Source organism: Giraffa tippelskirchi, chromosome 6 (genome assembly GCF_054371585.1).
Source record: "Giraffa tippelskirchi isolate mGirTip1 chromosome 6, T2T-mGirTip1v1.2.pri, whole genome shotgun sequence".
In the NCBI taxonomy this organism is placed as follows: domain Eukaryota; kingdom Metazoa; phylum Chordata; class Mammalia; order Artiodactyla; family Giraffidae; genus Giraffa; species Giraffa tippelskirchi.
This window is the reverse complement of record NC_137280.1, coordinates 61,643,475-61,930,849: the sequence shown is the minus strand read 5'-3', so window position 1 is coordinate 61,930,849 and position 287,375 is coordinate 61,643,475. Positions and strand designations below refer to the sequence as shown.

Below are 287,375 nucleotides of genomic sequence, written 5' to 3'. Positions count from 1 at the left end.
TGGATGCTGGGCTCTGCAGCTGGGTGAGGGCGCTCTGCAAGCCATGGCATCCAGCCCCAGCCGCGTCTTTTTGGGGTCTTAGCCATCAGCATCACCGTGAGCCAGAAGAGGCCCAGCGTTGTATAGGTGGGGAAACCAAGGCCCAGACCTACTGAGGACCAGGCCATCACAGTCTCTTTTCTGGTTCACCTGGTGACCTCTGTCAGCCCTTGAACAAAGCCTTGGACGTGTTCTTCCAGGAAGGCTCTCCCTACCTGGGGCAGACCCCAGAGCGTCACCCCGGGGGATACACAGGCAGACATGGGGCCCCCAACCTGAGCTTCCTCAAGCCCCTCCACTTCCACTGTTGTTCTTGTTGAATCAGAAGTTGTGCCCGTGGGGAAAGAACCTTTGTTCTCCCCGTCACTTTACAAGAGAACTCCCAACCCTTCTGCCTGGCAGTCAAGGTCTCCCCTGCCCCTGTTCGTCAGCCTTCCTGTCCTTTCCTTGCCAATAATGGGCAACGTCTCCCACCACCCTGGCACCCAGAGCTGCATTCACTGTGGCTGAAGTTCCATGTTTTATATCCTGTCTTCACAATGACTTCGTCAGCCTGAGGATGGCTCCCAGGTAAGTCTTTTCTGTGCCAGTCAATGAGGCTTTTATTTATCCACAGTCATGTTGTCTTCTCTCCTCCTCCACGTCTGTTCCAACCCTTCTCTATTCTTTTCACCCCTGCAATAACGACGGGGAGAGCTGCCCAGCATGGAGCCTCCCGCCTGTTTGGTACTTTTATCCACAGTTTCTTAAGGAATCCCCAGCAGGGGGGAGCATGGTCTTTTGTTTTGCAGAAGAGAAACCTGAGGCTCAGGGCTCCTAACTGGCAGCTGGCAGGGGGTGAGCAGCAAATAAAAGTTCAAGTCCATGTCTGCCTGCCTCCAAAGCCCCTGCTATGGCAACCTCCACCCACTCACTTTGGTGAAGAACATTGAGACCACCAGGTGTCTGCCATCTTCACTTCCTGCCTCGAAAAGCATCTGTGTCCATATTCGTGGTCACCTCCCTTCCTGTCTCAGGGGATAACTATCCCAGCTCCCCTGTGAGTCCAATCTCTCTGCCTGCACTCTTATCCCACTTAGAGTTTAATTTCATCCCATTTGCTCGAAATCCTGCTCCATAATCAGCTCCCCTCCCTGTGTCCTCCTCTTCAGGGCCCCCTGCCCCACAGCCCCTTAACACGCTCAAGTCTCTTCCATTATTCTTCAAAACAAACAGACGAAAAAAACTCGATCTGATTCCTCAAAAAGTTAACAATAGAATCACCATATGACCCAGTGATTCCACCTCTAGGTGTATACCGGAAAGAATTGAAAACAGTTTAACACTTGTACACAAATGTTCATAGCAGCACTACTCACAATTCCCAAAAGGCAGGGGGAAGAAATCCAGATGTTTTGAAACTAGAAAGAGGTGATGGTTGCACAACACTGTGAAAGAACTAAATACCACTGAACTGTCCACTCTAAAATGGTTAATTTTTTTTTATGTCCTGTGAATTTCATCTAGATAAAGAGGGAAAAAATCTTGAGCCTGTGTGAACCCCTCTAGCCATCACCCATCTTTCTCCTGAGTCACCAACTGTCTTGAACATTAGTCCGTATCCACCATCTGTGCTTGCTTGTTCCTGATTCACTCCTGAACCCACTTCAATCTGGCTTCTCTGCCTCCGTTGCCTCCCTGAGGCTGTCCTGTCAAAAGCTACTAATAACTTTGTAATCATCAGATCCAATGACTACTTTTCAGCTCTTACCATAATAGTCCCTGACTATCCGACTAATACACCCAACTGCACTTTGGGTGTCTGGTGGGTAACTCACACTTAATATGTCTACACCTAAACCCCACCACCCACTTAAGTCAAACAACCTGCTTGTACAGCCACTGCATCTGTTGGCATCAAGACAAGAACACCTAACTGAAAGGGATTTAACCAGAGGACTGCATTATTGCATGCATCTAGAAATTCAGAGGAAAGCATTTAGAATTAGTTAATTCAGTGTCGCATGGACCCAGGCATGTAATTTCCATCTTTTGATTCAGCCATCTGCAGAATAGTGACTTCCTTAGGTTTCCCTACCACTTCTACCTCATGTTTGCAAGACAGTTGCACAGTTCCAGACATCACATTGTAGACATTTTAATAGTTACAAACAGCAGAAGGAGAGGTACATTTCCTAGCAGTTTTCTTACTCCATTGGTCAGGATCACTGATTTAGGACCTAGCTTCAAAAGAGACTGACCAAGCACACATTTGACTTTCTTTTAAACCTTTGCTATGGGAAAGAAGGCTTCCCTGGTGGCTCAGTGGTAAAGAATCTGCCTGCCAAAGCAGGAGATGTGGGTTCAATCCCTGTCAGGAAGATCCCCTGTAGAAGGAAATGGCAACCCACTCCACTATTCTTGCCTGAGAAATCCCATAGACATGGACAGGGGAGGCTGGGGGCTGGAGTCCATGGGGTTGCAGAAGAGTTGGACATAACTTAGCGACTAAACAACAACAATAACAGCAACATGGGGAAGAAGTCTGTGCCATTTACAACAAATTTTGGAGACTACTGCCCCAGCCCACCACTAAATCCTGCATATTTTATCTTCTAAGTAATTCTCCAATCTGCTTCTTTCTCTCCATACTTTCATTGCTCTGTTGAGGCCTTCTCTATCATCTCTAACTTAGGCTGATGAGACAGACCCCTCTTAACTGGACTCCCTGCCTCCAGTCTTGCTGCCCGCCCCCCACCCCCACCCCCAGCAATTCCATCCCCAGCAAAGCTACTGAAATGCAAATATGATCATGTCACACTCCTTAAAGTCTCCTTTGCCATCAAAACCAAGTCCAAGCACTTGGCAGTCCACACTAAGTCCTTCATGGCTTGGTGCCTGCTGCCCTGTTGATGCCCACAGCATTCATAAGGCTTTGGAATATCAAATACAGTTCATTCTCTGCTCACCCCATGGCCTCCACACCTCCTGGCCTTTGCCTGAAACACCTTCCTCCATCCCTCCCTACACCTCTCATCTGGCAAACTCTACTCATTTTGTTGAATTCTGTTCAATTGTCACCTCCTTCCGAAAGCCTTCTCAGAACTCACCACCTTCTGTGTACCTGGATTTTCCCCTGCCTGCCTTTATCTCTGTACTTTGTGCATTACGTATAAATTACCACCCCACCAGCTTAGACTGAGTGACAGGAGGGTGAAAACAGTTTCTTTTTTGACTTGATATTGCTAGCCTCTAGGAGGGGGACTGGCACCCCGCTCCTCAGTAGAAGTTCACTGAACTGAACAGAGACTGTTAGTCACCTCTAGCTTACAGATCTCTCTAGCTCAACCTCCACAACTTATAAATGCAGCAGGTAGTTACTAATGTTGCCTTATCTCCTTTGGGACAAGGACCATGTTTTATACCCTGTGCACCCTTCATAGCAGGTGTCTTGTACATGGTAGGGATCCAATAGGTATTATTAAAGGATATAGGAATGATTCCGTAAAATTATTTACAGCTGACCCTTAAACAATGCAGGAGTTAGGGGCATCCATCCTCCACTCAGCCAAAAATTCAAGAATTTACACATACACGTGGTTTTTCCACATCTACAATTCCTCATCCCTGAATTCAACTAAGCTTGGATTGCGTGGTGGTGGTGGTGGTGGTTTAGTCACTAAGTCATGTTTGACTCTTGCGACCCCATGGACTGCAGCCCACCAAGCTCCTCTGTCCATGGAATTTTCCAGGCAAGAATACTGGAGTGGGTTGCCATTTCCTTCCAGGGGATCTTCCTGACCCAGAGATCGAACTCATGCCTCCTGCATTGCAGGCAGTCTCTTATATCACAAGCAGATTCTTTACCACTGAGCCACAATGGAAGTCCTTGCACTTTATAGTACTGCAGTATTTATTACTGGAAAAAAAGTCACAGGGAGATAGACCCATGCAGTTCAAACCCCTGCTGTGCAAGGGTCAACTGTATATATTTTTAAGTTGAGTTTTATTTTTACTTTTTCTTTTAATTTTAAAATTAGAAATTATGACATTGTAGAAAATGTATAAAAGATTAAAAAACCCTGAAGGAAAAGGTAGAATTCACTCATGACCCTTCAACCTACATTAATGTTGGAAGGAATGTTCTCTCTGTCTTTTTTATGTGTAAGATCTTAGGGAGTGGGGAGAGCAGCTGTACACCGTGTATGTTTAAAGCCCACTGTTCTTTGGGTCTCCTGTGGGCTAACTGACTATTAGGATGGCCACTTTAGCTGGGTCTCACTTTTTTTACACTGCGGGCAAACACTGGAGATCAGCAGTGAAGCCCCCTTGATTTCTGAAAATTGACACTTCTGTCCCTCCAGGTTCTTCCATTAGTGGGAAAGCAGATGGAATGCCTCAGATATGCATCAGAGATCCTCCATTTAAGAACAATTTGCTTAGAATCAGCCATAAGAAGCCTCTGGCAAAGGAGACATGCATCTTGCCTCTTGGGAAAGGAAGTTTGCTCATCTGGGGCAGGGCTTAAGGAGGTCCCCCAACAAGGAGGGGTTCCCAAGGGATCACTTGGGCTCAGGCCATTCACTAGGAAAAGTCTGGGGTGAGTGGGAAGGAGCATGAGCTGAAGGGTGAGGAGGATGCCTAAGAACACAGAGGAGGCAGAGTCAGCTCTGTGAGTGGGAGGAGAGGGTTCTTGTAAATCAGCTCCCATTTATTGATCACTGGATGCAGAAGGTGTTGAGATTAGAGCAGGCTTCTGAGTGACACCCACTGGATTTCAATTTGTGGACAACTCGTTTTTTGCTTCTCATGATTCTGGTTTGTAGGGTCATCAACTCAGAACCCCTTGCTTTTTTAAAAAACAAACAAAGTATTTTTATTTATTTGGCTGTGCCAAGTCTTAGTTGCAGCATGTGAACTCTTCGTTTCAGCCTGTGGGATCTAGTTTCCTGGCCAGGGATGGAAACCAGGCCCCCTTCACTGGGAGCAGAGTCTTAGCTACCAGACCACCAGGGAAGTTCCACTCCTTGCTCTCATGTGTGTTAACTTCTGGGTATTGGTTTAAGTTTTGGTTCTGTCCTCAATTATCTGGGGCAGGTTTCTTACTCTTTCTGAGTTTGAGTGTCTTCATCTATAAACCATGATTGTGATAAAGACTAAATTAGATGAGTCGATGAAAGTTCTTGGGTCTCAGCCCCATTAAACTATTTCCACTCCTTCTCTCTTGATTTTGAGTCATTTTTCATTGCGGCTTTTAGCAAACCCTGATGCATGTTCATTTTTGGAAGCTTCCCTGACTTGGATGCTACCTGATTTTGACCTGGAATTCCTAGACACCTGCCCCAGGGCCCTCACTTAAAACCTTGTTTCCAGCCCTTGCATAGACATTATCTCCCTTCCTACAAGGGCAGAGGCGAGTTGTCTTGATCTGATTCTTCCATGGACACCTGCTGTTCTGTACAATGAAGCACAGAGTTGGTGACACTGTAGAGCTGAAGCAGGCAATGGGATGGCCCTGGGTTCCCTGAGTTCCCCACACATGACCATTGGGTCTGCCAATCCCCAAGCTGGAGAATGAAACAGGCTGACCAAGGCTTCCTACCATCAGAGCTGGTTGCACATGTGTGCACGCACGTGTATAGATGTGTGTGTGTGAGTGAAGGTTTTGTCTTTGTTTAGGGGTTTTGATGTGACCTCAGGGGATCCTGTGCCAAGATCTTAGATCCACCCAGCTTTCCAAATGGTTCCTCAGTCTCCGAAAATGGCTTCCAGAATTGGTTCCACCTTCTGAGGATGTTCGCCTCTTATGCATAACAGATAGCTGCTCTTCCTTCTTTCCCTCCCACTGCTGAACCCCCCTCCCTAGGCCACACTCATTTTGACAGCAGAGACTGTTTGATTTTCATACCCCCTGCCTATTGTTGGCCCATCCTCTCCACACACAGGTACACTCCACAACTAGCATTTTGACCAACACATAAGAGGTGCCCATTCAATATGTGATAAAGGAATAAAACCAGGGTAAGCTTTAGGGGTGGGGTCCTGATATCTTGCTGAACTCAAGAAGACCAGGTAGAAGTTGGAAGATCTTGTATCCTAGCCCAGCTCTGCCAGTATGTAATAATGATGATGATACAAATAATAGAATAAGAGCTAACATTTATTCACCAAATTCTACATTGCTGTACGTGCAAGCTCTTTCCAGCCATTTGTTACCTAACTCAGTCCTTCCTATAACCCTTAAAATAATAATCCTTACCTCCATGTTGGGTTTATCTGGTGGCTCAGATGGTAAAGAATCTGCCTGCAATGCAGGAGACCTGAGTTTGATCCCTGGGACAGGAAGATCCCCTGGAGACAGGAATGGCTACCTATTCCAATATTCTTGAGTAAATAATTCCACGGACAGGGGAGCCTGGCAGTCTACAGTCCATTGGGTCAAAAAGAGTCAGACATGACTGAGCAACTAACACACACACCCCTCCATTTTACAGAGGAAAAATCTGATGCTTAGAGGAGTCAGTTCACTTGCCCAACCTCCCCCTTCTCCACCCTAGCTAATAAGTGGCAATTTGACCCAGCTGGGCTAGCCTGGCATCTGAGCTATGTACCCATGTGCCACCTCTCCTGCATCTCCTTGCCCCTGGGTGACTTTGGCCAAATCACTTCTCTCTGGGCTGTGCTGGCCTCATCTGTGAATGGGAGGCCAGGGGACAGATGACACGATGACTAAGGTACCTATTAAAACTCCGCGAGATCAGTAGTAAAGCCAACTGGTAACCCCGCCTGTTTGCACAGGCTTTTACAGTTCATAAAGCCCTTACTCATCCTTCTCATTAAGCAGATTGCCTTGGAAACAAGATTTGCCTACATAGTTAGACCAGCTACCCAGAGTCACTGCTCGAGAAGTCTTGGCAGGAGGGGGTACTTCCAGGAGCATGGCTGCCTGTGCTTACCCTGAGATCCAAGGAGGCACTGGCTGTCCTTCCCACTCAGGTTGTCTTCCCAGAGGCAGGGGTTCTTATCAAGAGCGAGAGTGGTTAGACCAGTGAAGCCACCTCCTTACACAATCTGGGCAAGGAGGGATGGGCAACTGGGCAGTGAGGTTTTTAGAAAACACCTCCTTCTGGACAGAAATGCTGTAAACAGTTCCAGGAAGCTAGACTCATCCAGCCCCAAGGGCTGTGGGAAGGGGCTTGTCATCCATTCTGTGTAGTTCATGCATTCATTCATTCACTCATTCATTCATTCAACAAACAGATATTGAACATCCATGATGGGGCTTCACTGCACTAGGAACTTGGAATACATGATGATGCCTTCTTCTCTTAAGGAGCCCATCACTGGGGAAAGATGATTTGTCCAGACAAACAGATAAATTCAACACAATGCAGCATTCTGGCTGAGCAACCCTCGAACATGGCATGCCTTCTCTGAAACTGTTTCCTCACCAACCAAACAGGGAAAATAATATCCTGTCTCCTGCTTCATCTCCTTCACCAGCATCCCACATCTTATGCGGGCTTCCCAGGTGGCTCATTGGTAAAGAATCCCCCTGCCAATGCAGGAGATGCAAATTCGATCCTTGGGTCGGGAAGATACCCTGGAAGAGGAAATGGCAACCCACTCCAGTATTCTTGCCAGGATAATCCCACGGCCAGAGGAGCCTGACAGGCTACAATCCATGGGGTTGCAGGGAGTCGGACACGACTGAGCAACTGAGCAGGCACATACATCCTGTGGATCACTTCCTGTTTCTGAAACACACCAGACACTTCTATTCCCGTCCCTTTGCCTCACCATTCCTGATGCTCTCTTTGCCTGGGATGCCCCTTTCCCATACCTGCCTTATAAATTCCTAGTCTACCCCAGCATCTAGCATAGTTAGAAGATGAATAAATATTTGCTCAATGAATAAACGGAGAAGGCAATGGCACCCCACTCCAGTACTCTTGCCTGGAAAATCCCATGGACGGAGGAGCCTGGTGGGCTGCAGTCCATGGGGTCACTAAGAGTTGGACACGACTGAGGGACTTCACTTTCACTTTTCCCTTTCATGCACTGGAGAAGGAAATGGTAACCCACTCCAGTGTTCTTGCCTGGAGAATCCCAGGGACAGGGGAGCCTGGTGGGCTGCCGTCTATGGGGTTGCACAGAGTCGGACATGACTGAAGCAACTTAGCAGCAGCAGCAGCAGCAGCAATGAATAAATCCCTCAAAATCAAGTTTCTCTCTCCCCAACCCCCGCCCCACTCCTTTCCTCAGCATCCTCTTTCTCCCTCCCACCACTCTCCTCCCTCTCCCTCAGTCAGACCTGATTTCCCCAGGCAGAACAATTATTTGCTTGTCTCCCCATTAAAATGCAAACTTCTCATGTGCAGACACCGTGAATGACACAGAACCTCAGCGGTTAGTAAACATTAGTAAAAGTGAAAAACAAGTTGGTCGGGAAAGGTATTATTATCTTCATTTAATAATGACTCATAAGTTTTTAAAAATCCCAAAGAACTTGGGAATCATCCTGGAAGGTTAAGTAACTTGCCCATCACCCAGGGCCCCAGGCAGCCTCATTTTCTGACCTGAATCTGAGCCATCAGATCACAGTTCTCCTTGGTATTTAAGAAAAAGGACTTACTTCACAAATCCTAAAGCACATTTTCCAACATCTCAGAAATTGGGATGTGGTTTTCTTTCTTAAATGATCCCTAAAATAATGGTGATATATTTTACAAGTAATGTGTCCTTAGATGTGATGAAATCTGTTCATATAACTCGATAACAGGGAAAACTGGAAGCAACCTGCATTTGGCAGCTATTGATTAAAGAACTGAGGCACTTTTATGTAATTGAATCATACAAAATAATGATAAATATGTTAATAATTATGATTAATTATAAATTGTGTGTGTGAATCAAGGAAAACCACTGTGATACTTTGCTTTACTAACAAATTGTTGCTTAAATCTGATTTTTTTCCTTTTTTTTTTGATGGATTAGGTGCATTTTGAAAAACAATTCTGTATTGATAGCCACCGTGGTGTAAGCAAGAATCACCTGAGGTTAATAACGTTGCAGTTGTCCTTTCTTTGCAGCTGAGGTTTAATTACTCCAGATAATTCCAATGTTATTTATACTTGGTCATTTAAAAAGCATACTATATTGAAATAGTTTCTAACTGACAGGAAAGTGGCAAAAATAGCACAAAGAACTCGTGTATGTGGGAGCTGGGCAGAGAGCATACCACATTCTCAGCCTGGGGGGAGTCATAGAGGGGACTGCTCTCTGGGTCACTGCTCCTCTTTCTAGATCCTTTGAGAAGAAAGGCAATTCCTAGACACTTTCTCTCTCCCTTTTTTTTTTCTTTTTTCATTATATCATGAACTCTTAGTCTCAGGTCCACATTTCCTCCGTGAAAACCTTCACTGCAGGCTTCCTCCCACCCCAGCCCCCCCACACTCATCACACTGCCTGGGCTCCTTATAGCTCAGGTTCACATGACTTTGCCATCGGGGGTCACCTTGCCCCTCTGTGAGCTCAGGAGACCAGAGACCAGAATGAATGCTGTTTCATTCTTGTAGCCTCAGCGCCGAGCATGGTCTCTGACAACAGAGTTCAAGGAACCCTAGAATGAATGAATGAGAGAAGTCAAGACAGTACAGTTGAGGCTGACCAAGGCAGACAGCGGCGGAATGGGGTATTGGGATTCAGGGATTTGCTCTGAGGCAGGGGAGTGGCTGACCACCTGGTCCAGACCACCTGGTGGCTCCTACCCTCCTGCTCGCTGGCACATCCCCCTGCCTGGTTTTGCCCACGGCTTTTCTCACTGTCTGCTGTATTATCTGTTGACTTGCTTGTCCTCTGTCGCCCCCACCCTGGCCCCCTCCCTCAGCTGCTCCATCACAGCACAGGGAGCCTGTCCCCTTGCTCACCGCTCTAGCCCAGCCCTGGCACAGCCAGAGGCACACGACGGGCACTCTGCACTCCTTTTGAAGGCCTAGGTTCTGCTCTCAAGGCCTTGTTTTTTGCCCGTCTTATGAATGCCCTTTAAATTTCAGATGCACCTTTTCCTAAAGGCCTCCCGGGGATAGTAATAACTTCAAGGTCTTTCTTCTTTTTCTCTCGGTTTTCCTTATTGTCTTCCTGTTTTCATCCCTGAGTACCTGCTGTGAGCTGCACACTGTCCTGGACACTAGGAATACAAACACGACTCGGGTACACGGTCCTGATGAGATCACTGATGGAGGGTGTCAGAAGAGACCTGGAGACCTGTGGGCACGTGAGGATGTGCTTCCTTGTGCTCTGAGCCCTATCTGCCTTGACTTGGGACCAGGCAACTACGTCTTTTAAAACTACTTGGGAGGTTGGTTAAACGTAAGCACTGTTTACACAGTGGCAGCCAGCGTGGTGATTTCTAGTTCAGGATGTTCTATTCTAACATGGTTAGTTGAAATTCTCACAGCAAAAATGCTAAAGCTCTTCTAGGTAAAAGGCTTATAAATCTCTGCCACCATCTATGAGACACATGGAGGGAAATGGGGGAAGGGAAGGACTCTCCTTTAAATATTTTTAAAAATGCTTTTATTGAAGTATAGTTGATTTACTATGTTGTATTAATTTCTTTTATATAATGAAGTGATTCAGCTATATAGCTATATCTATCTATCTATCTATATATATGCCTACACATACTTTTTAATTTCCATTATGGTTTATCATAGGATATTGAATATAGCTTCCTGTGTTATACGGTAGGACCTTGTGGTTTATCCATTCTAAATCTAAAAGCTTACATCTAATATTTAGCTTACAGCTAATCCCCACCTCCAACTCCATCTCTCCCCCAACCCTCCCCCTTGGCAACAAATCTGTTCTCTATGTGTGTGATTCTGTTTCTCTTCCATAGATAGATTCATCTGTGGCATGTTTTGGATTCCACATATAAGTGATATTATATGGTATTTGTCTTTCGCTTTCTGAGTTATACTTTGCTTAGTATGATGATCTCTTTGTATCCACGTTGCTGTAAGTGGCTTTATTTCATTCTTTTCTCTTACTGAGTAGTTCAGTTCAGTTGCTCAGTCATGTCCGACTCTTTGCGACCCTGTGGACTGCAGCATGCCAGGCCTCCCTGTCCGTCACCAACTCCTGGAGTCCACCCAAACCCATGTCCATTGAGTTGGTGATGCCATCCAACCATCTCATCCTCTGTCGTCCCCTTCTCCTCCTGCCCTCAATCTTTCCCAGCATCAGGGTCTTTTCCAGTGAGTCAGCTCTTCGCATCAGGTGGCCAAAGTGTTGGAGTTTCAGCTTCAGCATCAGTCCTTCCAATGAATATTCAGGACTGATTTCCTTTAGGGTGGACTGGTTGGATCTCCTTGCAGTCCAAGAGACTCTCAAGAGTCTTCTCCAACACCACACTTCAAAAGCATCAATTCTTCAGTGCTCAGCTTTCTTAGTGGTCCAACTCTCACATCCATACGTGACTACTGGAAAAACCATAGCTTTGATTAGATGGACCTTTGTTGGCAAAGTAATGTCTCTGCTGGTTGAGTAGTAGTCCATTGTATATATGTATCACATCTTTATCCATTCATTTGTTGATGGACATTTAGGTTGTTTCCATGTCTTGGCTATTTTAAATAATGCTGCAGTGAACATAAGAGTGCATGTATCTTTTCGAATTATAGTTTTGTCTGGAAATTTGCCCAGAAGTGGGATTGCTGATCATGGTAATACTATTTTTAGTTTCTGAGGAACCTCCATATTGTTTTCCAAAATGCCTGCACCAACTTATGTACCCACCAATAGTGTAGGAGGGTTCATTTTCTCCACACCCTCTCCAGCATTCACTATCTGTAAACTTTTTAATGATGACATTCTGACAGGTATGAAGTAGTACCTCACTGTAGTTTTGATTTGCATTTTTCTAATAATTAGCAATGCTGAGCATCTTTTCATGTGCCTATTGGCCACCTGTATTTCACCTTTGGAGAAATGTCTATTTAGGTCTTCTGCTCATTTTTCAATTGGGTTGTTTGGTTTTTTGGTTGTTGAGTTTGAGAGTTGTTTGTAAATGTTGGAAATTAAACCCTTGTCATTGATATCCTTTGCAAATATTTTTTCCCATTCTGTAGATCATCTTTTTGCTTTATTATGGTTTCCTTTGCTGTGCAAGAGCTTGTAGGTTTGATTAGATCCTATTTGCTTATTTTTGTTTTTATTTCTATTACCTCGGGAGACTGACCTAAAAAAACGTTGCTATATGTCAGAGAATGTTTTGCCTATAATCTTTTCTAGAAGTTTTGTGGCATCATGTTTTATATTTTCTCCTCTTCTTGAAAATAAAGTAGAAAAATTCTTCCTTGGATGTGGGGGAGATGGAAAAAGAAACATTTTTGATACATTATATATTTTTTTCATGAAATTTCCCTGGTGGCTCAGTGGTAAAGAATCCACCTACCAATGCAGGAGACATGAGTTCTATCCCAGGTCTGAGAAGATCTCTGGAAAAGGAAATGCAACCCACTGCAGTAGTCTTCCTGGGAAATCACATGGACAGAGGAGCCTGGTGGGCTGTAGCCCATGGGCTCGCAAAAGAGTCTGAGGTTAATTAGTGACTAAACAACAATGTGTTTTTCATAACTTTATTCTGATTATAAAATTAATACATGCTAAATCTGAGGGAAGAAAACAAACCAATATAAAGAAAACAATTTCTCTAAATCCCAACCCCCTGCTAGACAATAAACTACCAATATTTTTGGCACATTCTCTTTAGTCTCTTCTTTAAGCATGACATCAGGTGTAGATCCTTGAGATTGTGCTGTTTGTATAATACCATCCTTTGTTTTTCCACTTGGTATGTCACAAGTATTTTCCCACATAATTAAAAACACATTATCAGGAAGGGAAGCAAGTTGCAGCGTTACACATTTAGCCTAATACCAGGAAAAACAGTACCCAAAATAACGATGTGTATTTTCTATGCACACATGGAAAACGTTTTTGTAAAGCTCTAATGGACACACTTCAAACTCAAAGTAGTGGTTACTCTGGAGAGGAGGAAAAAAGAGACAGATATAGGAAAATAGGGGACGTTAGCTATACCAGCAATGCTCAAGTTGAAAGGAGAGAGAGAAATTTAAGTTTTTAAATATAACATATATAATTGAAATTATTTTTCAGTTAAAGTTTATTATGTGCTCAGCTGCTCAATTATGTCCAACTCTTTGCGACCTCATGGACTGTAGCTCACCAGGCTCCTCTGTCCATGGGATTTTCCAGGCAAGAATACTGAAGTGGGTTGCCGTTTCCTTCTCCAAATTCTACAGCAGTCATCATTATATTGTTTAATTTTATGTGGCGGCACCTTGTTTTACTGAAACTTTCTTTTCAGATCAGACATCAGAATTGTGTCAAATTCTAGGGACTCCCCTGGTGGTTCAATGGTTAAGACTCCATGCTCTCAATGCAGAGGGCTCAGGTTCGATCCCTGGTCAGGGAACCAAGATCCCGCATGCTGCGTGGCACAGCCAAAAAAAAAAAAAGAATTGTGTCAAATTCTTAACTATTTTCAATAATTTTGTGATGAACCTCTCTGGGTACAAATCTTTGTCTTAATGTTTGGTGATTCCCTTTGCATGAATTCCTACAAGTGGAATTCTCAGACAATGTCCTTCAATTTCCCTCTGCTAAGCATGGCATGCTAGCATCCACTTCACATCCTCACAAAACTGAGTATTATCAGCTTTAAAAGTCATTAGTAATTTGGTGCTGACTTGCTTGATTTTAATTAGCTCTATTACTAGTGGATCTAAACATTTTTTGGTACATTCACTGGCCATTTTGCCTAAGGAAAGATGTTCCTTCCTCAACTTACAGGGGAAAATGAAAGGCAGACACTGTTCAAGGAGGGAGCAGTGGGGATCCAGGCTGAACAGCATTTGTTTTCATCCTTTGAGGTTTCTTCCTTTCCCTGCTTGGGAGAAAGAGAAGCTGAGAAAAAGCAGCTTGGGGGCCAGAATAGCAGAAGTAACATCAGCTATGAGTCATCCTGAAGCTCATAAAGTTAATGTTCTGAAAACACAGCTTTAACATCACTAACCTGCCCACGCCTTCATCTCCCCAACACCTGTCAAGAGAAAGTCCTCCTAATGGAACCCAACTCACCTTCTTAAGAGTTTTCCTTCAGCTGCACATCACATCTTCCCTTCAATGGACCACGTGCCACCCTTCAAACTCATAGCCTGAGCCCTACTCTTTCCTTTGCTCACATCATTATTCCCTCCACTGCTGTGGCTTCTCTCCTTGATCCCCTCATCAGTCTTCCCTTCCCTTAAGAACGATTCCAAAGGTCATTTCTTCTTCAATTGTGATTTTGCTCATCCCCTAAAATTCAAGGAACTTTTCATTTCTTTCAGCTTCCATTTTTTTTCTTGAGGCAGGAGTTAGAGACAAAGATTTTTTCAAACTCTGGTTTTTTTGGGGTCTCCCACTTTCTACATGTGTACCTTGGGTTAGTTATCAAGGAGTCTGAGTCTTTAATCAGGAAATTAAATGAGATCATGCAAATAAAGTACTCACAGCTCCTGGCACATAGTAGAATGTTCACCTGCTGTTAATTTCTACCTTGGTTCATTTTGTCTTGCATTAGAGTGATATAGACCATTTTTATACCATCCTCAGCTTGTTTCTAGAGACTTTGCAGGAAGGAGCCCAGTTCTTGCATTCTATATGCCCTCTGCACCATAATATCTGGCACAATGCTTTGTACTCAGTAGCTATTCAATGCATAGCTGTTGAATTTGGATGAGATTAAAGGCAAATCATTGAAAATTTACTTTTGACCAAAATTTAATTGGTAAGTGAAAGGTCAGTACACAGTTTCTATAGTAGATAAACCAAGGAAGTAAAGAGAAATGATTGAGTGTGACCTGAGGTTCCAAGGCTGGATCTTCCACTCTTTAGCTGTAAGATGCTAGAAAAGCCATTTATTTCATGTACAAGTCCTAGTTTCTGTGTCTGTGAAGGGAGATCTTATTAGAACTTACTTCATGGGAGATCTCCTAGGGAAAAGATCGCACAAAGACAGTACAGGGCACATAGCAAAGCTAATTTCATTTTATGGGCATCAGCCCAGTTCAGTCTCTCAGTCGTGTCTGACTCTTTGTGACCCCATGAATCGCAGCACGCCAGGCCTCCCTGTCCATCACCAACTCCCGGAGTTTACCCAAACTCATGTCCATCGAGTTGGTGATGCCACCCAGCCATCTCATCCTCTGTCGTCCCCTTCTCCTCCTGCCCCCAATCCTTCCCAGCATCAGGGTCTTTTCCAGTGAGTCAACTCTTCGCATGAGGTGGCCAAAGTATTGGAGTTTCAGCTTCAACATCAGTCCCTCCAATGAACACCCAGGACTGATCTCCTTTAGGATGGACTGGTTGGATCTCCTTGCAGTCCAAGGGATTCTCAAGAGTCTTCTCCAACACCACAGTTCAAAAGCATCAATTCTTCAGTGCTCAGCTTTCTTCATAGTCCAACTCTCACATCCATACATGACTACTGGAAAAACCATAGCCTTGACTAGACGGACCTTTGTTGGCAAAGTAATGTCTCTGCTTTTTAATATGCTATCTAGGTTGGCCATAACTTTCCTTCCAAGGAGTAAGTGTCTTTTCATTTCATGGCTGCAATCATTATCTGCAGTGATTTTGGATCCGAAAAAAATAAAGTCTGACATTGTTTCCACTCTTTCCCCACCTATTTCCCATGAAGGGATGGGACCAGATGCCACGATCTTAGTTTTCTGAATGTTGAGCTTTAAGCCAACTTTTTCACTCTCTTTCTCACTTTTATCAAGAGGCTTTTTAGTTCTTCTTCGCTTTCTACCATAAGGGTGGTGTCATCTGCATATCTGAGGTTATTGATATTTCTCCCGGCAATCTTGATTCCAGCTTGTGCTTCTTCCAGCAAAGCATTTCTCATGATGTATTCTGCATATAAGTTAAATAAGCAGGGTGACAATATACAGCCTTGACGTACTCCTTTTCCTATTTGGAACCAGTCTGCTGTTCCATGTTCAGTTCTAACTGTTGCTTCCTGACCTGCATACAGGTTTCTCAAGAGACAGGTCAGATGGTCTGGTATTCCCATCTCTTTCAGAATTTTCCACAGTTTATTGTCATCCACACAGTCAAAAGCTTTGGCGTAGTCAATAAAGCAGAAATAGATGTTTTTCTGGAACTCTCTTGCTTTTTCAATGATCCAGCAGATGTTGGCAATTTGGTTCCTCTGCCTTTTCTAAAACCAGCTTGAACATCTGGAAGTTCACGGTTCACGTATTGCTGAAGCCTGGCTTGGAGAATTTCGAGCATTACTTTACTAGCGTGTGAGATGAGTTTATAAAAGAAGGCAAAAGCAAAGAATTATGAGAATTAGAGTTACTAATAAGAGATTGAAATATGTGTCTCACTAGTCATATTTTCAAGTCCCTAAGAATGTTATAGTTTTGTTTAAACTTTGCCTGTCTAGTGTTTTTTGAGAGAGAAATATTTTATTAAACAAGGAATGAAATGTTTTAATTAATATGAGTTTTCTGGACTTGATGAGATTGCCTTAATGCCACCACCTTAAGCCTTACAGAAAGCATATATCCTGCAGCTAGGATGACAAGACCGTAGCGCAGTTTCATTGTCTTCATTCATTATTGAGCATATACCATGTGTCGGGCATTTAACAAAGCATACTTAAAGTGCAAGGGCAACACATTTTTTAAAGTTTCAAATTAATCTTTTTCGGTGCTAAAGCTGTAAAATAAGAGTCATGAGATTTTCAGTTATAGTGCTTCCAAATTTGAAGGAAATGCAATATTTCTCAACTGAGTAAAAAGCCAATAGGGAAATCTGGCTCTGAATCTTTAAGAAAAGAGGAGAGTTCACACAACTTAACCATCCATTTGGGCTTCCCTGGTGGCTCAGTAGTAAAGAATTCATCTGCCAATGTAGGAGACTGGGTTCAATCCCTGGGTCGAGAAAATCCCCTGGAGAAGGAAATGGCAACCCACTTCAGTATTCTTGCTTGCCTGGGAAATCCCATGGACAGAGGAGCCTGGTGGGCTACAGTCCATGGGGTCACATAAGAGTCAGATGTGACTTACTGACTAAATGACAACAACCATGCATTTAGAGAAAGTAAAGGGGGGGGGCGGGAAGAGAGAAAGAAACAGTAGGTTTGTCCCTACAAGTAAGAAAATCAGGAAACTATCTCTCCTTCCACCACCCCATCACAGAGCAAAGATTTGCTCAAAATCCTCCAGTAGCTTTCCACTGAGTGTAGGAAAAATTCCAAACTCTAATATCATGTAGTGGGTAGTATTTGTTGCTTACATATTAAATAATATTCATTCTCCCCTTCCCAACAACACCTCTACTTGTTCATGTAAACACTTAACTCCTAATTTCAGAGGTGATTTGAACTGTCTAATCCTCCAATGCATGGCAATCTCTGGTAATTTTCAATGGTCCTTAATCAGTAAGGGAGTCTGTTGCTTCAGTCACTGCTGGCAGCCACTTTGTGACCATGAGGAAAAACAGGCTGAGAATGACAGAGCACTGAGCTACAGATTCTGGCTCCACTGAATTAACCAACTCTGAAGCCACCCAACTTTGAAGCTCTCATAATGTTAGATCAGAAACTATTAATAATAATTAATAACTAATGAGTTATTATTTAAGTCAGTTTGGGCTTAGCTTTTGTAACCTGCAGCAGCAAAAGTATTCTAGTGGTTATACACACTCTAAGTCCTTCCTACATAGTGCCTCCTTGTCCTGTCATGTGGCATCTTACCACTTGATCTCAATGCTTTCATGCCCCGTTCTCCTTTTGGTTCCTCAAATATATCCTGCTGTGTCTTTTGTCCAAGCCTTTACACATACAATTCTCTCTTTGGCTGGATAATTCCAACAAATCCTTAGGACTTTGCCTAAATGTTACCTTCTCTGGGATCGTCTGGAGAAGGAAATGGCAACCCACTCCAGTATTCTTGCCTGGGAAATCCAAAGGGTAGAGGAGTCTGGTGGGCTACAGTCCATGGGGTCAAAAAAAGTCAGACTTGACATAGCAACTAGATGACTCATGACTCATGATCTTGAGCTGAGCTGGGTACCATTCTCTGAGAGGTAATTACACATTATTGAGCTAATCTATTAACAGGATTAATTTATTGACACAGTATTGTATGGTAGATTAATCAATAGGTTCTAGAATCAGATTGCTGCTAAGTCACTTCAGTCGTGTCCGACTCTGTGCGACCCCACAGACGGCAGCCCACCAGGCTCCCCTGTCCCTGGGATTCTCCAGGCAAGAACACTGGAGTGGGTTGCCATTTCCTTCTCCAATGCATGAAAGTGAAAAGTGAAAGTGAAGTCGCTCAGTCGTGTCCAACCCTTAGCGAACCCATGGACTGCAGCCTACCAGGCTCCTCTGTCCATAGGATTTTCCAGGCAAGAGTACTGGAGTGGGTTGCCATGATTGCTTGGGTTCAAATCTAGGTTCTGCCTCTTATTAGCTGGGTGATATTGAGCAAGTTACTCAACTCTCTTTGGTTTTATTTCTTCATATAGCACATGGAGATAACAGTACCCTCCCCATATATTTTTGTGGACTAATTCTGAGGATTAAATGCATTAATACATTAAAAGCACATAATGCCAGTACAGAGTTATTTTTGTCATCACCACTGTTGCTAGAGAGGCAGCCTAGTAGAGAGGAAAATGATCCAAGTCCAAGACCCGGATCACCAAATAATTACCCATTGGCACCTCAACATCTGCCAGGCTTCTCTGGGCCTCTGTTTTTCTCACCTCTGAAAGGAGATTCCATTCTGTCATGTATATTCATTTATTCAATAAGTGTTTATTGAGTACCATCCCTTTTATCATTATGAAAGTTCCCTCTTCCAGTGACATTTTTTTAAAGGCTATTTTGTCTGATATCAGTATAGCCACTCCAGTTCTTTTATGATTATTGCTGGCATAATATATCTTTTTCCATCCTTTTCTTTCAGCATTTATGTTGAACTAATGTTTGTCTCCTATACGCAGCATATAACTGAATTTTTTCTTAAGTCCCATCTGACAATTTCTGCCTTTTGATTAGATTGATGGGGCTTGCTTTTAAACATTGGAGATACTACAATATAACTGAATGATGAGAAAAAGGATCCAGCCAAAGGAGGGGTGGGAAATGTTGGAGAACAATGAAGGTGAATGTAAATGTAGTAGGTTCTTGAGAAGATCAGCAAGGAGAGGATCCAGAGCTCATAAGTTCTTACAGAAGAGATCCTTCCTCTGTGATGCCAGGAAGGAAATAGAGGATGGGTACAGATGCAGATCCTTTCATAAGTGTGATGGTACAGAGCTCAAAGCATTCACATATGGTGTTTTCTATATTCTCTTGTGGTACGACTCAGAAAATATAATTAGAATGGAAGTACTTCAAAAGCATTCGAGATACACAAAGCAGTGTTCTCAGTTCTTCAACCCCTTGTCAACTAGCGCAGAGTGGAGCTCTGCATAACAACCTGAGACCTGAAGACAGCTGGGTTTTGAGAGGATGGACGTAGGAAATCAGAGACAGGCAGGGGAGGTCTGGAGCCCTGAGCTTGGCCTGCTCGTGACTTGGACCAAAGCCAGGGCTGTGAAGGCAGTGTGAAGAAAGAGGCTCCTGTGGATGTGTGCCTGATTCCCTCTTTCATACGGGCCCAAACCCTGCTGGCAGTGTTCACTGGCTCTGAGGAAAGAGGCCTCTGGGTTTGCCCAGTCATTGCACAACATCCTGTCACGTCCACAACCAGAGGCTGCTCATCACCCTGGATCTAGTGACCTGTGCTGATAAGCTCTGGTGAGCAAGCCTCGACTGGACCATGCCGACGCCTCATCCTGACTGAACTGCACAATCTCACAGGCCCGAAGGCTTTCCCCTCACTCATAGCCCAACCCACTTCTGATTCACCCTGCTGTTCAGTGGAGACGCGGGAGTCTGCTGAGCAGCTGAGCAAGCGTTCTGGCTTAATGTGACTGCATGACAAATATTCTTCTTAAAATTTTTTTGACAGAAATGCAGGTTTATTATTGAAAAAGCAAAATATACATATAAAAAAAAATCTATCACCCCCAATCCCCACCCAGAGGTAATAATGTTAACTTTGTGGTATATGCCCTCTCTCCGTCATGGGTTTCCCAGATGGCTCAGTGGTAAAGAGCGAGCCTGCCAATGCAGGAGACATGGGTTCAATCCCTGGGTTGGGAAGATCTCCTGCAGAAGGAAATGGCAACACACTCCAGTATTCTTGGAGAACCCCGTGGACAAGGGGCCTGGCAGGCTACAGTCCATAGGGTCTGAGAGACTGAGTGACTAAGCACATATGCATATGCTCTGGGTCATATACATATATTTTGATGGAATAATATAAACACAAAAGCGGGGGGTGCATGGGAAATGGAAGTCAAGTGCTTTAAGGTTTTTGTGTTTTCTGGGAAGTGGTAAAAAGTACATTATGTGAAAGTGTCCTTTATATTAACAGTAATAAGTCAAAGATGCATGTTGAAGTATCTAGGGTAACTGTGAAAAGAATGGTAAAAAGATATACAACTGAACAAGCTGACATAGAAGGAAAATGAAGTAATAAGGAAGAAGAAAGGAGAGGAAAAAACTGAAAACATGACACATAGAAAACAAATAATAGGATAATAGATTTAAAACTGAACACATCAGGAACAATATTAAAAGAAATGGGTTAAATATATCAATTAAAATGCAAAGACTTTCAGGCTGGATAAAAAGAAAAACAAAATTCAACTTTACACTACTACAAGGGCTTTCCTGGTGGCTCAGAGAGTAAAGAATCCGCCTGCAGTGCTGGAGACCCAGGTTCGATCCCTGGTCAGGAAGATCTCCTGGAGAAGGGAATGGCCACCCACTCCAGTATTCTTGCCTGGGAAATCCCATGGATGGAGGAACCTGGCAGGCTACAGTCCACAGAGAGTTGGACATGACTGAACGAGCACAAGGTGTGTAAGAACTCTGAAAATTTGAAAGGAAATGGATTGGAGAAGATACAACTAAGGAAATCTGGAGCAATGCAAAGGAGACTTCAGATCCAAATGTATTATTAGAGATAAAGAGGGAAAGGACTTCTAATAACAGTAGAGTAAGGAACCAATCCCCTCTACACAAAGAAGCAATAATAAACTGGGCAAAATTATGGGGAAAAAAACCAACCATTTTGGGGCACTGGAAAGTGATTAAAGGCAAAAAAAAATGTTGAGAAGTATTTATTCTTGAAAAACTACTAGCATTACAGATGAAAATGGTAAAAGTTTCTGGCCTTCTTACCCTGGCTACTCCTATTCAAGACACTTTCAGCTCATTAGGGGGGAAATATAGCTTTATCGGGGCTTCCCTGATAGCTCAGTTGGTAAAGAATCCGCCTGCAACGCGGGAGAGCCCAGTTTGATTCCTGGGTCAGGAAGATCTTCTGGAGAAATGATAGGCTACCCACTCCAGTATTCTTGGGCTTCCCTTGTGGTTCAGCTGGTAAAGAATCTGCCTCCAACGCGGGAGACCTGGGTTCAATCCCTGGGTTGGGAAGATTCCCTGGAGAAGGGAAAGGCTACCCACTTCAGTATTCTGGCCTAGAGAATTCCATGGACTGTATAGTCCATGAGGTCGAAAAGAGTTGGACACGACTGAGCAACTTTCACTTTCACAGCTTTATCACCCCAGAACTGGCCATGGAAACCAGCAATTTTGATGCCAGCAGAGGATGGATTTGAACGAGGAGGCAATGATTTCCCAACTGAAAGTGGTGGGATTGGGTGGGAGTGGGCCGGGAAAACCCACCGCTTTGTTGTCCCAGCTCAAGACAAGCAATGGAGCAGCAAGAGGTTTAGTAGGGGAGAGCCTGGAAACAAAAGGGTTAGAGAAGAGCTGAGATAAGGTCTCCAGACATCCCTGACTGAAGGAGGAGCTACTCCTTCCTGAAGGAGGCAAGAGCCAATCTGGCAGAAAGGAAAAGCCTGGTAGATTTAATCCTGAATGCCTCAGTAACCATATTAAAAGAAAATGGGTTAAATATTCCAATTAAAATGCAAGGATTTTCAGATTTTGATAAAAAGAAAAAATTCAACTTTATTCTCCTACAAGAGGTATGTAAGAACTCTGAAAGGTTGAAATAAAAGCCAGGGAATCTTGAGAACTGACTTTGACCCAGTGAATACAGGGAGCAACAGAGGGTGGGAGGCTCATAGGCTTCAGGTATCTGAGCATAATCTCTGCCCAGATTACTGATGATGACTAAGTTATGCAGACACAAAGGCGACTCCTCGACAGTCTGGCTAAAAAGAAACCACAATGAAGTCCCGAGTTTCTAAAACATATCAGTCACAATGTCAAGTATACTATCCAAAATTAATTGGTACATGTAAAGAAGAAAATGTGACTCTGTCTAAAAATTGTTTAAAGAGAAAAGACAATACATACAAATAGTCCTGTAACTCCTTTAGAGCACACATCTGTTTCACACTGGGATCCTCAGATACACCCTTGAAGAAATCTTAATAGCTGTACAATATACCACTTAACAATATGGACTTTGGAGTCAAAAAAACTGTATTTGCATATTAGCTTCAGTACATACAGGTCACTGATCTCAGGCTCTTTCTTTTACTCTTTGAACTATAATTTCTGTACCTGTATAATGAAAATGAGAGTCTCTACTGCATAGGTGGTCATAAAGACTAAATGAAATGATAAAAGGGAAATGCTCAGCACTCAATAAATGGCAGTGATTAGTGTTGTGATAGGGAATGGGGTCAAGTTTATGCTGCAAATGCAGGCAAGTGTGAAAATGCACACAGGCTTGGAGCCTCCTGTGGTGAGAACAGGCTATCAGCGAAGAAACCCTTCCAGGGACCAGCAGGACAACATCCCGAGCTTCCTTGGCTCCCTTGGAGTGGCTGCAAGACTTTCAAAATATTAATAGGAAAGAAAACCAATTGCCTTTCCTCTTTTTGTCAGTGTGAGACCCCAGAACTCATCTTCCCACCATCTTCCTCCTTGCTCCCTCCTGCAAGAGTCACAGCAGGCAAGTGCTCTCATGCCTGTCCTGAGAACATCGTGGAGGGGAGAGCAAGACATGTCCAGGAAAAGGGCTGGCTTCCTCTCAGACTGCCAAGGGCAAGGGCACCTAGGATAGAAGGAGAGCTGAGCTTGAGGCCAGAGAAAAGCAAAGGCAACATCAGTCCTCTTTCTGTAGCTTCAGAGAAACAGAAGAGAGGGGTAGCTACCAGCCGCTGGCTTTAACTTGTCTTTCATCATCCACTTCTGTTTTCTTTTCTGACCTCTGAGTCTGATTTTGTTAAAACTCTATGAATTAATTACCTACATTTGTATATTTATTCATTCATCTCTTCACTTCTTCATTCATTCTTTCATTCATCCTTCCAACCATCTACTTATTGATTCATTCACTTGTTGGTTCATGCATTTATTCAAAGACTCATCCATTTGTTCATTCATTTATTCATCCGTCCTTCCATTAAAATAACATTCATTGAGAACCTTCTTATGGCCATTTGTCAGGCACAGTGCAGGCAGTGTGTGGACAGGAAAAACTTCTCTCTTAAATATACCATTGAGTCCCCAGGACTTAGAAAGATGATTGTGGGTTGCCAAGATGAGAATAAACAATCCACGCAGAGGGAGCAACATTTGGAAATGCACAGTGATGAGAGGGTATGGCTTCCTTGCACAGCAATAAGAAGTTCCCTTTGGCTGAACACAGGGTCTGTGGTGGAAGAAGACAGGAGATGGGGTCACCTTGTGTGAAGTTCAGGCCAAGGTGTCTGCCTTGATCCTTCAGGCACCAGGCAGCTCACTGGTTTTCCATCAAGAGAATGAGATGCTCAGTGTATTTTGGGAGGACACCCTCTGAGAGAGGAGAAACTAAAGGATGGATAATCAGCAAGAAGGTTTAGGCTGAGGTCATGTTGATGGAGATGAAGATGTAGTATTGGTGGGATATTTCTGAGGAAGTTTTGACATGTAATGTCTCCAACTTTCATGTAAAGAAATGGGATTTTTTTTTTGAGCAGGTAAAGCACTTTTACCTTATATTCTCCATTCTCAGAACATATTAAAGCCATTAGCCAATCCAGAATGTTAACTGTTGCACGGACCCTTAGATGATAGTGACCAGAAGGACTTCCTTGGGGGACAGCACAGACTTACCTACAGTCCTGAGAACAATGAAAGCTTGGATTAAAGAGCTCTTTTTCTGGTCTTTCTTGATAGAATCTTCAAGATGCTCTCATTTTACAAATGAGAAAGTGAAATTGTTGGTCTTTCAGTCATGTCCTACTCTTTTGACCCCATGGACTGTCTCCTCTGTCCATGGAATTCTCCAGGTAACAATACTGAAGTGGGTTGCCATTCCTTTCTCCATGGGATCTTCCCAACCTGGGGATTGAACCCAGGTCTCCTGCGTTGCAGGCAGATTCTTTAGCGTCTGAGCCATCAGGGAGATACATACCAAGAAAGGCCCATGAAAGTTAACTACCTTCTCAAGGTCACACCGCTTGAAAGACTTGAGTACCTACTATACCTACTGATGACTCCAACCATTCTACAGTATCATCAACTATATGTTGATGGTCACATAATCAGTAAGATTACTACTTAGGTAAAAATTGTAGACACAGTATACAAAGAAAATAATTACTGTTATAAGAATCAATTCTCCAAACAGACATTTCTCCAAATAATACACACAGATGGCTAACAAACACATGAAAAGATGCTCTACATTGCTCACTATTAGAGAAATGCAAATCAAAACATAATGAGATATCATCTCACAGCAGTCAGAATGGCCATCATCAGAAAGTCTGCAAACAATAAATGCTGGAGTGGGGTGTGGAGAAAAGGGAATGCTCTTGCACTGTTGGTGAGAATGTAAATTGATACAGCCACTATGGAAGACGGTATGGAGATTCCTTAAAAAACTAGGAATAAAACCACCATATGACCCAGCAATCCCATTCCTAGGCATATACCCTGAGGAAACCAAAACTGAAAAAGACACATGTATCCCATTGTTCACTGCAGCACTATTTACAATAGCTAGAACATGGAAGCAACCTAGATGTCCATTGACAGATGAATGGATAAAGAAGCCGTGGTACATATACACAATGGAATATTACTCAGCCATAAAAAGGAACACATTTGAGTCAGTTCTAATGAGATGGATGAACCTAGAACCTATTATACAGAGTGAAGTAAGTCAGAAAGAGAAAAATAAATATCATATTCTAATGCATATATATGGAATCTAGAAAAATGGTACTGAAGAATTTATTTACAGGGCAGCAGTAGAGAAACAGACATAGAGAATAGACTTATGGACATAGGGAGAGGGGAGGAGAGGGTGAGATGTATGGAAAGAGTAACATGGAAACTTACATTACCATATGTAAAATAGATAGCCAGCAAATACAGCTCAGGAAACTCAAACAGGGGCTCTGTATCAGCCTAGAGGGATGGGATGGGGAGGGAGATGGGAGGGAGGTTCAAAAGGGAGGGGATATATGTATACCTATGGCTGATTCATATTGAGGTTTGACAGAAAATAGCAAAATTCTGTGAAGCAATTATCCTTCAATAAAAGAATAAATTAATTTAAAAAATCAGTTTTCCATAAACTTTCTTTTTTACTGCTTTGAAATGTATTTAAGGATTACACACGAGCATATACCTTCAACAAATAAGCTTTGTTGTCAGAGGCATCAAAAGAGGGAAATCTAGGGACTTCCCTGGAGTACCTGGATCATTCTATACAGTGTCAATGCCATGCTTCTCTTTATAAAACAATTTTTTAATAAAAGTAGTATTGAAAATAGAAACATACCTGAAACTGCAGATAAGATGAAAAGAAAACAGAAATCAGTCAGAATCTCTTTACCCACAGGTAACCTCTGTTAACACTTTTGTGTCTATCCTTCCAGTCTTTGTTCTATGCATTTAAATAACTAGGAAAGTGAGACTGTATTACCCCAAGAGAATTATAATCTTTTTAAAAACTTAACAATACAGCATCAATGACTTCTAACATTATCATCGCATGATCTTTAATAGCCACATGGTATTTCATCATATGATCATCTTTCAGTTTATTTAATGAAGTCCCTATTTGTGGGTTTGCAGCTTGGGGTTACTTTTTGAACAATGTTTCAAAGAACCTCCCAGTAGACTTGATGAGCCACAAGGTATGCCAAAACCTAAGGCTTTTGTTTCCCACATTGATGTTGGTGCTGTATCTCATTGCGCAGAGGTTCAGCTTACACAGAGTGAGACTGTGCTTTCAGGATAGACTGTCTCAGGGACAGGGACCTTACCAGGAATACATCACAGACTGAGGACCTGGGAATTCCCTGGTGGTCCAGTGATTAAGACGTTGCCTTCCAGCGCAGGGGGTGCAGGTTCAATCCCTAGTCAGAGAGCTAAGGTCCCAATTCCTCCTGGCCAAAAAGAACAAAATATAAAACAGAAACAATATTGTAACAAATTCAATAAAGACTTTAAAAATGATCTACATAAAAAAAAATAGAGCAAGTGCCGACAATTTTAACGTGCATCTAAACACTAGAGAGAATTGAATGTGGGTATGTGTTTCTTCCAGTCCTTGGGTTCAAAAAACAAATAGTAGAAATTCATAATCAAGGAGATGTGATTTAGCATGTGTGTGTGTGTGTGTGTGTTAGGGGACAGTAAGGTCGATGGGGTAACAAGGCTGAGGCAGAAGTAACTTGGGGCGTCTCAGGCTGCCTCTAACAGGAGAACGAACAAGGCGAGGGCTGCATTGGGATTTTGGCTCTCCTGAATCAGAACACTGCAGAGTAGCATAGGCAGTTCTGGGTGCTCTAGTTCTGGAAAGATCCAGCAAAGTAGTGTGAACTGGGAAGAAGAGGGGCAAGGATGCCAAGGGTCCTCTTGATGGTGCTCCCTGGCTGATGGCTAAAGGCACTGAGAGTATCTGGTTCCAGGGAAGACTTGGGGCCTGTGGTCTGAGAATCACAAACCACCCAAAAGGTTGTCGGTGAAACCTGTTCTGTGGTTCCCCAAACCCAGGACATGCACAAATGAATGGGAGCCTCAGGCTGACAGATCTCAAGTCAGTCCGAGGAAGAACTAACAGAGCTGTTAATAAATCAAACAGAAAATTTGGAGGGAGCACAAGAAACTTTGGGCAGTGGTTACATCCAGGGTATGGATGCCATCATCAACTCGATGGACATGAGTTTGAGCAAGCTCTGGGAGTTGGTGGTGGACAGGGAAGCCTGGCATGCTGCAGTCATGGGGTCGAAAAGAGTCAGACACGACTGAGCAACTGAACTGAACTGAACTACCTTCAGGGAGGAGGGACCAGTAGGATGCACCATTTGAAATTACCCTTGATTGCATTTGAAAATGCTTTTAAACCAAGGGCATGGATTACATTTATGATGAAGAAACTAATTTAATAATGCCACATAACAGAAAGGAAAATCAAGCGGATTTACCAGCTGAGGCATTTTGGTGCAAGCTTCAAAATCCAACTCTGGCTTCTAAGCGGAACAAGGGAAAAAAGGGATTTAATGGAAGGATGCAGTTGCTCACAGAAATGAAGGGACGGCTGAAGATCAGGAGCCCTGGGGCTGCCTGGAGCCCTCGTAGGTGGCTTCTCTTTGCTGTGACTCGGCTTCGTCAGCTTTCTATCCCTATGTCTCTTGGTACCAGACACAGATTCCAGCAAGAAGCAGTCAGACTGGCCTAGTTGGGGATCATATACCCATCCTCTTGCTAACTGACAGCCTCTAGTAAAATCACTTGAAGTGGGGTTGGGCAGATGCCCAAAGGAAACTTGGGAAGGCTGTTACCAAAGGAGGAAGGGATGTTGAACAGGCAAAACCAAGTCATTCATTACATGCGTTTATAATGAATGGAGGGCTTCCCTGGTGGCTGAGTGGTAAAAAATCTGCCTGCCTATCTAGGAGACATGGGTTCGATCTCTGGCCTGGAAAGATCCCACATGCTGTGGGACAACTAAGCCCATGTGCCGCAACTACTAAGCCTCTGCTTTAGAGCCCAGGAGCCACAATTACTGAAGCCTGAACACTCTAAAGCCTGCACTCTGAAACAAGAGAAGCCGCTGCAGTGAGAAGCCCTCACACCACAACTAGAGAGTAGCCCTTGCTTGTTGCAACTAGAGAAAGCCTGAGCAGCAACAAAGACCCAGCACAGTCAAATAAATAAAATTATTTTTAAAAAACATATATAATGAATGGAAGGGCTTCCCAGTTGGCACTAGTGGTAAAGAACCCATTTGCCAATGCAGGAGACATAGGAGATGTGGGTTCGATCCCTGAGTCAGAAGGATCCCCTGGAGGAGGACATGGCAAGCCACTCCAGTATTCTTGCCCGGAGAATCCCATGGACAGAGGAGCCTGCGGGCTACAGTCCATAGGGTTGCACAGAGTTGGACACGACTGAAGTTATCTCAGGAGAGAGTGATATCTCCACCCCTGGAGGTGTTCTGGACAGACAGGATGAACACCTGCTGATAAATCTGTAAAAGGATTCGGCCTCTAATGGGGTTTGATGACCCCACATCAACATCCTTCCCAGCCCTGAAGATTTTTATTTATTTATTAATTTTCTTGGCAGCACCACACGGTATATGGTTCCCCAACCAGGGATCAAACTTGTGCCTCCTGCAGTGGAAGCATGGAGTCTTAACCACTGGTCCACCAGGGAAGTCCCCCAGCCCTGAGATTTTACGGCTCTGTGATTTGGGGGGAAATACTATCTTTTGGGCGGGACAGATTCAGGACCACTGGGCCCACGCTTCTACAGCCAACATACATTTCAGAATCCCACAGTCTAGAGCCAACCAGAGTGAGATGATGTTCCCACTGGGTTTCAGTTTCTCATCTCTTCTTCATCTTCTTGCTTTCAGCTCATTTTCCTTGCACTTCTGTTACTTCTCATTTCACAGCTTTGAGGTCTCAAAGAGGTTATCAGAAAGGCCTGTCTCTGGGGTCAGACTTCAGATTAGCTCTGATTTAGCCTTTGCAAACTGTGTGACTTTGAGAAAATTACTCAACTTCTCTGGACTTACATATCCTCACCTGTAAAGTGAAAGTAAGAATGGTACCAACCTCATGCGGATGTGGAAGGAATTAAGTAATACATCCAAAACGATTGTCAGAGGATCTGCCATGGAGAAAAGTTTCAAAAACCACCCTTCCCACCTCCCAACCCCCTTAGCATCAATGTCCTCATCAACAACCATTATTATTATTAAAAGAAGAAGCTCCAGAAGAATCTGCCAGAAGTGATTTGGAATCTCTTTACACTCCATGAGGAAAGAGGCCTTGTTCTGTTTATTTTCTAAATTCTTGTCCCTAGCAGATTTCCTGGTATGTACGGGTGCTTGAGAGTGAAAGTGTTAGTCGCTCAGTCATGTCCGACTCTTTGTGGCCCCATGACTGTAGCCCACCAGGCTCCTCTGTCTATGGGATTCTCCAGGCAAGAATACTGGAGTGGGTTGCCATTTCCTTCTCCAGTGCATGAAAGGGAAAAGTGGAAGTGAAGTCGCTCAGTTGTGTCCAACTCTTCGCGACCCCATGGACTGTAGCCTACCAGGCTCCTCCGTCCATGGGATTTTCCAGGCAAGAGTACTGGAGTGGGGTGCCATTGCCTTCTCCGATAGCATGGAGCAGTGTAATGTAAAGCCTAAGGAGGCTATGCTTATTACTACCATGATTATGGGCCAGGCAGGGATGCCCAGAAACCTTCCTCAGGTGTTTATACATTTCAAGGGGGTAGAGACAGCAATGGAGGGCTGGGGGAGGCTTTGCTCCTGATATGGACATTTTTACTTAGCTTCTGCCAAACACAGAGGATGGGATTTGAATTCTTGAAGGGTTGAGGGCATGAGTCGCTTTCTGAGTACACTTGCCAATACTCACATCTGGGGTGGCTAACTATAAATCCAGCCTTTGCAGTGGTTTTCAGGGGTCACCCCAAGGTGCTTTATTTCTGGTGAACTGAATTATACTGGCTGATTCCCTGAGAGATGGAATACAGGCAGCACACCAGCTTAATGTTTACTCTCTCCTGTGTGACACTGCCTGAGGCCATGGCTAGAATCAGAGGCTCCAGTCCTACTGCTGATCAAACAGGTAGCCTTGAGCAAATCAGTCACCTTTCTTCAATGTGTATAAGCCCAGTTCTGTGCTAGACACTGCAGAGTTCAAAGCAAAATATAAGACAAGTTCCTCTCCTGGAGAGCAGGGCTGCCATGCACAGTTGTGCAGGTTGGAAACTGCCCAAGTTATTTAACCAAGAGAGAGTAGGGGCTCAAGTCCAGCCTGCACTCTGTCACATGGGTCAGACCCGTGCCATTGCAAAAAGGTGCTATACAGGCTAGTGGTACCTTCCTTGAGAAGGCTGTGTCTGGCTAGTGACACAGAAATATACATAAAAACTGCATTTCCTTCTAACATGAAAGCAAATCATTCCATTTTCTCATATGGAGGGTAGTTGAGAAAACCAAATAGGAGAATAGAGATGAAAACACTTTGTGATGACATATAAAACAGAATACAGCTCTAATGATACCACAGTGTAATCATCTTTTGCAAACTAGCTGTGTGACCTTGGGGAAATCACTCACCCTCTCTGGGCTTCATTTTTCTCATGTAAAATGAATCAGTATCCCAGGTAATTCTGATGCTTATAATCAGCAGGCCTGTCGATAAAACACTGGTCCCTTCCAGGTACAACCTCCTCTGAACCTATACCCCAGCATGCTGTAGCAGACAAAAGTTCTGCTGAGGGGAGTGATGATTAGAAGGCCAGGAAATAATGTCATGATCCCAAACCTGAATGCAGTGACCTTACAGGCACTTGGCAGCAGTGGTTTTGTGGTTCTGTCCCTGAGCTGAACCGGCTGGCTCTGGATACTCACCAATTACACCCAAAGCTTATAGGTCATTCTGCCTGGGCTGACATTGCTCCTTATCCTAACTGAAAGCTAGGACCAACAGGCCCTAACAGGTTCCCCCTTGGTCTTGTTGTAAACACAGGTCAATAAATGTCAAAACAAGCCTCTGGCCAACCTAGAAATTCTTAGTCATCAATAGGCTATAAACACCCTTGGTCAGAATTCACTGTTTGTACATTGACCTGTTTAGTCCCTGACTTCCTCCTCTGACTCACTCGTCAAACATCTACTAAGCCCGGCCTCTGTGTCAGGTACTGCGCTAGGGGCCTGGAATATGGAAAAGAATAACGGGAGAGAATAGAAACCCCCATCCCCAAACACACCCACTAGTGCTTAAACCACTGTCTGGAAACCAAGCGGTATTTCTGGCTGGGAGTCTTTTTTTGGGCTAGTAGGTTCCAAATGTGCCAACTACCATCTTTAACTGTGGTCTGCGTCCTAGAAAAAATAAGCCCACTTAGGTAATGGGAAGCATCCAAAAGGGAGAAGAAACTCATTAACTTAGAAAAAAATGCAGCAGGGTTTCCCTGCAGGGACTAGCATTGTGTTTCGTGGACATAAGTCAGAACATTCTGCAGCTGCCCATATACATTTCCCTCTCCTATTCCAATTGAAGTTTCGGTCTTACTGTCTGCAGGTTTGTCTGAAAGCCCAGTGGGGTTGACAGCGGTTGAAACAGGAACCACAGAGGCTGGATTGCTCAGTCCGTGACTATCAGATCTCAACCATAATGTTGCTCTAAGCCAGGCAGGGTTTCTTCGCCCTGGATTCCTAATTATTTATAAAACAAACCTTTAGGTTCTCAAATGCCTCTTCCACTGATGGGAGGGTTGGGAGGAAGGCAGGGCATGCTCTTTCCTTTTCAGTGATGGAATGGGCATGGCTAGAAGCGAATTGGGGAGAACGTTTAGTTAACACCTACTGTATGCTCTTTACAACAGCCTTGTAACAAGGGACGCTTGTACTAGTTTCCCAAATGAAGAAACTGCTGCCATGGTAGATTTTTCTGATTTGCCCAAACTCACACACCCAGTGATTTTTAAAAAAAGAAAAGAAAAAGACATCAGTTACCAGTAAATTAACAGCTATCAGTATTGAGCTCTTCTCATGAGTTAGGCCTTCACTAAGCACTCTTGCAGATATTATTTTATTTATGTTTCCAAATAACTCTATAAGTTGGCAATACTATTATCCCCATTTTACAGATGAGAAAACTGAGGTTTAGTCAGGTTGAAAACTTGTCCAAGTTCATACAACTAGAAGTGTAGAACTACAATTCAGAGATCCTAATGTGAGAGTTGGACTGTGAAGAAAGCTGAGCGCCAAAGAATTGATGCTTTTGAACTGTGGTGTTGGAGAAGAAGACTCTTGAGAGTCCCTTGGACTGCAAGGAGATCCAACCAGTCCATCCTAAAGGAGATCAGCCCTGGGTGTTCATCGAAAGGACTGATGTTGAAGCTGAAACTCCAATACTTTGGACACCTCATGTGAAGAGCTGACTCATTTGAAAAGACCCTGATGCTGGGAACAATTGAGTGCAGGAGGAGAAGGGGACGACAGAAGATGAGATGGCTGGATGGCATCACCGACTCAATGCACATGAGTTTGGGTAAACTCCGGGAGTTGGTGACGGACAGGGTGGCCTGGCGTGCTGTGGTTCATGGGGTGGCAAAGAGTCAGACACGACTGAGCGACTGAACTGAACTGAACTGAGACTCTTGGCAAGCTGAGCTTGAAACTCTTTGTCCTTGCTGTGTGGAGGAGCAAATTTAATCAGATTGAGAAAAATAGAAACAACAAACAAAACACCTGTTAAATGAAAGCAGTTAGTGGACTAAATACACTTCTCCCTTATTTCAGGTCTAGATTTTCAATATCTGGACTGAAGTTCATGGACAGATGATTGAAGATAGGTTAGTTGTATTGTTAATCAAAGAGTTCTTTCTCGAAAACAACAGCTTCCATAACTGGGCCAACTATCAGCTGTGGATCTGATTCAGAAGAGAGCCCCTTGGTGCCATGAAGATCACTACTGACATATTATTCCTGGAACTGGCAAATAAAATAAAGCCAAAGTTTATGGGAGAGAGAGAGAAAAAAAAAATCTCCACTGAGTACAGGGTTGCACTGAAGAAACGATGGTGGATTTGGTCTCTGCCCAAATTGTCTAGGGGGGGAGATGGACAAGCAACTCTAACAGCAGTGATATAACTGCTAATATATCAACAAGCAAATCTTGAAAGAGCCCAGAAGAAGGAATGCTGATATTCAAGGATAAAACTGAAAAGTGTCACTAAAAGATGATGTTAATTAACATGTAATACTATTATCTTGTTTTAAATCGAGCAGTGGGAGTGCCTCCCAGCACCCACGACCCTTCCCCACTGGGTAGCAGCTCTGAGTTCTGGCTGGCGCCAATCCAATCCCCAGGTCTAGCTTCAGGTCCTGGCCACAGACCCGGGAGATCCCCTGCCCATCACCCCGGTTTAAAGCTGAGCACACGATCTGTGCTGATCTAACCACAGTAAAGCCAGGACTTCTGTTTGCTGGTTTCGAGCTGAGAAGACTCTTCCTCTGTCTTTTTCTGGTGACACTTGCCCACAAGCCCGAGAACCCCTGCCACATTTTTGCTCCTGGGGAAGCTAGCCTAAAGCAAGACAGCACAAGGAGAACTGCTAAACCAAGAGAGCTACGGAAACATGGAGCTGGAGCCCAGGTCTGCAGCCTACACACTTCTGGGCATCTTTAAGGCCAAAGCAATGAATTGCCTTGATTGCTTTAGCCATTTAGAGTTAGATTTTCTTTTGTCACCCAAAGCATTCCAGCTGATTCAAAGTTTGTTTTTCAAAATGTACAGATATACTCGCAAAGTGTTTTACTCCTAATATAATCAAGATCAAGTATCTGTTGGGAAGGGAGGGGTCCTCTGGTTTCACGACAGAAAAACTAGCCCAAACTAACAAGCAGAGATAGAATTCATTAGCTCAGGAACACAAACAGTCAGTGAAGAAACTGGGTTTCAGGCAAAGCTGAATATAGGAGTTCGGACAAAGTCACGGAGCTCAGTTTCTCCGCATTTCTCCGCTCAGCTCTGCCCTCCTCCACGTGACAGCCTTGTCCTCAGACACCAACTTCCTTCCCAGTTGCAATCTAGCTCTTAGGACCTCTCATGGTCAAGTCCAGTGGGAGCTGGAGACCACATCTTTGGACTTGTCCAAGCAAACTCCTGGTGTGGTGGGGGTTGGGGGCGGGTGGTGGTGATGTCTCTGATTGGGCCTTGGCTTGAGCCCCGTTCCCACTTCTGGACCAAACCCTGTGGCTAGGAGAGTGATCTTCCCCGTTTTTCATGGCTGGAGGGTCAACTCCATGCAAAGCATGTGGCCGACAGTGGGAGTGGGTATTTCCCCCGAAACTAAATCAAGCAACTGGGTAAAGAGGCAACAAAACAACAGATGTCCCTGACAGCTCACTTGAAAATGCCTCTCGGCCAACATTCCTAAAATAACGTGGATTCACAACAGGTGGGTTTCACAGAAAAGCTTGTTAGTCATGGCTCAGAAGTCCTCTCCTGCATTTGCTAACCTAAAACCAGACACAGTTTCTGCTAGATTTTTGCTCTTCTTCCATGACGCACGTTCGTTCTTTCAACTAATATTTTCTTTTCTTTCTTTTTTTAACCTGAGACAGATCTTTTCTTCAACTAATGTTTTCTGAGCACTGATGACAATAATGGTAATAGTGATCATGTTTCCTAACTACTTACACATATTACATACATTATCTCATTTAATCTTTATGTTAGCTCATCAGGTCTAAAGTAGAGACAGCTTTGCCTCTCTGGGGGACATTGGGCAACGTCTGGAGACAGTTTTGGTTGCCAAAACTTGAGGAGTGAAAAAAAACAACAACAAAAAAACTTGAGGAGTGCTACTGGTACCCAGTGTGTGTGGGGTCGTGGATGCTACCAGGCACCCTCTGATGCACAAGACAGTCCCTCACAGGAAAGAGTGATCCTGCTCCGAATGTCAACAGCACCAAGGAAGAAAACCCCTTACAAACTCATGATGTTGTCCCTGCTCTTATGGGTGAAGAAGAAGGAAGCTCTGAAAATCTCAACAACTTGTCCAGGCTCAAGCAAGTTCAGGAGGGGTGGAGCTGGGATGTTAATCCAAAGAACTTGCTTTTACCTAGTGGCTGTCGATCTTGGAAATGGAACGCAGTGTCTCTCCACCTCTCCCTCAACCACGGTAAATTCTGGTTCAGTGGGCCAGGGCCCCCAGGAATTGGTTTAACAGGATCACAGGTGATACAAATGTAAGCAGCTAACTGAAGAGCATTGGGAGGCCCCTGCAAGGCACTACAGAGAAGGCAATGGCACCCCACTCCAGTACTCTTGCCTGGAAAATCCCAGGGACAGGGGAGCCTGGTGGGCTGCCATCTCTGGGGTCGCACAGAGTCGGACACGACTGAAGCGACTTAGCGGCAGCAGCAGCAGCAAGGCACTACACACACCTGTGCTGCTGCTGCTAAGTCGCGTCAGTCGTGTCCGACTCTGTGCGACCCCAGAGATGGCAGCCCACCAGGCTCCCCTGTCCCTGGGATTCTTCAGGCAAAAACACTGGAGTGGGTTGCCATTTCCTTCTCCAATGCATGCAAGTGAAAAGTGAAAGTGAAGATGCTCAGTCGTGTCCGACTCTTAGCGATCCCATGGACTGCAGCCCGCCAGGCTCCTCCGTCCATGGGATTTTCCAGGCAAGAGTACTGGAGTGGGGTGCCATTGCCTTCTCCACACATCTATGCAACACACAGCAAAGATGCAGCACACAGCTAAGGCAACAGACTCATGACAACTTTGACCTGAAGTGTGATGAATGCCTAATGATGGGGATTTCACTCCTCCAGTCTTTGCTCCTGCATCCCCTCTGCTCAGAAGTCCTTTCTCTCTCTCTTTGCAAGCTGTTCATCCTCTGGCACATCTAGAATGCTTTCCTGATTTCCATCTCCATGGTCCGTTTCATATGCTCTTTCTCTGTGGTCCCATAGCACCCTGAAGAGAATTCTACTATTCCACTCACCACATCATACCATAATTAGGGATTTACCTGGCTTTCAAATTCCCTAGACTATAAGCTGCTTGAGAACAGAACCCACATCTATGTGCAGAGTCCAGTGCCTGGCTGTAAGTTATTTGTCCACTATTCCTCTTTGCTATTTGTCTATTCCAGGAGTCAGCAAACTTCTGTCAAGTGTCAGATAGTAAATATTTTAGGCTTCGGAGGTCATGTCTTACCACGACTCCTAAACTCTGTTGTTGTAACACAAAAACGACCATAGACAATATGTAAAAGATCAAAGGAAAACTTTATTTTCAAAACAGGGCAGTAGGCCAGATTGGGCTGCGGGCCATAGTTTGCTGTTGTTGTTTAGTTGCTAAGTCACATTTGACTCTTTGCGACCCTGTGGACTGTCGCCCACCAGATTCCTCTGTCCACAAGATTTCCCATGCAAGAATACTGGAGTGGGTTGCCATTTCCTTCTCCAGGGAATCTTCCTGACCTAGAGATCAAACCCGCATCTCCTGCATTGGCAGGGAGATCCTTTACCTCTGAGCCACCAGGAAAGCCCTGTAGTTTACTGATTCCTGGTCTATTATAATAGCCATTCTTCCACAGGTAAGTCCTCACTTTTAGCCATGCACATTGCTGTTCAACCATCTCCAAAACACAGCAATACTTCCCAGCCTCCCCTATAGCCACATGTGGCCATGTGAATAGGTTCTAGTAAATGATATGCAAGTGGAAGCATTATTTGGGATTTCTTAGAAGGCTGTTTCAAAGGACTGATTCATTTGGGAAGGGCCTCTTTCTGTCCCCTGCTCTTCCTCCTTCTTCCATCCTATGAAGGGCTCCAGCAGCTTCCCTGGACCATGAGATGGCCTTGAGGAAGAAGCTACAAGCTAGGAGGGAGGAGCAGAAAGATAGGGACCTGAGCCTCTGATGACACCACAGAGCCACCATACTTGTCCTGCATGGCCAACGTGTAGATCTGGACAGGAGAAGAGATAAACTTCTGTCTTGTGCAAGCTATCACGTATGTTTCTATTACTATATGCAGTAGAACGTAATCTTATCTGCTTGCTAACCCATGGAAACACTCAACAAATATTTGATGAGTGAAAGGAATGCCCAAAGCATAAAGGAGCACCCCAGAGGAAATTAATTCCACCGGGGGTGGGTGGGGAGTCATGGAAACAAACAAACACCAGGGCCTCCTCGGGCTTTTCCGAGGTTAAGCACCCAGATGACTCAAGTGTCTGGCCAGTTCCTCCTGCTGCCACTCTTCCTCCCCACAGGGGACTTTCCTTTTATAGTACCTTCCATCAACTGCTTTATCTTCTGGGGCATCCTTCCGCACCAAGATTATCTGTTGCGGAGAATTCAGTTTCCCGCTAGAGAAAGCACAACTCATCGTTGTTGGAGAGGGGTTTTTACTACTAGACACCAAGGGGACGCAGCCTGGAGAACCCCCAAAACAACAAGAAGAGGGACGTCTAATAGACTGATGAAATGTAACAGGCCCTTATATCATGATTTGTTTGCCTTACAAGTCAGTACTTGGGTGGAACAGAGGGAAAAGCCTGGCTTTACCATCAGGCAACCTTGAACTTGAGCAGTGATTCAGTCACTTAGCAGTATGGCATTGGCCAAGTCATGTCCTTGAGTTCCCCCAACTACAAAGTAAATGAATAACAATGTTCTCATAGCAATCTTCTGAAAATTAAATAATGAAAGAGTGCTTAGCTTAAAGAAGGGGCCCAAATGATAGTTCAGAGACATCTCTGCCTGTCATCCCGACGATCCAGACAGAGGCGCCAGAATGGTAATTGGGATTTGGGTGGATCCCTGGCTTTGGAAGGGCAAAATCTTCCAGCCTTCAAACCTCACACTTCCTTCCTTTCCTTTATTCTGAACCGGCCCTCAAACAACTGTACTTCCCTTTAACCCCCTTCCCTGCTTTAAAGCCATAGCAGGACAAAAAGAAAATCCAATTTTTTTTCCCAACATTATTTCAGCCCCACCAAAGTCCCATGTGAATATCCAGTACCCCAAGGACACTCGCAATGTGACACTGGCATCACGCTTTCACTTTCTGATGAACGTGGCCTTGACACATCTCCAACTGAGTAAGTGGTCACAGGACACTTCGAACCTGGAGGCCCTTTCCATAAAGGTGGCTTACAAATGCAAAATAGTCCACTTCCCCGGAGATGTCTGTAAAAGCTATTATAGCCATGCCGGTGAAATGAGCAATCCAAAAAAAGCTGCCAGCAATGAACAGGATCCCGCCGCATTCACTGTGTGTGAATTGGGTTCCTAGAGCAGCTTGTTCACAAGCCTGTAAACTTAGCACAGCTGCCTGTAAATGGTGTCAAGGAGAAGTGGGTGATCTTCAGAGAGAGGGTAGCGAAGGGGACCCTCAGGCGATGGCTATTTGGAAGCATTCTCAACAGAGTCACTTACAAGCGGAAATAAAAACAACACACCAGGAGGGGAAGAGGAGTGAATAATGGATAAAGGTCTGAGTGGGAAGTAAGCAAACGATCTTTCTTTACTTTTTTTTTCTGGCACCTGTTGAAACTAATGTACCTTTTCATCCTACAGGACGTCCAAATATAACAAAAGACATGATTATACAGTAGGTAAATACAAACATAAGTCTGGCGGGGGCAGGGTGAACAAACGACTGTTTGTGTGTAGTCAAGGCTTTCTCTTAGATTGTTAATGATAACTTGGAATAAATTCAATCAGGGACACTGAATAGTATTAACTCCCAGTGTATGTGGGATGTTGTATTAGGCCCTGTACAGATAAAATACTAATAGAAGCCATTCATTCAATCTTCATTCATTCCATGAAGACCAGTTAGGCACTCAGCTTTGAGGTAGATGCTGGGAATTCAGTGAGGCACAAATGGCTGTGGCCTCTACCCACATACGATTATCAAAATATTTATTTATTAATTTATGTATTTGGGTGCGACGGGTCTTAGTCAAGGCATGCAGGATCTTTGATCTTCCTCATGGCATGAGAACTCCTAGCTGTGGCATGTGGGATCTAATTCCCTGACCAGGGATTGAATTTTGGGCCCTCTGCATTGGGAGCACAGAATCTTAGCCACTGGACTACCACCAGCGAAGTCCCATCCGTATAAAGTTGATGTTACAGAGGGTAGAGTTGTAGCCGTGAGCAGTCCAGGTTCAAATCGCCTGTGAAAAGTCCTGGTTCCATCTCGCCAGCTGCATGATCTTGAACAAGGTTACCCTAACACTGCCATATCTCAGTTTCCCCATCTACAAAAAGGAGGTGCTACTGGAATCTAGCTCACAGGGTCAGGGTAAGGCTCAAATGAGATAATAGCCCTGATGTACTCAGAACATTGCCTGCCAGTCAGCATGCGTTAGCTGTTTTTGTTGTTTTTATTACTGCTGGCAGAGGGGCTGAGCAGGCTAGCCTTGGGCAAGTAATGACAAATGCCTGAGAACTAGGAAGAAGAGGAGTAGGGCTGCGTGTATTGGAAACACCGAGAGAAACTGATCTAGGAGGTGGATGTGCAGTTGTTGGCAGAGTCTAGACTAGGACCCAGGCTCCCAGGTTCCGATTGAGCTTCTTTTCTCCTGATGGAAACTTACTCAAAACACAACTACAGTGGCATTCTGATCCTCAAACTAAAATACAAAAGCCAGTGCCTATCGTTAACAGACATTAGTCTCACCTATAGCATGGGCGGGCTTCCCAGGTGGCGCTAGCGATAAAGAACTCGCCTGCCAATGCAGGAGACGTAAAAGACACAGGTTCGATCCCTGGGGTGGGAAGATCCCCTGGAGTAGGAAATGGCAACCCACTCCAGTACCCTTTCCTGGAGAATCCCATGGACAGAGGAGCCTGGGGTCACAAAGAGTCGGATATAACATGGCCAAGCAACACAAAGGTTTACAGGGGCAAAAACGGCAACCAGAATTAAAAATCAATGAGTCAGAAGGCAAACTGTAGAGTCCAGTGGACCAGGACTCACTCCCTAGCTCCACAACTTGCTGGTTTCATGAACATAAGGAGACTACTTGGCTTCTCCTAAACTTTATTCCATCAAGGTTTGTGCACGGGTTGGAAAAGAATTTCCAGACATGAGGCAGAATGAGAGGAGAATAAAGTTTATTACAGTGGGAGACACTGTCTAGTAGCCAATTTTTATAGCCTAATGATAGAGAAAATTCCTACTGGAATGGTGGCATTAGGTGGTTGGTTAAGATGCTATAGGGTGGGTAATTGGGCAGGTATTTTATGTAATATAAAATACATTCCCTTGTGGCTCAGCTGGTAAAGAGTCCACCTGCAATGCGGGAGACCGGGGTTCCATCCCTGGGTTGGGAAGATCCCCTGGAGACGGGAAAGGCTACCCCCTCCAGTATTCTGGCCTGGAGAATTCCATGGACTGTATAGTCCATGGGGTTGCAAAGAGTCAGACATGACTGAGCAACTTTCACTTTTACTTTATGTAATATAGTCAGGGAACTGGCTGGTGTAGATCCGGGGGCTCATGGCAACAGTTGCTATGGGGCTCGGTCAGTTCCAGAGATTTTTGTCCTCTAACCTTGGTACAGGGCTCTATAGGTTCTTTTCCCTGTTGAGTGAGGTTAGTGATAGAACCCACATTGTGGAGTTATTCTGAGGGCTGGATGTTCAAAAATAGCCTTTGTTGTTGCTGCTGTTGTTAAATTTCACGTCCAATTTACTGTGGACATTTCTTAATCATTCTGTTTTTATTATGTCTGCAAATTGGGATCATAACATATATACTGTTGTGCAACTTGCTTTTAGACTTTGTATTTTTTCAAGCTAGTACTTACAGACAGACTTCATCTTTTTAACATAACATTTCAGAGACTCCTCATAATAGGCATTGTGCATTCTAAATGCATTTGTACTTTGCATGTCACAACAGAAGCTACAGCTATTGGAAGGGTGTGATATGTGTACAAATGAGTCACATTGTATCTCTGGAAATTAAGGAAGACCAACCAAATGAGAAAAGCAAAGGCTGTTTACAACAAGGGAGAGATAACATGGTCACTTGCATTTGGCAGAAACTGAAAGGCAGGCAGAAGAGTGGAAGAACTTTCTGATGGAAGGAATTGGAGGGCTTCAGGTGTGCCCTGATTGGAGACTGTTGGCTTGGGGCAGTTCCAGGCTAACTGGAAGCAGGCTATCCTATATGTTAGGGGTACATATGTAGCTTTCTCTGGTTGGTACTGAGTTGGAAGCAGGGATAAAAATTATAGAAGCTGTCATTTATTAATCAAGTCCTAGGCATTTGGGGCTGATTTTTACAGAATTAGTGTTTAGCTTCCTGGATTGTCACTGCAAAGAGCAAACTGGCTGCCTGCAAAAGTTTGACTTATAACAGGCTGACTACCTGAGTCATTTATTGTAGATAAAGTGTTGGGTTCCTGGGCAGGTTGCAGGTCGAAGTTCTATCTTTTTTTTTTTTTTTTTTTTATGTGCTCTGACCACTGTTTATATATTCAGTCTCTCAATACATGAGGCTTGGTGGTTCATATGGATGTATGGCCCTGTTGCAGTAAACTCACGGGCCACAAAAGGAATCTATAGTTCTAAAATGTCAAAAAGTATTTTTGGCATGTATCCTGGGACTTAGTTCCCTTTTTGTGGGTAGCAATCTTGTCTGTAAGTTTTGACCCCCACAAAGACCAGATGTTTCCCAGGCTTGAAGTGGAGTACTCGGTCGGCATGCCCTTCTCTCCTAGGTGAGAGTTCAACGAGGTGGTTTGAGCTGTGGCGCTCCAGGGAGATGGTTTGTTGTGCCATAGGAGGAGGTTCTGAATTAGAAGCCCTGGGTTCTGGTGTCACTCCTGCCTCTTCTTAGCCCTGGGCCTTTGGGAAGTCAACAGCTCCAAGCCTGAGTCCACTTATGGAGTCCAGCTTAATTCTTTCACAGCCATCCTCCTGGCAACACCATTTAGGAAAACGCTTTGTAAACTGTGCTGCTGCTGCTGCTAAGTCGCTTCAGTTGTGTTCAACTCCGTGCGACCCCAAGGACGGCAGCCCACCAGGCTCCCCCGTCCCTGGGATTCTCCAGGCAAGAATACTGGAGTGGGTTGCCATTTCCTTCTCCAGTGCATGAAAGTGAAAAGTGAAAGTGAAGTGGCTCAGTCGTGTCCGACTCGTCACGACCCCATGGACTGCAGCCTGCCAGGCTCCTCTGTCCATGGGATTTTCCAGGCAAGAATACTGGAGTGGGCTGCCATTGCCTTCTCTGCATAAACTGTGCAGAGTTATGCAAATGTAAGTGAATATTATCGAGATGATAGAAATGTTATAGCCTGAAATCATCTTTCCAGCATTTTAAGGAATCCATTAATGAGATTCTTTCAAGAATTTTTTTTTTTAACCCCTGCTGGCATTGTTCTCAGTCAGGCTACAGCGTGGAGTCTTACTTGATCAGCTATTAGGTCTTTTAAGCGATACACAATTTTCAACTGAGTTATTCAATTAATCATTTCTGTCATATCTACCATGTCCCATTGGATTGCCTGCTTCTGGAAAGCATAGCAACTGGAGAAGGGGGTCCTAGCTCCCTGCTCATCCTCCAAACAGATCAAATGGCCTCCGGGGGAAAGCCCTATTAATGGCCAAATGAACTAGTTGCAAGTTGGAAAAGAAAAAAGAGAGAGCCAAATGGTTACCAACACAATTTACCTTCCTTTACACAATGAGGGGGTCCAGTAATGCAGCTAGCTAAATAGGATTGCTACAGATCAAATGGAAATGCAGGGTGGGGATGGGGGGAGATTGCTATTTAAGGGCCCATTGGGGGAATTACTTGATAGAGGATCTTTCCATTTTCATGAATGAGTCCCCTGATAGAACTGCTTTCTGTAAATTTGAATTTTTACAATCTAGCTTTCAAATTATTATGATATATTATAATGTATATTAAGGGATAAACAAATTATATTATAGAATATATGGATATATACATAAAAGATGGTATATTCTATGTAACATATTGAATACAATTTTATAATAATAACAGCTATTGAGACAGTGGCCAAAGAGTACATGAATTGTGTGTCTATTTAAGTTTCTCCTCTGAGAGACAATGCTTAAGGAAAGATAGTGCCTTGATTATAAGTCCTTAAGAGATTCGTTTCAATAAGGGGAAAAGATTCCAACTCAAGGTAAAGGAAATATTTCAAATAGCTATGACCAACAAGGGAAGGGATTGCCATTTTACTGTATTAACCTCCTTATCAGGAAAAAAATTTAGATTATGGAGAATAACTTAGTGGAAATGTGTTTTCATTTGATAATTGGGTTGGAATTTGTTCTAGAAAACAGATATAGGAGATGTGAGATGGGCAGTCCTCTCCTACTTCAATCTGTTTAGGTTAAAATAGCTTTAGGGTAAAATGCATCAAAGCAATGGAGGGGGAAGTGTCCCAGTTGTAGGAAAGATGAGGTGATGGGTAGCCTTTATCCTGCTTTGTCCAGTGATGAGTGGACTCCAGCTGTTTGCATTTATATGTACAACAAGGTGGGGGGCAGGGGAAGCCTCAAGACTAGGAAGTCACTTTCTTCTCTCACTGAGTCACTGCCTGGAGCAAACAGCACCCATCCCTTCCCTAATCACTTTTTCCAGCTATTTCCCAAGCAGAAAGACACATATCCACAGAGACAGACATTTATACCTATATCTAAAGCAAACACAAAATCCAGAGAGAGCCTAAGTTCAGTCTGCCATTCACATGGCAGACACCTTTAACCTCACCTGGAAGAGACCAGTAGTAGTAGTAGCGTTAGTTGCTCAGTCATCTCTGACTCTTTGCGACCCCATGGACTGTAGCCCACCAGGCTCCTCTGTCCATGGAATTCTCCAGACAAGAATATTGGAGTCGGTAGCCATTTCCTACTCCAGGGGATCTTCCCGACCCAGCGATCAAACCTGGTCTTCTGTACTGCAGGCAGATTCTTTACCGTCTGAGCCACCAAGTCTCTCTTTTTCAAATGGGGACATTGAGACCCAGGGAGGATCTGTGACTCCCCCAGGATCGCAAAGTCCTCTCTTCTGCTTCTGTCTCCTGATGGGCATCACTGGAGAGATTACTATGGAGCATCATTCTTGCCTTGGGGACAGGGAGCCGAGGGTGTTGGGCTCATTAGTTGGGTAATGCTTGCCGTCACCTTTGAAGCTGCTGGATAGGATCAGCGGTAAATATCATTACCTCTGCAAATGAAATGTTTCCCTATACACAACCTGTTTTCACTTGTTGCCCACGGCCACTGGCCACTTGTGGCTGCAAAGATTGCTACCGAGTTCCAGCTCACAAGCATCCATTTGCTCACAAGCTTCAGAAAATAGGAGGGTTGGGTCTGGCTCTTATTATTAAAAGCAAACAAGCCCATTATTAAAAGTAAACAGGCAGAACTGCTTTGCAACAATTGATTAAATGTCTCCTGGCTCAGAGGCTGAAATTCACCTCTGTCACCCCAAACAAAGCCTCCCTTATTGGACTCTGAAGGCGGGAATGCCAGCAGTGTCTTGTTAAGGAGAGTGCCCCTCTTCCAAGTGTCTGTTATAGGTTAGGCTCAAGAACCACATTATCTCCAATCCTTAAGACTTAGTAGTTGGCATTATCTTTTGTGTTTTGCCAATGATGGTATGGACCGGTTAAGTAATTTGCTCATGGGTACAGCTGAGATACAAAGCCATGAGGATGTGAACTTGAATCTCGATGACTCCAAAACCCATACCCATTCCATCCTAGCATGTCACCACATTAAAGACTGGTCTCCTGTGTTCCTGTTTTTGCTGTTGATTTCAAAGAAAAGCTCCAGGCATAGGAGAAGGAAACTGGCGTCTCCCCTGGCAAACCTCCTGAAATTGCAGGTATGCTTGTGGGGTTGCCAAGGAGAGGGAGCCCTGGACCACCTATGTTGCTTAAATGTGTGAAGTGGGTGGAACAGAGACTGTTGATGCTAAGTTCCTAGGCCTCAGCCTCTTACTTCCAGGTCTGCCTAATTCTTATGCCTCTTTAAGTACTCTGCTGTCCAAATACATCGGAATGAGCTTTATAGATCCAGGATCTTGGCCTTGCCAGTGAATCCAGAATTAACTGACTTAGTGATAGACTCCCACTCAACAAACTTATAAAAGACAGATGTACAGACAGAATATTAATTGGCTATAGTAGAATTCTGTTTACCTGGGAGTCTTAGTGGTAGAAGCACTTTCAGTTCAGTTCAGTTTAGTCGCTCAGTCGTGTCCGACTCTTTGTGACTCCATGAACCGCAACACGCCAGGCCTCCCTGTCCATCACCAACTCCAGGAGTCTACCCAAACCCATGTCCATTGAGTCGGTGATGCCATCCAACCATCTCATCCTCTGTTGTCCCCTTCTCCTCCTGCCCTCAATCTTTCCCAGCATCAGGGTCTTTTCAAATGAGTCAGCTCCTCGCATGAGGTGGCCAAAGTATTGGAGTTTCAGCTTCAACATCAGTCCTTCCAATGAACACCCAGGACTGATCTGCTTTAGAATGGACTGGCTGGATCTCCTTGCAGTCCAAGGGACTCTCAAGAGTCTTCTCCAACACCACAGTTCAAAAGCATCAATTCTTTGGTGCTCAGCTTTCTTTATAGTCCAACTCTCACATCCATACATGACTACTGGAAAAACCATAGCCTTGACTAGACGGACCTTTCACTTTAGCAATGGGATTATTCTAAAATAATTTCTTAAATCTCTAAAATTATGCTACTAGAAACCTCAGGAAACAATTTACTGTGAGTGAAATGCAGAGTAATAGGTTTACTACTCCATCAATGACTAGTTGGGGATGACATAGCAGGAAACTATCTTGATGTGGACAGATGATGTCACCATTATAAATAAACAATGACTCCATCAGAGCTAATTCATGTTGTGAAAAAAACTTATGAATTATATGGAGTATAAATCTACTTACTGGGAAACTGACAATTCTTCAAAAGATTACAGATATATTTTCCATATGACTCAACAATTCCACCATAGGAGGATGCCCAGGAGAACTGAAAATATATGTCCACAAAAAACCTGTTCACAGTTATTCACAGTATCTTTATTCATAATGGCCAATAGGTGGAGACAATTCCAATATCTATCAACTGATAAATGAATAAACAAAATGTGGTATATCCATATAATGAAATATTATTCTGCCATCAAAAGGAAAGTAGCAGTGACATGTGCTGTGATATGGATGAAACTTGAAAACATTATATGCTACACGACAGAAGCCAGACATAAAAAGCCACATATTTTATGATTCCATTTATATGAAATGTGTAAAATAGGCACATCTACAGAGACAAAAAAGTAGATGAGTGGTCCCCTAGGCTGGGCATGGAGAGGTTGGGGAGAAATGGGGAGTGATGCTAACGGGTAGAGAGTGACTTTGAGAAGGGATGAAAATGTCCTAAAATTGGTTGTAGCAAAGGTTGCCCTACTCTGTAAATATACTAAAAATCGGGAAATTTTATACTTGAAAAGGGCACATTTAATAGTATGTGAATAAGAAAGGTATTTTATTTCATTTTTGGCTGCACTGGGTCTTTGTTGCTGTATGCAGGCTTTCTCTAGTTGCAGTGAGCAGGGGCTACTCTCCACTGAGACGTGCGGGCTTCTCATTGTGGTGGCTTCTCTTGATGCAGAGCACAGGCTTTAAACATGTGGGTTCGGAAGTGGCAGCTCGCAGGCTCTGGAGTGTGGACTCTGTAGTTGTGGCATATGAGCTCAGTTGCTCTGTGGCATGTGGAATCTTCCTGGACCAGGGATTAAACCCTTACATCGTGTGCCATTGGCAGGCAGACTGTTATCTACTGTGCCACCAGGGAAGTCCAATAATAAAGTTGCTCTTAAAGAAATGTACTGCTAAGCAGGAGATGCTCAACCTGCATTCCTTCACTAGCTTCCATCTTTGGCTACTCTGCCTGGTTCCCCAGGAAGCTGATGCTATGGATGGTACCAACAAGCTCCCTTATGCAAGCCATCAAATAATTTATTGTCTAAACTGGAACACTTCTGAGAAAGAAGAATCAGTCAGTCAGTTCAGTTGCTCAGTCGTGTCTGACTCTTTGCAACCCTATGGACTGCACCATGACAGGCTCCCTGTCCATCACCAACTCCCGGAGCTTGCTCAAACTCATGTCCATTGAGTCAGTAATGCCATCCAACCATCTCATCCTCTGTCGTCCCCTTCTCCTCCTGCCCCCAATCCTTCCCAGCATCAGAGTCTTTTCCATTGAGTCAACTCTTCACATGAGGTGGCCAAAGTATTGGAGTTTCAGCTTCAACATCAGTTCTTCCAATGAACACCCAGGGCTGATCTCCTTTAGGATGGACTGGTTGGATCTCCTTGCAGTCCAAGGGACTCTCAAGAGTCTTCAACACCACGGTTCAAAAGCATCAATTCTTTGGCACTCAGCATTCTTCACAGTCTAACTCTCACATCCATACATTACTACTGGAAAAGACATAGCTTTAACTAGACGGACCTTTGTTGGCAAAGTAACATCTCTGCTTTTTAATATGCTATCTAGGTTGATCATAGCTTTTCCTCCAAAGAGCAAGCGTCTTTTAATTTCATGGCTGCAGTCAACATCAGCAGTGATTTTGGAGCCCAAAAAAATTAAGTCTGTCACTGTTTCCATTGTTTCTCCATCTATTTGCCATGAAGTTATGGGACTGGATGCCACGATCTTAGTTTTCTGAATGTTGAGTTTTAAGCCAACTTTTTGACTCTCCTCTTTCACTTTCATCAAGAGGCTCTTTAGTTCTTCTTCACTTTCTGCCATAAGTGTGGTGTCATCTATGTATCTGATGTTATTGATATTTCTCCTGGCAATCTTGATTCCAGCTTGTGCTTCATCCAGCCCAGCATTTCTCATGATGTACTCTGCATATAAGTTAAATAAACATGGTGACAATATACAGCCTTGACATACTCCTTTCCCTATTTGGAACCAGTCTGTTGTTCCATGTCCAGTTCTAACTGTTGCTTCTTGACCTGCATACAGATTTCTCAGGAGGCAGGTCAGGTGGTCTGGTATTCCCATCTCTTGATGAATTTTCCACAGTTTGTTGTGATGCTCACAGTCAAAGGCTTTGGCATAGTCAGTAAATCAGAAGTAGATGTTTTTCTGGAACTCTCTTGCTTTCTCAGTGGTCCAACTGATGTTGGCAATTTGATCTCTGGTTCTTCTGCCTTTTCTAAATCCAGCTTGAACATCTGGAAGTTCACAGTTAACATACTGTTGAAGCCTGTCTTGGAGAATTTTGAGCATTGCTTTGCTAGCGTGTGAGATGAGTGCAATTGTGTGGTAGTTTGAGCATCCTCTGGCATTGCCTTTCTTTGGGATTGGAATGAAAACTGACCTTTTCCAGTCCTGTGGCCACTGCCGCATTTTCCAAATTTGCTGGCAATGGCATACTGAGTGCAGCACTTTCACAGCATCGTCTTTCAGGATTTGAAATGGCTCAACTGGAATTCCATCACCTCCACTGCTAACTGCTAAGTCACCTCAGTCGTGTCCGACTCTGTGCGACCCCATAGATGGCAGCCCACCAGGCTCCACCGTCCCTGGGATTCTCCAGGCAAGAACACTGCAGTGGGTTACCATTTCCTTCTCCACTAGCTTTGTTCATAATGATGCTTCCTAGGGCCCACTTGACTTTGCATTCCAGGATGTCTGGCTATGGGTGAGTGATCACACTATCGTGGTTATCTGCATCATGAAGATCTTTTTTGTATAATTTTGTGTATTCTTGCCACCTCTTCTTAATATCTTCTGCTTCTGTTAGGTCCGTACCATTTCTGTCCTTTATTGTGCTCATCTTGGCATGAAATGTTCCCTCGGTATCTCTAATTTTCTTGAAGAGATCTCTAGTCTTTCCCATTCTATTATTTCCTCTATTTCTTTGCATTGGTCACTGAGGAAGGCTTTCTTATCTCTCCTTGCTATTCTTTGGAACTCTGCATTCAAATGGGTATATCTTTCCTTTTCTCCTTTTCTTTAGCTACTCTTCTTTTCTCAGCTATTTGTGAGGTCTTCTCAGACAACTATTTTGCCTTTTTGCATTTCTTTTTCTTGGGGATGGTCTTGATCCCTGCCTCCTGTACAATGTCATGAACCTCTGTCCATAGTTCATCAGGCATTCTGTCTATCAGATCTAATCCCTTGAATCTATTTGTCACTTCCACTGTATAATTGTAAGGGATTTGATTTAGATCATACCTGAATGGTCTAGTGGTTTTCCCTACTTTCTTCAATTTAAGTCTGAATTTGGCAATAAGGAGTTTATGATCTGAGCCACAGTCAGCTCCCGTTCTTGTTTTTGCTGACTGTATAGAGCTTCTCCATTTTTGGCTGCAAAGAATATAATCAATCTGCTTTTGGTATTGACCATCTGGTGATGTCCATGTGTAGAGTCTTTTCTTGTGTTGTTGGAAGAGGGTGTTTGCTATGACCAGAATGGAGGTGAACAAACTCTCCTGGGCAAACCAGGGATCCTGGTTCTGTTGGGGTTTGGTCCCTGCAGGGCAGGTTGGCTGCCTCACTCTACTGAAGCCAACGGCTCCTACCAGGTGGCCTTCTCTGTGCGGCTGCCTCTTGGGGCTCCAGGCTCCAGCCCTCCTTGCCTGACAGTCCCAGGAGTGGCCATGGCATCCTGCCTCGGCCCCCGGAACTGCCCAGTCCCACTGGTTTCCTTCAGCCCTGCCCGTGTCTCTTTCTTAAACTTCCTCCATTTTCAGTTGCACTGGGCCATCTGTTTCCTGCCAGTACCCTGCTGATACAAAACTCCAGATAAACAGCCTGAAAGAGAAATTTGACAAGGAAAAGTGTGGTCAGCACAGTGATACCACTATCTCTTCCAAAGGGCCGTTGCACCAACTCTCCTTCAGTTTCTGCAGATGGTGGTTAATCCTGATAGTAACTTCTGATAATAAGTGATTTTACTACACTCTCCAGCAGCAAGGATGTTCAGTAAAAACAGTTTTATTTTTTATTATTATTGTAAGTTTTTTTTTCAAACCACTTTGAAGGAAATGAGTATACAGCAGAAATCACAATTTTTCAGTATGAGAATATATATATTCATTGAGTTTATCTTGTTCAGAATGTGATGTGCTACCTAAATCTGAGGATTTATGTATTTCATCAACTCTAGAAAATTCTCACCCAATGTCTCTTGAAATATCCGTTTTCCCCTCTCCTCCTTCTCTAACATTAAGCTTTATTCTCCTTATGTCCTTGTCTCCTAACCTCTTTTTTTCTATTTTCTACTTTTTTATTTCTGTGTGCTTTCTTCTGATCTTTCTGATCAAAAATTCTCTTTTCAGTTCTGTGTCTATTAGGCTTCCTAACCTGTCCATACAAAGTTCGAATACATATCGTAGTTTCAATGATTTTAGTTTTTATTACTAGGCAGTCAACGTAATTCTTTCACAGTGCTTTTCCTCTTTTCACAGCATGTTGTGCTTTTGTTCCCTCCTTTATTTTAACCATGTTAGATATACTTATCTCTTAGACTGTTGGATTATCTTTAACTCTCATGGGTTAAATCTTGATATTAGTCATGGGTTAAATCTTGATATTAGTTATGTCCACTGACTCTTCTTATTAAAATTTTATTTCTTTGTGTCTGGTTTTAGTTGCGGCATGTGGGCTCTTTGCTGAGCCATGTGGGCTCTTTCCTTGTGGCACACAGACTCTCTAGCTGTGGTGCATGGGCTCAGTAGTTTCAGCACTTGGGCTTAGTTGCTCTGAGGCATTTGGAATCTTAGTTCCCCGACTCAGGAGCTGAACCCATGTCCCCTGCATTGCAAGGTGGATTCTTAACCATTGGACCACCAGGGAAGTCCCTGTCTGCTGACTCTCGATCTATTCCTTTACGTAATGTATAATTTTGAATTTTGAACTCATTCCAGGGCCTTTATCTGCGGGAATCCTATCAGGACTTGATTGAAAGTGGATCCCCTCTGAGCCATTTCTCTGTTGCTTCTGCTGGGTTACTCAGGATTATTTTAGGCCAGTAACAAGTTTTCACATTAATTCTTATGTTGGGCATTTTGGATCTATTCAAGGTAAAACAAATTCAAACTCCAAACGCAGCTGTGGTGCAGGACTCTGGTTGCACATTCTCCCTGTACCCTTTTTGGTTCCCTACCCAGAGCCTGAACCAAGGCTATCACACTTTGCATTGGCTACCTGTCCTGCTAGGCACATTGCTTCCTGGTCCACCTGTCCTTGAAGCTGTGCCATTGTGGGGGGTGGTTGCATGAGGGAGGGGGCTTCCTGACTCTGCAGAGGGCTCTCAGTTATGCACCCTTCATACATGGAGGACGTATGGGTCCAAGGCCTCTTTTTCTGATTCCCCTTTGTGGGTGAATATCTGGGTCCCTGGATTTCTGAAACCAAGGGCTCCTCCCAGGGAAATGGAGGGATCAGCTCTCACATATTCTCTGCTGGTTGTCAGCTTCCTCTTTGCTTCCAGCCTCTGAGGACTTCCTTTCTTTCATGCCAGCTCTACCATGAATTTGAAAGGATTCTGGTTACATTGTACCTTGAGTGTCTTCAAGGCTATAGCTGGAGGGCTTTCAGGTTATAGAATCTGCCTCACTACAAAAACTGGAAGTCCCCTTTTCAGACTGTTTATATCACAAAATGTTCGGTTTTGTATAATGTGTAATATTTTCCATTTCTAGGTCAACTCAGACGCCTCTGGTTGATTAGAAATAACTAGATGGTTTTTCAATTGCTTCACATGGTATGTTAGAGGTAGGGTGTTCTCAAATAATATGCTTTTCATCTTCTTTTATTGCTACTCTAACCAGAACTCATACATTACATACAAAATGTTCCTTGGTCTCATCAGAGTTGTGTGGAACAGAAAAAGCTAAGCTTAAGAGGAAGAAGAAGCGATCAGGCCTGGGACACTCTTGTTCTAAAAATGCAATGGAGATATCAACTCCCCTGGGAGCCCCGTTCTAAATATCAAGGCTACTCAGAAGCCAGGTTAGTAGTCAGCAGGCATTTGGGAGAATATAAAAAAAGTGAAGGATGTCAGAAGCCCCTACATGCCAGTTGTTGTACTGTACCATTGTATCTTTCAAGGTACTGTACCATAAGGTTTAAAACGTTTTCTGTATTTTTTATGTTTGTTTGTTTTTTATGTAAGTATTATTTTTGTGAAAAGTATTACAAACCTATTGCAGTATGGTAGTATGGAGCCGATTGTGTTAATTGGGTACCCAGGCTAACTTTGCTGGACTTAACGTACAAGATGGATTTAAGAATGGACACGACTGGGTGGGGGGAAGGAAGGAGAGGGTGGGATGTATGGTGAGAGTAACTCCATACATTATTATATGTAAAATAGATAGCCAAAGGGAATTTGCTGTATGACTCAGGGAATTCAAACGGGCAGGGAGGAGGGGCTTGGTAAGAACTTAGAGGGGAGGGAGGGATGTTCAAGTGGGAGAGGACATAGGTAAACCTATGGCTGATTCATGTTGATGTTTGATAGAAACCAACACAATACTGAAACTCCAATACTTTGGCCACCTGATGCGAAGAGCTGACTCATTTGAAAAGACCCTGATGCTGGGAAAGATTGAGGGCAGGAGAAGAAGGGGACGACAGAGGATGAGATGGTTGGATGGTATCACCAACTCAGTGGATGTGGGTTTGGGTGGACTCTGGGAGTTGGTGATGGACAGGGAGGCCTGGCGTGCTGCGGTTCATAGGGTCGCAAAGAGTCGGACATGACTGAGCGACTGAACTGAATTGAACACAATACTGTAAAGCAATTATTCTTCAGTTAAACATAAATTTAAAAAAAAATGTTAAAAAAAAGAAAAGAAAAAGAATGTGCTCTTAGAACAGAGCTTGTTCATATGTAAGGGAATTACTGTATTTGATTCCCATGATCAGAAGCTGCATGCTGATCTCCAGGTGAGTTTCTAAAAACAGGGAAATTTTAAAATATTTTGATTTGGGCATACTTCTCATCAAGGTCCAAGCTTTCAGCTCTACCAGAAGGACTGGAATATGTGGAAATTCAGGGCCCATCTTCCCATTTGGCCTTCGACTGGGGAGCAGCTGGGCTTGGAAGGAGAACTTGCTCTTCAGAGCTTGACAGTCTCCCTGACCAGGTGAACTTATACCTGGCCAGCTTTACTCAGGTGCACTGCCTAACCCCTGTGGGCATGGGCTTGTGACCCTACTGTTCCAGCATTATTTGGCCTGGCAGCCAATCAGTTCATGAAGTGATACCTTCTTTCATGAGCTTCCTGCCCCGTGATATGTTCTGCACACTGACGTTACATTTGAGTGTCTCCCAGGTCACCATCAACAAACACATCCCAAACATCTCAAGGTGAGTCATTGCCACAGATATGATTTGTTGACTCTTGCTAGTTTCATTTCAAAAGGGGCTCTGACTCTACATTTGAGACAGTTTGATATACCGTGTGTGTGCTAAGTTGCTTCAGTCATATGACTCTTTGTGACCCTATGGACTGTAGCTTGCCGATCTCCTCTGTCTATGGGATTCTCCAGGCAAGAATACTAGAGTGGGCTGCCATGCCCTCCTCTAGGGGATCTTCCTGACCCAGGGAATGAATCCACATCTCCGACTCCTGCATTGCAGGTGGACTGTTTACCACTGAGCCACCAGGGAAGCCCTTACTGTACTGACAACTCCTGTTTTTTAAGGAATTTGGTGGCTCTGGGCTCATCAAGAGTTCTGCTTAGAGGTCATGAGAGTGAGCTTAAACCAATTTTATTTCATAGAAGAGCCATGCTAATAATTAATATATGTTAATAGCTTGAGAATTCCTTGGCGCTCTAGTGCTTATGCTCTCATGCTTTTACTGCAGGGGGCCTGGGGTTCGATTCTTAGTCAGGGAACTAAGATTCTGCGCACTACAAGGCCAAAATATTTTTAAAAATACTAATAACTAGCCTTTATGAGTACTTACTATGTACCAAGTACTAGACTAAGTAATGCCATTCAGGCCTCATACAGCCTTAACGCCTTGTATTTCCATGATCTGTTTTATAGAAACTGAGGCACAGAAAAGGACAAGGATGAGCCAGAATTCAAAGCCAGGCAGACTGATTCTGAGCCTATCCACTCAACCACCTCGCACAGCTCCCTCTAATGCAAAGACCCCTCACGAGGGTCAGGGGTTTTACTAACATTGCCCGAAGTCTCGTGGCAAACTGGGGGCCTCACACACAATCTAGCCGCACATTAGAATCAGCTGAGAAGGCTGTAAACCACACCTAGGCCTGGAGCAAATACCATAATGGGTTATCATCAGGGGACTTGAATGAAGAGTAATGGAGAAGCCCTGCACTCTCCTTGTACTGTTTCTGTACCTCTAAAGTTTCATCAAAATTAAAAAAAAAAAAAAGTGAAAGTAACTAAAGAACGTAGTAGGACAATATTAGCTGACCTGGAGGGATTTCTCCAGGAATTGTTGATAGCAAGAGGTGCTAATAAAAGTGTTACTTACAAGATCTAGAAACGTGCATGTGAGTGTGTGTGATGTGATCTCATTTATGTAAAGCAAATAGTGACAAGATACACACATACACACATGCCTATACATCCTTTTAGGAAGATGGAATGAAATCTGTATGATACATTAAAAAACTTCTGGATCCCAGTCCCCAGAGACTCTACTTTAGTTATTTAGGGGTAGGACCTGGGCATGGGTATCTTCTGTTCAATTTCCTTAGATCAGGGTTCTTAAATTTGCTGTACATTAGACTTGTCTGGGAGACTTTAAAAAGTCCTGAGGCCCAGGCCACAGACCAGTTAAATCAGGCTTCCGTGGGAGTGGAGCCCAGGCGCAGGTGTTTTAAAATTCCCCCAGGGCATGTCAACTGCCAAGTTTGAGAACCATGCCAGGCCCTTGTACAGCTCATGCACCCAGGGCTAGGACTCACGTCTGGGAGGGAAGGGAACTGCGGTGTGAGGCATTACAGGGTAATAGGCTCATGGGTTAGGAACTCCCAAGAGGCTGGCTGCAGAGATCATACAGTGTCCTCGAGGTCACAGAGCCAGGAGATGGTGGTGCACACCCTAGTCCAGGGTCCACAAGGAGGGTGATGGGCACTGCTTGGGAAAGACTTCCTTGCCTTCCCAACTCTCCTTCCCAAGATCAGGGGAGTTGAAATTCCTCCAATGGATTCATTACTTTGTGTTTCTCCTCCTAAGAGTTATTTAAAAACAAGCAAATACTCCTGGGATGAATTGCATGTTAATAAAATCTGGATGCCTGCTCAGTGAGTGTTGGGTGTCTTGAAGAGAGAAAAACTTAGAGGGATGCTCAAACATGGGGGAAAACATGTCATGTGTAGGGGGTGTCAGTCTGACTTTGTTATTTTCCTGCTCAAAATCCCTCCATTTCTCAGACTCACCTTATTAAAAATGCCAAGTGTTGTCATCTCACCTCTAGGCCTTGCCTGCCTTGTGGAGACACCCAGACTCCCTCTCAAGGTGATTTGGGGTGCTTTACTTGGTTGTGAAAGACAAGGGCCTGCCTCTTGGATCCGAAGCTAGTGCAGAGCCAAAGAATAAGGAGGCAAAAGAGGTGAGCTTTGGGAAACACTGCTAGAATTGGGGCTTTGGGGGCATCGAAATGCAGGCACGTGGCAGGAGAGCTGGCTGCAGGGTCCTTGGCCTTAGGCGTGGGGCTCTAGCCCGGAAGGGTTAGAGACTGGGTAGAAGGAACCCCTCAGGCATGGGAGTCAGCCGTCCACAGCTGGAGTCCTGCATGCCACTTTCCAACAGTAAAATAAAGGCTTGATTGACCACTTTCTTCTCAAGGCTGTGGTGATGATTAGATACAATACAGGTAAAACACATAGACTGTATACAGTAGGCCCTCGGCCATGTCAGTGGGACAGCATGCCAACATTATAGGCTTACGACATGCACTCTGGGACCAGGGTGAGAATGAACCTTGACCTGGTTCCTACTTCTTTTTCAAATTTTATTTCATTGTGGTAGGAACACTTCACATTTGATCTACCCGCCTGACAGATTTTAGAGTGTACAATATGGCATGGTTAATTATAAGCAGTATTGTGCAACAGACCTCTGGAAGTTGTTCCTTCTGCGTAGCTGAGATTTCATGATCATTGATTAGAAACTCCCCATACCCCCACCCTCCAGCCCCTGGTGACCAGCGTTCTTATCTCTCCAATTTGATGAGCTTGACAAGTTTACACACTTCATATGAGTGGAATCGTGCAGTATTTGTCCTCTGACTTAGCTGTGTCTTGTCACTTAGCATAATGTCCTCAGTTTCATCCATGTTGTCCCATAATGCAGGATTTCCTTCTTTTAAATTTTTTATTTATTTATTTATTTTTATCTTTTGGCCTCGAGGCATGTGGGATCTTATTTCCCCGACCAGGGATTGAATCTGCACCCCCTGCATTGGCAGCGAAGTGTCAGTGAAATCCTCGATTTCCTTCCTAAGGTTAATGTCTCATTGTGTGTATAGACTGCATTTGCTTTATTCATTTAACTGCCATGGACATTTATGTTGTTCCCACATCTTGGCTATTGTGAACAGTGCTGCAGTGAATCTATTTCTGTTGATGAGATTTACTGAGTGTTTATTTACTATAGGCTAGGAACTGGTCTAAATGCTTCATGTACAATAGTGCAGGTAAAACTCGAACAGCCATGTAAGGTTGATGCTCCCTTTATCCCCATTTGCAGGTGAAGAAACTGAGGCCAATTTAGTACGGCCAAAGCTCATACCATGTATAGGTTTTCACCTGGAGTTTGAACCCAGACAACCTGGCCCTACAAGCAGTGATTCTGATCACTATAATACTGATAGTATTAAAATCATAATAATGATAATGATCAAAAGCAAACTATGTGTCAAGGTTATTGGCAAGGTGAAGATGAGAATTATACATCCAAGTGACCTTGAGGACAGGATCCAGGGGGTTGTCCAAGACGTGAGTTAATTCTAGCAGTAACACTCCTCATGATTTGGGGAACAGGGGTGGAGAGGGAGATGATGACTAACAATGGGGCAGAGTGGCCCAGAGAAAAATTATCTTCTACAGCCGCGATATTCAGCTCCATGCATCGCTTTGGTTCACGCAGTTTTCAAAGCCAGATCTTTTCCTATTTCTGAGTCGGATAGGAGTCTGTACAGCACTTTGCACAGTTTCTGTTGTTACCCTCTCCCACCTTTTGTTTTCCTCCTGCTTTGTGCTTCAAAGGATCAACTCAAGGGTCAAAGGAACAGCCCAGGGTTGGGGGCTTGTTTTCAGGTCTTTGCAAAGCTACTCATTTGACTCCCCTCCTCCTTTATCTATTTGGTGTTGATCTAAATGACAAAGCCGGTTGCGTGGTTAGGCGGTGGAGCTGGGAAAACAAACCACCAGCTCCCAAATTAACCTGAGTCCATTGGTGCTATTTCCAGATTAAAACTCCCAGCGGGGCTCTCTGCAGTGACACCACCACCCGGATGTCCTCAGCGCGCCTGAAAAACCACCGTCCGAGTCAGGGACAGTCAGCAATCTCCACAAACTGATGAGCAGGACACAGAAGCGCAATGCCATTTATTTTGCAATAGCAAAATCAATCCGCTTTCCCATAATCCCGCAATTTATTGAACTCGGCATCTCGCTGCAGGATACGCTCCGAACTCTAAATTACGTATTTGGCTGCTGGCAATCGTGACTTGGCTCTGCAGCCCTGATAGCAGAGAACGGGCCTCTTAGAAGCCTGCAGCAGCAACAGCAGTAGCGGCAGTTTTCCCGCCCTACCGAGCGCTCCCTAGTTGCAAGGTACTGCGTTTATCGTGCCACCGTGCAAGTCCCCGGGGCCGGCGGCTGCACCCTCCGTGCCGGGCGCTCGCAGCCATTGTGGTGTAGGCGCTCGACCAGCCGCGTGCTGACACTCCCTCTCGGCTCTGCGACCCGCGGCCCAGGGGAGGGGGGGGGTGCTCGGCGGAGGAGGCTCCCGCGGGGGTTAGATCTTTTCCGCACTGCCCGCGCGCCTGCCGGCTCTTCTCTGCGGCCGGCGCCCTACGCGCCTCCCGGGCACGCGCTCCCAGCCCCACCCGCGTGCGGCGGCCGCACGGCCCCGTGCGCGCGCACTCCCCGCGCCTCCGCGCGGACGCACGGCCGCGAGCGCGCGTGCGCCCCTGCGAACGTCCCCTGGAGCCGAGCTGTAGCGAGCACCCGGGCTGGGCGCGCAGGACAGAAAAGGAGGCGGCGGCCGCGGCTGCGAGCAACAGATCAGGGCTCCGCGAGCAGACTCGCTCTGCTCTTGGGCGATTTTTTTTGTTTCATTTCAGAAACATCGGTTAAATTAGAAAATCTTGCATTTTGAAATGGCGCTGGCCCCGGGTCAGCGGGCGATTTTCTCTGCTTCACGATGGGCTTTGCCGTTTCTGTCGTGGGCACCAGTGGTGGCCTGATCGTCAGTCTTCTCCGGGCATTTTTAAGGCCAGGAGCTCAGCGCTGCCTGTAGGCGCCCTACAGAGCGGTTTGGCTTTTTTAAATTTTTAGTATTATTTTGGGCAGAGAACAGTCGACCTCGGGCATTTCGTCCTCTTTGCAGAAGAGGCTGCGAGTCGGAGGTGTGTCGCTCGGAGGGTGAAATTCCTCCCGGGGTGAGCGATCCTCGGCCCCGCGCACAGTCCAGGCGGCTCCGAGTGTGTGTCCTGCTCCTGCCCGCGCCCGGAAAATGGAGGCTGTGATTGAGAAGGAATGCAGCGCGCTCGGAGGCCTCTTCCAGACCATCATTAGCGACATGAAGGTAGGACGTCGGGTGAGCGGCTGCGGCCGCCGCTGCGCTCTGACCCCGCCGCGCGGCTTCGCCTCCGCCCCGGGCCAGCCGCCCGGCCCTTGCCTGCGCGGTGACCGCCGGCCACCTGCGAGAGCGCTCCGGCCCGGGTGTCACCTGCTCAGCCGGGGCGCCGCTTCGGGCTCTGCTGGGTCTCCGAGCGGGCGGCTTCTCTTGGGGAGGGGGGCGGTATCTGATGGTCCCTGCCCTCTCCCGCTCATTGTCCCAGGGGACCGCATCATCTCATTTCCCTGGGGGCCCCGGGCCCTGGCTCCAAGTTTTCCATTGTCTGTCGCTGGTCTGAATGTCTGCGACCTGCCGGGGGTGGGTGCTTTGGCGGACACCTGATTCCCTGGGGTACGGGATGGGGGCGCCTGGCGCAGTGGTGGGGAGAGGGGAGGGGCTCTGCCCAGCTGTGAGAAGGAGCCCCCCAACTCGAGATACTGCGAGGGAGACCTCCCTCTCCCTCGTGGGCTTTCAGGTCCACCTGGGGGCGATCTGAGCAAATTAGGTATTAATTAGGCTCTTCCAAAGCTGGTAAGGGTTTGCGTGCCTCCCTCGGCCCTCCCCTGGGGCGTGGAGCAGAAGTTCCCAGAGCAGTCTTGCGGGGACCCCACGTCCCCAGACTGAGGCTCCAAGCCCGAAGGCGGGACTGGGACACCTTAAACAACTGTATCCCCCACCCGCCCAACATACACAGACACTAGGTTTTCTCTTGGAAGGATTGTGAAGACTGTGTGTGTGTGTGTGTGTGCGCGCGTGCCCGCCCCCGCGCGCGTGAGTGTGTGTGATGGGGGCGGGGAACAACACCCAGGCTTTTTCCTGCGAAGGGTGGGACTGGGGATAACCTGATCTTTGAATGTGGATTTTCTGTGCATAGAGATAGACCAGGGCCTTGTGTTACTAATCTAAAGGAAATATAACCAGCCGCTTGAGCTGGCTGGAGGTGGGAATTGGGGGCGGTGGGGGGAATTTTTTTTTTCTTCCATGTGTATTTAGGGAGCTTCTCTTTGGCTCTAGCCCAGCTCCAGTTTGCCTCAACAGATCCGGGGAGGTGGTGTTTAATTAAAAGCTCGGCTTCCAAAACGAGTGGGCAGGTTTGGAAAGCTGTACAGCGAGTGGGTGTGGACAGCCCCTCTTCAGCCTCTGCCTGCGCGCCTGGAGGTGCTTTTGTCTGTTGAAATGTAAGGTTTGGAGAGGGTTCCGCCTGGGAGATGGACTTTGGGAAGGAATGCTCAGCTGTCATGGCCTGTTTTCCCCTCTTAGCACCAACTGCCACCTCACCCAGGGTGAACTTTGCCAAGGTGCCTGCGTCCTGGTCTGGTCCATTTTGAAATCCTCCTGCAGAGCCTGTGCCTTTTGTCAGAAATTGACATTGGTGGAGCATTCTGTTCAGCGACCCTGCTTGCCCAGGAATGCCTCTAATCCAGCCCCTTGGAATTAGATGGATTATGTCCTGTTCAAAGACAGCCCTTTCATTCCTTTGCCCCCAGCCCCCATTGAATAATTGAGACAAAGCTTGGTTCCCTCTGTAGACTCTGGGATATTTCTTAAGTGAAATCTACAGGCGTTGTAATCAAACAAGATTTGGTTGGAGGCACACTTGGATTCTGATCACCAGGGGAAGAATTTGAGATGGGTTGGGAGAACTGCTTGTGTGTTTTGGAGGAGAGAAATGGATGTTTCTAGTCCCTCTGTATTAGGAGGACCCAGTGACCTAACCCATGTCCCCACTGCAGTCTCTGTGTGTTCACGCCTGATTTTTTTCTCCTTACTCTTTGTTCATTAATCCAGAATCCAGGCTCAGTTCTTACAGGTTGGAACCCGAAGCCCTTCAGAAAGTAACCCACTTCAGGGCGGGCGCCCATGCTTTCCACCTGGTGTCTCCTGGCTGCCCTGCAGTGTTTTCTGGCCGGGGAGGCTGATTTGTGGGTGCTAAAGTGGCGTGCTTCTCCTTCCACAAGATTCCAGTTAAAAATAAAGACTTACTTAATACCCTTTGAGTGCTGGATCTATAGTTTGTGGTTCCTGAGCTCTTTCTCTGAATTGAGTCGGGTTTGTTCAACATCCTGTTGGGAAGGCATTTATTTTAAAGGTTTGTTTTGTTTTGGCAGTCAAAGGTTTTCAAAGTGAAGTGGAGTGGAAGACGAAAACATGCCTTGAGATCTGCAGAATTTCAGACTTTTGGGGAGTAGAGAGATAAGGGGAAAAGAGGGGGGTATCTAATTTCCATGATTGTTTATGGCTAAGACAGCTGCAGAGGGTTTTTCATGGAGTTTTCTTTGGAAAAGACTTCTTCATGGATTAGAAGGCAGTGACATTTTAAAGGGGAATTTTAAAATTTGGGTATGTAGCGTTGTGTGGTATGCTTATGCACAAAGTTGTCAGCAATAAGTCACTTTTTAATATCTGAAGTGGGCTGTCTTTCTAAGGACCTGCTTATCCTCCTTTTTTCTTGAGCTCCCAGGATAAGTTTACGATGCTTGTGGTCCCCTTTTTGTTTGCTGTGAAGGACACATGTATGTGTTGGAAGCTCATTTGGAATGCCATCTTGAGAACATTTTTAGGTCATTTTCTCAGAAGTGATGTTGAAGTGGGGTGAGGAAAGGGTAAGGAAAAAAAAATTTTGTTTTAAAGTAGCATTTGATTCTCCAAAATGTACAGCAACACAGGAAGGGAGTCAGTTTCCTCTTTGGAGAAAAAAAAAAGAAAACAACAAAAAATGGAGTAATTTCAAGGCTTAGCTCCATCCATCTTCCCAAACCAAAGAACCTCAAGACATGGAAAAGCTGGGGAGGATTCTTTCTGCTTTCTTCTAACGATCCTTCATCTGGCTAAGTCCTGGGCTGTCAGGGTGTGTGTTTTATCCTTTTAAGGGGGATGGGAGCAATGAAGAAACCCTTAGTTTTCTTCCACTGGGATCCCACAGCAGCTGTTAAATAACTTATCGATTCCTTGATGAGAGGAAACCTTGTGTTTTTTCCCTTTCTTCCACCCTACTGTGGTGGTCACTGATGAATGGTGGTGTGCAAAATCGCTTACTGGCTGCCTTTTCACATAAATCAAGTCATCTGGTGTGAGCTGGTCCCAGAGGGAGAGACAGGATTCATGTGGCTGGAGGCATGGGCCCACTGGCGATTCGTCTAGGGGAACTGGAGCTTGGAAGCGACTGTGGAAGGCCAGATGACTGACTTCTGGCGTTTCAACCCTGTTAACTACATTAGTTGATCCTGAAATCTTTTTGGCATTTCTCTCCAAGTCCCAAGAAACACAGCTAGTGCTTCAAACAGCAAATCTGTGCCATTACTTTTCCTTAAAATTGAGCTGTGACACATAACATTAGTTTCAGGTGTGCAACATCCTGATCTGAGATTTGTATTTGAAAATCTTTTTAGTTAAGTAATTGAACTGGCATGTAGAATTCGGTGATGTTTGGAGAGCTGCTAAGACCAGGAGACCCTGGCCAAACTTGAGGTCAGTTCACCCTGTTGATGTCTGTCTTCTTTTAATAATTAACTTAGTTAAAAAAAACAAGGAGTTGGATGCTAAAATCACATATTTTCCTCTGCCTTGTTGCTCAAGAGTCAGCATGTTAGGAGCTGTGTGGGGCCCGAATGCAGGGAGGACTTTGTACTGGGTTGGAGAGTGTTTTTGGGGTTATATAATGTGACTGGGGGTGAAAGAAGACCCAACCCCACCTTGAATTCCCCACCCCACGTCTCACTTTAGACAAGGGTGTCCTGTTACCAGCACCTGTGCCGAGCAGAATAGGGGCCTTGTTCAGGTTCCTTCCACTGCCCCCCACCTCTGTTTGCCACCAGTATCCTCCCTCCTAAATTCTACCTAAAATTAGACCTGCTAAAGGGACTTCTTGAATTCCATGGAAATCTTTTGTGGTTCGAAAACACATCATGATATTTTCCCTTACTTATCACAAGATCAAGAATGTGAGCCGTGAATCCAGGGCTGGATAATGATTTCAGGGTTTTCTTCCCCCCCCTTACTGTTTTGTTTTGGGGTTGCTGTCAGACAAGAGGTTCACTTAGTGTTTGTTGAAGGCCTGCTGTGTGGAAGGCCTTTGGCTGGGCGGTGAGGAGCCCAGGCTGCCCTTGGAGAGCTGCTGGTCCAGTTCAATTCAATATGGTGGCCATGAAGGAGGGGCTGGTAGTCCAGCCTGGGGAAGGACATTGGTCAGCCCCTGTCGGACTTCTGTTGACTCTTTCAAAACAAGAAAAAAAAAAGTTTTCTTTAGAAACATACTGAAAATCCAGCCAAGGCCTCCGCCAGTGGCCAGGTCTCTGAGGGAGGTGCACTGGCTCTGTAAATGGTGACACGCAAAGACAGACAAGCCAAGCCCTTGTAAAGTACAGATGGGCCCCACATTGCTTTTTCTCTTAGCAAATGGCTGTGTTTGCCCGGGATTTTACAGCTTCCTCAGTGGAGGCCTCTGGGAGAAGGAAGAGAAGTGAAGATGCCATAAAACCAGCAGCAGGGAACTGCCCGGAATGGTGCCTGTTCAGAGATACAGGGTTTGCTCTCTGTAGATCAAACTTCAAGGGTTTTTAGGTGTAATTTTTCTTGTCCCAGTTTGGGAAGAAGTCTTTTTTTTTTGGTCTTGGCTTGAGTGTCTCTGTGGGGCGAATCCCTTATACATCATGTTTAACCAGATTGTTTAGAACTTGTTTGATTCTGTGAACCTTAATATTCTGAGATCCTAGTTGGTAATGCCCCAGTTGAGAGAAGGTCATTCCTAGTCATAGTTTGCATGGAAGGTAGGCTGAGTTTGAATTTTGCCCAGTTCAGCTATCACTTAGTTCTTTCTTTTTTCCAATTTTTATTTATATTTTTTTAATAGAGTAATTTTATTTATTTTACGGCCATACCATGTGGTATGCGGGATATTCCTGACCAGGGATCGAACCCATGTCCCCTAAGTGGAACTGTGGAGACTTAACCACTGAACTGCCAGGAAAGTCCCATCATTTAGTTCTTATGAGAGTAACGTGTACTCACAGTCCTACAGTATTGATCAAACATTGGTGTCATCACAAGTGTTGAGCTTGATGCTGTATTTTCAGCAAGTAAAGATACAGGGTCCCTAGTTCAGTTTGTATTTCAGAGAGACATTGAACAGTTTCTTAGTACAAGTATGTCCCACACATACTCTGCTGCTGACCTTTTAGCCTTCAAACGCTTTTTGCCTGTTGAGGTAAAGAGAAGGAAAAAACTAAAACAGTGTCAATTTGGCCAGCTCACATGAGGTCTTTAAAGTGCTTGGAGGGTGAAAAGGTTGAAACTATTGATTCATTAGGCTCTTTATCTGTAATTTTCATCTAGGCCCTTTCTGTCTTCCCAGGGATGGGCAAGAGCTGGCCAGATTCCTTCTATAGCGAGACCATTTAGATATTCCGATCGGGTATGGGAAAATGAGATCATTTTGAGTTTGCCATTACTTCTCGGAACTGCCTTCAGGACACTTTCCCCTAAAACCCACACCTTTGCAAAAACAGAGAAATACCTCTCCCCGAGCCGAACAAAAGCTACAGGGCAGGTTCAGCTGCCTAGGACAGCAGACAGGACGCATTTGGGACCCTGAAAGGGAACTGTGATGCCTGAAGCCGTTTAACTCAGATTTTCAGATTGTACTGTTGATATGTCCTTATTAAGTAGCAAACTGGAGAGACAAATGGAATAAATTAATTGGATGAGCACTGAGGAAGCCCGTTGTATTTGACTGCCAAGGTTTTTCCTTGAATGAGCTGGAGACTGTGGAAGGGTTCATCTGAGTCTGTGTCACGCACACACATGCATGTTATAACCCCACCCCCTCAACATCAGTGTTTCCTACCTCTTAGCCCAGGAAGGACCTTGGCATGGGGCTGTGTCATTTGCTGCTTCCCAGTTTAAGATGGTCTGGGGTGCCACCTGGTATACAAGTGCTCTTTATTTATTTGGGCTCCCCTGGTGGCTCAGTGGTAAAGAATCCTCCTGCCAATCAGGAGACTCAGGTTTGATCCCTGGGTCAGGAAGATCCCCTGGAGAAGGAAATGGCAACCCACTCCAGTATTCTTGTCTGGGAAATCCCATGGTCAGAGGAGCCTGGCGGGGCTGCAGTCCATGAGGTCGCAAAAGAGTTGGACATGACTTAGCCACTAAACAACAGCAACTATATTTATTGCATGTAGTGAACAAGGGGCTGGAAGGGACTTGAGAATCTATTATGTGCCAGGATTTCCTGTCATCCTCACATCACCCTCGCTTTACAGTTGAGAAAACTGAGGCTTTGAGTTGATCATTTGTTTAACACCCTGGTGAGGCAGACTGGCATTCAGACCTTGGTCTTTTTGACCCTGAGGCTGGAGTTCTTTAGAGCATGCCTAAGGTAGAGAGGGGGCTGTGGATTAGTTTCTAGAAGGCAGCGTTTCACTTGCCTGAGTCCCACAGGAGACCCTAGCAAGGAATAGGGGTCACATTGCAGCTCCTGCAGCCCAGAGCCAGCCTGGGGGTGTGAACCTGAGCTGAGACGCTGGGAGGACTCGGGGCGGGGGGAGCGGAGATGGGGGTGGGAGGCTCCCATCTGGCTGTCACTTTTGTGGAAATGGTTTAATTTATAATATATCAACATGTTGTGGCTTCCCTGCTCCTCCTACTTACCAGGCTTCTCTGATACAACCTATCTTTCTCTCTCCTCCCCTCCTCCTGGCTTCCTAGAAGGGAAAGTCACCCCCAACCTTGGCTTCTCTCCTTGTCCCCATACAAAGCCCCTATGGTCTTCTCCGTGACTGGCCAGAGGGCCGCCTTTATACGTCCATGGAGCCCATTGGTCCCTGAGGTTGGGTGACTATGCTTGTCGGTACCCTCAATTACATGAATTAAGTAAATTCACCCAAAGTTCAGTAACTCCTCAATGAGAACACCTTGCCTTGAATTCACTTTGTGTCCAGCCCTGGAACTCTCTTGTAAAAGGACTCTCTGTATTGAATTATTTCCCTGTCACTCTCCAGTTGGGTTGAGTCAGTCGAGCCATGGCAAGACTGTGTTTGGGGGAAGTTGATGGAATTCACCAAGAAAACCTCCCTTCTATGCCGATTTCTTGGCATATATGACCTCCATCATAGTGTCTAAGTGGTTTTTCTTTTCCTGTCTAGTTTAAGTAGGGGGAAGAAAAAAAAATCAATGGAGTGCCTTTTGAGCTCTGTGTCTTTTTATTTGCTTTTTTTGCCTTGAAGAATTTGGACAGCAGTGAAAGTATTAGTTGGGTCAGCACCAGCCGCCTCCCAAGTCCTAGAGGTGGACGGTGGGTTTTGCCTGGGCCTTGCTTCCCAGCCACCTCCCCCAGGCAGGGGTCTCTAGCAGGCCAGAGGGGTGGGTCTGGCCAGAGGAGGAAGAGGCGGTTCTGTGCCCCTTTTGGTAGAACAGACACGGTTACAGCGATGAATGCATTGGATTCCCTGGGAGCCATAAGACACTGATATCTGGACCCTACTCCTCAGAGGGTCTGATTCAGTGCCTCTGGGGTACACCCTGGGCTTTAGGATTTTTAAAAGTACCCCCAGCTATACACAGTCTGAGCACCCTCGACATGTTTTCTCAACCTTGCCTGAGTAAAAGTCTTTCCATGGTGACACAGCAATGAGAATATGCTTAACACTACCGGGCTTCAGTATGGTCAATGTTACGTGTATTTACTGCAATTAATAAAAATAAATTTATAGTGAAACAACATTAAAGTGAATAAATTAAAAAAAAATAGCAACAGAAAAAAAGCATCTTTAGAATCCTTGGGTGTTTTTAGTTGATCTGTAATGGTCCCGTCCAGTACGATTTTATACTATCATGGAAATTGTCAGATACACTAAGCACTAGCCTCATGTGACTCTTGAGCACTTGAAGTGTGGCTTGTGCAACCGAGGAACTGATTTTTAAATTTTATTTACTTGCAATTTGTTTCAATAGTCTTATGTGGCTAGTGGCTACCGTGTTGGACAGCACGGATCTATAACATGGCATCCAAGTGAAAACAGTGCTTGCTCAGCAGCACAGCTCCCTGCCCACATCCTATTCCTTCTGGCCACACCATTGCCCCTAAACCCCTTCTATGGAAATTCTGGAGCTACTGCTGAGCTTGGAGGCAGAGAGGTGGTTTAGTTGCTAAGGCGTGTCCAACTCTTGCGACCCCATGGACAGAGGAGCCTGGCAGTCTACAGTCCATGGGATTCTCCAGGCTAGAATACTCCAGAGGGAGAAGGAAATGGCAGAGAGATCTGGTTTTATCTCTTTGAGCCTCGTTTTCCTCTTCTGTGAAATGGATCTCATAAAGTGCCCATCTTTACAATGTTGTTGGGGGGATTCTGAAATGAGATTGTACTTGTAGAGGGCTTTGCACCATGCCTGACTTACATGCACTCAGATGTTCGCTGTGGTTATTTTCTGTCTTGCAGATTTGGGAATGAAGTGTTCTGTAGTTTTGAAATCAATAATTATCTCCACCACTTCTTAGGGCAAACAAGACCCCACCCTTTACTGAGCTGTATTTAGAACTTTCAAATGAAGTTGCAGGAAATGGAGAAATTGAGTTGTGTGTTTTTTTTGTTCTTCTTGCTAAGTATATAAATCACTCCTGAGTTCATTATAACCTCATCTGGCTCAGCAGGGCCTATTGGCATTTCTCTATTTGCAAATCTTCTGTAGATAAAGGTAGGGAAGGCCTGGGTGCCTGGCTAAGGTCCTCAGGGCCTTTAATGCTTTAAAAAAAAAAAAAAGCCTTTTAGAGATGTTTACACCAGCGTAAGGGGAGACAGTTGCTTTGTAACGGTCATCTTTTCCTGTCCACCTTGTTTGAGTTGTGCTTTCTTTTTCTGGAGTGAACACTAGGAGAAGCGGCCTCATTTGCCTCTAGTCTGCATTTTACCAACAGCTTTGTACTGGCTTCCGTCCCTTCCCAAGACTTGGCCATGTCTGAGTTCTTCCTGCCTGCCTACTGGGGCTGCCCTGGTAGCTCAGCTGGAAAGGAATCCGCCTGCAATGCAGGAGACCCCGGTTCGATTCCTGGGTTGGGAAGATCTGCTGGAGAAGGGGTAGACTACCCACTCCAGTATTCTTGGGCTTCCCTGGTGCCTCAGCTGGTAAAGAATCTGCCTGTAATGAGGAAGCCCTGGGTTCTATCCCTGGGTTGGGAAGATCCCCTGGAGAAGGGAACAGCTCCCCACTCCAGTATTCTGGCCTGGAGAATTCCACGGACTGTATCATCCATGGGGTGGCAGAGAGTCGGATACCACTGAGCTACTTTCACTTTCACTATCCGCCTACTAGCTGTCTGTGGCCCCCCTGTCTTAGCCAGGCCTTCGGGCCTCCCTGTGATTGACTCGAGTGGAGTGGCCTGCTCTGTGCCCAGTGTCCCCCCACCTGGATCCCCTGGCTTCTTTGAACACTTCTTGTGTTCTTCATTCTTGGTGTTGTCCCACGTGGAGGACCTCCTCTGCCATGTTTTGCGTTACTGAGATCTTTCTCATCCTTGAAGGCCTCACCAGAAAGGTCGCTCATTTCTCCATCCTCCTCTTTCTACTACTTCAGGCACTCTTGGGCATTTTTCCACATGCATGTTGATTCTACCTATACTCATTGCATGCTGCCTTAAGTGGTTGCTCTTGGACTGCCACTTCCTAGCTCTATTACTCTGGGCACATGACTCTTGTTCCCTGAGCCTTGATTTTCTTACCTGTAAAATGGGTGGAGTAATAGTCTCCTATTAAAGTTGTGGAGGATTAAAAGAGAAAGTATGTGTAAAGGGCTTAGCATGAAATGAGTGCTAGATAAAATGCTCTTATGTCTGAAAGTGAAAGTCGTTCAGTCATGTCCGACTCTTTGCGACACCATGGACTGTCCATGGAATTCTCTAGGCCAGGATACTGAAGTGGATAGCCTTTCCCGTCTCCAGGGGATCTTCCCAACCCAGGGATCGAATCCAGGTCTTCCGCATTGCAGGCGGATTCTTTACCAGCTGAGTCACAAGGGAACCCAGAAATCTGCTGGTAATTTCTAGCAGAGTGGTAATTCCTGCCCACAGTGGTACTCAGATGTTTCAGAAAATATAAGAAACCTGTACCTTCGCTTTGATAATGCAGTAGAGACAAGAGTGAAATGCTTTTCAGCTTTCAGCATGTAAATAATTTGAGATAATTTAGTACACATATTCAGTAGATATGACAAAGTACCTGCTCTCTGCCAGGCATTACTGGGGGGGGGTGCAGGTAGAAATACACCCATGACCTTGGCCGAAAGTTGTTTAGTCTAGAGGAGTAACAGACAAGTAACTGGAAATCAGTGTGATCAGTGCCGTAATAGATGTCAGCATGAGATTTTGAGAGGGGCCAGGGGAAGACCTCTGATTCTCATTTGGAGCTGGGGGACAGAACCAGGCGGAGGCTTTGGTACAGGTACAAAGCCCTCCCCCTGGTTTTATTTTACTTAACAAGCATTTGTATGGTACCACCAGGCACTATACTAGTGCTTTATAGAGACTGTTAATCCTCCCAGCAACCCAGGAAGGTAGTAACAAATGTGCCTATCAGTGACGGAGTTACTGCCATAATTCCCATTTTACAGATAGGAAACTGAAGTGCAGAGTGGGTAAGCCATTTGCCCCCATCATACAACTAAGGAGAGGTACAGCTGGCAGTTGAGCCGGGGTAGTCTGGCTCCAGAGTCTATGCCCTTAATCCATGGGGCTGAGCTGTCTCTTACAGCATTTTAGGATTTCCTTTTCAGATTCCATAGTGGGTATATGTCAATGATAGCTTTGATCATCGTCCTACTGATAACTCTAGGACTCAGGACAAACCAGATAAAGCAGTAAAAATCTAGGCCTTTCTCTGAGCTGCTTCAAGAGGCTCAGCAGGGCCTCCCTTTATTTCAAGAGGGTGTTGGACCAGCCAACGATGTGAAATTATTGGGTGGTGGACTCACCCTGAAGGGTCACTGACTCATCTACAGAAGGAAGTGTGTGGGGCGCAGGCAGGGTGTGGTTCATTTGCACGGGTCTGACACGGTTGGGTGACAACCACATGACACATGTTTGTTTTGCTGGAGAACCCCCCCCCCGTCAGGGTCTCCCCAGTAACAGCTCTGCAGCCCACAGGGTTGCACAATAGGAAAGGGGGGCCGTGTAGGGGAGGCGGCTGGAATGGCGGTGAGATTAGTTCCCAGGAAGACCTCTAAGTCTCACTTCTGAGGCCCGGCTTGCTCCAGCCCGGCCGGCAGCTGAGCGCGAGGCCATTAAGGAAGTCTTTGAGTTTGGTTTAATGGTCCCTCTTTGTTTTGAAGTGATTGTTTACTGAACCTTCAAAGCCCGCTCTCCAGCAGGATGTGATCTGGGGCCTGGATAATTGGATGAAGCACCCCAATAGGAAGCAAGTAGCGGGGAGCAGGGCCAGGAGGAGACAGCTGATGGCCAAGCCCTTGGCATCCGGGCCCTGGGAGACTCCGAGCCACTGCTGGGGAGGGGGTGTCGTCCTGCCACCAGGAGTAGACCTGGAGCCAGGGTCCCTGGAAACCTGGCCTCTTTGATGCTGGGCTGGCCTTAATAAGGGACACCCTAATTAAATCACGGAGAAGGAAGCTTTCCCTTACATTTAGCATGAAGCGTTAGCAAAAGTTTTGAGAGCGTTTCTCGAGGGATTACTTCTCTAAGATTATGCAAGTAATTGAAAGTTAATGGAAGAAAAAAAAACCTGAAGACCTCAGGTTAGTAAAAAATAAAAGTCACTCATAACCACTTGATTCCAAAGTGGGTTACAGACACACCTTTTAGAGGAAGGCTTTTGCGGCCTTTGCCCTGCCAGAAATTTCCTTTTCCACTTAGCTTTTCACTTAAAGTTTTCCGTGCTTGTAATTAGAAGCTGGGTTAGTTTTAATGGCTGTGTGGTTGTCTGTTGTTTTGTTCATAGTTAATTGATTTAGTTGACACCTATTGGAGGACCTGCTAAGGACCAGGTTCTGTGTTAAGTGCTGAGGTGTGTGTGCTAAGTCACTTCAGTCTTGTCCGACTCTTTGCCACCCCATGGACTGTAGCCCGCCAGGCTCCTCTGTTCATGGGGATTCTCCAGGCAAGAATACTGGAGTGGGTTGCCATTCTCTTCTCCAGGGCATCCTCCTGATTCAGGGATCGAACCCGCATCCCCTGCATTGCAAATGGATTCTTTACCTTCTGAGCCACCTAGGAAGCTGTAAGTGCTGAGGACACAGCAGTTAACAAAATGGACTCAGGTCTCTGTCCTCTTGGGTCTTACATTCTAGTGGACAAGGGATGGGTGTCTGGGACTGACAAACTGAATAAGTCAGTTGTGTTGTATTTTAGAACGGGTGTGTACAATGGGGAAAAATAAAGCAGGCCCTGTGTGGTTGTTTTTAAATAGGGTGGTTGGGGAAAGCCTCACCTCAAAGAGAAGGTGACATTTGGGAGATAACTGATGAAGTATGTGGACATCAGAGAAATAATGAATGTTCCAGGCACAGAAAGAGCATGTGCAAAGGCCCTGAGTCAGGAGCCCAGTTCCATAGTGATTTGTGATCAAGCTGTGTCCAGTTTTTCACCATGAGCAGCTCTTCAGCAAATAGATCCTTGCAGTTACACCTTGATATACATTGGTGGTTTCCCGAGAAAGATTTATCCTGGGTCAAAGGCACATACTTTCAAGTCTTTTGAAACCCGTTGCTGAATGCCTTTCAGAAAATGTGTGTCTGTTCACATTCCCCTGTGCAGGTGATTATCACCAGGGATTACTCCTACAGGAGCATGGCCTGTACATCAGGACTGAGAAATTGCTGAGGCCACAGTATTCAAGGCCTCAGACGGCTGTGGCCTGTTATCTAGAGTGATGAGTCTCAGATCTGTGTGTGATTTCGGCCATCAGAGCATGAGTGTCCCCTGGGAAATGTGTTAAGTGCAGACCCCTGGGCCCCACCCCCAGGGATCTGGTTGTGTTGATTTGGGGCTGGGTGCAGGCATCTGTAGGTTTAGCAGGCATTCCCTGGTGGTGAGTCTCTGGGAGCTTGTGCTGGGAGTATTCCTTGGGTAAGAAGAAGTGGGGGTGGCTCCTGGGCCTCCCTGAGCCTCCCCAAGCCTCCTCTGCAGCTCGTGGAGTGGGTGGGATCTCCCTGCTCTTCCCCTCCACTCTCATCCCCCAAATCACACCTTCCTGGGATGTCTTCCGGGTGAACAAAGTGACTCATGTCTGAATGTAGCATGATCTCCTATGCTTCCTATCCTTGGCTAATTCCTTTTCTTTTGCAGGGAATGCTTCCTCCCTTCCTTTCTTTCACCCTCTTCTTCCAGGCTTCCCAGGTGGCACTGGTGGTAAAGAATTTGCCTGCCAATGCAGGAGACACAAGAAATGTGGGTTAGATCCCTGGGTCAGGAAGATCCCCTGGAGTAGGCAATGGCTATCCACTCCAGTATTCTTGATTGGAGAATCCCATGGACAGAGGAGCCTGGTGGGCTATGGTCATTTGAGACCCCGGTGAGGAATCACTCCCATCCAGAAATTTGTACCAATTGCACCTTCCAGTGCTTTATATCTAGAGTGTGGTGCCCTCCGGGATCAGTGGCTTACACAGCAGCATTCCTCAATACTTTGGCTTCTTTTAAGCCCTACCCAGTGCCTGTGCATAGCAGTGTTAGTCACTCAGTTGTGTCTGGCTCTTGCCACCCCATGGACTGTAGCCTACCAGGTTCCTCTGTCCATGGAATTCTCTAGGCAAGAATACTGGAGTGGGTAACCAGTCATTCCCTTTTCCAGGGAATCTTCCTGATCCAAAGATCGAACCCAGGGCTCTTGCATTGTGGGCAGATTCTTTACTGTTTGATCCACCAGGGAAGCCCAACCTGTGCATAGTAGGTGCTCATTGAATGTCCGAGTCTGGTGGCCTTGTACATGACTCATTAAAATGGCAGTTGCTAGCATTTCTGGAGTTCTAGGTGCTAGTCACCCTCCTGTGCCCTCATATTCTTTCACTTACGCTCGTAAGCATCCTTTGAGGAGGGGACTACCATAGTCATCATTTACAGATGAAGATAAAGTGTCACCAGATGACTGAGTCATGTAGGTCTGGGGAGATCTGAAGCTGGGCAGCCTGACTCCACCCACTAGACCACACTGATCCTTTTAGACACTGGGTATGGCTGCTCATCAGGGCCTTCTATCCAGGCAAAGAGATGGATATTCAGTGGAAAGACACTAAAAAAAGAGTAATGACTGTAGACGTAACAGGCACAGCCCTTATTGGTGGTTCCTGCCCAGGTGTTATTCCTAGCAGCCTGGGTGGGGTTTGGGGCTTGTGGAGTTGGTGGGAGGGAAAATCTATTGAAGTGGGAGGCGCCAGCATACACGAAGTGTGCACAGAGCTGTAAGGTTCTTTTCACAGGCATTTTTATTGCTGGTGAGCTTGGGAAGGTGGGTGAGGGTGGGCGTGTAAGGAGACAACCGCTGATTATCCACAAGGCTGTCATCCACTTGATGGACAGGGGTAATTAGTGGATTAGGCAAGCCCCAATCAGAAAATAAAAGCCCAGGAATGGTTTTATGATGGAGGGGCTTATGCAGTCCTTTCATCAGAGGACCTTGGGAGCCCTTCATCTTGCCGGATGGGATAGGGAAGAGTGGCTTTGGGGACAAAGCTGTGACACGTACCCACTTCTGGAAGTCGCAGATTCCTGCCTTGTGCTTCAAGAAGCGTGGAGTCCAGAGGTGCTCCTTCTTTGGTCAGAAACTTCCTCTTGGAGCTTTGTTTTTGTTTCCCTGAAGGCTGAGCTCACCTAGGGGTGTCCCTGGAAGAAGGGGAGGGATGCTGTGGACTGTGCCCCTCACACTCACCCTGGGGAGGGACCTAGTGGCAGGGCTGGGGATGGAAGCCTGGAGAGATGCTCGGGACAGTCTCCCCCACCTCCTGTTAGAAGCCGATCAGTTCCAGCGTCCACAGGAAACCTGAAGATGTGACAGAATCAGCCATAATCACACTGCTGATCGTGGTGACTCTGAATATTTCCGGTGTGTGTCTATCTGGTGTGTGACATTTTCTGCACAAAGGGCTTTTCTTTCATGTTTTCTTTTTCACATGGTTGAGGATCTTGACTATTTCTAGAGTGACATTACAGCTCTCCCAGGTCCTTTGCAGTTGCAATCAGGGGTTATATGTTTGGGGAGCCCTTGCTCCCCACTCTATCTGGGCTTCTGATTGTTGTTCAGTTGCTAAGTTGTATCCTATTCTTTGTGACCCCATGGACTGCAGCATGCCAGGTTTCCTTGTCCTTCACTATCTCCCAGAGTTTGCTCAAACTCATGTTCATTGAGTCGATGATTCCATCCAACCATCTCATCCTCTGTCGTCCGGTTCTCCTCCTGTCTTCAGTCTTTGCCAGCATCAGGGTCTTTTCCAGTGAGTCAGCTCTTAGCATCAGGTGGCCAAAGTATTAGAGCTTCAGCAGCAGTCCTTCAAATGAATATTCAGGGTTGATTTCCCTTAGAACTGACTGGTTTGATCTCCTTGCTGTCCAAGGGACTCTCAAGAGTCTTCTCCAGCACCACAGTTCAAAAGCATCAATTCTTTGGCTTCTACTGAACCCAGATATAAAGCAGGACCCAGCCTGCCTACTGGGCTTCCTGCAGCCCTAGGGCCGGGTCTGTGTATCTTGCTGCTTGCTCTTTCCAGAGTCAGGGTAGTGCTTGGAGGGGCAGATCAGGGATCACATTTCAGCCTCGAGTGCTAGGATGCAGCCTCTCTGGCCCTGGGTTTCTTCAGCTGTGGAATAACAGCAGCACCTGCCTCATGGGGTTTTTTGAACACGTAGTAAGAGTGTGTATCAAGCTGTGCCCCTCCAAGTGTGGTTTATGGACCGGCAGCCTCAGCATCACTCAGATGAAAGATACAACATCCAGGCCCAACGTCAGACCAAGAGATTCAGAATCTGCGTTTTTGCAAGATCTCCAGATGATAGGATTGTCAGTTAATGTTGGAGACGTGCTGATCTGTTTATCAGGCATCTAGCAACTGTTCAGAACATGTAATGATGACAGTGGTGACAGTGATGCTTGTCAAGGTGAAAAGGGGCCTAGGAGATGACCTGTCCAGTTGTATACCTAAAACTTGGGTTCTCATCAGCCATAGCCGCTGGTCAGCCAGCTCTCTCTGGAACCTGACTCCCTGTAACCTGTCTCCGCTGGTCCCTATTTCATTTCAGCTGGGCCAAATCCTCCTTCCTCTTGAGACTCCCCTTCAGTCTCTGGCTCCTCTCAAATGGCCCTTTCTCTGACCCAGGCTCCGGGCTCCTCTGTGTTCCCCAAGTGGCAGCCCTGGTGTCTGATTCCCTCAGCTGTCCCCGGGGTTCTGCTGCCATGTGGGCAGGGCTGGGAGAGGCAGTGGCTGCATTATTTATGGGGCACTGTTAACTAGCTGGGCTGGTAAGTTACAGGTTTTTTTCTTCTGCTCTATGTGGGTTGCCATCCCGGGCCTCTGTTTAATACAAAGCAAAATAGAACCCCAAGCCAGCAAGTGGTCTGCCCAGCCGTTTGGCTGTGGGATAAGTGGAGGAGAGGACAGGAACTCGGTATCCCCAGAGCTCAAGTCTGGGTCGGGAAGATCCCTTGGAGAAGGAAATGGTAGCCCACTCTAGCGTTCTTGCCTGGAGAATCCCATGGACAGAGAGCCTGGCTACAGTCCACAGGGTCGCAAAGAGTCGGACACGACTGAAGCAACTTCGCATGCACCCAAGGCAGCCCGCTTGCCTGTTTCCTTAAGTGGCCACCAAACTCTTGGGGAGTTCACCGATATAGGTAGGCTTTTTTCTCAGAAGTAAGAAGATGACTTTATTCTCCTCCCCACCCCCCAAGGGACCAGGCTGCCTTCAGGTATGTGAGGTCGCCAGGTTCTCTTGTCACCATACTGGTTTGGGATTCATGTCACCTGCCATTTGAATGAAGCCCCATTTGTAGTTCAGCCCTGGACCTTGCCCTAGACAGCTGCCCACGCTCTCTTTGTTCGTCCTTCCATCTCCTGCTCCTCCCAGCGTCAGTGTGCCACTCCAGCGACCCTCAGAGGAGCCCACTTGTGTCCTCCCTGTCTTTGTCCCTCTTACTGGAAATACTTTCCCTTCTCCCTCCGTTTTTCTGTCCTCAAGCCCACAGTTCAGTGGGGAAAACCTAGGTTCAGAGAAGTGAACTGCATAATGTGAGGGAAGTGCGGGGGGGTGGTCCCAGGATGCTCTGCAGGAGGTGGCATTTGAACTGGGTGCTGATGGCTGAGTAGGAGTTTTCCAGATTGTTGAATGCCCCCGGAGGTTAGAAGAGAGAACAGCGGTGTGGGTGAGGGTTCGGGGTGGGGAGTCTGTGTGGTGGGCACCCTGCCTGTGGTTGCAGACTTAGAGCCTGTCTTCAGGCAGGCCCTGTTTCTCTCCCTGTAGGAAGTGGGAACGGTCAGGCAGCTTGCTAAAGAGAGTCCTCCCCATGTTTGCAAACACAGCAGCTTCCAGCAACAGGGGTCTCTCCTTTCTCCCAGAACCCTGTGTGATCCGAGTTCTATTCTCAAACTGCCAAGGCTTCAAAACCGCCCTGCCCTCCCCCCCATGCCCCCAGCACCCCCAAAGAAATTCAAGGGATTCCAGAAGGAGAGTCTCGTTCCCTTCGCCCGTGACTTTGGACTTGGTGGAACCCAGGTGCTCGACAGGAGTCTTGTTTTCCTTGACTTTGGTCTGTCTGGAAAGCTGTGAAACCTGTCTGTGTTCTCTGGGGAACTCCACATTGGGGTCTGTGTTGCTGCTGCTGCTGCTAAGTTGCTTCAGTCATGTCCAACTCTGAGCAACCCCATAGACGGCAGCCCACCAGGCTCCTCCGTCCCTGGGATTCTCCAGGCAACAACACTGGAGTGGGTTGCCATTTCCTTCTCCAATGCGTGACAGTGAAAAGTGAAAGTGAAGTCACCCAGTTGTGGCCGAGTCTTCGTGACCCCATAGACTGCAGCCTACCAGGCTCCTCCGTCCATGGGATTCTCCAGGCAACAGTACTGGAGTGGGGTGCCATTGCCTTCTCCGGGGTCTGTGTTGAGACTTTCTCATTTTGAGGATGCGTCCCTGGGGGTTCCTTAAACGTCAATAGAGCCCCACCATAAACAATGTCAGGAGACAGCTTTCTGAGATTTCTTGGTGGGCAGCGCAGATTAGAAAATTGAGGACCACATTGCACTCGCTTTCTAAAAGGCCTCTCAGTGCATATGGTGTCTTGATTGGCAAATTTCTTCTGAAATTTGAGTCTGCTCTCCTTCACCCAGCCTTGTTGTCTAGAACAACCCAGGGCTTTTTTTCTCTCAATTACCTTTTCATTTTCCAAGTCCCTCTCCCTCCTTCCTCATTCCCTCCAAGCTTTTGAATTTTTGTAGTAAAACTACTTTCAGGTGGGTAGAAACTTTTTTTTCCCTTGAAAGAAACTTAAAAAAAAAATCTGGAACAACCCAACATCACCTTGCCTTTTAAATTTTAATAACATTTACACACTTACATTTCTCAACAAGGAGGTTTTTGTCTTCTGTTCTTAGAAGTTCTTTTTTTTTAATAGAATCCATTAAATTATATATTGCCTAAAACAGGTGGGCCTGATACTCTTTGATAGACTGTCAAATATCTAGACTGTCAAATATCATTAAGTCGAGAGAGAGTGGCTGTTGGCAGCCTTCTTCTGGCAGAGTGGGTGTTTGTAGGCGGAGAGCTGGGTGCTGTACCCCCTAATTGCAGCAGGGACCCTCCTTTTGTTGCTAATTTGGTAAAGACTGAAATGAGGCTCCAGGTGGGGGCAGGTAAGTCATTTTTAAAGTGGCTCTAGCAGTTGTTTTCAGGCACATTCGTCTTGGGTTTGAGTACTCCCTCTGCCTTGTACTAGAAACGGCAGAGACACTGACAGACACTGTGTGTCCTGCTGTCTCGCTCCATTTCTGCTTTAACTGTGGTGAACTCAGGAGGATGCACAGTCGGTGCTGTTCTTAGGATTAAGAATGAGGGATTCCAGCCTGGGTGGACCGTCTGACTTCAGGAGGTTTTTTTGGCCACACTGCATAGCTTGTGGGATCTTAGTTCCCAGACCAGGAATCGAACCCCCCCAACCCCTCCTTGCAGTGGAGGCACAGAGTCTTAACCACTGGACCCCCAGGGGAGTCCCGACCTGGAGAGTTGTAAACATCTCTCCCAGCACCCCAGAGGAGATTCTTGGGAGCCTGCAGACACTCGGATCAAACCTGTCAAAGGTTATTGAGCCCTTACAGAGTGCCCGGCATTGCTCTGGGCACTTGGGATGACTGACCTCATTTCCTCCTGGCACCAACTTGGGGCAGTGGTGACTGATGCATGCCGAGGTCGGACCACCTGCCTGCCATCACGTGGCAGGCGGGAGAGCTAAGGTTCTAGCCAGCGGGTTGGCCTCCAGCGTTTGTGTTCCTTATTTCTTTCCTCCATTCTTGCAGTGTTCCGTGATGTCAGTGTTCAATAACGGTGATGGAATTATAACTTTTTATTTTTGATCATTATAAAGAGCTGGCCTGAGAGGTCAAGTGACTTCCCCCAACATAGTTCACTGCCAGGCCATGGCTGGAACTCAGGATTTGGTGCTCCTGCCATTCTGGTGTGTTCTCACTGAATGTGTCTTACCCTTTTCTTAAATGCTGTGGATCATCTCAGTGACCTTCTGCAGGGATTCCGTAGATAGGAGTGGTTGGTGCTGGAGAGAGGGGGCCTAGTTCTCATCTCCTTCTGTGTGCAGATGAGACATGCTAGTTCCTTTGACTAGAAGTTGATGCTCAGTGTCTGTCAGGCTTTTTGTAAAGCTTCTCATGCTGTCTTGTTGACCAAAAAGAGAAGGGCTGGCTAGATGAGGCTGTAATTGGTTGGTAGCGCTGTCATGTTCTGAAGGTTGCTGATGTCCATCTGAACAGAGATCTCTAGTGCCCAGCCAGAGGACTCTGATCTTGGTCCATACCCCTAATTACCTGGATGTAGATATATTACTAGAAGTCATGTTCCTATTTGGTATTGATAACAAAATGGTAAATGCTGTAGGTGGGATTCCCCATAATGTCTTAATGGGCCTGGAGAGGTAGCCTGAGCCCTTAGAGGTTTCATTCAAAACAAATAAAGTTATGCTCTTGGGTTATAAAGACCCCCTGGGGCACAGAGATGGGATGGAGGCTAAGTGTGTTAGCAGATGATGACCAGACTTGTGCATGAGTGTTGGTGTCAGTAGCTCAGGTGTAGCTGCCAAAGGACTTCTGCCAGGAGCCAGTCAGGCAGAATCCCTGGCCTGGTGCAGCTCAGCATCCCATGGGAGCACATTGCCACTTGGAGGAATAAATCCAGAGTGTGCAATTGGGCTGAGCAGGTCCCCAGCGCACAGACGGAGAATTGATGGATGTGATCTAGCAGCCTGGGTGAAACAGACTTTAGGGGCTGTGTGGATTGTAAATTCATGGTGCCGTTATTGCCAGAACCACTAATTTGATCTTAAATTTTTTTAAGTGTAGTGGTGACTACATTGTTTTCATAAAAATGATGTATGACTCTTATTTAAAACAACAACAACAACAACAGGAAACTATAGCCATGGAGGAAAGTACAAACAGGAAAAATAACACATTGGTCCAAATCTCAGCTGCCAGAAAGATTCCATTTTAATGTTTGGTAGATTGTTTTCCTGACATCTCTGCACGTTTTCAGACAGACTTGATAGCTCGAGAAATACGTTGTTGTTCAGGCACTCAGTCATGTCTGAGTCTTTGTGACCCCATGGACTGCAGCATGCCAGGCTTTCCTGTCCATCACCAACTCCCAAAGCTTGTTCAAACTCATGTCCATCGAGTCGGTGATGCCATCCAACCATCTCATCCTCTGTCACCCCCTTCTCCTTCTGCCTTCAATCTTTCCCAGCATCAGGGTCTTTTCCAGTGAGCTGGCTTTTTGCATCAGGTGTCCAAAGTATTGGAGCTTCAGCATCTGTCCTTCCAATGAATATTTATGTTGGATTTCCATTAGGACTGACAGGTTTGATCCTCTTGCTGTTCAAGAGAGTCTCAAAATATATAAATGAACACACTTTTAGAACAGATGTTCTATGCAAGATATTTTCAAAATAAAAATTATTTAATTACTTTCCTTTAAGAGAAGAACTGAAATTGAAATGAAGTAATACTGAAGAAATTGCTGAGCTTCAGATAACTGTTTCTTCACCAGAAGAAACTCATTTCTCAGACATTCCTCTGAAGCAGTGGTTCTTCACCAGGGGTGATTTTGCCCTATAGGAGTAATGTCTGGGGGCATTTTGTCATATCCAGTGACATCCGTGAATGTTACTGACGTCTAGTGAATGGAGGTTGGAGCAGCTGCTGAACATCCTGTAATGCACAAGACAACCCCCCACCCCTATCTTGACCAAAAAAAAATTATCTAGCTCAAAATGTCAGTGGTGGCTAAGTTAAGAAAGTGTGCTCTTAAGAGCACACTTAAGGGGATGTATGGAGAGAGTAACATGGAAACATACATTACGTGTAAATAGATAGCCAAAGGGAATTTGCTGTATGACTCAGGGAACTCAAACCAGGGCTCTGTAACAACCTAGAGGGGTGGGATGGTGTGGAAGGTGGGAGGGAGGTTCAAGAAGGAGGAGACATATGTATACCTGTGGCTGATTCATGTTGATGTTAGGCAGAAACCAACAAAATTCTGTAAAACAATTATCCTTCAATTAAAAAATAAATTTAAAATTTTAAAAAAGACACCTTATAAATCAACTATATTTCAATAAAAATAAATAAATAATAACTGAAATAAAGAGTAAGAGGGAAGAGGTTATTAAAATTATTAGGGGAAAAAAGTTAGAAAGCTGAAATCATTATGTTTAACTCAGTTTCAGTTTTAGTCTATTTTGATGGGACTTATTTTTTTCTTTTTTTTCCTGGGCATCGCTTTAATTGGAAGATTTTAGCATATTTACAGAAGTCCACAGCTCCCATGGAAGGCCCCACTGTTCTGTGTTCCCTGCTGCCTGGGGATTGATGGGGCTTCTATAATAAAAAATGAGATGATTCACTGTATTACACTTTCTCCATCCTCTCTCCTTAATGACAAAAGCAAGAGGTGTCATATGTTATTTTTACCTTGTCAAGGTTCACAACATTTACATGCTCTCCTACAACCATAATCTGCCAAGTGTTTAGAGTTAGTTCTATGTCTAAATGATTCAGTGCCAAACACTGCTTCTCTAACCATGGCTTCCTCTTCTCTGGGTTTATTTTGCATTGACTCTTAGTTGGTTACCTGATCTTGTTGTTGTTCAGTTGTTAAGTCGTGTCTGACTCTTCGCGACCCTATGGACTGCAGCATGCCAGGCTTCCCTGTCCTTCACTAGCTCCCGGAGTTTGTTCAAATTCGTGTCCATTGAGTTCTGTGTTTAAATGATTCGGTGCCAGACACTGCTTCGCTAACCATGGTTTCCTCTTCTCTGGGTTTATTTTGCATTAACTTTTAGTTGGTTACTTCATCTTACTATACATTTAATGTGTTATGTCAGACCCCACTCGAGCTTGCCCCAGCCAGAACTGCACTTGCAGTTTAGAGTCTGTCTCAAGCACCATACTTAGAGGGCTTCCTTGGTGGCTCAGATGGTGAAGAATCCACCTGCATTGTGGGAGACCTGGGTTCAATCCCTGGGTTCGGAAGATCCCCTGGAGAAGGGAATGGCCACCCACTTCATTATTCTTGCCTGGAGAATCCCATGGACAGAGGAGCCTGGTGGGCTACAGTCCATAGGGTCGCAAGGATTCAGACACAACTGAGCGACTAAGCACACACACGTACCATACTTAGAAGAGTGGAGACACATGATGGAATTTCCCCAAGCCACTGTGGGGATGTGAGACAGGGTCCTGTGTAGAAATGGAGTTGCGGTTGGGAGCTGAAAGAAGGAATGCTGTGAATGAATGTGCTGGTTGTCCTTAGTTCTTTGAAAAGATGCATGTGGAAGCAGAATTGGTTTAACTCTGTGGATTCCTAGGTTAGAAGTAAGACTGCGTGGATAGAAAGGAAAGCTTGGCTGATGTAGGTAGGTTGCCATGGAGGGTGATGAGTGTCCTGTTAGCTGCAATACGCTGGGGAACCGCCTGTAACTGTGTAGTATGTAGATGCTGGGCTCAAGCCATCAGCTGAGCAGCTATATTTAGGTAACTTCCCAATCTTGAGATTCTGGTAGGCTGATGCTGTGCTGTGTGCTTAGTTGCTCAGTCGTGTCCAACTCTTTGCAATCCCATGGACTATAACCCACCAGGCTCCTCTGTCCATGGGGATTCTCCAGGCAAGAATACTGGAGTGGGTTGCCATGCCCTCCTCCAGGGGATCTTCCCAACCCAGGGATCGAACCCAGGTCTCCCACATTGCAGGAGGATTCTTTACCATCTAATGCTTGCCAGTAGCCTCCTGTCCTGGATAGGAGCTGCAAACACTCTGGTTCCCTCCTCCCTGCTTTCTAGGATAAGGAGGAGAACAGCCAGAGGCATGGTTAAGGGCAGAGTCTTACATGTTGCACATATCTGGAATTTGGACCCACCTATCATTGGAGTTGGGTGTGCTATCAATGTCTTCATCAGATATCTATCACAGCTGCACTTACTGATTGATGGCTTTGTTTTGTTGTAGGGGAGCTATCCGGTTTGGGAAGATTTCATAAACAAAGCCGGAAAGCTGCAGTCCCAGCTTCGGTAAGTAGAAGCATGTCATCTCCAAGAAAATGGCAGCAGCCTTAGACAAAGGACGCAAGAACAGGAACCCAAGAGTTGAATTAGGGTTACTTTTGGAAGTGTTACAGGTAGAGAAGCATGCAGTGGCATTGCCACTTACTAGCCATGTGTCCTGACCACTGATTCCTGTATATAAAATTAACTTATATCTGCTCTGCCTCCTTCCACTGAAATTTTGAGGGTCAAATGAAAAGTCAGTTATATGTAAGATAGTCATGGACAACATGTAGAGAGTGTTCCCTATGTGCCAGGTATATGGTAACAGTTAAATCTCATGACCCCAAGAGGTAAGTATAGTTGTTATGCCATTTTGCTGATGAGAAAACTGAGGCACAGATGAGCTGAATAACCTACCCAAATTCACGCTGCTAGTAAATGAGAGAGCAGAGAATTGAACTGAGGCAGTCTGGCTCCACAGTTCATTCTGCTTCCTGTCTATCCTTACAGAGTTTAAAGCTTAGTTTGTATAATTCCATTTCCATGAAATATCTATATAATGCAAATCTGTAGAGACAGATAGAGACTAGTGGTTTCCTGGGGCTAGGAGTGGGAAAGAAGGTTGACTGCAAATGGCCATGAGGGACCTTGATGGGGGTGATGGAAATATTCTAAAACTGGATTGTGGTGGTGTTTGCGTAACTCTGAATTTACTGAAAAATTGTTAACTTACACACCTAAAAAGGGTGAACTTTATGGTATACAAATTATGTCTCAATAAAGCTGTTTTAAAACAGTAAGATCTAACGCTGATCTGCTCCTTAGAGCTATTATTATTGCTTCATCATGTGCTTGCTAATACATCATTTGATATACAGTAGAAAATATGGCAACATCTTCTTGTTAAAGCATATGCTTTTAAAATCAGTGGGGAGAGGGGTGTGATTGCACTTAGTGGGTGCTTCAGAGAGCTGGGACATTTGAAAAAGAGGTTGTTTTCATGACCCTGGTCGTGGCTATGGGGGTGACATGGGTTGGTTTGGGTGTACAGGATGGTTTTCCAGAGAACAAAGCAGGTAGATGTTTTCTGGGATAAGAAGCCATGTGGATGACAGACAGAGGAGGGAGGAGTAACATGATGTTCTTAGGACTTTGTCTGTTGACCCCAGGGGTTCCTGCCCAGAACTTTGGCCACAGGACTGGGCATTCCCTGGCTCCCCTGTAGATTAGGACAGAACTTGAGAGATGTGGCAATTTCCCAGTCCATTATTCAGCTTCGTGGGGCCTGGGATTTCCAAAGGCATGAGTGGGCATCCAGATGGACCATGGGCTTCAGAATATGGCCCTTTTGCCACTTGTTGAGTCCTTTGCCATTTCTTTGCTTAAGAACCTATGACTACTTTGTCCTGGATCAGATCCAACCTCCTCTTCTCAGAATGTAAGGCGCTCTCCCCCAACTTTGCCGCCATCATGGTTCATTTAAAATAGGTTAGTCTCCATCCTGTAGGAGGTTGCCTCCTGTAGTAAAACATGTATGTACAACCCCTCCTCACCAACACCTCTTCTTATCTGGCCTCATTTAATTGTCTGGCAGGTTTTCAGGGTTGACCAGGGAAAAGATGCTCTTCTCCTTTTACCAATGAAGCAGCTAAAACTTAAAATAATTACCTGATTGGCTGTCTTAAACATACGGAATAAGACTTAAAGCAGTCTTATCCCCACTGGTACAAAGTACATTATAATATATTGGAGTTGGCCAAAAAGTTCATTCAGGATTTTCTGTTACAGCTTATGTAAAAACCCAAATGAACGTTTTGGCCAACCCTGTATAGATATAATATGCACATTATATACATAAAGTGTTAGTTGCTCAGTCATGTCCAGCTCTTTGTGACCCCATGGACTGTAGCCCGCCAGGCTCCTCTGTCTATGTGGCTTTCCCAGGCAAGAAAACTGGAGTGGGTTACCATTCCCTTCTCCAAGGGATCTTCCTGACCCAGGGATCGAACCCAGGTCTGCTGCATTACAGGCAGATTCTTTACCTTCTGAGCCACCAGGGAAGCCCCCCCCCCCACCGCCCACAGGCACGTGTGTGTGTGTGTGTGTGTGTGTGTACATATATGTTAAACAATAGGCCCCATGAGGCAGAGACCATTTCTTTATTTTGTCAAGCCACTAGTACCTGGTTGAGAGCACCATGGGAACCTCAAGCCCGTGGTTTAATTTTCTGTGTTAAGAGAGTGGATAAGGATAAGACCAGAGAAGAGGCAGACTCTTGGAGTGTGTAAGCTCAATCACTCCTTTCTCCTGCTGATGGATGCATGTTTGCTCTGCTCCATCAGAAAGGGCTAAGATGTCCTGTGACAAAAGCAGTCCATGAAATATGGCTCATCGGAAGGCGGGTTTTAAAAGCTCTTAATTCCTCACACTTGACCACAGTCTTTGTTTTCACGGGAGCCCTGGTGACCGTGTAATACTTGAGGCACCTCTGCAGCTGGCTCATTTGCAAGATCGGCCTTGACTTGAGTGAGAGTAAATCCAGCTGTTGGGTCAGATATTAATTATAAATTTGAATGAGTTGTTTATAAATCTCAGAGTGTAAAGCTAACTTTTCCATGGTTTGCAGTTGGTGCCAACTCTTCAAGAAATATGCTTTGAAGTGGGTTTTTGTTTTTGTTTAGTGTGTATGTCTTTGTGTGTGTGTGTGTGTTTTATTTTGACCAGAATGTTTTCCTGCTCTACTGGAAAATATCAGGCCTCATTTTGAAGCTTAGCTGTAAGGGACTGTTGCCCAGGGTTTCCTGGGGATCACTTTTAGCACCTTCCAAGAACCTTTTGTTTCACAGCTACCTTGCTTAGGCTCAAAGGTCATTTCTTTCTTTTTTTTTTTCCTCCTCCATTTTGAACTTCCTTTTTTAATCCTTCTTCTCATCTTCTTCCTTTTTTAGTCCTTTTTCTTTTTGTCATCTTCTTCCTTCACAACTTTGCATTATTAGGGATGCTTTTAAGGACTGTAATCATATGTGAACTACTTGGATGTTAACATCAGGCTGTAAACTCTGTTATGCAGTGTTCTTGTGAGTGAGCCTGGGGCTGGCTTGCTTGTCCTGGTTGTTCACAGCCCTGGGATGCAGTCGTGTTTACTTTGTTGAATGACATCTTGGACCATGATTCTAGGAACCAGTAGATCACAAAGTGCTCAAGGCATCTGCCAGTGCTCAAGAGAATGTGAAGAATTCAAGAGAACTTCTAGGAAAGTCAATGAGATAGTTACCCCTCCTTGTTCTCAGCTTTTAGGAATTCAGGAGATGCTGTTGAGATAGCATTCTAATGTTGAAAAAATAGTACGTCGGTTTCACTATAGCCATGATTTAGGGGGGAAAGTCACATAGTTGGTAGTTGGGATCCTATAGTGGGATGAACATGGGATTGTAAGTCATGCTGGGCTACTAGTCTCAGCTGTGGTATGAACTGGTGATCTTGACAATCACTGTGTAGTTATGGTCTCAGTTTTCCCATCTCTACGATGAATTGTTTAACCTAGATCTCTTCAGGATCCCTTCTACCAATCCATGTAGCTATATTGTTTTCCTGCTCTAAAGTATCTTTCAGCCATACCACTTATATTTTTTAAAGATGTTTTTCTTTTTAGGTAGAAACACCTGTCTTTTCCTTCTTTGTGAAATTTTACTTGTTAATAATTTTATACCATCAGGTGAAATGGAGTAGGAAGAATAGTTAGCATTTGTTGATTAGTACTGCATGAGCCATACATTATTGGGGTACAGTGCAATAGGAGAACGTCTTCTTTAAAAAGTAGGTCCATACACAGTGGGGGAAGGAGAGGGTGGGATGAACTGAGAGAGTAGCTTTGAAACATATACATTACCATATGCAAAACAGGTAGCTAATGGGAAGTTGCTCTATTACACAGTTGTCTGTATCCAGTCGGGTTGTCCCTCCTGGAGGGTGACTTTCAGTCCCTGGCAGAGATTCCAGCCCTTTTGCTATCACGCATGTGCTGGTGTGAGACATTCCTCATGCTTTTGTTATCTGTTTGCATTTTAGGACAACAGTAGTAGCAGCAGCTGCCTTCTTGGACGCCTTTCAGAAAGTGGCTGACATGGCCACCAACACACGTGGTAAGCAGATGGAGGGATGGCATTCAGCATGTGGGCTCTTACCCTTGGCGGCTTCACACGAAGATAGAGCTTAAGTTATCAGAGCTTAGCTGACTCATATTTAAAAGTATATATATTTTTAACTCTGGGGGATTCTGCATAGTAGATGCTGCAAATCATTCTCCAGATAATAAAGCACATGAGAAGAAGGAAAAATAAACTAAAGGAACCAGTGTTTATGCCTGAGATGGCTTGATGTATTTGTCATCACTTTTAACGACATGCTGGTTGCAGAGTCCTGAGCTGTGTGTTTGGTTGCAATTTGTTTTTCCCTCCTCATACGTGTCGTCTTAAGATTTTCCTCATTCCCTTGTGGAATGAGAAGCAGTGAGAATGATGGGTTAGACCATTTTTTCCTGGGTTCCCATAAAATGAGGACACCTATTATAAGTAGCATCCTATTGTGTCGTATGTGTCTCCCATGTTTGACTGCAAACCCCTCAAGGTATAGACTGTGACTGGTGCGTGTCTGAACTTTCCCAAAACATAGCACTTGGCGCAAAGTAGATGTGTAAAGTGTGTTTATTAAATCAGTGAACAAAGGGAATTCTTTTGAAAATTTGTATTGGTTTCAGTGACTATTGAATCATGGAAAAGAATATTTATAACCTGGGAAAGGTCTGTAGAGAAGAAAGTAAATCTTTCTCTACCCAGCACCATTGTTAGAAGTATGAAATTACCCATAACCTAGAGACCCCCGTTCAAAGGGAGGTGCTTCCCATTTCATTCCGAGACAGAGAATCTCTTCTGCCTCTTTTTTTTTTTTTTTTGGCCTTCTTTCTGGGTCTGCTTGTATACTGACAGCTACAGGTCTGTTCTTGTTACCATCATGGTGACATTGGAAAATGTGGGTTTTGGTGTTGGGTGGATTTGCTCCCAGTCACACAAGAGTTAACCTGTGAAGCCCACAATGGGTATGTACCTCTAGCGGACTTCAGTATGTTCTCATTTATCACAGATACTTAATGAACATTGAAATAAATTTGCAATGAGGACTCTTCTCATTCAAGATGCTTAAAAACTAGTGATATTTCAAGCACTGTCTTGGGACCACAAAAATCAGCATGTTATATTCTGCATCCTGGAGGGGCTTGTAGTTTTCGGTGTAGGGGGAATGCTGCCTGCAAATCAAGAATCTCAGTGTAGAAGTAACATGTTTGGTATGGTAATAGTAGTAGAACAGAGTGCTGGGGGAATATGGAAAAGTGAGCAATTAGCTCAGCTCAGGGAGTCAGAGTTCTCCCAGGAGAGGTAATGTTTCTCCTCATTTCCAAGATGCCAGTGGTGTTTTCAAAGGTTCCCTGGGAGAATGTGATGGAGATCCAGAGTGTTGGTTTCTTCGTCTGGTTTGTCAGCTTGACCGGGGTCTTAACCAGTATCTTTTTAAGACCCTTAAAAAAACTTTCTACATACCATATGTGTGTTTGTTGTGAAATCTTCAGAATATACAAGTATAAAGAGGAATATGATATTCATGCCAGTGTTCACTGCTATTGGTGCTATTGGGTCTGTTTTATCATATTTTCTTCCATTGCAGCAGCATCTGGGACTGGACTCACCAGTCATAAGGATGTCTTTCTAGAATGACCATCACAGTGTGTCTTTCTTAAAGAATTGTTCTATTATTTTATGAGAACTTAAGTATCTGGTGCTTCATTTTTGAGGCTTTGTGATTCATAAGTTTAAGTTTTAATGTTTAATTACTCAGTGGAACCTAGAGGATGAAATAGAAAGGTATTCTCTGATTGTTCATAAATTCCTGCAATAGGAATCTGGGTTGTTGTGGAAGTTGCTGCCAAGAAGGGTTCTTGGTGGGAAACTGAAGGGCCTGCAAGTTCTCATGGTTGAAGGGAGGAAAAACCATTGTTTGTGGGAAAAGACACTGGACTAACCTCTCTGTGGTGCTGGTGGAGGTAGAGAAGGAGTTTGGAGGCGATGTCTTTGACAGAAGACAAATAATGTTGCAGTGAACAAGATCCCTACTTGGATCTATTTTTAAACCATCTGATTTCAGGTCATTTTTTAGCGATACCACAGTACTTTACATCTCGAGATGCTAGCATCTATATGCATTTGAAGGAAATAACTTTCTATTAAATGTAGGAGTGTGAGAACTCACATGACCTAAAAAATGTATGGTTGACACAAAGAAAGGCATATTTTATGGCAATAAGAGAGAAACTTAAAGGCACATCTGATGTTCAATTAAATGTCAAATTAGTTTTATTACGTTAATTTTTAACTTAACAATTGCTTAACAATTGCAAAATGTAGGACATGCTCCTTAGTTTAAAAAAAGTTATGTAACAAAGTATATAAAGTCTACCCTCCGAGTTCCCTCTGCAGAGATGGGGTTTAGTGTCCTTTATAGACTTTTTTGCATTCTTAAACATATATAGCAAGAAAAATTAATCATAGAACAACAGGTAAATTGATATATAGAATAAAATATGATTTTAAGATCTTTTTCAAAAGGGGGCCCATGAGAAACATTGTTCCTGTGTTTTTAGTTCCCGGTATAATTATCTTTCTATGTCGGCGCTTAGAGAATCTTCCTCGTTCTTTGTAGCCACCAAATGGAATTTCTTGTCTTGATATAGTACAGTTTAATCATTCTTCTTTTCAGGGATATTTAGATTATCTCTACTTATTTACTGTTACACACTACAATGCAGTTGTGTACATGCTTTCAGAGGTCTATGGGTAATCTCTTTTTAATGGTTGTATGCATCTCCAGGGAAATGAAGAATCTGTTAAAAAATGCTTCAAGCTGTTTTGGTCAGCAGCAAATATATTTTGGCTCACAGTCGTTACAGGCTGCAACTCTAATACAGTTTGCAGTTTGATACCTACATACTGTGGAAAGTCCAGTCTCTTGCTTAGTGTGTTTATGTATTTTTGGATGCGCTGGGTCTTTGTTGCTGCATGCGGGCTATCTCTGGTTGCAGTGCTCAGGTTTCTCATTCCGGTGGCTTCTCTTGTTACAGAGCATGGGCTCTAGGGGGCACAGACTCAGTGGTGGGCTTCACTGCCCCGTGCTCTGTGGGATCTTCCCAGACCAGGGATCGAACCCATGTCCCCTGCATTTGCAGGCAGATTCCTAACCACTCGACCGCCAGAGAAGCCCACTTACTGCCTTTAGATGTAATATTTTTCGAGCCCTTGTTGTTGTAAGTAAGAGAAGGGAGTAACAGTTATACTGAAGTGTGTCTCTTTTGGACAGGCATCCAGAATCTCAAACTAGCGGGTCTCTGGTTTCCAAAATATTAGCATTCCATATTGTTTCCCAGAGGAAATGGCTCTGAAAGGTTTTTGTTCTTTATAGCAAATATTTTGCACTGGCTGTGAAAATAATTTATTTAGAAAAATCTTTTAAGAGCTAGTCATTATGAGAGCAAAGTCAATCTAGTCCTGTAACTATTGTTAAGTAGTTATGAATGTGGAAATAAATTAGAGCTCTATTTTGTTCATTTTTTTTTTCAAGAGTATAAGCTGCTACTGTAATGTGTATGTTTAGGTTAATAGTTAAACTATAATGGAATGTAAGAGTTAACACCATAATACATACAGTTCTGTATTTTGTTGATCTTTACACTCTGGAATGAATATACAGCTTGTGCTCAGTATGAAAGTACACCTGTTTGCATGTTATTGGCCACAAAGAATTAGTGTCTTGGCATTTGGTGTACAAAGAATGCCTGACTTTGTGAAGCAGGGTCTTCATTTTCCTCGTGTCTATGATGGACCAGCACATGGGCTGTCATGGGAGTGGTTTGAACTGACTGGTGCACAGTTGTCTGAGTTACTTAAAGAAAAGAGAAAGCACAAAGGTGCGGGGCGGCTTCTCAGCCCTCGGTGGCTGGTCCTGGGGAGCAGTGTTCCTCCACGGGTAAGCGTGCAGCATGGTGCCAGCCAAGCCCTCACCCCCCCTTTCATTGCAAGGCAGGGGCACGTTGCTGATGAAAGGCTCCATCTTAGTCAGCACTGGCCCTTCGTGGCCACTGCATCATTTGCTGGTGTCAGCAAGGGCCTTTGAAGAGCATAATGCTGTGTGACTTTCATTTCTGGCTGCCTCTGTATGCTTCTGTAATTACTTTATAGCTTTGAACAGCCATCTCTGGGATGTTGAGATGACGATGCACCAGACCCAGAGTGAGGAGTTTAAGATTCTAAGTAGGAAGGAAATGGATCCCGGCCGACTAGATGGTCTCTAATCACCTTTGTTGAATACGTAACACGGGCCAGGCTCTGTCCTACTTGCTTTACATGCAGTGAGTCTTTTTATTCTCAGAACAGCTCTGAGGTGAGTGCTTATGATCTTCATTCTAGATGATGAAATCTGAGTGAAGAGAGCTTATCTAAACCAACCAAGGTCATATAGCTTATGGGAAGACTGGAGCCTGGCCCAGAGTCCGGATTTTAACAATTAAATTATGATGCCTTATGTAAGGAGCTGCTGGGTTTAGTATAAACTAAAGTTTGCATTTTTTTTTTTTTTTTTTGGCTGCATGGCTTGTGGGAATCTTAGTTTCCTGAACGCACACCCTTGGCAGTGAAAGTGTGGAGTCCTAACCCGTGGATCACCAAGGAAGTCCCTTAAGTTTGCTTTTAAATTTATTAATCCTGATTGCATTGACAAGAAACCAATCTATGTAACACCTTGAAGTGACGACTAGGTCAGAAGTTGGATGCTGTGTTTGTCTTCTGCTTGGCCAGCTCTGTAACCCTGAGTAATTTTGTTGCGCTTCTTCAGGCTTTGATTTCCCCATTTGTAAAAGGGGTTTTCCCAGGATCTAGTAGGACCTTAGATAGTTGCAAGTAATCTTTTTTTGGCTCTCAGTTCAGTTCAGTTGCTCAGTCGTGTCCGACTCTTTGCGACCCCATGAATTGCAGCACGCCAGGCCTCTCTGTCCATCACCAACTCCCGGAGTCCACCCAAACCCATGTCCATCGAGTCGGTTATGCCATCCAACCATCTCATCCTCTGTTGTCCCCTTCTCCTCCCGCCCCTAATCCTACCCAGCATTAGGGTCTTTTCCAATGAGTCAACCCTTCGCATGAGGTGGCCAAAGTTTTGGAGTTTCAGCTTCAACATCAGACCTTCCAATGAACACCCAGGATTGATCTCTCTTAGGATGGATTGATTGGATCTCCTTGCAGTCCAAGGGACTCTCAAGAGTCTTCTCCAACACCACAGTTCAAAAGCATCAATTCTTCGGCGCTCAGCTTTCTTCACCGTCCAACTCTCACATCCATACATGACCACTGGAAAAACCATAGCCTTGACTAGACGGACTTTTGTTGGCAAAGTAATGTCTCTGCTTTTAAATATGCTATCTAGGTTGGCCATAACCTTCCTTCCAAGGAGTAAGCGTCTTTTAATTTCATGGCTGCAATCACCATCAGCAGTGATTTTGGAGCCCAAAAAAATAAAGTCTGACACTGTTTCCACTGTTTCCCCATCTATTTGCCATGAAGGGATGGGACCAGATGCCACGATCTTAGTTTTCTGAACGTTGAGCTTTAAGCCAACTTTTTCACTCTCCTCTTTCACCTTCATCAAGAGGCTCTTTAGTTCTTCTTCACTTTCTGCCATAACGGTGGTGTCATCCGCATATCTGAGGTTATTTATATTTCTCCCGGCAATCTTGATTCCAGCTTGTGTTTCTTCCAGCCCAGCGTTTCTCATGATGTACTCTGTATATAAGTTAAATAAGCAGGGTGACAATATACAGCCTTGACGTACTCCTTTTCCTATTTGGAACCAGTCTGCTGTTCCATGTCCAGTTCTAACTGTTGCTTCCTGACCTGCATACAGGTTTCTCAAGAGACAGGTCAGATGGTCTGGTATTCCCATCTCTTTCAGAATTTTCCACAGTTTATTGTGATCTACACAGTCAAAGGCTTTGGCATAGTCAATAAAGCAGAAATAAATGTTTTTCTGGAACTCTCTTGCTTTTTCAGTGATCCACCGGATGTTGGCAATTTGACCTCTGGTTCCTCTGCCTTTTCTAAAACCAGCTTGAACATCTGGAAGTTCACGGTTCACGTATTGCTGAAGCCTGGCTTGGAGAATTTTGAGCATTACTTTACTAGTGTGTGAGATGAGTGCAATTGTGCAGTAGTTTGAGCATTCTTTGTCATTGCCTTTCTTTGGGATTGGAACGAAAACTGACCTCTTCCAGTCCTGTGGCCACTGCTCAGTTTTCCAGATTTGCTGGCATATCGAGTGCAGCACTTTCACAGCATCACCTTTGAGGATTTGAAATAGCTCAACTGGAATTCCATCACTTCCACTAGCTTTGTTCGTAGTGATGCTTTCTAAGGCCCACTTGACTTCACATTCCAGGATGTCTGGCTCTAGGTGAGTGATCACACCATTGTGATTATCTGGGTCGTGAAGATCTTTTTTGTACAGTTCTTCTGTGTATTCTTGCCACCTCTTCTTAATATCTTCTGCTTCTGTTAGGTCCATACCATTTCTGTCCTTTATCGTGCCTGTCTTTGCATGAAATGTTCCTTTGGTATCTCTAATTTTCTTGAAGAGATCTCTAGTCTTTCCCAATCTGTTGTTTTCCTCTATTTCTTTGCACTGATCGCTGAGGAAGGCTTTCTTATCTCTCCTTGTTATTCTTTGGAACTCTGCTTTCAGATGGGAATATCTTTCCTTTTCTCCTTTGCTTTTTGCTTCTCTTCTCTTCCCAGCTATCTGTAAGGCCTCCTCAGACAGCCATTTTGCTTTTTTGCATTTCTTTTCCATGGGGATTTTCTTGATCCCTGTCTCCTTTACAATGTCACGAACCTCTGTCCATAGTTCATCAGGCACTCTGTCTATCAGGTCTAGTCCCTTAAATCTATTTGTCACTTCCACTGTATACTCAATAAGGGTATACAGTGGCTCTTTGTCTCTAATATTCTATAATTTAAAATCTCGCTTTGGCCCTATTAAATCTTAAAATACAAATTAAGTTGGACAGTCTAAATTTTCTTTTTCTATATTATCTTTACAGTTTCTGATTTTTGCTTGGGGGGCAAAGGAAGTAGAGGTAAGCTGAGGATAAGGAGTGAGAAGGTTAGGCGAGAAATATGGTTAGAAGAGACCCACAGTGTGTGCGTGAGGAGGGCAGATGGAAGCTGAAGCTTTTAGGACACCCAGCGAGGTCCAGACAATTCGAGGTGGACTTTAATTGGTGAGCCCAGATTGCCGAGGTTCTGTGAACTGATGAAGACAGTCTTCAGGACTCAAACTGAATAGAGCAGTTGTGGTTCACAAAGATACAAGATGTTTTTTAGTTGTGCTTAGTCGCTCAGTCATGTCTCACTTTTTGTGACCCATGGGCTGTAGCTCGCCAGGCTCCTCTGTCCGTGGGATTTCCCAGGCAAGAATACTGGAGTGGGTTGCCATTCCCTTCTTCAGGGGATCTTCCCAACCCAGGGATTGAACCCGTGCCTCCTGCCTTGCAGGCGGATTAGTTACCATCTGAGTCACCAGGGAAGCCCTTACTCTAGAGTTTGATAAATGCTATGTTCTCCTTATGTCACTGATAGATCTTACTTACTTAGGAAGCTTGTTTTAAACTATAGATTTCAGTATGTATGGCTCAGTTGTTTTGCTCTCCACCTGAAACTATCACAACATTGTTAATCAGCTATACTCCAATATAAAATAAAAAGTTAAAAAATAAAGTACAGATTTCAGAGTCCTGCCTTGTATCTATGGTTATTGATTAATTGAGTGGAGCTTAGACACCTTAGATTTTTAAAGGCTTCCCAGGAGAATAAGGCCTCTTGCCATCTTGCTGTCACCCATCTGCCCAGTGACATCTCTGCCCACGGCCGGCAGTTCCACCCACAAAAGAATGCCCTTGGCTCCCTGAATCCCTTTAAACTGTTGATCCCTTTCTTCTTGCACTTGTGCATTCCAGACCCAGGGTGCCCTTCCCAGCCCACCCTCTCTCCACCCACTTTAGATGCTTGAGGATCTTTGGCTTATCTTCCGAGAGCCAGTTTAAGAGTCAGGTTACCTGTGAAACTCTTGCCCTCACCACCCCCTTCCTCTGTCCCCAGGGTAAATGGGGTCTCACTCCCCTGCCCCTTGTGTGGTCACCATCCTCCCCGCTAGACTCAGCCACCTCCAGGGCAGGGTCTGGGTCCTGCTCCTCTCTGAGGAACCCAGGTACCCAAGTGCTAATAAGTATCTGGCATTTAGGAAGGTGCAGACCACATTGCACGCAGTCCTCGGTGGATCTGGGTGAGGAAGGCTGTCATCTCTGGAGGCAGGAGCCTGGTGACATGGGGTCTTTGGCCAGATTCCACTTGGAGTTCACAATTTGAATCTTGGGACCCCTCTTGGTGATTGAGTCTCTGGATTATGTGACTTCGTAATTCACTGTTGCCCAAGAGGGCCCAGCACATCCGTGATGAGGGTCACAGGAAGTGGGCAGGTGGATGCATGGAAGCTGTCTGCTCTTGGCTGGAGTTGGAAAAGAAGAGGAAATCTTCCTTTTTAGGGAAGGAGGTGCCAGAAAGCTATCTCCAAGAGGCAACCATACTGGTTTTGTTTGCCCACAAGTTTTATTTTAATGAGGTTGTTTAACTGAGACTTCATTGACCCTTAACTTCTGGATTGACTTCGGTGTTTCAGACCTGAACTCTGTTTCATGTAATTAAGGCCGGATTTCTACATAGGAAGCTACTCAGCCACAAACTGAAAAAATAAAAATAAAAAAGGTCATTGTGCTTGTGCATGCTCAGTCTTGTCCAACTCTTTGCGACCCCATGGACTGTACCCCACTAGGTTCCTCTGTCCATGGGATTTTCAAGGCAAGAATACCGGAGTGGGTTGCCATTTCCTTCTCCAGGGGATCTTCCTGACCCAGGGATCAAACCTGCATCTCCCATGTCTCCTGCATTGCAGGAGGATTCTTTACCTGCTGAGCCAACGGGGAAGCCCCAAAATAGGTCATAAAAAAACTTTTTCACAGGCCTGAAACTGCATATTCTTTGAAGATGACCTTAAAGAAACTGGACAGTTTCATTCACTTAATTAAAAAGAAAAAGGCATAAAACTGCAATCTGCTGATCTCTAGATGTGGCTGTTGATCACTAAATTGGTTTTATATTCAGATAGGCCAGGTTCCTTAATTATTTTTGGTTATTGTCCTTATGATTCTTAAAAGAGGAGAGCCCTTATGAGTATTTGAGGAAACATCTCAGTTTTAATTTTTCTTTAAAAGCCAAGCTTATGGTTTTGAAACATTCAAGGACAGTGTATTCATTTTTCTGATGATCTTATTCCAGTTGAGGCTTTAGAAGTATTGGGGAGCAAAAGGAACCCAGCAGAAAGCATCAGGAGCCCCAAAGTATTATGGAAAACTGGCTGGTATGAATTTTACTCGGAGTCTGGATATGGTTCTCATAGGGGCACCTTGACAACCCTACACAGGCTCTAAGTAAAATTAATGCCAAGCTCCAATATTCTGGAACCCTGGCACATTATAGATGCCCAGGAAGCAGTTGCTGATTTGTTAAATAAAAACTGATAAAGTAAAGTACTTTGTATCTTGCTTGCAGAGTGGATGGACCAGCAGCTGTATTCTCTGACATTTTAAAACATGAATCTGGGCAGACTATATTGACAGTGACCTAGAAACTCTATTGCCTTTCATTTTCGGGGTTTTGAATTTGACCTCTTGATTTTGATTCACATGAATTATTCCAAGGGAGCCCGAAGCCAATTTTGCCCTGCTGGTAGTTACATTTTGAAAATTCTCATTGCTGTGTTCTAGGTGGGTGTGGGGCGTAAGAACAAAGCTATGAAAAATAAGAATATTTGTAGTTGATTAAAGTGGGAAATTGGCAAGGCCAAGACAAAGCCACCCTTTTCCTCTTATTTCTTGTTTGTCTCTTTTTAATTGTGTTGCTTTATGCCAGAACTTGACGTGTCCTGCGTGCGCTGTGGTGAGTGACCCCAATGTGGTCCTGGCTTCGTGGAGCTTTTAGGCTGGGCCAGGGCCATTCTCTGTGATAGAACTTTCTATGGTGATGACAGTGTTACACATTTTCACTGTCCAGTATGATAACCAGCAGCCACCTGAGATTATCAAGTACTTGAAACATGGTTAGTATAATTGAAGAACTGAATTTCTGATTTTTAAATTTTAATTTTAAACAGCCACATATACCTAGTAGCTACCACATAACACAGCATGGATGTAAGGGGTATAACAATGTCTACAAAGAAAGGCTTATTTTGCCTTTAACAGTAAATGTGCAAGTTTATATGAGTCACCTGATTTATTCTGTTTTGTATCTGCTATATTGAGAGCTTACTAGGTACCTGGTAAAGAGGTGCTGTTTCTGAGGCATTGGGTCAGTGGGTGGTAGAAGAATTTAGACAGGCATGTAAGCAATAATAATTCCCAACAGTGAATGCTTCCCACTTGTTTTTATAGCATGTCTGTTTCATCTGTTTCATGTATTCACAATGGATAAGATAATCGTTCCAAAGGGGCAGGGGGTAATTGGTTCTTGAGAAGGGAAGGAGGTCTTACCCTTTTTATATATCAGGTACAGATGTGCATAAAATATATATGCAGACATACACACATCTGTGGAATTAACATTTTATGAGGAAGGGGGCTGATTAGGAAAAATGTGTCCAAAAAGGCTCTTTATGGGAGCAGAAAAAAGGGACAAGCTTGAGAAAACTATTTTGTGATGAAGCCTAAGCTTTTAAGACATTATATCAGCCTTTTGCTTGTTGCCCCCTTCCAAGTGCCTTTAAGTAATTTTCATGAACTTGAGGAGCGTGATTGCTGTTGGTGTATCTCCTTTATTTGAAATAACTTGACAAAATGAATCCATATTAACAGACTCCGTAGACTCATCAAAAAGTTATCTAGTGTTGAATAATAAGTGGATTCAGAGGCAGCCAAGACTGAGTTTTCACCTCACTGTTATGTATTCACTATTTGTAAATATTCTTAACCATGATGAATGCAGAGAACAATTTTAATGCTGGGTTGTATCAAACAGTCCTTTATTAATTGGGCTTTATAGCTGTAATCCTTTTAGTGAGGATGTGTGTGTTTGTGTATGCCTGTACACATAGTATCTATACAACCGATATCTATAACATATATAACAACCTGTGTATATAACATATATATATATACACAAGTGTGTGTGTGTGTGTGTGTGTGTGTGTATGTTGTTAGTTGAAAGAATTAAAGCATCAGATTGGTCTTAGCAGTTTCTTGCCTAAAATGGCAGAGACACAAATTCTGTGTTCCGGGATGACTGGTTTCTATGCAGAGCTCATCCTTGATATGCTTACGACTTTGCTGAGGGCTCTGGGGGGACCAAAACCTGGAATAGCTTTAGTGTAGCCTCATTAACAGGGCTTCTCTGGTGGCTCAGTGGTAAAGTACCCACCTGCCAATGCAGGAAATGCAAGAGACACGGATTTGATCACTGGGTTGGGAAGTTCCCCTGGAGAAGGAAATGGCAACCCACTCCAGTATCCTTGCCTGGGAAATCCCATGGATGGAGGAGCCTGGAGGGCTACAGTTCATAGGTCGCAAAAGAGTTTGACACGACTGAGTGACTAAACAACAGCAGCCTCATTAACTTCCTTAAAGCCCCTCAAGCCACTCCAAATTTGAGTATGTATATGAACATCTTATATTTATACTGAATACCTATGAGTTTCAATCATATGAAGTGTGAAAAAAACTTTTGTAAATTATTGCTGTTTCTAATAATATGTAACCTAGCTAAAACTGTATGCCTATTATGTAAATACAGTTTCAAGGAGCTATCATTGACCTAGTAAGTGGTGACATAAAAAGGTTTAATGCCTTTTAAAATGAGTTGATAAATGTGCATTTTGCTTTGAGTTTCATTATTTTGGTGTTTTACTACTCTGATGGTGATTTAGTCACTAAGTTATGTTCAACTCTTGTGACCCCATGGACTGCAGCCTGCCAGGCTTCTCTGTCCATAGGATTCTCCAGGCAAGAATACTGGAGTGGGTTGCCATTTCCTTCTCCAGGTGATCTTTTCCACCCAGGAATCGAACCCAGGTCTCCTGCATTGCAGGCAAGTCTACTCTGATAGTCCTTGAGTATTTTAACTCTTTAGCACAATACCTTTAATCCTGCATATTCTGTTTAGGATAAAACAGTTTGTTTTTTTTTTAATGGCACTATGAATATGAAGTTTGTCTTAACCATTTTCCATTTTCTTAAAGTTATTTTTTGGTTTGTTTTATATGATGCTTAGACTTGGTGTTGAGTCTAGCACAGTAAGGTGGCATGTGTATTTTAAATATTTTTTTCTTTTACAAATCACACTATAGGTAACGACTAGAAATAACAAAGGAATCCACATATTTACTGAGTATTTTTATTTAATAAATTTCTAAAAGAAAATTTTATTTTCTGTTTCCCCCCCTTTTTTGGGTCGAAGGAGTTGGGAGATGGGGACCTTATGTATTTGATGGGCAAATTTGTGTATTTCAGGAAGTTTGGAATAGTGAATCGAGATCACTACTGCTGAAATGGAAATCCCTCCTCTCCGTCCACACTGATCTTGATGTTAAAACTGATCCCTGACAGCAGCACTGGTTTCCACTCTACAAGTGGTTATTATTGTTGACCTTTGGTTGGGTAGCAACAGTTGCCAGAGATGGGCTGTTTCCTGGTGGTTCCCTGTGTCCTGCCTAGATGGTATTTGACTTTGCACTGCATCTTCTCACAATGACACTTGAACAGTTATTGTGCGCTCACCAGAAGGGCACTAACCTGACTCCCACGTTTACGTACCTGTATCCCGGATGTCCAGGGCAGGATGTCCCCAGAATCCTAAAATCCTCTACCAGGGAGAGCTCGGGATGGAAGAATCCCACGCCCATGGCCTAGTGTCCGGTTAAGGCTCATCCTCCCACTAACCAAGAGAAGTATTTGCTCCCGGTGAAGTCAGTAGTGGTTCCTCTTTTTGTCTTCTTTTCCCTGGTGATGCTTGAATTATGATGCGTACTGTGCAGTTTAACCCCGGCAGCCGTAATAAACGCTGGTGAATTACGCGGTGGTGGTGGCAGCGGCGGCAGTGGGGAGGAAGGTCCAAGCGTGGTGGGGATGTGTGTTTTTATGGGTGATTGAGTCGCTCTGTGCGCACGGTTGTTTGTGTCGTTAGGCAGTTTGCATAATGAAGTGGTTTACTCAGCAGCTCCATCCTTCCAGCTGCTTGCAGAGCCGTCTGCCTGGGGCAGTGGGGACTCTCCCACCCTCCTCCCCACCCTAGCTCTTTCTCTTTTCTTTTCATTTTGGTTTAAAATAACTAATGCCCCTTCACCCCATCCTGCTAACCACACACACAGTCACGTTTGGTATAATATAAATTAGCATTCATGAAAAAGTACAGTTATTTCAATTCATACACATGAGGCATTTTTTGTTTTTTTAAACAATGCTTGTAGAAGATTATTTGCCATAGGGTTGTGAATTTGGTTTGTTCTACCTGTTGTAAAAATAACCATTTGGGGTGTAAACATGCATTGGAAGACCCTTGCACTTGTCAAACTAGTATTTTTCGAGGCTGAGTCTATTTTGCCTGGTCGTGTAGCTGCCTCCCCTCTGCTCTGATAAAGCCCCAGCCTGAAAACATGCACAAAATGTGAACTAAAAATTTTACCTTAGCTGTTTTCGTGTTCTTTATTGGAGGAAAGATCTGGTGTTGGGAAATCGCTCAGAGAAGAGATAAAGAATATTCAAAAGTCTTCTGTCACTAGGAATCTGGCAGTGAATTCTCCTGGTACATCTTAAAGAAATTTGATTTTTATACACGACTTTCTGAAACATATCTGTGGCCTGACACGAGAATTACCTGGGGTCTGTTGCCTTGTTTAACATAAGGCTTTGGTCTTTTATTTTTAGAAGGTGGAGAGGTCTGTTCTAGACCATATAGTATCTAGTGCAACCTTTTCATTTTTACAGGGCAGACTGTGAGCTGAAGTCATTTGCCTGAGGCTGCTTGGCTCACAGAGGGACAGTGGGATTCTCACTCTAGAGCAGGGCCTTCTGTCCCATGTTTTCCCTGAAAGCCTCCTGGCCCACTTGTTAATTTTGCCCTTTGAGACCATTCAAGTAGGAAAGATCATGAGCTATGGGAAAAAGCTCTGTCCTGAGCTCTCAGTTGGTTATCATTAGTCAAGATTTTTGTTGGCTTCTTTATGTGGAATCCTTGGTCATCTGGTTTTCCAAAGCAGTTTTCCACTTCCTTTGCAGTTCTTTTTTTATGAAAGATGATTTTTGTTTTCCTTTCACTCAGCCTGTTTTCTTGTGTTTTAATAATTTTTTATGTTTGACAGAAGCATATTTATCTGTAATAATAGCTAGGCTTCTTTCATCTACATTGTCTTAGTTTTGTGACTGTATCTTTCTATGTCCACGTGAACACCTACATGTGTACAAACACACAGTCCACACACATACACACAGACACACACACGGAGTGGTTTTCGATTCCCAAATGTTTAAAATCGCCATGGGACATCTTATGTCTAGTGAAAAGATACTGCTTTGGAAATCTGCAGCATTTCCTGCTGTGAGTGCCAGGGCCCAGGGACCCTGGTTACCATGGAAACCAATATGGAGCTGCTGGGTGGTGCTTGCCTTCAGAGCTGTATTTGAGTGCATCTCACAGTCAGCTGCAGTGCTGCTTCTTCCCCACTCCCCACCACCTTTGAAATTAGGGGAGGGGGAAAAGCTGAGTGATTGCAAATAAAAAAGAAAATACTGTTTTAGCTAAGGCAGAATGAGATTTTTAAAATGTACCCTTTTAATGTGATCACCTATAGTGGAGTAATACCGTTCCCTGAATATGGCCAAAGGTACCTGATAAAATACAAAGAGACTGTGGAGGAGATAGTGAAAATGAGACCGTCTTTCCGTGTTGCTGACCTGGGGTCTTCTCTTTGGGGCGCATAAGGCTGACCCGGCTTTATTCCCACTGACTCTGGTTGAGCCCATTTAGTTTGTCCCAGGGGCTTGACGGCAAACAAAAGACCTTCAGCTCTTGGCGTGTGCCTGCTCTCCTCCATTCCCCGACTCCTCTCGCTCAGAACCTGCCCAGAGAACCAGATTCGAGAGCCTGGAGAGCTCGTCCGGATTTTCGCCCTCGATTTGCTATTTAAGCACGTGAAAGCCATCTGTGCTAGTTGAAAGGGGATGCTGATTACGAGAGCGGTACTTCATTTGCATAATACGATTTAAAGCAAGATGTGTTGCTTATACTGAAACCGGAGGACATAATGAGCCATGTAAACTACCCCCCAACCTCCCAGGGGTGGTGGCAGTCCTGCCGGGTCAGTGGCCACAGGTGGGCTTACAGCATGTCTGTGCAGGAGACACAGCGATCCCTGGCGCCAGGCTCCCACTGCCCATCAACCAACTCCTGTTTCCAGAGATTGAAGGATAATAAAATTGCCTCCAACCTTGTTAGGTGGATGCCTTTGTGTCTGGTGTTTGTTCTTCCAAATCTGTTTGTATAAAGCAAATATCAGGAGTGTGTTCTGTTTAGAAACAGTGAAGTACCTTGGAGTCTTTGAGTGTGCAGGCGGCTGAGATCTTAGTTCAGCCTTGACCTTGAGGGTCTTCTGAGGGCCCTCTACCTGTTGAGGCTCTCAACTAGCCCTTCAGCTGCTCAATCTCATTGAGGAAGGTAGTAGGAACCCCATTCCGCAAACAGGGGAAACCGGCTGGTGACTTGAAGTGCCTTGGTTGAAATGCCACACAACTCTGCAGTAGCAGAGCCTGCAGTGCGTGTATCCCCTCCTCGGGACCCATCAATCCACCTTCTTTGCATCTCCAAGATCAGTTGTATTTATGGAGTCACCTGGGAATTTAGAATCTCAATCCATCACTAGAGACATTTTGGGCTGTGTAATTCTTTGTGGTGTGGGGCTGCCCTGTGCGTTGAAGGCTGTTCAGCAGCATCACTGCATTTCAGCCCTTCAGTTGTTAAAGTCAAAAATATGTAGCCATTCCTAAATATCCTCTGGGGTGCAAAATGACCCTGGTGGAGAACCACTGAGCAAGACTGCTTAGGTGCTCTTCTTTGACAGCTTAATAGACCTGTGGCTCTGATTTTTCTTAAGGCAGTCATGGACAGCTTGGTTCATTTAAGCTAGGCTTTAAATTATTCATAACTCAGTTAGAATTTTAGAAATTCAATGGTCCATGCATGGTTTCATCTGGGAAATGACCACCATACTGAGTTGTGCATAAAACTTTGTGACCAGTCCACATCGTAGGTATATAACAATAATTATTATACTGTTCATTAGATTGGGGTATTACGGGAACATGAATGAATTTTGATTTTTACTTTAACGTTATATTTTTAAATGTTTCCTACTTTATTGAAGTATGATTGACAAATGAAAATTGTGTATGTTTTGGTACTACAGTAAGATCTTTTAAAAAGTTCTACAGCGTGATAACTTCATATTCATATTGTATGTTGTGAAGTGATTTCCAGAGTCAAGTTAATTAATATAATAGACTCATCACCTGACATAGTTACCAGTTTGTGTGGTGAACGTTGAGTGTTTTAGTTGGCTCCCTCACGCCCAGGGAGAGGGACTCTGTCACCTTCAGAGTGCCTGGAATCTTCCTCTCCCTTCTCTCCCCCACATATTCCAGCTGATCCCTTAGGGTTTCTCTCCAGCGGTCTGTCCTCGGGTAATGCGTTTCTCAGTCCTCAGAGGGGGTTAGGAGCTGCCCTGCTCTGCTCCAAGCCCTGAACCTGGGCTCCTCCTGCCCTCTCGCTGTTCCCTTACCAACCCGTGAGCTTCTCCAAGATGAGGACTCATTCATTCATCAACAAACAGTGAGCTGGTGCTATCCCTGGCACTGTTGTTCCTTTTTTTTTTTTTAATTGAGGCAAAATTTACATAGCACAACATTAACCAGTTTAAAGTGAACGATTCAGTGGCATTCAGTACATTCACAGTAATGTGCGACCACCACCCTTGTCTATTTGCAAAAAGCCCTTCAGTTCTGTTCAGTTGCTCAGTCGTGTCCAGCTCTTTGCGACCCCATGGAAAAGGCCCTTTCATCACCCCAAATTAAACCCCAAATCCGGGATGATGAAAGAGTTCTTGAGATGGGTAGGGTAGTGGTGCTGGTTGTATGAACTAGGTGAGTGTATTTAAATGCTACTGAACTGTACCCTTAAAAGTGCTTATACCGCACAGAGGATTTTTAGGGCAGTGAAAATACTGTGTGATACCATGTAATGGATACATGTCCTTAAATAGTTGTTCAAATCCATGGAATGTACGACAAAGTGAACCCTAATTTTAAGCTGTGGCCTTTGGATAATGATGTATCTCTGTAAAATTCATCAGTTGTAACAAATGTACCCCCTTTATTGGTGGGTGTTGATGGTTGTGGAAGCTATGTGTGTTTGGGACAGGGAATATATGAGAAATCTCTGTACCTTCTCCTCAGTTTTGCTGTGAACATTGAACTGCTTTAAAGAAGTATTAATTAAAAATAATTATGATAAATTTTATGGAGGTATACTTCACCACAAAAAACAAAAACCAGGCCCGTTAAACATTTATTGCCCCCTGCCCCCAACCCCTTCCCCTCCTCTGGCAACCTCCTTGGCAGTGTTTCGTGTTTTATTCATCATTATTTCCTCAGCCCCTAACATGATTGTTGGGCTTCCCTGGTGGCTCAGTGGTAAAGAATCCACGGGTTCGATCCCTGGGTCAGGAAGATCCCCTGGAGGAAGAAATGGCAACCCACTCCAGTATTCTTGTCTGGAAAATCCCATGAATAGAGGAGCCTGGTGGGCTACAGTCCATGGTGTCACAGAAGAGTCAGACATGACTTAGGGACTAAACAACAACATGGTTGTTACTAAATAAAATTTTGTTGAAGAATGAAGTGAGCTTTTATTTTAACTTTGATTTGTCTTTGTATGTTTCTTCAATGGCTCTTTAATGGGAAAAGTAGGAAAAGTTATCTTTAAAGAAATTCATTCAAGGGGTTTCTTCTCTACTGATATTGCCATAGAAATGCCTCTAAAACCAAAGGTAATTTGTAGTTTATCTGCTCATCTTGGTTATTTTTTAGTTTACATTTTGGGCTAGTAATGGTGGACTTGTTCTGTACCTGGTGGTGTGCTTGTCTGGTGCACTTGGGAACAAAGAGATATTGAGTCTTTCAAATACATGTAATGATGTCACATCTTAGGATGCTAAAATTTTTGATTACTCTTTCCTATACGGAGGAGAAAGGAAATGTAACCATCCTTTCGGAAATCAACATTTTTACCCCGATTTTGTCCTTGAAGAATGGCTGCCTTGTTGTTAATCCTTTTCTTTATGCTCACAAGTCACAAAATCTTGTTTTTCTTTGTTGCTCTATAATTTATAAAATTGTATTGCAGTTGGCTTGGGTAGAATTTACTTAAGCATAGTTGAGCCTCTAGATTTTCTTTCTGGCATAGACAAAGCATCATTAATTATGAATATGAATTCCTTTTGCAGAATGACAAGATTGAACGTTTCCTCATGCCAGTATCCCAGCTGTCTCATTCTGATGCTCAAACAAAGACTTTTTAGAGATTGTTTTTAATAGCCATGGTATCAGATACTAAAAAAAAAAGAGCTGAAAAGAATGCAAAATAGCTTACAGTTCATTTGTCTAGGAAAAAAAAAAACCATAATGAAAGGTTTTGGTTTTATTGCGGCTGTTTCTATCCTTGTGATTGCATTTGAGGTATCAAAATTTTGGCCATGACCACAAACCAAAAGATGATTTCCATTCTCTAAAGTGTTCTGCCGTTGGCAGGTGCAGAAATTCCATTTTCTTTTAGCTGAAATTCCATTTGTTCAGATGATCAGTGCTTGACAATCCCAAGGCTTCAGTCACCTTGTGGCCCGCCCTCCAAGGAGCTGAAGCTCACTCTTGGTTTGGTCACGGAGGTGATGGGGTTGGAGGTGATGGGATTGCTATCGGGTGGGCACCAAGGACTGAGCCCTCACTGTGTAGCATCGCTGACTCACTGTAGTCACAGGGCAGCTTCTGTTCCTACCACTGCAGGAGGTGAACTGGGGTCTGATTCCTGAGCCTTCAGGCTTTCCTCCGCCATGTTCCATTGCCTCAGTCCTGAGTGTGTCTGTCTAGCCGTTGGTTGACCATCTCAGTGAGACAGTTTCCGATGCCCTCACTAGCTTCCTTCTGCATCACAGGGGCCAAGACTGGCCGCACCAGCCTACTCTCTGGTGTATTCTTACCCCATAAGAATTGAGGCTGCAGGGAAAATCTTTCATGGAGCAGGGCTGAGCCCAGCGTGAGGGAGGCTGCTCCTGGCTGCTGATGGCCTCTGACGGTGATGAGCACACGTTGATAAATGGCTTCCCCACCCTGCTCTCATTCCACATGAAAACGACCACAAAAATCATTGCAGCGTGAAATGGAGAAGACAGTAAATTATTCTGGTGCACACACTGCCCTGTCCTTAGAGTTAAGAAATTGCATAGCACGCTGGCAAAGAACTTTTGATTTGAATTAAATCACAGGCTGCTTTTTTTTTTTTTGCCACATGGCCTTTGGCAAGTTGCTTAACCTCTGTGTACCTCGGTTTTCTCATCTGTAAACTGGACTTGATAAGGGCACCTATGCAGGGTTGTAGGGAAGAGTCTTTGAGAATGCGTGTAAAGGGCAGAGTTCAATGCCTGGTCCACAGTCGCCTTCAGATGCTGCTGTTATAAATAAGGAGAGCTCCTATGTATCAGTGGCTTCCCTGGTGGCTCAGACGGTAAAGAACCTGCCTGCAATGTGGGAGACTGGGGTTCGATCAATGGGTTAGGGAAGATCCCCTGGAGGAGGAGATGGCAGCCCTTCAATATTTCAGTATTCTTGAAATACTTCAGTATTCTTGCCTGGAAAATTCCATAGGCAGATGAGCCTGGCGGGCTACAGTTCATGGGGACGCAAAGAGTTGGACACGACTGAGAGACTAACAGTTTCACGTTTACCTGTGTATCAGGACACATGAACGTGCCAGGCATTGTGCTATGTGCTTGGTACAGATTGTATGAATTAATCTTGATAGAGAGTTGTTCTTAAATGGGTGGTGTTGATTTTAAACAGTGGTCAGATTGCCTCCGTCATTGAAACAGTATGAAATATATGCAGGATGTGTACATTTTCATTGTGGATATTTTAAATAACACACACCCCAACAACACAACACCTGGGAATGGTGCAGAAGAGTCCCTTTCATGCCTGAAATAGCTTTTCCAGCGTAACCACATGCAGGAAGGAGCCTTGGGGCCAGCTCTTCTGTCTGCTGAGAAAGGATTGGTGATGCCACGTGGAAGGTTAGTTACTTGAGTTTATCGTTTGCTTTATTTATTTTTTTTGAGAACGCCACCACTTCCCTGTGTTGTTTTGAACTCAACAGTCTGTAAGGAGTCTGAAGGCCAGCTTTTCACTTGGGAGGAGGCTGAACACAACAATCCTCCTTTTTGTTTCTAACAGTGACCTTGGGGTTCACTGCAGGGGAGGGTGGGCACAGTTGTGGGGGCAAACCTCCCTCCTCTGCTCTGTGGCTGCATCCCCAGGTGGCCTTGAATAGATCGTGGACTTGCTTTCCTGTGATTGGGGAGCTCCTTTGCTATGGTCTAAGGAAACCACTACTCTGACCTCGAGGGGCTTTGTGGCCTGGCTTAGCTTTCCTCCTGTAGGAAGGAGGGCTGGATAAGAACAAATGCAGATAGCAAGGCATTGGAGGCTTTCCTGGTGGCTCAGCAGTAAAGAATCAGCCTGCTAATGCGGGACACACAGGTTCATTCCTTGGGTCGGGAAGATCCCCTGGAGAAGAAAATGGCAACCCACTCCAGTATTCTTGCCTGGAGAATCCCATGGACAGAGGAGCCTGGTGGACTAAAGTCCATGGGGTCACAAAGAGTTGGACACATTTTAGCGACTACACCACCACCATGGCGGGGTGCTAAAGGCGGTGAGGCTGGTGATTGGAGTTCCTACAGCTTCTCCTGCTTGGCTGAGGGGTGTGCCCTTCAGTCATTCAGTAGAAACCTGTGCCTGGCCCCAGTGAATGTTCTCTTGTTCTCTGAGGCTTGTAACAGGTTGTCAGGTTTCTCTATGAAGAGTACTTTGGTGGTCAGGTCCTGGGTGTCTTTTCAAAGAGATGACTATAATAGAAGTATTGTAATAATATACTATTAGTGTAATAGGTATATTATATACTACTAATACAATAGAAATGTTACTGGATTCTGGAAGCTAAGTACCCTAGATCTGGCATATAAATAGCCTTTGTTTTTTCTTATAATCCTCCTTCCTACCTTTATCTTGGAGTAAAGGCCTCCTCTCTCAGCCATCCTTGCACAAGTCTTCCTTCTTTGTCACTTTTAGTTGAGAGTGGAGGCCACAGCTGGGTGACCCAGGCTCCTGCAGGTTTGATGTCTGGAGGGATGAAGGCCTTTTACAGGTGGCTTATGCCCCTCCTGATCCAGACCGCCTGACTCTGAATCTTGCAACAGAGAGACAAACAGAGTCCTGGTACTCTGTCTCAATGCCTGATGACTGAGCTGGGGACTGAGTTGTCCTGCTTGGGAGAAGCGCCATGTTCTAGGATGTAGTCTGAGCCAGTGGGAAAAACGTTGCCATTCAAAACCCCCCTCCAAGGGGCCCATTCTGTCTTTCACGCTTTATGTACTGAAAACTGAAACTCCCATAGGACGCTTCATTTTCCCTGTGTGTTTCCCAGGCTTAGTGTATAAATAGCAATCGGGAGAACCCGACTCACTGTTTTGCTAACCCTAGATCCTAAAAAAGAAAAGTTCTGGAGAGGATAATAAAAGACTAAATGTAAAGAATGTCTTGGCAGTGGTTAGAGGAGATTTTAATTAGATCTTGAATTAGTGGGTGTGTGAGGTTTTAATTCCCTTTTTGAGGATGACTGTTGGGTTTAGTCCTGCTTAAATCCAGGTATAAAGTGTTGTATGAATTTTTGCCCATTGAAGAGTTACACAGCTTTCCAGGCTCTTTCACTTAAGCCTTGTTGTGAAAGTGTGGGTAATTTTGAGATGTTCACAATCTGTAAATCTTCTGTTGGCATTCTCTGAAGTTCATTTTTGAGCCCGGATATGGAGGAGTTACAAGTTGACTGATATTGTGGGGTTTTGCATTGCATCCAGGTTTTCCATTGTTACCAAATGGCAGTTGGTTCTTTGGTTCAGCCAACATAGTCTGAGCACGTTCCATGGTTGGAGGACACGGCCAGCTTCTGGAAAGAGCTTCTCAAGCAGATTAGACAAGGATTCGGGCCCAGAGCACTGACTGTCCAGAATGGGAGAGAATGCATGTCCCTTACCACCTGTCTCTCAAAGGAGAAAGGGACTGTTTCTATGGGTGTTGGAGTATGAATTCCTGAATCTTCTCTGGTAGAGAGCAGATGAATCTGATCTCTCAAAGCACAGGGAACCATGTAAAACAAGTGCACGTTCACCACGCAGAGGCCAACTCCAAAAGCCAGAAGGTCACTTGTCAGGTAGACTGTGTTGTCATACTGGTTAACCCTCCCACTGTAGCAAAAACCAGGAGATGGAGGGAGGGAAGGAAAAAGGAAACACACGACCCATGGTGTTAGGCTTTAGAGGTGAAGACTTGGAATCTGTCTAATCAAGCCCTTGGGCAGGTTTTATTTAGCAGGGTAATGTCTAGGCAGGGTTTCCATATGACGTCTAAGGGACGGGAAGGTCATGTGAATGAAGGAAGGTAGCCAGGCTGCCAACAAGAGAGAGTCCACCCTGTTTGGAGCAGGCAAATGACCGTCTGACCAGAGTTGTATTGTTGGAATGTGGGCCTCGATTCTTGGATTTTTAGGAACAGCACTGTGATGGTGGAAATGTCCCGTGTCTGCATCATCCAACATGGCAGCCACATGTGGCCTTTGAGTTCTTGCAGTGTGGCTAGTATGACTGAGGAATCAAATTCCTAATTTTGTTTTAATTGAATTAATTTAAAGAGCCACATGTGATTCACAGCTACCATGTTGGGCAGTGCAGCTGTGGATGCAGCCAAAATCTGAGCATTATGGAAGAGCTTCTGATTTTTAAGAGTTTGCCAATGAGATTTGGCCCATGGGCTGTCACTTTCCAGCTTCTACCCAAAGATTCAGAGGAGCCTTTAAAAAATCCTAATGTTTAGGCCTCATTCCCAGATGGTCTGATTTAACTCATCAAAAGCGGGGCCTGGGCATCAGTATTTTCTGAAGCTCCTGGGTTGATTCTAAGTGCAGCCAAGGTCAGGAACCACTGCTTACACCCCTGAACATTGGAGGGTGATAACACAAGATCCTTGTGGGTTTCGAAATGCTAAAAAAGTCTCCAGTGTGCAGTTACTTTCAGATTCTACACATGGCCAATAAACATGGTTATACTGACTTCTTAGAGCAATTGCAGGGATTAAATACAGCCATTTATTAAGTGAGGAGAACAAATGTGAGTTGAGATGCCAGTGCTCAGTTTGGCTTACTCACTAGCCAAGCGACTGGCCCTCCCAAACCACCCTTGCCTCTCTAGGGGAAGGAAAAATGTCTTTTTCTGCTACCTTCTCAGGTTTTCCAGCTGGGGCCCTGTAAATTGGCCTGACGCAAGACAGACTAACAAGAGAAAAGCATACAAATCTATTTAATGTAAGTTTTATGTGACACGAGAGACTTTGTAGGGAAATGAAGACCCTGAGAAATGGTTAGACCTGAGTGTTTTTATAGTTAGTTTGATGAAGAGTGGAAAGTCGTGGGAAAACACTACGGGCCCTAAGGGGGTGAGCGAAGGGTAGTTACTGGGGAAACACAGCAAGGTCTGTTTGGTTGGATCCCTCCTGGCCTCCTTCTGAGGTCAGGGAGTCCTTCCTGCACCTGCCGTTTCTCAAATCCCTTTGGTTTAAAATATTTCTGACACAAAAGTGGCATCTTGGGGGGCAGCATATCATGATCCCGAGAAGGGATTCAGACTTTGCCTTGGCACAACCATGAGTTAGCACTTGCTGTAGGATTTCTTAAGAATAGCCTCAATCAGGAATGTTTATGTTTTTTTTAAGACTTTTTTTTTTTTTTAATGTGGACCATTTTTAAAATCTTTATTGAGTTTGTTACAATATCATTTTTATTTTCTGTTTCGGTTTTTTGACTGTGAGGCATGTGGGATCTCGGCTCCCCAACCAGGGATTGAACCCACATCTCCTGCACTGGAAGGTGGAGTGTTAGTCACTGGACCCCAGGGAAGTCCCCAGGGACATTTAACTCATCGAATGTCAGTGGTCTCCTGAAATCACGCAAAGATGGCAGATACCTGACAGACCTTATGTGTTGATCTGAGTCAGTGATTATTCCAAAGCTGGTGTCAGTCTAGAACTGCAGGTTGAAGTGGAATTCAAAGGAGAGAAAGGGAAGGAGGATAGGCATTTTATAGTTTAAGGAGTGTTTTTGGCATGCATGTTTGTTGTTAATGAAAAAAACCAATGAGTTACCACTGGTCTGTAGGTCCCAGTGTTGGAGACTGGATCTGCCTTGTTCATTGTGTCCCAGGGGCCCTGTACATTGTAGGGGCTTATTGAACCTTTGTTGAATGAGAGGATGAATTAGTGCCTACCAGACCCTGCACCAGAGTGTTGAGATTATTTGAGAAAGTTGCTTTTATGTCTGTCCTTACAGGCTGAAGGATTTGGAGAAGTTCATTTGTTCCCCAAGGGTCACAGAGCTATGGTATAATCAGTATTTTAAAGCCTGGAATTGTTCCTACAGGACCATGCTAACTTTGTTGCCTTCATAAACATGTATGCTGCTAACCCTGAGCTGACATAATCTCTAAAATGTTTGCAGTGTCTCAAAGGGAGAATCAACTGGCATCATGGTTTGGGAGGGATCAGCCTTAATCTGTCGCCTCCACACTGGGGCTCTATCCCTGAAAGCTCTTGGGGATCAAAGACCTTTGAAAGTAAAGTGAAAGTGTTAGTTGCTCAGTCGTGTCTGACTCTTTGGGAACCCATGGACTGTAGCCCGCCAGGCTCCTCTGTCCATGGAATTCTCCAGGTAAGAATACTGGAGTGGGTAGCCATTCCCTTCTCCAGGGGATCTTCCCAACCCAGGGATCGAACCTGGGTCTCTGGCATTGTAGGCAGATTCTTTATCATCTGAGCCACTAGCCAAGCTCCCAAAGACCTTTAGGAGGAGGGATATTTTCTGATGTCCTTCACATCCAGCAGTGTAACCAGTGAACACACAGAGGCATCTAGTGAGTACCTGCTGATCTGATTCAGATAATATAATGTCTCTTACATTCCTTTTTCGAAGAGAAGGGAGTGAAACTTTTAACTTCAGAAGTAAGAAGGCACATTTTAAAATTCGTGGTCCTCTGCCAAGAGGTGATTAAAAGAGTTTTCAAACTGTCTTGGGATTTATGTAACAGAGGTATGTGGTTTCTTACTGAAATATACTGTTGTAACCCTCCCGTTCCCTGGTTCTGTCCTGCCTTATGCAGGTCTCTGAGCCTCCCTCTCCTCTTAAAGAAAAAGAAAAGTGAGAAAATCATATACAGTGCATCCCTAAAAAGCTGGCATCAATAATTTAAAGGGTTGGTAGGCTATAACCTTGTGTGCCCAGTCCTATCTGCTGCTGGCCTGTGAGCTAAGGATGTTTGTTTTAAATAATTGAAGTAATTGGAAAAAATGTGGAGTCATACTTTGTGACATGTGACAGTTAATGTGAAATTCAAATTTTAAAGTCCATCCATAAAGTTTTATTGGAACACAGCCAGCTCCCTTTTGTCCACGGTTGATCTGTGACTACCTTTTTATGCAGCCTTGGTAGAGTGAAGCAGAGACTGACCGGCCCACAGAGCCTAAAATATTTACTAAATGACCCCTTGCAGACAAGTGTGCTGATCCCTGATTAAAAGCAAAATAGCTTGGGAAGAAGGAGTAGGGGATGGGTGTAAAGGTAGAAAATATTATTCTTTACTTTTTCCCTGCTTTGGGTAAAATTTGAATCTCTTAAAAATCCCCCCCCCCCTCTTGATTTGGGTATCCATAAATTCGGAATCTAGACTGGAGAAGACGAAAGAAAAAAATTAACAAATGGTGATTGTGGAGACAGCAAGAGAAAAGGTTCTTTTTAAAATATTAAAAAGAAAAAATTTTGGCTGCACCAGCATCGCAGGATCTTAGTTCCCTGACCAGGGATTGAACCCATGCCCCCTGGAGTGGTAGTCTTGACCACTGCATCGCCAGGGAAACCCCCATGAGGAGGAAGGTTCTGATACAGGTCAGCAAAAGGATTCTTATGGTTCTCACTCCCTTCCCTTCTGTGTCTCAACCCAGTACCTTTAACAGTTTGAACAGCCAGCTTTTTTCTTTGCATCACAGTATGAGAATGTTCATCTGACTGACTTTATTACGGCTACAATGGCGAGTGCTTGACATGACACAGTGAGCATGCCAAGCTCTCTTAATCAACATGGGCAGGGGGCCTGCAGCAGGCAGGGTTCTTTCCTAGAGTGAGGTTGCGTTTGCCCTTCTTGTGATGGGGTTCACTTTATACTGCATCCGAAGCCCCAAACCTTGGATGAACAGAGAATTCAAGGGCGCTGAGACTTATTTCTTGACAACGTGAGTGTCTTAACACCGAGAAGGTGTTGGGTTTCTCTGTCTCAATGAGGAATGGTCTTGGGAGTCAAACAATGACCATGTTAATTTGCCAAAGTTTCAGTCCTCAGTTGTGTCTGACTCTTTGCGACCCCATGGGCTGTAGCCCGCCAGGCTTCTCTGTCCATGGGATTCTCCAGGCAAGAATACTGGAGTGAATTGCAATTTTCTCCTTCAGGGGATCTTCCCGACCCAGGGATTGATGCCACATCTCTTGCATTGCAGGTGATTCTTTACCACTGAGCCACCTGTTTAGATCTGAGCAAATTGTCCCTCCATTGGACCAGCCTTGGACAAGTGCAGTGAGGGTCTGTGAGGGTCCCTTGCTTTCACCGTTGCCCATGGGTTGCCTGCTTTGCTTAGGGTTTTGAGCTGAAAGTCTCTGGACAGGAGTGGAAGTGTCAACGTGATTGCTCGAGGGAAGGGCTGCATGTCCTGAAGGCCCTGAAGGAGATGGCGAGGAAGGGCTGAGCCAGGGATGACATTCGTTCTCTCCCATCTACTTTCTAAAGGATTTAATCTACTTTTTACTGTAGTATCTTTACTCTTCAAATAATTTAATCTCTTTTACAGGCTTTATGTTTTCTGCACATTAAGAATGATGTCCAGGTGTGTAAGTCTTGTTACACATGCTCAGTTATGAATTAAAAAAAAAATCAAATCATTAATTTACAGCTTTTCATTCCTTGCCATGCAGAGTCCTTGTGTGTCTGATTGAGCCTCAGAAGTCCTTTGCCATTTTTCTTTGTCTTTTTTCTAATTGAAGTATAGTTGATTTATAGTGTTGTGTTAGTTTCAAATGTACAGCAAGGTTATTCAGTTATACATGTATGTATGTATCTTTTTTTCAGATTCTTTTCCATTACAGGTCATTACAAGATATTGAATATAGTTCCCTGAGTTATACAGTAGGTCTTTATCTATCTAATATATGATAGTGTGTATCTTGTAATCCCAAATTCCCAATTTATCCTTTCCTAGTCCTTCCCCTTTGGTAACTATAAGTTTGTTTTCTATGTCTGTAAGTCTATTTCTGTTTTATAAATATAACTTTTTAGATTCCAGATATGTGATATTCATATGATATTTGTCTCTCTGTCTGACGTACATCATTTAGTATGATGGTCTCTAGGTCCATCCACATTGCTGCAAATGGCATTATGCTTTCTTATGGCAGAGTAGTATTCCATTGTGTGTGTGTATATATATATATATGCCACAACTTTATCCATTCATCTGTTGATGGCCTTTTAGGTCGCTTCCAAGTCTTAGCTATTATAGATAGTGCTGCAGTGAACACTGGGGTTGCATGTATCTCTTCAGTTTAGAGATTTCATCTTTTTTGGATATATGCCCAGGAGTCCTTTTTATTGATTAAAAAAAGAGTGTGTGGGGGGAGATGTTGAGTGTGATAAATGAATGAAAGCAGTGTACCTCAAATATTATTCATATGACCAAGTTCTACCTCACAAACCTGTCAGAATCAAATGTATTATAGAAGTGCTTTAAGAGATAGCCCACTATATGAATATTCATAACATCACTATTCACAGTAGGTAAAATGTGGAAACAGCCCTGCTGTCCACCCTGGGATGAATGGATAACAAATGTGGTATATCCACAGAATGAAATATTATTCAACTATAAAAAGGAATGAAATATGGTATTTGCTACAACTTGGATGAACCTTGAAAACATTATACTATGTGAAAGTCAGGCACAAAGGTCTCATATTATATGATTCCGCTCATGTGAAATTTTCAGAATAGATAAGTCCATGGAGACAGAAAACAAATTCATGGTGGGAAAAGGAAATAGAGACTGACTTCCCTGTGAGCATGGGAGTTTATTTTGCGGCAATGAAAATATTTTGAAATTAGATAGAGGTGGTTTTTGTACAATGTTGTGAGTGTACTAAATGCCGCTGAATTGTTCACTTTAAAATGGCTAATTTTATGTTATGTCAATTTCACTTACATTAAAAAACATAATTTTATGTTATGTCAAAATTTCATTTCCATTAAAAGTGTATATGCACACATATACATATACACACATATAACTGGTATCAATGCCACCGTGTGTAGTACACCTGCTGAATTGCCAGGAATTGTCAGTCCTTGGTGTCCTTGGTTTCCAGGCTGTAACAGAGGGAGAACGATGCACACCTTTGCACATGGGGAGCTCGAAGCTCAAGGATGATGGGACTTGATCAAGGTCATGTCACTAGGAAGTGGCAGTTGTAGAACTGGCTCCTAGGTTTTCCTGTCCATCTTCACTGTTTCCGTATGATGGTTGCTGGCAGGGTGGCAGAAGCTGACAAACTGGATAGACCAGGGAAGGATCAGAATTCCTCTTGAAGCTTCAAGTCTGCCTCTCTCAAAGATAAAGTTTCTTGACAGTCCCTACCATGAAGCAGACGGGTTAGTCTTTGCTCTGACTCTTACTAGCTGTGTATTTTTGGCCTGGTTCTTTCCCACTTCTTTAAGCTGGTTTACTTTCTTTTAAAATAGAATTATTAAGAATTATAAGAGGATCATTAAGAATTCTTAATAAGATGTGCAGTGCCTGGGAGAGGTGTGATGAATGTAATCTGTTACATATGTACCTGCCCCTTGTATCAGCAGAGTCTGGTTCATTAAGTTTTTTGGCAAGCTTCAAGGAAAAAAGCCTTGTGCCTTTAGAGGTATATTTGTATAGAGTTGCATGAGAGGCCCAGTGACTTTAAGTGGCAGTCCAGCTTGAATTGTGGGCATTTCCCCTTCTGCTCTCTGACAAGGACCAGCCTTCCTGTGTCTAGGGTGGCTGGGGCTGCTCTTGCAGTTGGGTAGCTTTGACAAAACCAGCAAGACTGAAGTGCTTTACCAGCAGTTCACCTTGAGCCATTTTTCAGGTGGATCTGGTCTCTGGTTATGTGAAATATGGCAATGTTTGTGAAATGCTCTTAGACTTTAAAAAAAGAAAGAAAGAAAAGAAAAGCATCAGTGCTTTCAGCTATACTGACACGTCACGGTTCCAGCTTCTTAATGCCCTAACAAGAGGCAAGAGAAAGATGCTTCTTCAAGTCTCGGTCTCCTTATCTTCCTGTAGTAACAGAAATTGATGCAGCCCATCTGTGCCACTTCAGAACAAACAAGAATGAAGTTATGGTGCTTAAAATAGCATAGGGTGGAGGGGTTGACAGCAGCCCTCTCTCTCTCTTCTCCCTTGGGGACTTTCACGCAGGATTTTGGCATCTTGGCTCATGTTGGGCTCACTCTGCGTGTTTGTTTCTGGGTCACGCGTGTGCTAGTGATTAGCGTTGCCCCCCGTACAGCCCTCTGACGGGTGCTTTTTTCCAAGAGGAGGAATGTGTGTGGTCTCCTCTTTGGTGTTTCATTTTACCCGGCCTGCCCTCCTTCACCTCTATGGAGCTGTCATTACGTATTTGAGAACCACTTTAAAGCCAACCTCGCCTTACTAACATAACACTTCGTCCAGCATGGAGCTTTTCATTTCGAGCTTGGAGAGTCCCTGAAGGAGATCCTGACTACTTAATCCCAGAGCCAAGGGCATGGATTGGGTTCTTGAGGTTTAACTTAAGAGGAAAGGAAGTATTGGGGCGGCCAAAAAGTTCATTTTGGTTTTTTCGTATTAGCTTACAGAAAAACCTGAATGAACTTTTTAGCCAATCCCTTAGAAATCAGCTTGATTCTCTTTCCCAGACAGTGAATGAAAGGCTTCATTTTTCACGATGCCCTTCTCCATAATTTTAAGTGGAAGAAAATAATATGATTTAATGCTGCCTTTGTGTTCCTTACAGTCTGGGTGCGTCTTGTTACTCCACACATGTGTTTTTAAAAAATGCATCTTCGTTCGTGTTCCCTATGATAATTATAAAGTATGAATTCCATTTAGCATCTCTAAAGATGCAGTGGAGATTTGGCTGCTTAATTTCCCTTAAAACTTCTGCAGAATAGTGCTTATTAGGTTTGGAGACATGTACCCTTAGCGTGTGTTGTGTCAGTTGGGATTTTTCCTGTAAAGCCACTGAAGAGAGCAGAAATTGAGCTTTTGTTTGTCCTCTTCTTGTCCTGTACAAATAGTTTTGATCATGATGTTTATGAATGGAGGATCTCAGTCTCTTCTTCCTAAGTTATGTTTACAAAGGAAATAGGTGTTGACTGTGGTGGGATTTCTTGGGGAAGGAGTATAGTGGGAGAGAAGTGTCTAAGGAGGTCTAGATACACTTGGAAGGGAGCCCAGTTTAGGAAGGTGGTGGTAGGGGCAACCCAGACCTGATGAGCTTAGCAACCGTAGGGATGAGAAGGCACTTCAAGAACAAACACACACACAAACCCCCCAAAAGGCAAGGGTTCCCAAAGGTCTTAGTGGCACTGATCAACAGGGAAAATGAAGGATGCCTGTGTCTTGTATTTTAATATGACACATGTGGGTTTTGTTTGTTTTGGTTTTTTGATGACCAGGCCTTTTGGACTCATGGGTCTGTATCTGAAGCCGTGTTAAAGAAATGATTTGAAGTCTTCAGTGGGAGAAGAGCCCTAAAGCCACCTGCTTTCACCTGCAGTCTCTGGAGTTATCTTCTTTAACCACTTTAGAGGTGGGACAAGTTGGTTTCAAGTAATTAAGAGCTGGTCCTTAACCTCTGCTGCTCCCTGTCTTCAGTATAACCATCCAAATGAGATGCAGTGAATGCTGTTGATAGGCCCTGGGGTGTTATATAAATGGTGTTTATCATAAGCCCACTTCCTTATTTTTATCGTCTCAAATAATAAATTCTAAATGTCGTAAGTTTGCTGAGAGCACCCATACATTTGCATTTTAAGTAGTACCTCCTTGTTGGTATCTCAGACTCCTTCGCAGGTAGAACACAGTCATGCTCAGTCGCTTCAGTCATATCCAACTCTTTGCGACCCCCTGGACTGTAGTCTGCCAGGCTCCTCTGTCCATGGGATTCTCCAGGCAAGAATACTAGAGTGGATTGCCATGCCCTCCTCCAGGGGTTCTTCCTGACCCAGGGATCGTACCTGTGTCTCCTGCATTGGCAAGTGGGTTCTTTACCACTGGTGCCACCTGAGAACACAGAAGTTCCCAACCACAGCCTGCAAGCCTGCATGGGGTGCCCCCCTCCCTCCTGATCTCTACCCTCCTCCCCACCGTCTCTTGATCCACCCCGGTTGGCTGTGCTCAGTCATACTGGCAAAATGTTTTTCCATCCCAGGATCCTTGTACTTGCAGGTCCTCCTGCCGGAAATGTCCTTCCGCAGACTTTTGTATGGTTTCAGCTCAAATGTAATCTTGGAAGGACCTTCTGACCAGTCCAGATGAAATACCTCCACCCTCCTTCCTCTGCACTCTCCTTCCCCCAGTCATTCTGGCTCACTCTTGTGTTTTATAATTATATGGAACTTTAATTTATTTGCATGACCTCTTTTTATCTCTTTTCTTTTCCATTAGCATGTAAGCTCTGTGAGGGCAGAATTGTATGTACCTCTGGGTTCACAGTACCTAGCACTCAGTAAAGATTGACAGAATGAATGAATGGATCAGCATTTTAAATGAATGTATTTAAAAATAGCTTGTGCTTACAGACACATCCTTCTGTGGAGGTGATATTTGGATACTATTAGTAGAGCAGGAGGGAGACTCCTACCATCTGCCTTTATGTAGTGGAGGGAGGCTCTCCTGTTGTAACTATCCATTTTCTTTTACCAGAACTAAACCAAGGAGAACAAATATTAACTTTGCTTAGTCAAGTGGAATGAGCGCATTTTAGCACATGAGCTAGAAAGGTCATCACTTTGCCTTGTATCCCTGAGTTTGTGTAGACAGAGACACTGAACATTTGTAAAGAAAAACAAAACAGCCAAAAATATATGATTCATTTTCTTTGACTCATTTCTGGCTGGTACCTTTTGCAGTACTGTTGTTGTTTAGATGCTAAGTTGTGTCTGACTCTGCAGCCCCATGGACTGTAGCCCACCAGGCTCCTTTGTCCATGGGATTTCCCAGGCAAGAATACTGGAGTGGATTGCCATTTCCTTCTCCAGGGATTGAACCCATGTCTCCAGCATTGGCAGGCGGATTCTTTACCGCTGAGCCACCTTGGACGCCCCTTTTGTAGTACTGTAGCATCCTATAAAACAAAAAAAACCCTGCCTTGAATGTATTCCCTAGCCAGCTCTCCCCCCACCCCGCCCCGCTCCCTGCCCCCAGTCCAAGAAATCTAGGCTATAATCTAAAGGGACTGTTTTCCACTTAGGATGTCTAGCATTAAGTGTGTATATTTCAGATTTAGAGCAAGCTGTGTTTTAAAAGCTAGGCTGGGTAGGTCATCTCAGCTTGTGCAAACATTCAGAGCCAAACACGTTTTATTTGCCCCTTGGCTAGCGTCATTTGTCACACAGTCTCCGAGTAGTAAGACAGTGACACCCACGCAGTTTCTCAGGCTGTGCTTTCTACTAATTGTTTGTTTAATTAGAAAATGAGTAAGTATTTATAGGGAAAATCTAAAACTGTGGAGCTGAAACCTTCTCTAATTGTACCATGTTATCACCATCTCCTAAGGATCGCACTTTGGGAATGTGTGGGTGGTGAGGGTCTTATTTTGCTGCTGGTGTTTGCTAAGAAGATTCTGCTGAAGGTTTCAAGGGCAGCAAAATGAAATCCAGTGGCAGTAAACCCACTCTGAAAGAAGGTTTGAAAGCCAGATAGACTAAAATTGTCTGTCTCAACCGCGAGGCTTGTGTGCATTCAGCAGCTTAGACTGGGAACCTGGTACATTCAAGACATCTTTGAAAGCCTGTAGCTGTATGGGAAAGGGCCCATGTGTACCAAAAGGTGTTTTCTTCTACGTCATAGGAACAAAGTGAGTCACATGTTGATAAGCTCTGTAGAATTTGCTGGATGAAAGCTCAGAGCCGATGAGATCTGAAGATAAAGCAAAGAATGGAGTTTGGGTTCTGGGTAAAGGAATTGTCTTCAAAAGGGTGGTCAGTTTTGACTGGTTGAATACACTGAGACCTGGATTTCAATTTAACTGCTTTAGACATCTTTCCATTTTGATTTTCTGGTCACATTCAAAGGTATTGATTTCCGTGTTGCCCACCCCCCCCAACCAAATCTGGCATGCTGTTAACGCGTGTCAGTATATATGTTAAGTTGAACTTTTAGGTCTAAACAGAATGGCTGAAACAAAATGGCAGATGGGAAGGAAGTTTTTAGTTGGCTGTGGTCACATGGAAATGAGGACTTTGTCTGCAGACCCAGTAGGGGTAGGCAAGAGAAAGGGGAGGTTGAGGCTGGAGAAGAGATGGGATGAAACTTCTGCTGTAGCTCTTAACTGAGGTGTGGCAACCTAACTTTGTGTCTTTTGGATCAAGGAGGTCTGGGGACACCTCCTGTCTACAATGTCATTCTCCATGAAGACATTTGTAGGTTGAGAGCCAGAATAAAACAATACCGACAAGCTGTGACATGTGGAGTTGATCATGCTTGCAAGAAAACACAGATAGAGAGGAGGGAGACTATCATGCCACCCTCCTCCCGCCCCCTCAGCAGCCTTGTGGGAACTCCCTGGCTGTTTGCCCTGTGCTGCCGCCATCTTGGTTGTAGAGTCAGCCAGTGGGGGTGAAAGCCTTGGATCTTAGCTCTGCAGCTTAGCATGTGTGCAACCTTGTAGTAATTACAGAACCTTTCTAAGCCTCAGTTTTCTCTCTTGAGAAATGATAATAACACCTTGCAGGGCTATTATTTTTTATTGAAGTAAAATATATATAACATAAAATTTACCACTTTCACTATTTTTTTTTTTTTTTTGGCTGTGCCATACAGCATGTGGGATTTTAATTTCCTGACCAAGGATTGAACCTGTGACCCCTGTAGTGAAAGCACAGAGCCCTAACGACTAGACCGCCAGGGAATTCCCACCACTTTAACCATTTTTAAGTGTACAGTTCAGTGGCATTAAGTAGATTCACATTGCTGTCCATCCACCTCCAGAACTTTTTCATTTTCCTAAGCTGATACCCTGTACCCAATTAAACAATAACTCCCCATTCTCTCCACGCGCCACCCCCTCCCCGCCAAGAACTGAGATCTGAATGCAGGATTTTTGGCTCCATGGCATCTACCATGTCACATCTCAAGAGGGTTTGCTGTCTTAAATGTTGGACATCTCCTAAGAATCTGTTATGTTAATCGGTACCATCTACAGAAATGCATTTTCTCAGCGAATGTATACTGCGTTTCATGATCTGTCACTAAGGGTGGATGAAGAGTCTGGGTGAATGAGGCTCCCTGTTCTGTTCTGCTGAAGTTCTCGTCAGTGATGAGGGCATTACAGATTTCCCACGAAGACTGACCCACAGATGTCCTGTCTACACCTCCAGCTTACAAACTAAAATCAGATTCTAAGAGGGGAGGAGATGGAGGTGGTCTTCTCCCCCCAGCCTGCTCCCTGAGTTGTTCTTCTTTCTTTTTATAGAGCTCTCAAGACTTTATTTCTGTCTGTGGTTTGCTGGAATATTTCATTGCTCCTGAAATGGGAATCTTGCTCTCTGTTCTTATTCTCACCCGCTTTTCTATCTCTCTCTCCTGAACTCCACCAGTGGTATCCCAGCCAGTCTTCTTCCTCCTCTCCTGGTTAACCTCCATGTGCTGGTGGATTTTCTTTCCAGCAGTTCAGATCTGATCACCCCACTTCCCTATTTGAAAACCCTCCATTAGCTCCCCTTTGCTACTAATTAAAGTTCAAACTCTACCGACTGGCCTTTTAACCCTCTGCCTGCTGGGTTCATTCTGAAATGTGTGACCCCCTTCATTCTCCCTCAGCTTTCCCCATCCATCAAGCAGGAAGACAGGACCCTACAAGGAGGCCGGAGACAAGGAGTAGAGAGAGTATAGCCAGAAAGAAATCCCTGAAGACTTCCTGGAGGAGGGTGCGGTATAGAGACAAAGTAAGCAGAGGCCCAAAGATGAGGCTGAGTAAGTGAATGAACTTTGGATGAAATTCTATGAACGAAGGTCTGTAGAGCTGAGAAAGGGGAGGAAGGCAGTATTCCCTGAGTAGCTTGAGGGGGGAAAATAGAATTAACTCGTGTGCAGATTATTGAATTGAGCAGAGGAATCTTTAAAGAATCCTAGAGAGAGAAAAATGCCTTAGACTTTGTGGGGCTAATATTTGTTTTTAGTGTTGAAAGGCAGCTCTGCTGCTTGGCTATATGCACATTCAAATGATTTCCATGCTGCAAGACACCCAGCAGATTACCTGGTAACAGAACTTTGCATTAGGGTGACTCATTTACCCTCTCCCTTCTCACTGTCTGTATCAGGAAGAACAGGATAAAAACAGATACTTCCTCAACCCCAAGATAACCTCAGTTAAGCTGCAACTTTAATTTTTTTGTACCACTCAGGAAGAAATCCTGCCAATGAAACTGTGACATGCCTTTCAGAGATGTTAAAAGTGTGGGACAAAAAAGGATTGGCCATAGAACTGAGTCCAGGATTGTTCTGAAATCAATGGAATACAGTATCTGCTTCCTAGGGTTCTCGTGGGTAGTGCAAGACAAACAGCAGTAACTCAGACCGTTGTGGTGATGGTGACGGTGGTGTTAACACAGAGAAGGAAGCAGGCCTGGAGGCTGCAGTGACTAATGACTTAATGTAAGCAAAAGCTCTCAGGGAGGTGCTCTTTCTGCAGATTTTGCAGATTTCAGACTGGTCAGGTCTCTGAACAGGCAGGAGCCCTTGTTGCCTGTAATTCTGTGTTACTGCGGGCTGTGACCGTGGGTGCTTTTAGGCACGCTGCAACCCAATGGTCATTGACCCCTCCCAAGCCCGAGGGGGGCAAAGGGCTCAATTGCAGAGCCTGGCCTCTAATCTCTGCTTAGCCCTGCACTCTGATCTCCACGCTCCCAACCATTAGAGAGACGTTTTGTAACCATAAATGGTCGGCTGCAGGCTAGAGTGCCTGGGTGCTCCCAAATTACAGGCCAGTGGGAAGCTGTGTGGAGAACCTGGACTCTGGCCCTTGTGGTGGAGGAGCCTTTATGTAGTGACAGGCCTTGCTGGGAGGAAAGGGCCACGCCTGGGTCTCGGTGGACTTTAATTAGGGCTGTAAACTTGGTTGCCCTGTGATGACAGGTCGAAATAAGGTCTGTGGCTCTATGGCATGAAACCACCTCTGGGAAAAGCCTAGCAAAAGCGTGGGTGGCACCTGGGGGATTCAAGAGAGGGTGGCCCTGCAGTGCTAGCCCCTGCCCGCCACTTCAACCTGCACCGCACCTGCTGGTCGCACTCAGGTGTCTGGTTTCTTCCCACAGACCAACAGGGTTCCCTCTGTGTTTTGCTCCCGCTCTGCAAACACCACTCGGCCGTCAGCGACTCGTCCTTAGGTTTGGACCCAGACTGGGCACCCTCTGACCCTCACTTGGCCCCGGTTCCCTGGCTTATCTCTTTTGTTCTGTTTTTCTACCATGATTTTCTGTTTTCTGTCTTTGCCCTTGGAGAATGGGGCTGCATCTTATTTATCTTTCTGTCTCCTGTGGTTTACACATAGTAGGTCCTTTACAAAAGGGCACTGGACAGAGCATGATAGCAAAGGTGATACTCTGAGGATCCTTGCAGGAGGAGAAAGGCAGCTCTTGAATGTGGATGAACAGGGGGCCACATGGGCCCTGCCAAGAAAGGGAAACAAATGCACAGAGTCCACGGTGTTAAGGAGCATGGGGGCAGAGGAGGTCGGGACAGCCCGGCTCTTGACCTCGATGGAGTCATGGCTCGGGCTGGTGGATGATTTGGGGCCAGTCATGCCCATAGGATCTCAGGCTCCCACTGGCCGCCTGAGTCCCTGGTCCTGCTCTCAGAGGCTTTGGGAGGAGGGGCTGTGTACCAGCCAGCGAGCACCAGTTGCTAGGGTTTTCTTCACTCCAGGGACGAGTGTCCTTGGCTTCTCTTTGGCGAGGCTTCTAGAAGCAGAGGGCACCTGAGGCTATGACTTTCTCAAAGACGTGCGTTGTTCATTTAGTGAGGTTCGAGCGAGTGACCTGCAGAGAACTACAAGTTCAGTTAGTGCACTGCTAACTCCCCAGAGGGAGTCTGGGGCTGTGGGTGGAGGAGACGTGCTCGCAGACCTCGGAGTGCAGGTCAGCACCAACAGCCTGTGTCCTGAAGACCGGGTGGTCAGTGTCTGACATAGTGGCCCCAGAAGGCATATCAGCTCAGGGCCCTTGAATCCAGTGTCTTCATCTGGCTAAAGAGGGCTGCTGCCTCTGGGATCTGAAATGGCTCAGAATCACAGCTCCATCACTTGGACCCTTGGGGAGATGCCCTTGATTTCTATGCGCTCTGTATCGTGGCAGGTACTGTCAGGTTTAGAAAAGCTGAAGGTGGGAAGGGAGGTATTGGTCCTTACAAATGAAAAAAAAAAAAGAATTAACCTGTGCCTCCCCTGTGCCTGCCCTCCAATATTTATAAATATAATAATAGCTTAATTTTTACCCTCTGGAGCAGAGGTTCTTAACCGTGTGTCAGAATCACTTGGGTAGCACTTTGAAAACTTGCCAGACCCCATCTTCAGAGGCAGTTCGGGAGGTCCAGGGGAGAGCGTGGCTCCTGAGTGTTTTGGAAAGGCTCGCCATCTCCGGGTAATTGTGATGGATCCCTGGATCAAGATCTGCTGCCTTAGATGGGAAAGCTTCCTGGGGACAGAGGTGGAGTTCATTGTATCTTGGGGTCCCCTGCACCTTTTATCTTTCACTCAGAAGTGTTTATTGAACACTTGCTGTGGGGTTGACCCCAGAATACAGTGCTGAGCACCGCTGGTGTTGGTCCTCCTGGAATCGCCCCCCCGGGGGTGGGGGTCCCTTTTTGTGTTAGATCCTAGAAAGTGTGGAGACCAGCTTCTGTTCATTCTTAGGCATCACTGGATCCTGGTTTTCTTCCCAAGTGCCATAGAAAAGGTACCCGGTAGCAACAGCATTGAGGTTATTCCCTTCCACACCGTGAACCTGGAACCCAACTCACCCAGAAGGGACCCCTGGAGTACTGTCAGTGTTAGCAAACGGGATAAATAAATCTAAAACTCCAACCCTGACCTTCCCATTGAGACTAAAGAATAGAACCTGCAGACAAGACTGGAATGGAGCCTGCGCCTTTCTCTTTAGTGTAAAAGGAAACAGAAGTTTCATGGCTTGCCCCTTCCACTCACTCCTTGTATTCGTGGGTTTGCCCACGTACTTGGCAAACATTTCCGGAGCACCGACTAGACACAGAGGATGCAAAGATGAATGAAGCACAGCCCCAAACCTTAGGGATTGCTGAGTCTAAGCTGGGAGGCGGATGTGCAAACCGACACTTGCAAAAAAAAGGTGTAACAGGTTCTGAATGTGTGTTGTGCAAACTGTGAACAGGCTTATCACTAAAACATCTTTGGTGATTTTGATGAATAGAGAATCCTTCATGGGTCCGTGCTGATGCCCAGGTGCCCTGCCACGACCCCCAGCTCCATCTGTGAAGGGCAAGGCTGGGCCAGGAAGGAAGGCTTGCACCTTGCACTCGTTACCTGGCCGGGAGAGGCTCTGGTTTGTGTTCTTGCTCAGCGGTGTCTGCCCCAGTGGCTTTGCTAAGATCCCACTACCTAACCATTTCCTGTGTGATGGTCACATGCATATTCCCAACTGCATGGTTCTTTTTGAACTAGCCTGAGACAATCGTGGCTTCTGTTTCTAAGAACGAGCGCTTTGGTGAGAACTGGGGATCATGAAGCTTGCCCTTTGTCTAGATACTGTAATAACCAGCTTGTGCAGGCAGGAACTGTTTGCAAATATCCATCTGTTTACAGAACAGCAACAAAACCCTGGGGGAGATAAACTGACGCATCTAATTTTCGAGTTGTTTCTAGGTGGTAGGTTTTATGGGTGATAGCACCCCAGCCGTTTTACTTTGCACTGTTCCCCTTTGGTTTTGGAAAAAGTAGTCAGCTGTGTTTTTAAAAACATTGATGTGTTAGTGAGTTTTTTTTTTCAGAAACTGCTTTTCCTCAGAGGGTGAAGGTTCTGAGTGATAAACATTCTGATGACCAAGCTCATCTTCCTGCCCTCTGGCATCTTGCTTGGTGGCTGGCTCTGGTTTTTCCTGTTCACAGATAGGGTGCCTCCTTGTCTCCCATTTTCTCTGTAGATTGAAAATGGCCTCAGGGCTGAGAGGTGACACTTTTCAGAGGCTAGACTGTGATCCAAATTAATTGTGTGTGCATGAGTTCAGCAGTGCCTCTAGGGTGTCAATCCCTCATTCTTTTGCCCTCCTGAGGAGGAGGAAACTTGAAGGAAGCCCCCTCCCAGAGGGGAGAACCAGGATTTCTGGGTGGAGGGGGGGTGGACCCAGGAGGAAGGGAGGCATGGAAGAGTGTGCGGGTTTCCAGGGCTGAACTAGCACGAGGCTGTACCACATTCAGAATTTCAGGACCACTGGTGCCATATGCACTGAGAACTCGCTTCATAGAAGTGTCATGACTGCGTGGATCCCTGCGCGAAGGCTTGGCCTCGTTTTTGGCCAGTAGCAGGAGGCGTCTCAGCCCAGGCGTGTGGGAGCCGGTTAAGCTCTGACCCAGGAAATGCCTTTCTTTTGGAGGAGCAGGGCAGTGATCCCTGCTGTTGTGGGGGATTTGCTGATTTATTGCTTTGATCTTGCCTCCCCCGTTCAAGGGTGTGTGTGTGTGTGCTTCTCTGGAAATACCAAAATACGCCTTCTAATTATAAACTTATGTCTTTGGTTCCTTGCCCCCTTCCCTCCGCTGTTGACTTTTTGGGTTTAAATGCTCCTCTGTTTAAGGCTCGTGTTTCCATTGGCCCAACCTACTCTAAATCGCTCAAATGGTTGTGCTTTTTTGAAACCTAACTCAGGGTTGCCTGGTGGCTTTTCATCCTCCATAGTCGAGCACAGAGAAGAGTAGAGTTTTTCAAAGTTCTGAAAATGTCAGTGGGTAGACTGTCTTGAAGTACAAGATGGCATTGGGACAGTTGTGAGGTTTTGAGGTTTGCCTGGTTAGAATGACCATCCCACCTGCCACATTTGAGAGGGGAGAGCGAGGCAGACAGAGCCTTTGAGTCTGTGAAAATAGAGACTGTCTCTAATTTTCTGTGGCTTTTGTTGTTTCAGTTCCTTGGGAAATGGTCACAAGGTCTGGTTTTAACAGACACAGAGTCAGGAGGAGGCATTATTCCTTCTAGTGGTGTATATGTGAGTTTATTTCTACTTATGTAGTGATTTTTATTTGGACTCTCATTGAATTCTATGTTCAGGACAGCTCTCACTGCTTGAAGTTGATTTAATCGTTCCTTATATAAATACCCATTCCTTTCTCTAATATCTTCAAGGTACTTTTAGTTCATCCTGTTTCTTCTGAACATTTTGTTAATTTTTCAGGCTAGATTGAGTAGGTTCTCTACTCATCCATCCACCCACCTGCCATCCACTCAGCAGGCGTTTGAGTGCCAGCAGTGTGCCAGACACGGAGCTTGATGATGCTGATTAGAAGATGTGTGAGTGACAGTCCTCTCCTTCAGGGGCTTGGTCTAGATGGTCATACTCCTGGGAAATGAACCCCAGGGGAAATGGGATCTGAGGCTGGGAGGCGCGTCTGTAAGAGGGCAGGGAGGGCACCCAGGTGGAAGGAGAATGGTCCCGGTGTTGTCCCATCAGTGTGCTTAGGGAGAGGCTCTAGGTGATGACCAGCTACTTTTATGTGATCTCTTTGGATCCCGTGACAGTTGTGTTTGGTCTCTTTCCTCCCAAGGATTTCTGTGGACTTCATAATTTCATCAGTGGGAACAGTGTGATTTAAATTTGTTGGCTGTTTTTTTCTGAAGTCAAATCATAATTCTCAGCCTTAATCTCCTGAGAAATGAGCTGAGTAGCGCCGTGTGATTTTTAGGTAGCTTTTCTGGAATAAGCCTAGAGTGGTGATCCATGTGTTGTGATCCAAGTGTTTTGCTTTATTTAAAGGGAAACTTTCCTGATATTATCAAATAAAGGCCTGGCATATCTATGATCATTCCTGAGATTCAAGTTACTGAAATGGATTAAGACTAATGGGGAAATTTTAATAAATGATTACTCTCAGCTACACAGAATCTGAGCTTTAAATCAGTGTGGTAATTGATACCATTTGGCTATTATTTATTTAAAGTTGCCCTAATGTCAGAAATGGGCTTCCCTAGTGGCTCAGTGGTAAAGAATCCACCCACCAATGCAGGAGATGTGGGTTTGATCCCTGGGTCAGGAAGATCCCCTGGAGAAGGAAATGGCAACTCATTCCAGTATTCTTGCCTAGGAAATCCCATGGACAGAGGAGCCTGGCAGGTTACAGTCCATGAGATAGCAAAGAGTCAGACACGACTTAGCTACTAAATAACACCAATAATGTCAGAAGTAACTGTTCTGAACAGGCAGAAAAATCATTTTTATGGCAGATGGTGGAAATCATCTCTGATCATCCATGATTCATCTTTTTGCAATAATAACATCAAAGATCATTGATCACCCTAACAAATATAATAATGAAGAAGTTTGAAATACTGTGAGAATTACCAAAATAGGACATAGAGGCACAAAGTGAGCACTTTTTGTTGGAAAAATGGCACCTTGCTCAAAAAATGGTAGACTTATTCAATGCAAAGTTGCTATAGAACCTTCAGTGTGTGTGTGTGTGTGTGTGTGTGTGTGTGTGTGTGTAAAAGCAATATCTGTGAAGTGCAATATGGCAAAGCACAGTAAAATGAGTTGTGCCTATTATTTGAACCTCAGCTTGTTCTTTTCTAGAATGAGCAGAAGATACTTCTTCTTCGATGAGATATTAAGTAAACTGTAACGGCTGTTCATGTTAGTCATCAGGTTTGCGAATAGGTGGGTCACATGTTGCTCTTCACAGAGTAATTGTATGAATTATGACCTCTGTCTGTTAGGACAGCATCTGAGACCTAGATAGATTCCCAGCTGGTTACAGTTACCTTGTTAGTAGTGACTGAGCGAAGTTTAGGGTGAAGGTTCTTGGTGGTGTTGGCATAAGAATATGCTTCATGTGGTTTAGTGTGAACCTTTGAACGTTTATACTTAATAAAACTCTTGTTTTTCTTAAAACTCTTCATAATTTTGATTTATCCTTTTCTCCTGATCTCTGCTATATAATTTATAAATGTGCCTTGCATTTACAGACACTGTTATCACCATGGAAAATGGCAGAGACTGAGGGCTAGGTGGGAACTTTTGCTTCTGTTGTGCTTCGCAAGACAGTGAATCTTTGCTAACGATGCATTTCTTTTAAATGAAGACTGGATGGGAGAAGAGGGTCAAATGCTTAAAAATAGGTTAATGATTCATCTGGCCAAGATTCTCTTCCTCAGGATTTTGTTGGCAACTGCCCTCAGGAATGCCTCAGGCCTGTCCTTTCTTTCTTTGGAGTTGAGCCTGCTATTAGCTGGCCGGTTAGTGATGCTGATATACCTCATTACCCTCATGTGGGGGAGTGGTAAGATATTTCCAGAAGCATCGGCCCAGCACTGGGAGCTCTGGAATGTAAATAACCTGAGATGTGGCTGCTTTGCCTGAATCTGTGATAGGAAAGAGGACTTTTTTTTTTTTTTTTTTGTAGCCAAAGCCTCCATCTGCCTCCCAATGGGCACTTGGGGAATCAGTGAGTTAAAATTTTTGAAGTTTTCACCATTCTTCCAGGGTAGCAAAGAGCCTACTCATTGGAATAGACTCTGATGCTGGGAAAGATTGAGGGCAAGAGGAGAAGGGGGCGACAGAGGATGAGATGGTTGGATGGCATCACTGACTCAATGGACATGAGTTTGAGCAAACTCAGGGAGATAGGGAAGGACAGGGAAGCCTGGCGTGCTGCAGTCCATGCGGCCATGGAGAGTAAGACACAACTTAGCAACTGAACAGCAATGTTACTTCTAATGGTTCTGTGGACTGTAGACTTTCCCCATCATTGTCACAGAAACTCATATGTGCTGTGTGTCCTAGGAGGAAAAGGAGTATTTTATGCATAGTAATGTTATGAAGGCCTGTTATGTACTTTTTTAAAGATAGCATGTATCATGGGTAGACCTAAGTAAAGTCAGTCAGACAAAGAAAGACAAATGTCATATATATTACTCATATTTGGAATGTAATTTTAAAAACTGATACAAATGAACTTATTTACAGACTCACAGATTTCAAAAACAAACCTATGGTTACCAAAGGGGAGATGTGGTTGGGATGGGGAATAGGGAGTTTGGGATTAGCATCCACACGGTACTATATATAATAGACAGTCAACAAGGACCTAGTATATAGCACAGGGAACTCTATTCAGTATTCTGTAATAATCTATATGGGTAAAGAATTTGAAAAAGAATGAATATATGTATGTATATAACAGAATCACTTTGCTGAATCACGCCTGAAATTAACACAACATTATAAATCAACTGTACTCCAATAAAATTTTTAAAAAAAGATAGCACATATCTCCTCTTCCCTGATGTTCTACCTACATAGTTGTAATAAATAAAAACTTATAAAAGACAAAAGCTTGTGGAAAGTTATTAGGATGCCATTTTGTTTCAAGATGGTGGACTAAGCCACACAGTATACTTGGCATAACTTTGAGCCAAAGCCTTTCTGTATTGTCCTCAGTTGTCACTGCACAGAGGGCTGCTGTGTTGGAAGCCTCAGCCCCAGTTTTTTTACCCCCTTGTTGGCACAGAAACCAGTTTGGACTTTCCTGTCAGGTCCACCTCCCCCACTCATATCTGCCTTGTGTCCCATCTGGGCATGCCAAATAAAGGCCAGCCCCCATGTGTCTGGGCACAGAACTGAATATGTCTTGGCTTTAAATCAGTTACTTCTTCTTTTGCCGTGCCATGAGGCTTGAGGGATCTTAGTTTCCTGACTAGGAATTGAACCTGTGTCTCCTGCAGTGGAAGCACAGAGTCCTAACGACTGGACTGTAAGGGAAGTCCCCAGTCACTTCCTTTTGAATGTTGCCCCCAAATGGACAGATAGCTTGGAATACAGGTGGTCCAGGTGAGGCAGAGAATTCATTGTGGTCAAGCCATGGTGTGAATAAGATTGCAGAGATTAACTCCTCACAGGTATTTCCCATGAGGGCAGAACTTCAGAGTGTTTTAGGTGGTTATTCATTAAAGCAGAGCCCATGGGATCAATGTTTGGAAGCACTTTTGATGACAGTTATTATAGGTTCCTATCCATTTTTGAAAGATACAAAGGTTCACTGTCTTACTGTATCCATTGGAGGTGGAAGGAGGAACTGGGTGTGTCTTAAAGGCCCCTAGACCAGAGAAATACTGCTTGTTTTGTACTTTTAAGAGGAATGCTTGTTGTGCATGTGATTATCTTTTTTTTTTTTTTTTCTTTATGCTAGTCCTGATATCCCAGTTAAGGGTGGAAAGGGGAACATTGGACTGAATTGGTGAAAGTTGAATTTCCTACATCTCAGAAATTTAGGGCTTATTTGGAGAAAGCAGAGTTGTGCTGCTTTCTTAAACAGTTTTGGTCTTAAATTATGTGTAGACTACGGATGTGCATACGTGTTAGGTCGCTTCAGTAATGTCTGACTCTTTGAGACCCCATGGAATACAGCCCGCCAGACTCCTCTGTCCATGGGATTCTCCAGGCAAGAATACTGGGGTGGGTTGCTGTGCCCTTCTCCAGGGGATCTTCCCAACCTAGGGATCGAACCCAGGTCTCCCACATGGCAGGTGGATTCTTTACCGTCTGAGCCACCAGGGAAGTCCTTGCTCTTATAGGAATGCCAACAGACCATGGGGTAGAAATGCCCTGTCCCCTACTGTAGCCACTGGCCACGTCTGGCTGTTGAGCGTTTGGAAAGGTGACTAGTCTCGACTGAGATGTACTTTGCAGTGAAAATTACACACTGGATTTCAAAGACTTATTATGGGAAATAAAAAGAATTAAAATAGCTCTTTAACAATTTGTATGTTGTTTCATAGTGAAATGACAATATTGTAGATATATTAGGTTACATAAAATGTATTAAAATTATTTTTTCCCCATCTCTTTTTATGTTAATGTGGTCACTAGAAATTTGAAAATGTGGGTAGGAAATTAGAATGGGTATTCTCTGGGTCTCATCCAGTTATTAAAGAGTTTATGACTGGGTAAACAGAAAGGGAGGAAAGATGAGAAGGAACCCCCAGGGATGGTTGAAATGGGTGGAATAAGCAGGAAAGGACTCCAGAGGCAGGTGGCGGTTAGATGGGTTTTGAAGTTGGGGAGTGAAGATTCTTTAGGGAAAAGGAAACTGCATGGGGCTCCCCCTGACAGATAAGGCAGGGCCCACCCTCTGCCCGCGAGGAGGAAGGGCGGTCTGGGAGACAAGCACAAAAGAAGCTCTCCCTCTAGCATGGCACGTGCAGCAGCTTGGAGACAAGAAAGCTGAAACCCAACAAATAGAACATCACTGGTTCCCTAATCTGGGGATCAGGGTGATCCAAGCCCAGTGGATTTTCCTGTCCCTGTGCTCCTCGGTGATGTAGCAAGTTCCTCCTGAGTGAGGGGCTTTTCCTGCTGGCTTTCGGTGGGGACTGTGCCACCCAGTGGGGACTTGGGTCCCAGAACAGCTGAAAATGACTGCTTTGCTTCTGAAGGTTTTCACATTATTCTTTATCTGGCCTGTGGTTTCAGGAATGAGCCCTTCTGCAGTCAGGAATCGTCAGTGGCCTTTATTTAGAGGGCAGAACCCTAGAGACATGCTTTTAATGTGACGTGTTCCCAGCTGTAGTCATGTCTGGCCAAAAAAACGCTAACAAGAACCGTGTTTAGTAGCTCAAAGCAGGCAGAGCCATTCGGTATTGCTTCTGTAAGCATGTATGTGCGTGTGTGACAAATGCTCTTCAAGCGGGCGTCACTCTCAAGTTCTCGTTTTAGACTTACATGCATGACTGATGGGTGTTATCAGTTTGCTTTGTGGCCTATTATCAGCTTAAGCCAGATGTCCTTTGGAAAAAGGCTCTTGTTGCCTGGTGCGTTCATACCACCTCAGAGGTGGCTTTTCTTAATTCATAATTTTATTTTTTAAATTTTTAAAAAAGTATTTTGATGGGAACTATTTTAAAGTCTTTATAGAATTTATTACAAATATTGCTACTGTTTTATATTTTGCTTTTTTGGTCCCAAAGCATGTGGGATCGTAGCTCCCCGACCAGGGATTGAACCCACAGCCTCTGCTTTTGAAAGGTGATGTCTTAACCACTGGACCTCCAGGCAAGTCGCCTTGGTTCATAATTTTTAAAAGTGCCATAGGCGTGTTTGGGGAATGACTTGTGAATGAGAAGGCAGAAGGAGTCCAAAGATTGGGTTTAAGTCGGATAGATTCGATGCAGCAGATAAGAGTGGCCAACACTTAATGGACTCGTACTTAGTGGCAAGCGCTGTCCTGGGCAGTCTTTGTGTATTGACCCTGTGTGCTAGGTTAACGTTATTTCCATTTCACAGAGGAATGAACTTGGGCAGAGAGAAGTAAATTGACATTCCCACAGTCAAAGGCTAGTAGGTGGAAGAGGTGGAGTTTGAATCTAGGCCCTAAGCAATGAACTAGGCACCCGTGTTAACTACCAAGGTCTTGCTGGGCCTAGAGATGGATTTGGAGCGGTGAACAAGTCTGATAGATGTGATTTTGCTGCCAGGTCATACTGAATTTCTGAGCCTCAGTTTCCCCAACTCTAAAACTGGTACCTAAACTCTGCCCTCCCTACCTCATGAGATGTGTTTTGTAGCATCAGTTGCTCTGTATCATATTAGTGTTTGGAGGCAGTCTCAGGTGGTTGAAGGCTGTGTGCGTGTATAGCTTGGTTTGCAATCATCAGAGAAGATGGAGTGGAAATGGGGGGCAGGAGAGAGGGTGGAGGAGAGGCTCCTGGGATGTGGTCATGATGTGGTTGTGTTGGGCACCCAGCTGGCCCCGTATTCCTGATGATCTGGTTCCCTGTCGTCGCTGTGTGCTCTGGCTGGAGTCACACCCCTCAGCGTGAAGCAACAGGAGCTTGATTTCACAGCCCTTTACAATGCCGCCTCCTCACTGCCCTGGCTGGCCCGCGGCGCGCTTTGGTCACCCTCTGGGTATCCGCTCTTCCATTGCTGCCTGTTTATAAGGTCACACACACACTGTTTAAGGATGGACTCTGGGCTGCTGGCTAAGTCTTGGATCCAGAGCGTGGCCTTCCATTTTGTACTGAAGGAGTCCACTCTCAAACAGTTCACAGTATTTTCCTTCAAGCACAAGAACAGAATCCAGAGCCTTTAACTTTCTGTGACTCAGCAAAGAGCATTGCACCCTTTCCTTGGATTATAGTGCTCTGAGTCTGTGATCCTTTCGAGATCATGGTGAGAAGTGCCTTCGTGACTCATAGAAGTGAGTTGCTCTCAGTGATTCACGTTTAGCACTAAATTCTTACTCCAGGAGCCATGGTGTGGGTTGTTAGTATGGATGGAGCACGTTGAAGAACCAGGCCTGGTTCTAGGGGCTTTTTATATATGCCTCCATGTCTGAGCCTCACAACAGCCTTGTGAAGCCGGTATCGCAGCCCTAATTGTATAGACAGAGGAACTGTGGCCTGCCAGCGTCATGTGGTCTCAAAAGCTGGTAAGAAGCAGGGCCCCCAGCCCTCTGTCCACACCAGAGCATTGTTTAGGTGAGGGCTGCTTCCTGCTGACAATGATATGTATATCCTAGAGGTTTAAATGCTTTGTGCCATTTATGGGAGAGTTTTTCTGTAAAGGCTGCAGGGTAAATAGTTCAGACTTTGAGAGTGTCTCTGTCACAGCTGCTCAACTCTGCCATTGTTGAGCAAAAGCAACCAAAGGAAATAGGTAATTGGGTGGGCCTGGCTCTGTTTCAATAAAACTTTATTTAACTAAAACAGGCAGTGGGCCAGATTTGGGCTGTGGGGTGTGATCTACCAACTCTTGACTTAAGGTTTTGTCTGAATGGAAATGGCTATTATTATTAGGACTATTATTTCCTGACTGTTTTGGAAGAAGGACAACAGATGAGTTCACCAAAGATAGAAAGGGTCCCTTTTTTTTTTTTTGGAGGTAATTAAATCACGATCCATTCTTACTTGGGGGGCTTCTCACAGAGTCTGGATACTGTAGAAGCTGTGTGAAGGCTGGCTGTATGCACCCCACAGCTTAGTGAATGCAGACATAGAACCCATAGGTGTTGGATAAATTAGGCATCTTTCATCTCGGTGTATTCACAGCTTTTTGACATCTGTTTCATGGTAGGCCCTGCAGCCTTGGATTCTCACTTAATCTCACTGACTTTGCATTGAAATATCTCCGGGCATGCCTGCAGTTTGTGCGGAGGGTGACTTCTGCTTCCTGCCTCCTGAATCTGACACCAGGGTGTTAGGTGGCTCCTAGACATCCTTGGGAAATGCCACTGAGCTTCCCACCAGCTTTGGTGCCAGGGCCCCAGACCTTTCTGAGTTAACGTGTTATCTGAAAATGGGGTGCATGCCTATGGGTGCTAGCCTCCTCACCTTGCTGAGGAGCTCAATGAGCTGCTTTTGTGCGCCCGAGTAGCTTAAGGAGGAGGACGAGGTGAGTGTCCAGGGAGGCTGTGCAGTCTCTGACTGGTGCTGCTTGGCACGTATCAGGTTTTTTAAGCAATTTTTCATGGTGTGGCCCAACTGCTAAAATGGCAGAAAACCACCGTCAAGGGTGACCTAATGAGCCCATGGTGGTGCTTTGAAATACTTCAAACCAAAAAAAATTAAAAAAAAAAAAAGAAATACTTCAAACCAAACAAAACCCCAGACCAAACAGTGTCGACAACAAAACCCTCTCACCTGGATCTCTCCTCCACCCCCCGCGCGTCCGCGCAGCATCTCTGAAGCGGCCCTGGGAGCTCCTCTGTGCTCCTCCGTCCTCAGTGTTCTCCTCTGTTTGTAAAAGGCCTTGAGATGCTGGGACAGGGTGAGTCTTGCTCCCTCCTGATTTCAGACGTTAATAAAGAACCTGATGGTCCATGCCTACCTTAAATAGGATTCTAGCCCTGAAGGAAGAAATCTGCTTCGGTCCTGTAGCCCACCTGGTTGCCTTCCTGTTCTTGAAACGTAAGGTGATTTGGAGACAGTTGTTTCCAAGACGGAGGTCTCTAGAGTCATGTCCCATCATTTGGGATGGATTGGGTCACACCAGAGACCTGTGAGTGACTCCAGAAGCTCTCATTTATCCTCTGGTTTTAGGGAGAGGAGTTCTAGATTTCCATGTCCATGACCTTAGCCTTGATCCTGTGTTCTGTTATCAGAGATATGACTACATAGTTATATTCCCAAAAGTTGCAATTGTCCTACTTTCTACCACTGACCAGCTATAACACTAGGAACAAGTGAGAAATTATTTCGTAGTACTTTTGAAATTAGTTAAAAACATGATAATGAGGGTAGAAGGAATGGTAACACTTCAAAATGCACACACACCTACGTATTTTTGCTTATTAGAGCTTGCTTTTTTGAGGATAAAAACTGGTAAACATGAAAACTTTGATGTCTAATAAATGCCCAAAGCAAATTGTTACACAAAGCTCCTAGAATCTTGGCTGTATCCAAATAGAAATTACATAACACGTACATAAATAGTATAAATTTGTAGTTTGAGGTAGTTCTTGAAGATGTAGATAAAGTTCTTTTATTTTAAAAAGGTCTGTGAAATGCAGCAGATTATTTTTAACCATGTAGAAAATAGCTATTAGCTATCATCCAGTAGGTAATATAACATGTTTATTTAGTGAAAATAAGTGAAAATTTCCTTCAAGGTACTGGGTAATAGCTGTCTAATAGTTCTTTTCAGTCTGAAAGGTTTAAAACTCAGGGGCATTTAGACTTTTAAAGCATTTGGAAAATATTATTTCTATGACATCCAAATACTGCATGCCATTTTTCTCAGTAGTAGTTTAAGTTTTGAGGGATCTTGCTGTTGGATTTCTTGCAGGTTGTCTGAATTATTTAACTTGCTTTTAAAAATCAGTGGATTTGTAAGAGAAATGAATAAATTTATAAAAATAAGACATCCCTGACATGAAAAAAAAGATAAAGATAATTTGAGAAACTCCAGTACTTAGTTATTCTTTGTGATCCAGGAAAATATGTTTAGAAGCTTCAAAAATTTTCCTATTATCTGTTTATTTATTCCATTTATTTACAAAGAAATGCTGATTAGATGACAGCTATATTTAGTATGCATTTTCCAGGTCACAAACTGTTTAATATGTAATTGACTAAAGATGAGATGACCCATCCATTAGGTCAAAGGACTAAAGCTTGTGAGCTCAGCCTTGGTAATATTACCTTGGGAGGAAGGAAGGAAAATATAGGAGAAAATGAATTCCTGGTTTCCCGAAGGAGCTGAAACAAGATAGCCCAGGACTGCTTTTAAAAAATGAATTAAATGTAATTTTAAAGAAAACCTCCACTGTCCATTAAGTGTATTTAACGTACTTAACATTATTTTTTCTAAGTTTACCCTGGAGAGAGGGGGAGACATATAGCAGGCTTGACTGGGATTCATTAGCTTTTAGCTGCAGTAGCAGCTCCTGGTGGTACCACAGTCTCTTTGAAATCAAGTGAGGTTCATTGACCTTTCTGACCCAAAAGAGCAAAGGTCATTGTGTTACCACCTGGGCTGAGGGAGAAGGAAGCTGGGGTTTTGTCTGTGTGGGAACATGGACAACTGTTTCCACTGAAAGCTTAGAAGCGCTCAGAATAGTAAGATGCATGTGGTCCTTATTGCTTTCTGGGCACTCATGATAAGGAGTTGAAGTCAAAGGCCTGGGCTTGAAATTAGAAGTCATGCTGAGTTGTAACAGAGAAAATGAGATTTGGGGAAAACAGTTAAAAACAAAACAAAACAATTTGGTAAAGGGGTATGCTTTCCACTTGAGATTTCACAGTGGATGCATGTTATTGTAGCTGCTCTCAGATAAGTGTCTGGGGTTCTTGCGGGGAAGAATAATTCCACCAGCCACCTTGCGTGTATGGGAGCTCATGTTTTGTTGTGTTCGTGGAAAGATGTATTTTGACTACCGTGAGACGGTCTCTGAGTCAGGTGAATTTTTTTGACTTTTGGATCCCCAGTACTTATCACACTGGCAAACTAATGGTCAACCCCCACTAGATGCTAATGGTTAAATGACTGTGCGTGACATGCCTAACTTTATCCAGTTTATCTAGCAAGAGCCATCCTCAAAAATGTCTCAAGGAGCAGACGCATTTCCACAAAACATTTTAAGTCCTTTTATATTAATAGTTACCAGGTCATAAATGGATGACTTCAGTTTCCTCATCCCCCTCTGAAATTATCTCCTGGTTGCTCCATAATTTTCTGCCCATAGTGTTCAGAAGTCAAAGCCTTTCTCACAGCAAGGCAGGTTTTTGTTTTCCTCATTTTGACTTTCACTTGTTAAAATTAGGTCTGGGAAACACCCCACTGGCTGCTCAAGGGACACCAGGTGGAGACGGTAGGTAAATGTTTAGACATCAGTACTGTTTAACAAAATTGGAGACTTAAGTGTAATTTCCTTTTTCCTTCCCCTTATGAAAAAGATTAATTATGTTTATGTGATGCTAAAATTAAGTTTTGGTAGTATGTGAAAATCAGACATTTTGGGACTCAAATGGCGAATATATCAAGATTCTACTCTTTATGATCCATTGTGTTATGAACAAATGTATCCATTTGTGAACAAATTTGTTAATTAGAACTTCTTAGTGAGTGAGCATTCTGCCACCGTTGGCCACTCTGGTGCTGGCAGTGGGTCTCAGGGACTTTGGAGGACAAAGATGATTTCATCTGTAGCTGAGATCAAAGAAGACAGAGATAAGGTTGCCAGGGAAACCAAAATACTGCAGAATTAACCTGCTACTCATGCATTTCAATGTGGTTTGTGGTTTGGGAGCTCCTGCCCACACACACACACACAAATGATCATACATACGGAAAGGGGCAATGCCCATGTGCTTAGGTCTTCAAGGAAATGACCCCAGGCTTAATATAGCCCAAACTGTGGGCCTAAGGGGATCATATTCTGTACCCTTTTTAAACTGTGTGCTTGAGGATCAGCTACTAATGGTGTCCTTCCAGTTGGTTTTCATGAAAATACACTGTGGGATATCTCTTTAAGTACTTTCTCTCCATCTCACACACACACTTCACAAACCTTTTTTTAAGCTTATACTCCATTTATAGTTATTATAAAATATTGCCTCTATAGCCATGTTATACAATAAATAGATCCCTGTCGCTTATGTGAATAGTTTGCACTTCTGAACCTTCTACCCCTACATTGCTCCTCCCCCTGCCCTCTCCCACAAACTTAGTAACTTTCTTCTTGATTTTTAAAATAAATTCTCTGTACAGAATTTAAAAAACAGGAAGCAGTTTTCCTCTTACAAATGTATAAAAATAACCTGTAATTTCACCATCTGGAAATACCTAACATAATATTTTGTTGTACTTCTAATATTTCTCCATAAATATGCATATACATATATACATGCATATGTGTATAATTTAACTGTGTGAATGTATGCTATTTTAAATATATTTATATATTACATATAAAGTCTCTTAAGTTTGGGGCACAGATCTTAATTTTGAAATTATATATATTGTGATAATTCTGGGCTACAGAAACATTAACACATGTGAACATAACAACTGTTTCTTTAGCCACTTCCTGGCTGTTGGTTGTATCTTTGTTGTTTCTAGGGATCCAGTATTATAAATGATGCCACAGCAAGCATTCCTGTGCATCTTTTTGCATATCTTATTTCCCTAGGTCAGAGTCCTAAGGTTGAATTACTGAGTCAGGGCACAGCATTTTTAAGGCTTTTGTTCTGTATTGCCAGACGCTTATTTTGGAAGGATGGTGGGTGAGCTGTCTGAAATAGGTTTTACTATCCCCATTTCACAGATGAGGACACTGAGGCTTAGAGAAACAGAGGCTGTTGACTGTTTTCATATTTTCTTTAAGTTACAATGAAGACAAGTAAGGCTGCCTTAAGAGACTCATATTTCCAGATCGGGTGGGTTAATGCATATGTTACTAGCTGAGAAAATACTAGCTATTTTAAAGCTTAGTGAGACCCACATAGGTTGTTGGAAGAAGATGGGAATTAGCTGAAACTGTTGGAGAAGGGTAAGCTGACTCTGGCTACTGTTTAAAATTGAGATATTTTTCTCCCCAGAATATAGTGTCCCCTCCCAAGGTGTTTTGGGTATGTCTTGTTAGCACTTTGAGATTTTGTTTAAAAAAAGTCTACAGAGTTGGTGAAAGCCTTATTTGCAGTGGTTGATTCATTAAAAAAAAACTTACGACGTGTTGAGCTCAGTGTTTTCCCTTCTGCTTGTGTTTTCATTCATATCACTTCTACCACGGAAAGTATGTGTTCCTCACCTGTTTCATTTCAGAGCTTAAACATCCTTCCAGTTAACTGTGCATTTTATGCAATGCTAAGTACTTGAAACCAAGCCACATGGTTGTCCTTCTGGAACTATTTTCCATTTCAGACTTGCTGTTTATTGACAGTGAAAGGTGAATAATTTATCTTTTCGCTGAATTTAATTGTCTGTACTTTAATCTGCCCTTTGGAAAAAAGTCACACTCATTCTATGTATCCTCATTCTCAATAACTACAATTGGAAGGAAGAGGGAAAAAAGATCTGTCCACCAGTGAGCCAGTTCTTTTGTTTAACATCTGGGACTGATACTTTCGTTTATTTTCTTTTTGAAGGCACAGATGATTTGTTTAAATTAATAGATTTAACCTGTTTACTAGATACAAAATCAATATGCAAAAATCAAGTTGAATATCTATATTCCAGCAAACAATAGAAAAATAAATTTTAAGATCATTTTAAATAATTATCCAAAATATAACATTTATGGGAATAACCATAATGAAATAGGGCAATCTTTCATGGAAATATGCTCATAAATTTATGGAATGCGTGACTGATACTTTCTGAACTCTTTTCTGCTTGCCTCTCTTCCTTTTATCCGTGTCCATGTTGTTGATAAAATTAGAACTCATCTTCCGATGGGGAAAACTCTGCTTCAGGATATAGCTTCTGGATTCATTTACTGGGGCTGTTTGAGCCAAGGAAGTTACAAAAACGAAGGGATTTTAAAGTTCTGCCACCAATCCAGTTGTCCACCTAGCTGTCCTTCTTTCTATCCGTCCGTCCGTCCATCCCTCCCTTTTCAGTGCTTTCTACTTTGAAACACGTTGCAGGCTCCGAGGGGGAAGAGTACACAGGCAGAGAAGGAGCTCATGTTTATCGAGCATTTCTATGTTCCAAGGCCGGGGCTGGATGCTTTCCATCTATTCTTACTGAATTTTTGCAGCAGCTCTAAGAGAGACACTTTTAACCACTTGTTAGGGGGCTCAGAGAGTTCCTGGGACTGGCTAAGGTCATGGTTCTTTGGACCCGTGTTTGTTGGGTCTCATCATTTCTCCTGCTCTAGTACTGTTCTGCTTTTTGATGGAATCACCCAGTGTTTGTTCCATGGTGCTGACAGGTGCGTGCGACAGACCCTGTCTTCACTGGCCTCCAGTGGGCCGGCTGGCCAGAGATGCTGCCCTCTGTCCCGCCCCGTGGTCCACGGTGGGCTTGTGATTGCCCCTTCTTTGTGCCCTACCACGTCTGCTTCCTCCAGACCAATTCTCTGCTTCCTGCTTAGTTGTGCTTTATCCCCCAAAGCTGTTGTTACCACTAGTTCTTGCTTTTTGTAATTATGTCATTGAGTGAAATATATTAACGGACACAATCTTGCGTGTGAAGAGAACTTGTTTTTCTGAAAACTCCATTGTGTGTTTTGGAAAGACTTGAAAAAAAACTTGTTAAAAAAAAAATCCTGGTGTTTTAGATGTGGTTGAGCTGCATTGGTATAAATTAAGAGGGGACATGATGGTAGTTAAAATCTAGAAGGATTCTTCTCTTTTCAAGTAGTATGGCTCTCCTTAAAGGAACCTGAAATCAGACATTGCTGGGTGTGGTTTTTTTGCTAGAAAGATCACAGACCTCCCGTTCAGCAGATCCATACTCAAAAAGAAAGACCTTTGCCCTTTATCACAAGATTGAGGAATGAATGTTTTAAGTTAAAGTAAATTATTTAAGGGGTGTATATATAGTTTCTGAGTCCTTTCCTGCTCTGAATTCTTAAAATAATCAAGCAACCATCTCATCAGACAGGACAGTTTTTCCACTGACCCAGAGTGGCTGCATTACCTAGCATCACTTCTGGTTGATTGATGGGGAATATGTGTGAGATGGTGAAAGAACAGTGAGGGGGCTGCCTGTGAGTCTAGAGAGCAGGGTTCTGGGTCAGTGTGACCAGTTGTGAGACCTAAGGGAAACCACTCAGTTTCCTAATCTGTAAAGTGGGATGAACAGTTCTTGTCCAGCACTGCAGTTGAGGAGCATCCAGCTAGTCAATGGTATATGTGAAAGTGCCTTTTCACATAGTGTTAAAAAAAAAAAAAAAAAAAGTTAGGCTCTCAGTGGTGTCTGACTCTTTGCGACCCCGTGGACTGTAGCCTGCCAGGCTCCTCTGTCCATGGGATTTCCCAGGCGAGAATACTGGAGTGGGTTGTCATTCTCTTCTCCAGGAGACCTTCCTGACCCAGGGATGGAACCCACATCTCTTGCACTGCAGGCAGATTCTTTACCATCTGAGCCCCCAGGGAAGCCTTTTCACAAAGTAGATGCTTGTAAACATGATAGACTTATTGTACTGCTCTATCTTTATAATGTTTATCTTATTCATTATTATGTTTATTAGTTTTGAGGGGAAGGAGTTTAGCAGAAATCTGGTTCAGTTAAGGCTTCCCAAACCCCAAGTTTATGAACATTTAGACATAACAGTCTTAGTGCTACATAGAAAAGAAGTTTACAGGGCAAGTGAATACTATCAAAGATTGTCTGCTTAACAGCATCTGTTCTTATGGCACTTTGGAGAAGTTTATTTACATAGTTTCATTGTGAGAATTTTACATCTTCATTAAAACAGGTTTCTAGGATTTCTGCTTGCCAACACCTTTTAACTTAGCTCATTTCTGTATATACATTTGAAAAATAGAAGTCTTTTGTTGTTGTTGTTAAAATGTATGATTCACATTGTTGTACAACTTTGTAAAGCAATTAAAGATTTTAAACATATATAGTTAATACACCCATTTGTATTGCCAGTGCAGCTTTTTGATGAATTCAAAGTGGCCTTCCCAGTTAATTAAAATTCTTTACCTTGTGGGGGCTGTTTCTGTGTTTCGAAAATGATATTTATCATTTGTTTGCTTTTAACATTAAGACAGTAATTACTAGTGATTAAGAAAAGCATCATTGTACTCTCCTACTCCTTTTGTGGCCTCAGGGTCCTTGTCACCCTCCTGTGTCCTGACCGAAGTGGCAGGAAATAACGTCTATGGGGGTGTTAATCTAAAAACTCCTAGGTTATTATGAGGGAGGCATTTGGGGGATATTTCAGCTTCATGCTTGAATGGTGGTAATTAGCTCTGTGGCCCTTTCTGTGCTCTCAGAGCTCCAGGGAGACCAGAACTGCCCTGAGGATGTGGGGACAGCAGGTGTCTGCTTATCCCATCACGGACCCTGCGGTTTCCTGACAGTGCTCCAAAGGGCACAGATCTCCGCCAGGGAAGGAACTTTGGAAATGGAATGTCCGAGTGTGATCTTTTTTCCTGTTTCAGACAGGACTCTTCTCCTTCCAAGCTTGTTTTTGGATGACTGGGGCTTCCTTTGAAGCTCAGTTCAGCAACATTTACTGAGTGCTACGGTGGGGCCAGTTTGGGGTTGTGGATTTGATCACAAACACTTGTGTGCAGCTTCTTAACTGTCTACTCCATTGATTGAAGGGAGAGACCTTTAACACTGGGTAGCAGTATTCAAGCTTTAAACCTTTTGTAGTCATGACATTTGAACTTTACTTGGATTTTTCTAAGGTTAAAAATATATATATGATTAACATCTTTTTTAGATTTATAGTCAAAGGCTACATTCTCTGACTTAAAGGATGATAACCATAAAGCAGTCAGTGTCTTCTGCCATAAAAATATAGAGGAATTACAGAATTTCGTAAGAGACCATGTAGGGGAAGTTACTCAGGTGATTTTTATTATGCACAGTAAGACTTGGGAAGCGCAATCCTAACTCCCAACTGAAATTAATCTAACTTCTCTGTAAACTCCCAAACCTGTTTTACCTCCTTAATTTATCTAACTTGTGTCTAAGTCATCTATGAGAACAGACTTTCTTTGAGGGCAAGTTCAGGCTGATTTGGTTTCATGTTCCCAAAGCAGCTTTCACACCTGGGCTTGGTAGGCATTTGTATGAAATGAACAAATGAACAAGTGCTTGCATCCACAGTGTAGCTATTGAAACCCAGCCTTTTAAAACTTTTAGAGGCAGATCACCCCTTCACTTAAAGACTCATCAGGAGAACGCTGCTTTGGGTGAAGACTCTGAGGCCCAAATGTGATGCAGAAATTCCATTCCTGCTGGGATGTGAATGGAAATGACCACCTGTTTCCTGCAGGGCCCAGCGTGAAACAGCAGCTGGGCTAAGGCCAAGGGTTTGCAAATGCTCTAACCCCCTCATGCCTGCAGTTCTACAAGTGTTCAGTGCTCACCTTCCGGTACCAAACTCCCCCCCCGCCGCCCCACCCCACCAGTTCATTCACATTAGAGCCCCGTCCTCTGCTTCTCTCTCAGGAGAACGGCTTCCTTGGGCTTTATCCACCCACTCCAGCCCGCTCGGACATCTTAGCCCTGTGCATCCCTCATTTGGGATTACCTGTTAGTGTACATATCTTTTATTGCCATCCTAAACCTCTCTTGATTCTATTTGCTTCTCTAGTTACCATCCCATTTCCCTGTTCTATTGCATTTCACAGGATATTTCCTTGGGAGGGATTAGATTAATAAATTCATTTAAAAATCTAACCACCTTAATCTGAACTCGGTTTTGAGGGAGCAGGATGACTCCTTAGAAAAGCAGAAACAAATGTACTTGCTTCAGAGTAGATAGTCCTGAGCCTGGTGCTTACTTCTGTAGTCTTAGCAGGACCACGGTTTCCTGGTCTTTGGGGTAAATGTCTAAATCTCTGGCTTGTAGTGATATCAGAGCAGGGGACCATGGAAGGTACAGGGCACACAGCAGAAGATTAAAACATCCTTCCCAATGGGGGAAGAGATATTAGGGAGTTTGGGATCAACATGTACACCTGCTCTGTTTAAAATGGACAGCCAACAAGGACCTACTGTCCAGCACAGGGAGCTCTGCTCAGTACTATGTGGCAGCCTGGATGGGAGGGGAGTTTGGGGGAGAATGAATACAAGTATACATATGGCTGAGCCCCTTTGCTCTCCACCTGAAACTATCACAACATTGTTAATCAGCTATACTCCAGTATTAAATAAAAAGTTAAAAGACAAAGAAAAGATCCTTCCTTAGCCATTTCCATGCACACCAGAGCAAAGTCTCATCTTTGTTCCAAGTTTTATACCTTTGAATTTTTAAATTATGTGAGCAAGTCCTGAAAGGTACGAGATTGGTAGAGTCAGTTGCCATTGGCAAATGCTGCCCACAGCAAATGCTGACCGTTGGGTCCCCTAAAGAGGCTCTGAGGCCATCACACAAGATCAGGGTCAAGGAGTCCCACATGCCAGGATGCGAAACAGCTGCCTCTCCAGAGCGCCCTCCCCGAGGGTGCTGGTGTTCAGAGGGGTTGGTTGTGCAGGAATCCTTGGAGACTCTCCGTCTGCGAGCTCTGAGTGACAGCCGGGTGTGCGTTTCCTCAGCGAGGATCATGAGGACTCGGTGATCACAGCTAAAGGAACAGGGAGGGCTCTCAGGCAAATAAGGCTTAATTTGTCATAGCTGTCAGAACGATCGTGTCACACTGGCTGCCCTCTGGAAAACTTTTTGGAGGTAAGCTCCCTGGGTTAATAACCTTTGTGACAATTTCCTTGCATTTGGAGTCTCAAAACATGTGTAATAAAAAAAGAAAGAAATCTCTCTAGCATAATTCCACAGTGATCAGAGAACAGACTCTGTATGATTTCAGTACCTTTAGACCATGACATTTTTGCACCTTGTTTTATGTCCCTGGATATGTTCCAGTGTCTCCTAGTTTAAAGTCTGTGGGAACTTGAATAGAATTTGTATTCTACTGTTAGGTGGAGAGTGTGTAAATCTTAATTATGTTGAATTGGTTCACAGTGCTTTTCATATCTACTGTATCCTCCTACTTCTCTCTATATTCATTCTATTAATTTTTGAGAGTTGGATATTGAAACTCCAACTAAAAACTTAATCTACTTAAAAAATTATAATATATAGTGGAACTGTATATTATTGTTATATACAGTAAAGAAGACAGAACACCAAAGAATTGATGCCTTTGAACTGTGGTGCTGGAGAAGACTCCTGAAAGTCTCTTGGACAGCAAGGAGATCAAACCAGTCAATCTTCAGGGAGATCAACCCTGAATATTCACTGGAAGGACAGATGCTAAAGCTGAAGCTCCAGTATTTTGGTCATCTGATGCGAACAGACGACTCATTGAAAAAGTCCCTGATACTGGGAAAGGTTGAGGGCAGAAGGAGAAGAGGGCATCAGAGGATGAGATGGCTGGACGGCATCACTGATGCAATGAACATGAACTTGGGCAAACCCTGGGAGATGGTGAGGGACAGGGAGGCCTGGCGTGCTGCAGTCCATTGGGTCACAAAGAGTCGGACACAACTGGGCAACTGAACAACAACAACAACATAATATAGTAGTTATATGTAACTGTTGTTCTGTATTTTCCAAGTCTCTGGTAAATGTGTTATCATACTTTCATAATTTAAAAAATAAAAAAAGGGGGAAAAAAAGAAATCTGGCAGTAACTGCAAATAAACCCAGAAACCTGTGTCTGAGGCCACTTTGCGTGCTGTGTCATAGCCCGAGAGGCCTGGCAAACAGACCCTCTCACCTTTGTGTTCAGGGCCTTCCTCGGAGACTTTTTCAATACTTGGTGTATACATAGGGCATTTTATTCAATATTTGGCCTAGGTGAGAATATTTAGACAAGGTAAACTTTCCCATTATTTTGTTTAGCAACCAGGTGGAAAACATGATAGCAATTGAACACAAGTGAAATCAGGGTCATAAAGTAAGTGGAGTCCACCTCGAATTAGGGCTATTCCAGTATAGACAGTAACGGCTCAGGACATCCATGCAAGAGCAGTGATTGAGCACTCACTGTCTCCTGGGTCTTGTATTGCTTTGGAAGGTGTAAAGATGAGTAAACCACTCTGTCCAGCCTCAAACAGCTTAGCATAGCAGATGGGGGCTAACCCACAATAGGTGATGGTGATATGGCGATGAGGACTTTGCTGTGCTCTGGCTGGTGGGAGATGGGGGATTTTTAAAGGAACACAGGCATTAGGGCCTTTGGCTGGGCTATGTCAAGCATTACACTTTTCTCTATTTACATGTAAATTTATAGCTGAGCTTTTTAGAAAAGAAGCCCCGTCTTCCAAAACATTGGGGCCCACAGCCATGTTCCAGGGTTAAAACCAAACTGGACAGCCAACACCATCACCAGCCGACTTCAGATCTGTTGTCTCAGGCTACTCCAGAAGGCTGGGAGTGGGTGGATGGACAGTGATGAGCCTTAGCTTAACTGCATTTGGCTTTGAGGAACCCTGAGTCTTATTCTGTCAGCAGGAGGGCCCGGGCAGGCAGTATCTGTTGTTGGAGGTTGACAGAGACGAGAGCAGTACTGAAAATGGTTTGAGCTGTGCAGAGACAGATGCTGGTAGACCCGGGGCTTTGGGTGTGAAGTGCACAGGATGGAGCCAGGGACATCTGGGGACACAGATGGGGTGAGTGAGGGGCGGGGTGGAGGTGACCAGGACTTGAGACCAGGTTCCTGGCACGGTTCAGAGGAAAAGTAGAGTTGTGAGCAGGGTCATGTCCGCTACCTGGAACAGGCTCTGACCTGCACAGGTTGTCTACCTGTTGTGTAGACAGCCTTGATTTCATATGTGCCTTTGGTAGCTCAGTGGTAAAGACTCAGCCTGCCCATGCAGGAGATGCAGAAGACGTGGGTTCGATCCCCACATCGGGAAGACTCCCCTGGGGGAGGAAATGGCAACTGACTCCAGTATTCTTGCCTGGAAAAGTCCATGGACAGAGGAGCCTGGCAGGCTGTATAGTCCGTGGGGTTGCAAAGAGTTGGACACGACTGAGTGACTGAGCATGCATGCATTTGGTGTCCAAAAGGTCTCCCCTGTTGTGAAATCGGTGTGTTGTATTTGCTGGCTCTGAAAGTAAAGGGCATCTTGTGTCAGTGAGGAGACTTACGGGTCAAGGTAATGACCGTTGGCCTGTGCTGTCCTCAAGGCCCCCAGCTGAGGCAGCTTGCCTGGAATCAGAGTCCAGAAGAGCCAGCCTGTCCCATCCCCTGGCTTCCTTGCTTTTGACCTCAGTGCCAGGTGTGCGAGGTGCTTTAGGCTCAAAAGCAAAGCCTTGGGGTGCTGGCTGATGAGATGTCCGGTGCCACCACCATTGGTCACTGTTTGCCTTTTCTTATACAAATGGATCTTTGGCGGCAAGTGTGGTTTGCAGCTTATCTAGGTGATAACACTGTGTGAAATTGTGTATTTAAGAGCACAGTGGTGAGTGGCAGGACACTGCAGCCTACCAGGCAGGTTCTAGAGTGCCATGTCTAGAAGTTTCCAGAAGGATGGGAGCAATGAGAGGCAGTATCTGCTAACTTGGGTTCCACCTTTAAATGTTGGCAATAGCAGAGCCCACTGCTGTTTTTGGGAGGTGGGGGTAAGGCTTTTGTGCTAAGTGCTTTACATGCATTATTTTGTCTACTTCTTACAACTGTCCTGTAAATAAGTCCTGCTTTACAGATGAGAGTGAGCAGGCCTGTTGGGCTGCATAGCTTGCTCCAGGTCACATGGCCAGTGAGTGGTGTTGCTGGAATTGGAACCCAGATGTTTCTGACCCCAGAGCCTGTGCACTAGACGAGAACATCTCAAACATGAAAATACCTATGAATTACCAAGAATCTTGGTGGGATGCAGGCTGTGATGTAGGAGGTCTGGAGCAGGTGGCTCCCAGGTCTTACTGCTGGTCTATGGGTCCCCTTGTATGTAGCAAGTGTCTACACTGCCTGGTATGTGGCTGGATTTCCTTGATTCCCACTTCCACTATTTGTAACCCAAGGACATCAAGTCTTGTTTGCTCCTCTTTCCTTAGAATTGCAGAGAGAAATCATGTAAATCTTTGAAAATCAAAATAATGAAAAATATTAGTGGCATCCTTCGTCCTCTTTTCCTTCCAGTCTTTTCTCCTCCTCTTCCTCCAGGTCTGTGCTGTGCTCATCCGCCAGCCCCACATCACCTTTCATCCTCATGTGAATGACACCATCTCTGTAAGGGGGACCTGCTTGTCTGTCTGTGGCTCTGTTGATGGATGGCATAATGTGTATAATATGTTTTTAAAAAGCTCACAGTTAAAATGAAGACTTACGGATGCTCGCAGAGGGAATTTTAGTTGTTTGGATGATTCACTTAGGGAAACCCTTCATTCTTCCAGAGTGTGGGGGAGACCTTGCACTGCACTGTCAGAGAAGAGAGCATCTCTTGGGGCAGGCTCTCTGTGGGTTGGGATGGAAACTGCCCGCCCAACCTCCATCAGGACAGGAGGCTACGTAACGCTGGAGGTACTGTGTCTGTCTCAGTGACTGGGAGTGTAGGCACTTGGGGTCTGTTTTGGGGAGGAGCTTACACAAAATACAGCTGTGGTGTAGCTCAGTGGTCAGATCTTGGGTGTCAGAGTCAGGTACACTGAGAGCTCAGTACCCAGCTCGAGCATTTCTTAGCTGTGTCACTTTAAGTGACCTAGTTGCCCTGAGTCTCAGTTTCGTCATCTGTCAAATGGGCATGATAATAGTACCTCCTCACAGGGTTGCTGGGGGAACAAAAATAAATTAATATGTATATAACGCTTACACCTTGACCTGGCTCTTGAGCACTCCATATATGTTAGCTCCCCATTGCCCTCTTTGCCTCGTGGACTATCTTGGTGGGTAAAACTTTCCTATAGATAGTCCAGGATGATACAAAATCTACGCGTGTTCCTTCCAGACGGTGCCATGGCGTGATGGGGTGTAAAGTACAGACTTTGGAGCTAGACACTGTTTGGATTTGAATCCTAGGTTGACCCACACACAGCAGCTTTCTCTTAGCCTGTTTCCTCACCTTTAAAAATGGGATGGGTGGGTAACTTAACACTTGTTTCAGAGGGTTGCCATAAGCAATGACTAGATGAAAGTATATCAGGTGCTTCTTGCAGTTTCTGGCCCATCGTAGGCATGCAATCGTAGGAATCTATTAGGCAACTAACAGAATTGCCTATAACTTGGATGTTCTGTAAATTGTTTTTGTCAGTGGGGAAAGAACCCCCATTGGGGTTGGTTGCCTTTGCCATCAGCATCCCCAAATAAATAAATAATCCCCAATTAAATTCCTGATGCAGGACAGTGGACTTGAAGCTGAGTGAGCCCAGTCTTCTCCAGGTCCTGCCATCAGTGTCCTCTTGCCCTTTTCTGGAGCCCCCGCTGTGGGGACTTGTGGGAATGGATGCAGGGGTGCCACTGGGCTCACCTATGTTCATGTTCCTTGGGTGAGCTGTGGGAGCCTTCTTGCTAATCAGGGTCGTAAATACCAGCCCAGGACTGGCTGAGCATCCTGAGGCTAGTTTGTGTCACTGGATTTAGTATCCTATGGTGGTTGTTTAATTGGAAGAGATAATTGGCACAGTGTTCTGGGGAAGCACAATCGGGGAGTGAAAAGACAGGGGTGGGAGGCTGGTGGAGCTCAGGCTCGCTCCTGCGTTGGGAAACACGCCTTCTCCCCCACCAAGCTTTTAGCCTCTACTCCTTCTAGTGGGCTCTTTTGCATCTTGCATCACAGCTAGTATTCTATCCGTTGGGTAGTTCTGTCTGTAGCAAATGGTGATTTTTTTTTTTTTTCTGCTTGAGTGCAGCCCACGTGGCTTCCCAGTGCTTCTTTCCCTGGGTCCCTATGGCCTAAGGAAGTTCACATACTCAGGCTGGCCGCTCACCTCCCTACCTGACCCACTGGATGGTTCCTGAGGGACCCACAGCATTGCTTGGGCTCTGACCCTATCCTGTCCCCTCTGTGACTTCTTCCTGGCACCTTCCTGTCTTCCTGGTCCCAGATCCCTTCTCCTCGTCTGCAGCTCTGTTGTGGAGGAGTTGAAGTTGGGGATTTGGTACCTGACAGCCCCATTTTGAATCCTGGCCCGAACACATTCTCCGCTTGTGATGTTGAGTAAGTGACAACCTCTGTGAGCCTCAGTCTCCTCCTTTATCAAGTAGAGGTGCCTGCCTTGTGGGGTTGTACAGAAGGGGAAGAGTTGAGTGCCCAGTGAATGCAGTGGCGCTCAGAAGTGTAAGCTCATGCAATGATTGGCCTCCAACCTCTCTCTGATCTCGAAGTTTCATCCTTTGAGCACTCACTTAAATAGCCTAGTGGAGCAGCCAATTCTAGATTGTTAATGAGGACTCCGGGGCTTCAAATAGCCCCAGGGCACCATGAAGACACTGTCAGAGATGTCAGGGGGCCAGAGATGATAAACACAGCCTCGGGTATTCTTTTGAGAACTGGGTGGTAGCTTCTTGAGGCCCTGGAAGGTTTTCTCTGCACCAACTTTGCCCCCGCGAACAGCAACGTGGGGAGGACACCAGGGGTGGAACAGCGTCCTGTGACAGGCTCACTCCCCACCCAGGTGTGCAGGCTGACCAGGGGCTGCGAGCAGACCTCTGGCTCATCAGCCGCAGTAACCGAGAGATGCCTCGGGAGACCTTTCTCAGCGCCAGCCCCTGTGATGGTCACCATGGAGATGCCATCCCTCCTTCATTTCTCTTCTGTCTGCTGGAGCAGAGGCTGGGGCCACGCCCAGAGGAAGAAACCTTCAGCGGATATCCCAGACGGAACTTGCAGGACACTCTGATCTGTCCTCACTGAGTTTTGGTCATTTCTAACCACGCTGTCCTGTGATCAGGTACATCTCATCACTTCTTTTTTTAAGGGCAGGTGGCGTTACCTCCCAACAGACACTGCCTCAGGGAGTGGAATCTCACTAGATCCCCGTCTCCACCTATGAACTTCTGCTCAGTGGCTGAGGTCACTCATTTCTGGACTTCAGGCTTCTCAGGGTCCTTTTGCCTGGGTCTGCTTGGACCATGGGATTGTTTTCTAGTTCAAGCATCGTGGCGGAAAAGGCAGCTGAAAAGCTGTCTGTGGCCTAGACCAACCCAGCACTGTGCATATAGGATGTTCTCTGGGAAAGAACCCGCGAAACATTAGAAACACTCCATGTGATGAGAAATTATTCTACTCCTGGGAGATTCATGCACCCCAACTTCCTCTCCAACAGCCCTTCTGATTGGCGGTGGTTTTGCTTTTGTGTGGTCCCTTCACCCGTTCTCATCTTTATCATCCTTGTCTGCACGGTGTTGTGCTTAAGACACCTGGCCCTGGAATAGTCATACTTAGGCTTGAATCTTAGCTCCCCCCGCTTCCTGTTCTCATCAGACTCTGCACAGTGCCCTACATGTAGTGGGTGTTCATCTCACTTACATCGAAGGCGCAGACTGTGGAAAATTGACCCTAGAAGCCCCCTGGAAGGTGTGAGGGGCACTGGGGACATGGCCTGCATGTAGTCCTGTCATCTGGATTTCTTGGATGGATACCCTGCTGTGTATGAGGGTTTGCTCATGAAAATGGATGTGTAGCCTTCCTGTCCTGCAGCAGTGTCAGGGAGTCTGTTCATCAAGAAATTAAAAAAAAAAAAAAAAGAAACTCAGTGTGTTTAAAGAAGACAGCATAGCCACACTTGCAGCTGGGGCATTTGAGTGCCTTTCACAGTGGTTCTCAAAGCTGGGGTTTGTGTGTGTGTGTATTCAGGGTGTGGGGTCCCTTGACTGGCCTTCTCTCTCAGAGCCAAGACTGGGCTGTTTCTGGGGGTAGAGTTTGCCTCGCAAGAAGATGGTCTGCACCAGCTGAACTTGGCCATGAAAGCCGCCTGTGTTGGGGAGCTAAAAGTCTGTGTCTGAAAGTACTGGTCTGTCTCAAGTTTTGGGTTTTATGTTTAGCCTTGAGTTCTCTACCGCACGCTCTTTTCCCTGGACTGGACCTCCTGCCTGTAAGAATGAATCAGAATTATTGTGATAGGTTCAACTACAAAGATTTGAAGGATCCTGCCCCTTGCCAAGAAACTCTTGCCCTGGTGGAGCTATTTGCATGGTTTATCTTCTATGTTCCCTGACTAGAATCTTAAAAGGCCCACTTTGCAGAGGAGCACACTGAGGTTCAGAAGAAAATCCTTCCCAGGGTGACATACTTAGCAGGAGGCAGAGGCAGGACATGAGTCTGATTCTACCCGACAAAGAGGACACCCACTCACACATGTCTTCTCATTCACTCTTCTTCTGGCTCCCAAGTCCTGCTCAGAAAGCCATTCCTTCCCCCGGCCCCCCGAAAAGGCATGATTTGCATATTTGGATCTGAAACACGCACACCCAAACTCCCGACAGACTGGGGGCCTCATGCTATTCCAGCCACTGAGGTCTGTAGCGGGGGACATGTGGCCACGTCGTTCATAGTATTCGTCTGTGAAACAAGTACAATGAGCTGAGAGCATCAGGAAATTGCCAGGCATTTGCCAGACATCTGTCGTTTGTCATGTGGCGGGAAGGGAACAGCTTTGTGTGGGGGCTCATTCATTCTCGTGCCCACACCTCCCCGCGCTGGGCACATCCACCCCTTTGGGTCAGTCTCCAATCCCCTCCCGCCATCTGCTGGTTGGTCTCCGTTTATCTGGACAGACATTTATGTCAGCGCCATCGACACACCTGGCATGATACAGGGCTGCTTGGCCCTCCCAGTGGCACCTGAGACTCAGCCAAACCAAACCACCACCTCTTGATTTCCGTGTCTGTTCATGGAACTCCCAGTTGAGGTTGTCTGGACCGCAGACATCAGACCTGCTTTTGATTCCTGGTCCTGCCTCGGTCACATTCTCCCTGCTCAAGGTGAACAAGTGTGGCTGCCTGAAGCCCTCTCATGCCCATCCCTTTCTTTCTCTCTGTCACATCGCCCCCTGAGTCTGGACTGCCTTCAGTCCCCTCTTTTCTGAACTTTGGTCTCTGCCTCTCATCAGCTCTCTCGCAGCCTGGACAGACTGGTCACTGCCCCACCCTGCTCAGGAAGATGGCTCTCCCTTGGCATCTGAACACAGCCTATGGGTTTGGAGCTCTTCTGTAGCTCATGTTAAAGCCGCGTGTGCAGGCTCCCATCCCCTCCACTCTGGGATCTGGTCCTTGGAAGCAGGGCTGCCTTGTTGTTCTTTTGTCCTTCCAGCTCTTTGCACACCCGTGAGCCTTCTCAGATTCGTGCGTGAGTGCTGACTAGAATGTTTAAATGCAGACTTTGAGGAAATCTCTCCCCTTTGTTTTAAGCTGGTTTAACCAGCAGTTAACAGTTCACCCAGAGAAGCTATGGCTGATGGCTTTTTTTTTTTTAATTTGGCTATGCTGGGTTTTAGTTACAGCACACGGGATCTTCATTGCAATGTGCAGGCTCTAGCTCCCTGACCAGGAATCGAACCTGGACCCCTGCATTGGGAGCACAGAGTCTTAACCACCGGACGACTAGGGAAATCCTATGGTTGCTAGCTTTGATGAGCTGACAAGAGAGGAGGCAATTTTTCCTATATTCTCAGGGAAGAGCAAGATGGCAACATATTTTAGAAGGTGTTTCTGTGCTTTAGGTGTTCTTTATTTTTTAAAGCCAAATGGTTAAATTGGATGGTCTATATTATAAGCTTCACTCTTTGCTGGCCAATTTGTTAATTCAACAGAAATTCACTGTGCAGATGGGTGGTTTGGGGAGAAGGTTAGGGCACCAAACTGTTTTGATCTCTGGATTTATTTATGTTGGGGGAAAAAGAAAACATGGTGTTCACATTGCATTTTCTGATAATTTTAGCCTTTCAGTACTTGCTGCCTGTGAAGTTGATCTATCAACACCTTAATGGAAATTATCTGGGGGAAATATGACAAATTTAATACATGCATGCAGTTTAGTCCCCTGTGTTCTTAGTAAGGAGGAAAATATTTGTATGAGTTCTGATGACAACAAATGAAGTTAAACACTTTCAGTAGGGTAACAGAGTAGTGTGGGGAATCTCTTGTTATTGGAATCCTTCAGATGAAACCCTCCTCTGAATTAGGTGTCACTGGACTGCTTCCTCTGATCCCCAGGACTTCATTCAGCTCCTGAAAGGGCCAATAAAGGCAAGTAGGTCGGCTTGTTCTTGCTCTTATACAGAGGTGGGGTTGCCTGTACTCTGACCTTAGTGTAGGCTCCGCCCTGTTATTTTCTGGTGACTCCAATCAGCGAGGGTCTTTTGAACTGAGAGACTCAAGCCAGCTCATGGTAGCACATCACCTGAGAGAAATAAAACCCAACCAGATCCTGAACCCTACGGTTCAATGCCAAGCGCCCCCTTGAGAATCCTCATGTGTCTCCAAGGCTTAAGGAGGATTCTCCGGGAAAAGCAATGGGGACTAGTTCATGAGAGGTCACTGATTCTGTATGACCGAAAGGTGATGCTGCCGTGCTGGCCGTGTTCCCACCCCCAGGACTGCCTCCCAGCTCTGGTTGAGGGCATCCCGCCCTCCCTTCCTGGGGGCAACCCTTCAGCCATGAGACCATGAGCAGCAAGAATACGCCCTGCCATCAAGGGTGCCTCAAACAAAACCTAAGGCCATTTAGTTTTTAATTAAATGATTTCACTGTTGGGGATATTGTGACTCATGTTGAAAATGAATCGCCTACCTTTTTATCTAGCTCTTAAAAAATAGATCCCTGGTTAAACATTTAAAGGTCAGAGTCATGGTGATGGCAGTGGTGCTGTGTCTTCTTTCCTTGTGGGTTTGGGTGTGGAATGGGAAGAAAGGGGCGGGTTTGAAGGGAGGAGGTTTGTGAGGAGTTACCTTTCTGGTGAAGGGATTCCAGGTGATCAAGGTGGCTGTGCTTTTCCTATTTACTTTTCTTTTGCCTTCTCTTGTCTTGGTTCTCCGGAGGAATGCCAGGAAGGGTCTGGAATGTGGGCGAGGACGGCCTTTGAGCTAGACTACCGAGCTCAATAGGAGAAACCGTATTCTCCGTCCAGTCATTCTAGATAGTGTTTCATTTGCCCTATCGGAGCTCGGTGAGGCATTGAAATCCCATTGTTCTGCTTTTTAATTTAATTTTGCACTCGGGCAGAGAAGAGATGTTTGGAGATTCTCGGAGTGTTATTGCTGTGTGCACAAGGCCGCTGTTCCTGCCACTGAAATGTCTGTCCTCACAGGGGTCTGGCCCTGGCATTATTACTCTGCTATAAAACTGGCTGGCTTAATTAGTTTTAGTGAAAATAAAAAATGAAAATGAAAGTGCTAGTTGCTCACTTGTGTTTGACTCTTTGTGACCCCATAGACTGTGGCCTCTGTCCATGGGACTTAGCAGGCAAGAAGACTGGAGTGGGTAACCATTCTCTTCTCCAGGGGAATCTTCTCAACCCAGGAATCGAACCTGGGTCTCCCGTGCTGCAGGTAGATTCTTTACCATCTGAGCCACCAGGGAAGCCCTTAATAAGCTTAGGTGACTCCTAAGAAGCTTTTCATCTTGTTGTACATGATGAGAATTTCTGGGAAAGAAATTGAGGGCCTTGAAAGTGAAGGCGTGTCGTTGATATCAGGTTTTACGATGGTAAAAGATCAACTATGAAATATTTTGAGCTTCTATTGCCCGTCAAGACCTTGTTAGGCACCCTTGGGAGTTGGAGTTGGTCTGATGACCTCTCAAGCGCCTTATCTAGACGAGTTGAGCAAAAGCTCTCCATTTTCTGACTGCCCCATGCCATTTTCCCAAAGACAAACTTCAAACTTTGCATATCAAGCCCTAACTCATAAGTTTCTTTGCATCTGATGGAGATGATAAGCAGTGAGAAAGTTGAAGCAGTGGAAAGCAAAGAAATCTGCTGTGGTTTGTGTACTGTTATTCTCTGGCCTGCAGTTGATGACTGTTCAGGGAGAAATGTCTGCCAGGGTAACAGAGCATTAGTGGTGTGTTGGGAGCAAAGCAGACATATGTTTCCTGCATTATACGAATGCTCGGCCACATGACCAAGGATCCCTTCCAGTTCCAAGAGTCTAAACTCTGTGGTGTGTGTGTGCATGCTAAGTTGCTTCAGTTGTGTCCAACTCTTTGAAACCCTATGGACCGTATTCTGCCAGGCTCCTCTGTCCATGGGATTCTCCAGGCAAGAATATTGGAGTGGGTTGCCAGGACTTCCTCCAGGGACTCTTCCCGATCCAGGGGTCAAACCAGCGTCTCTTATGTCTGCTATATTGCCAGGCGGGTTCTTGACCACTAGTGCCACCTGGGAAGCCCAAGTATTTAACCAGCTAGAGATGTCAAAAAAGCCTTTTGAAACAAGTCTGAAAAGATAAACCAAATATATTTTGTATGAATATGTTTGCATTTCCATTGGCTTTAATGACATCTGTTACCCCACTCCATTTCTCAAGTGATTTCTTCCTTCCCAACTTCTCAGCTTCTGTTATTCAGTAGGTACTGTTTTATTTTTTGTCCAACATATTTTATTTTTTTAAAACTTTTTATTTTATTTTGGAGTAGCCAGTTAAGAATGTTGTGATAGTTTCAGATGAACAAGGCTAAGGGACTTGGCTATACATATACGTGTATCCATTCTCCCCCAAACTCCCCTCCCATCCAAGCTGCCACATAACACTGAGCAGAGCTCCAGGTGCTATACAGTAGGACCTTGTTGGTTATGCATTTTAAATAGAGCAGTGTGGACATGTCCATCCCAAACCCCCTACCTTCCCATTCCTCCCATCCTTTCCCCTTGATTCAGCAGGCGTCTTAGTGTTGCTCACGCTGAACGCTGTGCGGCGGACAGGAGCCCCGCCTGCGGGAAGCTTAGTCTTGGTGGAGGAGACGGAGTAAAGAAGCAATGGCAGGATGAGGTGTGACAGGCTGTGATGGGCACAGAGATCAGGCAAGAGGGGGCCCCTTACAGGCAGAGCTCCTGGGATGTTGTTCAGTCCTGGCGACACCCAGACAGGGTCACGTGGGGGCACAGGCACTGGTGAGAAGGGCAGAGTCCCAGCGTGTACCGAGATGAGAGACAAGGGCTTAGGGAGGCCGGGGTGTTTGGAAGCTGCTGGGATGCCTGTTGTCTGGAGTGTGTGTGTTGGCAGTTTGTGCCGATTGTTTTTTTTTTTTTTTGCAAAGATTCTCAGGTGCCGGTTTAAAAGAACATTCACAGCTCTCTGCCTTTTTGTCTGTTGACTCGAATAGATGTCAACTCTATGTGATTCAGGTGAAATCCTCCTCCCGTGAATACTAATTACCTCTGATACTGAGTACAAGGAAATTTGCCATCAACCAACTTAGCAAACATCTGTCCAAACCATTTGGAGCAGAGCACTGCATCTTTACATTTTCCAGCCGTCATAGCCCTGAATGTTATAAATCCGTTGTTGTGGAATGACTTTGAGGGTGTGCGGAAGTCCTTGTTAAGCCCGAGACGACATCACATCTGTTCCCTTTTACGTTGGTTCTTGGAACCGTATCTCAGCCTGCTTGTTGTTAGTTCATACTTTGGGGGCTGGTTTTCTTTTCCTTCTTTTTCCCTTGTGTCTGGGGAAGCCTCTTCTTGCCCTTGTGTTTGTGGTGCTGAGGGTGAGCGGGCTCCTGACTTCTGGAGACTCCTGGAGAGCCAGGGTCATCAGCCACAGAGCTGATTTGGGGAAGGATGGGCAGGAAACCCTGTACTTGGTGTCCCCTTGGAGTGAAAGGAGTGACCGTGGGCTCCTGCTCCTCCTTGCTGTCCTTCTGCCTGGTCATGATGCGTACAAGGCAGGTGTGGTTTCTGCAGGGTCACCAAGTCTGCTTTGCCAGCCGCCCAAACATTTGTTTTGTCAACTGCAGATCACATAGGAAAAACTTGGCCCTCATCCTCTGTCCTGTTGACATCATCTTTGGAAACCTGTCTTGTGATAATGTGGAAAGATGTGGCGGGGGCTTCCTCTCTGCCTGAGTGAAGGCCAGAAACGTTGTGAAGCAGAAGAGTGTGTTTTGAGTACTTGTCCATTCGCTTGTGAAAAATTGATTCAGCGGGGGGATGGCGACTGGTTCTCTTCAGCTTCCCCTGAGGCCTGGACGGCAGCCTGGAGGGATTGCACTTGGAGAAGCAGCAAGTCTGATGGAAGGTGCATGGGCTTTGGAGGCACAGGACCTGATCTGCAGGCCACCAGCTCCCTTGCATGTTAGCTGTGTGACCTGTGGCAGGTTACTTACCCTCTCTGTGCACAGGCAGCTTGAGAATGTTTTGAGGAAGTGTTAGATACCAGTCCATCTGGAAGGAATACTTTCATGCAATACTTTGTGCAAGACTGAGAAAATACGCATAGCACATGTAAAGAACCCCCCTTTCAAAAACAGAATTGGGGGCAGGGTGAAGGATAAGGGCTAGGCCACCTTTTGGAATACGTGCAGCTTCTATGCCTCAGGTTCCTCATCCATGATGGGAATAGTCATGCCCAGCACATAGTATTGACATGAATATTAGAAATCTAGTACATTCATTGCCTAACACAAGATTGCTGGCCCAAGCAAGAATTGTAACCTGTGGTCATAAATTTTGCTAACTGCTTTTTTTTTTTTTTTAAATCTCAGAAGTCAGTAAGTTTGACTGTGCTCTGGTTTTGCGTGGTATAGTTGGTAAGTGGACTCTTGGAGAGTGCCCAGGGCCTTGGGGTGGAGACTGGTGTCTCCAGAGACCCCCTTTATGTCCCCACCCCTCCAGCCAGATATGAACGTCTTTTCTGCCTCGAAACATCTCACATTGAAATAGCATTTTGCTGCTTAAAAAAAATTTCTTTTTTGCAAATTTCTGGTTTGGGCAAGATTCCTTCTAAAGTACCAGATGGTTTTTCAAGGACCTTCTCACTTGCCCTCTGGTTTTCTCATTTCTGAAGAGTAGAAGAACTGAATTTTAGGTCTTTTATCATTGGCCAGGAAAATGAAGGTAAATGGGTTAAGGGGGTTAATAGCCTTTGGATCTAAATGTCTGCTCCCACCCGACCTGAATGGGGATGTCTGGTACCCCGCTGGCCCTCTGGTGGGTACCTGTTATGCAAATGGAGGAGAGAGGTGTGGGGTCCCTGCCTCTTGGCGGCAGCTTCTTGTCGCCCAATGACTCTGGGCTGTGTGGCAGCCACATCAGCACCTTTTCCAGGAGGGAGGAAGCCCTCACTGGATGCCCAGGCTGCCTACAAAGCATCTTTTTGCCACTAGTGTTCTGGGAAGGAATCCTGAAAAGAATATTAAGCACAGACTTTTAAGTCCGAGGTAGACAGACAACCTGCCCTCACCCTGAGCCAAGAGCCTTTCCAGCTGTGGGTCTCCTCCTTACATAATCCTGATTGGAAAGACATTAGGATTTGCTGCAGGCAGAGAGCCGATGAAATGCTAGTCCTTAGGTGTGGATTTATGCCAGTTAATCTGATTGTTTGCTAATCAATCCCTGTTTTCCTAAAGGGGCTCAGAATCTGAAATAAAAAAGCAATCAAGATTTCAACAGCTCAATGCCTTATTGCTCAAGGGGTGAATTGAGAAAGAATTTAATTCTCTCCTAGATATTATCATCAGTAGCAATCACTTCAGACTCAGAAAGGGAGTGTGTTAGAGGATGAGGGGTCAGGGGTGGGTGCTTACTAGATCCAGTTATTCCATCTTCCTTTCCAGTCCCCCTATTCCATCATAAGATTAATACCTGTGATGAGCAGGTGCCCATTTGTGTATTTATCTAACGCTCCCGTGAGACCTTCCCAGGTGGTATTAGTGGTAATGCAGGAGACATAAGAGACGTGGGTTCGATCCCTGGGTCAGGAAGATCCTCTGGAGGAGGGCATGACAACCCACTCCAGTATTCTTGCCCGGGGAATCTCATGAACAGAGGAGCCTGGCCGGCTATAGTCCTTAGGGTTGCAAAGAGTTGGGCACGACTGAAGTGACTTAGCATGCATGCTCATGAAACCGTGGACTCTTTGATACAGGCATGGTCTTACTTGTTTTTATACGTCCCATCCACAACACTGGCAGGTGGGCAGGACGTCAGAACGTACAGCATATCGGTGGGCCAAGCCCACACAACAGGGCAACGCCGATGGGATTTTACTGCCCGAGACCAAGCACGCTTGCAGCAGTGGCGGCAGCAGCAACACAAACAGACCGAGAAGGTGCCTGAGTCTGTGTTCTTCAGCCCCAGCAGCTTCCCAGTCCACCCAGAGCCATGGGAACATCACTCTGTGTGCAGCTCATGGCCCTGGAATCATGTGTCACAGACTCAAGCCCCGGACAGCGCAGAGCCTCTGACACAGTCACGGCAGAGTGTTGGCTTGTTCCTTTGTACACTGAGCGTCTTCGTATTGGGTCTGGTTGATCTGTGCCCGCATCTGTAAATATGAAATGGCATTCCTGTTTTGGTTAGAGGCAGATGTGGCCCAGAGTCGTGAAGACCTGAGGTTGTCACCTCTGATGATGGCAAAGGAGAAAGTGGTCCTGGGGAGGGACAGGGGACCCTGCCGGTTGCAAGGCCCTGGGAGCCCGAGCAGATTCATCCTGTGATTTTGAAGGACTCCTTCTAAGGCCACCAGACTGCTCTGATTGGTGAAGGCATCGTATTCCTGTGCTGCACTCAATTCCTCCTCCTGAACCATCCCCAGAGCAAAAACTCAGGCTGAGGTGAAATTGCTGAGATCCTTTGACATTTTTCATTTTCAGTAGTGGGCAGATACACATAACATAACAATTTCCATGTTTATATTTAAAAATGCCATTTTTCAGTATATAGCTCAGTGTGGTGGTGTTATTCACTAAACTGTGTTCGGCTCTTTGCAACCCCATGAACTGTAGCCCACCAGGCTCCTCTGTCCACAGGATTCTTCAGGCAAGAATACTGGAGTGGGTTGCCATTTCCTTCTCCAGGGGATTTTTCCCAGCCCAGGGATCGAACTTGCGTCTCCTGCGTTGGCAGGCAGATTCTTTACCACTGAGCCACCAGGGTAGCCCTGTACCGCTCAGTAGTGTTAAGTATATTCACATTGTCATGCAGCCAGCCTCTAGAACTTTCCCATCTTGCACAATTGAAACTGCATGTGTTAGGTGACAGCTCCCCGTCTTCCTCTTACCCCAGCCCCTGGCTCTTCCACATTCTGTTTCCATGATTTGGATAGCTTTAGACACCTCCTTGTAAGCAGAATCAGGCAGTGTTTGTCTTTTTCTGACTATTTCATTCAACAGAATGTCCTCAAGGTTCATCCACGCCATAGCCTGTGTCAGGATTTCCTTCCTTCTTAAGGTTTGACAACATCCTTTCGTAGAGCTCCTTTGAGTATGTATTTGTACGGCTTAAGAGTGACTGATGGACTTGGGTGCCTTTTAGCTCATCCAGATTCTATTGCTCATTTTTTCTGAGGGCCCCCTGGGCCACTTCCTCTGCTTTTAAGAGGTGTTATGATTCATATAAACCAAATATGACTGTTAACATTTGTTGAAAGGTTTTTCCAGTGCTTCACTTAGGCCTGGAAGCCACAGCTGCCATTCTGTTGAATACCTTGGAGTGGACGTTACCATTAAAAAAATTTGTTATTTGCACAGGGTACAGAGTTAGGCGTTCTGCATAGAACAGCCCCCACATTCGTGCTGACCTTGTGCTTGGCCCTGTGTCTCTTAGATGCTGTCTTGCCGAGCCCTCTCAGCAACCTGGTACTGTTGCTCCTCTTTGTAGAGATGAGGACACTGAGGCTGGGAAAGGTGACGACTGGTAGGGACTGGGGGAGCTGGGGTTTCAACCCAGGTCTGACTCGGGTGGTTGTACCCTTGAACTGCGGTTCTTTAGGAGCTCTGGCCAAGGACTGGGCTTTCTATTAGGAACACAGGTGAAAGGTGAAACAAAATTACTAATGCGGTGCAGAGAAGGGTTGTGGGATATGTGTATCAGAAATGACGAGGGGTTAAGTAGGTTATTGCAGGCAGGCTTGAGGGCAGGCACTTCCTGAAGGAACATCTCATTCACTCATCCTTCACCGGCCAAGGCCAGTGGACACCTGTTTCATGAGAAACAATCCTGCTATCAAAGAGCTTCCAATGGATTCAAGTGACTTGATGTTATTTTGAAAACAGAAAAACTGGTAGCCAAGAACTTGCCATTTTATCTGGGACTTTGGCCAGTCATCCCTGACTTTTAAATTAATTAATTACCATCTTAACCATTTAAAACATATAGCTCAGTAGTATTAAGAATATCTATATTGTTCTGCAATAGATCTCCAGAACTTTTATCAACTTGCAAACTGAAACTCTAAACCCATTAAAAATTCTCCATTTCCCCTGCCCCCAGCCCCTGATAACCACCATTCTCCTCGATGAGCTTGACTGTATTAGGTACCTCATATATGTAGACTCATACAGTATTTGCCTTTTTGTGTCTGGCTTAACTCCACTTGATGGAATACCCTCAAGGTTAATCCATGTTTGTAGCATGTCACTGGATTTCTTTCATTTTTTAGGGCTGAATTATATTCCACTGTGTGTAAGCACCGCATCTTGTTTATCTGTCATCCACAGGCGGACATGCATTGCTTCCACCTCTCCCACCGTGCCTCTTCTTTTCAACCTTTCTGTGCTTTGGTTTGCCTTGGGGTGAAGTTACCCCACAAAGCTTGACCTTATTGTTGGCTCCCTCTCACACTTGGCCTGTCCCTCCAGCCTCATTGTCTGGACCACCCCCATGTCTGTGATGTTGTGGTCACTTGGCCTCCTTAGAGGCCCCCAGACACACCCTGTTCCTTCTGGCTGCCTGGCCTCTTGTCTTGTTCTTGCCTTGTCTCTGTCTGGAATGCTCTATCTCCCCAACCTTCTGGACCCTCCAGGTATCCTGTCTTAGTCTGTCTGTGCCCTTCTGTCTCAGCTTAGACAAGCTCATCTTGACTTCGCAAATCTGGAACCTTACCACACTGTGTCATCCATTCCCATTTACCTGTCATTTTGTACCATGGTCTGGGATCTATTTTTAGAGCAAAGACTGCTTTATTGACTCATCTTACTGTCTGTGCGTGGTGGATGTAGAATATTTATTAAGCACAGGAAGAGTGCCATCCTTTCAAATGCAGGAGTCTCCTCTTTTTCTCCCTCTGCCCTTTTCTCTTTAGCCATGAAACTCCATGTCCCAAGTTGAAATTGAGTACTTTTGGGAATTCCCTGGCTGTCTAGTAGTTAGGAATCCATGCTTCCATTGCAGGGGGCACAGATTTGATCCCTGGTCTGTGAACTAAGGTCCTACAAGGCGTGTGGCACAACAAAAAACAAACAAAAACCCTGAGTACTTTTTTCCTATAGAAGCACTGTGATGGGATGTGGTCAGGTTCAGTAGTACATGGTTTAGCTATGGAATGGATTCAGTCTGTTATCTACTCTGAGAACTTAATTACCATTCACCGTATTGTTTCTTTGGGGGTAAAGAAATCATGTCTATTTCCAAAATGACTGACGTATAAACAGTTTTCTGGAAAGTGCACTTCTTTGGTAAGTTGAGGTCTGCTGTTGGTTTAGAAATCAGAGATGATTTTCCATCCCCATAATGAGGACAAAGATGAGTGGCCCTCTCTCCAACAGGGAAAGAAATCTACTTATCCACCCAGAAGGGAGAGGAAAAGGGCATTGCAACCTCATTCTTAGTTGAGTAATTCTTGAGAATTTAAAGTATGACTTTAAAAACATAACATACGTGTTGGGCCATTGGTACTAGCCTCAGTTTAAACCAGGTTTCAGTAGTAGATAATTATCCCATTCTGTCCTCGAGCCATCTGGTTGGGGCTGTCCCTTTGCTGAGAGGAATTTGTCTATTTTAGTTTGCTGAAAGACAAAACAAAAGATGAGGGTGGCAGATCTGGTAGTGCCATGACTGAGATTCCACTCAGACCTCATTCCATATTTGACTGGGGTAGAAATCAGACTTTAAGATGCCCACAACTCATTGCCGATGGGAATGGTGGCTGCTGGAGTTGTGCAGTGCATGACCTGTGCAGCCATACATAGCAGCCTTCCTTGTTAATCTAGTAGTTTAGTATTGTCAGATGCCCTCATCTGTCCCTACCCTTGGGTTCACTCGTGTCCGTATCTGTCTGTCTCTCATAGACACACAGACACAGATGCACCCAGACACACTCTTTCACCTTGAGGTCATTCAAATGTCATTGTTTTTCCTGTTTTCTCATCCCTGATGCTAAGACTTCTACCTGAAAGGTCAGTTTCAGCTTTGTAATAACTGGTAATTGTTCTCCTAAAATAAACCAGCCTCTCCAGGGCTGGAAGCTGGTCATTTCAGCTGTCTGGATGCAGAGCCATTCTCACCTAATGGCCTGTGCCTGTGCTGTTTCCTGTATCCCTGCACGGTCATCTGGAAATGTGGCTCTCAGGCCCATGGTGGGGGAGGGCCAGCTCCTTTTCTGGAAGGAAACGAGCCTACTCCTGCCAGTCCCGCCACCCCTCATCCTCCGCCTTCTGGTGGGGAGCCACTTTCTGCCTTTGTCATCCCCCAGTTGTCACCACTGGTTTGGAGATGGAGTCCCCATCTCTGTGTGATACTCACCAAACTGACACTGATTCTTGCTGGAGCTAATTCCTGCCTCCGGCTTTAGAGTTTGCTGATGAAGTGTACCGTTAAGATGGTTTTCTGGGTTCTTCCCCAAAAGAGTGCTGGGTTCCTGATTAAGAACATTTGTGGGGTGACTTCCCTGGTGGTTCAGTGGCTGAAACTCCAAGCTCCCAGTTCAGGGGGCCCCTTTTCGATTCCTGGTCAGGGAGCTAGATTCCCACATGACACAGCTAATAGCTCACATGCTGCAACTAAAAAAAAATCCTGCAACAAAGCAAAGATTCCATGGGCCACAACTAAGACCTGGTGTAGCCAAATAAATTAAAAAAAAAAAAAAGATTGGGTAATCCTGGGGAGCTGTATGGCAGCCTTTTGGGGTGACCCCTGCTCACTGGTACTGTCTTCATATCAAATCTATTCCGAGGAAAATCAGCCCCCACTTGGATGTTTGGTATCAAGGAGAGCACAATCTCTTTGTGCAAACCTTTTTCATTTTTTCCAGTTCCGCTTTTGGGATTCTTTATAAGGCACCAAGCACACTGGAGTTTAAAAACAGATTCTTTGCTTCACAATTTTCTGACTCCTTCTTATATGAAATGAGCCTTGTATGAAATGAATTAAGCTTGCTTCAGGATGGTGGTCCTGGGTACCGCTGCCCTGGCCCAGAGTGACTGTTGAAAGATGCAGATGCTGTCCAAAGCCACCTGGGAAATGGTGAGAGACACTTGGAGGTGGCCGTTTCATGTTGGCTGAATCTAGAAGCCTCCACTGCAGGCCGGGTTGCTCCTCCTAGCAGCCCATGTGGGTGAGGTGTGGGGGTCCCCTTCAGTCAGACTTCACCAGCTTTTATGATAGCCATCCCCCCAGCTCACCCCATCTCCCTCTCCCAACCTGGGCTACATACATGTACCCTCCTGGGAGTTGCCTAAGAATCCATGTGTGTGGATCTAAAAAAAATGCCCAGGGCCCTGGGAGAAGCCATCCTTAATGGTGCTCTGCAGGGGTGACTAAAGAGTCACATCCATGGTGACTTCCCTGGGGGTCCAGGGGTTAAGAGTCCACCTTCCAGTGCAGGGGGAGCAGGTTTGATTCCTGGTTGGGGAACTGAGGTCCCACATGCTGTGAGATGCAGCCAAAAATTAAAAAAAAAAAAAAAGGCACATCCTGGCAGCTTTGTGTGTACATGCATGCATGCGTGCGCGCTGTGTATACAGCATGTGAACACAGAGCATGTTGTTATGTTTTTGCCATGTGCAACCTCCCAAATGGCTTAATGATACCACCAGGGTCCTTCACGCTCTTTCTGTGTAGGCGACAATTATGAATTTGCAGGTAGCATTCAATGGCTGGAATTAGAAACCAGCTCTGTCTTTAAGACCTGCGAGGAGCCACCTTCCATGGCTGTTCTTGTTTTGTTCAACCTCATGGAACAATGGCAGCCATTGCCAAAGAAGCCCTTTGTTTGGGAAGGGAAAGTTTCTTCAAATAACCCCCTCTCTTCCTAATCCTATGCTCACTTTACAGATTATGGGAGTTGGGGTGGGGGAAAGCTCCCTGCCCTCTTCCCCTGAGAGTGGAGCAGAGTAAGGTCTCTGGCCCTAGAGATATTTCAGCTGAGTCTAGGCGACTCAGGCAAAGGCTAGAAAAATTACGGTGACAAGCTAAAACTAGGTTACTCCTAAGGCCTCCTTCAGTTTGTAAATTCTGTGACTCCGAGATGCCAAAGGTCCTTTACAAAGTGGCTTTAAGAAATCTCGGGGCTGACTGCTGAGAATACCATTTGGTAGGTCCCTTGTCCTCCTTTACACACTGCCTAGTGATTGTTGTCATGGCAACAGAGCTGCTCCTGCAAAGGCTTTTCTAACAGCATATGAGGGGATCTGAAGCTTCCTGAGATTGTTAGTAATTATCTTCTAAAAAAAAATGTACTCTGAATATTGCAAATGTTTTAATGGGCCCTCTTCCATCCTAATGGGGATTTTTGAGGTTCATTATCAGCCCCATATCTTAAAACAAAAAGGCTTGATTCTTTATTTTCCTTCCTTATTTTTCTTTTTTGTGGGTTCTTGCTTGGAAAAAGAGGCATTGAGTAGATGCTCAAATATTTCAGTTGAAAGGTTGGCAGAATAGCCAAACATTGATCTAAATATTCTTTATCATATTAGCATTTAGATATGCTCTTTCCCTGACATTGAACCTTAAACCAGGCAAGCCTCTCAGAGCTCACAGCTTGTGGATCTAGAACTCCTGTTTTCTTTTATTTTCATACCGGGGGTGCCGAGTGGATCCACAAGTGAGTCTCACTTGTAAAGAACCTCTTTGCACCCTCTCCTGGGAGCTCAGATTGAGTCCAGCTCTTCAAACTATGATATTATCCAATAAACTTCGTTTTTCTTTTTGTCTGCAAATATCTATTGAGTCAGAGATGGGTTGTGCATCTTCCCCAACACTGGGAATTCTGCGGCTCCTCAGATATTGTCACTGGAGGTTACCTGTGAATGAGGGACAAAGGCCCAAGAAGTAGTAAGCCTGTGCTGAGTCACTCAGGACAGCATTAAAAACGCACATAGGTACCTGGGAGCAGGGAAGTGAGCTAGTGATTGTCTGGTCCCCTTATTCACTCCTTCCCTCCATTATTCCATCCTTAAATGCCAATGCTAGAGGCCTCTGAGCTGCTCATCCTCCGAAAGGCAGAAGAAAAAGATGACTCCACGCCCACTTCCCATACTGAGTTCTCTGCAGGCTTCTTAATGTCCCAGGCATGGGGTGAGACTGAGGCCAGTGGACACCCAGGCCACTTGGTGACCCACTCTCAGCTTCTGTTGACTCACTTTGCCCTCAGACATTGTCGGATGCTCCCAAGTCTCCTCTTTTCTCTGGATCCTGCGTTGCCATTTCTCTGCTGGCAGGAGGACATCTGGGAAGGGGTTGGGGAAGCTTCACCAGCAGGACCCTGTGCCAGCTGAAGCCCCCGAGTCCTACAAAGGTGGAACATGGTGAGCAGTCACATTCCACATGTCTGTCCTCCAAGTCCAGGACACGGGGGCCCCCTGCATTTCATCTGGTCTGTGGGGTGGTGGATTTCTCAGGAAACTGGGGAAATGAATTGCTTTTGAATCTGTATTACTACTTCTTGACCTTGAGACTCCATTGGGGAACTAGGTACTAAAACCAGTTTGTACCCTTTATAAGTGGGCTTCCCAGGTGACTCAGTGATAAAGAATCTGCCTGCCAGTGAAGGAGCCACCGGAGATGCGGGTTCAATCCCAGGGTCAGGAAGATCCCTGAGGATGAAATGGTAACCCACTCCCGTATTCTTGCCTGGAAGTTCCTATGGACAGAGGAGCCTGGCGGGTTACAGTCCATGGAGTTGCAAAGAATCAGACATGACTGAGCACTCACGCACCACCCTTTGTAAACAGGTGGAGGTTGGGAGGGAGGGCTGGCTAAGGACACCTTGGTTGTGTCATAGTGCTGCTTTCTTGCCTGCCAGAGCTTTAGACCTGCTTTCTCGTTTTTGGCTGTAAGAGCCAGCCTCCTGCTGGCTATACCAGGGTTGGAATTTCAGTTGCTCTTTGATCAGAAACCATCCAGTTATTCAGAAACCATTGGGGAAGGTACAATTCCAGATAGAAATCAAGGGGAAGAAGACATTAAGATGGTAATAAGTCTATTTGAATGATCTTAGATGAATTTGCCTGGGAAGTTAGCTGCAAAATGGAACTCTGCCTGGATTTTATGGAGCCACCAGTGGAGTCTCAGCCCAAATGCAACCACTTTTCCCTTAGAATCTTAAATCTTAGCTTCTCCTGACGGGTTCCTCATTGGTGTGGAGTAGAGTGGGGAGGAGGGAGATGGACTAAGAGAATTGGGAAGAAAGGGTGTTACAGGCTCAGTACTCAAAGCTTGGTGTGTCTGCCAGGTTCCCTGGCAGGGGGCGATGCGTGCTGAGACAGTCTGTGCCCACCTGATTCCAGGGCCTTGCATGCCCACCAGCCCGCCCACACACAGTCCAGCGAGGAAGTGGCGGCAGTGTGGTTTGAGTTTGGCTGATGACACAGGTGTCTGGGTGGCAAGGTCTTTATTTTCCTTTAGTCACAGAATGGGGATGGAGAGCAAAAAGCTACCTTCTCATCTGCTAAATATTTTGGTGCATATTAGCAACAGCAAGATGTTCTCAAGAACAGTTCTAACTATGGAGTCAGCCCTGGATGAAAATCCTGAATTCTCCTGTGCCACTGTGGGCAAGTTGCTTAACTTCTCTGAGCCCCTTGGCCTCATCTGTAAAACGAGGATAATAATTCCTATCTGACCATGCTGCCTACAGGAGGCGTATAATGAGATTTTAAAATTGAACACATTGTGCTTGCCAGTGCCTGTTAGATTGCCAACACTGAGTAGATGGTAGCTATTCTTAATAATTTGGAAAGCAGCAGAATTGCTTCCTGAGAGATGGTAAAGTCAGCACATTCTGGTGTGGTTCAGGGAGGTAAGGAAGCCCCTTAAAGGGACAGAGTAGTACTTAGGCCAGCAACACTCAAGAGAAACCTGATTCCAGATACTGGAAGTTTTCAGCAGTAGCAGCAGAGCCCGAGGTGGCATCACGGAACTGCCTTCTGGGTTCTCATCCCTTTGGAGGCAGTGGGTGCCTCAGGCTCTCGCACTGACTCCTAAAACCATGAACTGCCCTCCACTGCTTCTAAATTCATCAAGTGACCCTCTGATTTATCTGAAAACTGCCTGGGAGGTAATGCTCATATCAGCGGCTGTGAGCATTTTATCTGCCTGACAGTTCAGCTTCATGAGCTAAGAAAATGATGTGTGGTTTTGCACATCAGCCCACATCTGCTTTGCTGGCACGAGCTGGCGTTCTCGGGTCCCTCCAGCCTGGCCCTGGTGGGAGCACCTTTCTGCGCCCATGCCCCAGAGGCAGACCCTAGCAGTGGGCGTGCATGGTGACAGATGTCGGGGAGCCAGCGGCATTTCCTGGGTGACTCCCCCGCCAGAGCTTTTCAACCAGGCTCCACTCCATCGGAGACTAAGGCGGGCAGAGTCCCCCTCGGCATGCCTTCGCTCCTACTCTGGATTTTCCTAGAAGTGTGAGCGTGTTCATGTTTTTGTGTTTCCACATTACCAGTCTCGCTTTGCTTTTAAAACAGCAACAAAGGAAGAGGAATATCGGTCTTTGTGGCTGCCAGTACCATGCCTGCCAGAATCTCGTGCTCGCTGGTCTCAAGCCGCCAGATGGTGGTGGGACTGTGTGTGTGTGTGTTTTTCGTTTTTTTTTTTCTTGTTTCCTCTGCTTTTTGAAAAGTCGTGAAGTGGGAGAAGTTGGGAAAGGTGAGTTTGGCTCAAAGATTGTCAGCTGGTAAGTTTGCAGTATCTTCCACCCCACCCACACGTGGGCACCAGGATGTCTTCCCAAAACGTGTCGCCGACCCTCCTTGGCCTTTGTTGCACGCGCAGTATTGCGTGTCCTGTGAACACCAACCTGGATTGTCCCAAGTATCTCGGCCACATACGGGAGCCCAAGAATACAGTTTCTGAACAGGAAACTGTGTGTTTTTCTCTTCCTTGAAGATGGAAGCATGTTAGGTTTGCCATTGTAGCAAAAGGGAAGTTACACTTCCTTTGTCCGGGAGCTTTCAGGGTTTATTTTTGAAAATCTTTTTAAGTTTTTCCACTTTTGACCTAAGCCACCTCATGAAGACAAAGGGTCAGATCCTTCCACTGCTTAAAATACTACTCACGTTTCTCATTCGTTCGTTTCCTTGAAATCAGATTGTGTGCTTGTTGCAAGAATGTTTTGGTGATTTAACTAGCACATTCAGAAAGCTGCCGCAGTGGTAAAGAATCTGCTTGCCAATGCCAGAGACACAAGAGATGTGGGTTCGATCCCTGGGTCAGAAAGATCCCCTGGAGGAGGGCATGGCAACTCACTCCAGTATTCTTGCCTGGAGAATCCCATGGACAGAGGAGCCTGGAAGGCTACAGTCTGTGGGGTCGCAAAGGGTCAGACACGGCTGAGCACAAGCACAACAGGAATGTTTGGATAGTTTTGAAGCCATTTTCAGGACTAACATAATGAAGTATTTGGACAGTCTTCAGTGATTTGTGATGACCAGTACCTCCCCTGAGTGGGGCTCCCTTATGTGGCTGATGTAAATGATAGATGGTCTGCAGGGTAACTTCTAAGACCAGGAGCTGGTTGTTTATCCCTCACCCTCCCCTCTGTGTAAACAGATACAGGACATCAAATGATGCCATCTCTCCCCGTGGTCCATCTTTTTGTGCCTAAGGATAAAAATAAAATGCTGATGAAGCCAGGAGAAACACAGTTTGTTGGTTTGATGTTTGGATAGTCTGAGTTCCTCCTTTGACCTTTGATGAAAATGACAGTACCCTTGACAGGAGCCAGCTGCCTCACAAGGACACAGTGAAGGACACGGACGCGTTTCTCTGAGCAGGAGAAATGGCAGTGAGGGCGGGACTCCTGAGGGGCACCCAGGGCTTCTCTGCTTGCTAAAGGCAAGTATTGGGTGCTGAGCAGCCAGGCGCTGCTGATTTGTTGCTTTGTGAATTTTCCAAGGCACCTCCCAGCCCGAAGGTCACCCTGAAATCTGTGGCTTCTGAGTTTAGAGGAGCCACGTCCCATGAGGGTGAGGGCTGTCTCTTCTGCTCACAGCACAGGAGTCAGACCACAGCAGCGGCTCCTCGGTGTTTGTGGAATATGGGATGCTGCTAGTCTTCTCCTCCAGCACCCTGGCCACCATAAGATCATTTCTCTTAAAGGGGTAAAGAGGGTCATCCAGTCCAGCCTGGATCAGGTCACTGGGAAGCTTTCTAGAGCTTTGAGCAGGTGTGCCCATCTCCAGCTGAGGTCTCCCTGCCTGGGGTCCCCAGGGCTCCCCGATGACCCTGTTGTTGGTCTTGCAGTAGGGGTCCACCTAATGGCCTTTCCGATTTGGTTCTTTGGACTGAACCTTTGCATAAAGCGTGAACTTTGTTGGCTGACGCATCACAGTTGAGCCTCTCTGGACATCAGAATTGAGTTCCCTTCTTCCTCTTAGAATTCATGTTTATTTAATATTTTTTTTCAAAACCAAAAAAAAATCTTAAAGTCTCAGAGTGCAGTTAGCATAATTGCAAATAAAGCAGCTATCTTCAAGACTAGTAAAAAGGTAAAACATCCCAAATCACAGGAAAAATATGAAAAAAATATCAGATGCTTATGCTCTGTACCTCTGATTATACGTAAACATCAACAAAGGAGGGTTAAAACTTCAACATGTGAGGAAATTTATCTCATGATAATTTGCAAACTTTACTATGATCAAAACAGAAACATTTATCAATAACAAAAGAATAAGAATTTTAGTTTTGACATCTGTAAAACTAAAAGGGACATAGGTCCTAACTAATTCAATATCCATTTTCATTCAGACGTATGCATAGGACGATGTGTTCTGAACTTGGTTTTTCCCAGAGAGCATATGCCCTTGCCTGCTGTGCTTGACGTATATATTATAGAAACAGCCTTTTACCTCTCTCTATATATATCCACATACACACACACACGAAACAAAATGTTACAAGGAGAGACAAAAAAAATCTCTATTTCCCAAGTTTGTATAATTATACATATGGAATTCGGGTTTATACCCAGATTCCACTTCAAGACTCTCACTCTGCCCTCCCTTTTGAAGCCTGTGTGTGTGTGTGTACTAAGTTGTTTCAGTCGTGTCTGACCCTTTTGCAACCCCATGGACTGTAGCTCGCCAGGCTCCTCTGTCCATGGAATTCTTTCAGGCAAGAATGCTGGAGTGGGTTGCCATTTCCTCCTCCAGGGCATCTTCCCGACCCAGGGATTGAACCTGCAGACATTGAACCTGTCAATGTCTCCAGCATTGGCAGGCGAGCCCACCAGCGCCACCTAGGGAGCCCTCGAAGCCTGTGTACCAGCGCTTAAACTTGTGAAATCAAAGTGTCCCAAACACGGCAGTGAAAGTGCAGGAGGAGGGAGCCAAGCTTCACAGTCAGCTGTGAGGCTAGTGGCTGGTGTGGTGGGCACAGAGCTGTGGGAGCCCCCTGGGCATCACCCCAGACGGCAGGTGGGACACCTGCTGGGCTGGCCAGAGCAGTGGCCACTGAATGCTGAGGCAGTTGCTGCGATGCAATGCTCAGACAGTGCTCTAGTCAGCCATCAAGGTATAACACACCTGACATTTCACAGTTCTGGGCTCAGAGAGCAGGGGTGTGAACAGAGAGCAGGGACACACTGTTTCCTGGTTTACTGAACCCTCAGCTTTCCAAGCTGCTGCAGGTCATTGTGGAAGCGGTCCTGGATTTCATAGAAACTTTCCTTTCCAGTCTCTGTTAGCAGAAGGCTGGTGACACAACTGTCCCGAGCTTTGCGACATGAAAAGAAACAACAGACATCTCGGGCTGGAGACACCTTTAGGAGCTGGTTAGCCGGGGAACCTGTCTACCTGTCTTGAAGGCATAGGTCACCAAGAGATAGACTCTCTACATTCAGTTGACTGTGGACCTCTCAGCCCTGCGGCTTCAACTTCCACCAGCGACCACTTGTTTGGTGCATAACTGTTGATGGCGAGGAGATCCTTCCCAAGCGGACCTTCTGGACCGCTCCTTTATTATTATTAAAAAAATTCTTTGGCTCTGCCGCATGGCATGTGGGATCTTAGTTCCCCTACTGGTGATCGATCCCACGCCCCCGGCAGTGGGAGTCTGGAGTCTTAGTCTCTGGACCACCAGGGAAGTCCCTGGTGTCCACTCACTCCCTTTTGAACTTTTGTCTTTGAAGATGTTTGGGAAGAAGGAGCTGTCAGGGAGTTGGCAGTTCCTCCCTCTTCCCCCTCTTGAGTTCTTGTGGCCAGACTAATAATAAAATTGACACAAGACAGATGAGCAGGAGAAAAAGATGCATTTTAATTCCTGTGTGTGGAGGGCTCATAGAAATGGGACTAAGGAAATAGCCAAACTTAGCAACTTGTAGACTTTTAGATGAAACAATACATCTGTAAGAAATAGGCAGGAGAAAGAAATGTAGGTTTGGGGTGCCCGATTAGGGAAGAATCTAAACAGAGTTTGGGCTTGGGGTAATTAATGAAAGAGGTAACAAGGTTTGTTTACACAGGCTTGGCCTGAATGCTCTTCCTGTTAACAAGGGTGTCCTTCCGTCTCCAGATGCAGGGAGCACACCTTTCACAGGAGAGATGTCATTCTTGTGTTCAGGGAGACAGAAAGGAGAGTCAGAGTGTCCCTTTTGCATTGGTCGTTTCTCAAGCTCTTTAATTCCAAATAATCAATATGCCAGTATGGCATGTTTGGGGGTGACATACCCTGAGCCCTAATGGGACAATTCTGGCTTTGTTCCTTTGTACTGTTACCCTGCCTTCTGTGCCCCATTCATTAGCCAGATCCTTGGAGAAGGATGATATTAGATGTGGGAGAATTGAGCGCTGTCACATACTGGCTAGCACATTGTGGGCAGACACTCCAGCCAGGGCTGAGGTAACTACTCTGGCCTCCACCTTCTTGTAGGACTTGACTGCTCACTGCTACATCAGAGCCCTGCTTAAGTGGCCCATCGATGTAACCAGGGCTCTTTATTTTCTCTATAATAATGTACCGACCTCTGCCTGCAATAAGATCTACTTATTGTAGACTTCTCTCTGTGTACATACATTTCTTCTACCTGAGTTGTCAGCTTAACCAAGGGTCAGATGTGTGTTCCGAAACCTGTCTATACCAGTTGTACATCATTACATTATTTAGTTATAAGTTATAGAAATCTTTGGGATGAATGTGAAAAATCAAGATTGGTTGTTTCTGAATAAGTGGAATGTTTAGAAAGCTAAGATAAAAGCAAGTTGCTTTTCAAAAAAATATGTAGATTGCCATCAGACAAAGTGGGGATGAGGCAGTTGTAAAAGATTAGGGACAAAAATGATTTTTAAAAATCTAGGATACCTCACATTGTTTTGCAAGAAGCCCCAACTGGAGCCCATGGATGGTGCATTTAGGATGTGATGACAGGAAACACCGGTGGGCAGAATCATGTCTTGGGAATATAGTCATCAACAGTTGAGTCTAAGCAAGTTAGACCCTTCCTCCGGTGACACAGCCGGCGAATGGGGCGAATCCGCGTTGTCTGACTTCAGAGCCGAGCACTTAACCCTTTGGTTTTATTGCTCTTCCTCCTGACCCTCACACTAATTCAGGAGACAGCAAGGAGATTGTGCTAGGACTCCAGACAAACCACAGTGGGAAGCGGCTGCTATGGGTGTGCTGGGGCTTGCAGGCTCCTTGGGGTCTGCCTGTCACCCTCCAGAGCCTCAGTTTTTCCACTTATAAAATGGGGACAGCAGTACCGACCTCCTAGGATTGCTGCAAAGATCACGTTCCTTGCACCATTTCAGAGCTATCCCCCCAGCCAGTCTGTGAACCCTTCCAAGGCTGGGCCCTCCGCCTTTATCGTCTTTGAAATCACTTTAATCCTTGTTGCCTGGTAGATACTTATTAGAGGATGTGTTGTGATTCCCCATCCCACAAAGATAGGTTGCTGTTCTAACCCCTGGTCCCTGTGAATCTGACCTCAGTTGGACATGAGGTCTTTGCAGGTGTCATCAGGTTACGATGAGGCTGTTAGGGTGGACCCTAGTCCAGTGCAACTGGTGTCTTTATAAGAAGAGAGAAATTTGGACACAGACACATGCAGAGAAGAGGGTGCCTTCACGTATGTCTCATGTGAAGACACACACGCTGGGAAATTGCCAGGTGGAGATGGAGGAAGAGATTGGAGTGATGCTTCTACCTGCCATGGAGGGCCAGCAACCACCAGAGGGAGCAGGGAAGAACCCTTCCCCAGCAAGTTTCAGAGGGAGCAGGGCCCTGCTGACCCCCTTGATTTCAGACTTCTAACCTCCAGAATGGTGAGATAGTAAGTGTTGGTTGTTTTAAGCCAACCAGTGGGGTACTTGGTTACAGCAGCCTAGGAAACAAACACAGTACTGAATAAATGTGGAATTTGTTCATATTTCGATAGCCTAAGCTCTAGACTTTTTACTTCTATTTTATTTTTTATTTTTATTTATTTATATATTTATTCAACTTTATTAAAACCAGGTTATTTTAATTTATGTTTTATTAGAGGCTTTATAGGAGGCTTTTAAAGGAGGCTTTGCATTATTGTGTTAGTTTCTGCTGTTCAGTGAAGTGAATCAGCCGTATATATATATATATATACATACACACACACACACACATACATACATACATACATATATTCCCTCCCTGTGAAGCCTCCCTCCCACTGCCCCCATCCCACCCCTCTAGGTCATCACTGAGCACTGAGCTGAGCTCCCTGTGCTATACAGCAGCTTCCTGCTAGCAATCTGTTTCACACATGGTAGCGTGTACGTGTCTATGCTACTTCTTTCCACTGATTGTCTCCTTTGCAGATCACCTAGTTTCAATCGCCTACTGATTTTGCGCTACTTTTTTAATAAAAAACCTTTGCTTGTTCCGGGAGGACGTTCTTAGACATATCACACAAAAAAGAATGAAAATTGTTGCCATCAAGTGTTTGTGCCCTCAGCAGTGAGTGACGGACTTACTGTTCCTTTTGGCCACAGGGTGGTTCCTGGTGCAGGGAGGAAGCACGAGGCTGTTGCTCCCTTCCCTCTTCTTTGACTGGCAAGAAACAGAACCAAATCAAAGTGGCTTTAAAAATAAGGAAATGTGTGTATTTGCAGAACTGGAGCCCCAAGTTCAGGAGAGCAGGCTCCCAGTGTGTTAATTTGGCAGCTTTGTGAGCTCATCTGGAGACTGGGCTCTGTCTCGGTTCCGTCCGCAGAACGTGCCTTCTCCTAAGGCAGGAGTCCCCACTGCTGTAAAGATGGTTAACCACAGCAGCTGGGCAGGCTGCTTCCTGTTCTCACCCTGTGGGGTCTCTTGTGTGTGTTGATCTTAAGATCAGGGATATTTTCCCCAAAGGCCTCCCCAGCAACATCTCAGTCTCTTGTCGCGTCCCTGAACCAGCCACTGCCAGAGCGGATGCAGTGAGATCATGTCTCAGTTAATCATCTGAGGATGAATGAATGGACTCTGGACAGAGGACCCCAGTGCCCCATACGTTCTCCAAAGTAACAACTCCTACTCAACTTTAGTAGGCAGAATAATGCCCCCCTCAAAAAAAAGACATCCATGCCTTCAACCCCAGAACCTGTGAATATGTTACTGTACATGACAACAAGGGCTTTGCACATATCATTCAGTTAAGGATCTTGGGGTGGGGAGATTATCTTGGATTATTAAGGTGGGTCCAGTACAGCACAAAGCTCTAAGGAGAAAGAAGGGAGATCAGAGTCAGAGAAGATGTGAGGACGGAAGCGGAGGTCAGAGAAGAGTGAAGGTGCTACTACTGACTTGAAGGCGGAGGGGGGGCCACGAGCCAAGGAGTGCAGGCAGCCTGTGGGAGCTGGAAGAGGCAAGGAAAAAGATTCTCCCCTAGGGCCTCTAGAGGAATGAAGCTCTCCCAACACCTTGGTTTTAACCTGGAGAAATTGATTTTGGACTTCAGACTTCCAGAACTGTAAGATAATAAATGGGTACTGCTTTAAACCACTAAATATGTGGTAGTTTATTACAGCAGCAATAGAAAACTAGATAAACAAAATCCTACTGTATTGCACAGGGAACTGCATTCACTATCTTGTAATAAACTATAATTGAAAAAAATCTTAAAAAGAATATATGTATATACATAGCTGAATCACTTTGCTGTGTACCAGAAAATAACACAACGTTGTAACTCGACTATACTCCAATTAAAAAAGAAAAAACCAAAGCAAATACACCATTGTTTCTCCAGGCTGACCTTGAATCAGTATAGACCTTTGGTAAGATAATAAGAATCTTGTGTTGATTGTGAATCTTCTATTGTATGCACAGAGAAGATACCCAAATATTTATGCACTCAACAAAAGGCAAACCCATTCCCTCACTCATACTGTCTCTACCTAGCCAAAAATGCTACCGTTTTGCCCTCCAAAACGGTCAGTGTTGGTTCCTTCGTTCAGCCCCAGTGCCGGGCGCAGGGAAGGCAGAAACAAGTAAGATCTTGTCCTCGCTCCCAAGCTGCCGAGACCGTTTCAGTCATTTGATTCCATAAATATTCTCACTGTCAGCTCGGAGCTCGTCCAGATGTCTGTTCTGGCTTTGTAACTAAAGCTAGTTTCCTCTGAAGCTTTTCAAACCTGCTGATTTTTTTGTTTTTAAGTTATAGCAAGGGTCAGGAAGAGCAGAAGACATTATTAAGCACATCCACAGATAGAGCTATTTTTAGGGACCCGGAGTGGCTGAGATCCGCAGTCGTTCTGACAGTTGGGTCCTGGTGTCCACGGAGGAGGTTAGCTGCCTGTCTCCTGCCCTCATGCCCCTTGGACAGAGAGGCTGCTCTTTGGGACTTTTCTCTGTGGTTCTTCATTTCCTCCTCTCACAGGAAGCCCTGTGCAGGGGTCCCCAACCTCTGAGATCTAATGCCTGGTGATCTGAGGTAGAGCTGATGTAATAATAATAGAAATCAAGTGTACAATAAGTGTCATGCACTTGAATCATCCCCAAACCACCCCCCCGCCACCTCTGGTCTGTGGAAAAATTGTCTTGCATGAAACCAGTCCCTGGTGCCCAAAAGGGTTGGGGACCGCTGCTGCAGAGCACAATGGAGGGGTGCACGCAGTCTATGTAGAACTGCTTGTTAGCACACCGCAGTTCAGTTGTTTCCGGGAAGCCTTGGGCTTTCCCGGGGATGATAAATGTCCAGTGGCAAGCTGTGAAAGTATCTGGGAAGCTAACAGAAATCCAGGACCAGAGAAATGGAGTCAGGGAGCCAGGCTTCGAGGTGATCTTCTCCAACCATGGCATTCTATTTTGAGGAAACTGAGGCGTGGGTAATCAGTGACACAGCTCTCGGTCACGTGTGGGGCGGCTTAGCGAGGACCGGAGCTTAGGCCCCGTGGTATCAATTGTGGACAGTTCTAGGCTCGGGAACCAAAATAAGAGAGCTGGACCGTGAAGCCCTGATACCCGTAAGAGTGTGTAGATAAGTTAGCTTAGCAGGGTGTTCTGGGATCTTAGCTCTGCTTCCCACCTCCCCTTGTCTGTAATAAGTGCCATGTGCTGAATGGATAAATGCACAGACTCTGGAGGTTTGGTCTGGGCTGGAATCCACCTTACTAGCAGTGTGAGCTTGGTCAGATTATGAAAGGTGCTCTCCTCATCTGTAAGATGGGGGTGATAGGAACAGCAGCGCACCAGGTGAGCTGACTTAATGAGTTCATATGTGCAAAGCAATCATCTTGGGGCCCAGCACTTCCTCAGCTCTAACAAACGACTTCCTTCCTGGGACGTGAAGCATTGCTCTCCAGCACTTTGGCTGACTGTGTGCTTTTTCCATCATGTGACTGCATCCTAGGGTTTTATTCAGCCCACTTCCTAGAATGAGATGTTGTTTCTTGTTTTTACTATGGTAAACAACATTTCAATGGCTATCCTCATAAGTAAGGATTTGCTCTCACCCTTAATTGTTTCCTCGGGTAAAATTTTTCAGAGTAGAATTGCTGGGTCAAAATGGGAGCTTGTTTTTGTAAGACATGCCTTGGTAAATGCTGCCAGATTTTCCTCCAGAAAAGTACTAGTTTACACTCTTACTAGCTGTGAGTGAGTGCGTCAGTTTCCTTGTGTCGCCAGGTTATTAACTTTTAATCAAATGAAGGCCCTGGAAAAATAGGAGAGATTTCTCCGGGGATCAAGTGTTCCTAGTCCTTGCTCGTAAGAACCTGAAGGGAGCCTGGAAGGCAAGTGGCACGTGTGGAAATGGCGCCCTCTACTGGTTCTCCCTGGTGGAGCAGTGTGAGCGGCAGTAGATGGTCAGGCTGCCGTTGGCGCTCTCGGATGCCAGGAACTATAGAGCAGTATTTTACCCTTCTGGCCATTTAGAAAGTCAGCCTCAGATGACCTTTAACTCTCACTCAGGTTCTTTTACAGAAGTGCCTATCAGCTAGGGGAGAATTTGCTCTGAGGAAGCCCTCGGTACTGTCTGGAGACATTTTTGGATGTCACAAAACTGGGGGGGCTGCTGCAGGCTTTTGCTCGGTTGAGGCCAGGAATGCTGTGAACCATCCTTTAACAAAGAATGGACCTGTGCCTATGTATCAATAGTGTTAAGTCTGAGAAACCCTGTTTTAGAAGAATGGCTGCAGAGGCTTCTTTTCAGACTAAAATAAAATATAGAAATATCAAATATTTATCACCGTCATGACTATTTTTTGGTTCTAGAAACCTGATAGTTTTGCGGAATAAAATGTAAAATAGGTGGAAGTGAAGCGGCACACTGGCATTGCCAGGAGAGAAGGCAGAGCGGAAAATACAGCCCGTTATAAATGATGTCACGAGTGCTAATGAGGGAGGGAATTTTTTTCCTATTAATTTGACTTGGTTAAACCTGCAATAAATTCCTACGGCTTTCCCTTGAAGATCTTGTCTATTTTTTTAAAAAAGATAGTGCTTTTTGGGACACTTTACTTTCTGATTTCATGAGCCCCAGTGTTTTCATAACATAACTGTGCTTTCCAGTGCTTGGTGCAGAATTACCATCTGTAGTTACTGCTTGCCTCCCCCTCCTCCACGCCCAAGTAAATGCTGATATAAACGTTGTTTCTAAGAGGAGGAAGTAAGGGAACTTCAAAAATAATCTTAGAAAAGGGTGTGCCTGAAGGGAAAAGTATGACAAGAATTTTGGGAAAAACCAAGCCATATTTCAATGTACTTTGACATTGGCTGAGTTTGAGGACTTTTCACGCTGGTGTTACCCAAACCCATCAAAAAAAAATTCCCTATTGTTTCATTTTTGCTTTAGCCCTGCTCTTCTCTACACTATTGGATTCTAGAACATGTGGCTTTATGCAGTAGCTTCACTGACTGTTCTGAATAATGCTAGAAGGATGATTTTTCCAAAAGTGGAAAACAAAACAAAACTACAGCTTTTCCCTAAATATCAGATACTATTTTAATCCTCTTCCTTGAGAAGTATTTTTGACCCAGTGGGTTGTAAAATCAACTTCTGTGTCACAGCCAGTATAATAAAAAACAATAGAAAATATTAGAGGGTATTGTTATATATAGTAAAGGTAGCTTTTATTTTGGTGATTATTTCAAGATGTGTAGCCATATATATATCCTGGTAGTTCAGACAACAAAGACTGCCTGCGATGCAGGAGACCCGGGTTCGATCCCTGGGTCAGGAAAGTCCCCTGGAGAAGGGAATGGCTACCCACTCCAGTATTCTTGCCTGGAAAATCCCATGGACAGAGGAGCCTGACAGGCTACAGACCATAGGGTAGCAAAGAGTTGGACACGACTGAATGATTAGGCACACACATACACACACACACACATTTATGTCTGTGTGCACAAGCCTGGTGAGAAGTCTGAAAGACACTGTGCTTGGGTTATAGCGCAGTGAAATCTGGCTAGTTTTTCACTTTTTTCATTCTTTTAAGGTTCTCAATGATTCTGACTTGTCTCCTCTCCCTCATATTTGCCTCTCTTGCTTTTCCAGGTGGTACCAGGGAGATCGGATCTGCCCTGACCAGGATGTGCATGAGGCATCGGAGCATAGAAGCCAAGCTGAGGCAGTTCTCCAGGTGAGGACCAAGTTTCTCCCAGATCTCAGACGGCCCTGATGATTTCAGGTTATAAAGCGCTGACGAGGAGCATCACTCGCGTTGAGCAGCGCGGGTTTCCCGGTGGCATGAAATCCCCACAGCCGGTCTCTCATTACAGCCTGTCACACTGCTCGCTCACTGAACAAGTTTTTTTTTTTTTTTTTAATTTGTTTATTTTTGGCTTTGCTGGGTCTTTGCAGCAGCGGGGGCTACTTTTCAGTTGTGGAGCGCAGGTTTCTCATTGTGGTGGCTTTTCTTGTTGCAGAGCACATGCTCTAGGCACACAGGCTTTAGTAGTTGTGGGGCACAGGCTTAGTTGCCCTGTAGCATGTGGGATCTTCCCAGACCAGGAATTGAACCTGTGTTCCCTATATTGGCAGACAGATTCTTAACCACTGGACCACCAGGAAAGTCCCCAAGCAAGTATTTCACTAGGCGTCTGCCATGTGCCACTTCCTTCTCTTGCCTGGAGAATCCCATGGAGAGAGGAGCCTGGCGGGCTACAGTCCATGGGGTCACAGAGTCAGACACGACTGAGCAGCTAACACTGCTATGAGCCAGGCGCTGGTCTGGGCCCTGGGAATACAGTGGAGAACCGGATGGCCTGGGTCCCTGCCTTGTGCAGCTCATACCCCCTGCTTCAGGATCTTCTCCATGTGTCTCTCCTCACCCTCCATCAGTGTGGGGAGCCGGGCATCCCACTGAGACCTCTGGGCCCCACCCCTACAGGAACCTCCTAGGAGGAGAAGCAGCCATACTGGACAGTGGGCTGTGCACCACCATCCTCTTACCTGGGCCCTGAGTGCATCCTCCAGACCCACCTAGGAGGGCAGTGGCGGCTTGCAGAACCTTCCACAGTGCCAGCCTCTTGTCTGTTTCACACGCGTTCACAATGGGTAGAAATGACAGTGGCTGGCACAGGGATTTGGAGACACCAGTGTTCCAGTGAGACTGGGACGTCCTTCCAAACAGATCAGCATAATCATCAGTTGTGCTCAGTCGCTTTGTGAATTGCAAGTTGCGTGAGAGGCTGCCAAGGTGGAAGCCCTCTGACCCTCTTGCAGGGCCATCTCAGGTTGCCAGATGTAGCAGCAAACACGCCTAGTCTTGAAGTCAGCCAGGCCTGGGTTTAAATCCCGGGCTGGCCACAGGTGTCCTGCAATATGGGGCTGGGGTCTCAGCCCCTGGCAGATGGGTGTAGGAATCCCTGAAGGGCACTCGTGTGCAGATGTACACAGTGTCCGCACAGCAGAAAGCACCCGCTGGAGCTGGTGATGAGATCCAACTTCCTCCTGCCCTCCTCGCCCCTGGGCAGTGGACCCCGTGATGGCACCCCCCCGCACCTCCTCCCACACCCATCATCTTGTTTACCCTTGGGCCAGTCTTGTGACCCTCATCCCATCGTAGTGATGAAGAGACGCCGATTCCATCAGCCGCCGTGTACTGAGCACCTACTATGTGCCGGGCACACTTAGCTGTACAGGGCATAGCCCTGACTAGGACCACATTCTGCACTCACAGGACTTACGCTACAGACACTGTAGAGACCTGCCAGACTGTCAGACAGTAATGAATGATAGGAGCAGAAACACATGGGGTGGGGTGGGTGGTGGTTGCTGGATACAGGCTGGTCAGGGAGCATCTCTGTTCAGAAGGAAAATCTGCATGGACACCTGGAGGGAGTGAGGCTGGAGGAGGACGTGCGAGGGTGGGAGCTGCCAGGAGACCCTGGTAAGAAAGTGGGGAGGTCGTACCAAGAACTTGGAGATTTTCAGCAGGCCCAGGATCAAAAAGCAGTCTGAGGACTGCCTTTGTCGTAGTTCTCACCAGCATCATTCAAACAATTTATGGGCATTTTCTAATTTTTCGACAACATCTCTGTAATGTAGGCTTGGGTTGGTTTTCCTTCCACTGGACAGAAAACCCTGTGTCCCCTGACTCATGATTTCTCTCCATGGGGTGCTGTCTTTCCACTTGTCTAACCGCAATCTGTTTGGGAATCTGCACAAAATAAGAAGGGGTATACCTGGAGACCCTTCATCCCTCTGATCCTCTCTAGGCTGTCCACAGTCTGCAGTCACCACTCATCCTGAAGGCACATCAGAATCACGTGGGTCTTTTTTTTTTTAAAGTAATTCTGGGGCCCCACCCCCCACTCCAAGTTTCTATCAAGTATTAGCGGAGGCCCAGGTGTCTTCTTTTTTAAAGCTCTCCAGCCGGTTCCCTTGTGCAGCAAGGGGCATGACCCCTTTGGTCTGCAACCTTGATAGTGAATACAAGTGTTGGAATTTTTAAAAAAGGCGATGAGAAGAGGTCACACCAACCAGTCACATGTACAGCTTCTTAACGGTCGTTGAAAAGCATCCTGAGGACACAATCATTGTGAAATTGGGGAGTTTGGAGATGAACTTGGGGTTAGGGTGCTGCCTTGTCCTGCTTCAGGTAATGGTGATTCGGGTGTGTTTTGACAACCGAGCGTAAACCTTGACAACAGATTATATCTGTGTAATTTCTCCTTCTCTTTCTCTTTTTGTGCAAGTGCTTTAATCGATTGTCTGATAAACCCACTTCAAGAGCAGATGGAAGAATGGAAGAAAGTGGCCAACCAGCTGGATAAAGACCACGCGAAAGGTACGGGGCGAGGTGGCTGATGCATGTCAGTCTGAGACGGCAGGTCGCCGGCTGCTGCCTGTGCCTCTGCTGGGGTCACTGATGTCACCCGGAGGACCCGCTCCTCCCCTGCTGCTCCTGTGGGCGTCTCAGTGTTGGAGGATAAGAGATGGGACGTGATCCCACTGCAGGACTCGGTGCTGGGTTTGGGGCATGCAGCGTCACTCAGTGAATGCCGTCATTGTCCCATGGTGTCAGTTGTGATCAGCTGAATTCAAAGTGATTGTAACCTCAGGCTTAAATGCTAGAGACTCACACTTCAGGCGTTTCAGCACGTTTTGAAAACCAAACTTTTAATGATGTAAGTTAGCCTTCGGCCTCCTGCCCAGAACTGGCCATTCTCTTTGTATATACCTTCAACCGGTGGGTCTCAGAACCTCATGTGCCGGCTCTGGGGACTGAGTGGTCCAGACAGACATCACTCCTGTCAGTCTTCCTGGAACCTAAGGGTACGGGTGCTGATCGTGTGGAAGGGTCAGGAGACCTCACTTCCAGCATCGTACAACCTGCAGTGAATGTGGTGGAGGGAGAGTGTGTGGACGGGTCTGAGAGATGAAACTGGAAAAGGTTGACTAACAGTGATGCCAAGAGCATATGAAAAAGAGCTCTGATAGGCTCAGGGTGGGAGGGAAAGGATGGGGATGGCTTTGTGGGAACTGGTCAAATTGGTGATTAATTATGAGGGTAGCAAAGGAGAGAAGTATCAGAGCCAACTGTCATTTCAGATGTTCGTGCCTGGGTGACGGAGATGCCAGCAACAGAAATGGGAAAGTTTGGGGTGGGCATGAGCTGGTGGGGGAAGAGAAAAGTGGCTGGTGGGGATGTGGGTCATGTGGGCTGCCCCTCCTCTGGGTCCACAGCGTCCAGCCTCAGTATTAACATGAACGTAAGGCAGCCAGGCCTTCCCCACTTCTCTCCCATGTGGTCTAGTTTCTCCTGTAGTCTGAGATGCTCTTTTCTGAATTGTAGCCTCTGGCCAGCATCTATCCATGTGGGTTCTTCTTGGAGTGAAGCCCTGTAGATTTGGGCCTTGGGAAAGTAGATAATACTGAAAGTATTTCCTGATACTTATGCTGAGAACTTGTGAATTTTAAAATCTTTATTGAAGTCTTCCCAGATGCCATCTTTTCCCAGAGCTGGTATGAGTGAATACTGGAGGAAAAGACCCCAGTGCATTTTGTCGGTTTTCATGTTCATAACCCCTTTGCTGTAAAATGGCATCAGAAGATTTTTTACCATTTTGTATTCCAATAAAGCTATTATTGCACGTCAGAGTTTATGCTTTCAGCGATAAAAGTAATGGCTGTTGCTAAAATGTTTTCTGTTGAGCTAAGTGGTAAGATTGTTCAATATTCTTCTTTCTCTTAGAATATAAAAAAGCTCGCCAAGAGATAAAAAAGAAGTCCTCAGATACACTGAAACTGCAGAAGAAAGCCAAAAAAGGTAACTCTACAAATTCTGCCATTAATATGTTGCTTTGGGAAAATGAACACGTGCTTCATTTTTCTTTGAAGTAGAAAGTCTTCAATCAGACTTCCTTACATATAATGGTCCTGTGAACAGATAGGAGCTAATAGAACCTATCAGAACCAAAGTCCCCAAGTGCAGAATATCTATTAATTTGAGATACAGGGTGGTACTTGACTTGTTCCCTCCCCTAGCCTGATCTCCAAAATTTGACAGTTTCCATGTCAATTGTGCGTTGTGATGAGACGTATAAATTTCTTGGAAACCTTGGGATAGTGCATAAAAGCCTCTATGCAAATGTTCTATAGTAATTATTGCAGAAATTATGTCATTTTCTCCTCCATCCTTCATAGCCTATAATCTCCAAAACCCTTTATTAAGTCTTGTGGAAATGTTAGAAAAGCCTGCAGTGGGAGCTGGGAATCCTGCCTGCATAGGGAGATTTTTTTCATGGGTGTTCTTGAGGGTGGGAGCCAGGTAAGGAAAGTGAGACTGCTGATGTAAGACCCCTCCCCCCAGCGGATCATCATTTACAGACCAGTTAATTATCAGATCCGCGACCCAGCTTTGCTCTTCCGGCTTGAGCTGGGAGTTTGAAGAGAAAAAAAATTAGCTACATCCACTTTGCAAGCATTTTATTAAGACCTAACATGATATAGGGACTCTTTTCTTGAACTTGAGAATGTAACATTCCTTCTAGACTCTTCTTCTCAATTTTGAATTTGCTGTATCACAACTAGTAAAATGGTTCCCTCACCCCATCAGGATGCTCTGTGGGTAGGTAGTCTTTAGCGTTTGTTTGAGACAACTTTTTTAGGTAGACATCTCCAAAACCAGAGTTCCCCTTTCCTAAGCAAGTGGTTCTCACTTGGAATTAAAAGAAACATCTGGAGAGATGGGACACTTGGGTAGAAGAGGGGTGGGGACAGGACAGACTTTCCAAGCTACATGTTGTCTCTCCCCACCGCCCCCCGGTTCTTGTAATAACCAGGGGACCATGTCAATATAAAGGCAGCAGTGTTTTCATTCATGATCAGTTGTTCCATTGGTATTGGCCCCAGTTGTTCCTTTTGGATGTGTTTTCCTGTTCTTGGTGCTTCTGCAATTTACATTCTAACTTAGGCACCTGGGCGCTAGTATTCCACAAGTGGAATAGGCTTTGTGGCCAGGAACATTTTAGTGAGTCTAGAGGTAAATGTAAATGAAACTGCCACCCTATTCATTGTATCTGAGGTTCCATGGAAGAACAGGTTGGTAAAAATTTGGAGCTGAACTCTACCTGATTGACACCATGCCAGCTTTGAGATAAGAGAGATGAATGGGTTTGCAGAGAGGGTCCAGGGAAGATCTATGGATTTAGAAAAGATTTGGGAGTTTGGTGGAAAGGTTGAGAGGTTGAGGTAAGGAAGAAGTAGCTGTTTTACTTTCTCTCTTCCAGAATTTTCTTTTCAGAGGCCGTAAGTTCTTGGCTGCAGTGATAATGCTTTTATCTGAATTCTGCCTGGAGACTGAAACAGTCTTTGTCTGTCACTCAAAGTCACTGGCATAGTCCAATTAGCGGAATTTGGACCTGCAGGGAATGCCTGATAGGTGGATTGCAATGCAACATAAAAGGAAGTTTCTGGCAATTAGACTTGCCCAGCACCGCTTAGGTTGTCTGGAGAGGATAACGAGCTTCCCATCAAGGCGCCGGATGGAAAAAGTCAGGAAACATAGGGTGCCAGACTGTATTACATGAGAAGATGCTGCTGGTCCAGGGACTCGGGAATGATTGGCTTTTAGTTGTGAGGCGCTTGGGCCTGAAGGCTGAGACAGTGGATCAGGAGTTTCTGAAGGATCCATCTTGTCAACCCCAGTCATATAGCTGATGGTCTTGGGCACCGTATTCTTTCCAGACAAGATAGCCATGATGGTGTTCTTAGGTCTACAAGCCAAGTCAGATCAGTAGCTTAGAGTGTTCCGGATGATTTTCTAGTTGATCCAGGGAGCAACTAGAAAATGATTTTTATTTATTTCCTTTATAAAAATTTTTTTTCTTCCAAATTATGTAAGTGCCTTTTAAAAACTCACATTGGTGTATTTCTGGAGTGACTGGAGCTTCCTAGGAGGTACCAGAGTTATCCTTCTGAGTGAATTCTTATTATGAAGTGCTCTTTTAGAAGATATGTGGCCCGAGAATGGACTAGAAGCACTGCAAGTTAAGGGCTGGAGGAAATCTGGTTGTTTGAGGCTCCCAGTTATTTTTGGGGGGTCTGGTTAGCTGAAGTTTCCCTTTTTGCTAAGATGCCTTTCTATCACTTTCATCTCCTTCAAGTGGTAGCTTCCTAGACTCTTGGCTTATAAAGTGTTGGTAGATCCTTCTGAGATTTGCACCATGTGTTAGGATGGTTTGAATATGTTTTTTTTTTTTTTGTCCTGATAGAACTAAATTTGGTTTATACAGCCCAATAATCACTTCCTTTTAAATGTGTTTTCAGGCAGTTATTGAGCAGCTTCTTGTCATTCCTTTTTTCAAAACTGTGATCTTTGATCTAAAAATTCTTCTGACTCTTCTTTTCAACATTTAAATGCCTTTATGCATTTAACCGTGGATTTGGCATTCCCTTTGACATAGACACATATGGGATGTGATTTTCGCTTGCGACTAATTTTACCTTAAATTTCACTCTGCAGCTATATCACCTTTTGCCACATTCTGTATTTGACACTTTTTTACTATCCTGTAGATAATAGTAGTTTATAGCCTAAAGGTATTTAAATATCACTGTCAAAAGTTGTTTAATGTTTTTTTGGGTTTGATTAGACTATATCTTAAAATCATTTTAAAACAACTTGATATGTGCTCCAGCCATGGGTGAATATACCTATTTTTTGTGGAAGGCAGGCTTCTTAAATACCCATGGGGCATAAATCTAGGTGGGGAGTTGGGGGCTGGAGGGAGAGAGGGTCCCTGCCCTCCAAGATGTTCTAGGCTAGAGCCGGGGGTCCATGCGTGGGGCAGGGTCAGTCTTGCTGACAGGTCAGGGTGACAGGACAGACAGAGGTAGCAGGAGGGTGGAAAAGCGACGTGGGACTGACCCAGAAGCCCAGGCTCTGAGTGGCGTCTCTTGAACCCTCATCAGGCCCTGCTGCTTGACATCAGCTCATGATCTTTGAAGTCCTAGAGTTGGCTGTAACCCAACTGGGAGAAGTAAGAGCAGATCAGAAATGAGAAACGTTTTGTGCTATTTGCCCACTTCTGCCACCTCACCATGCAGTCAGTAGCCTTATTTCTCATTTAATTAATTCTCATATTGTTATTAATTTCACTTAAATAATTATGGTAAAGCCTTCCATTTCCATCTATAACTACTTTTATCAGAGACAATGAGGGAGGAAACTGCTGGAGCATTTTAATATGTTAACCCTTGAGCCTGACCATTGAAATAGTTGAATGTGTCATCTTTCACCAGACTGCAGAGCTGATTTTATAAACCTAATAAACAGACTCCCAGAGTCCCATATCAGCATATTATTCACTGTTATATGAAAGTTTTAAGTTCTTTAAATTTCTTTTTTTTCATTTTCACCCCAGCTTGAACTTTGCATCCTTAGTGACTTTCCAAGTTACAATAAATTACACCTGAAAGCTTTTCTTGTGAAAGCATCTTAATTGACTTCTCACGGGAATATATTCTTCATCTCTCTTTTTAAGAAAAAAAAACCTTGTTGCATTCTCTAGGACTGATGATTACAAACTAGGAAGATGTCTGTTTAGATGGGAAGTAAAGACTCTTAGCAAGGCAGGGGAGGGAACCTGGGTTGCAGCTTTCGGTGGCTGTGGGTTTAATCGCCCTAATATAAAATTCCGTGGCAAACCATGGACTGTTTTAACACAGGTAAGACTGCTGCCCGAATACCAGTTTGACTTTATTATTTTCCTTTTTGTGTCAATTGTGTATCCTGCACTTTCTCACCGTGTGCCCCCCGCCAGTGGACGCTCTCGGTAAGTCTGTCATCCTAAATCTCTGGTGGCTGGTCACGGTGTGGTCCTTGCTGTGGGCTTTCCGTGGTTGTCCAGACCTATGCTAGTTGCTCCGGTTTTCCTCCCAGTTCAGAACAATCAATGGTGCCTACTTAATCTTCCATAACTTTAAGAAAAGTGTGTGTGCGTGTATTTCAACCAATCATTTTCTTTTTTTTGAAATTTGACCCTTTAACGGGTTAGCTTAACATTCTAAGAGTCTTTTTACATCCTCATAATTCAGTATTAGACTCATGGAAAAAAGAAATACAGAGTGACTTAAACCCTCATTTCCGCAGGAAAAAAATATATTCATACATACATATCTAAGTGTATATGTGTGTATTTACATCCCAAACAAAACATGGAGAACTATACTTAATAACTTCTCAAAATAATTCCCAAATCAGATTTGGTTTTATTAATCTTGCCAACTATATTTAACTTAGTCCTCCCAGGACCATTTGGTTTTTTCAAAACCAATCATTTATTTAAAAAAAAAAAATCAAAAGTATTTCTTATTTCAGCAAAGTTTGTGTAATGTTTCATTTCGAAGGTATGAGATCTTCAAATTCAATAATCACAATGATTCTTCTTGACTAAATGTTGACCCTCATTCTGTGGGTTACAATGCTACTAAAACTTCAGGTCGCTTTCAGCGTCTCGTGGCTGTCCCTCTGTCTTGGAAAGTTCTGTCTGTGGGCTGTCCATGTGGTTTATCTTGCCTGAGTGTGCCTGAGTGTTCTCTGAGCCTTTGCACTGAACAGCTCCAAAGAGATTTTTGCACTGGATTCTGTCCTCTACAAGGAACCCAAACCACACACAGGTCCCCTCTGACAGGTGGGGCCAGAATGACCTGCTGTCTCGGGGGACACAACTCTGCCTCCTTCCCATCATGGTGACATTGGGATAATGTCCCCCACTTTTTAAAAGTGATAATCCTTTCTAGTCTTCAGTGCTGTGGTTATGACACAGCTTAGTGTACCTTTGGGAGGAAGGTAAGACGCAGTCACTCTTCTGCTTATTGTGATAAAATTCCAGTAACATACAATGCACCATTTTAACCCCTCTAAAGTGTACATTTCGCTGGCTTGAGTGCATTCCCAATGCTACGCAGCCATCACTACTGTCTAATTTTAGGATGTTTGTATCACCCTAGAAAGATATCCCCTGTCATTTAAAACAGTCATGCCTCATTCTCCCTCCCCCTCAGCCTCTGACAACCTTTCATGTGCTTTCTGTCTGTATGGATTTGCCTATTTTGGACCTTTCTTATAAAGGGAATCGTATAATACATGGCCTCTTGAGGACACAGAGTTTTATTAAAATCTTTGCTTGGAAGCCTAGCATGAGTCCGTCTATGGAATAAATGAGGCATGCTATTTGTTTTAAATGATGGGCAGTGGGATTAGGGATGAGTGAAGGAACCACACAGCCTTTTGACTCTGTGACTTGGATTCTGCTCATCCTAGGAAGAGTCCCTGCAGCCCCCTCTAGTTCTCTCTTACAGGGGCCAGCTCCCAGAGCTAAGCCACAGTGAAATAGGATCATAGCAGTGAACTTGGGCGTAAAGATGTAAGAAAGTTGTTTGACTTGAAGCCCTCTTAAATTTCATTTTACAAGTTTTAGATCATTTTTGAACCTGGACATGTGTGTTTTAACGATGTTTCATAATAGTGCAAAGGTATTGGTTTAACAAAAGAAAAAAAAATACATGGAACTTTCTTTTCAGTCGAGTCAGAAGTATTTACCTGAATTCTTCAGAAGTATTTACCTTGAATCCTGCATGAGGAATAACTGAGGGCCCCCACAGGCAAGACATTTATAACTCAATGAAGTGTACTGAGACAGGGGTACATTGCTCCCTCCAGGAACAAGACTCTAGTGGAGGCAAGCCAGTTATAGTTGTCCCTCGGGATTCAAGAGGATTGGTTCCAGGGTCTGCCGCATACTATAAGATGCTCAGGTCCTATAGTCAGCCCTCTATATCTGCGATTCCACACCCATGGACTCCACCAAGGATTGTAAACATAGTACACAAGCCATGGTTGGTTCAGTCTGCGAATGCAGAGCCCATGGATTTATGCCGATTCTATATTTATTGAAAAAAATCCATGTGCGAGTGGACCTGTGTTCAAACCTGTATTATTCAATGGTCAACTGCAGTTCAGTCTGGTGTGCTCAGCGCCATGATGAGTATCAGCAGAGTGTGCGGCACTGGGGCAAGGCGCAAGGAACCTGCTTATGCTTGGTGTGGGCAGGTGATGAGGAAGATGAAAAGGGATCAGCTGGTGGAGAATGGGGCAGGGGCTGCTGAAGGTTCAGGGAAGGGTGTGAGCCATCATCATTTACACAGGGGCACCAGAACCAAAAGGAAGGGTGACCATGCTGCAGGGTGGGGTGGGGGGGCGTGGAATGTGTGACCCTGAGTCAGCCTTAGGGGTGAACTGAGAACCACAGTGACCTCCACTGCCCACCCTCAGCTACCTGCCTCCAGATGGTTCTATTACTCAGCCCCATTTCTGATCAGACCTCGTTCTAGACTGACTTTCCCCCCATCACCCTTCTTTTCCTCCACAAGGAGAAAGCAGAAAGCTGGAGTGATGTTGAACCCTTTTCACTGGCTCAGGGGTTTCCATGGCCCCTGGCCTCATCATGGTGAATGTTTGCATTTCCTGGCTGCTTTCTTCTGTGCTTATGAAACTGGCAGAAACCCCTGATGCTCCAGAAACTGCAGTCATTGAGTGGATGGTTCTCCCTACCTCAGTGGTTAAAACTGAGTGTGTCTCAGCCTCCTCCAACCACCACCCCCCTGCTTCAGTTTTTGGAGAGGAGTAGCCCTGGGAGCCCTCTTGCCCAGAGGGAGCTCCCACCTACAAATCTGAAGTCTGGGTTATCTGTTAGCGGGTCACCTGGCTTCCTTGCTGGGCATAGTGCAGAGGCTCTGTTCCCTTTGTCAAGTTAGGGGAGATGGAGAAGAAGCAGACCACTCAGAAAGCAGTGTGGCCCACACAAAGAGACCCTTCTAGTGGTTAACCCCATCTGCCATGGGTGTGCCTCCAGGCGTGGTCAGAAACTGTCCCCCCGAGGACCTCCTGGGCCACTGGAGTGAGCCTGGAGCTGGAGGTGGCCTGCCCCGAATTGCTGGGCATTTGGATTGCGAGACCTGGCCCTGGAGAGAAGCAGCAGCACCAGAAGCCTCCCCTGGGAAAACCATCTCCCTCTAATGTGTGTCAGCTCTCTGCAAAGTGACACCCAGAATAAAAATCCTTTCTGAATGCTGAGATGAGGGGTTACAAAGAGCTGGCCCGTGGTTCCAGGCTGTTTTCCCCACTTCCCGCTTCCCTCCAGTGAGCATCCCTGGAAGGGGTAGATTGCCACATCGGTGCGATTGGGAAACATGTGCCTTGAGCCAAAACCAACGATTGTTCTCTATTGGAACCAAAGCTGGAAAAGTTCCCTCTGAGGGCAGGGGGGTGGCTGTAAATGCAGACAGGTGATCACTGAGACCCTCCAGGGCTTGGATGACCACTTGTAGCCTTGCCATCTCTCTGGACATTTAGATGGAACTGCACATAACACAGCAGGGAAAACTGTTGAGTCACTGCTTCCTTCCTCTCTTGGCAAAGGTGTGATAGGAGCCTGCGAAATATTTGAATGGGTGCAGTTTTACTCAATGGGACAACCTGTGTGAAGTGGACAGGGGAGGACTTTTTAATGAGTCAACATTGGAGAGCTGCGGCCTGGCATACGTTCTGGCCCAGGAAATGCCAGGTAAAGCCATCAGCAGAGTGAACAGGGAGAAGGGAGAGGTCAGTGGGTGCAGCCAGCCGTGCCGGCCTGGGCTAACAGGTTGATAGGGAAAAGCATACCAAAGGGGCAGCCTGACTCCTTCCGTCTTAGCAGCAGCGGTGGTCAGGCTTTAGTCTTTAGACCCCGTGTGGTTCGGTGAGCTATCCCTGACTGTGGTCGGTAGAGATGTGGGAATCTAACCTGCGAAGCTCCTGCAGGGGACTGTTGCATATGTGGTAAAAGCGTGGAGTCTTTGGAGGCCAGGGGATTCATATATCATACCTGGGAATGCTAGGTTATAAACGGACTAAGCAGATCCACCCGAGGCCCAGAGCTGTGAGCTCCTTTCCTTTGCAGAGCTGGTCTCTGGGAAAGCCTTGGCCTGATACAGCTCATTAGGTCCCTTGCTTGTGACTCTGGCTGCAAATGGCTGATTGCAGGAGTCAAAAAAGATACAAAGAAATATCCCTGTGCATGAGGCGAGTTTGTCAAGGTGTGGATCACCTGGCTTCCCTGTGCCTGCATTTTGAAGCTAGAAAGATGCTTTTAAGGGGACAGGGGGAGCACACAACAGGAGCCCAGAGCTTTTCTTGGTGTTAGTTTTGCCAGAAGATAAAAAGGACTACGTGCTTGAAATACCAATCCCCCACACGCCATGGTGTTGATTAACCCCTAGAACGCTGAGCAGGTGGTGTGGTGCAGGGCTAGATGGGCAAATGGGGGTATAGTCCTGCCTTTCTCGAGTTGTGAGCCCATCACAGTTGTCACAGGGTTAATTGTTTCACTTCTGGTGCCTCTCTCTCATTCACAAATTCTCCATGACTGCCACAGAGGAGCCAGGTGAGCCGAGCGTGTCTTCACATGTTCAGGAAGTAGGTATCGAGGGCCTCCTCTGGGCTAGATCCCCTTGGCGGCTGTGAAGGCCCAAGTGGCCTGTGCCCTCAAGCCGTCCCCAGGATGGCAAAGGCATCTATGTTCTAACATCAGTTCTCTGACACCAACCAGGTGTCCACCAAGTCACATCAGTTCAGATACTAACTACCCAGGGTGGGCTTAGACCCCATGGGCTAATAACAAGATTTTCTCCACTTCAACCACCAGCCACAAGTGGGGTCCACAAGCTAGCCACCTGCGTGCCCAGCCAACCTCAAATTTAGGGTTTCCCAGGAACCCCCTCAGGTTTGACAGTTGGTTAGAATGACCCACAGAATTCAGGAAAGCACTGTTACTTAGGGCTGCTGGTTTACTATAAAGGAAAGAAAGGAACCCCCAGGTGAAGAGCTCCATAGGATGCAAGGTGGGGCCAGGGTGAGTCCAGTCTCCATGCCTTTGCCAGGCATGTCATTGTATTCATTGGAGCTCGCTGCTCCATAGTTTTTATTGCATTTAATCGTTATGGAGGCAGGCTGTCTCCTGCTGAGATGCCCAGGGTTAAGGAGGAGGGCTTTAAAGATGCTGTGTTACTGCCAATGGCGCCTAACACTTCCTAAAGCTCACCATGTGCTGGGTCTGGTGCTGAGTGCATATGTGAATGAATCCATCTGGTTTCACAACCACGTGAACTCGGTGCTGTTTTTTATGTTTAACAGATGAGTGGAAACTGAGGCACAGCCTGTTGAAAGAATAGCAGAAATTGAGTTTGTTTGAAAGTGTTCAAGCCCAAAAGCTTTCCAGTCTTGTCTGATGAAATCTCTCCTCCTTTTGATCTCTAGTTGGTTTTGCTTTGGAAAAATTAATCAAAAACTGCTGCAGGATATTAAGAGTAAAAGATGACGTATGTAGGAATAATAAGGACAACTACCTTTTGATGGAAAAGGGGCATTTTTCATTCCAAATTCTAATCTCCAGCATCACCTTGCATGTCTGTCTCTGAAATTATATCCCATATTTCAGTATTTATATCCCTTATTGCATTGACTGCAGATGCCATCATTGGTAAGATGCATTATTATTTTCTCAATGATGAAAAATTTTTTTTAAATGTCGTGTAAACTATGATTCCTACTGACTGTAAGATAGATCTTAATTTTTAAAGTATAGACATGAAAAAGCAGGCTTCTTCAGATGAAACAGAGTATTTGCATGAGTGTGTCAGGGACATATGGAAGTCATTTTATGGGATTCTAATCGCAGGGCTTATGTGTGCTATGAGCATGAAGCTACAGAGAATGCGGGCTTCTGAATGGGAAAGACGGAGAGTTGGCATCTGTCTGCATCCATTCCTAGCTCAGGGACTCTTGCATGCCCTAATCTCAGTTTACCCCTCTGTCAAATGGGGGTGTTAATTCCTGCCTTGAACTTTTATGTAAAGATTAAGGAATATGTAAATGTTGGGAAAATATGGAATCTTGGTTTCATTCCAGAAAGCTTTGTGAATTCTCCCTACCTACTTATCAAATTTTTTTTCTCCTTTGAGGGTTCTGCTTTGGTCCATGACATGGTACCTATTAATAGTGCTTGTGCCCCAGGAGCATTTTTTTGTAAAGAGAATAATCATATGATTTCCCCTGTTGGGAAAGTAAAGGGGCTGCTGGCTATATTCACCAGAATTCTCCAGCATGAATCCAGCCAAGACCTGCAAACTTGCAGGGGAAAAAAATTCTCGAGACTGAGATGACTTTTTACAGAAAAGGCCACAAGCAGTGCTTTACTCAGGAATTTCATCTGGAAAGCCTGTTTAAGCCCTCTCTTCTTTTGGCTAATGGGCGGCCCTGGAATTTGTTCATTTTCCAATGTTAGGCCATTTAAGGGCACGATGGTTGAACCAGTAAGCAAACTCAGATTGTGCTATTATATAGTGCCTCATGCCTCATGCATGCGCGCTCAGTCATGTCCAACTCTTTGTGACACCCCCCCCACCCAATGCACCATACCCCACCAGGCTCCTCTGTCCATGGGATTTCCCATGCAAGAATACTGGAGTGGGTTGCCACTTCCTCCTCCAGGGGTGTCTTCCCAAGCCAGGGATCTAACCAGAGTCTCCTGTGGCACGTGCATTGGCAGGGGGATTCTCTACCACTGAGCCACCTGAGAAGCTCCTATCAAGGCCTCATTCATTTGCAAATATTTGAGTACCTGCCTTCCAGGCAGGTGTGCTGAGGTAGAAGATACAGTGCTGAGCAAAAATGTTTGAGGTTTCTGTCCTCGTGGGGCTTCCTGATCACCAGGGGAGACTGCCGTCCGTGGAAGAACTGGAGACGTAAAGATGAAAGGAGAACTGGGAGGAGTGTCATGAAGGCTGTGTAGAAGGAATCTCTGAGAATTAAGTACGAGAATTTACGAGGTTAAGTAAGAGAATTAAGCACGAGAACCCTCTGGTGAAGAGGGTTCAGGGAGGGCTTCTGTGAAGAACTGTGACCTAAGAATGAACAGGGGCCCGACAGCTGGGGCAGAGGGAGAGGGGACGTTTAGGTGGGGGGAGCCAGACGCTGGAGCAGTGCCTGGGAAGTGGACACGGGAGAGGAGGGGCGGGGACTGGGGGTGGCCTCAGAAGCTGACCCACCCGTATCTTGCCGGACAGGCCATGTTAAGGACATTGACTTTTTTTTTTGGCTGCACAGTGCGGTGGGATCCAAGATCTTAGTTCCCCATTCAGGGATTGAACCTGTGCTCCCTGCATTAGGAGTGTGGAGTCTTAACCACTGGACTGCCAGGGGAGTCCCCACTGAACTTTCTTGAAAGCAATGGGACCTACTGAAAAGTGATAAGATTTGCATTTTGAAAGTAATTCAGGGCTGTTCCAGGCAAGTTTGTCCGAATGTGGTCAGAGTGACCTATTAGGGGACTGATGGAGCCGTCCAGGTGAGAGATCAAAGTGGCGCAGTGAGGGTGGCAGTAGCAGAGATAGAATAGGAGACAGAGTCAAGCCCACATGGGAACTGCTGCAGTCATGGGCAGTGGCTCTCCTAATATTGCTGATGGGAGGGAAATGAATGGGCTTTTGTATATTAAATCAGTGCTAACACAGCTCCAAATTTGTGGACCTAAAAAGATGACTGTAATAACCAGTATATCCAACTGGGACATGGAATAATTTCTTCCATGTTTTTTTTTTTTTTTTTATAAATATATGTTGTGGTTACTGAATTTAAGAAATAAACATTGTGTTTCTAGGTTATGATATATCCCACATGGAAATGTATTCACTATGGCTATAATTATAGCAATCTTTACAGATTATACTTATTTTAGAATACTATAATTTGAAAGTCCTTTAATTATAACATAATACATATTTAAAATAACTTGACTAATCATAGAATGATTTAAATTTATATTTACTAGATTAGGTAACACTTAGTTCTAGTCACTTTGCTTTCCTATGTCAGTGTATTTTTAGAAATCAGTGTCATTAATCACAGATAAATGTGCGCCTTACAACTTGTGAAAGGAAGTAAAGATACCCATTTCCCCAATTTCTTATAATTATAGGCTAGTATTGAAAGAAATTGCTACCATAATTAAACTTTCTGCCTCTGGAGTTAAGAACATGCTGACTTGGAACGTGGTCCTCCATGGTTCCTTGGTTGGAGCATCCTTGGAGAGATTGAGAGGCTTACAAGAAGGCCTTGGGACCAGCCACAACCCCGTGGCCTCACTGTGCAGGCTTGGCCAGGCTGTTTGACAGGTGGTAGAGAAACAGGGAGTTTCATTACCAAAGGGCTTGTGTCATATACACAATCAGTTGTGCGTGGATTCAGCTGCACAAGCCAGCATTTTGTTTACTTATTTAAAAAAAGTTTTTGGCTGTGCCTTGCGTTTGAGATCTTAGTTTCCTGACCAGGGATTGAACCTGGGCCCTTGGCAGTGAAAGCACAGCGTCCTAACCACTGGGTCTTCCCTGGCAGTACAGTGGTTAGTGTTCCATGCATCCCTGGTCAGGGGACTAAGATTCTGCCTGCTGTTCAGCCCAGTCAAAAAAAAGAATTCTCAATTTCATGGGACTGGGGTGCCCGCACACTCGCCTCCCCACAAGTCCCCCTGGAGAATGGAAGGGTGCTTTGACAAGTTTCTTGTCCACAAAAACTCATGAAACCTATGACTCTGTGGCTGGATAATATGTGAAACTGGCTCCTGGGCAGAGAAACTGGAAGAACAGGTAGAATTATCGGGGCCAGGGAGGGATGGTGGCTGATAACACCAAAAAGTTCTCAGAGCAAATTGTCACATGATTGTTGGATAAAATCCCTCCACATGGAATGAAACACTGTGTTTTGCTGCACCCAGCGCACGTGTGTGCTCACCTGGCCGGCAAGGACTCCATGTACGGACTACTGACTGTACTGGAATGCCATCTAAGGCATTTTCAGGGATGACCTTTGTGCCCGGTTTTCCCTTTTTGTGCTAACTTAGAACTTAACTCCTGCCAAAAATCCAGTGACTTTTGCTAGTTGGATGTTCTTGACGCCTGACTGCCTTTCTGGCTCCAGAGGAAGCTTTCTCATCTGCTTGTGAGAAAATACAGAATGTATTCCTACATTCAAGGCAGTTTTCCCTGACCCTGTACTTTTTCAAGCCAAATAACACATTGCATCTTGTGTTCTCTGTGTCATTCTTTAAGAGGAGGGTATGGGTGACTGGTCAGGTCCCTTTCTAGGTGGCAGGTGAAATCCAGTCCCTTGACTTGAGGCAGCTGGTGGAGGAGGAGTAGGAGGAGTCCAGTGTCAGAGGGTCAGGCGGTGTGGGCTCTGTCTGACTGCCTGCCCCTGCATGGCCCTGGACGGTCCTCCCCTTCTCCCCTCCTCTGAACTGGGAGCAGATTGGTTTGGATAACCCCTAGTGCCCCCTCCCTGCTAACATTCTGTTTAAAACACCTATTGAGTACCTGTTGTATGCACCTATTAAACACCTACTGAGTACCCATTGTGTATACCTATTAAAACACCTATTGAGTACCCGTTGTATACACCTATTAAACATCTGTTGAGTATCTGTTGTATACACCTGTTAAACACCTATCTAGTACTTGTTGGAGAAGGCAGTGGCACCCCACTCCAGTACTCTTGCCTGGAAAACCCCATGGACGGAGGAGCCTGGTGGGCTGCAGTCCATGGGGTCCCTAAGAGTCGGACACAACTGAGCAACTTCACTTTCACTTTTCACTTTCATGGATTGGAGAAGGAAATGGCAACCCACTCCACTGTTTTTGCCTGGAGAATCCCAGGGATGGGGGAGCCTGGTGGGCTGCCATCTATGGGGTCACACAGAGTCGGACATGACTGAAGTGACTTAGCAGTAGCAGTACTTGTTGTATATAGAGAGAGCATTTCACTGCAGGCTAGGCTGGGAGAGTCCAAGCCTCTGTCCTGAAGGAGTTCAGAGATTCTTTTTCTGGGTCAGGTGGTAGGTGAGCATGGGAGCCCAGCGTGGAAGCTCACGAGCTGGTCTCCTGATGGTCACCTTCTTGTCCCCAGATCAGATTTACAATAGCCACGCCCTCTGACACAGTGTCTGTTTGCCCAGATTTATCCATGTTTATGCAGACTTCTTCTGTAAATATTCTCAGTCCAGGGGCCAAACGGTGTGTGTCACAACAACTTTACTCAGCAGTTGTGATGAGAGCGGGTATAGACAGCCTGTAAATGAATGGGCATGAATGTGTGCAAATAAAACTTTATTTATAAAGACAGTTGCCTAACCAAGTTCTTGAGTTGTTGAAAAGTCTAGAATGGGTGCCTCTTCATATCTGGGGTCTGTGGATGGGGCCAGGTGATTCCCAGGTATGGGCCAGCCTCAGTGCCCAGGCCCCCTTCAGTCCTCCACCAGCAGAGCTCTGACTGCGGGTCTTTTTGTTGCTGGGCTTGTCCTACAGGGAAGGGCCTTTAGGACTCTCCACTAGGGAGTTAAACCAGCTGCCAAGGAGTCCCAGGGAGCTCTCTGGAGCCAGGAGAGCTGATGCTCGCCCCCTTTGTATTCCAGGACAGACACTTCTCTTCCAGACAGAGGCTCTTTCATTGAGCATGACCCAACAAAGCCAGCTTGTGCCCATTTTTGGAAACATCCACAGGCCTTCACCTTGTTCTTCATACTTTAGCCTCTTCAGAATGCAAGTCAGGAGATGTTACCCCAGGACATTTTACTTGTCATAAATAAACCAGGACAAGCATCCCCTTTGGGCACTGGAAATTGGAAATGGCTGATCCTAGAAAAACATCTTGTTTAGATCCTTTCTGGGTATAAATAAATTATTTTTTAGAAGTCCCAGGGAATTGTGGTTTCCACTCCAGCAGGGACCCGAGGGAGGAGGACACTGCTTCCAGGAGCTGCTGTTTCAGCAAGCCAAGCTCCGGGCTTTGTTTCATTTGCAGGGCGAGGTGACATCCAGCCCCAGCTGGACAGCGCGCTCCAAGACGTCAATGACAAGTATCTCCTGTTGGAAGAAACAGAGAAGCAGGCTGTCCGGAAGGCTTTGATCGAAGAACGCGGCCGGTTCTGCACCTTCATTACTATGCTGCGGCCCGTGATTGTGAGTCAGTGAAAAGTTCCAGAAGGCTTAAACTGCCAGTTCTGAGGAGACCCTCCTTGTTTATCTGGAGGCATTGAGAAGCCCCCCTGTGTCAGGAATCATGATGGTGGAGTCACATTTATGGACCAGTAGTTGTCTGCAAGTTGCTGATGGCTGCATGGCGCTCTCTGTGTTCTGAAACTGGTGGTTCCGCTTACTTTTTCTCCCCATGATGGCCCCACAGAGTTGTCCCCAAAGTTGGTCCCCAGACCAGCAGCATCATCTGGAAACTGGTTAGAAATGTGCACTCTCAGACCCAACCCAGACCTACTGAATCCACAGCTCTGGGGCTGGGAACCCCACCCAGTCATCTGGGCTTTTTAAACAAGTCCTCCAGCTGATTTTGAGACCCAGTGGCCAAGATGAGTGCCAAGGAGTGACTGTGAGGTTAATAGGGGAAAAGCCTCAGTGAATCAACGCAGACTTATTTTTGAAGACTTATTTTTGAATGCCTTGAAAAGTTCTGCTGGAGCTTTTCTTGAGGCTGATAAAAATGCACCAGCTGCCTTCCCTCAGTCCTGGCAAAATGCCCAGATCTGAGTTGTTCCCCTGAGCATAGTGCTTTCCCATGAATCGTTCTTACCTGGGTCCACAACCCCAGCTTGTGCTTTAGTGATGTCATTCTTTCACAGTCCATAGTTTTCCTCACTTGCCATTGATTAAGTTGATGGAAAAAAAGATGGGACAGTTAACCTCCAGTGAACACACATGTGCTGCCACTTAGGTCTGTCAAATCTGGACCAGAATATCCCCAAATGGTGTCATCTGCTGAAGCTGATTGACTTCCAGGGGAGGGGGCGGGCAAGCCTTGGCCTGTGGAAGGGGCTGTGCCGCAGGATCCCACCCACAGGCAGACCCCTCTGCCCCCAGCAGGGGTGCCAGACCCCAGACACTTCTAGGAAGGCCCGTGTGTTTGCTGTGGAGCACACAAGTCTCCATGGTTATGACTGATTTCTTGTTCTCCATTTCCCCAAAGAATGGGCTGGTAAATGGCTTCAGCAAAGATGTACCAGTCCCTGTGTTCCTCTTCTGAGAAGTTGAAAGTGTAGATAGTGTCCCTAATAAACACAGCTGGATCCAGATGATAAAGGGAATCATGCACGGTAACAGGTTGTGAATTACTTTCAGGAAGAAGAAATCTCAATGCTGGGGGAAATCACTCACCTGCAAACCATATCAGAAGATCTGAAAAGCCTGACTATGGACCCTCACAAACTGCCCTCCTCAAGTGAACAGGTAGGCATCGTGGGGTAGGTGCTCAGAACAAACTAAAGAGATGAAGGTTCAAGGTCCTGAGGGTTCCTTGGGGCAATATCTCATTTAAAATGGTATCATGTTTTACATTGTGATATGTGGCCATCATCCTCACAGGTCATCATGAGCACCTACTGTGTGCCAGGCTCTGCTCTGAGCTCTTTACATAGACTTCCTCTGTGAATCTCCACCATTATCCCCATTTCACAGAGGACCTTGAAGCACTGAGAGATAAAGTCACTTAACCAGGCAGTTACTGGTAGAACTGGGATTTAAACCAAGCTGTCAATTTCCTCAGCCCATGCTCTTAATCATGTGTTCGCCGACCCTCTAGAAATAAACTACCCTAGGAACATGACGATGGGGTCTCTTGGTCATCATTGTAAATCATTCTCTCTGGATTTCTTCCATTCTAAGTAAGGAATGAATGAGGATCTCGCTTATGAAAAAGGTGACTTTCTGTTGATTCATTTGGTTCATGTGACATTAACACTATGTTCAGTGGGGCAACAGCTGAAAAGTCACATGCTTTTGCCTTTCATACGAAATTCTTATCGTTGCCTTGGGAGCTAGCTCAGCAGACAAATTTGGGAGCTTATATTTTCCATCTTGCGAAATTGCTTTTATTAGACTACAGCCTGCAGGCATTCGCTCAGTAAGCAGATATTTATTGAGCACCTACTATGTGAATAGAAACTAGAACTTACATTCAACTAGCTCTTTGTCAGGTAAGGGAGACAGATGTAGAAGTAATTATGAAAGAATTGGTTTGTTCTTGATTCTGTCAGGTTTTATTGGTCAGGTGGGGTCATGAGTAACCATTGAGTATCAAATGACTAAGATGTAAGATCAACACATTCTAAAAGCATTATTGTCTATGTTGTGCTGTAAACAAAAACCTTGTCTCTTGTGGATTGTAACTGAAAATCTTTTTCTTTTTTGACGGGTATGTTTTGGCTTTCCTCTCCCTTTCCCATTAATTATATCTTGGCTTGTCTCAGAAAAAGGATTATGACACTGATGGATTGGTACTATGATTCTCCCATTGAAGAGAAAACTCTTCACAACATGTTTTTCTTTGATCCTGACTCTTCCATGATGGTGGAATTTCGACTTTATGACAGTTGTTAACATTTGACGGATAACGTTTCCCTTCTCAGCACTTTGCTGACCCTCCTGCTCTGTCCCCTTAGGTGATTTTGGACTTGAAAGGTTCTGATTACAGTTGGTCTTACCAGACCCCACCCTCTTCTCCGAGCACCACCATGTCCCGAAAGTCAAGCGTCTGCAGGTAGGTGAAGCCAGGCTGGGCTCTTGCCTTGGGGATGTGGCATTTTGCTTTACACTAACTGTGAATGTTGGAGCCAGTCTTGGTCTCTGAAATAGCTCATTTTAAACAGGAAATGGCGATCGGGTGAAAGGATCCCATCATGATTCTGGTCTCTGTAGTTTTGGAATTAATTTTGGGTTAGAAGGAAAAATCCCATCAGACCTTAAATTGGTGGACACAGCTTTCTCTGTCAAGGTGCATGGTACAAATCTCCCCATTTGATAAATTCTCACTGAATTTTCCTGTTTAGCAGAGTAGAAACCACGTGGGCTCCTGAAGGGCGAACAGGGGTCAATTCTCGTGCAGATGCTTCTCGCTGTGGCCAGAACAAATGAAGGCAGTGACCGTGGCTCCTGCTCTCATTTGCCCCCCAGTCTTTGTCTCAGGGCTTCACAAAGTGAATAGAATTCTTGATCTGTTAACCTTTCCCACCACCACCGTCACTGCTTTGTCAGGTGTTACTGTTAACCTGGTGACTCAGGGTCCACTGGAATAGTTCTGCCGTCGATCGGCAGCACTGTTGCCTGGCAGCATTCTGTTCAAGACTGTTCTTGACTTGCTGACGGCCAAGTTGATTATTCTCTTCCCGTGAGGGTAGAAACACCCTCATGCATCATGTCCTTGGTACATTCTCCCTGTTGATCTTTTTCTTTGACTTTTCAAAGCCGAATGGATTTCCTCTTCCTGTGACTTAGCGTTGAGAGTAGAGAACAGGATGGAGCTGCCGAATCTGTGTGTGGGAATCTCTCTCTACACACGTGTGTGTATGTCTTTCGTTTCATGTTTGAGCTCATGCAGTGTACAGGGAGCAGGAAGTTTAGACTTGAGATGCTACACCCTGACATTATACAGCCTGAGGATGGTGGTTGGTTTCTTGTCATCTTTTGTGTGTGTGTGTGTGTGTGTGTGTGTGTGTGTGTGTGTGTGTGTGTGTGAGAGAGAGAGAGAGAGAGAGAAAGAGGGAGACACGTCTACTGAGGTTTTTTTCTACTGAGGACTTTTTCTTTGTTTGGTAACGAAGAAGACTTTATCTCGTTAGTATAAAACAAAGCTGCCTGAGTCTCTTTCTATAGTTTTAGTGTCAATAGAAAATCCTGTCACATGGACAGCACCACCCCTGGGCTTGCTGTAGTGAAATTGCCATGAGCTTTGCTATCTGTCTCTACATGCCCTGTTCTGGCTGATGGGTGGGGCGGGGAAGCAAAACTCATGATTATTATTCTTGATCTCCTCCAGCACACTTTGCTATATCTGTTGGAACGTTAACACCAAGTCATTCCAGTATAGAACACCAGAACAAGGTAGTCAACCCTTGACTATCTTATTAGCTGGCCGAGTTTGTGTAATTTGACAAGAATCTCTTGTGGAGTTAGGAGCAGAAACCATAAACCTTCTAATCCAAGTCTGGGTTGTTTATTTCACGCCTTCTGACACTGTTACAGCTGCCCTTTATCTGTCAGCTCTGCCTGTTTGGACCAGGAGACTTTGTTCAGTTTTTTAGGTTTCATAATTTGAGTGATTAGACAGAGTGTAGGATGTACTGCTTATGACTGGAAATGGAACAGGCAGAACTCCAGAGGGCAAGTGTCATTTTCCGACATCCTGTTTACTGTTCCATCCTGGAAGCAAACAGCTTTGATTGATGACCTTTAGTCCCTGAAAGCTGCCTGCTTCTTGCCAGGTGTTCTGTTTGCTGGGCTCACAGATAGTTGAACAGAGAAGTACCTGTGTTTAGGGTCCAGCCATTCATTAAACCACCAACTTTGTTAATATTAATAAAATGTAAAATACATGAACACAGACAGAGTTGCCTTGTGTACGGACATCTTGAAAGAGGCACACTTAGGATGCAATCACCTTGAGGAATCTCTTGGTGCCGAGCGATGGGTGGCCAGGTTGATCCATATGGTTCACCTAAGGGAGATACTTGGGTGCTCCAACTAGGTCATGCTGAAGCCTTCATGTGGTTTTTGTGAGTAGAGGATATGAACCTTTTTCATGCCACAGACATCGAGTCGCCTGGCTTTGCTGGTCAGTGACGCAGCAGAGCTGGGCAGCACTTGACTCTAGAATCACAGCCCTCCATCCTAAAGATGCCTCATTGCACCGTCAGAGAACCGCATCTCCATAGCTGGTTTTCCCCCTTTGCTCACAGTGAAAAGACCTTTTGTTTACTCGCTTAATGACTGGGTGTTTTGAAAACATGTCTCACCGTGTGCACCGCTTCTTGGGCCTGGGGGCTGTTTGCATGATGCCATTCTCCCCTGTTGCCCCTTGTCATCTGTCCCCCTCCCCCGCTGCCCCCGCAGCAGCCTGAACAGTGTCAACAGCAGCGACTCGCGGTCCAGCGGCTCCCACGGCTCCCACTCGCACTCGCCCAGCTCCCACTACCGCTACCGTGGCTCCAGCCTGGCCCAGCAGGCACCCGTGCGGCTGTCCAGCGTGTCCTCCCACGACTCAGGGTTCATCTCCCAGGACGCCTTCCAGTCCAAGTCGCCGTCCCCCATGCCGCCCGAGGCCCCCAACCAGGTAAGGGTGCCCTTGGCCCCGGGAGCAGCCGCCACACCTGAGGCCGCGGACCCACCTTGATGGCTGAAACCGAGAGGGACCTGAGCTTGGACAGACCCTGGTCGTCTGACACGGGGAACCTCTGGTTTAATTTCTCATCTTTAGATGAGCTGATCCCCTAAAGGGAGAGATAACGTAAATGGGAATTAAAGCTTATGATCAGGCTTCCCTGGTAACTCAGACGGTAAATAATCCACCTGCAATGCAGGAGACCTAGATTCAATCCCTGGGTGGGGAAGATCACCTGGAGAAGGAAACAGCTAGTTAATCCAGTATTTTTGCCTGGAGAATCCCATGGACAGAGGAGCCTGGCAGGCTACAGTCCATGGGTTACACAGAGTCGGACACGACTGAGCGACTTTCACTCACTCAAAGCTTATGATCTCCATGTGGTGATGGTTGTCAGCCCATTCATTTGGAGAGTTTTCACACTTATGTAGACAGACTCAGAGTCTTGGCCACTCTCTGGCATCCCTGTGCCTGGCTTGACATACTGTAGTCATTATCCCATTTGCACACGGGGACAGAGATTCTGCTGTTGAACAACACCTCGGAGCCCTTCCTTGGCACTTTCAGCTTCCTTGTATCCATTTTTGATGAGGATGAGAATAAGAAAGTATCTTTGGTGCCCATGCAGGTAATTCTGTTGGCACCTTCCTCCTGGGAGAAGGGAAGGTGTTGAGTCTCTTTGAATACAGTTGGGTTAGATGGCACTAAACGCCCAGCCCAATGGGTGCAGAACAGCAGAAGGCAGGAGCTGGGCATCAAACACCCCTCATCTGCTCCGCTGTGTTCCTTTTTTGTGTCAGTGGGTTGGCGTCTAGACTGGCAAGCATAACATACTGACAGCCAGGAAACGTGAACATCCAGGAGGTCCCCTCAGCGCCATCTGCTGGGGAGTGTGGTGACTGTGAGCCCATTGCATGTTGGGTTTGCCAAAAAGATCATGAGGGTTTTTCCAAAGTAAGACATTACAAACTTTTTGGTCAACCCAATATAATACGTTTTGAGACCAACCAGAGCCTTTGGCCCAAGATCCTTTGGATTCAGAAGGTCACGTGCTTGTCTTGTTCATCCAGGTATCCAATTTGCCTGACAGTCAACAAGTATCTCCTGTGTGCCAGGTACCGTCCTAGGAGCTCCTGCCTGTTATCTGTGTAGTCCTGCCAGGAGCCACTTGGGGTGTTGTTATCCCTGTTTTGTTGGGGAAACAGGCTCAGAGATGTAAAGCAGTTTGCCCGAGTGGCGCAGTTGTGTGACCTGCAGTCGGGGATCTGAAACAAGGGTTTCTAGCAACTGGTCCAGTGGCCTTTCTGCACCACCCTGGCTGTAAGGTGCCCCTAGCAGAGTGTTCTGGGGAGCACTCCACGTCGAGGAAGCATCTGTCATGTTCTGGGAGCCAGACAGCCACTCACATGATGCATCTGACATTGATGAACCCAGAGCCGCTCAGCCTGGAGCCCCGCCTTTGGCATTTCACAGCTGTCCCTGGGGGCGCTGTTGCCTCTCTCTGTCTTCCTGGGGTTGAGATTCAATTTTAAGCAGAAATGCTCGGAGTTAGGAGCTGCAGCTTTAAGACCTCTACTTGTCCTAGCTGGGCGCTTTGGCTTACTCAGTCTCTAAGAGGTCCCGCCTTGTGTGGCACTAAACTGCACCTGTGTGTCTCGTGAGCCTAGAGTGAGTGTGGTGGAGAGGGAGCAGGGATTTGCAGCTCCTCAAAGGCTCTTCTGTTGTGCAGTGTCGTTCTGTGTGTGTTTTTAATCAACTGAAGCACTATCAAAATATCGTGCGCTGACACCCCTTTCTAAAAAAAGAGGCCATGTGCTCCAGCTTTGCCGTTGTGTGTGTGGATCAGACTGAATGAATCAAGGTTTCTGCCTCCAGTCATGTCGAGGGAAACAGAAGGCGGGCTTGTTGGGATTGACTTAAATCTGTAAGCCGGTGCCTAAGATAAATGCTTGGCTAAGCAACTCTAGGGTAGTTTGAGTAAACTCAGGGATGCTTCAGAATTTAATTGAGAATTCTGTTTTTCTTGAAAAAGGCATTATGGCTGCTTCAAAGGCAGAGGGGAAATTTAAGGAGATTGTACACCTCACATAGGCCAGAGGGTATAGTTTCCTAGGGGCAGTATTACCTTTATTTGGGTGGGAGGAAGGGAGCACACATCCATAAGCAGGGAGATCCCTCAGGTGCCACGTGGCAGGATGTATTCGGGATTCTCCCACTGTCCTCCATTCTGCTCTTTACAAGTTGTACCACGTGTGCCCAGGAGAGATGGGACTATGTCTGCAGCGGGGCTCCTGCCTAGAATCGTTCACTCCATCCACTCAAGGGGCTCTTCAGAAAAAAATGAGCAGAGTCAAAGGAAATAAGAACCTGTAGCCCTGGGGTGCTTTACTGTTTCTTTTTTCAAATTGAACTTATTTTAATTAGAGGAGCCAAAATAAGTAGTTCTGGTTAATTATAATGATAACTGGCTTTTGTTTACAGTTGGTTAAGCACTACATAAATAGATATACACACACACACACACACAATCTCATTTAATCTTCATCCAATACATATTACTGATCCCTATTCTAAAGAGGGGGGAAAAATGAAGTTTTACAGAGATTAAACCCATGGTTCCTAGCTTGGGAAGTGGCAGAAAAAGGACTTCAAACTTTCAGACTTCAGATCCTGGACTGATAACCAGACACTGAGCTGGGGAAGTGGCCAGGACCTCCACTGTGTGGTCTGCCCTTGCTTTGGCTCCAAGGAGCCACGTGCACATGGAATGCCTTTTTGGTTCCTTGCTCTTGCAGGATGGGAGCACCGGCTTTCAGATTTAAGTCAATCCCAACAAGCCCACCTTCTGTTTCCCTCGACATGACTGGAGGCTGAAACCCCGCTTCATTCAGCCTGATCCACGCACAGCAAGGCTGGAGGAACCTTCCTTTGGCGGGTGAAAGTGGGGGACAGAAACATGAATCTGGCCTCCTTGCCGGTGAATACAGGGACACTTCCAGGGAAAGAGTAGAGAGGCTCAGACTTGCTTATATGATGAGATGAGATTGCAGTTAACAGTGAAGAAAACTGAAAGCCCATGCCTGGGTGGGCCCAGAGCACTCCCCCGGGGAGACACAGTTACATGGAAGAGATGGTCATTGTCACTCATCCGTTCAGCACCGTTAGGCACCTGCCACGTGCCAGGACAGGACCAGAATGGCAAGATGGAGTGATGAATTAACAGGCAGTCTCTGCCTCGGCTGAAGGTTAGGAACTGGGAGCAGGTGCCTGGTTGACACTGGGAGACGGGTAGGGACTGGAGGTTTAACCAGATCAGCCTGAAGAGATGTTTTCTCAAGGCAGACGTCAGTTCTGTGATGTCTCAGATCTCACTGGATGGTTCATCCTCCCTATGATGGCCACTGGAAACATTTCCCTAACCACTGGACTTTACTGCCCAAAGCCTCAAAATCACCCCCCAGGCAGAAAGACCTAAAATCATGTCCTGTGAAGATACAGCTTCACAGCTGGAAACCACCCCTTAGGGATCCAGAGGCTGCATGTGACAAAGGGAGAGAATCCAGGAATTAGAGCCATTCTAAGGAGACAAGGCGCTTCCCTGGTGGCTCAGCGGTGAAGAATCCACCTGCAATGCAGGAAACACAGGTTCAATATCTGGGTTGAGAATATCCTCTGGAGAAGGAAATGGCAGCCCACTCCAGTATTCTTGCCTGGGGAAATCCCATGGATAGAAGAGCCTGGCGGGCAACAGTCCAGAGGGTCACAAATAAGTTGGACATGGCTTAGTGACTAAACAACAACAGGCAGACATGGAGCCAAAGCCCAAGCTGGGGGCGGTGAGTCCTCATGTAGTAACACCCGGGCACCTGAGAGATGTAGAGATGTAAAAGGCATGGCATCCCTGGGCCCGTGGCACAGGAAGAAATGCCCTGGAGAACACAGGAGCCCCATGCCTTGACCAGAGCCCCTCTCCCCCGGCCAGGCATGCAGCCCATGCACCACACACACAGATGTTAGGGTCCTGGGAGCCTCCCAGTCCGGCGGGTCTGGGTCTCGCTGGGTGTCACACTTCCTTTCCAGGGCTTGGAAGCCTCTGTGTGGGTGCAGCTTTGGGGGAGAAAAAAATAACCCTAGCTCTGCTTCTCTCATCCTTCCCTTTTCTGTGTACATGTCTGTCTCTCTCTCTCTCTCTCTCTGTTGCGTGACCTTCCTCCCCCCCGCCCTCCCCCATCTTTTTATTTTTTACGATGTTCTTTTTTGGTGGCACGTGGTCCCCTCGTGTGGTCCCTCCCCTGCTGCAGAACTCGTCCAGCTCGGCCTCCTCCGAAGCCTCGGAAACCTGCCAGTCGGTGAGCGAGTGCAGCTCGCCCACCTCGGTCAGCTCAGGCTCCACCATGGGCGCCTGGGCGTCCACGGAGAAGGTGACCGGCTGGGGTCCCAGCCTCTCCCCCCACCCCGCCTCTGCCAGCTACTTCCTGCACAGCCGCAGGAACCCAGAAACTCAGAATCTTCCCCAAGAGCGGCCCCTCTTGGGACAGAGGGAGGGACGATACTGAGGGATTTTTCGGGAAGGGGTGCCTGGCTCCTGAAGCAGTGACCTTGTGGTCATCAAGAGGGAGAGGAAGGGGTATGGGGAACTCGGAGGTGTGAAGGCTTCTTCCCAGGACATGGATGGTCATCCATCTTTCCTCCTCCCCCTCCCCCGCACTCCGCCCACCGTGGCCACCTCGCCACCTTGTCGTTGGATGTGACATTCCACCGCGTCAGAGGCTGTGTGCTTTCCTGCCTTTTCGTTTGCAGCCCCCTCTTCTTCACCCCAATTTAGAATCTGCTCCTGAACACTCTGATGATTTGGAAACCTGGAATGAACAGCTTCGGCTGATGGTGTTGAGTTTTGAAAGCTGCATAATGAGATGAGCAAATCACCATCACTATGAAATTATTAGTGAAATAATCGAAGACTATTGAGCACTGCACGTTAGGGACACTGATCATTTCCAAATTATTCTAAAAGTAGATACAGTATTTTCCCCCACTGAATGCTTGGTGTCAGATAAACGTGCATTCTTTGCACCGTGGAGCTCTTCTCTCCCATCATGGACTGTCCATGAGCAGCAGAGTCCCTGATGTTTATTTGTAAATACTCAGGTCTCCCCTGTCCCTTGAATGTCAATGCCATCTTGTATCTCCACGCTCATCCTGTTATATTAATTTTTTTTCCTTTTTTCCTCCCCCTTTTTTTTGTTTCCAGTTGTCTAATGGGTTTTCTCACTATAGTTTATCAAGTGAGTCCCATGTGGGGCCCGTAGGGGCGAGCCTTTTCCCTCATTGCCTGCCCGCCTCCCGCCTGCTCCCTCGGGTCACCTCTGTCCATCTTCCAGACTACGCTCATTATTACACCATTGGGCCCGGCATGTTCCCGTCATCTCAGATCCCTAGCTGGAAGGTTTGTGTCTCTCTGCCCTCTCCCCCCTCCCTCATTGCCTCTGTGCTCACCCCTCTTCTGCCCCCATGATTCTCACCCCGACTCTCCCCTCACCCTCCTCCTCTCACACTCCGCCTTCTTCCCCATAACACCTCCTCCCTGAGCAAATTCCCCCGGGGGGGAGATCCAGAACCCAGCAGGCAGCGCTGAGACTGAGATGTCCACACATCTCAGTGTGGGCTTGGGGGGGCTGCCTTTAGGAGACACCAGTTCACCCCAGTTAGACCCCAGTAGACCCAGATGGAGCACGGTGGGGATGTTTGGTTCCAAAGTGTACATCCCGGTTCTGCCCTCCTGGGGGATTCCTGAGGGAGTCGCTGATATCAGGGACTGTGTACCCCATACTGTTCCCGGAGTCCCTTATCGGGCCATGGTAATAGAACCATGCCCCCAAATAGGTTTTTAGCATTTTTTTTTTTAATCTTCAAAGTACATGCAGACTTTATTTTTAGTCTTAATGGTTTATATTAAGACATGTTTGCTTTAATATAAAAACAAGTTTTTATATTATTTCCTAGCAAGTACAATTGACGCCCGGAGGATATTTCGAGAGGTCCCTAACTGGAATAGGAGGCCCCTAGGCAGCCTGCATTTTGAGCAAGTGGTGCGGACCTCTCAGACTCCTCAGAATCCTTCTCCAACCCAGGGGCCTTCGCTTCCTTTGTGAGGACCTCAGAAGGCACATCCCCAGGTGCCCTTTGGGGCTGCTTCCCTGAAGTGAGGCTCAGCCTCAGGGAAAGTGTCTGACATTCCTTTAGTGTCCTCTGGTGGCCAGGATGTGCACATGCAATCAATTGAGCCCATAGGCCAAGGTCTTCCTCAGCTTTCAGGGGGAGGGCCTAGTCCCTGGGGATGTCTCTCCACACGCTGGTGCCTTTAGACACCACAGGCAGTTGGTCAGCTGTTTGGTGGCTGTAAGTGAGAGTCTCCCCCAGGCTTCCTGCCCAGTTGTTGTGGGTTTTCTGTCTTTGGGCAGATATGAGGAAAGGAGAGATACCCAGGGGTTCCCCAAAGGACTGTCCATTCCCTTCTGCTAGCATTGGGTGAGGGGAGAAGGGGCTGCTGGCCTGTCCCAGCGCGAGCTTCCCAGCCGCCTTCCATGGGTGGGCAGCTGTCTGGAGGGTTCTCTGGCCTCCAAGTGGAGGCCGAGGCCCTGCCGCCTGACCACACTTGCTCCACTCAGGACTGGGCCAAGCCAGGACCTTACGATCAGCCTCTGGTGAACACCCTTCAGCGCCGCAAAGAGAAGCGAGAGCCAGACCCCAGCGGAGGAGTGCCCGCTGCGGCAGGAGGTGCCCCTGCCGCTACCGAGGAGGCCCAGAGGCCAAGGAGCATGACCGTGTCGGCTGCCACCAGGGTGACGCTCTTGTTTTCTTCAGCTGGCTGGGGCCCTCCACACCTGGCCAGGGGCCACGTGCTGGCTGGCGGCTGGAGGGACCCGAGCCCCTTTCCCCGACTCGCTGCTCTAGGGCATTTAGAAGGCCCCCAGGGAAGGTCTCGTATGGGAGTTAGACTCGAGAACTTTATAGAGCCTGGGTAGGGCCCAAGCAAGCTGACAACCTCCCGGGCTCACAGACCCAGTGGTGGTCATAGGAACAGAGTAGGACCCAGACAAGGCCCCACTGGAAGAGTGGAAAGGCTCTGGGGTTATCAGACAGGGACTCATGGCCCCGGGGGCTCGTCTGTCTCTTTCCTCCCACCTGCAGCCTGCAGAGGAGATGGAGGCTTGTGAGGAACTGGCACTGGCCCTGTCTCGGGGCCTCCAGCTGGACACCCAGAGGAGCAGCCGGGATTCGCTTCAGTGCTCCAGTGGCTACAGCACCCAGACCACCACCCCCTGCTGCTCTGAGGACACCATCCCCTCCCAAGGTAGGAGGCAGCCTAGGCCTTCCAGCCGGGCTTCCTGAGCAGTGCCAGGTAAGGACGGGGAGCCCTCCCCGCCGGGAGGAGGCAGACGTCCGTCCAGATACCACTGAGCATCTTGGAATGCTCGGGAGGGCTCCGTCTGTGATTGTTAGGTAGCTGCCATCCAAGGAAGTGGCCAGACTTTCACAGCTTCACTTGTTGTTCACCTTCAGGGTCCAGGGCAGTTCCCAATGTGAACACAAGATGCTGTTAATGATACTGTATCATTTGTGTTTGGCACTTGGTAATACACACTTTGGGCTTCCCTGATGGCTCAGAGGGTAAAGAATCCACCTGCCAATGCAGGTTTGATCCTTGGGTCAGGAAGATCCCTTAGAGGAGGATGGCAACCCACTCCAGTATTCTGCCTGAAAAATCCCATGGACAAGGTTGCAGAGTCGGACATGACTGGGCGACTAAACAGACAAAAACAGACTAAGCACTTTACTGTCCCATTTATTTGTCACAGCCACTTATATAACAAGTATGTGTGCTCACTCAGTCGTGTCTGACTCTGCAGCTCCATGGACTGTAGCCCACCAGGCTCCCTCTGTCCACGGAATTCTCCAGGCAAGAATACTGGAATGGGTTGCCATATTCTCCTCCAGGGGATCTTCCCGACCCAGGGATCAAACACTGCATCTCTTGTGTGTCCTGCGTTGGCAGGCAGGTTCTTTACCACTGCGCCACCTGGGAAGCCCCTGTGTATATTTCTCCTCATTTTACATACATGGAGACTGAGGCCCAGGGTTCACACAAGTAATAAGAAGCAGAGCTAGAGTTTGAATCTAAGATTTGTTAAGAGTCTGAAGCCCAAATTCTTAACCTGTTCCAGCCATATTCTCTATGAACCTGCCTCTCTGATCCCTTTCCCAGACACCCACAAGGCCAGCATGATGGCATTCCAGCCGCTAGGAGAGATCTGTGAGAGTTGGCCAAGCCTGTTGGCAGTCCTTCATCCAGGTCTCTCAGACAGTGGGTCTCAGTGGAGGGCCGTCTTGCTCCCCAGAGGACACTTGGCAACATCTAGAGACATTTTTAGTTGTCACAGTTGGAGGGAGTGCTGCTGGCATCTGGTAGCCAGCCGGGGATGCTGCTAAACATCCCATAATACAGCCCAAAGACCCCTGCACCCCCACCCCAGAACTGACCTGGCCCAGATGCCAGATGCTGCTGTTCAGAAACGTGCTCTGAGGTGTTCAGTCTGGGTGCTTTTCCCCTCCCACGTGACCCTGTGTTGGGAGAGGAAGTGAGCACGCTGAACTGATGGAACCTGTCTTTGTGCATAGTTTTCAGAGACTCGTTGCCAGTTCTGTTGTCTTTGCCTAATGAGCTGATCATGAGGGAGGTCTGTACAGTCCATGTGGGGTTTGTTTCTCACTTTATATTCCAGGCTGGAGAGGTTATTTCCTCCTTCCACCCTCTTGATTCCTCCCAGAGGTTCTCGGAGGTAGTGTTTTGCGTCCTTCCCAGCTCAGCAGTATTTGAGTGCAGGCCTGTTGTGTCCAGCTCTTCTCTGGGTGCTCTGGGCTCCCTTGGTGAACAAAATGCCGATCCCTGTCAAGGAGTTCTTAGATGGTGGGGGCCTGGAAACCCAGGGAGGCTTAGGGTGAGGTTGTGGGTGAAGTCCCTGGCCTCTGGGGCCTTCTGTCCTCCCAACACAGAGAATGAAAAAGCACAGCCACCACCTTGGAGATTTCTAATCGGATCCTATAATCAGTTTCAGATTACGATTATTTCTCTGTAAGTGGTGACCAGGAGGCTGATCAGCAGGAGTTTGACAAATCCTCCACCATCCCGAGAAACAGCGACATCAGCCAGTCCTATCGAAGGATGTTCCAAGCCAAGCGCCCGGCCTCGACCGCGGGCCTTCCCACCACCCTCGGACCTGCTATGGTCACCCCAGGGGTTGCAACCATCCGACGGACCCCTTCCACCAAGCCTTCTGTCCGCCGGGGGACCATAGGAGCTGGCCCCATCCCCATCAAGACACCTGTGATCCCTGTCAAGACCCCCACCGTCCCAGACCTCCCCGGGGTGTTGCCAGCCCCTCCGGATGGGCCCGAGGAGCGGGGTGAGCAGAGCCCAGAGTCACCATCTATGGGTGAGGGCCCCCAGGGTGTCAGCAGCATGCCCGCCTCAATGTGGAGCGGCCAAGCCTCCGTCAACCCCCCTCTTCCAGGCCTGAAGCCGAGCATCCCCGAGGAGCACAGACAGGCGATTCCAGAAAGCGAGGCCGAAGACCAGGAGAGGGATCCCCCAAGTGCCACTGCCTCCCCAGGCCAGCTTCCAGAGAGTGACCCTGCTGACCTGAGCCCGAGGGACGTCCCGCAAGGAGAAGACATGCTGAACGCCATCCGAAGGGGCGTGAAACTGAAGAAGACCACGACAAATGACCGCTCAGCCCCGCGCTTCTCTTAGGCTCTTTTAGGCTCACAAGAAATGCTGCCAGTGGGGAATGAACTGTCTAATTAATAAGACCTAATTTGTCTTGATCCATTCCAATCTATAATCAAAAGATTTTGTAGGCAACTCAGAACACAGCTCTTTTGAAAGTACACCTTTAGATAAGAATTAAAAGCAACGTATGTAACTGACATAACCTTGATCTTTTAATTTGTAAATATCAACAGTTTTCTTTCTGCACATTTTAATCTTAAGTTTCCCTTTTGATTTTTCTGAAGGTGCCAAATTCCATTTAACTTTTTTACAAGTCTTTGTAAAATTTTAAATGCATTAGGGCGGGGGGAGGTCGGGCAGGGGAACCACAAAGTTAGTGATTTCAGAAGAAAGGATAACTATACTTAGCTTTTTTTCTTTTGTTTTCCTGCAAGCTTTTGTAGATGCATTGTAGTAGTCTGGCTTAGGAGCAAATTCAAGTTATTTTAATGGACAAACAAAATGGATAAGGAGTAAAATTCCTTAGCAAAGCAAACTACTTTCGGGATGAGAAATGCGGGAGTCAGTTGATGAGCAATATTTGGAGTGAAGTAACTCTGGAAATGGTAGACTGTGTTGGGATTGGGGGGAGGGTTGTGGGAGGGGCACACTGTCAACATAGCCGATCCTGTTACATTTAAGGGTAGCCTCGTAGGTTGAATTTCTAGTAGCTTCATGGTAAATGCATCCGAATAAGCCATACTGGATTGCAGTGTCTGTTTCTGTAGGGTGTTTAAGGACTTCCTTTCTCCCACGATTCCTCCTGACTGCACACAGCACCCACCTCCAGTCCTGTGCATGCGGCCGCCACCGGGTAGACAGAAACCCCACTTCAGTTACTCATCTGTTATACCCACTTTCATTGAGTCCAAATGCATCCAAAATGGTAAGGCAGTTTTAAAAATGTGAAAACATTTAAAAATGATAGCAGGGAATTCTTAGATATAGCAAATGCCTTTTACTTAACTGTGCCCAGCAGGCTGGGTGCGTTGAAAAGCCCAAATATTTTGAAAAAACTCGAGCGGATTTAACAAGGGTAACCAGCTTGGAGTCTAGCAACTTGCCAATGTGTTTACCAGTCTGGGGGCTTGTTTTTCTTATCTTCTTTTAAATAAGTGGCAGTTAACTGGCTTCATACTAAACATCGGAGAGGAGGATTTCTTTCTTGTCACCTGGAATCTGACCACTATACTGTCCTCTTTTTTGTATTCTAGGTAATGTTTTTTGGAATGGATTTCTGTCTTTTCTTTTTTAAGTGAAAGTTAAATTTTTATAATGCCCATCCCCTAAAGCCAACAGAGATTTGTAGATTTAAAGGGACCACGTTTGGAGACTGCAATGGTGTTTAAAAAAAAAAAAGCCAGCCCCTTACTGGGGTCAGTTGAAAGTGTTCATTTGGGACCGAACCTCTCAAGGAGAGAGCCTGGTGGGTTCCCCGGGGCCTGCAGATCTCTGTTGGTGCTAAGCTTCGGCTACATACTCTTATGCTTTAATACATAACTGCATTGGATGTGAAAGAAACGTACCTGTACAGTCACTGTTCTATATATTAACATTTAACACTGCTGTGATCGCTCAAGGACATTTTATGTTATGGCTTTAAAGCAAAGGCATGATTATTAGAAACTATTTAAGCTTTTTTTCTTTGAAAAACAAGCTCCTTTTACAGAATATAAGCAACAGTAGTGCCTGTGGTTTAGCCCACCAATCTTGAAGACTAAAAGTAGCTGATGCATTGTGCATATGATGCTTGAGATGGTTTTTGCAAAAGCAGAAATCACTGCAAGGTAATTACGTTAGATAAAAGTGGTATTTTAAACCTTTGAAATAAATGGATGTAACTGTACCTTGGTACAGCTTTTCACTTGTTTAGTTTTTAAACGTTAGTATAATCTGAATAAATTTAATATAAAATGTTGCCAAATTCAATGTAGAAAGAATGTGACAAAACACCTTGGGTAGTTCTGTTTGTGTTTTTGCATATTGTAAAAGCAGTGTCACAGCTAAAAATAAATCGTTTCTAAAGGTAAATTATTGTGGTTTAGTTGCTAGTTCGTACTGAGAGTTGACCTCTCCCTGTGCAGTTTTTTGTTCTAAGCTTGTATAAATAACAACTGTGTAACGTGTCTCCCTTCTACCTTGTAACAGTTGCTTCAGCCTACATTATAAATAAAGAACCACTAGAAAAAAAAGCCCTGCATTTCAAGTCTTATTAAAATTCAGGCTGAGGTCTTGTCAAATGTTAGAAGATGGGCTGAAACTCAGATTGAGCTTAGTTAGAAAACTTACAACATCATTTCTGTGCACCCGAAGAACACTTAAGTTGCCTGACCTAAGTGTTAGGTTCCAGTGAGTTTAATGTTAACAGTTCCAGTGAGTTACCAAGAACTGAGTTTGGTTGAATTTTTAAAATGGCTTTACCTTTAAAAAAAAAAAAACTTCATTTAGTTTTGCCACCCTTTCCTTTGTGTCTGCAGACAATCCAAGCTATAGAAGAGGAAGCAAAGCTGGGAAACTGCCTTCGAAATGACTGTCACAAAAGTGCTATTCAGATCAGATGCTTTAACCCCAGCCACCAAACTCCAATCCTGAGAACCCCATAAACTGCATGCGTATTTGCTGTGTGCTTCTTAAGAGTGGTCCTTTAATCAAAGCTAAACTTCCATGAGTGGACTCTAGAAAACAGAAAAGTTCTTACACCCTCACTACTGGCATGCTTTCTCTTCTTAGCCTCTTATGCCTTCCAGTCATTACAGCTGAGTTAAGCCTTCAACTCGTTTATTCAAGTAAATCTTGTATCTGGTTCTGCTGTGTAGTTTTCCCTTGATAGCATATTTATCAATATGACTTAATGGGGAAGAACAGAACACATCTGACCAACTACATTTCACACACTTTTCTTTATATGCATAACTGCTAAGAAAATGACAGCGGCCCAATCAGCTGGCATGTCACTCCTCAGAAGAACACGTCAGTCATGCCAGGTGGAATTATTTTATTAGGGCAAGTGGGTGTCCTGGTAACTCATCTCACTTGCGAGCGTGACTGTGAGGCATCTTCCTCTCTCTACATAGGCCGCTCCCGGGGTCTGGTCACGATATGCCACCACAGAGGGGGCAAGTCACCTTCCTTTCGGGCTGGGGGCAAAGCTTCAGTTCGGGGACCACCAACCGGGGTCTCCTCTTGCAGCTGCTTCACCTAGAAGAGGGGTAAGGAAGGAACAATTAGAAAAGGAGTCAAACTGACGGTCCAACCTCTCTGCTGTGGAGCAGTGTCAGCGTTGTTTCTACTGTGTCACATGACACTCTGATCCTCACTACAGAAAAGGGTTGTTTATACAGAACTGCATTATTTTTATGCCCATATTTTAACTCAGACACAAAAGCTGTTCTCCTTCAAGGTTTTCCCATTCTTAAAACAGCAAAGCTGAGAACAAACCCTCCTACCCCACCTCCTACTCATTAAGCAAAACCCTGACAATTACTACTCCAGTTCCCCTTGTTATGGCTCCTTCACCTGGCCAACCCCGCCCCCCCACCATGTTCTCCTGTCTCTGCAAAGTGGTCTCCAAAAGCACTGTTAAGAAACCTCAATTTGAATATATCAGGGATGTTAATTTAAAAGCCCTCCAAACAGCAATCAGGTACAAATGTGCTCAGTCCTGCCCCCTGCTGCCCAGCTACCCTTGTTCCAGCGAACCTCTGAGACTACCACGGTCCCAACAAAGGAGACCCAAGGCACCCACTTGCCAGAGCCAAGATTTTTTGAACCTCTCTACAGAAAACCAATTCTGGGTTGTGGCAAACCTGGGCCACAGTACATGTGCTGTTTAATAATGTCAATGGAATAAATAAAGGAGGAAGGTTTTGGGGAGAGGTTATCAAAGTGATCAACTGCAGAATGAATCTGCTGCTCTCCATGAATAAACACGCCTCAAGTTCCCAAATGCTCACATACTTCTTGGAAAACACTGCCCTCCTTGATCACAAAATCATGACTTCAAGTAACCCAATATCCCAGTAACCAGTGTCCTCTTCCAGCTCATTTGCTTAAAGGCCCCTTGAAAATAATTTCCTGAACTCATAGAGGCTACCAGTTCACACGTTCTTCCACTTAACTTGCCCTTCTCTGCATCAGTCTCCTGCGTACTTCCCTACTTGATCCACCCAGACTCCATCACAAAATCACTCCCTATGGAGTAACTTCAATTCCTTGTCACTCTTGACAGAGAACAGCCACACCGTCTACCTTCAGGCCCGCACCCGTACAGCTTAGTATTGCTAAAGAGAAAAAAATTTCTGGAACAAACTGGAGTCACAACATATCTATTCCCAGCCTCACATGGGCCTTCACCACCCCATGGCAATCTTACTGCTCCTCTCCAGCAAGCTCATCCTCTGCCCACGATTATCACACCTTCTCCACATTCTACAAGCATGCTTTGCTCACTCCCTGTCTTTTCCTTATTTCACTTAAGAAACAGAAGCCAGCACATGAAAGTCTGTCATTTCCTCATTATCAAAACTTCTAACCCCAAAGTATTTACCAATAAGAATGGAGGAAGAATCCCTTCTCCTTTCAAAGGCCCCCACACAGGCTTGGGATCCTCAAAAACTTTCCTTCTGTATCTGTTTCATCTCAATTCGGCATTACCAGACTCTCCCTCTCCCCAAATCTCACCAGCACATATGCATTATTATTTATTTTAAAAGAAAGTAATCTCTCGGTCTCCAGTTACTGCCCCATTTCTTCGTTCTCTTCAGCAAATGTTCGAGAGTCATCTCTCCCTCCCGTTTTCTCCTCCTCACCTTCCGATCAATCTTTGTGTGACAGATAAGCTCCAGTCAGGGCCACTAATGCCCTTTCTGTAACCAACACCTTCAGATGTTATTTCCAGGACTCTAATCCACGTCAAAGATGATTGGCCCTGGCCACTATTCCTGAAACACTTTCTCTTGGATCTAAGGATCTCAAACCTTTCTGTGGCTCTCCGCCAGCCTCCACTTAATCCAGTTCCTCTGCTGTGGAGAGGGAACCAGGAAGAGGCCCCCTATTCCCCCTTCTGTGGCTTTTAAAACAACTGATAACGCCCACACTTCTATTCTGAGCCCAGATCGCTCTCGAGTTCCAAATTTGCACATCCAAAGTCACCCTCTGACGCCTGCACCAGATGTCTCACAGGATTCTCAACTTTAATATTTTTAAACATTTAAAACTGAACACCTGATTGTCCTCTGACATCTGTTTTCTCTCCTCTTCCCTATGTCAATAAACACCACCACCAAACTCCACATGTTGAAGCTTACAACATGGAAATCATTCTTGAGTCTTCCCTGTCCTTCACTCCACACGGTCCCCCTACCCCAATTCAATCTCTCTTCACATCCCTGCAAACAATATCCTGAAGCTGCTTCCTTCCACATCCACCGCACCCATCCTAGTGCTGGTTGTGTAATCTTTGGACTTAACTACGGCAATAATGCAAACTGGTCTCTCCCCTTCTCCACTTGCCCTCTCCAATTTATTTTTCACACTACAGCAAGAATTGAATTTTTTAAAATATAAATCAGGGCTTCCCTAGCGGCTCAGTGGTGAAGAATTCACCTGCCAATGCACTAGATACAGGTTCAATCCCTGATCCAGGGAGATTCCACATGCTACAGAGCAACTAAGCCCGTGTGTCACAACTATTGAGGCTGTGCTCTAGAGCCTGGGAGCCGCAGCTACTGAAGCCAACATGCCCTCGAGTCCATGCTCAACAAGAAAAGCCACTGCCATGAGAAGTCTGCAAATGGCAACTAGAGAGTAGCCCCTGCTTGCCACAACTAGAGAAAAGCCCTCACAGCAATGAAGACCCAGCACAGCCAAAAAATGAATACGTTTTAAATATATATATAAATCAGTCATCATGAGTGGAAAAATACCCAAGGCGCTGGTGAAGGTTAATATAGAGTAGAGAAAAGTCAAGCAAAGGATTATGGAGGGGAAGGAAGAGAGAAGCAAAATCAAAGAACAGAAAAGCCCAAAGACCAGGAAACACATATAACCAATTTCTAAGATGGCTGTAAATGTTGTACTGAACACACCTGAAAGAGAAAGTATAGGCAAAACTCACCTCCCGCTCCCAGCTCTCCCTCCGCAGTTTCTTCCACTGCTCTCTCTTAGCAAAGTAGTCAGGATACATCGCCTTCTCCGAAGGATGCCAGTCATCTAAGCAGCACTCGGGAACCTGTCAGGAGGGGAAATCACAGCGTCATTCCACAGGACACATTTACATGCCACAGGGCGTGCCTTCTCAGGAGACAAAAATCAAGGTGCATTTTTATAACAATTCCAAGTACCAGACTTGCTTCTGACACTAAGCCATAAACAGCAGAGGACCAAAATAAAGGAGAACACCTTCGAGTGAAACAACCTAGGGCTGGAAAGCAGCAAGGTCCATCCAGAGAGAACTGGCAGTGCCCCTCTCCTACCCGAGCTCTCTAAACATCCCATATGGCTTTATGTTATTTGGAAATACCACTTAGAATACAAAGCACCGATTGAAACTGCTTAACTCCAAGATCCAAAAATGAGTTATTTACCCATTCCTTAAGTACTTTCCTTTGCCAAAAAGTTTACTGAAAGACCCTGGCTCTGAGTTTGGAAAGAAAAGTCTTGATGGTGTCTGGGAGAGAGAAAACTGACACTGAAACAAATGTGTAATTGTCAGAGAAGAAATCTAGCTGCCCTTAAAAAGGCGAGTGGTTTCCAGGGCTGAGGTCTGGAATTCGACACACCTGTGGTCCTCACCTACCTTGTAACACTCGTATCTCTCATAGGAGGTGCCCCCCGGAGACTCAGGGAAGATGTACGGCTGAGGATGCTGACCGTGCCAGAACTCTTCCTCTGCCTCCCTCAGCAGCTGGGTGGCCTTCACCATGTCCTTTTCATTCTTATGTTCATCAAACCGGGCTCTCAACAAGCAAGCAAAGTACCGGTATTTATCCCTTAAACAAAAAATGGTTTTGGAGATTAGAAATGTAATCTACTCGATCAGGAAGCGTAACTATCTGACAAGAAGCAGTACTTCCACTAATGCCTCCCAGGTAACTTCCCAGCCCCTCCCCGGACCCTGTTAATGGAGCAGCTGCATCATTACCACAGCTTTCTTGGCAGTCACCCCGAAACACCAGCAGCAAAAATCTATTGTATTAATAAAGACAGCCTAACCTCTTTCCCCATCTCCTCTATAGGAGGATCATTCAATTCACTGAATGACAACTTACTGAACCTCCTCCTACCTTGTGCTAGACACTGAGCTAAATTCTGGACACAGAGATGTGGAAGGCAGGTATTACATGGTGGCAACAGTGTGGCTCAAAACAGACCTGGGTTCAAATTCTGAATCTGACCTAGCTGCATGACCTTAGGCAAGTTCTGGTCAGGTTCTATAAAGTGTTAGTGAAACTGTTCCTCAGTTGTGTCTGACTCTTTGCAACCCCATGGACTGTAGTCCACCAGCCTCCTCTGTCCATTAGATTTTCCAAGCAAGGATACTGGAGTGGGCTGCCATAGATGCAGAGATCATTTATGGGACTTAAAATTTTTTTATTAATTTTTAAGACAATAGTTGATTTACAATGCTGCATTTAGTTTCTGGTGTACAGCAAAGTGAATCAGTTATACATACATACATATACTTTTTCATATTCTCTTCCCTTACAGCTTATTATAAGATACTGAATATAATTCCCTATGCTATACAGTAGATCCTTGTTATAGACAATAGTTTGAATCTGCTAATCTCAAACTCCTAATTTATACCTCCACCCCAACTTCCCCTTTGGTAACCATAAATTTGTTTTGTCTGTATGTCTGTTTTGTAATTAAATTCATTTGTATATTTTAGATTCCTATAAGTGATATCATATGATATTTGTCTTGTCTGTTTGACTTACTTCACTTAGTATAATCATCTCTAGGGTCATCCATGTTGCTACAAATGGCATTATTTCATTCTTTTTTATGGCTGAGTAATAAAAGGGCCTTGATAATCCAGGCCACAGATGATAAGGGCCTGAAGCAGGCCACAGTGATGGATGGTGACAGGAGAGAAACATTTAGACTACAGATTTGTGAGAGCAGGCTATGGAGTCAGATTGCTTAAGCCTGAATCTTAGCTCTGCAGTTACTAGCTGTGTGATCTAGGATAAATTACTTAAAGTCTTTAGGCCATGGGTTCCTCCTCCATTAAAGTGTTAATAACATTATCTGTATCTTCAGGCTGCCCTTAAAGATGCGATAAGCTAAAACATATAAACACACTTCACACAGTGCTGGGTACATCCTCAGTGCTCAATGTCAACTACTAATATTATTACAGTGGGAAGAGAATTTACAAAAACCAGTGTCCAGTTGTACGTGGCATATAAGTATGTATGTGTATGTCTCTGGCAGAGGGGTAAGTTTGGAGCACCTGAAAATAATACTAAGACTTAAAGCTGAGTGGACTTCCCTGGTGGCTCAGAGGTTAAAGCGTCTGCCTCCAATGCGGGAGACCTGGGTTCGATCCCTGGGTCGGGAAGATCCCCTGGAGAAGGAAATGGCAAACCACTCCAGTATTCTTGCCTGGAGAGTCCCATGGACGAAGGAGCCTGGTAGGCTACAGTCCACAGGGTCGCAAAGAGTCGGACACAACTGAGCGACTTCCCTTTCCCTTTAAAGCTGAGTGACTATATTACTAGTAATGCCATTAGCTGAGGTAGGGAATTTGGGAAGAGAGTCAAAATGAGGTAGTGAAAATAAAAGTAAGTTCAGCTTCAGAGTACTGTAGGTAATCTAACAAATAGTTGGAAATACAGCTCTAGAGACAAGTCCCAACAATAGATGAGGCTGCACAAGGTATATACAGCAATAACCAATTGTCTAGGATGGACCCATGCAGAACAAATAGCACTGTGAGGGCAAATGGAAGAAAAAAAATATCAGGAAAGTACAGAGAAAAGATGTTAGGAGATTTAAAGAAACGCTGAGCTAGTGTTATCATGGTAACTACATTTATCCTTTCCTCCAAGGCTAGTATTAATATTCCCAGATGTAGTTCAGCACTGCCTGCATTCTTGATGGCTTGACTTCCTTCATCTTATAAAATTGATAATTCTCTATGCTGTTTCTATATGTCCATCTTCCCCATTAATCCATAAACTGCTACAGCTGAGAAAAAAGCCGTGTTAACATTTATTTATTCATCAGCCAGCATAGAACCTGAATGGCAAGTTCTGTTATGGATAAAGAAAATTAGGAAAGTAATGAACCCTACAGCCTTGAACCTCGCCATCCTGCAGCCTAGCAAAGAGAAGTAAGTCGGTGACTTACAATCATCCCAAATCTATAAAATCTGGGCTTCAAGGATGCCCTTCACAGCTTTTCCAGACATACTCAGTTTCCTATTGCTTAGAAGTTTTCCTCGGAAGCCCTTCTCATTCAGGAATCTGCTAAGGGAGTGGAGGCCTTGCATTCATACATCTTGGGTTGTTACCCCAGCATGCATTGCACTTAGATCACAAAAATCTGTGTTTTAAGATTGTGTTCTAAGACTAGTTCCAGATGGACAAGAGAGGAAAGAAGAAAATTATGTGGGAGGTAAAGAATTATGTGGGATGAAGCTATAAAGAGGAAAGCTGATGGGGGTGGGGTGCGGGTGATGATGATGCTTTGGAGTTAAGACACCTGAGTTTTAATCCTGGCTAGGCCACTTACCAGCTGCAGGGCCTTGAGCAAGTTACCCTCTTGCCTTTTTTCATCTATAAAATAAGGCTAAATCACCCCTAACTCCCAGAGGTGCGAGGACTAAAGAAAAGAACGCACTTGTTATTACTGCCAATATTAGGAAAGAGGTCACGAAGGAAGCTATTATTGAGTGAGCGCTGGAGGCACAACAAAGTCCATCTGTGGTCCTTTCTTGCTCTCGTTAAGCAACCCTCTGCGTGGGTACCGCGTCCGTTTTCCTGATTAGAAAACTGAGGCCCGAGCCAGATAAACAAGTCTTCAAGGTCTCTCAGATGTGGGCGATGAATTCCGCATTCGAACCCGAGTCTAGAGGCGGGCTTTGGGGGCGAGGGGCCGCGTTCCCACCCCGTCCCCGAAGTCCTTGAGCCGCCCGGTACCAAGGGCCTCTCAGCCTCTGTGGGAGCCCCCGGGGTCACCTCCCCGCGCCCTGGGTCCCCATCTCCCACCTGTGGATGCACCATGATTCCAGGTGTCGCAGCGCCCGCTTATAAAGCCGCAGCACCTTCTGCTGGTGGGTCAGATAGGCCGCCGATGACAAGAACGCCATGACAGCCAGCTCACCTTCAGCGGCCCCGGGGGCTCCCGGGACACCGGATGTCAGCGGCGAGGGGCGGGGCTAATGGAGGGGCGGGGCGATAGAGGGCCGTTTCCGCTTCCGTCGAGGAGAGCCTGGGGCTGCAGTCATGAGTCGTTTCAAATTCGTGGGTAAGTTTGCCAGGATTTGGGGCATTTCGATTCCCGGGCGTCGCGCACCGCTGCTAGAGCTGCTAGAGGGCCCAGGACGTGAGCTCTGCAGCTCTTTGCCCGGTTGAAAGTGCACTCCTCGGAAGAGGGAGCGGGAAGGCCTCTGGGTGCTGGTAATATTCTGATGCTCTGTCTGGGTGCTGGCTTCACCTGTGTGCTTATTGTGAAAATTGACGAACTTCGCAGTTATGACTTGTGCTCTTTCCAACATGTTGTATTCAATAAAAAGAAAAAACACAACTGCTAAAAAACTCAAAGCCAGACGTTGTATTCTCCTCTAGCCTACGTGCACCTCCCACCCCTTCCCGTTTGTTTGGTGGAGAGGAGGATAGGGTATGGCTTCGAGGGACGCGTTCACTCACTGATTCGTATCATAGTTCATATCATAGTTACTGAGCGCCTCTGGTGGGCCAGGCATCGGCCTAGGAACACAGATCCTGTCCTTAACGCAGCTGCTGGCATCACCACATGGTGGGGAAACTGGAAGGCACACACAATGGGAAGAGAAACAGGTTCTGCACTTGGCGAGTACACTAACCATTCAGCATCAGTAGAACAAGAGAGGGAGAATTCGACAGGGACTAAAGGAGTAAGCATATTTAGTACCAGGCACTCAGGAAAGGTGGGGGGCGGTGGCGAGGGTGCGCACGGACGTTGTGAGAGCTAGGATTGGAAGGCTGACTTGGGACTTGAATGTGTTGCTGAGTTTGATTTTACCGTGTATAGAGTAGAGGTTCACTGGAGGCTTTTGACAAGGAGCATTCTTTAAGCAAATCATTGGGTGCCAGTTTCACATTGGGAGCCTTGGGCTGTGGGATACAGCAGTGGGTAAAGCAGGGCATGCGCCTTCTTTGTGAACTTTCTAGCTACTTGAAGTAGGAAAATGACAGCTGTTGTGTAGGTTTGGTAGGTCACAGGGAGAGGCAGGGAAGCATATCAGAACTTGAGCAAGGGCATTGGAAAAGGGAGAGAGAAATGGGGGAGAGGTACAGATGCAGCATTTAGCAGCTGAGTGTTTATGACAAGTAAGGGAGAGTAAACATGATTCAGGGTTGGGATAAATACCTCAATATGAAATGGAAGTCTGATTAGTTTGGCATTGGGTGGGAAATGTAAGGAAATCCATTTGGATTAGGTAAATGTGAGAATCTTACAGGACATCAGGTGGAGACAGTTACTGGTCAGTTGGAAATGTCTTGCATTCAAAGAGGTTAGGATTATAAACTTAGATCTAAGAGTTGTTTTGGGTACTATTTTTTTTTTACAAAGATACTGTGCTAAGTATGTGGAATTATAAAGAATCTAGTGGTACAGTTAATTTTCAGGCTGGAGAGGTATGTACAGTCAAAGCAAATGCAGGGGAGAGTGTTTAAGTAGCACCTTAAAGTGCCACGAAAGAGGTTTTTTAAGATACTGTGGGAGAGCCTGGGGTGGGGGACAGGTAGGTCCTCAGAGGTTGTAGACATTTTGAAGGTGTGGTGTCTCTCAGCCTCTTTATTACAATCTGTGATACAATTGATGGAGTAGATGGGGTGAGAGCCACGAAACACTCCCCAAAGAAGAGGAGACACACTTTTTAAAAGTTTTGTGTTTGTAATAAAAACTTAATCCTTGCCTCAAGTTAGGTCTCTTTAAATCCTTTCTCTAGTGTCCAGAGTGGTCTGTATAAAAAAGTCAGCTACATTTTTCTTCTGCTTCAGATCTTTTAGTTACTGTCCTCAAGATAGCTGAAGTGCCTTAACATAGCATTGGAGAAGGAAATGGCAACCCGCTCCAGTATATTCGAGCCTGGAGAATCCCATGGACAGAGGAGCTTGGCGGGCTGCAGTCCATGGGGCTGCAAAGGGTCGGACACGACCAAAGCGACTTAGCACACAGCATAGCGTACAAAGCCTTTCTATGGTCTAGTCCTGCCCACTTTTCCGGCTTCATCCTTTTTATGCTCTATAAACACTTGGAGGTGCTGTTTCTTGCTTCTGAAAAGGTTTTATAGTGGCAGTTTGGGACGGTAATGTCCCCTCTGTCTCTAATATCCTCTTGCCTGGTTGATTTTTACCTACCCTTTACTTTACCACATTATTTTATAATTAAAATACTTATGTATCTGCCTTTCCCATTAGTCTACACGCTTTTAAGGCAGATACTTGATGGTATTTGTGGTATTTGTCTTTGTTTCCCAGGGGCTTATTTTATTTAGTACAGTGACTGTTCAGTGGAAGTATGAATGAGTGGGTAAAAGATGTGTAATTTTAGTATAGGTGGTAAGAAAATTGATAAAGGAATCTCAACCAAATAAGCTAGAAAAGACTTCTTACAGAAGGTGGGTTTAATTGACATGTATTTCTTTCTGTATGCTCTTCATTTCCACTTTCCAGGGGTAACCAATGTTTAAAATTTATATCCTTCCATAATTTTTAAATTTATATGGAGACATAAAAATAGGCAAACATACCAGATATGTGTCTTTTTATAACAAAAATGGGATCATAGTATGCATTCTATCTTTGTTATGTGAGTTTATTCCATGCCATTTAAAAAGTTCTGCCTATGACCCACTACATAAATTTCTGCGTATAGTATTCATGAGCAGTACTTTGGAAAACAACCTGTTAGACCCATGGACAGTTGTTCCATAAATAAGCTTTACATGCAGCAGTTGCATGAAAAATTACACCAGTGGAGGAAGTTCCCTGGTGGTCTAGTGGGTGGAATTCAGTTCTCTCACTGCCATGGCTGGGGTTCAGTCCCTGATTGAGCAACTGAGATCCCACAAGCCAAAAGGCGTGGCCACCTTTTTTTTTTTTTAAATAATAGAAAAATTAAACCAGTGTTATAAAAGCAACCTTAGATTTTGATTTAGGACAGCTGACTATCCCCAGGTTGTAATCCTATATTACCCCCTTCTCGAATCACATAACCAGTGGCTGCCTGTGTTTCTAATCTGGGGAAGGAGGGCAGGAAGCAGAAGTATTTGTGTTTTATGGGAAATATTGCTCCCTCCTAGAAGACACTTCAACACTGTGTCTTAGGTTATACCTGAGACTAATTTCTGTGACACTGTCTGCATATCATACCACAAGTGACCATCTCCTCAGTCTGAATAGCAATAAGAATCTATGCTTAATCATTGCAAAGTGATAAAATTTGGAATGGAGTGGAAGCTCCCTTTTCAATGCTGATGAGTTCCTGCTCTAAAAAGTAAAAATCGCTCAGTCCTATTCTTTGCAATTCCATGGACTGTAGCCTGCCAGGCTCCTCTGTCCATGGAATTCTCCACGCCAGAATCCTGGAGTGGGTAGCAGTTCCCTTCTCCAGGGGATCTTCCCAACTCAGGGATCGAACCCAGGTCTCCCGCATTGCAGGCAGATTCTTTACCAGCTGAGCCACCAGGGAAGCCCTCCTGCTCTAAAGCTTATCCACCAAAAGTGGGTCCTTAAGAGGGACCCAGAGTGAAGGATATACCCCTGGGTGATAGGGTTGGTGGCAGTGGTATGTAAATCTTGATGCATTTACAGAATTTCTCTGGATGTCTTGTGTTTAACTTTGAAATAGCATAGTGCCCTTCTAAAATCAAAAGCTATGTTATCCCCCAAATTTTCCAAAGTAAAATTGATACTCCAGGGAATCTCAGGGTGTTACATACTCTGGACTACCCCTCATTTGAAAAGCAGAGGTTTGGAAGATTCCCATCTAGTAGCCTCTGTGCTTACTCTTATCAAATGAGCCAGTGAGAGCAGCTGGCGGTAATTAGTAACAACTACTTGGGGTGGGGGTGGGGGTCAACCAGCTGGGGGCTCTTAGGAGCTGTTAGGAGCACTTCCCTCAGTGTGATGACTAGAAATGAATACAGACATTGCTGGATGTTGGGGGAAGGGGTTGGCAGGGAGGGGAGAGGTTAAAAGAAGAGAGGGACAGTAAAATCACTCTCCATTGTGAACCTCTGCTCTACAGCACAGTGAATTTCTTCCAGACTTCTACACACATCTGTATGTGGGATGCCCTTTCTGCTTGTCAGCTTTTAAGCTTTAGCTTTCTATAAGATCTAGATCTTTTGTGAGACTTTTTCATCATTCTTGCCCAAACTGTGCTCCTTCTTGGCGCTCTGAAGCACAAAGCTGTAAAGTGATTATTTACAGGCTTAAAAGTATTTAAAGCTCCTCCTATATACCAACCATTATGCTAGGTTCTAGGGATAGAGCATTGAAGAAGATAAACACTTCTCACCTCATGTTGCTTACAGTCCAGCTTATTTTAGTTTTTGGGTTTTTTTATTTTTTTATTGAAGGATAATCGTTTTACAGAATTTTGTTGTTTTCTGTCAAACCACCTTATTTTATATCACAAATGTTATTTTCAGTTCCTATATAGACTGTAAATTCCTAGAAGGCTGGGACCAAGTGATAGGTCTTGTTCATTTCTGTACCCCCTAACTCCTTACATAATATTTGGCATAGTGTTGGTCTTCATAACTATTTGGTGAATAAAGAAAATAATTTATTGACATCTCTGCATCTCCGCTTGTATTACCCTAATTCAGGTTCTCTTCGTTGCAAATAGGAGCTCTTGTTTCCAGATGAACTACCCTGACTCCATTTGCCCCCTTCAGATCCCACCTTCTACAAAGACACCAGAACTAGAGGTCCCGAATACCAATCTTGGAAGCCATCAGTGCTTCTTGGTGCATCTGGTGTTTTAAAGACAAGTATTGAGTCTGCCCTTTTCTGGTCTCTCCCATCTCAGCACTTCTCTCTACCATCACTGTGCTATTTCAGACTCCGCATGCTTTGTTTCTGCTGCTTCCTCTTATCTGCAGTTTCCCGTCTTCTGCTGGGTAACTCCCAACTCATCCTTGAAGATTCAGTTCAAGGAAGTGCTTCTTTCTAGAAATCTCATCTGGACTAACTATTAGACTAAGTTGGGTGGCCCTCTTGTGTGTCCCACAGTGCTAGTATCTACTTATAATTTCTTTCTTTAAAAAAAAAAAACTTTTATTTTGATATTTAAGATGCGTGTCAGATCTTAGTTGTGGCACACTGAATCTCTGGACTCTCTGGTTGTGGCTGGTGGGCTTAATGGCTCTATGGCATGTGGGATCTTAGTTCCCCAACCAGGGATCGAGCTTGCATCCCTAGCATTGCAAGGCAGATTCTTGACCGCTGGACCACCAGGGAAGTCCCCTAATTGTAATTTCTTAATTGGCTATTAAGGAGTATGCCTTCCCAGTTCTGCAGTTAGTTTCTTGAGAGCAGGACTACTGGCTTTCATTTTGGTATCCCAAGCGTCTAGCACAGTGACTGACAAGCAGTAGGCACTTAGATTTTTATGGATATGTGAATGAAAAGGTTAGTAACTGGACCTTTTAAAGTAAAAATTTCAAATAGAGGCCCTCCATGATTATATGTTTTGTTTTTGCTTTCCACAGATATTGGTATCAACTTGACAGATCCTATGTTCAGAGGAATTTATAGGGGGGTTCAAAAGCATCAAGGTAAACTTTTCTTTTGGTAAGCTATTTATGAAGACAAATTTTCTGACCCAAGGAAGAGCATAAAAAGCTTAACCCACCCTTAAAATTGAAATATTAAAGGATTTATTGTGCATCTTGGATAAAACTATAAACAAAGTGAAACCCATAGCAGCTATATTGGTAGACCACGATCATGAACATGTGTAAAATAGCTATTGTCACAAAATGTTATCAAGTTTACAACTTTGAACATAGAAATTGAGAAAACCATATGCATAAAAGGCAAGCCACAGTGCTTCCGGTTCCGCCGCGGAGGCACGTGAAGGTCGGTGAGTTGGCGCGGCGTTTCTCCGGCCTCGGGGCGGCGCTGGATGAATCCCTTCTCGTCGTCTTCCTCCGCGGCGGGTATGGGCTCAGTCGACCCGCAGCTGCGTCATTTTATCGAGGTGGAGACCCAGAAGCAGCGGTTCCAGCAGCTGGTGCACCAGATGACGGAACTTTGCTGGGAGAAGTGCGTGGACAAGCCTGGACCAAAGTTGGACAGGCGGGCTGAGGCCTGTCTCGTGAACTGCGTTGACCGCTTCATTGATACAAGCCGGTTCATCGTGAACCGACTGGAGCAGACGCAGAAATCCAAGGCAGGCTTCTCAGACAGCCTTTCTGACTGACCTCAGCATTACCTCTTTGGGAAAGGAAAGTAGTTCAAGAAATGAAGAGTAGTTAATGGGATGGTTGAAGAAAAGGCTGTAGGGGAATTGGCTCCCACCTTCATCACTCTTGGGACATCCTGTCCTCTGAGAATGAACGAAGACCAGTGTTTGGTGTGGATGGGGATTTGAGGATTAGATGTGTTTGGGGTTGTGTTTTTTTAATGCTAATCTCGTGAAAACAACTGATAGATGAATGGAAAACTACTAGATGAATATTACTATATGTGGGATGATGCTTTTCTCGTAGTCCCATTAACTGCTTCCTATAATTTTAATAGTGGAGTTGCTCTATAATTTGACAGAGGGACCACATAGGTGATAATCTGTTAATTTGTTTTTTGTGGGGGTTCACTTCAGATTTCTGGGGATATCAGTGTACATCTTTGTGTCTCAGGGCAGCAGTCTGGGAAGAATAATTTGGTACTTAACTGTAGGCCTGCTTATCTAGTGTTTTGACTATGGGTGATGGCAAAAATGTATGGTATATTCATCCAGTACATTCCAACTTTCTGGATTATCTCCCTTATACTGTGATTCATTTAAATATCTATATGAAGTATGGTCTCAAGCTAGGACAGGTTGCCTGAGAGTCTAGAGGCCTTTAGTTAAAGGAAGCTAGCCAGTGAACATAATTTTCATACTAAACTGCCACAAAGAAGAAGTTACCTCAAAATAAGAACTTACCCTGAATATCAGGGTCCAAAAAAATTTATAAAGATGTGCCTAAATGAGAAAATTAAGATTTGGGCCAGTCAGAAACTAACAGCAGTTATCAGCTAGAGGTGCATGCCTGTTGTAAATCAGTATAGTTTCCATTTACTGTGTCTTTTCATCATTGAAATAAAAGCTTCTAAATGAAAAAAAAAAGCAAACTATAAACCCAAACAGACTTTGAGCCCTTTTGGTCAACAAAACAGAAGTACAGTTCACATATATTGCCTTATATGGGTTTTTTTTTTTTTAAGGTATTGCTAGGTCTTATTATATGATAAGCACTTATCAAATAGTATTGATTTAACTTTGATTTAGTAACTGTGATTTCTATGTATTCTTTTAATATAGAATAATTAAATTATAGGTAAGTGAGTTTTTATTTACCAGATTTTAATGTGGGCTTCATCTCTTACAGATGACTTACAGGACGTAATAGAGAGAGCTGTTCAGATTGGTGTTAAAAAGGTAACATTTCATTTTTGTTATGATTTTTTTTTTTAAAACCTAAATTTTGGTTAAAATACTGCAGATGAGAAAGAGCCAATGCCACACTTAGCATTTTGTGATATGTATTGTCATATTAGCAAGTTAATGAAATAAAATATCAAAATATTATGTTCTCTCTCATCAGTTTAAGTGACACACACCTTGTGGGTGGTTCTTCCATGTGATCAGAAATGTAGTAAATGGCCAAATCTTCTTGAAATTTTTTTAAAACCCATCTGAATTACCAGGCTTATTAAGAGGCAGCTATTAGTAGATTTTATAACATAATTTAGCTTTGGTTAGAAGTAAGCAATCATCAAAAAGATGTATCTCTAATCACCATGTTTAGCTTTTATACTATGTACAACATTTCAAGCAACTGAGAGAACATTTAATTTTTATGGTAATAATTTGATAATCAGAATTCCTAATACTTTCAGAGAGTTCTAAGCAAATGAATTTTAGCTCAGTGTCAAATTGTTTGAATAGATATTTCTCTTTAACTGGTATTTTTTAAAGTAGCAAGCTAGCGTGCACAGGGAATAAGATTTAAGTTCCATAAGGATTCCTGGCAGCTTAGCGGTAAAGAATCCGCCTGCTAATGCAGTAGACACAAGTTCGATCCCTGATCTGGGAAATCCCACATACCGTGAAGCAGCTAAACCGCTGCACCACAACCGTTGAGCATGTGCTTTAGAGCTGGGAGCCGAAACTGCTGAGCCCACGTACAGCAGCTGCTTGAGCCCACGTACAGCAGCTGCTTGAGCCCACACACCCTAGAGCCCATGCTCTGCAACAAGACAGTCCCCCACAATGAGAAACTAGGGCACCAAAACCAGAGAGTAACCCCCGCTTGCCACAACTAGAAAAAAGCCCACACAGCTATGAAGACCCAGCCCAGCCAAAAATAAAAATAATGAGTAAAAAAACATATATATATGTTCCATATATATATATGTTCCATAATCTTTAAGTTATGGAACTTAAAGTTTTAAGTTCCATAGTGTGGTATCAGGGCACTTAGTAGCTACTGCTTGTAAGTTAAATAAACCTCAGTTTTAAAAAGTGACCAGGTGAGTTCTGCAGGTTGATGTGTGACGGTTGAAGAGAGAGAAGCATTTTGGAAAAAAAAGCAAGAAAGCATGTTTGGGAAACTTGTTGACACTCTTAAAGTGGACTTGTTTTATTCCTTTCTGTTTCAGTTTATGATTACAGGTGGAAATCTACAAGACAGTAAAGATGCACTGCATTTGGCTCAAACAAATGGTATCCTCATATTACTTTTACCTCCCACAATGTGAATTAAGTTATTTTGAAGAAGTCTTTCTGAGAACTGCCTCAGGTACAGATATAGCAGATCATGACTGTAGACACAGCAGGAAGATAGACTGATTTCAGTGGGACATGATTAAGATGAAAAAACTCAAAGTGCCCATTGTCATATCATATGAGCCCTTTGTATTTAATAAGGATTGTTTTAAGATTTCAGTTAATGAGAATTAAGTTCACTAGGCATAGAATTTAACCTTGGATATTCCTGATACAGAATTTTTGTGTGTACACAAAGCTTAAGCTACGAAAGATCATTTATTAAAATATTTGTCATGCAGATTAGAGACACTGTGCAAGGCCCCAGGAATGCAAGTAATAATATAGTATATAACCCTTCATATGCTCACTTATAAACTTTAAATAAATACAGGCGTATGAACATAAAGTTTTGGAGTTGATTCCTACAAGAACCTTAGTTACATAAAACATCCTCCTTTATCTGGCATTTATTTACTTAACCTTTTTGTTGTTTGTTTTTGCTGGGGAGGGGCCGGGACCATATTTCATGTGCTTGACACTGAAGAATTAGGCATTCCATGTTATTTTTCAGAATACTGATTTATTCATTAAAAGGTGTTATTTATTGAAATCTTTTCAAAATGCATACTTCAGGACTCACTGACACTTTTTCTTAGTGATTAAAGTCCTAAAAACATCTTCCCAGAGGCTTTTGATGTGTATAAGAATATTACCTTCCATACTACCTTCCATGCGTAGTATTACTTCCATATTACCTTCCTTACTTGTTATCCCCAAACAGATAGGCTTTTAAAAGTTCTTGGTTCTTCCACTCTTCCACTCCTCTTCCACTCCTCTGCATGTTAAAGCAGTTTTCATATTCATGTGCAAAAATGGCATTAGTATTCCAAAAATTCTTATGTGATTAATCCAGTGCATTTCTGATAGTTTGACTAGTTTATGGGTATTGTTAAAAATGGACCAGTTGAAATTATGTGATACTCTTTTTTCATATTAGATATAAATATAGAAAAATACTTTGAAAATAATCCTAAGCATTATTTTGTGCTAGATATGTTTTTCAGTACTGTTGGGTGTCATCCTACAAGATGTGATGAATTCGAAAAAAATGACCCTGATCATTACCTGATGGAGCTACTGAATCTTGCTGAAAACAACAAAGGGAAAGTTGTAGCAATAGGGGAATGTGGACTTGGTAAGTGTCAACTTATCCTGTTAGTGTGACTCAGTTTGAAAATAGCTGATTTTTTCTTTACAAGTCATGAGTGATTCTTGATTCTTTTTTATCTTTTAAAGATTTTGACCGACTACAGTTTTGTCCCAAAGATACTCAGCTCAAGTAAGGAAATTTATTGTCTTTAGAAATTTTTGTAAAATCTTAAGGGTGGTTTTTAAACTTTTTATCAGTTCAGAATGCAGTTAGGTTAAGCTTCAGAGTTTTTGGGTTTTTTTCCTTTGTATATAAGAAGTTAAGCGAAACAGATTCCATGCATGCTAGTATGGAATTTGTGAGGGGTGGAAGAATGTGGTTCCCTATTGGTTTAACCATCTAATTTATTAGAAACAGGGATGATTTTTACATGCTAGACTTTTGATTTTTGTTTGTTTGATAATAAGTGCATTCATACACGAACCATTCCAGTAAAGTAAATTCAGTTGTGGGGCATATGACTTAAGAGTAAAAGATATTTTTAAAAAAGAGTATAGGGTCAATTACCAAAGCTACAAAAGCATATTTCACTCTTGTTGGGCTTTGGATATTGTGATTGGAACTTGAGATTCCTTTTGTAGGAGCCGTGTTGAGAGTAGTGTCTTCTGGAAAAACTCCAAGCTCACAAGCTCCAGAGACCTATAATACCATTGCCTATAGCTGTTAGTTGGAGTTCCTGTCTCAAGACTGTTGGGTCGTGTTGAAGGCCGAAAAGAAAAATTGTGTCATGGGCTTAATTTAAGACCTAGGCATTTTGTTGAGTTTCAGGTACAGTGTATTAATTATCAGATGGTAAAACAGAATGAGCTTCTGGAGGAGGCTAATTGAGGTATTCATCTATTCAGCAAATATTTGTGGAGTAGTATGTGCTAGAACCTGCTGGGAACTCATAGTATACAAAACTATAAGTAAGGTATAATATCTGCTCCTCGAGCATTTAAGAATAAACAGCCCTTCATCCTGCTTAGGTTCTCAAACCAGACAGAGGAGTCTGGATCAAATTCTCTCTTAAGGTACTATCTAGCTTGCTCATAATATTTAATAACTATTTTTGTCATATGATCTTGGATTAAGCCAGTGCTTGATGGCCTGGGGACTTTCTAAATTATACCTGCCAGAAGTGTACTTCCTCCTGCCCCCTCCCCTGCCTACACATGACAGTCCCAATGTGTCTGGTCCATGTGAAGTGCCTACAATGAGAAGCAGACTGACAGTGAGTCTGTCGTACCCTGGACTCCAGGGTTCAGAATTCCTGAAGGACCATAACCACGTGACACAGGGTGGGGTAATGTTCTATGGACTCTTCCTCTCAGGCTTCACGGTAATAGAGCCTTTCAGAGCTGTTTAGTTGGTGGCATGTTATTTGCTGTGTTTTTCAGGGACATTAACTGATTACTAGCAGGATTACTAAATCTCTGTACCTCTCCTGAATACCATGTATGTCAGTTCACTTAACCTTAGAAGTTCACATATTCACACTTAAATAGAGGAACAGTTGTCTGTAACAGTTTCTTAGGTTAAGCCCGCAGGTCATAATACATCCACTTTCATGGCTGTTTTTGGCCAAGATGAGCCTCAGGAAGCAAACAGATTGTGTGGTGTGACCATCAAGGGCAGTGGCAGAGTCCCCCAAGATTTCTTGCCCATATGACTTTATCCAGATGACATAAATTGATTCTAATATGCAACTGAAATGCTTTAAACCTGATTTTTGTGTGTGTTACATGAAACATTGATAGTATCAGCTCTGTGGATACTTCACCATCATCTTAAGATCAGAACTTAAAAACAGTATATGTATAGCAGCACATAGTTCATGGGCTTCCATGGTGGGTCAGTGGTAAAGAACCTGCCTGCCAATGCAGGAGACTCAGGTTCGAGATCTTCCCTGGGTTGGGAAGATTCCCTGGAGAAGGAAATGGCAACCCTCTCCAGTATTCTTGTCTGGGAAATCCCATGGACAGAGGAGCCTAACAGGCTACAGTCCATAGGGTCGGAAAGAGTCAGACACAACTTAGACTAAACAACAATATATATTTATGCTTCAGCACACATGCCAGTTGTCCAGGTGCTGACTTGTAATAGAGAGTTGAATTACATTGATTAAGTAAATGATTACCAAGTGCCTCCTGAGTCTGATACAAAGAAAAATAGATATGGCAGAAGCCATTGCAATATTATAAAGTAATTATCCTCCAACTAAAATAAATTAAAAAAAAGACTTGGTTCTTATGTATAGACAATAGAGGACATAAATAATTAAATTGGTTGGAAAAGCTATCAGAAAGTATGTGAACATCAGAGGGAAGGACTTACTTTCTGGGGCAGTCAGATGGCTTTGCTAAGGTGACAGGATGTGACTGAGGCCTCTTCCCAGAGCAGGTAAAGCTAAGGACAAACTGAAGTACTGTAGACATTTTAAATAGATGGACAGTTCAGTTTGAGATTTCATTTTCTTATAAAACATCAAATGACAGTTAAAAAAAATGACACATCAGTAGTAATTGCATTTGGATTGTTGTCATAGAAAGAGATACCTGTGTCATCTACCTTTGCATCCTCCTTTCCCATAGGGTATACTGACAGCATCACCCCTATTCTCTGCCACATAGCACTCTGTCCTTGTTTGAGCATTTCTCACACTGTAATAAGTTGGTTTGTGTTAACCACTTCCACTCCCACAACACATTAGTGTCTCTGAGTTCTTCAAAGGCACAGACCAAGTCTTCCTCATGTTCTAGTTCCTATGCCACCTAGCATAGTACTCTGAGCACGATGTAAATGTGCACAGAATTTTTAATAATGAGGGAAGCATCTTTTTGATTTCTATAGAGCATCATGGATAAAAAGCTTATAATTCAGCTTTTACTGTTGAGTCTGTTGGAAGAATTTAGATTTTGATCTGTGCTTATATATGCCATTTGTCTATCTGACACAATTACTAGTGTGCAATTTGTCATTGTTTTGCTTTTTAAAGTAAAAATGTATAGTCAGGAAAATGATGTATGAGAAGAGACAAATAGAAAATAGTATAATGGATTAGGAAGGAGGCAAGACCAAAAAAGAAAAAAAAAAACCCACTACTATGCAGTAGACAAAGTATCTGAGGAAAAAAAAAGGCAATAGATAACGTAGTCTTGAAAATAAGACCTTTTGAATCAGCAGATCTTTATGTTTGAATCATATCTGCATTTTGGTGTTTTCCTTTGTAAATTTCAATTTCCTCATCTTTAAAACGGGGATAATGTGCCTACCTTTCTTAACACTTAGTATGTAAAGCCCCTTGTGCTGTGCTTGGCAAAGAGTCAGTATTGAATAAGTGTTAGAGATACTGCCACCCTAAAAGAAGACACTGACTATAGTTTTTGTTTGGGGCTTTTGAAAAGTTTTTTTTGAAGAAAAGAATAGCAAGTAGATAAGGAAAAGGCCTGATTCAGATGTGGGAAGGTTGGCCTTTAAGCATACCCTGCATTTTCAGTTGCTCTGCCTGGTGCTACACTCCTTTCTTTGTTGCAGGTTAAGAGTTAGGTTCACTTGAGTGGGAGGAATTTGCTTTGGGCATTTTTCTTGGGATTTTAGAATGTTGATATTGTGCAGTCATATTTAATCAGACATCAGACAAAATTTCAAAATAATCATTTGGTGCTTTAAGGAATGTAAGGGCTGATGGGATGGAGTGTCTCACTCTCCCATTTGGCTGATGCGGGATTAACACTGGGTTAAGGTGTACTGCTGGCATGCTTGGGTCTTTGGATTTACATCAAGCCAAATTACAGGCATTCCTCGGAGATATCAGGGGTTCAGTTCCAAACCATCACAACAAAGCAAGTAACAGGGATGTTTTAGTTTCCCAGTGCATATAAAAGTTAGGTTTACACTGTATTGTAGTCTCTCAAGTTATGTGATAGGATTATGTCTTAACAATATACAAACTTTAAAAATGCTTCATTGCTGAAAAATGCTCACCATCATCTGAGACTTCAGCCAGTCTTTTTGCTGGCTTTTTGCTGACCCTTTTTGCTGGTAGAGGGTCTTGCCTCAACGTTGATGGTTGTTGACTGATCAGAGTGGTGGTTGCAGCAATTTCTTAAAATAAGACAACAATGAAGTTTGCTGCATTGTTTGACTCTTCCTGTCACGAACTGTTTCTCTGTAGCATGCAGCGCTGTGTGGTAGCATTTTACCCACAGTAGAACCTCTTTCAAAATAGGAGTCAGTCCTCTAAAACTCTGCCACTGCTTTATCAAACTAAGTTTATGTCATGTCATTTCAACAGTCTTCACAGCATCTTCACCGGGAGTAGATTTCATCTCAAGAAACAACTTTCTTTGCTCTTCCATGAGAAGCAACTTCTCATCCATTAAAGTTTTATCATAAGATTATGCAGTTCAGTCACATCTTTAGGCCCTGTGTCTAATTCTGGTTCTCTTGCTAGTTTCATCACATCTGTTGTTACTTCCTCCACTCAAGTTTTAAACCCTTCAAGGTCATCAATGAGGGTTGAAATCAACTTCTTCCAAACTCCTGTTAATGTTGAGATTTTGACCTTTTCCCACGAGTCATGAATGTTCTTAATGGCATCTAGAATGGTGAATCCCTTCCAGGTTTTCAGTTTATTTTGGCCAGATCCATCAGAGGAATCATTATCTATGGCAGCTATAACTTTACAAAATGTTTTTCTTAAATAATAAGACTAGAAAGTAAAAATTACTCCTTGATCCATGGGCTGGAGAATGGATGTTGTGTTAGCAGGCATGAAAACAACATGAATCTCATTGTACATCCCCATCAGTGCTCTGGGGTGAACGGGTGCATTGTCAGTGAACCGTAATATTTTGAAAGGGATCTCTTTTTCTGAGCATTGTCTCAGCAGTGCACTTAAAATATTCAGTAAATCATGTTGTAAACAGATATGCTGTCATCCAGGCTTTTGTTATTCCCTTTGTAGAGCATAGGCAGCGTAGATTTTTAGCATAATTCTTTTTTTCTCCTTTCCCTTCCCCGCCCCCCACCCCCGCCCCTGTTTTGGCTGCATCATGTGGCATGAGGAACTACCCTAACCAGGGATCGAACCCATGCACGCTGCAGTGGAATCAAAGAGTCTTAACCACTGGACCACCAGGGAAGTCCTAGCATAATTCTCAAGGGTCCTAGGATTTTCGGGTTGGTAAATGAATACTGGCTTCAACTTAAAGTCACCAGTTGCATTAGCCCCTAACAAGAGTGTGAGTGTATCCTTTGAAGCCAGGCATTGACTTCTCCTCTCTATCTATGAAAGTCCTTGATGGTATCTTTTTTTCAACATAAGGCTGTTTCATCTGCATTGAAAATCTGTTGTTGAGTACAGTGACCCTCATTAATTATCTTCACTAGATCTCTGGATACCTTGTTACAGCTTCTACATCAGCACTTGCTATTTTACCTTGCACTTTTTTTTTTAATTTTATTTTTAATTGGAGGATGATTCATTCACAATATTGTGATGGTTTCTGCCATGCATCAACATGAATCAGCCATAGATATACATATGTCCCCTCTGTCTTAAACCACCTTTAAACCAAACTTCGTGGTTGTCTTATTTTAAGAATTGCTGCAGCCACCCCAAACTTCATCTTGTACTTTTATGTTATAGAGATAGCTTCTTTTCTGAAACCTCACAATCCACCCTCTGCTGGCCTCAGACTTTCCTACTGCAGCTTCCTCACCTCTCTCAGCCCTCATAGAACTGAAGTTAATTGGGATCTTGCTCTGGATCAGGCTTTGGCTTAAGGGAATGTTATGGCGGTTTGATCTAATATCTAGACCACTAAAACCTTCCCCATATCAGCAGTAAGGCTGTGTTGCTTTCTTATCATTTGTGTATTCAGGGGAATAACACTTTGTTTCCTTTAGGAACTTTAACTTGGCATTTACAACTTCGCTAACTGGCTCAAGAAGCCTAGCTTTTGGTCTGTCTTGGCTTTAAAAGTGCCTCCCTTGCTAAGCTTAAATATTTCTAGCTTTTGATTTAAAGTGTGAGACATGAAACTCTTCCTTTTATTTGAACACTCAGAGGCTATTCGTTGTGGGATCATTAGTCGGCCTAATTTCAATGTTGTTGTGTCTCAGGCTCAAGGAGAGGAAGAGAGACCAGGGGACACACACACACTGTTTATCAGCTTTGCTGTTGGTATGGGCAAGGTTTGTGGCACCCTAAAACTACAACTATAGTAAGATCAAAGATCACTGATCACAGATCCAATTGTGAAAATACAGTAATACAATACAGTACAAATACAATCATGAAAAAGTTTGAAATATTGCAGGAATTACGAAAATGTGACACAGACACAAAGTGAACAAATGCTTTTGGAAGAATGGCACCAATAGACATGTGTCATGTGGAGTTGCCACAAACCTTCAATTTATAAAAAAACAGTATCTGAGAAGCCCAATAAAGATATGCCTGTAATAATTACTGGTACTCAAGCTGAACTTTTCAAGCTCTTGTCCTTAGCTATTGTTGACCCTAAAATCAAAGAAGCAGTAATACAACCAGAAGCAAATTAAAGCTTCACTAAAAAGAGCAAATCTAACTCAAGTAAAGATCAATTCCCATTTATGAATTTTTAAAAACCCTAAATAAAAAAAGCAGAGAAGTCTCTTAATAGGTGCCACTTCCTGCCCTTTAGCTTCTGTTATTTCATTACCACTGTGGGTTGTTTTTCCTTTAAAGCCAATAGTCATGATGTTAAGTACCAATTATCCTCAATTTGTATTATTAGGAATGATGTTTTACTTCTTAGTTTTCTTATAATAACTAGTTATTAGCTTGAGCACATTGACCTTTCTTTCCTCAAAGTATATAAAATCCCTGTAAGCACATTGTTTGGGCATCTGTTATTTTCATAAATTGTACTTTTCCCTCCTCTGTGATAGGAAGGCTTATTTCCAAGCTGATCATTAAATTCTGTAAATCTGTGTCTTGGTTGGGTGGCTGTGTGTAGCCAGAAGCCAGATAGAGTGTCAAGTTTACATAATGACAAGAACACTTCACTGCTGGCATTTGAATTACTTCAGAGTTATGGAAATAATGACCAGTAGTAATTATTAGAATAGCTTTTTCTTCCAAGTGTTTGTTTATATTTCCTACACTGTGAAGTTTCAGCACCATGCTAATTAACTGAAAGTATTTTTGCTTTTTCTAGTCTAGCAGAATCTGAAACAAAAAACAAAAAAAACGATGGATAATACATAGACCACCAACTTTAGGATGACTATTGCTTTGAGAAGTACATTTCTATTTCTGATTTTAAAACTGAACACTTTGAAGAGTTTTACAAAGGAGATGCTTTAGGAAAATAGTTGTCTGGCACTTCCAGGAGATGAGATATAGGAAAACACAGCAAAGGAGATTTAAGTTAAACAGAAAAATTGTCCCTCCAAACTCTTTAATAAAAGCTGAACCCTTGTAACTCCTGGTTTAGCTTAAATTGCATGACCATTAATGAAAACAAGAGGGAACACCACTGAAATGAAAGGAAACATGAACTTCCACTCTGTCATGTCCTGTGATATTGTCATTATATGCTGGGAACAGGAAGAGGCTTCTTGAAAGCCTCTTGTGTGTCGTGATCTTAGACAAGGTCTTATACCCTCTCTGACATCAGCTCTTTCCTATCCTAATTTTGAGGATTAGATGAGATAATGGTATGAGGCACTTGAAAAACCTTTTCATAAAATACTCTAAGATGTTCAGGACTGCCACTTTATCATGTAGTTTTCATTTTTCTGAAAAAGAGTATTTCGTTTTTTGTGCTCATTTGTTTAATAAATCCTTTGCGTTTAGTTTTTTAAGGGAATCCTTCTTTTTGCTCAGTGGCAGTAACTTCTTGTTTAACAGCATATGAAAAACACTGAGTATAAAGCCTGGCTTCTCCCTTGAAGTTGATTCCCACTGGAGGTGGTCAGCCAGCTTTGGGGACAAGGGGCTGGCCATGTCTCTTCTGCCACCAACACATGCTTTGGGAAAGGGATCCATGGGTATTAGGAGAGTGTCCACTTCATTTGTTGGGATTTAGTCAGAAAGCTAGCTAAAAGTAATTATTTGGGGAAACAGTCCTCATCACTGTAAACTTAAACCTTATAGCTCTTTACTTCCAGCAATGAGATGGTAAAGAACTACCTAATTACCTGATAGTTATAATGGAAAAACTAACAGACGTTTCTGAAAATAATTTTGTAATCCCAGAAAATCAAGTAACCCTTTAGGAAGTCTTTATGAAAGCCTTTGGCTAGATCTGGTGTAGTTTAAATGCCTGAATTCACTATTTCTGTTCTATAATTTCTAGATAATAAAAGTCTTTGAACTTAAAAATCATTTGACAATTATCTTTCTCTTGCTAAAATAAAATTCTTAGTGAAAAAAAAATTTTTTTTTGCATTATGCAGGTATTTTGAAAAACAGTTTGAACTGTCAGAACAAACAAAATTACCCATGTTTCTTCATTGTCGGAACTCACATGCTGAATTTTTGGGTGAGCTAAAGCTAATATCTCATATAAGAATTTGCAGAAATCAAGCTATTTGGTAAAAGGTGTTTCTGTTTTAAATTCACAGACATAATGAGAAGAAATAGAGATCGGTGCATAGGTGGAGTGGTAAGTATAGAAATTGTTTTTAATAAATGATGCACAAAAGTGCCTTGGTTATTAAGGCTGGCCACTATAAAGTAATTTAGATGTCAGCAATAAAGTTACTAAGGTTCTGCTCTCTCTTACATTAATTGAGGGCATATACATTTACTGTTGAATCTATGGACCAGATAAGGTATAATAAACCACACTGTTTTAGTTGCATTTACTTTGTTCAGAGTACAAGAATGAGTACAGAATTTTGTTCACAAGAAAATCCTGTGAATTTAGTTCTACACATTGTAATAGTCTGCATGATCTTTTTCTCTGCTTCTTCCCTCAGCTATTCTTCATTGTTTTTCTATTTAAATTTTGAGCAAACTATAAATTTAATAATATTTTAAAATATTTCAGCACTGTTTTCAGGTTTACATTAATTTCTTGCAGCTGAATTTGTTTGTTATTGTCACTCTGATTAGACACATTCTCATTTCTGTAGTTTGCTTCTGTGAGCTGTGGTCATTCAGTTCCATAAATATTATCTAACACTTAGCTCGGATATCCATACCAGTGATTTTTAATTTTTTTTGGCTCATAGACTCCTTTGAAAATTGCCTCAGAAAAATGCTCACGTGTACAATTTTCACATGTAATTTTAGGGGAGACTCACTGATCTCTAGCAAAGCTGTTATCCAGGTTTATGAAATCCCATAGTTATACTGTGCCAACCAAGGATGTGGAGCTGGCAAGGAGCACATACTGTATGCCCACATTGCATTGCTTTGATAGTTTTGTGTATATTTTCTCAGGATTTTAGCCTCTGCTTCCTAGTTGATACTACCAGTGATAGGCATGTTTTCTGCACTGCTGTGGTGTTATCATCCTCACATTTTCATCTGTCCTTTCAGTCAGTCAGTTCAGTCGCTCAGTCGTGTCCCAACTCTTTGCGACCCCATGGACTGCAGCATGCCAGGCTTCCGTGTCCATCACCAACTCCCAGAGCTTGCTCAGATTTATGTCCATTGAGTTGGTGATGCCATCCAGCCGTCTTATCCTCTGTCATCCCCTTCTCCTGCCTTCAGTGTTTCCCAGCATCAGGGTCTTTTCCAATGAGTCAGTTCTTCGCATCAGGTGGCCAAAGTATTGGAGTTTCAGCTTCAACATCAGTCCTTCCAATGAATACTCAGGACTGATTTTCTTTAGGATTGACTGGTTTGATCTCTTTGCAGTCCAAGGGATTCTCAAGAGTCTTCTCCAACACCACAGTTCAAAAGCATCAATTCTTTGGCACTCAGCTTTCTTTATAGGTCAACATATATGACTCACATCCATACATGACTACTGGAAAAACCATAGCTTTGACTAGAAGGACCTTTGTTGGCAAGTTAATGTCTCTGTTTTTTAATATGCTGTCTAGGTTTGTCATAGCTTTTCCTCCAAGCAGCAAGTGTCTTTTAATTTCATGGCTGCGGTCACCATCTGCAGTGATTTTGGAGCCCAAAAAAATAAAGTCTGTCACTTTTTCCATTGTTTCCCCATCTATTTGCTGTGAAGTGATGGGACCAGATCGTGTGATCTTAGTTTTTTGAATGTTGAGTTTTAAAACAGCTTTTTCATTCTCCGCTTTCACTTTCATCAAGAGGCTCTTTAGTTTTTTTAGTTTCTGCCATAAGGGTGGTGTCATCTGTATATCTGAGGTTATTGATATTTCTCTTGGCAATCTTGATTCCAGTTGTGCTACATCCAGCCCAGCATTTCTCATGATATACTCTGCATATAAGTTAAATAAGCAGGGTGACAATATACAGCCTTGATGTACTCCTTTCCCAATTTGGAACCAGTCTGTTGTTCTATGTCCAGTTCTAACTGTTGCTTCTTGACCTGCATACAGATTTCTCATGAGGCAGGTAAGGTGGTCTGGTATTCCCATCTCTTTAAGAATTTTTCACGGTCTGTTGTGATCCACACAGTCAAAGGCTTTGGCATAGTCAATAAAGCAGAAGTAGATGTTTTCTGGAACGCTTGCTTTTTCTGTGATTCAGTGGATATTGGCAATTTGATCTCTGCTTCCTTTGCCTTTTCTCAATCCAGCTTGAACACCTGGAAATTCTTGGTTCATGTCCTGCTGAAGCCTGGCTTGGAGAATCTTGAGCATTACTTTGCTAGCGTGTGAGATGAGTGCAATCGTGCAGTAGTTTGAACATTCTTTGGCATTGCCTTTCTTCGGGATTGGAATGAAAACTGACTATTTCCAGTCCTGTGGCCACCGCTTTTTCCAAATTTGCTGGCATACTGATTGCAGCACTTTCACAGCATCAACTTTTAGGATTTGAAATATCTCAGCTACAATTCCATCACCTCCACTAGCTTTGTTCATAGTGATGCTTCCTAAGGCCCACTTGACTTTGCACTCCAGGATGTGTGGCTCTAGGTGAGCGATCACACCATCGTGGTTATCTGGTTCATTAACATCTTTTTTGTATAGTTCTTCTGTGTATTCTTGCCGCCACCTCTTAATATCTTCTGCTTCTGTTAGGTCCATACTGTTTTTTGTCCTTTATTGTGCCCATCTTTGCATAAAGTATTCCCTTGGTGTCTCTGATTTTCTTGGAGAGATCTCTAGTCTTTGCCATTCTATTGTTTTCCTCTATTTCTTTGCATTGATCACATAGGAAGGCTTTATCATCCCTCTTTGCTATTATTTGGAACTCTGCATTCAGATGGGTATATCTTTCCTTTTCTCATTTGCCTTTTGCTTCGCTTCTTTTCTTAGCTATTTCTAAGGCCTCCTCAGCTATTTGTAAGACTTCCATTTTCCCTTTTTGCATTCCTTTTTCTTGGGGATGGTCTTGATCACTGTCTCCTGTACAGTGTCACGAACCTCCATCCATAGTTCTTCAGGCACTCTATCAGATCAAATCCCTTGAATCTATTTGTCACTTCCACTGTATAATTGTAAGGGATTTGATTTAGGTCATACCTGAATGGTCTAGTGGTTTTCCCTACTTTCTTCAGTTTAAGTGTGAATTTGGCAATAAGGAGTTTATGATCTGAGCCACAGTCAGCTCCCGGTCTTGTTTTTGCTGACTGTATAGAGCTTCTCCATCTTTGGCTGCAAAGAATTAAATCATTCTGATTTTGGTGTTGACCAACTGGTGATGTCCATGTGTAGAGTCTTTTCTTGTGTTGTTGGAAGAGGGTGTTTGCTATGACCCATGCATTCTCTTGGCAAAACTCTACTAGCCTTTGCCCTGCTTCATTTTGTACTCCAAGGCCAAACTTGCTGGTTACTCCAGGTATCTCTTGCTTGAACTTTTGCATTCTAGTCCCCTATAATGAAAAGGACATCTTTTTTTGGTATTAATTCTAGAAGGTCTTGTGGGTCTTCATGGAACCATTCAACTTCAGCTTCTTCAGCATTAGTGGTTGGGGCATAGACTTGAATTACTGTGGTATTGAATGGTTTGCCTTGGAAACAGAGATCTTTCTGTCATTTTTGAGAATGCACCCAAGTACAGCATTTCAGACTCTTGTTGATTATGAGGGCTAGTCCATTTCTTCTAAGGGATTCTTGCCCACAGTAGTAGATATAATGGTCATTAGTTCACTGATTCCTAAAATGTCGTTGTTCACTGTTGCCATCTCCTGTACTTTATACAAATGCCATCATCATCTGTACTTTACTGGTGCTATAATTTGTCCTTTAGAAGCTGTCCTTGGGAATTGAGAGAGGCTTTCATTAATGCCCTTAAGAATATTAGTGGCACTTACAACCTTTAGGCTCTACCTCGCAGCCCATTTTATTTGTAAATAATTTATTTGGATGATTTTATAGTATAGTTGGCTACCCAGGTGGCACAGTGGTAAAGAATCTGCCTGCAATGTAGAAGACATGGGTTTGATCCTGGGTCGGGAAGATCCCCTGGAGAAGGAAATGGCAACCCACTCTGGTATTCTTTCCTGGGAAATCCCATGGATAGAAGAGCCTGGTGGACTACAGTCCGTGGGATCGTAAAAGAGTCAGACACGACTAGTGACTAAACAGCAACAATAATACAGTTGACCTTTGAACAGTGTGGTGGTTAGGGCACTGACCCTGTGTGCATCGGATGTCCATGTATAACTTACAGTCAGCCCTACGTATGTGTGTTGCCCACATGGTTCTGCATCTGCAGATTAAACCATGTATTACTGTAGTATTGACTGTTGAAAAAAAACCAGATGTAATTGGACCTTCTCAGTTCAGGCCTGTGTTGTTCAAGGGTCAGCTGTAGTTTAAAAAAATGAACAGCAACAACAGATCCAACCTGTTTGACCTTTATTAAAAAAATTGCCAAATAAAGAATAACTAATTTTCTAAAGTGGTTTATGAGGGTTGTATTTCAGATTATCTTGATGCTATCAGAGGCTTTGTTTCTCTCTAGTCAGCTGGAAATGCTGAGGGCTGGAAGCAACCCTTTTGAACAGCTGTGTTGTTTTATTTTTGAGAAACACATTATCCAATGTGTTCAGACTCTAGATGCTGTATTAACATGACATCACTTGTTTAAAGGAGTCATTTCACTTATTGTTTTGATTACACAAATAACAAATATATTAAAAGTGTGAAAATTTTTGCTTTAACCCCTTTATCTTTGAAGGAGAAAAAGACCATCTTAATCCTTTTTGCTTGCTGAGCTGATATATACTATGTAACAATTGACAATTTAATGATGTTCTTATAATCTCTTTATAGATCTTAAAGTTTGTCTCTTAATTCTCTTTTAGGAAAAAAAGTATCCTCTAACAGAAAAATTGAACATCTGAAATTTTAAATAGTTGTGTACATGTCCACTTTTCCTTATGCCCTGCCTAGAATGTGGCTCCCTCCTCCAGTCCCCTTCCTAGATGTACAGAGACCTCAGCACAGCCACAGACAGAAATTCTAGGCAACCATCTCCTCCTCTCCTCATTACATTAGAGACCACGACAGGTTATAATTGTGCAATTTGATTTGAAAATAAAAACTCTAGGCCACCTTTGAAATCCCATGTTCCAAATATCCATATTGCATTTATATTTTTATTTAGAAAGCCTTATTAAAGTTATTTAGAATTTTAAAGAAAAAGTATTATAATAAAATTGTGCCTTCATGTCCTTAGGTGCATTCATTTGATGGTACCAAGGAAGCAGCAGCTGCTTTGATGGACGTGGGTCTCTATATAGGGTTTAATGGTTGGTAGGTCCTTAAGTGCTTTTATTTTCTTTTAACTTCTATATTAAGCAGATTCCTTAAATTGTTTTATAGTGAATTGCTGATATTTAAATTAAAATTTGTGTATGTGTGTTGCATTGATCTTGGTCTGTGCATTTTAGTAATAAATGTAAGAAATTAAATAGCATGTTACTATTACAAATTAAAGCTTGAAAATTATAAACCGCTACCCTGTGTTCCAGTGATGGAAAACAATTTTCTGTTGAGGTCAGCAGCTAGCTTTCTCTAGCAATGCGGTTTATTTCCGGATCATTTTATCCCTTTAAAACATGTATGTGTTCCCAGCATTGCATATACACGTGATGTCTATATATGAGGGAAAGGTCGCACTATGACAGTCGTCTTCTGTCTCTTTAAGCCAAGAAACAGGCGCAGAGAAGTTAGGATACAGGTGTAAAGTCAGTGTCACACTCAGTGTGACAACTTGATACTCTTCCTCACTTGGTGACCTTCCTGCTTTTATACACACTTAAACCTCAGGCACCCAATGCAGTCCACTAGCATGCTGGGTCCCTGGGCTCAATTTCTTCCAATGAGTTTTTTAATTTGGCGAGTTTTTACCAGTGTCTTTTCTCAGGATATCAGTGTAGCTCAGTAAATAAATTGCGAAATAGTAAGACTTCCTTCCCCTCTTCAGTGTTTTATTTCATTATTTTTATTATTATTATTTTTCTTTTTTACTAAATTCCATTTTTGAGAATAGAAACATGAAATTATTTGCTCTAGAATTAAGACTTAAGTTGGGAGAAGGCAATGGCACCCCACTCCAGTACTCTTGCCTGGAAAATCCCATGGACGGAGGAGCCTGGTGGGCTGCAGTCCATGGGGTCGCTAAGAGTCGGACACGACTGAGCGACTTCACTTTCACTTTTCACTTCCATGCAATGGAGAAGAAAATGGCAAACCACTCCAGTATTCTTGCCTGGAGAATCCCAGGGACGGGGGAGCCTGGTGGGCTGCCGTCTGTGGGGTCGCACAGAGTTGGACACGACTGAAGCGGCTTAGCAGTAGCAGTAAGACTTAAGTAAATGTCCTAGCTGCTTCTTTCATATTTTAATGATTTAATTAATTTTACAGTACATTACAGGTGGCTCAGTAGTAAAGAATCCTGCTGCCAAGCAGGAGATAAGGGTTTGATCCCTGGGTCAGGAAGATGCCCTGGAGAAGGGAGTGGCAACCCACTCCAGTATTCTTGCCAGAAAAATCCCATGGACAGAGGAGCCTGGCAGGCTAAAGTCCATGGGGTAGCAGAGAGTCAAACACAACAGCAGCAGCAGCACTCTTAAATGAAATTGTGGGTCAACATGCCCAGTTCTGGCCTGTCCCATAAGGAGCTTCCAGGAAGAATCTCCATTCAGAGAGCTGGCAGTAAAACAGTCCTATTTACACAAGAGCAGAGGAAACCCAACATGGGCAACCTAGGCATCCTTAAACATAACCAGGGGACCATCAGATAAATGAGGTGAACCAGCAGAAAGAAAAAGACCCAGATAAACAGAAAAATTAACATTAGAGGAAACTATTTAGGGAGAGGCACTTTAAAAGAGATTCTATAAAGATTTTAGATGTTGCATCTATAAAATATGAATAGAATGCTACAGGAAAAATATAAAAGAGCTTCTTAAAGATTAAAAGAAAACTTTAAAACTTTTTAATTTTTAAAAAAGATTAAAAATTAATGTGTTAAAAATAATAGCACCACTGGAGAAAGCTAGGGAATCGACACACTTAATAGATTTTTTTATTTACCTCTACCACTGAGTACCTAATAGTAGACAGGAATTTTCTCTTTATACAGGTATTCTAGCTAATAAATGACAGGCTGATGGAATTATAGTATCATCATTTTGCAACTCCTTATGAACTAATCAGTCTAGGCATTGGGCATCCACATCTGACTTAAAAGACAACTAGATATTATGTGCTTCTGGCCAGAAGGTCATACATACTACCGCCTATGAAAATCTTGCAAAAAATAAAATTCAACTTGAATCCGACCAAGATTCTGGATTGCACTTTAGAGCTCCTTGAAGAAATGCAGAGGACCCAGGATCCTGTTAAATGACAACACACAGATGAAATCAAGATGGGGAGATGATCAGGGCAAACAACTGGTTTTCTTCAACATATTTTATGGGGAAAAAAGAGATACAGAAGAACTTAATAGGTTAAGAAATTTAGAACACTGATGACCAATTGTAATATTTGTCCCTCATTTGAACCCTAGGTCAAACAAAAGGAGTAGGTATGACAATTTGAATACTAGATATGATAAAGAGTTGGATTTTTCTTAGACATAATAGTATTGTGTTTAAGAAATCCTTAGAGATGTGTTAAAATGTTGAATTCATACAACATTTGGACTTACAGGACTTATATAGGAGAGTAAGGGTAAGTGGATGCACAGGATCAATCAGGAGTTGATAATTGATGGGGCTAGATAATAAATACAGGCGGAGAGTTCTATATATTCTAGTTGTGTATCTATTTGAAACTCCATAAATAGTTATAACAGGTCTTGAAATAAAAAGTGCAACATAAAGACAGTATTAGTCATCACCACATTATATAGCAAACCATCCCAAAACTCATTGGCTTATTACGTTAAACTTTAACACTCATGGGTCTGAGTCAGGTGGGGTTTAATTGATACTGTGAGCTCTCTGCCACAGGGTACATGGTTGGGTTCAGATCTTCACCTTGTTTTCATTCCGGGTGCCTAGGCACCCAGGTAACAGCTACTTGCTACTGCTAAGTCGCTTCAGTCGTGTCTGACTGTGCGACCCCACAGACGGCAGCCCACCAGGCTCCGCCGTCCCTGGGATTCTCCAGGCAAGAGTACTGGAGTGGGCCGCCATTTCCTTCTCCAGTGCACGAAAGGGACAAGTGACAGTGAAGTCGCTCAGTCATGTCCGACTCCTAGCGACCCATGGACTGTAGCCCACCAGGCTCCTCCGTCCATGGGATTTTCCAGGCAAGAATACTGGAAAACAGCTACTTAGTGCATGCTAATCTCAGAAGATCTGAGTGCCACTGTAAGTCACAAAAGTGCATTCCAAGCCTCTGGCCATTATCATCCCTCTGGTCAAACCAAGTCTTGAGGCCATGGCCAGATTCAGGTTTCTTCTTCCTACTAAGAAATCATGGCAAAGGTGCAGATACATAATTCTTGTCAAAGGAGAGAGAACTGGGACCAATAATCCAGTCTGTCTGAGAGTCTGAAAATGAATCCCCCAGAAAAAGGTATGAAAGAAGCAGGGCCTAGGAGACCAATTCAGGAGTCCTAAACTTGACTAATGAAAGCTCTAGAGGGAAGAGAGAGAAAGAGGAAACGTCCTGTTTTTCCATAATGTTTTCCCCGAATTAGGCATGGGAAAATCTCAATCAGAAGGTTCCAACTGCCTAAATCGATGAAAAAGTTTCATGCCCAGACACATTATCAAGTTTCAGAATGTCAAGAGTAATGGAAGATCCTACAAGTTTCCAGATTTGGGAGGGTGAGGAGTGGGGGGTGCAGTGCAAAACATTGTTTAACATAAGACTGTTACAGAAAATTATTGATCAACTGGTAAACAAAAAATTTCGTCCCCTGAATTCAGGATATGCTTGGAACAGATCTTAATCTGGATTCTATAAGGACAGGATGTGCAAACACTTTTCTAAAGTATACTTCCATTGTAGCTAACCAAAGTTTTCCTTCAGGATTTTGGGTTAGTTTGTAATCTGTTTTAGACAAGTTTATAGTGTGAAAAAGTTGTTATTCATTAAATACACTTTTATATATGAATAACTTTTCTTTTTAAAGCTCACTGAAAACTGAGGCTAATTTGGAAGTTCTAAAGTCAATACCTAGTGAAAAATTAATGATTGAGACTGGTAAGTTTGCTTTTAGAACTTAATTTTCATATTAAACCATACCCCCAAGAGTTAGAGAAAACTAGTAACAAATATTTTTAAAAGCATGCTCAAACCTCAACAATTATACTTGTAAGAAGTCTTTGGGGAGTTGTAATGGAAAAATATTCATGCAAGCGATTTTTTCAATTTAGAAGCTTGCCTAAGCACTTAGAAATGCAGTGTGAGAATATGTAGTAACTAAGGAGGAGGTTTTATTAAACAAGAATGGGTTCAAAAACTATTCAGAATTTTTTTTAATACAATGGCTTAATTGTATAATACTTTTAAAGTAATGTAAACATTTAAATCAAATTGGGCTTAAGAATTTTAGAAATTAATCTGTTGCCGCTCAGAATAAAGTTTAGAGCTAAAAATTCTGTCTACAGCCCGAACTTGAGGCTCTAAATAAAGTCAAGACTGAGCCATTCTGAAGAAATCAGGTATATTTCCTTAGGGAAGTCTTGAAAATTATTAAAACTACATGGTTGTAAAATGTGTCAACTATTTTAATTCTTTATTAGACAATTAGGTAAATAAATAATCCCAGTATTCAAAGCACGGTTGGGGACTTCCCTGGCAGTCCAGTGGTTAAGATCCCATGCTTCCAATGCAGGGGGTGTGGGTTTGATCCCTGGTCAGGGAACTAAGATCCTGCATGCCACACTGTGCAGCCAAAAAACAAAAAGCCACTGTTTTACATTCAGTAGAGGCAAAAAAGTTTTAACTTATATGTTTTCATGTTACTACTGTATTTTGTTTTAGCTTTAGATCATTTTTTAAAAGCATATCATACATCAGCAATATTGTTATTGGAAAAGAGGAATAAAAGTTTTAAAAATTTGTACAGTTCAAGATTTTATCTTATACTTTTCTTAAAGCTGTTTTCTGTTGCCTTTTACCATTTAAGCTGAATCATGGCTTATATTTTTTCGAGGTTATACAACAGTTTGATAATATTCACTAAAAAAAAAATAAAAAGGTACATCTCTTTGAGAATCTTTCTTTGCTTACCTTTAGATGCACCTTGGTGTGGAGTCAAAAGTACACATGCTGGATCAAAATATATAAAAACTTCATTTCCTACCAAAAAGAAGTGGGAAAACGGGCACTGTTTGAAAGACAGAAATGAACCCTGCCATATAATGTAAGTATCTTGTTTTCATGGCCTTCAGAATATTAAAGTCAATCACTAATACCGTTTACAAAATGAATTCAAGGGACAGAATTAAAGTTGGGTGAAGTCCAAATGAAGTTATCAAAGATCATTTTAATGCAGTGATTTGGAGGAATTTGTATCAGCTCCTTTTTTTTTTCATACTCTCTCAACCCAAAGTGGTTTTATTATAGCAGTAAGAACTTGAAGTGATTCTGGTCATTTGCCATTTTGTAGGCAGGGGGAAAGCTCTTCAAGTTGCGCATAGATAGAATTACCTTACCTGGCTTAAGTTCTGTTACCTTGCAGGTTTCCTGCTGATGGTTATAACAGCACAATCTTAGCAGGAGACCCAAATGATTTCACAGCTTGAATAAACCTAAGAAATAACACTGTCCTTTAAGCCTCTGAACAAAGGACAAATCATAGAAGGGATTTCCTTTTTCCAAGTGAAAAGGGAGAACTTGATAGAATTTTATTTCCTTGGGAAAATCAACATTTGCAAACTGAAAAATTTTCAACTACATTTCAGAAACAAACATGCCTCTAGTCTAATGCTAAATACTAATTAGCATTTGTTAACAGTTTTACGTTTTAATTATTTGAATAGAGATTCCCCCCCCCCCTTTAGATTGTAAATTCCATGAAATACATTCTGGAGCTCTTGTCAAGTATCAGGGGAGATACAGGTTACTGAGGCCACACGAAAGAATCAAGACTGTTCCCACCCTTACCCCACCAGATAAGTAGGTACACTGTGCCAGGCACTTTGGGTAAGGCATTAAACAAGTCTGACAAAAATCCTGGAGCAAACAAGCGGATAGTAAGTATAATCCAAGACAGCAGTGCTGTTAGAGGGGTAGGAACATACACAGGACAGAGCAGCTGCCTGCCCTGAGGGCAAACAGAGCGCTTAACTCAAGTGACATTTCAACTGTTTCCTAAGCTGGACTGGGAGTTAGGCCAGACCGAGACAAACACACACCTTGAGCGAAGGCAGGCTGGGGAAGAGCTGGGAACAACGACCGCAGTGTGGCAGAAAGTAGGATGCTCAGTAAGTGATAGGGAGGATAGGCCAGAGAGTGCGGCCAGTGTGCCACCATCTGTGGTTTAGATTTTATCAGGACCCAAAGGATTTTAAGCAGGAAAGCTATTGAACTGGTATCAATCAATCCGTGTGAAGAAGACTGGTGGCGGGAATCATACTGATTTCTCAATATTATGTATTAATTTCCAATTCCAAGTAGTTAATAGAAGAAAACTCAGTAATTTGCTAAGAAAACTGGGTCTTTAGTGTCACTTTAAATGTTAATAGATTTGCTTTTAGCATACTTTGTCAGATAAAAATTTCATAAGACAGTTCATTTCATACATATTAAACAAAGCATTTGTTACTATTCTAGAACTTAAAAGGTCCAGTTAATCTCTAATCTCTGTCTCTGATTCCTCTAGGTGTTCATATTTTAAAAACCCGTAAAGGGAAACACAAAGCTTAAGACAAAGAGTATTTAAATGTTTAATTCACCTTTGAATTTTCTAATTCATGCATAAGAAATATTCTGTCTACATGCAATATTGCTAGAAAACACTACTGGTTAATTACCATCATTCTAGGCAAAGAAAATGAAAAGACTGGCACCTTTCTGTTGCAGGGCAAAACCTACAGAAGAGAAAGCGCCTCTCTCCCCACCCCCCACCCCATAAGCATACACTTCCAAGTAACGTGTTTTAACTTCCTCTGTAATTTCTTGCTGCCCTTTACAACTAGTTCTCTAAGCAATGGCTTTCAAACTCTGACTGCTATCCCCACAATACCACAGTGTGACTTGGTACATATTTGCATATATAAATATAACCCAAACAAAAATGGAACACTATTTTCCCTTACTAAATGCAAATATACTTTTAATTTTTTAAAAGTTCATCATGACCCACTAATGTGTAATGAACCCCAGTTTAATCCACAATTGTGGAATGACCCCCAGTTTAATCCACAATTGTGGGACACATAATATGGGCTGGCTTTATAATTTACTTGAACCTGGTTCCTGGCTCTAGTTACATGCAAGATTGTCCCAGAAATTTATCTCTAACTGCTTTGTTTTAAATATCTTGGCAGTTAAACTTTTCTGTTAACACTGCTGAAAATTTTAATACATATTGTTAGGCTTTTTATGCTAAAGATGCTAAAACAGTATCTTTTCTTTTATGTGGAAAAAGATAAATATCTTTAAAACAGAATATGTACTTAGAAGTTTAACCATCTATTTTTGTTTTGTTTTAGTCAAATACTGGAGATAATGTCAGCAGTAAGAGATGAAGATCCACTGGAACTAGCCAATACACTGTATAACAACACTATTAAAATATTTTTTCCTGACATGTAATTGATATGTGTCTCCTGTTTTCCCACCATGTATATAAAATTTCATGAAAAAACTAAAGTTGCAATAAAGGAATTCTCTGGAAGTTGTCTAAAGAGGTATCATATCACTGCATACCACTCATGAAGACAGATCAGAATTTTTTAAAATCACTTAATGTTTTGGTTTAAAATAGTGAAAACCCCCCAAAGTATTTCATTTTGTAATCTCTTAAAAGTTCAAAAGGACAGTGTTATGACAATGCTGCAAACACAGAATGGCTAATAAATATACTGATTTTTACATCAAAATTAAAACATTAGCACATCCTGGTTTATACCAAAGTGTAGTTGATATAAACAAGCCTACTTCTCAACTCTCTTAGTCTCTGATCTGAATCATTACTTTCAAACCCAGCTCAACTACAATGCTAATCTCAAATGTCAAAAAAAGTCTCAGTCACTTCTGACAGCCTGTTTTCCCCTTAATTGCAAAATACTCTACATACATATAGAATTTATCCTCTGGTCCAAGTTGTTTTATTTCCTTGATTTAACATAGTTTCCCCTGATTTGCATTTTTATTCTCTCGCACCCATTTTAAAGAAAAACTAGGGTCCAGAGTTGGATACATCACAGACTTTCATTGAGGAATCTTTGGCACAGTTGACGCACCATATTATTACATCTATTAAAAAGTTATTTGTTCAAATTTGTCATAAAAATGTGAAAACATTTTATTCTATGTACAATAATGTACACAAATTTAAATAGGTCACCAAAGAGACCAGAAGTAATTAAAGAGGTATATTTACAGTAGCACATCACAGTAAACGGAAAACCATTCACAGATTCAACATTGATACTGTTTTTGTGCTTGGTTACACACTGAAGTGAAGCAGATTACTCCATTTTGGATGAACTGAATTTTAAACAAATACCTCAATGATCAGTAAATGCTATTTTAATCAGTATCGTCATTAATCAGTTCTTCAGCTGCTGTTCCTGTGTGCTGAATCACTCCATTTCTTTCTCGTTGAGCATCATCATCACAATCTGTACTGTCATCTTCATTCAATTCCCTGTCAGATTCGGCAGCAGCTTCTCTTACAGCTTCCTCTGGATTTTCATTGGGTGCAATAAATCCATTGTTGTTAGATGTATTTGTGTTATCCTTGATATCATCTTCAATGTACACTTTTTGATGGCACATTGGACAAGTATCTTGAATGTACAGCCATTTCCGAAGGCAAAGTGCGTGGAAATAATGATTACATGGTGTGATACGAGCAGATGTTGTAAACTCATGGTAGCAGATTGCACATACATCATCTATTTCTTGTAGGCGGCTCCCCTTTATTTCAGGAAGTGAATTAATTTTTTTAACAGCAGTTCTACGATTCATGAATGTCTTCCAGCCATTTTTTGCTTGTAAGTAGATGTTAAAATAGGCATGTAAGCACATCATACAAGCCCGGATTTTACTTCCTGACTCAAACATCATAGTATAAGCCCCATTTCCAAACATTACTACTCCAAATATAAATTCAATAATATTGCCTGTTGAACGAACATAGTAGACATAATCATCAAGCTTTTCCCAGAGGACATTATAGTAGCCATCAATCATGAATAACGTATAAACAGTGAGAGAAACTATTACTTTTAAGCAGAGTTCCACACAAAAGGCTGTAACTGCAAATAACCATGTATTTAGTGCATAGTGATGCCAAAGAACATAACTGAGTATAACAGGAAGAATAAACAGGCAAGCAGAAACAAAGAGCACAGGAAAATGTCTACGAAAAGATGACACATGAGAGGCACTGAGCGACATTAATACGGGGTCTGTCATTCCATGGATGAAATGCAGGACTGCTGTTAATAAAAGGCACATGTTTCTGCTTAAGCGAATAAGTCTCTCTTCTGGTCTTAACCCACTTAAACCAGTCTGAAGAGCCAAAATGAAAAATAAAACAGGTGCTACAAAGCCAAGTCGCCTGTCGTCTTCTTCAGTTGATCCAATGAAGGCCAATATTCCAAGACCCAAATAATGGGCTATTGAGGAAATTACAGCACTCATGCCCAGTACAGTAAGTGTAGAGTCACATCCACTAATTATAAGATTGCAAATGAGGTCCCAGAAATCATCCCAAGAGAGAAAGAAGGAATCAGTTTCATTGGCCATTCTTAAAATGTATATTAATACTGTAGCCTGAGCTGTAATTCTTGTTAGCCAGAAGACTCGAAGGACATCTGGGAAACGAATCCTCTTCCACGTGTCCTCCATTAATAACTGTAATCCATAAATTCGATACATGTGCCTCACTAAAAGATAAACGTATCTTGTGGAATAATAAAACCACTTAAGTTTCACTGCCAAGACAAGCACTGTATTTAATGTGAGAATCAAAGAAGAAGTAAAAACTAAAGTCTCTCGGATGTGTAACGGTAGTTCTGTGATTAAGCCTATTACAGGAACCAAGAGATCCAAAATAATTAACTGTGAATAGATGGAATGAATTTGGAGTAGTGTGATGTATCCAATTCCAAACGTTAGCTGTAGAACAATGAGTGCCATCCACAGCGAGGGCCCTTTTCGAGGAAGCAGCTCAATTCCAAAAGCTGATGTGTTGTAGGCACCATAGAAGTCAATGTGCAAAGCAGCATAATAATTTACCAACACTGAAGTCGCAGCTAATAGAAAGGCTGAGCTGTACATGTAAAACTTGAAAAGTGATCGCTGTGACAAGATCAGAACAATACTGGATACAAATACACCTAAAAAAAAGAGAAAAAGGTCATTTGAATGAAACCTTGTTAAAGAATGTTTTTCCACTAAAAGTTATGATATTCTTCCTTTAATAAGTATGAACATTTTCAAACTGATAAACGTTATGCCTCAAGACAATTTAGGCTTAAAGGCCAATAAGTGTTTTGTAAAATCAGAGTTCAACGTGACAGATCAAACATATCCTTAAAATCTTACCTCTTATTTTCTAATTTCCAAAGTAATTCTCCAGAAACCAAATTACTAAACTATTTCCAAGATGAGATTGTTGTGATATACACAGTTTAACAAGCTTTAAACTTGAAAGAATGTATTATAATTTCAAAATTATTCAAAAATAGTTTTCTTAGATACACCTGTCATTTAAAAGTGGACATTTAATTTCCAAATACATGGAATTTTGTTTAAAGTATCTTTAATATTAATATCTCATCTTGATACCAAAGCAGTTAAATGCTTTCTTCTTTGAAATTACCCTCTGTGTTTTTTTCAGCTTAACTCTATTGAGGCTTTCAATGGGTAGGTGGACGGTCTCTCCTGGTAAATGTCACATTGCACTTGAAAATATGTGGGTTATTTTCAAATATCCCTGATAGTGATTTCTAACATAATTCCACAGTGATAAGAGAACAGACTCTATGATCTCAATATCTTTGGACCATGAAATTTTTGCACCTTGTTTTATGCCCCTGGATATGTTCCAGTGTCTCCTAGTTTACAGTCTATGGGAACTTAATAGAATTTGTATCCTACTGTCATGTGAAAACTGTATAAATATGAATTATGTTGAACTGTTCACAGTGCTTTTCAGGTCTATTATATCCTACTTCTCTGTATACTGATTCTATTAATTTTTGAGAGTTTGATATTGAAACTCCAACTAAAAATCTTAATTTAGCTACTTAAAAATTAATTGTAATATATAATTGAACTATATATAACCTGGTTTTGTATTTTCCAAGTCTCCTGTAAATGTGTTACCATATTTTCATAATGTAAAAAAAAAAATGGAAGAAAACCTTAAATAGTTAAGATAATTTCATTACAAAAACACTAAAAATAAGCAAAATGGACAACATTTGTTCCTATTAAATCTGAGATTTCTCTTAAAGTGTTCTTTAGGACGTCAAGTTTAAGTTTTACATATATAGTTACCCCATTTCCTCCTTTTACTCAAACTGTGAGCTCCTGCTGGCTCTTATTTGTTCTGTTGCTTAAATCTGAGAATTCTCCCTTGGGTCCAAATTCCTACAGATACCAAACATGTCCTCCAAGTTTCCTCTCTCCTTATGTTTGAATTTTTCTTCAAATGTGTGTGTGTACCAAGTTGCTTCAGTCGTGTCCAACTCTTTGTGACCCCACAGACTGTAGTAGCCCGCCAGGCTCCTCTGTCCACGGGATTCTCCAGGCAGGAATACTGGAGTAGGTTGCTCTGCCCTCCTCCAGCGGATCTTCCTGATCCAGGGATCAAACCCGCATCTCTTTACATATCCCTGCATTGGCAGGTGGTTTTTTTTTTTTTTCACCACTAGCGCCACCTGGGAAGCCCTTTCTTCAAACAGTCATCCTTCTGATTATTCTTCAAACTAAAGTAGTATTCAGAAAACCAGAAGGTATTTTCGTAAGTTTCCCCCCTCCCCCACTCTGTAAGCACCAATATACGGTCTCTCATGCACCCAGCACCATCTTTCTTAGTGCTCTGACAAATTTTTAAGTGAGATTACAATAAACATTATTATCCAAGGTTTCAACTATGGAAACCACATCCAAATATTCACCTATTTCTACTTCTGCACTGCAACTGCAATACTCTGAATTTCTAAAACCTAAACCTAAACTCACCTCAAACAGCTCTTCCTTTCAATTTCCAATTTCAGTCAGATACCATTCTTCTTCTTTTAACTGTACCTCTAGACCCCCATCCTCAAACTCGGACAATTAGTGACAAATTCTACTAATACCTATACCTCTCCTTTCCTCAGTGACACTCAACTATTAGTCTGTCTCAAAAACGCTTTCATTCAAATCCATCTATAAGCCACCAAATTGCCTTTCTTCATGTCTGTGCTCAAAATACTGCAGCAGCTCTGAAATTACTGACTAAAATCTACAGGTCTTGTTCTAACATTCAAGGATCCAATTTGCTTTCAAGTATCAATAATATTCCTCTCAACACAGGAACCAACACTCCAGATTTCTTTCTTAAACACACCCCTTCTTCTCTGCCGTAACAAAAGTTGTATTTGCATTCTTCTCTTTGCCTGGCAGGATGGCCCCATCAACTTCCCAAGTCCCTGACTGTCCAAATCCTACCCATCCTACAGACACTCAGACATTACCTGATATTGTAGTTTATAACTGTGTGTGTGTGCTTAGTCACTCAGTCGTGTCCAACTCTTTGTGACCCCATGGACTGTAGCCCGCCAGGCTCCCTTGTCCAGGAAGATTCTCCAGGCAAGGATACTGGAGTAGGTTGCCATGCCCTTCTCCAGGGGATCTTCCCAACCCAGCAACAGAACCCAGATCTCCCACGTTGCAGGTGGATTCTTTACCAGCTGAGCTACCAGGGAAGCCCCAGTTTATAATAACCTGACCCTATTATATGTGTCCTTGATAGCAAGCAAGCATCTGAACATTTACAGCTATGGATCCCAAAATATTTTGTAGAAAATAAAGTCCAATTAGTATTCACTAGGGAAGTAAACATTTCTGTTGAATTCTGAATTATATTTTTAAAGGCAACCATGAAACACAGCCCACTTGGAAATGAAAAACTATGACAAGACAAAGCTGAGAAATCAAACTCTGGAGTACAGAAAGTGACAAACTCCAAATTAAACGTCCATCTTCCCATGTGACTTCAGTATGTAACTAAGAAAAATAATGCACATTACAATGGAGGCATTTCACAATCCACTGCAGTTAGAAGCAAGAGCCAAGTTCCTTCAAATGATGACTGCCCACAAATTTTATTTTGTGCCAATCTGTCAGGTCACTCGTGAAAAACAGAATAAAAGGAAAGAATCACCTGGAAGATAAATACATCAACCTCCATGCAAGAACTACCCGATTTGCTGAGCAAGTGGGCCACTAATAATCTCCCAAAGAGCTGACAGCTGGGAATTGCCCTTTCAATAGAAAATGGGCTTTTTTTTTTGAACAGGATTAGAAACCCCCTTCCATGGAAGGTAACAAGAAATGGAATTTATTCAGCCGCCATATGCCATATGTAATCATACTTCCTCTACATAGAAAAACAAAAGTCAGTAATTTTTTCCTGAGACAAAACTTAATCTAAAATAAGTCAAAACTAAATCAAGATAACTTCAGTTCTACTTTATACCACTTTTTAAAAGGGAGCGAGTTAAGTAGGAACTGTAAATTATTTTTAACCTGCTATTCACAAAGTGGTAAATTAATGCTTTACCTGTCAATATTCATGAACTTTGCTGTAACTTATAACCAGACTTTAATAGCTTTATCTCCATCACTAAAGTTTATTTTTACACACTAGTCTGTGTGTATGATTTGGGTTTTTAGAAATACTTTTGGATAAAAAGTGCCATTTTGCTTTGTGCAAATGTACCAAAAGAAAAAAAGAGAATATATGACAGGCAAATAATGCAGTGAGACTACAACTTCAAAGACTAGGTATCTCCTCGTAAGTAACAATCTTTATACTACTCATTCCTGATTAAAATCACTCCCTAAGATTTAATAATGACCAACATTTCCTGGTGGATCAGTGGTAAAGAATCCACCTGCCAGTGCAGGAGACACAAGAGACACTGGTTTGATTTGGAAGCTCCCCTGGAGGAGGAAATGGCAACCGGCTCCAGGATTCTGGCCTGGAAAACTCCACAGAGGAGCCTGGTGGACTGCAGTCCACAGTCCATGGGGTCGCAAATAGTCAGATACAACTGAGCACATGCATACCACAAACATTTTGAGAATAATATTAAATGATTTTAATTCCTACCCAAGGTTTGTATGCATATGAGGTTCTTAAATTTTTCCTTTCTGCTCATGTTCCTGTGTATGGAATACAGAATCAGCTCTCATTTTCATAGGAAAAAAGTAAGTCAACTTTCCAAGTCTCTGAAGTACTCTTTCCTCTCAGGCCTTCACGAAATGTTGTAACACGGAAGTTTCGTTTCATTTTCACAACTCCAGACACTCAACTCTTGATATTTAACCTGTAGGCCTAAGAAAATTTAGCTCCTAGACAGGAGTTTCCTCATTAGGATTTAAGAGTGAACTGCAATAAGTAATCAAGGCTATATATAAATGCTGCTTTACAAGGAAAAATCACCTTGGGACGGTGGCAAATAGAACTATAGCATCACAATTTAGGGATCTGGTTCTCCAGTGATTAGAGTTTTACTAAAGTGCTAAGGCAGAAAAAAAGGCAGGAATCCGAGTCAATTCAGGCGCTCTGATGATATATATGAACTCAATTCATGAAAGAGTTCAGGGCCTTTTCAAAAGTGAGCAAACAAAACAAGCAGACAGAAAAAAAAAACCCAAACAAAAAAAATAAACCACCATGTACGTTATACAACAAAATGTTTAACTCTTGTGTGTAAAGTCCATTCACACCCTTAACCTTTCTGAAAGTTTGGGACTAAAAGCTGGAAGGAAATAATAATACAACTCCCCAGGTACCTTAAATACCTTTAATATATAACCTAAAGAAAGCTGTGGAAAAACATTTTGACACCTGACAGAAGAAAGATGGGACAGTAATAAATGTTAGAACTGCCTTACTACTCCCAAGGGAAACCTATGCAATGAAATGTAGAACAAATAAAACATCTTGAAATGTTAATCTGTAGATGTACCTGACAAACTAGAGCATAAAAATTTTTTTCTATCAAACTTTAAAAAAAATGATACTCTAAGTCTTTTATTAATAAGATAAATTGCTTTTAAATTTTTAACAAGTATGTTTTTATTAAAAACATATGAGCATGATTTTTTTAAAAGTCCAACCCTATAGGTATTAAATGAAGAATTAACCACATTTTGCATAAATAAACACACTCATGGATAAATACTTCTTTTTGCCTTTTACCCAAAGGAGATCCCATTATAATAACGGAGTCTTTTTTAACCTTTTCAAAAAACTGCATTTCTGAATACTCAAAAGAGGGCATCTTCTTACTTATTGACCATTCAAGTTTCTAACTCTGTGAAATGCCAGTTTATCTTTTGCTCATTTATTTATGGAGCTGTTTTTCCTTGCTGAATATAGTCATTTAAAAAATATTCTGACTACAGACTCTTTGTAGCTATCTGTAATGCAAACATCTCCAGATGTGGGGCTCTTTTCTCTTTCTGATGCTCCCTTTGATTAACTGAGGTTTTTAATTTTAATATCATTGAATTTATTATTTCATACATTTGCTTTTATATATTTTTAAAGAACTTTTCCCTTACTCTAAGATTAAAAAAAAAGTTCTACATTTTCTTCTTTTTAAAGTTCTGCTTTTCACATTAGGATACTAACCCACTTTGAACTATTTATATGCTGATGTGAGGTAGGGTTCAATACAATTTTTTCCATATAAGTAACTAAATGACCACATATTGAATAGTCCACATTTACCTCAAATGTATTTCAATTCTACCTCTGAAACACATCAAGTTTCTCCACATACATAGGTGGTCTGTTTCTGGGCTTTCAACTCTATGCTATTTATTGGTCTATTTGTCCATCTCAGTGGTTCTCAACCAGGATCAGATTTTGCACCAATCATTTGGCCACAATCCAGGCACCCCCACCACCAAAGAATTATCCCTCCAAAATGTCAGTGGTATCTGCTCAGACACCCTAGGCTATCCCAATGCAGTCAATAATTACAATTGCTTCACTTTGTTTTTACAGTCACAGGTTTTCTAAGTTCCTTCTACAGCACCAAAAGGAAGTCACTTTTTTCAACAACTTCACTGCATGGCTGTAACTAGTACACATATACAATGAATAGAATCTCTTTCAACAGAGATTTAGATTAACAATTTTTGTTTTGTCATTACCAACAATGCTTCAAGGAATATTCTTGCCCACATTTTCTGTAAAACTGTATCTTCAGGCCAAATATTCAGAACTAGAATTGTGAGTCAAAAGGTATAATGAATTTTAATTTCAGTTGACAGTGCAAAGTGGCTTAACATAGAAATAACAGCTTACCAAAACGGTTTGACATCATCTATTTTCCCATACCTTTGCCAAACTAGTTTTTATTCAAACTTTGAATTCTTCACCAACCTTGTAAGTAAAATTTTAACTGCATTTCTTTAATTATAAATGAGGCTGAGTAATTTTTGTTTTGCTTATTGACCTCATGCATTTCATCTACTCTGATATGCTTATCCTGGGACCTATTTTCCCCCGGGAGTAAATATTTTTCTTATTGGCAGAGTAAAACTCTTATTAGTACTTCAACTAAATATGACACAAATATTTCCCCCTTAGTGTGTCATTTAAAAAAAAAAATTTTATAAAAAAGAATTTTGTCATCAAGAAGTATTTCACTTTCATGTACTCAAACTTATCAAAACTTCCCTTGTAATTTCTGAATTTTCCCTTATGTTTAGAAAGGCCTTTCCACGTCAGTGAATTGTCATTATATGAGTAATACTATTAAAACAAACTCCTATGCTTGCATTTTCTGCCTTGGATTTAGATTTGCTAATTCAGCATTATGCTGCACTGGGTTACATTTCATTTAGCATTTAACACCTCCTAAGAATAGCTTAATATTCTTAAAAATTATATATATTATGATATGATCTAATTTGGATTTCCAAAATGAGATGCTTTATATTCTGACCTCCAGAATTCTCATGTTAGTTTGATACCAAATAAAAGTACAGTAGTAATAGTTTCTTGTAGGAGAGTAAATTCTTTAGACACTATAAATAAAACTGGATGCAGAATAGATTTCCATCTTGACAATTCCATTTTAAAGAAAAATTGACAAATTTTGAGATTTATATTCAGTAATACAGAGGTCTACAATTATTAAAAAACTAACCAGGGAGAACAACTGATTTCAACCATCTTTGGGTATCTTTTACACACAAACCTGTCACTTTGAATAACAAACAAGATGCTTCATTGTTTTGTTGTTCAGTTGCTAAGTCGTGACTCTTTGCAACCTACCAGGCTCTCTTGTCCTTCAATGAATGGTCCTCAAATATTTAGGACATTTATTTTTATTCAGGGTGAAATTTTTTACCACCAAAACCAGTTTTTAATAATTTTATTATTCTTACAAATATGATAAATTAGTATAATTACATTGTCTTAATGTGAGGAGCTTCCTTTGAGGCTCAGACAGTAAAGAATCTGCCTACAATGCAGGAGACCTCGATTCAATCCCTGAGTCAGGAAGATCCCCTGGAGAAGGAATGGCAACCCAATCCAGTATTCTTGCCTGGAGCATTCCATGGACAGAGGAGTCTGGCGGGCTACAGTCCATGGGGTTGCAAAGAGTTGGACATGACTGAGCGACTAACACACACAATGTGAGGAGCAGTCAAGAGATAGACTTGGAAAATACTTTGTATTTTTCATAAACTCTGACCCAGAGAACATTCTGAGATCAAAATTTTCAAATAAACAGCACCAACATTTTGCTGATGACTTCCAAAAACTAAAATATCTATAACACAGTAGTATGGTCTTAACTGAAGTATAAAAATTTTGTTTAAAAGCTATTAATACCATGTTTACTAGTAGCTAACAATTAAATGTTCCTTACTAGATTCCAAGTACTGTTATAAGAGCTTATAGCGTTACTTATTGCCCTTAACACTCTATAAGAGAGATACAGTATTATGGTTCATCTTCAAAAATGTAAAGAAAAGAGGCACAAAGCAGGTAAGTAACTTGACAGAAGTCACATTCTTATTTAACCTGTCAAATACTAACTTCCATGATTTGCTACAAAAATAAGAAGCATGGATATGGTACAAAGAAAATACCAGTTCAATGTTCTTGAACTACAAAAGAGTTAATCAAAGAAAACACTCGTTTAAAGTTCCCCTAGCCTGAAGCTCAACCTTGAGCGCCCTGCATTCAAGTACCTGGTCTCCAGGGGGCTCTCAGAGGCTCTGTAGTATACAGGCCAGAACATTCAAGGCATTGGCTACACTGCTGCCAGAATGACTTTGTGAATCCTTTCAAACCCAGTTTTGGGGGTTTTTTTTTTGGCTCCTCCACCTTGGCCTCCTGCCTCCTCTCAAAACAGAAGTAGGGAAAGCCCCTCTTCCCACCCTCAAGTCCATGTTACATATGTTAGTTATTGCCCAAAATAGAACTAGGTAATTTCAAATTTCATGAAGTTCTCTAGGAATCTGTTAGTTTCTACTCTTTAGCAAACCTTCTCTTCTGTGGGGTTCAGGAATAGAAATGATCAATGTTCTCCATTTCTCAGCCTTCCCACCCCAGGTACTGACCACAGGCATGTATGTTACCATGTATGCAATTAAGGTGGAAAGGTGTGTGGGGGTGGGAAGGGGGGAGAGGGGGGTTGGCAGTCATCAGGTTCAGCTGGGACCACCTTTCTACTTATATAATGAGACAAATAACTGCCTTATTATGATGAGGAACTTCTAAATGACAGGAATAAAATGTTTTCCCAACAGGTCCCTGTTCTTATTAATTTCACTGTAACATTATTTAACTAATTTCATGTTTATCCCCCCCAACTATCAGGATTAAACAAAATATGTTAAGTACAAAACATTAGGGTTGCTAATTCTCTTTTTACATTGTGGTAGATAACAGTTTCAGATGAACAATATAATGATTCGCTATTTCTATGTACTGGAAATCACGCAGCTCCATTTTTGCTACAAATGAGGAGGGCGTCACATTTTTGCAGTGGTAAGTGGGAGGACATTACTGAGAAGTCTTGCGCTAAGTAACATCACATTCACATGTTAGTTTTAAGACCCAGCGTTATGATCATTACTATATCATTCTCTATCTGGATTACAGCTGTACTGAGGAAGAAAATGAGGCACACCTGATGTCTTAAGACAACGTTAAGACTAGGATCTTGCTGTGTATCAACCTCTAGGACTTTCACTTTCCTCATCTGTAAAATGGAACTATTCATAACATCACCCAACCTCCTTTGAGGGATTTTTTAAAGTCAGGTTAGATAATACCAGTGAAAATGCACTGCAAAAGTAAAGTATCAAAAAATGTCAAGTGTTGTTATTTATCGCTGAAAAGAAAACTCAATATTATCATTTTTTAAAAGTAAGAATAAAGTAGCAACAGATGGTTTCTAACTCAGGCTTAGTAAGGATCTCACCGTCTGCTCAGCAACACTTCAAAAGCACTACCTCACTAAAACATGACACTCTAATCACCTCATCAACAACATCTGCCACGTTTCAATTACTTAAAAACTTAAACATAAATGCTTCTGACTCCGGCAATGCAAGAGAAAATGTGGAATGAAGTACAAGATGCTTTTCACACTCCACTCTTATACAACGAAGATATTGATTTTCATAAATCTCATCAGTTTCTAGCCACCTTTTTATAACCGTTCTCAATACCTTCTTCTCTATTCACGGAAAATTTTAGGACTCATTATTAAGTATCGCCTTCTTCATGAAGGTCTTTGGCAAGTCTCAAGGTTGGATTGACATTCTCTTTCGTGTGGGTCATTCAGACGACAACACACGAATACTGCGCATTTTGGAAAGGGGTAAACTGAGGCCCAGGCCTTGGCACGAAGAGCCCAAGGTCACACACGGCGAGATGGCAAAACGTAAGCAGAGGTGCTGTTTTCCCAAGGCTGTCGCATAGGACGCGGTGAGACAGGACTCATTCCCCAAGAGAGCCGCAGGCACAGGGCCACATGCTCGCACATCGCTGCTTCCTCCCCACTCTCACTCAGGCAAAAGCCAACAGGAGGCTGACTCGCCTGGAGGACCGCTCTTCTGTCAACTCCGAAACAAGTATCATCTCCTCCTCCCGCCCGACCCACAAAGACGCCGCCCGCCCCCCCCACTCGGGGGGGGGGGACGAAACTAGTTGACACACACACGCTCCCACCCCCCATCCACCTGCGCACGGCCGCCCTCCCCCTCCTGCACTTCTCGGCCCGCTGAGCCGACCCCGGACGCATCCTACCCGGTTCCCCTCACCAAGGAGCCGGAGGAAGATCTGGAGTCCGATGCAGAACCGGCTTTGACTGGAATCGTAGTAGGAGTTGAAAATGGCGTCGATGATGTAGAGGCAGGGCACCCGGAGCGCCACTTCGAGCGCCGCCCAGACCTGCTGATGGGCCATCCGCACCTGCTGCTGCGGGGGCCCCACCGCCGCCATGAGCCGCTGCCACACCAGGGCTGGGCGGGCTGGGCAGGGCCGCGCGGGGCAGGGCCCGGGACGGCGGCCGGGGGCGGAGGCGAAGGCAGGCGACTCCGCCCCCGCCCTCCCTCCTCTCGTGTCTCTCTCACGGCCCGCCCCGCCGCCCGCTCGCGTCTCTCGAGCTGGAGCAGGCGGCGGAGGCGGCGGTTGAGGCAGCGGCGGCGGCTCCCGGGAGGCCTGCGGGTGTCGGTGTTTCCGGCCGGCTACGGTCTGGCTCCTCCTCCCTCCACCGCCTCCCCCGCCCGCGGAGCCACCATCTTGACCTCGCCCGCCCGCCTCTGCCGTTGCTGCTGTTGCCAGACCAGGAGGCCGCGCCCGCGGTCACGCGAGACCGCGGAGCCCCCGAGCCGACGCTCGCGTCATAATCCGGCGCTAGGGGCGCTCCCCGTGCAGTCATCACGCTCGGCGTAACAGACGTCCCTCTCGTTGCCATGGTTTCCGCGCCTTCACGGCTTTTGGCACTACCCAGTGGCGCAGCCTCCGGGTAGCCGCTTCACCTTTAGAAGCGTCGGGGCAGTGTGGGTTTCCCTGCTTCCGCGGGCGGGAATTATTAGTTGCTTTATTAGAGCCCATTAAACGTCCCATAAACATGATTCAGAGCTGCTGGGGGTTGAAAAGCCAAAAGGCGCCGCCTGCCAGAGCTACTCAACTCCACCGAGAGGCCGTGTCTGAGCGGCCGACCTTCCGGCGAAGATGATACCAGGCTGCCTGGGGTTCTGTTGGTGGCGTCGCTGCTCGCGGATTATGGAGCAGACGCCTTTTGTGGTTTGGGCTGGGTGTGGTAAGCGATACCGAGAAAAACTTCCCTCCCATCTCTCTGCACATTGTCCTTCCGGTCTCCTACCCGACTGGGCAGAACTGGGGACATTAGTTGGCCACATTAGTATTATGTCAAGGGCAAGACCTCTCGCCTTGGTATTTGGGTCACATCTTTTAGGTAAGAACACCCAGGCAATCCCTTCTCAAGGCGGAAGAGACCATACTTTTTAATGCAATCCCTTCTCAAGGCGGAAGAGACCATACTTTTTAATGTTTCTGTACACTTTTTAATGTTTAATGTTTTTTAGAACATATTCCAGAATAAGGCACTTTAACATGATTATTTTAAGCTGAAGACAGTTGAGACACAACAGGAACAAACAAAAAGCTCTCCACCTCAGCACTTACCCTTCCATTTGCCAAAATGATCTTAATTTCCTGAAAGTTGCTCAGTCGTGTACAACTCTTTGTGAGACCTTGGACTATGCAGTCCATGGAATTCCCCAGGCCAGAGTACTGGAGTGGGTAGCCTTTCCCTTTTCCAGGGTATCTTCCCAATCCAGGGATTGAACCCAGGTCTCCCACATTGGAGGTGGATTCTTTACCAGCCGAGCCACAAGGGAAGCCCCAAGAATAAGGGAGTGGGTAGCCTATTCCTTCTCTAGCGGATCTTCCCGATCCAGGAGTCGAACTAGGGTCTCCTGCATTTCAGGCAGATTCTTTACCAACTAAGCTATCAGGGAAGCTTCCATTTGCCTAAAAATCAGACATAAATTTCTATTGGTAAAGTTGTGTCCCGCCCCCTTACCAAGAGGACAACTCAGACCTTATCAAACTAATTCTTATCTTCCATTAGTTTTCCCCATATGTTTACCTTCCCAGAGTTTGCCATCCTTGAAAGCCTAAACCCCCTTTCCTTTTATCATTTCTCTACAATACATCGTTCTTTGTTAAGATGCTGTATAAGCCCCAAACTGTAGCCACCTCTTTGAGTTATTCAACACTTAGCTTTTCCCAGGCGTCTGTGCACCACATGAGCCAATAAACTCTTTTCTCTTGTTAACTTTTAATTTTATTTTATCGGTTTAACTTCCAGGACCCCAGCCACAGAATCTAGGAAAAGACTTTTGTCTCTCCCCTACAATTTCTTATCCAGGTTTTAACAGTTTCTGATTTAAATCTAATGCAGAGATTTTTATTAGTATAATTTCTAATCAACTAAATACCACCTTGGGACCAGAACTTCCAGAGTGGTGGCACAGTTTTTCTTATCGTACTCAGATACGACTTCAAACAAGTCTCTTTAAACTCACTAGGTCTCACTTTCCCCATCTATAAAAATGAAGGATTGAATAAGATCCTGGCAAGGACTTTAAAATACTACTTTAAAATGATATGAATGAGGTAGTTTTTAGAATGCTTTTCGGAATTTTTAAGATAAAAGATAAGCTTTCAAAGAAGTAGTTGCAATTCACTGAATCTAGTCTCTCTGGCTTCTACATTGGTTTGAATGTTGCACAGCTCAGGTATATAGTAAACTGAGTCTACCCAGAACAGTAATGTGGTGTCTATGTATTAATACATTACCCATGTTCAAAAATAACAGTCTGTTTCATTTGACATAAGTGATTCAAAAGCCTTTCAGTAGCTTTAAAAGAGGTTTTAGATGTAGAATGTGTAAAACTTAGTTTGAATTTTCAGTTGATATTTTCATCAGCCAAGTCTTTGTACATGCAACAGGAACTGATTCTGGGCTATCTGAAGCGAAAGAAGATTTTCTTAGAGAATTGTTTTAATTATTTCCTCTAGATTTCAAGCTCCAAGAGTGACTATGCAATTGGTCAAGCTTATTGGATCATATATCTGTACCCAGGGCTTCCCAGGTAACACAGTGGTAAACAATCTGCCTGCCAAAGCAGGAGTCGCAAAAAATGTAGGTTGGATCCCTGAGTGGAGAAGATCCCCTGGAGAAGGAAACTGCAACCCACTCCAATATTCTTGCCTGGAAAATCCCATGGACAGAGGAGCCTGGCGGGCTACAGTCGGTGGGGTCGCAGAAGAGTCGGACACCCCTGAGCACACGCACACGCATCTGTAGGGTAGCTGTACCAGAGGGTGGAAATAAGCAGCTTCCTTAGTGAGAGAAAACAACAAGAAACCAGCACTTAGAATCCGCCCCCCACCCCCACCCCACCGCCCCAATGTATTATGTATTTTTTCCTTCGAATGGAAGATGGGGATGCTGGTAGAAAGGGTAGGGATTGATAGCTCCCCAAAGGATAAATACATACCATAACTTTATCTTGGACCTTGGGAATTAATTAAAAAATAATCTCTGATCCTAAATTACTTTATAGTTTTTCTCATTAAATTTCAGATATGCTCGTCAAGACCGGTGAATCCCATGGCCATGTGCCCACTTAAACACCACCTTTGCTGTAAGGCAGGTTCCTAGGTCAAAGGCAATATTATGCAGGACGCATTGATGGATCAAACACTTGTAAATCATTGGATAAGTAGTCTGACCAATACCTTGTGGACAGGAAAGGCAAACTCATACCTGGAGACAGGAAGATTCTAGTCAGGGTCAATCACTGTCCTTCTAGGATAGGAGTCCAGTGTAATCAACTTGCTTTCAAGCAGGTGATATTGTATCAGGGGCTCAGGGCTGAACATGAGGGAGTGGCCAGCTGGTGAGTGGAGGCCATGTCGTTGGCCTCTCACTAACCTGCATTCCTGGACATGACTACTTACACGAGCCCATAATGCCAGTACTGGGTTAGCTGATGATGCAGCTGCTGAAATTAACTGGCCACGCCCATTTACTTGGTTGTTGAGTGCCTCTACTGTGGTGGACTGTCCCCAGTAGGCATTGTTATGCAACCCAAAGCTCTTTACTCATGTTCCCAATCCCATAGATGTCTCTGCTGCTTCTTCTCCAGGCTTCTTTGTCCCCAATTTTCTAATCTTTTTCATACCAGGCCCCTAATCCCCTAATCAACTTATTTGCCACTTGCCAAGAAGGTCTATTCTTACTTCAAGCCACTTCTCTTTTCACACAAAATGGATGATCAGGAATACTGCCCCAGACGCCCCTGTCATTTAACACTACTGAGCAGGACTAGGGCAGCAAAAGTCTATTTTTGTTTTGAACCCATATCCCAGTAAACCAATCCATAAACTTAGCTTGGGCTTTTTTGGCCTCCATCAGCTAGACAAGGAGCTTCTCAGGCAGCCTCACTTGTGAGTCGAGGGAGGGACCGTGGTGCAAGAGTTGTGTAAGTATGACATGGGAGCCTGGGCCACCTGCCTGTGCACCTATTCTTTTTCCCTGGCCTTATTTGTCATTAATCCCAAGTGTACCACTTCCAGCTTATGATGGATTGACGTGGTGGGTCTGACAAAACTTAGCTCATCATGGGCAACTTGGGTTATAGGGTCACTTGATGCCCCATGAGACACTCAGTTCCTACCAAGGCCAATCAGCATGCAAGGAGCCATTTGTCCATGACATGTTCTCCACTGCAGATTCCTTGGCCTTGCTACAGAAACTAGAAGTCTACCTTGGGACTCTCCAATGGAGTCTGCCATAAACTGCTATGACTGCTTTGCTTATCAGGTACTCCTGTCCTGTAGAAAATCTCCTATATCGAATGGCTCATTTATTAAAGCTAACTACACTGCAGCCTGTACCTGCTACAGAGCCTTTATGTGCTCTGCATCCCACTGAAAACTGGCAGCCTTCCAGTCACCCAGTGTATGAATCAGAGCAGTATTCCCAGGTTCTGAATTCCCACCAAGAAGGCTGGAGCTTGATGTGCTTCCTTGGTGGCAGAATAATACTGATAAAATGAGTGAGATGCAAAAATTCACTCTTTATTGTGGAGACATCTTGACATTCAAGCAGACCACAAGACCCTAAAAATTTCACTGATGTAAAAAGGATGCTGGTTCCTACTAGTGATTATTTCCTATCCTTGGGAATACAATATGCTACCTACTTATCTGGCCCAAGTAGTAATGATGTCATGAACGTAATAGTGACATTCTGTGGAAGGTTCAGATGGTCCAGGTCTCTCCAGACTATATTATGACAGAGGGTGGGTGGGTACTGTTCTCTGTCCTGTATGAATGCAGTTGTTTCTGACCCCACATCCTCAGGCCCAATTCCAGACTCATGGCTCCTGTTGGTACATGTAGGTTAGGTCCTGAATCTCCTTTGGCACATAGGCCCACTTGAGAATGTTGAAAGTAGACAAATAAAGTGAAGGGAAATGAGCTTCAGAACTGTTTTTTTTTTTATAAGAGTATGCATAGCTTTGATTTTAAAATAAAACTCAATTACTAAGTCTATCCATCTATATCTACCTGCCTAAACGTGTTATAGCAAAATTCAGTTTTAGCTTCATATTCAATATTTTCTGCTTACTTTTGATTCAACCTTGACCTCTTAAATACCCAGAGGCAGATACCTGTTTTCTCACTGTTTCTGGCCTCTCTGAAATCGTGTGTGATTGTTGGTCAAGAAATCTTGCAAGTTATATCTAATCAGAAAGATATCACTGCTAAAACATAATTGTAGCAAGAAATTCTTATATGCTTTACATATTGAAACATGTCAACTGAAGTACATTATGTATGTTTATTATTCCTAGAGTGAATTTCTCCAATAATAATGATTGTGAAAGCTGTACATTTATGTACAAAACAATTATTGTAAACTTCTAAATAGTTAAAAAAAAACTAGACAAAATTTATGAAACAACGCAAGCCACTGGACATAAGCAATGAAGGGGGCAATGGTCCATGAGAGCTGGAAAACAAACAAGGTGAGCCATACAATTGCTTCAGTTCACTGCCTGGAGAAGTGTTCTAGGCTGTGGCACAAGAAGCAAGGGGAGGCCAGCAGACTCCCTGTGGTGAGGAGATGGGACTGTGAGTCCTGGGAGCCTGTTAACTAGAGTTCACAGGGTAGAATGCCAGGGAGCAGAGAGCCACACACAGAGGGAACTCCAGAGATCTGCTGACCAGGCCCTTTTAAAAGTATTCAGCTGAGTAATGACCAGCCCACGTGATAGGAAACTACCAAAGGCCAACAGAAGAACCATCCGAAAGGATTACAGGAAACAAGACTCAGAGCTCACACACACAGGGCAGTGGATAATTCCTGTTCCTACCAGCAAGAGTGGCAAGTGTCCTAATTCGCAAGGCATCAGTTAGAGAATGAAGAAACGTCTTGCTTCATGATGGAAAAAAATTAATCCTAGACTAAATGCTGCTGACAAACGCTCAAAAACAAGATTCAAAAAGATCAAACTGTCTCCAAGTAACTTAACTGTATTCCAGAACAAAACTCAAAAATGTTTTTAGAAATATGAAAATAGTTTTAATCATTTAAAATAATAGTTCGGCTTGAGAATGACTATTTTAATGGCTTGCCCAGTGTGAAGTGGCTGTACCCTGAGGCTGTTCAGAATGACATATATTGAGTTTCTTCTCACACGTGCGTTCAGGGTGGGAAAAACTGAAATTAAAAACGCTTTTTCTAAGAGAAAAATGATTTCATAACCCCTATATTTCCATTCCAGTTAAATCCTGCCAGTTAAATGTAGTTCATTATTGTATATCAAATGTATTACGCAAAATGGAATAATTATTAAAAAACCTAATGCCATCCATTATACTTAAAACAAAAACCAAAACACTTTTCTATATACTAGTTTCTCATCATTTTAAATGTGCATATTTAAAATTATACATGATACTGGTATATTAATACAAGTGTATAATTTATTAAAATTATAGAGTTAATGAATACAGCTCATGGTTTAAGAGTTTGATAAAATCATCGCTTTTTAATCACAACTTCTCCATCAAGTGGGAGCATTAATCAGCAGCTAATACTGACACCTGCAAAGGAAAGCTTTAGAGCTTCTACAAATTCCTGGATTGAATCTGTAAGGACGCTGTGAGCCTCCTGACTCCTTTAGTCTTTTTTCCTTGGTTCCATTAGACGTCTCTTCTGGGTTAGGCCATCCAGCAAGTGCTTGGAGAAAACTGTAATGTAAATGGATATATTCAACTGGAGAAAAAGGTTGAGGGACCCTTATCTTCTTCCATTCACACACAACTCCTGCTCACTCTGGAACTTTCAGCCTAGGCATCCCTGCTCCCACCTTCCCAGTCACCCTCTCCACCTCCCACAACTCAGATCCCGAAATGCGGGTGGTGCCTCCCAGCGTGTGCCTGTAAAAACCCACTTGTTTCTGTATGTGCACTTAGTACATGGTACTGATACTGTTTCCCCCATGTCTGTGTCACCAGATGGTGATCCATGTAGGCAGGACTCAGCTTCACTCACCTGTGTCCCTGGCCCTCTACCCAGTGCCTGATGTGAAGAATTCACAGAACATCCTCATTAGCCAGTGAATAGCTTTCAAAATAAGGACCTTCTGCTATACGTAAAGCAGATGTGCAGCAATCACTCACAGGCGAACTGGGAAATGGTAGTTACCCTCATACAAAGACTGCCGGAAATATTCACGGTATACTAGTCACTGTGAGGACAGTTACCATATGTTAACTCATTTAAACCCAAACACCTTCCTTTCAGGACACGTTCAGTTGTTTACTCCAACCTACAGATGAGGAAACGAAATCGTGAGAGACTCACAATTTGCCTCAGGTCACACTTCTGTGTAGACCTGCCAGGAACTGAATGAGTGAACTTGAATTCCACGAAGGCAGAGCCCAAGTGTCTCCCTTTCCCACTAACACTCAGGGCCTGGTATGCAGAACAAGGTGAGTGAATTCACTTGGGTGCACCTGACATGAGCTGCCTCTCCCACACCTTATGGCAGGAAGGCAGCACCTCAGCCCCTGGACAGGTGGGTCCCTGACTCGTTCCTCAGTTTCTCCCCCACCTTCCTCCCCATATTGGCTCAAGCCCCAGCCTGCCATCTTGAGCTTGAGGAGAGAAAGCAGTAGGCACCCATGTGAGAAGAAACCCTATATGCGAGACAGAATAAGAGACACAGATGCATAGATCAGTCTTATGGACTCTGAGGGAGAAGGTGAGGGTGGGACGTTCTGAGAGAATAGCATTGAAACATGTATATTATCGTATGTGAAACATAACACAATTCCAGGTTCGATGCATGAGACAAATGCTCAGGGCTGGGGCAATGGGATGACCCAGAGGGATGGGATGGGGAGGGAGGTGGGAGGGGGGTTCAGGATGGGGAACACATGTAAACCCATGGCTGATTCATGTCAATGTATGGCAAAAACCACTACAATATTGTAATTAGCCCCCAACTAAAATAAATAAATTTATTAAAAAAAAAAAAGAAAGAAACCCAGTGTGTGAAAGAGGAAATGATGAAGGCAAACACAGGAAGGCCACTCTGTGGGATGGGAATGGAATCTAGGCTCCCTCTGCAGGATCACGTGACAGCCAAAATTTCCTGGGGGCCTGCCCTGCACCAGACACTGTTCCTTTTAATCCTTACATCAGCCCTCATCTTCAGCATGCTTCTCATTGCTGCTTCTGTTCCAAACTGATCTACTGGCAATGCTCCAAACACTCTGAGCAAACTGGTACCTGTTAGTCTCTTCAAGCAGCACCTGCTTCCACACCAACTCCACTTAACAAATTCTCGCCCAGTTTTTAAGAACCGCTTCAAACACTACCTCTCTGAAGACCTCCCTGTTCAATTCTCAGAGCTTTTCTTCCCCACTTTCACACTCCCACAACTATCACTCACATGGCACTTACTGTGTCCCAACTCTTTCCGTATTTGTGTTAGGTCTGCTGCTAGCTTGGGAGCTCCTCAGAGACAGTATCTAATGTCTCTTCATATTTCCTGTGGCTCATGCGGACAGCAGGCATTTGATATTTGCAGAATAACACACAGAGCACCAATCCTGTCCTTACTGCCACCACTGCAAGAGAAGGACAGGCAGCCCAGCCCAGTGCCAGATACAGTCACCATTCTGAGAAAGCCACACTTTTTGTGTTTGTTTGTTTGGCCGGGCCACACAACTCTTGCGATCTTGGTTCCCTGACCAACAACTGAAGCCAGGCCACAGTAGTAAAAGCCTAGAATCCTAACCACTAGGCCACCATGAATTCCCAAGCCACACTTTTCTGTATTTCTTTCATCAGGCAAACAGGCCCATATGGCTTCAAAGTGCACCAAAACAAAGCTCTGAAAGGTGATTCTTGACTATTAGTCACCCCAAAGGTAAACTGATTCCCTACAATTAGTCATTCCAACAGTAAACCAAGGTGAGGCTTGGAAAACTCAAAATCTCCGATATTCCTTAGGGCTCCTTATGTTGGCCCTGATGTTGCCAGGAAGGAAGATGGAAAGGGAATCTGGGGCCTGTAAAAATCCTCGATTTTAACTCAAACTTTAAAAAATATGTAGCAATTGGCAGCTACTGCCCAAGCTACAGCTGGAAATCTAGTTTTCCTATCATTTAATGTAGTCATTCTTTAACACCTTCTCTACCACAATAAATCTAAAATAAGACACACTCTCCCCATCCTGTTCCCACACACTCATTTAGGAATGCTAAAGCAGGGAATGGAGTCAGTACACTGGAGTAATTGTTGTCCTCGTCCCTCCCTAATTTAGTCAGTCATAATAACCAAGCAGCACCACTCTGTCTTGCTTTGGATGCCACTGCTTAGGCTCATCAATTTTATTTCTCAAGTCCATTCTCCTCCCACTGCAACCACCCTAGTCCAAGCCACCATTATCTCATGCCTCAACAACCATAGAAGCTCTGCTCACCCGTCTCCCTGCTTCTATCCTGGAACCACTCCAGGCAAGTTTCCATATGACAGCTGCACTGATTTTGGAAACAGCATTGTGTCTTTCACTTTAAAATAACGAATGCCCTGTGTACAACTCTCTATTAGGTAAAAAGCATGTGAAACCATACATAGAAACCCTCATTTTGCAAATAAGAAAATCCAAGGCCAAAAAGAATATTGAAACCATGTACCCCGGGTCAGACAGACAGAGCAGAGGTCAGAATTCAGAACTTGTAACTGCGTGGACAGGTCTCATTTCAATGAGCCACACTGCTTTCTCCCACATATGTGGCTCATTCTGTAGTGTGTTAATGGAAGACAAGTGAAATGTATTGACTGAGAGCCTGCTTTCACGGTCACAGAATATTAGATTACCAAGAGACAAGAGGGGTGAGCCCCGGCCTGAGCTGATGCTTTCAGGGTCACTCACAAGTAGATCTTCCCATCTCAGGATCCATCTCCTCTAGCCAACTAGAGGACAGGGGCGGCATTCCAAATCCAGGACTATGTGATCCACGTGGGGAGCATAGGATTTCACTGGTTGGATGTGCAAGATTTGTGTCTTCCACGGTTTTCCATGCACCTGATGAAGAATAGTGGCAATTTGAGTCTCTGCAGCTTCAGCCCACCTCTGCCACTCTGGCTTGGTGGCCGCTGACAGCATTTTCCTCCTAGAATCACTGGTAGCTCCATATTTCAACTGGTTGCTGATAATCTGCTGAGGAAAAGGCCAGTGGTCCTCCATCTCACCGCTTCCAGGAGGCTGGAGAGTCTTCCCTGGGAAAGACTCCACATTTTGGTGAATATGCAAAATGCCTCCAGCATCCTGTTTTAGCACTCGGCAGGCAATGGGCCAGCCTTCTTCAGAGCTGGGAATCAGCCCCAGATTCACCCGGTCCGCAACGTTTGATAGCTTCAGTTTTCTGTTATCCCCAAAGTGTATTTGGCATCGATCAGCTACTCCATTGAGTTCAAGGTTATTTCTCAGAGCAACTACCGCATGGGGATTCCACTCACAAGCATGGACGAAAGCAGCCTCGGCATGAACTAGGAAAGGCAAGGTAAAATAACCAATCCCCGCATAGAGATCCACCAGCACTTCTCCGGCGCAGGGCAGCGACGCCACACGAAGCTTCTCAGTGATGTTTCCGAAGGAGAACATGCACTGGGTCACGTCAAACTTATACCGAATCCCATTATCCACATGCTCTACCCAGCCGTGGTCGCCCAGCAGCAGACTCACTGCGGGAGTCCGAGTGCTATCCGGGGACACCCGCCCTCGTTTGGCCAAACGCTGGACGCCAAGTGCCGAGGCAACAGTCTCCCAGAGTTCTGGTTCCAGATGTCTCCATTGCTTGGCTTGGAAACAGTCCTCACTCAGCAACAAGAGGTCACCGTGTCGTTGCCAAGATCGGGGCAGGTCAGCCTCCAACTCGGCCGACCACGTCACTCCGCGGCCCTCTACCCAGCGACTCACCTCAAGACACAGCCTTTGGGCAGGTGAGTAACTCTGGGCCTTTTTTGAAGGAACAGGATCCAAGAGCTGCGTCAGCACACACGTGCTGCCTGGAGCCACATGATTCCTCAGCTCCCGAAGATGCTGCTCAAGGAGGGCCTCTCTCAGAACCGGTAGCGCCACAGTGCCCTCCCGCAGCTTTTTCACACGGTGCTGTCTATCCAGGAGTTTCTGCTTCTCGAGATATTCCCTGTATCGCTGGGTAAATCGAGGCTCAGTCACAACTGCAACAACAGCCGTGGGCTCCCCGCCTGCCCCTTCCATGTTGCTGGCCCCACATTCTCTCCGATTCCCTCCACGAAACTCCTTCTTCTCTGCCTCTGCACATCCACGCATAAGACAGGCCACGCATAAGACAGGAAGAAAAGCGCGCACATCGTCGGCGGGGGCAGGAAGTGACGACAAACAGGCAGGCCGGAACTAAATTACATTATCTCGCTTGTTGACGAATGGCGTCGGGGTCGCCGTTGGGTGTGAAGCCGCCGCCGCCATCTTTGTTGTGGTCAACCATTACTTGCTCCAGCCTATGAGAAAATTAGTAACAAGAAGGACTTACAAACTTAGACAATTTGAACTGTCGACTTATAAACTTCAAATTAGTTGATATCCTCCGGAAGCCTCAGGCACTCTCTTCCATGCTGTTTACAGATCAAAAGAGAGACGTGAACCTGAAATGATGCACTATATTTGGAGAAAGCCTTCCCTTAGTCTCGAGCTGCACCTAAATCTGGCACCTAAATCTCAGCCTGAGATCAAATTATTCTCAAGGCTAAACACACTCTAGGGACACCGGTCTCCTTTCGCTTTCTAAAACAGGCCAAACTTTTTCTTGTGCTCTTGCCTCTACACTTGCTGAAATGCCCTTCCCCAAAAGATATAATGCCAGGAGATTTGTCTGAAGGTTATCTTCTTGTGAGGCCGTCATTAAACACTCAAAAGTGTCACTCTCTCCCCTCCACATTATATCTATTTAACACGGTGATTCCTTCTTTAGCCCCTGCTGCCGCTGCTAAGTCGCTTCAGTCATGTCCGACTCTGTGCCACCCCATAGACGGCAGCCCAGCAGGCTCCTCCATCCATGGGATTTTCCAGGCAAGAGTACTGGAGTGGGGTGCCACTGCCTTCTCCGCTTTGGTCCCTGATTTGCTATTTATTTGTTTACACTTAATAAGCCTTTTTCCCTCAGACAGTGACATAGTTGCTCAGTCATGTCCAACTCTTTGTCATCTTTTTTTTTTTTTTTTAAATCTGTTCCTTCTTTAGTCTCTCTCTCTTTTAGATCTATTTTAGCTGCACTGGGTCTTAGTTGTGATTCACTGGATCTTCATTGTGGCATCCAAACTCTTAGTTGCAGCATGAATGCAGGATCTAGTTCCCTGACCAGGGATCAAACTCAGGCCCCCTGCATTGGGAGTGTGGCTTCTTACCCACTGGACCACCAAGGAAGTCCCTCTTGTCACTGATTTCTAATTTCAGTCCACTGTGGTCAGAGAACATACTTTGGTGTGATTTCAATCCTTTTAAATTTATCAGGGCTTGTTTTATGATTTAGTATATGGTTTATCCTGGAGAATGTTCCATGTGCTCTTGAGAAGAAGAATATGTATTCTGTTGGTGGTGGTGGAGCTAACAGGCTTGTGTGTTAGCTGATCCCTTTTTAAGTTCATGCTCAGATAAAGTAAATCTGTCCTCACTACAATTCACAAACATAGTCTCAATTCAGAAACCAGAATGCCTAGTATTGAATATATCTAAACACACGGCCTTTTTTTATTCCCTTGTATTCAACATACTCCCTCCCTTTGCTGAAGCTCACTTTCAGGACTGCCCTCACTCTCTTCCTAACCTGGTTATTCCATGAGATTTCAGGAATAAATCTCAGGATGTGCTGGATAAACACATCCTCAAGAAAACCGTCTCTGACCTCCTCCCCATCTCCTGTACAAATCAGATTTTTATCAATGATAGTCATAGCCACATGCTCTTCTCTTATAGCCCTTCCCAATACTTTTTCATCTTTAAATTTGATTAATGGCTACCTTCCCCTACATGTGTATGTTTCAAGTGGCAAGAAACCGGATTTCCTCTCCTCATTATCATATTCCTTAATGTATTTAAGAGGTCTCACCATACATAGTACTTCCTCATAAAGTATCTGTAGACTGAACATGAGTAACTGAATGAGGAAAGAAGAAAAATCTGCAGGTGAAAATACTTCATGGCCAGAAAGAATTTTAGTTCCAAAATATTGCCACTAGATGGCAGCAATAACCAGTACCAGAGTAGTTGAAGTGTCTGAATTCCTGGGTTTCAGATGGTTTGGATTTTCCAACTTCTCAAGGAGCCTACCCTTTCCAATAGGCCTTTATTCATTAATCTCTATTAGACATCCCTTATTGACATGGTAAATCTAGATGTGTGAGTGTATTTGGCAGCAAGTAACACAGACCCCCCAAAACAGCAGCTCCACAGCAGGTGGGGAGGTGTATAAATTTTATAAAAATATAAATTTTATATAAATATAAAAGTCCAGGGCTGGTGTAGCTGCTCTGGGAAATCCTCAGTTAACCAGACTCCCTCTCAGCCTCAGTGAGATCCTTTCATCCTTGTGGTTTCAAGACAGGCACTACATTTCCAGGCTCTGTAAACTCACTAGGGCAGGAAGAGTAGGGCAGAGCTAGAGGAAACAAGAAGTGCCCGCTGCGTGGACTTCTGCCTACCCCTCTGGGACAGAAAGGGGTCTTACTGCCATCCTCTGACAGCTGCAGAGGCTGGAAAGGGGGTTTGTTTGACTGTTTGATTATGGAATTAATCAAGGACGCATAAGAGAGAGTGAGCAAAAACCAGGCACTAAGTTGACCTTCTTCTACGGCACTAGGCGAAAAAAACCCCTGGAAATAGCAAAGAGTTCTGAAGAGGGGCTTAGAAGAATGACAGGAAGGAGACCTAAGAGCCAAGAATATCGTCTATGGAAAAAGTGTTCATAAAATGTACAGTTTACCTAATTAAAGGCTGAGCTGACTCTTGCTGAACTTCACCTTCATCCAGCAAACTCCAAAGTGTTTTTGAAAGTTCCAACTCAGATTGGGGTCGCCTTTTTCAGGAAGGCTTTCCAGGCTTCTCTCTCCTTCTCCTTCCATCTGGGTTTTTTCTTTTTTCTTTTGTAAGGACAATGTAAAACAAAAGATTTTAAATTGTTTTCAATAGGGAAACTGAGGAAAGTAATAATTAACGTTTAACAAGTGCTTACCTTGTGCCAAGCACTGATGTCAATGTTTTAATTAACCTTCCCAAGAACTCGGTGAGGTGTGTACTCTTATTATTTGTGTTTTAAAGAAAAGGATAATGAAGTTATCACACAGGGAGATAGTGGTGGAGCCAGGATTTGCATAAAGGTCAGCTGGCTCCTGAGTCTACATTTTTACTTGTGCTGGGTCTTAGTTGTGGCATGTGGCTTCTTTTAGTTGCTGCTAAAAGGCTGTAAGATCTCGCTCCCTGACCAGGGATCAGATCTGAGCCCCCTGCAT

The 287,375-nt window shown here is 44.3% G+C and overlaps 5 protein-coding genes and 1 pseudogene across 35 annotated transcripts; 3 read left to right on the top strand and 3 right to left on the bottom strand.

Moving 5' to 3' along the window:
• The first annotated feature begins 58,481 nt into the window (after positions 1 to 58,481).
• On the top strand, positions 58,482 to 220,063 carry MTSS1 (MTSS I-BAR domain containing 1). Of its 16 annotated transcripts, none has more exons than XM_081498970.1 (15): positions 58,482 to 59,046; positions 82,787 to 82,848; positions 86,893 to 86,966; positions 183,340 to 183,424; positions 185,985 to 186,076; positions 187,484 to 187,558; positions 202,685 to 202,842; positions 204,010 to 204,117; positions 205,329 to 205,426; positions 207,778 to 207,994; positions 213,294 to 213,488; positions 214,711 to 214,884; positions 215,234 to 215,396; positions 217,153 to 217,506; positions 217,615 to 220,063. In XM_081498970.1, the coding sequence occupies exons 1-15, from the start codon at positions 58,975 to 58,977 to the stop codon at positions 217,851 to 217,853; spliced, it is 2,166 nt and encodes a 721-aa protein (XP_081355096.1). In that variant the 5' UTR covers positions 58,482 to 58,974; the 3' UTR covers positions 217,854 to 220,063. The 16 variants fall into 16 exon arrangements, with proteins under 16 accessions (XP_081355096.1, XP_081355095.1, XP_081355085.1 ...); XM_081498969.1 differs by having other exon boundaries at positions 207,775 to 207,994; XM_081498959.1 differs by adding an exon at positions 212,344 to 212,463 and having other exon boundaries at positions 207,775 to 207,994; positions 217,153 to 220,063.
• A 693-nt stretch (positions 220,064 to 220,756) lies between these two features.
• On the bottom strand, positions 220,757 to 228,226 carry NDUFB9 (NADH:ubiquinone oxidoreductase subunit B9). Of its 2 annotated transcripts, none has more exons than XM_081498988.1 (4): positions 228,089 to 228,226; positions 224,668 to 224,860; positions 223,987 to 224,100; positions 220,757 to 221,069 (listed from the first exon to the last, which is right to left on the bottom strand). In XM_081498988.1, the coding sequence occupies exons 1-4, from the start codon at positions 228,187 to 228,189 to the stop codon at positions 220,938 to 220,940; spliced, it is 540 nt and encodes a 179-aa protein (XP_081355114.1). In that variant the 5' UTR covers positions 228,190 to 228,226; the 3' UTR covers positions 220,757 to 220,937. The 2 variants fall into 2 exon arrangements, with proteins under 2 accessions (XP_081355114.1, XP_081355115.1); XM_081498989.1 differs by having other exon boundaries at positions 224,668 to 224,827.
• Positions 228,227 to 228,296: 70 nt separating this feature from the next.
• Positions 228,297 to 259,669, top strand: TATDN1 (TatD DNase domain containing 1). 9 transcript variants are annotated; one of them, XR_014056321.1, is made up of 12 exons: positions 228,297 to 228,347; positions 233,809 to 233,874; positions 235,693 to 235,742; positions 236,966 to 237,029; positions 238,126 to 238,269; positions 238,371 to 238,413; positions 246,715 to 246,800; positions 246,883 to 246,923; positions 252,038 to 252,110; positions 255,956 to 256,026; positions 257,065 to 257,191; positions 259,485 to 259,669. XR_014056321.1 is itself a non-coding variant. In XM_081498979.1 (12 exons), exons 1-12 carry the CDS (start codon positions 228,326 to 228,328, stop codon positions 259,585 to 259,587), a joined length of 894 nt encoding a protein of 297 aa, XP_081355105.1. In that variant the 5' UTR covers positions 228,297 to 228,325; the 3' UTR covers positions 259,588 to 259,669. The 9 variants fall into 9 exon arrangements, 8 of the variants coding, with proteins under 8 accessions (XP_081355105.1, XP_081355106.1, XP_081355110.1 ...); XM_081498979.1 differs by having other exon boundaries at positions 252,038 to 252,114; XM_081498980.1 differs by having other exon boundaries at positions 236,966 to 237,105; positions 252,038 to 252,114.
• On the top strand, positions 234,160 to 259,669 carry LOC145509707 (mitochondrial import inner membrane translocase subunit Tim8 A pseudogene; annotated as a pseudogene). Of its 4 annotated transcripts, none has more exons than XR_014056325.1 (11): positions 234,160 to 234,550; positions 235,693 to 235,742; positions 236,966 to 237,029; positions 238,126 to 238,269; positions 238,371 to 238,413; positions 246,715 to 246,800; positions 246,883 to 246,923; positions 252,038 to 252,110; positions 255,956 to 256,026; positions 257,065 to 257,191; positions 259,485 to 259,669. The product of XR_014056325.1 is annotated as a mitochondrial import inner membrane translocase subunit Tim8 A pseudogene, transcript variant X4 (transcript). The 4 variants fall into 4 exon arrangements; XR_014056322.1 differs by having other exon boundaries at positions 252,038 to 252,114; XR_014056324.1 differs by lacking the exon at positions 236,966 to 237,029.
• Positions 253,863 to 273,029, bottom strand: RNF139 (ring finger protein 139). 2 transcript variants are annotated; one of them, XM_081498977.1, is made up of 4 exons: positions 272,527 to 273,029; positions 262,243 to 262,343; positions 257,059 to 257,127; positions 253,863 to 254,204 (listed from the first exon to the last, which is right to left on the bottom strand). In XM_081498977.1, exons 1-3 carry the CDS (start codon positions 272,705 to 272,707, stop codon positions 257,083 to 257,085), a joined length of 327 nt encoding a protein of 108 aa, XP_081355103.1. In that variant the 5' UTR covers positions 272,708 to 273,029; the 3' UTR covers positions 253,863 to 254,204; positions 257,059 to 257,082. The 2 variants fall into 2 exon arrangements, with proteins under 2 accessions (XP_081355103.1, XP_081355102.1); XM_081498976.1 differs by lacking the exons at positions 253,863 to 254,204; positions 257,059 to 257,127 and having other exon boundaries at positions 260,080 to 262,343.
• A 6,249-nt stretch (positions 273,030 to 279,278) lies between these two features.
• Positions 279,279 to 284,205, bottom strand: TYW2 (tRNA wybutosine-synthesizing protein 2). Of its 2 annotated transcripts, none has more exons than XR_014056320.1 (2): positions 282,708 to 284,205; positions 279,279 to 279,565 (listed from the first exon to the last, which is right to left on the bottom strand). XR_014056320.1 is itself a non-coding variant. In XM_081498978.1 (2 exons), the coding sequence occupies exon 1, from the start codon at positions 284,182 to 284,184 to the stop codon at positions 282,796 to 282,798; it is 1,389 nt and encodes a 462-aa protein (XP_081355104.1). In that variant the 5' UTR covers positions 284,185 to 284,205; the 3' UTR covers positions 279,279 to 279,565; positions 282,763 to 282,795. The 2 variants fall into 2 exon arrangements, 1 of the variants encoding a protein (XP_081355104.1); XM_081498978.1 differs by having other exon boundaries at positions 282,763 to 284,205.
• Positions 284,206 to 287,375: the final 3,170 nt, after the last annotated feature.

What these genes read in the sequence shown, in the direction of transcription:
- TYW2 (XM_081498978.1), bottom strand. Translation starts at nt 284,184, where the DNA reads ATGCGTGGATGTGCAGAGGCAGAGAAGAAGGAGTTTCGTGGAGGGAAT.
- TATDN1 (XM_081498979.1), top strand. Translation starts at nt 228,326, where the DNA reads ATGAGTCGTTTCAAATTCGTGG. An exon ending in GAGTCGTTTCAAATTCGTGG is followed by an intron (nt 228,348 to 233,808) that starts GTAAGTTTGCCA and finishes TGCTTTCCACAG; the next exon opens with ATATTGGTATCAACTTGACA. An exon ending in TTCAGATTGGTGTTAAAAAG is followed by an intron (nt 235,743 to 236,965) that starts GTAACATTTCAT and finishes TTTCTGTTTCAG; the next exon opens with TTTATGATTACAGGTGGAAA.
- NDUFB9 (XM_081498988.1), bottom strand. Translation starts at nt 228,189, where the DNA reads ATGGCGTTCTTGTCATCGGCGGCCTATCTGACCCACCAGCAGAAGGTG. An exon ending in AGAGATACGAGTGTTACAAG is followed by an intron (nt 224,101 to 224,667) that starts GTAGGTGAGGAC and finishes CCCTCCTGACAG; the next exon opens with GTTCCCGAGTGCTGCTTAGA. An exon ending in GGGAGAGCTGGGAGCGGGAG is followed by an intron (nt 221,070 to 223,986) that starts GTGAGTTTTGCC and finishes CCCCTCTTCTAG; the next exon opens with GTGAAGCAGCTGCAAGAGGA.
- MTSS1 (XM_081498959.1), top strand. Translation starts at nt 58,975, where the DNA reads ATGGAGGCTGTGATTGAGAAGGAATGCAGCGCGCTCGGAGGCCTCTTC. An exon ending in AAGCTGCAGTCCCAGCTTCG is followed by an intron (nt 82,849 to 86,892) that starts GTAAGTAGAAGC and finishes TTTGCATTTTAG; the next exon opens with GACAACAGTAGTAGCAGCAG. An exon ending in GGATAAAGACCACGCGAAAG is followed by an intron (nt 186,077 to 187,483) that starts GTACGGGGCGAG and finishes TCTTTCTCTTAG; the next exon opens with AATATAAAAAAGCTCGCCAA.
- RNF139 (XM_081498976.1), bottom strand. Translation starts at nt 272,707, where the DNA reads ATGGCGGCGGTGGGGCCCCCGCAGCAGCAGGTGCGGATGGCCCATCAG. An exon ending in GATCTTCCTCCGGCTCCTTG is followed by an intron (nt 262,344 to 272,526) that starts GTGAGGGGAACC and finishes TCTTTTTTTTAG; the next exon opens with GTGTATTTGTATCCAGTATT.